The sequence below is a fragment of the Lagenorhynchus albirostris genome, chromosome 1, assembly GCF_949774975.1.
Source record: "Lagenorhynchus albirostris chromosome 1, mLagAlb1.1, whole genome shotgun sequence".
NCBI lineage: Eukaryota > Metazoa > Chordata > Mammalia > Artiodactyla > Delphinidae > Lagenorhynchus > Lagenorhynchus albirostris.
Genome location: NC_083095.1, coordinates 44,583,895 through 44,872,252, shown reverse-complemented (window position 1 = coordinate 44,872,252; position 288,358 = coordinate 44,583,895). Strand labels below are relative to the sequence as shown.

At 41.4% G+C, this 288,358-nt stretch overlaps 1 protein-coding gene across 1 annotated transcript; it reads left to right on the top strand.

The window, feature by feature from the left end:
* Positions 1 to 52,974: 52,974 nt before the first annotated feature.
* On the top strand, positions 52,975 to 265,296 carry PELI2 (pellino E3 ubiquitin protein ligase family member 2). Its single transcript, XM_060167129.1, has 6 exons — positions 52,975 to 53,226; positions 111,959 to 112,088; positions 233,713 to 233,814; positions 243,914 to 244,111; positions 245,632 to 245,820; positions 263,936 to 265,296. The coding sequence occupies exons 1-6, from the start codon at positions 53,150 to 53,152 to the stop codon at positions 264,500 to 264,502; spliced, it is 1,263 nt and encodes a 420-aa protein (XP_060023112.1). The 5' UTR covers positions 52,975 to 53,149; the 3' UTR covers positions 264,503 to 265,296.
* Positions 265,297 to 288,358: the final 23,062 nt, after the last annotated feature.

Here is a 288,358-nt window from a genome sequence, read left to right as displayed (position 1 = left end):
TTGATTGTTCTGTTTAATCTTCTTTGGACCAACTAACCTTGTTTTGGGGGGAAAACACACTTCAGGCCAGCTGTTCAAGATGATTTGAAGAAGCTTGCTCCAAAACGGCTGTCTTGAATCAGCAGAAAATCTAGCTGGTTAAATGATGATGCCTTGTAATACCTGCTGCTTTGAAATCAGCAAGAAGTGGTGTTTCCAGGCAGCACCAGATAACTGAGCTATATATTCATTCATTCATTTGTCAAAGGTTTATTGAGGGTATTCTCAGTGCCAGGCCCTGCAGTGAGAACCAGAGCTACAACAGAGAACTAGAGAGTTATGTTTAAAATAAACTGGCAAGAATCGGGCAATAAAAAGTCAGTAAGCTGTTGGTTACCAACTGTAGAGGTACAAGAAGAAAACAAAGAAGGAGCTATATGATAAAGGAAAACATTGGGAATCTAGTCTTAGATAAGGTATTCAGGAAAGCCCTGAGTAGATTATATTTTAATCTCAGCATGAAGGAAGAGGAAGCAGCCACACAATGTTTGGGGCGAAAGGCGCGGGGAGCCCTGGAGTGCAGGCTGAGGAGACCTCCAGGCAGAGAAAATAGTTCGTGCACGGACCTAATGCAGGAAAGAGTGTGGTGGATTCAAGAGCTAGAAATAAGACCAGACACATCTATAATGACAGAAAGTAGATTAGTGTTTTCTTGGCCTGGGAAGCTGGGGGAAAATGGGGAGTGGTTGCTAATGGGCAGAGGATTTTGGGGGGAAGTGATAAAATGTCCTAATATTGGTTGTGGTGATGGTTGCACAACTCTGTGAATATATTGAAAGCCATTAAATTGTACACTTTAAATGGGTGAATTGTTTGATAGGTGAATTACAACTCAATTAAGCTGGTTTAAGGAAACAACCACCTGAGTATTTGGAGCCTAAGGAGCAAGAGTGGCGGAGAGTGAGTGAGACGAGGTCAGAACATCTCAGGCAGGCTCATAGCCCTTGGGGTCTGTGGGCCTGGTAACAAAGTTGGTTTTTACTTTGGGTTCAAGAGAAGTCAGCACACTGGTGGCTGTGTGGATCTGGGGTGGAATGGGAGGGCAAGAGTGGACAGAGAGAACGCTTGGAAAATACTGCAGTAATGTAAGTGAGAAATGTTGGTGTAGACTAGGTGATGGAAGTGGGTGTGGAGAGAAGTGGGGATTCAAAATGCATTTGGGAGAGTGTCCGTACTTGATAGGAATTGATGAAGAGTTAAATGTGAGGGATGGGGAGAAATGATATAGCAAGGAGAATTCCTTCGAACTTGTGTTCTTTCCTAACTGCAGCTTCTAGATCCTGAGAGCAGAAGACACAAATAAGCAAAGCCTGTGGGCATCCAACCCACGCCTTCCATTAAGAATGTTGGTCTTGTGTGTGTAGATATTTAGAAGTGGAACTGTTAGTACTGTGAGAGTTAATAACCTTGGTACACACTGCCAAATAGTTTTCCAAACCGGTTGTCACAACTTCTACATCCACCAGCAGTGTATGAGACTCTAGATGCCAAAGGGAAGAGGGGCGGCATCAAAATGCAATGTCTAATTATACAGTATGTTAGAAGGTGCTAAGTGTTACAGAAAAATAAAACTGGGAAGGGAAGATACCTTTAAAGGCTGGGTTCATTTATGTGTTCCTATTTATCTTCTTCTAAACATATTTCTACTTAATCTATCCAGAGGTGATTTAATCATCAGTTAAAGAGAAAATTATTTATTGAGCATTTACTAGGTACCCAGCACTATGTTAGAGATACAGAAGTATAAGGCAAGGTCCACAGCCAGAGAGAGTTGGCAATGTAGTTGGAAGTCACAGTGAACACTGACCCAGTCAGAGAGTGCGTGTGCAGTGTTGCCCTGGGACAGACTGTCCCTGTAATAGGAGCCTAGGGCAGGGAGAGAAAAGTGTCAACCCTAGTAATGAAGGGAGCCTCCAGGGGAGAGGTGGAAGCACGTGCCACAATGTGACCTTATTTCTTCACATTTTCCTCCTATTTAAAGCCCCTCCCTTATTTTATATTCAAAAGGGACTCATAATATTTTTGTGCAGCTGTAACCTGCCTTTCAGGGGGAGATTAGCAAGCCATACCTTGTTTCGGATTTCAATAACATTTGGTGCACTCATTCTGTCAATGGACACTGAGCTTCAGCCTCATGCCAGACACTTTTCCAGATGCCAAAGATACACAGACGCATCAGCAAAATAATCTCTGCCCTCAAGAAGTTTATGGTCTAGTAGGAGAGATGACATATATATGCACAAACAACAACAAAAGAGCAAGTAAAATTCAGCAATTCCACTTTGTGGTATGTAACTAAAGGAAACGAAATCACTGTGTCGAAGAGATATCTGCACCCCCATGTTCACTGTATCCTTATTTACAACAGCCAAGACATGGAAACAGCCTAAGTGTTCATCAACCGATAAATGGACAAAGAAAATGTGGCATATACACAATGGAATATTATCCAGCCATTAAGAAAAGAAGGAAATTCTCCCATTTGTGATGACCTGAATGGACCTTGAGGATACTGTGCTAAGTGAAGTAGGTCAGACAGAGAAAGATAAATACCGTATGCTCTCACTTATACGTGGGATCTAGAAAAAACAAACTCATAAGTACAAAGAACAGGTTGACAGTTGCCAGGGGTAGAGGGTGGAAGGTGGAGGATGAGGGAAATGAGTAGTCAAAAGATACAGGCTTCCAGTTCTGGGGATGTAATGTCCAGCACGGTGACTATAGTTAACATTATTGTATATTGGAGCGGTGCTCAGAGAGTACCTCTTAAAAGTTCCCATCACAAGAAAAGAATTATTACTATGTGAGGTGATGGATGTTAACTTACTGCGGTGATCATTTTGCAATACAGTTGACCCATAACATGGGTTTGAACTCTATGAGTCCACGTACACGTGGATTTTTTTCTGCTAAATATGTGCTACAGTACTACATGATCCGCAGATGGGTGAATGCGAAACCCAGCATAGGGAGAGCCAACCGTAAAGTTGTACGTGGATTTTCAGCTGTCCAGGGTGTTGGTGCCCCAACTCCTGCATTGTTCAAAGGTCAACTGTATATACATATATCAAATCATTATGTTGTATACCTTAAACTAATGCAATGTTTCATCACAATTCTATCTCGATAAAATCGGGGAAAAAAAGAGAAAGTACAATGTCATGTGAAAGGTGTTGGTAAAACATTCCGGGGGTTTGAATGAGATATATTGAGAGACCAAGTAGCTAAATTTTCACATAAACAGCACACACACACACAAACACACACACACACCCGAGATTAGCTGTTTCTGCACCCAGTAGTAGAACCCACATTTGGCAGAACGGCTGGGTCTTTTCTTCTTTGTATCTTTCTCACACTCTGAGAGTTAATTCTACAAAGGCTGCTCAGAAACAGAAGGCTTCACTTGAGACCCCTGCCATCCTGCTGTGGGGTCTAGCAACCCCCAGCGCCATCAGCAGCAGCAAACCCTTCAGGGCTGAGCCGGGACTGCTGGGCCACCTGCAGCGTGGTGCGGTGCGTGGGTGTGAGCGTGAGGGCAGGGGATGCGGAAGGAGAAGAGGGAGGTGGAGTGAAGGAAGAAGAAGAGGAGAAGTCCCTGAGAAGAGGGCTTCAGACGCTCACGCCTTGTCTAGAGTCAGTGTGGGAGGGGGTGTCTCAAGATTTCATGTGTGTATCACACTCTCACACGTGGTGAACACACACATATTGCAGAATGGATCTGAGTCTGCCTTCTTTGTCTCTTCCTCCACCCCGCTTCTGAGGACAGTGGTGAGACAATTATTGCTCTAGGACCCGTCTTAGACCACAGAATGAAGCCTTGCACTCCAGAGGGAAGAGCTGCAGAGAAACAGCTGCCAACTTAGCCCTGAATTGTCTGCCTCCAAAGAAATACAGCCCTCGCTTGTCTGAAACACTGTTATTTTGGGTATCTGTCATTCACAGTTAAACCTAATTCTGAAGCGGAATTTTTTCTGATACAGCATGGTTTTCTTAACAAATTAAAATTTGAAACCCAATTACCAGATGATTTGCATTACATATGATGAGAGCTGATGTGATCTTTCAATATATTTTAAATCTCAAAGCAATTCTGTACTTCAGACAATATGGAGACATTTCAGTAAAGTGGGAAGATTTCTCTTTGAAACTCTCATCTTCCTCCTCCTCTGACCACCGAATTCCACCGTCTCCAAAATAAGTAGCATTAGGTTCGGGATGGTCTTTTTAGGTCGATCTTAGCTGGACATTTACAGACATCCGTGAGGATTTTACATAAACCTTTGAAAAAAGTGGTCCTACTGCGGATATTATTTGGCAGTTTTTTTCACTGTAGTGAATGTAGAATGAATATCTGTCCATACTGGTGTATACTTTTTTTTTTTTGCGGTACACAGGCCTCTCACTGTTGCAGCCTCTCCCATTGCGGAGCACAGGCTCCGGACGCGCAGGCTCAGCGGCCATGGCTCACGGGCCCAGCCGCTCCGCGGCATGTGGGATCTTCCCAGACCGGGGCACAAACCCGTGTCCGCTGCATCGGCAGGCGGACTCTCAACCACTGCGCCACCAGGGAAGCCCCCATACTGGTGTATTCTTTTCAACCACTTTGAAGTGCTCCAGAAATACGGATGAACCGTCATTAATTAACCAGTTGCCTCTTGATAGGCTTTAAGGTTCTTCCCAATTTTCAGAATCATAAACAGAGTACAATCAGCAATCTTGTGCACATGAGTGAGATTTTGGTGGGATAGATTTCTAGAAGTGAATCTTCAGGGTTTTGACCTTCTGAAGTAGACTTCTACGTACTTTAAGGATTGCAAGTCGCATGGCAGTTTTTGTTGTTTTGCCTCCCAGGAGCCACTACCAGATGCAGAACTAAAGAATGAGAGTGCATAGGCATGAAGTTCAAGTGTCCATTTCACCCTCTTGTCCTTTTGAGCCTTAGGAGGCTGAGAAAGGGGATGGTCATGACCAGAGCAAGGCCCGGTGACTCCAGTGGAAGAACAAGGCCTGTGGTCACATCTGGTCTGTGGCCAGCTAAACTGATCACTCCTGGGTTTCTTCTCCACCCAACTGCACACATTGTTCTCTATGGCTTACGAACATTAGGACTAGGATTCAGGAAAGAAGAAGACCTTCCCAGGGACAATTCTGCGGTTCTGTCATTTGCTTGACATTCCATTCACCAGGACTGATTTTTACAGACAATTCAGTCTGTATATATGCACAAACAACAACAAAAGAGAAAGTAAAATTCAGCAATTCATTTTAAGAGTGTTCATTTTAAGAGTGTCTACACTCTTAAAATTCATTTTAAGAGTGTCTACACCATCACCTTGACTCATGGTTCCGTGCACAATTTCCTCAAGAGCAGTAAATGAAACCAGCTCAGAGCACATTCTGAATGAGAGGCTGGATCTCTAAAGGCCAAGCACATCAGGGAGGAGGCCACAGCAAGCATGAACTTGTTTCCTTATGCAGTGAACAATTTCATTTTGGTCCCAATCTATTGATGGAGCCCCTGGAATAGGTCACATCCTCCTCAGTGTAGCATTGCTCAGCAGAAGTCCAGGAATTATCAACCAGTCCTAAAGCCTTCAAACTCTGGACTGGAGATTCTTGACCTTTTTTTGGTCTGTCTGTATTTGGCAGTTTGCTGAAGCCCGTAAACTCCTTCTTCCATGTTTTAAAATACTTTATATAAAATACATGAGACTACAACTGAAACAAGTCATGTTGAAAAACAGTTATTAAAATTATGAAAAATGGAGAAGCAAGAAGAGCTACAATCCTGCAGCCTGTGGAACAAAAACCACATTCACAGAAAGATAGAAAAGATGAAAACGCAGAAGCCTATGTACCAGATAAAGGAACAAGATAAAACCTCAGAAAAACAACTAAATGAACTGGAGATAGCAACCTTCCAGAAACATAATTCAGAATAATGATAGTGAAGATGATCCAGGACCTCGGAAAAACAATGGAGGCAAAGAAGGAGAAGATGCAAGAAATGTTTAACAAAGACCTAGAAGAATTAAAGAACAAACAAACAGAGATGAACAATACAATAACTGAAATGAAAACTACACTGGAAGGAATCAATAGAATAACTGAGGCAGAAGAACGGATAAGAGACCTGGAAGACAGAATGGTGGAATTCACTGCTGTGGAACAGAATAAAGAAAAAAGAATGAAAAGAAATGAAGACAGCCTAAGAGACCTCTGGGACAACATTAAATGCAACAACATTTGCATTATAGGGGTCCCAGATGGAGAAGAGAGAGAGAAAGGACCAGAGAAAATATTTGAAGAGATTATAGTCGAAAACTTCCCTAACAAGGGAAAGGAAATAGCCACCCAAGTCCAGGAAGTGCAGCAAGTACCATACAGGATAAACCCAAGGAGAAACACACCGAGACACATAGTAATCAAATTGGCAAAAATTAAAGACAAAGAAAAATTATCGAAAGCAGCAAGGGAAAAACGAGAAATAACATACAAGGGAACTCCCATAAGGTTAACAGCTGATTTCTCAGCAGAAACTCTACAAGACAGAAGGGAGTGGCATGATATACTTAAAGTGATGAAAGGGAAGGACCTACAACCAAGATTACTCTACCCGGCAATGATCTCATTCAGATTCGATGGAGAAATCCAAAGCTTTACAGACAAGCAAAAGCTAAGAGAATTCAGCACCACCAAACCAGCTCTACAATAAATGCTAAAGGAACTTCTCTAAGTGGGAAACACAAGAGAAGAAAAGGATCTACAAAAACAAACCAAAACACTTAAGAAAATGGTCATAGGAACATACATATCAATAATTACCTTAAACGTGAATGGATTAAAAGCTCCACCCAAAAGACACAGGCTTGCTTTATGGATACAAAAACAAGACCCATCTATATGCTTGTCTACAAGAGACCCACTTCAGACCTAGGGACACATACAGTCTGAAAGTGAGAGGATGGAAAAAGATATTCCATGCAAATGGAAATCAGAAGAAAGCTGGAGTAGCAATACTCATATCAGATAAAATAGACTTTAAAATAAAGAATGTTACAAGAGACAAGGAAGGACACTACATAATGATCAAGGGATCAATCCAAGAAGAAGATATGACAATTATAAATATATATGCACCCAACATAGGAGCACCTCAATACATAAGGCAACTGCTAACAGCTGTAAAAGAGGAAATTGACAGTAACACAATAATAGTAGGGAACTTTAACACCTCCCTTACACCAATGGACAGATCATCCAAAATGAAAATAAATAAGGAAACAGAAGCTTTAAATGACACAATAGACCAGATAGATTTAATTGATATTTATAGGACATTCCATCCAAAAACAGCAGATTACACTTTCTTCTCAAGTGCACATGGAACATTTTCCAGGATAGACCACATCTTGGGTCACAAATCAAGCCTCAGTAAATTTAAGAAAATTGAAATCATATCAAGCATCTTTTCTGACCACAATGCTATGAGATTAGAAATGAATTACAGGGAAAAAAACGTAAAAAACACAAACACATGAAGGCTGAACAATATGCTACTAAATAACCAAGAGATCACTGAAGAAATCAAAGAGGAAATCAAAATATACCTAGAGAAAAATGAAAATGAAACAGGACGATCCAAAACCTATGGGATGCAGCAAAAGCAGTTCTAAGAGGGAAGTTTATAGCTATACAAGCCTACCTCAAGAAACAAGAAAAATCTCAAGTAAACAATCTAACCTTACACCTAAAGGAACTAGAGAAAGAAGAACAAACAGTACCCAAAGTTAGCAGAAGGAAAGAAATCGTAAAGATCAGAGCAGAAATAAATGAAATATAAACAAAGAGAACAATAGCAAAGATCAATAAAACTAAAAGCTGGTTCTTTGAGAAGATAAACAAAATTGATAAACCATTAACCAGAGTCATCAAGAAAAAGAGGGAGAAGACTCAAATCAATAAAATTAGAAACGAAAAAGGAGAAGTTACAACAGACACCGCAGAAATCAAAGCATCCTAAGAGACTACTACAAGCAACTCTATGCCAATAAAATGGACAACCTGGAAGAAATGGACAAATTCTTAGAAAAGCATAACCTCCAAGACTGAACCAGGAAGAAACAGAAAATATGAACAGATCAATCACAAGTAATGAAATTGAAACTGTGATTAAAAATCTTCCAACAAACAAAAGCCCAGGACCAGATGGCTTCACAGGTGAATTCTATCAAACATTTAGAGAAGAGCTAACAAACACCCATCCTTCTGAAACTCTTCCCAAAAATTGCAGAGGGAGGAACACTCCCAAACTCATTCTATGAGGCCACCATCACCCTGATACCAAAACCAGACAAAGACACTACAAAAAAGGAAAATTACAGACCACTATCACTGATGAATATAGATGCAAAAATCCTCAACAAAATACTAGCAAACAGAATCCAACAGCACATTAAAAGGATCATACACCATGATCAAGTGGGATTTATCCCAGGGATGCAAGGATTCTTCAATCTACACAAATCAATCAATGTGATATGCCATATTAACAAATTGAAGTAGAAAAGCCATATGATCATCTCAATAGATGCAGAAAAAGCTTTTGACAAAATTCAACAGTGATTTATGATAAAAACTCTCCAGAAAGTGGGCATAGAGGGAACCTACCTCAACATAATAAAGGCCATATATGACAAACCCACAGCAAACATCATTCCCAATGGTGAAAAACTGAAAGCATTTCCTCTAAGATCAGGAACGAGACAAGGATGTCCACTCTCACCACTATTATTCAACATAGTTTTGAAAGTCCTAGCCATGGCAATCAGAGAAGAAAAAGAAATAAAAGGAATCCTAATCAGAAAAGAAGAAGTAAAACTGTCAGTGTTTGCAGATGACATGATACTATACATAGAGAATCCTAAAAATGCCACCAGGAAACTACTAGAATTAATCATTGAATTTGGTAAAGTTGCAGGATACAAAATTAATGCACAGAAATCTCTTGAATTCCTATGCACTAATGATGGAAAATCTAAAGAGAAATTATGGAAACACTCCCATTTACCATTGCAACAAAAAGAATAAAATACCTAGGAATAAACCTACCTAGGGAAACAAAAGACCTGTATGCAGAAAACTATAAGACACTGATGAAAGAAATTAAAGATGATACCAACAGATGGAGAGATATACCATGTTCTTGGATTGGAAGAATCAATATTGTGAAAATGACTATACTACCCAAATCAATCTACAGATTCAATGCAATCCCTATCAAATTACCAATGGCATTTTTTACGGAACTAGAACAAATCATGTTAAAATTTGCATGGAGATACAAAAGACCCTGAATAGCCAAAGCAGTCTTGAGGGAAAAAAACGGAGCTGGAGGAATCAGACTCCCTGACTTCAGACTATACTACAAAGCTACAGTAATCAAGACAATATGGTAATGGCACAAAAACAGAAGCATAGATCAATGGAACAAGACAGAAAGCCCAGAGATAAACCCACACACCTATGGTCAACTAATTTATGACTAGGAGGCAAGGATATACAATGGAGAAAAGACAGCCTCTTTAATAATGGTGCTGGGGAAACTGGACAGCTACATGTAAAAGAATGAAATTAGAACACTCCCTAACACCATACACAAAAATAAACTCAAAATGGATTCTAGACCTAAATGTAAGACCGTACACTATAAAACTCTTAGAGGAAAACATAGGAAGAACACTCTTTGACATAAATCACAGCAAGATCTTTTTTGACCCACCTCCTAGAGTAATGGAAATAAAAACAAAAATAAACAAATGGGAGCTAATGAAACTTCAAAGCTTTTGCACAGCAAAGGATACCATAAACAAGATGAAAAGATAGCCCTCAGAATGGGAGAAAATATTCGCAAACAAATCAACGGACAAAGGATTAATCTCTAAAATATATAAACAGCTGGTGCAGCTCAATATTAAAAAAACAAACAACCCAATTCAAAAATGGGCAGAAGACCTAAATAGACATTTCTCCAAAGAAGACATACAGATGGCCAAGAAGCACATGAAAAGCTGCTCAACATCACTAATTATTAGAGAAATGAAAATCAAAACTACAATAAGTTATCACCTCACACCAGTTAGAATGGGCATCATCAGAAAATCTACAAACAACAAATGCTGGAGAGGGTGTGGAGAAAAGGGAACCCTCTCGCACTGTTGGTGGGAATGTAAATTGATACAGCAACTATGGAGAACAGTATGGAGGTTCCTTAGAAAACTAAAAATAGAATTACCATATGATCCAGCAATCCCACTACTGGGCATATACCCAGAGAAAACCATAATTCAAAAAGACACATGCACCCCAATGTTCACTGCAGCACTATTTACCATAGCCAGGTCATGGAAGCAACCTAAATGCCCATCGACAAATGAATGGATAAAGAAGATGTGGTACATATATACAATGGAATATTACTGAGCCATAAAAAGCAACGAAATTGAGTCATTTGTTGAGACGTGGGTGGATGTAGAGACTGTCATACAGAGTGAAGTAAGTCAGAAAGAGTAAAAGAAATATCATATATTAACGCATGTATGTGGAACCTAGAAAAATGGTACAGATTAACCGGTTTGCAGGACAGAAGTTGAGACACAGATGTACAGAACAAACGTATGGACACCAAGGGGGGAAAACCACGGTAGGGTGGGGATGATGGTGTGCTGAATTGGGCGATTGGGATTGACATGTATACACTGATGTGTATAAAATTGATGACTAATAAGAACATTCAATATAAAAAAAATTATGAAAAATGTTATATAATGTGTATGCTTTTTGTTAATATTAAATAGTAATCTTTTCTAGCATGTTGAATAACTACTATCATTTTGAAGAAATGTGTGAACAATATTTTAAGATGTCCACAATAACTGAAAAATGATATGAATATATCTGTGACACCTCTCCATGACAAAGGCAGAAGTACTTGCTAATACCTACTGCTGTAGTTTGTTGCCTAGACGCATAAAGGAAATACAGAATTTGAGTCTGAGGTCAGTGAGAATAAAGATATGATTTTTTTTCCCACCCAAGTACACAGACCCTAAAGTCTGCTGTGTAAGAACCCCCGCTCTAGACCCATATAACCTCTTGCCTGCTGGACCTCTCACCCTCGTGTCCCACAGGCAATGCTATTTCAAAAAGTGGAGGGAACTGGTCCTCTTCCTCTCCACCCACACTCCCTCCCTCTCTCCACAGACACAGCATCCCTCTCCCAAGCCCCGAACCTGAGAGTAGTAACCTGAGCTGCTTCTTCCTCACACTCTCACTCTCCTCCTTGGCGTTCCTAGTATGCGGCTCCTTTTCTCCCCTCTGCCCCTGTTCCCTTAGTGGGGTCTCACCTGGAGGGTCCCTTGCAATTGTCTGCCTGCCTCAGCCTCCTGCCCTTCAGTGTGTCCTCCACACAGCTGAGGGAGTGACTGTTCCAGAACACCAGTGTGTTCACAGTCTGAATATGCTTAACCCTTACGTGGCTGTAGGATAGAGTCCAAGCTCCTTAGCGCAGCACAGAAGGCCTTCTGCAGTCTGGCCCCTGCTGCTTTTCCATCCCTGTCTCTAATTCCCTCACCAACACTCCAGGTCCGCACCTCACGGGACCTTACAGTCCTCTCTCTCACGTCCCAGGATGCTTTGCACCTCCAGGGACCCCTCCTTGAAATGCCCTTCTCCACCCTGGGCCTCCTGGTCTGTGCCAACTCATCTCATCAACATGCATCACCTGTCCCACAGCACCCCTGGCCTAGGTGTGCACACACATATACACACAATTGATACACTGTTTTCTCCTTGGCTTCTTCACCACTTCCAGTAAATACTTCCATTAATAGCAACTGCAAGATCTTATTTGGCTCTTTTTATTTTCATCTACCTTTTTCCGATAGGAAGGGTGCTTCAAGGGCTGGTATCAGGCTTTTGTTTTTGTTCGTTTCCTCTTTGATTCTTTAACATTGAGCATAGTATGTAGCATGTATAATATGCTTAATAAATGCATGGACTTTTTAAGAGATAAATAACCAAAGAGCAAAGGAATTAATTAATGAGAAGAAAAAAATGCACTTGTAGTTTCTTGCATTTAAATAAGTTGTCAGTTGTAGCACTGACTCATGATAAAGAATACAGTGGGGCTAAAAACACAGAACCCCTGGCATCTCATTTATTCTTCAGCCCTTCTGTTGTGCATGCTCCTCAGAGACGAAGGAACTAAGGGACGGAGGGGGCCTCTTATTCTGCTTCGTATCTGAGGTTTGGTGGAGAGAATCCAGGATGCCATCTTTGGTCAAGCTGCTGACTTGCTAGGAAATATGTTCTGAGAAGTATAGGCATTGCTGGTCCCAGGAACTCGTGTTTTCCCGCCAGGGAGTGGAAATTCTGATTCCTATTTGAAATAAATTCCAGGTTTGGAGGTCATTGAGTAAAAGTCTCATGATGTCTCATAGAACAAAACCATCATTTTGGCTTTCTACTCTATTAGGTCTATGCTTACTATCTTCAGGGACCAAATGCCTGACATTCTTCCTTAATGACCTGCTCCCTCACTCTCGAAACCTGTATTTCTTCTTTAAATGAGGAAGCAAATATGACCTTTTCGCTTTGTTCGGCTCTGTGCTCGGTATAATATTATTCTATGGGTTAATAAAGAAAAGAAGAGGGCTTCCCTGGTGGCGCAGTGGTTGAGAGTCTGCCTGCCGATGCAGGGGACATGGGCTCGTGCCCCGGTCCGGGAAAATCCCACATGCCGCGGAGCGGCTGGGCCCGTGAGCCATGGCCGCTGAGCCTGCGCATCTGGAGCCTGTGCTCCGCAACGGGAGAGGCCACAACAGTGAGAGGCCCTCGTACCACAAAAAAAAAAAAAAAAAAAAGAAAAAAAGAAAAGAAGATGTTTGTGAGTTTTTATAATCATTATTTAGGAACTGCTATCTTTGAAAACATTATTGCATTAATATCCTGTTACTGTGTACCTCCAGCCAGCAGGATTCTCCTTGGCTGAAAACTGTATGTGAAGTAGGTGGGCAGAAGCAGTGACCTTCAACTAAATCACTAGAGCATTTGACTTCCTTGTTCGGAAGACCCTCATTATCACTAACAGGAGAATTGCTGCCAGTTAAAAGACAAATGCAGTGTTGCTACAGTCATTCATCACACAAGGGAGACAGTGACCCTTGCCATCCCTTAGGATGAGATGGAAAGCTTTGGTGCTTGCTCAGTTAAAATGGTACACACGCCCATGCCGACCCCTTCAAGTCCAGAGTCAGGGGATTGCCTGGAGTCACTTGACTGGGCTTTCTGCTTCTGCCCAGAGGAATCTATACATAATCCAGTCTCCAGTTCCAAAAGCCCAAAGCCTTTCATTGTCACCTGCCCTGTGAGAGACTTCTCGTTCAGTGCTTTTCATGCTTTTAAGGAGAGGAGACAGCTTTTGCTAAATGCTGTTGGAATACATAGACATTTAGTTGCAGCTTCTTCAAAAACAAAAACAAAAACAAGAAAAAACAAAGCATCTCCTACAAGAGCTAGCTATTCTTAGCGAGGTCTCCCCTTTCTCTTTTTTTGGAACCACAAAGCACACATTTCTCTGGGTAAATAGTATTTCAAAAGCAAGCTCAGAGACAAGGCAAGGAATCCAGAAAGTTTTTAACTTGCAGAAATGTTTTGTTTTTGATGCAGCCAAGGCAGCTTAAACACATGCTTTATCAGAAGCAGGAAGGCAGTGGGGAATAGCACATGCCCACAGGACTCTGGCTTTTTCTCTTTCCTTTCCTCTTCTCCTTCTGTGTGTTTCCTCTGTGTGATCTCATCCATCCCCATGGCATCGATGCTGATGAAATAATGATCTCCAAAATCTATGACTTCAACCCTGACCTGGCTTCTGAGCTCCAGTCTTGTATTTCATCTGTCGGTTGGATATCTCCATCTGGATGGCCCAGGAACTACAAACTGGGCAAACCCATAATTGAATTCATTCTCTCTCTGGTTCACTAGTTAGAAACTTCAAAATCATCTCTGACTCATTTCACTCTCCCACACACCCTCACCCCACACACACCTGGTCAGCAAGCCCAAGCCCTAGTGATTTGTGTTTCTAAAGTATCTATCAATAGATCCCCCTTTCTCCCTTCCAGTGTCATTGTCCTAAATCAAACCCACACTATCTCTTACCTTGACTTTTACAGTGACCTATATGGTTTCCAAGCCTCCTCCCATCCATCCAAATTTCAGACAACATAACCTTTTAAAAATAAACTGTGATTATGCCCTTTCTCTGGGTCAAACTTGTTTAAAGCCCAGCGCCCACCCCCCCACCCACCATTGCCCCTAGTATGAAGTCCAGACTCCTTAGCAAGGTACACAAGGCCTTAGACCATCAGCCCAATCTCCATCCCCTGGTCACATCAGAAGTTCTCACACTTCTGGGCCTTCACATTCTGTTTTTTCTGCCTAGAATGCCTTCCTCACCCACCTGTCTGACTGGTGAACTCTTACCCGTCTTTCAATGCCCAACATAAGCGTGAATGTCCCCTCATTACCTACTCCCAGCTCTAGAACTAACTGTCGCATTATCTGTGTTCCCACAGTTTATGGCCCAAACCTTAATAATAATACTTACACTGTGTTATAGTTAGCTGTTTATTCATAAATGTTTCCGAATGAATAACGCATTCTAGGTGTATAGTGAAGAGGAAAGGCGTATGATCACACCCACCAAGCTCTGCAGTCCTGGTCTTTTTTTTCAGTGATCCAAACCCCTGTTCTGCCTTACAGACAGTAAAAGTTTTATTTCAGTGTTAAAAGTAATAATAATAAATCATCTAGGCAGAGTCTTGACAGTTAAGGCCATAAGCTCATCTAACAATTGGCTGAAAGATGCTGACAGCTCAAGAACACATTTTCCTTAAAAAAAAAGATCTGTATTTACATCTCATGTCCAGATGAATGCATTTCCATTTATTTCATTTATAATCAAATATATTCTAAGATTAAATAATTATTTTTGAGACTCTTCTGCCGCATCTGTGTGTTAGAAGCCATGGTGCTGCATGATATCACAATGAAATCTTTTTGTAGTAAACCTGGGATCACCAGGAACCCAGAGGCATTGTCAGCTATTTGTGATTCAGTCTATTAAAGTGCAGGGGCAGTAACTCTCATTATCATTCATTTTGCCAAAAGACAAATTTAGGCACACAAAAAAAGTCAAGTTTGACTTAAAGGAAAAGAATTTGATCAGTGTGCTGTATTCCTTGCTCTAGTTTCTAGGACACACTTGCCCTCTGAACGAGGATTAAATGACTTCAAGTGGGAAGAGAACTGATTACTAAAGAAATAAGAATCTTGTTACATAAATGGGAAGACTTAAGAAAAAAACACAAAAGCAAGGACGGACTGAGGAACAAAAATTGAATCAAACTGGAAGGTTTTTTCAAAATATCTGCCAGTTGTAAGTTCTATAGGACAACATGATCTTCATGTTTAAAATATCATCGTACTTACAAATAATTCCCTTTCTTGATATTGTCATTAACATCTGAATGTCCGCAACATGAAAATGAAAACCATCAATAAGCCTCAACTAAATTATAAAATCAAAGACTTGACTCTAGAATGAAGTTACTCATGGCCCAGTCTTGACCTACTGTGATAAAGATCTATGGCAGAAATAGGAAACATATGGAATTTTTGCTGGTTTTTCCCTTCCTCCCATGCCCAAGGTCAACAACAACAAAGAATGACAGCACTTGCTATTGTGATCTGTATGCCAGTCTTCGATGGGGGAAGCCACCAATAATCTATCACTATGGACCAACACATAGTCAACGTGGATGGTACACTCAAATGGTGACTTTAGAGGTGGTTAATACAGGGACGCTTGCTAACCTTTGCCACTCCTAGGCCTGGAGGGAACAATTGGTTTGAAGAATCCAGAAGGAGTGACTGTGTGGGATGGGTGTTTGACAGGAGCTGTGGCCTTTGGTGGTGAAGAAGCCAAGCCTTTGCAATCTGGCAGGGGGTGGGGACTGGGGAAATAAATACTCAGGCTTCCCTCTTCTCACCCCCTCCAGTCTCCTGCCAGCGTGCTCCATTAATCAGGCCCAGTTGGTACAGTCTGTACTGGTCAGCCCTTGTTGCATGGTGTGGAACGGAGCAGAGTAGAAAGTAGATCTAGATGGGAGGATGGAATATATCTGACTGAGGACAGATTGAAAACATGTTGCCATTTATAGCTATCCGATTGTGCTGTCTTCTGTATGGGGGTGCGAAGACAAAGCAAAACAGCCTGGGCCACTGATGCTAGGATACTGCTGAATTTCAAGTCTTCATTTTCCCACTAGTTAGGCAGGAGTGAGCCTGCAGACTTCTGAGCAGGATAATGCAACTCTCCAAGTTTAACATTCTAAACCAACTGAGTTGTTGGCAAGAGAGTACCAGCCGATGTTGTGAGAGAGATGTGATAGACTATTTTGTTTCTAACATGTCTCAAGCAAAGCACCCAAGGAAAATTCCCCCATCTTCTCATCTGTCTGCAGATGGGATCCTTGTTTCTCTGGAGTCATCTGCAGGTGTTACTGATCCCCCATCTGAATCCCCAGCCAGAAGAGAAGCATGAGCTTTCAGGAGGGTTTTTTCATATCCAGTCTATATATTTTTTATTGAAACCCGATACCTTGACTCCAGAGCCAAGTGTCTTGTGATCTGCCATCACCCAAATGTGTTTTTAAGACATCATCTCCGTGGTGTTTTCTTCTGCTGCAAATAGGATGTTGTTGGTTCTTTTCTGTTGTGGAAAATGTCTTGTATGCCAGTTTTCAAAAATAAAAATTCTAAAACTGTCCATGGAATGTTCTAGGAGGACTCTGAAGAGTGGAGAAGGTCTTGTCCAAGTAGTGTTTGTGTTCGCATCTGGTCTGTGTTTAAACGATCACATTAGGAAAGCAGCCTCTGGGATTTCAGCTTAATTAACTATAACATACACTATTCATGCAAAGAGGAATGGGGAAAAGTGAGGAAAACTGATATTAAAAATGAATGTAATGTAATGTATTGCTCCCCCCACCCCCGCCACTTTGGTAAAAGGATAAGTAAAGCAAAAAGGTCCAAATATGTAACTATACATAATTTATCACTGTTTCTCATCTGGTCATTTAAAAGTTTATTCAATAGATGTTTACAGTCAATGTGGTCAGTGTATCCTATTTACACAATGTTTCATCAGGAAAACTAAAGGAGAATCTTACATATTTTCTTAGTTGCATTTAAAGACATTCGTCTCACTTTAATATTTAAAGACTACATATGAAAGAACAAAATCCCTCTCTTTCTTATACGTCATGTTTGAAGATCTTCCAAATCTATATAAATAATAACCTGCCAAGTATTGTCATGAAATTTGTTTTATTCTCCCTGGACCATGAAAATTACATGAGAGAAGCAAAGGCTCAAAGCCATGGGACAGGAGCTAGGACTCCCCTCTTTTCTGTTACCTGCACCCCTGCCTTCTCGCTGACTCTCCTCACTCATGTTTCCTGCCATCCCATAAGTTGGAGTCAAATTTGGGAGGCGCTTGAGTCTCTGAATACTCAGCGGACCCCACTTGCCTTTCCTGTCAGTTCAAATGGATCCAGTCTACCATGAGAAATACCCCACATTCAGCAGGTTGGGGGTAAAAGGGTGATTAAAATATGGTGCCTGCCCTACAGAGCTTACAGTCTAATGAGGGAGTTAGAAATACACACACCCAACCATAGTTCAAAGTAATAATACATATAATAATAAGGGCAGAAATGGGAATCTTTATAGAAGAGAGGTGTCCCAAGGAAAAGCTGAATTCTGACCAAGGATGGATAAGACTGGAAGGCTTCATGGAGGAAGTGGCGTTAAGGATGGGCCTCCACTAGAGGGGGTGGGAGCAGGCAGACCTTCAGCCAATCAGAACAGGGCCAGGGGCTGGAGATGTACCCATCACCCAGGGCAGAGGGAGGGCTGTGGGAGAGTCAGATCTCTGAGGGAAAGAAAACAATGGGAGAGGGAAAAAGTGAAAGGCAGAAGCTTGGAGACTGCCAACATTTAAGAAAGAGAGGCCGTTGAGGGGGCTTAGGGAAAACCATCAGAGACCAAAGGAGAATCAAGAGTTCAGTGGCAGGGAAGCTAAGGGATGAAAGAATTTCTAAAAGAAGGGTTGGCTAATAATTATGAAGTGAATAACAGCTAACATTTGTGGACTCTTTACCATGTGCCAGGAATTGTATGAAAGCTTGAGTTAGGACTTGTACCCGGGCCTGACTGATACCAACACTCTTAACTCTGCAGATGCTGAACAGAATGGAGACGTAGAGCCCGCCGTTAACGGTCGTGATGGGGAGATTGCAGTAGAAGGGTCAGGACAGGTTGCTATAGAAGGAAGTAAAGGTGTCAAATTTAGCATTTCTTCGCAAAAGCTTGGCAATGAAACTTTAGAAATGGGGCAGTAACTTAGGGAAATAGGAAGTTTTTTTTTTTTTTACATCTTTATTGGAGTATAATTGCTTTACAGTGGTGTGTTAGTTTCTGCTTTATAACGAAGTGAATCAGTTATACATATACATATATCCCCATATCTCTTCCCTCTTGCGTTTTTTTTAATGGGAGCTATTTAGACATTAGCTTGAATATGAGCTTGAAAATGTGAGAGGAGGTTCCCAAGGAAATGAGAGGAAGTGGGATAAAGGACACATTGAAAAAGGTTATCGTGGAAACCATGAGGGACACTGCTTCCTGCCTCCGAGATAAGAGAAAGGAGGACAGGGTGAGTGTTGAGCAGATCTTGTGCCCAGGGTGGGGGAACTGAGGAAGCTGGCCGAGGATGACTCCATCTCGCGATGGTGCTGATGAAACGGGCCGGGAACTCTGCAAATAGAGAATAGAGTGGCCGCTGTAGACAGTGTGCTCGGAAAAGCTGACCTGTAAAAAGTCATAAATGTCCACTTGGAATAACTAAGGAGTCTGTTTGGGACAGAGAAGGCAGAGCAGGCAAACATCACCGCCATGGGGTAAGATGGAAGTTGCTTTTGATAGTAAGGAATCCCAAAGACCAAAAAGAAAGAAAGAAAGAAAAAAAAAAGCAGATTCCCATTCCAGTTGAGTGCCTAGACTTCTGCTCTTACTGGTTTTTTGGCTAGGAAAACAGTAACCGAATAGTTTGGGCACCTATATACCAGAGGGCCCTCTGATAAATTAAAAGTCACCTTGGCAGAAAGCGAGGTTCTCAATGCTGGTGGTGTAACAAAAGGTCCTTTGTAGCATAAATCACACAGAACGGAGGTTTGAAGTAGGAGTTTCTGAATTGCCTGGAGAGCCAGCGCAGGGACAGAGCAGGAAAATCCTTTCTCACGTACCGACACAGCATATTCCTTTCCTAACGGACTGTAGAGCAAAGTATAGTGAGAAGAGCATGGCCCTGAGCTCTGAGAGCCCAGGGTTCAAGTCTGAGTCCTCTACTTAACCAGTGCGTGGCCTTGGGCAAGTTACGTACTCTCTCTGAAACCCACCTATACAGTGGAGATAAGAAACCTACCACCCAGAGCTGTCAGGATGGGATAAGGTCCCCCATCCTGTTTCTGCTCCTTTCCCTACCTGCCTGGAAAATCTCAAATTCTAAGTTGTGGAAAAGGGTGTATTTATTACATCCATCATAGTTCTATAGAGTCCTCTCTCTCAGAGATTTAAGCAGCTCTCTTTTTTAAACGGAAGAAAATATTTTATTTTTGCTAAGCAGAGAAAGAAATGATCAGGTCCAGTGAAAACCTAGGAAAACTGCGAAGGTGCAGGCACCTGGCTGGAATTCCCCTGGGGTCTCCTCTTGGTCCACTATCGCCACTGCCGTCTCCAGAGCATGCTCCCCTAAACATCTGCAAAGAGATTTGGCAGAGCGGGGGAGCCGCGGAGAAGAGAAAAGGCAGGTCCTCAGAAAATCAAGGTTTCGTGTCTCTTCCCCACCCCCCGGCCCCGCCCCCGGGAGGGACAGAATCAGGTGTGTGAGACTTCCTCGGAACCATCTGATCTGCTTGTCAGGAATGTGTTTCCAGAAAGACAGGCCTAGACTTAGGATAGTGGAGCCCTCTTCTTCAGAGTGTGATAAGTTAGGCACAAAACTAAGAATAGCAGCACAACCCTTGTCAGGTTTCCCAGCCACAAAATTCTCAACACTCCTTAGCTTCACAAAAATGTTGAGAAGTAACCTCTTTGCTAGAAGCACACACTATTTCGGCAAGAAAATGGAAGCGATCAGAGACCTGTCCCAAGGCACAACCTTACACCTACCAGCCCACCTCCTTCTCTCCTGTGGCTGTCATGACGTGGCCTTGCTCCTGCCCGTGGCCTGTGTCTCCATCTGGGCACTATCCCGTCCCCTCAGCCCTACCTAAGGATGTTTTCTCCAGCAATTCCCCCCCATCTCCTGCACCTTCAAGTCTCCCCTCTCTACAGAATCATTCCCTCCAACATACAAACATGCTATTAAGCCGGCCATCTTAAAAAAAATAACCCACTTCCTCTTCTAGTTATACCCTATTTTTCTCCATCCCTTTAGAGAAAAGACCCTGGAAACTGGTATCTGTTCTTGCAAACTCCAGTTGCTTCTCTCTCCCTCTCGCCTAAACCCACTCAAGGCAGGTTTGAGCCCCATCCCTCCCCTGACATTGCTCAAGGCCACCAATTAGCTACAGGATTGCTAAATCTAATGTAACCTCTCAGACCTCATCTTGATTGACCTACAAGCAGCCTTTGACCAAGGCAATGCCCCTTTCCTCCCGGAAACACTTTCTTCTCCTGGCTTCCAGATTCTCCGGGTGTTCCTCCTACCTTACTGGTCAGGGTCTTCTTCATCTCTCCAAACTAAATATTGGACTTCCCCAGAACTCAGCACTTTTTAATTACATTTAGTCTCTTGGTAAATGTTTCCGGTTTTATAGCTTTAAGTACCATCTCTGTGCTGATGACTCCCAAAATTGTATGTCCCACAGGAGCAGAGATTTCTCTGTTTTTTTCACCACGTTATCCCAGCAATTAGAACAGTGCCTGGCACATGGTATCTGTTGAAAGTTTGAATGAATGGATTTTATTAATTGAATGTATTTGAATAGCCAAAGAAATGGTCATCCAATTTTAAAAAAGGTGTTTGGGGAAAAGGTGGCAGAATTCTAGTGATCTGGAGTATTTAAATTCATACCAGAGAAATCACCCGGTAGAAACTGTGCCCATGGTCACTGAGAGTGAGATAATCAGAGATAGCATTTTCTTAGCTGCATGCTGTTGCCAGGTCTCCAGCCAGAGAGCTTCCTGCTGCCAATGACGAACCAGCTTTATGGTTCTAACATTAAGGATAAAATTGTGATGGTCACGTTTACCAAGCAAGGACTCCTGGGCAGAGTGGCATCATTCCTTCATGATTTATAAAATCAAAACGATGAAAGAACATCTCGGGGCAGCGAGGAAAGGCACCATGTTATGATCTTGGTTATGCTTATGGATGGGAAAATTTCTTCCGTCAAGTTTGTGACCCAGTCACACTTCTGGGACTCAGAAATGTGAACTGAATTAGACTGAATGTTTCTTTCGTATGAGTGAAGAAAGCTGACTTCAAGAACCAGATACGAGAGATTTATGGATAATAAATATGATGTAGCAACTGAAGTTACAAAGAAATTCAAAAAGTTTTTTCTTGAAAATATTCATTAAATAACTAGCTTGTGATGTTAGGTAAGTATCTTGGCTTTTGGGAACTATGGTATCTGCATAAGGTATGGTCATTAAGGTCAATTTCTACTCCTTGGACATGATATCATCTAACCCTTTTTCCTATTAAATAAGACAAGATTTGTCCTCTATAGTTCATCATTTGCTTATAAGGATCAAATGAGATAATATTTTTGAAAGCACTTGGTAAACTAAAACACTTTGGCCGTGTAGAGCTTTTATTATTACTATTATTACTATTCCCTATTAGTTTGATAAGCTGTGTTCAGAATGTTATTGTCCCCAAAATATTTTTAGGAAAAGAGAAAACTAGTGAAGAGCGAATTTGACTATGTTAATACATAAAGTACTTGGATAATTGTCCTTTGAGATCTTTGAAAGGAAAGTAATTTTTTTAAAAGCAATATCAGTTATGATTATTTTGGTTGTATGTGACAGATGACATAACTCAAATCAGTCCATGTAAAAACTTGAATGAAAAGTGGAGAGTCTGAGGAGTATCAGCTTCAGGTGTGGCTTGATCAGGCTTACATGATGTCACTATAGACTGATTACTAACCTTTTTTCACATCATCTTCCGCCATACCAGGTCTAATCTCAAGCCTTACGTAGTCATAAAGTGTCTTCCAGCAGTTCCCAAGGCTTCATCCTTCCAAGTTTGAATTCAACAGGAAATAGCAAAGCCTTTGTACATCCTGTATGAGAAAGTATCCAGTGATTCACACATAAACATCCTGAACCAATTTCTGTGATCAGGAGAAAAACAGTATGTTGATTGATTTAGGCCTGGATATAAGCTCTATCCTAAGGCCAGGAGTGGAGCTCTGTTTAGTCCTTCTGGACCAGAAGAGAGTAGAAGTAGATCCCCCAACCAAAACTGGCCCATTGACCCAGGAACAGAGGGTCATTGCTGAGGAGGCAGGCCATGTGTAGACATTTCCTAAGAAAAATATAGGCATCACGTCTTGCCATTGCTGCTGTACCCTCTCTCCAGTTGCCAAGAGAGCAGCACATCCTTTTACTGAGCCAACGAGCAGGCTGTAGGGAGATCATGTTAACTTTTGTTAATAGAAAGCTCTGAGTTTGCCGAGTAGAACCAAGTCTCCTTCAAGAACCTGTGCAGTCAGCTGTGTTTATCTTGTCCTCGCTTTCAGGTAAAGCTGCCTGGAACAGATAGGCCAAGCCACTAACAGCCATAAAAAGTGCTGTATCGTTCACAAGTTTCGGTGTGGACGTTTTCCGGGGCTCCGGCATCCCTCTTGCACAGTTCAAGGGGGAGAACTCAGTCTATCTTCCTAGAGCAAATTAAACACAACTTTGTGGATTTGGTGGTTAGCTGCCAACGAGAAGACTGATCCCTGAATTAATAGTTCATGACAGGATGACTCCGGAGTTCTTGGCTGCAAGCAGGGTTTCCAATACTAATGCTCCTTATGGCAAGAAAAGGCATCTCCGCTAAGTGGTCCATAGTCACGGGTAGTATTTGCGTAAAGGCCTAGCTCTATTATTTTATTCAGCTCTAAGATTCCCAAGATGAAGGAGACAGTTGATACTCAGCATGAATATGGTAATGTAGCTGAACTGCTACAAACCCTGTAAACAGTTTAACTGCGGAGGATGTACCATCAACGTGACAGGTTTTCACATGAGATTCCACTCTCCTATGAATATGAATTTCCCTCTGTGGCATATGAGAATGGAATCTTATAATGGAAGCCCTGCTACAAGGAGATTTGGTTAAGCTGTCAGACAGTTAAATAAATGATCTCTTACAATTTGTTTATACCTCTACTGAGCACATTTCAATAAAGAAGAAAAATTTTCACTGCCTAAAGGGAGATAGGAAAGAGATTTCTGAGTCTATGTTGGTGGCTGACCTTTATTCATTTCAGGAACTTAATTTTTCTTTTTTTTCTTTTTTTTTTTTTTTGCGGTACCCGGACCTCTCACTGTTGTGGCCTCTCTCGTTGCGGAGCACAGGCTCCGGACGCGCAGGCTCAGTGGCCACGGGCCCAGCCGCTCCGCAGCATGTGGGATCTTCCCGGACCGGGGCACGAACCCATGTCCCCTGTATCGGCAGGCAGACTCTCAACCACTGCGCCACCAGGGAAGCCCAGGAACTTAATTTTTCTGAACATTGAGGAGAGAACAGTAAAATAGTTGTTTTAAAGATTCGGGAGCGGGGAACCCACATCTGTTAAAATAAGTAAGTGAGGTCTTGTTAGCCAAATCAGGGTCTTTCTCACAATAATTTTTATTGGAAATAGAAGTCAAAGTCTGTACTGTCAAAAAAAAACCTTTGTCTTTTTCCTCCCTTCATTGTGATGCCTCTTGATTTAATATGACACTGCACCATCCCTCGTGTGAAGATCAAAGAATAGAAAAGAATGAAAAATCCTAAGGTAGGAAGTTCACATTATTTTCCTTGCAAACTGTTTGCCTGCCTAAAAATTTTGTTGTTTTTGGTTCGTGAGATTGCTAAATTTTATCCCAGCACATTGATCACCAGAACCACCACAGGAAAATTTGACTAACGAAGAAGTCTCAAAAGCAGCTGCTCCAGCTAACTCCAATGTTTTCAACAGCAAGAACCAGCTGTTCTCCATAAGAGACTTGTCTCTGGCCATGTCTCTATTCCTGTATACAAGACTCGTGGGAAGCGATTGGCTGAAGCATGCCAGTGTAACCCTTTATTTATTTATAATGGGACTGGCAAACACATCCAAAGCAAGCTTTTCCTTGGAAAGTTCCAGGGGTACAGTCATTCGCCATTTGTCAAAGACAGGCAGGTGAGTGTTGTGGCTGAGTGTTCAGAGGCTGGGATCAGATAGATCTACCTAAGCTGTGTGACTTTATGCAAGTTACTAAGTCTCTGATCTCCAGTTTTATCATCTCTAACATGAGGATAATACGAGTATCTAACACAGCATTGTCTTGAGAATTAAATAAGGTAGTGGGCACAAAGATTTTAGCATAGTTTCAGGCTCAAATGCTCACTAAATGTTAACTATTATTACTCAGTTTATCTTAAATATTTTCTTTTGCTCTTATGAGTTGAAAACTGTAAAGACAGCAAAAAACTATAATAACATTGGAAGATACGTGCCTCCATGTTTTGAGAGATGAAGATAACCAATCTGTTCTTCTTTAAAATATAAAATATTAGAAATCCAAGGTTTTAATCCCAAGAGCCGTTAGATGTAGTGTGGGATTTTAATTTAGGAGGTAACATAAGGCTTGTTCTAGGATTACCCTAATGGAACACAACAGTTGTTTACTTTTACTTTGAATATATTGTTGCAGAAAAAAACTTCTAAAAAGTATTGGACACTGCTGTGAAGATAAAGTATAAGTGTAAAAATTTCCCAATCATCACACACACACACACACACACACACACACACACACACACACACACACACACACACACACACACACACACACACACACACAATCTGAAGAACTGAATTTTCTCTCTGACCAGAACAGCTACCTCTTTGTGCTACTTCTGGATTTGCTGAAATGTTTCTCTTGATGGTGGTCCATCTGAAAGGGGGTTTTAAAAACATACAGCTTTGTCTTCATGGACTTGGCGAGAGCCAGTCATATCCTGGGGACACAGGGAAGGGCTGTGGCTGAGATGAGCCTTCCTGAGATGAAGGACCCAGTGCCTGGGGAGCATCAGGCAGGGCCTGCAGCTGATGGAGAAGGAGTGCCGAGCAGCTGGGGCTGGCCACACAAGTCCATTTTGCCTGGCTAACAGGCTGACCAGATATCCTCTCCCCCAAATGATGTAAAAGAAATTACAAACGCATACATGCACTCTTGAAAATTATCCTGCGGACACAGGAAAAAAAATAAGATTCCCCTTGCCCTTATTTTAAGAGAAAAATATCCTTCCCCTTTCCTTTTTGTGGGACAGATACTTCAGTAATATTAAGTAGGGAAAATAGGTGGTGAGATAAAACAAACTTTTATTTCCTTGGCCAATGAGCTTTGAGTAATTGGAATTTGGGGGAAAGAATTAAAACGGAAAGTAAGTAAAAACGAAAGCCTCCTCTGCCTTCCTTTTTTACCCTGCGCATTCACAGCAGCTGATAGGGTGGCCAAGGCGTGACGAGTGCTGGGCAGTGATGGGGGAGTCTTGGTCTCAGGTGGTGCATTGAGGGTCACGGAGGCTATGGCCTGCAAATGGAAGGAGCAGGCCATGTAACAGTGTGGGGCATTGCTAATTAGTGGCAAATTTGGCTGGTGTCTGCCTGTGAGAATCTTGAGCTGACTCTGGCCCCATCTGCTCTGAAAATAATGATGAACAAATTTGACGCAAATGCTTTTCTTTCGCAGGGAACCCCTATTTGGTCTTTCACTGGAAAACGAACTGTGAAGATTTTTATTCTCGTCATTGCAACTATTTTTTTGTTTTAATGTACAGGAGATGTTCCTCCATGGTGTTTTTGTCTTGGGGCTGGTTAAAAAGCCCACCGATTTGAGGAGAGGTCTCCATTTTCTTTGTTAAGCTGATTCTCCCTCAAAACCTAAATCTGCAGAAAATATTTTAGAAAAGGAGATTTACACTTAGCCCTGCAGCGTCCAATAGCTTCCCTGTATTCCATCTGCCTCTGTTCATCTTTTACTGCTGTACAGGAGCCATGCCTCCAAAAGCTGATTTATTGGGAACTGACTTTTCTTAGAGAAAATGTCGGGAGACCCTCCCTATTCCTACAGTGGTTTCTGACACGGGAACTCTTGTTCCTGTGTGTATGTGTTTATTTATTTATTAGTCAGGCAGCAATTGCTCACCTTTTCCCGTTTAATCACAGTTATCCGGGATTAAAAAACAGAAAAAAGTAAATAAACAGGAAAACAAACACACAAAAAACAACAGCATGCAACTTTTCTCAGATCCCATGTATGGATTCCAAAAAATAACTGAGTAAAGCAAAGGCACTGATCTTTGTAGTTGATTTATAATGTTTTGTTCATTTCTACTATACAGCATGATGTTTTTCATTTTTCCTCCCTTTTCCTAAAAGACTGAGCAGAGAAGTATCCAATCCCGTTATGTGTGTATGTATATAGTTTTGATTATTCTTGTGTCACCTAGTCTCTTTCTGGCTTTTCTTGGAGCTTTCATGCATAATTCTCATTAGCTGAGAGCCCCTAATAATGTCCAGCAACTCATTTTCAGCAACATTAAAAATGAAAAATCCAGTAAGAATGCAAGAGTCTTGTACCACTTGCAGCAAATAACTATTTCTTGGTTAATTATGTTGTTTTGGTCTTATTGCTCTGAGAAGGATTTTGTTTGCACATCCATCCACTATGTAGCCCAGCATAATGAAAACTCTGCAAGAACCTTTGCTGATGGATACACCTTTGAGTTTACAAAGATTAATGATTTTAAAATTGACTCTGCAGACCACTAGCAATGAAATTGACCGTATCCAATTTTGAAAGCCCTAAGACCTGAGAGAAACTGCATATTAACAGTGAAAAGGTAGCATGTTTCTGGAGATGTGAAGCCCAGGCTGATATTGGTCCAGTGAAGTGTTGCAGAATGCAGCAGTTTAGGTTAATATTGTCGTACTAGGTCAGAGGTCAACCTGGACATGAAACATGTGGGCAGCCTGAGGAGACAGTCATTTGCAACTCCTAAAGAACCAGTGACAGGACAGTGACCATATGATTAGACTAGTTACAGTGATTAGTTATTACATCCTACTGGCATGAGATACGAATGAAAAGAAGGAAGTAGTTGAGGTTATTATCTTGCTTCTATTGAAGTAATAATAATGGTGACCATAATACTAGCTAATATTTATTGAGTGTTTGCTATGTTCCAGGCACGAGGCTTAGCATTTAGTACACATTATTTTATTTAGTTCTCACCAGAACCTTGGGTGGTACGCGCTGTTATTATTGCCCACATTTTACAATGGAAGAAACTAAAACTTAAGAAGACTAAGTAACTTTCTTGGTTTAATCCGCTGTCAAGTAATGGACGTAAGAGTTGAACCTCTATCTATTTGATTCCAAAGTAAAAGCACTCAGTCACTGTCTTTTACTGCCTCTTGATAGAACACTGCTGCTCTATTGTGTAGGGTCACGTGACCGGGAAGGGGTAGCCAAGATGGCTGCTATGACCAAAGCTTTAGTCACTTGAAGGTCTTTTAAATAACATCTCCAGCTTCTTGTGAGAAACTCTTTAACAACCAACTTAAATTCCTTATGCTGTCCTTTCAAACTCTTAGCTGTCATTTCCTTCCCCTGTGCAATTAGAAGCTCAAACAATGGGGTTCTCTACCTTGTTCGTAGAAAATAGAAGGAAAGATAAGTTTTATGGCCTCTATACTTCCTTAGTTGGCATCCCCAAGCTCCCATCCAACTCTCAATGACACCCTTCCCGTTGAAACATTTGGGCACCTTCCTGGTCGAGGTATGTAACCTGTGGCCCTCAACCAAGTGACTGTAAATGCTAAGGTGCAAATCCCTGCAAAGTAATGTGTGTAGAAGTAAGAAGTAAATCACTTACTGTTCTCATGTAAATCAATTTCCCCTTCAAATATTACAACACGGGATTTGTAATTCAACTTGTAATTCAAGTGTTTTCTCAAGTACAGTTTCTCCTAGTCGTCATGAGTTAAAGGGAAAAATGCTATTTTGAAGACTTACCTCTGTGAGATCTAAAACTTTTTATGCTCTCCTGTTTCTCTTCTCTTCTCTCCCCACTCCCCATCCCATTTAGCATTTCTCAATGGCTCTATTCTCAGCAATACCACGTTTAAATTGAACACGTGCTTTTCAGTGACAAAAGCTAAAGAGTGGTGTTTGTACTGGATTGATTTTCAATTTCTTTTCAAGAAAAACTAAGAAAGCTTGGCTCAAAATAAGGGCAATCAGAATAGAACATTCTGCCTATTTCTCTCTCAACACTCAGTGCTTGGTTTGGGTGCTTTATCTTATCGCTCTGTGAATCTTAAGACTTGTTTTGGACTCTAGTCTCACCTGTACTACCCCTTGGACTTAGCAGTCTCAGTCGTGGCCAGTCTCCAGGTGAATTCTATTTATGCGATATACCATCAGAAAAACAAAAGTCATTTGTCATTTCAAGCACTAGAAAAGTGTGCCATGTCACTCGACTGTAACCCTCTCTTTTCTGTACTTCCCCCCCAGTCCATTAAGTTTCAGGGCAGCTAGAATACCCAGGACTAAGTGTTCACTATAAATGAAGCTCCCTCAAGTCCAGAGAAAATAAAATAGAACAGACAAATGAGTTCTTCAGTCTTTATTTGATAGCTTTATCGGTTACAAGAGCCAGATGAAACTGCAGGTTTGCATTTCCATCTCATGGAAGATGGCATAATTTTTTTGCAGTCACGTCACAGTTCATCTAAATCTGAATATGTGAGACATAAGAATCTCAAGTTGGATTTTCTGACTTATTTCTATAGCAACTGGAGTACAGTGCTATATACAGGGAGCAACTCTTTAAATGTGTGCCAACTGCAGCACCTCTCAGCCTTACAAAGATGCTGGAACGTTTAAGAAGATCCAAAGGGAGGTAGGTGAGAATGATGAGCACGAGAAGGCAAAAGTGATAGGCTGTTGCTGATATCTTAGCTGCCTGGAGCCTCTGTAAGTTACGAGAGCGTGAGCTGATATCAGCTACTGATTGCTATGGAAAATTTAAGGGGGATTCCAGTGAATCCACCAGAAATAGAACATTTCTGAGACATATTAAAATATGTAGCTGGAAGCATAACTGCTATTGAAAATTAAAGGATGAAGAACCGTGACCAAAATTTGATAATATCCTTTAGTTTGAAAATATTAAAATATGCACAGATGACTATCAATAGCACCGCTAAAATGTTTGTTCACAAATTAAAGAAGGGCTAGGATGGGGTATCGGTTAAGCCTGGACAAAGGAACATGGAAAGGGAAGTAGCAAAACCACACAAAAAAATATGTTTTTATATCCTATGGTACTTCAGCCTTGCCACCTTCCTTTTTCCCTCTGAGTCAGTCACGGTTTGAAAGCTGGGACTTAGAGGTCTTGAGCTCTGGAGACAAAGTAGCAGAGAGAAGAAGTAGAAGGAAGGAGTGAAGAGTTTTTACTAATCAAATATGCATTTGGAACCATAGGCTCCTCTTAAAACCAACAACAATCATTCCTTAGGGAAAGTGGCAGAGTGGAAAGGCACAGAAGTAACCGTCTGGGTCCTGGCTCTGTGACCGGGGCAAGGAACTGAACCGTTCTGAACTGTAGGCTCTTCGTCAATCAGGGCGAGATCAGGCATCTACTCTCCCCTCCTTGGGAAGATTCACTGGAATAAGGGCTGGGAAGGTACTCCATGCTCAGCGGGCCCCTGGGATTGTGGTGGCTGGGTCTACTGGGTAGTCTCATTTCCTGGGGCTGCCATAAAAAATGCTCACAAACTGGGTGGCTTCAAAAACAGAAATTTATTTTCTCACAGTTCTGGAGGCCAGAAATCCAAAATGGACGTGTCAGCGGGCCAGTCTCCTCCAAAGGCCCTGGGGGAGAATCCTTCCTCGCCTCTTCCAGCTTCTGATGGCTCTAGCCATGTGGCTTGGCTGCATTGCTGCAATCTGTCTTCACGTGTTATGCTCTTTTGTGTTTCTGTCTTCTCCTCTTCTCGTAAGGACACTTAGCATTTGCTTCAGGGCTCACTCAGTTAATCCAGGATGATTTCGTCTCAAGATCTTTCACTTAATTACATCTGCAAAGACCCTTTTTCCAAATAAGGTCACATGCAGAGGTACTGGGGGTTAGGACTTGGACATATCTTTTGGGGGGGGGCCACAATTCAACCCACTGCACTGGATTTCCAAGTCCGAAGACTTGTTGGTCATTCATAGCTCACTGTGAATTAGACAAACCAAATAACAACTGTATGTAAAGAGTGATAAGAGTGTTGCTCTGTTGAGAATTGAAGGAGAGCTGTTTTGGGACCAGGGTCATTTTGGAAGAGGGAAGACGAGAGTGGGGTTGCACTGGTGGTGCTGGTGATAGAGTCAGGGACACTGTCCTGGCATTGAGGGAGGGGCATAGCAGGAGCAAAGGGGATGGGAAGTTAAAGACAAACATCACCCTCCTTACCTTCCTTCCTAGGGCCCTGGTGATTGCTTCTGTGCTGCTCTGGAACACCTCTGCCACTTGGATCTTAGGTCTGGCCTGTTACAAAAACGTGAAGTGAGATACCTTGGTCTCCCTAAAGAACAAGTGTGCCTTTGAATCAGGTAGCCAACCCCTGTGGCAGCTGGAATGATGGTGCACGTACATTAATAAACTCTCAAGGGAGTTCCTCATTGTGATGAGCAGAAAGCAAGGGTGGATCTGGATTCCAGCCTGTGGGAGGATGCTCTCTGTTAGCCCCTCACACCCACTGCCTAATCCTGCTGGGAGCTGCAGCGAACACATAGCATCTCTTAAACCAGTAATTCCTTTCTTAAAAAAAAATTATTGAAGTATAGTTGATTTACAGTGGTGTGTTAATTTCTGCTGTACAGCAAAATGATTCAGTTATATATATATTCTTTTTCATATTTTTTCCATTATGGTTTATCACAGGATAACCTGTGTTATACTGTAGGACCTTGTTTATCCATCCTATATACAGTAGTTTGCATCTTAGAATCCCAAGCTCCCAGCCCTTCCCTCCCTCCCTCCCACCTCCCCCTTGGTGACCACTAGTCTGTTCTCTATGTCTGGAGTCTGTTTCCATTTCATAGATAGGTTCATTTGTGTCGTATTTTAGATTCCACATATAAGTGATATCATAAGGTATTTGTCTTTCTCCCTCTGACTTACCTCACTTAGGATGATGATCTCTGGGTCCATCAATGTTGATGCAAATGGCATTATTTTATTCTTTTTTATGACTGAGGAGTATTCCATTGTATATGTGTACCACATCTTCTTTATCCATTCATCTGTTGATGGACATTTAGGTTGTTTCCATGTCCTGGCTATTATAAATAGTGCTGCTATGAATATAAGGGTGCACATATCTTTTCGAATTATAGAGGTTTTTTTGTTTGTTTTTTTTTTTAAATACATGGACTCCCATATTTATTTATTTATTTATTTTTGGCTGTGTTGCGTCTTCGTTTCTGTGTGAGCGGGGGCCACTCTTCATCGCGGTGCGCGGGCCTCTCACTATCGCGGCCTCTCTTGTTGCGGAGCACAGGCTCCAGACGCGCAGGCTCAGTAGTTGTGGCTCACGGGCCTAGTTGCTCCGCGGCATGTGGGATCTTCCCAGACTAGTGCTTGAACCCATGTCCCCTGCATTGGCAGGCGGACTCTCAACCACTGCGCCACCAGGGAAGCCCCCGAATTATAGTTTTGTCTTAAACTAGTAATTCTTGACGTCGTTAGGGACCTCACCTTGGCAAAGTCTGCCAGTAGGGCCTTAGGTGATCTCTGGGGGTATTTTTTTACTGACTTCGACAGCTCTGCCTATTCTTAGCACTCCTGGAATAATTTTGAATTCCAGGGGGCAGCTTAGGAAGAGCGATTTGGACTCTAAAGCTCTTCCTTGTTCTAATATCTGTGATATACATTCATTTATTCTAAATCATAGTTAATATGCAGTGAACATTCAGTTACATTGTAAGCACTGTTCTAGGTGGTTATGATGCCTTTTTTTTTTTCCAGTTCTTACAAGAATCTTGTAAGGTGGATATATTATTGTCTCCACTTTTAAGGTTAAGAAACTGATGGCCAGAGAATTTCGTTAACTTGCCCAAAGTCATAGAGCTGGTAGGTGGAAGCTCCAGAAATCAAATCCAAATGCCTCTAACAGCAAGGCCCTTGCTGTGAGCCGCAGCCCTGGGAGGGGAGGTGGGTGCCTGGGGCAGCAGTTTGCACAGTAGAAGGAACTGGGGAGGCGTGCAGACAAAAGGAAGTTTCTCACAAGGAAGAAGCGCTCAAAGACCTAAGAAGTGAAACCAAATTTTCAGACTATGTGGCGGGTTCAGTTCTGTGATGGCTCAGCACCCTGCCGCCTATGTCCCCCGCTGTCAGCACACAGCCTCCCTGGAACACTGATGGGACAGAGTGGAGCTGCCTTCGAGAAGGTGGTGCAAGCTGACAGTATGGAAATGTTTCAGGTCAGCCCTTACTAGAATTTCTGCTTTGAAATGAGGATAGCCTGGAAAAAAACAAAACAGAACAGGACAGATGGTTGTTATCAGGAAAGCTTCGTTTAAAGAGATGGGATTCTGTGTCCTTGTTTAACACAGAGCAAATCCTTTCTTTGGGTGTCTTGGGTCTCTCCCTGGCTACAAGTATTACAACTTTAAAATATAAGGCTGGCCGCTCCACAGTGATGCTGGGAAGAGAGCAGCACAGCTGGCTAAGAGGAATTCAAATACATGTATAAATGCTAGTTGATAGAGACCCTTTCACCACTTTCACAAGTTGCTGTGAATCATTCTGAATCTGAGACCACTCGTTATTTAAAACGTGCAGCGATAATTGAATACAGCTGTTTGAACATTTCTAAATGATTTCTAGTTCAGAGTTAGGCACACCAGAGAGACTTTTGTTGCTCCAGCTACAAAAAAGTATTTCTTCTTGGGAACTCTAGTTCTAGAAAAATAATTGTATATGTGTTGGAGGAGGAAAACCATGCAAACCTTTTTGACATGTAATATATAAACAGCAGTCCCATGCCCCGCCCATCAACACATAAAAGAAAAATATAGTTTAAAATGTCTATTTTTCAGGTTACTCCCATGGATTATTATAAAGAGGGCAATATTTTCTGTTAACCAAAAAATAATTTTTTTCACATGTTAACTCCAGAAAACTTTAAAATCATGGAAACTTTTCTTTGAAAGAAAGTGCTCCAGTCACTATTGCTACATAATAAATTACCTCAAAATATAGCAGCTTAAAATACCAGTCATTTTTAATACGCTTTTGGATTCTGTGGGTCAGCAATTTGGATGGGGCACAAAAGGGATGCATTGATTCCGCTCCACAGTGTCGGAGAGCTCAGCTAAGAAGGCTTAAAAATTGAGGATGATTCAAAGACCGAAGGCTGGCATCCTCTGGAGGCTGCTTCACCCCCATAATTGGCACCTGGGCTAAGATGACTTGAAAGCGGGACCGCTGACCGGAGCACCTACGTGGGGCCAGTCCATGTGGTTTGCCTTCCTCACGGCATGGCGGCCCCAGGGCTCTAAATGCAAGCATTCCAGCAGACAAGGCAGACGCTGAATTACCTGTTCTGACCCATAACATCACTCCCACCACACTCCACTGGCTAAAGCAATCGAAAGCCCACACAGATTCAAGGGGAGGGAGATACCACCTGTCGATGGAGAAGGGGCAGGTCACTTTGCAGAGGACCATGTGAGATGGGAGTTATTGTTGCAGTTGTCTTTGGAAAAATACAATCTGCCGCAAGAAGAAAAAATGCCAAAGTGATTCAAAATGTGCATTATCCAAGACATGAGTTGATAACTGGCAGGAAAATCTGAATCGAAATAAGCTCCTTGAAGGGATATGTATTTTATCCAGGTTACAGACAACAGCAATAGTGATAATGATAGTAATGAAATCTTACAGTGTTCAGTATGTGCCAGACACTGTTCCAAGGGTCTATATGAATCCAGTTCATCCTCTGTGGAAAACGGGTTACAAAGAGGTTAAGTAATGAGCCCAGAGTTATACAGCTAGCAATCAATGAAACCAAGCTTTGAGCCCTGGCAGTTCAGCTCCACTTGCTGTGTGCGTTAACCACTCCCCTGTATCGCCTCTCCAGTCCAATGGGAAAAACAGGTGGAGTATAATTAAAAGCAAACTATAAATTGACGTTTACTTCTAGGCTAGACTAGGGAATGGGAACTGATCTTTTTTGATGACGCAGCACATGCCAGGTATTATGCTCTACATGTTACCTCTCTTAATTCTTACAATGACCCCATGAGGTAGGTGTTATTACTGCCATCTCTCAAAAGAGAATTGAGGTTCAGAGGTGTTAAGTAACTTTCCCAAAGTCACAGAGCTGGCAAATGGTGGCCGTGGGATCGAAAACCAGATTTATCAATTTATTTGTTCAACTTATCTGTTCTTTCCATCTTTCCATAGCTACAGTCTACCTACTCTCAAGGGTTTTTGTGTAAGAGCCCGTTCAAAATAATTCACTATGGCGTCTTTTGCTTCCCAGTAGCATGGCATTTGGGGAATATAACTGAGTGATACAGAGCAGCTAAAATCCCTTGGTTTGATTATGGAGTTTTGGGGACTAATATCGCAACATTTGTGCTTGTCTTTGTAAATTCCTGCTGGCCATGACCCATGACTTTTATCTTAGGTAATAAGCCCGAATTCTGGGAGGATTTTTTTTCTCTCTCTAAGAAAATGCCTTATTGAATACCCGACATTTTCAAGTATTTATCCTTTGCCCTATCAGACCATTAAGTGAGCAGTAACTGCTCTGGAAGGTCTGTGTTTTGCTTGGTCTTCAGCTATAATGTGATAGGCACTCAACCATAACATTATGATTATGAAACACTTAGGGAGGATGCTGTCTACAAGATGCTTTCTGAATATTTTCTCCTCTTGTGCTTCTCCCTCTAAGTCTCCAGTTCCAACTGTGCTGGGGCCCTTAGCTGATTCTAAAAGAGTTCCCTGAGCTGTCATGGGGGAAAGAGGCAATTTGATTTTAGCATCCAGAGATATTTGTATACTCTTCTTTATCCATTAATGTGACTGACGCCTTCAGTCCTTCTGCCAGATTGCTCTTTTGACTTGTTTCCTGTGCTGACAGCTGATGTTCTAACTCACTCATGATCTGTGGATTCAGAGGGTTATGCTGTTTGTCCTTTTCTTCAACAACAAAAATGACATCAAATATATCATTGCTTAAAGACTGACACCATGCTTTCCTTGGCAAGGACTTAGTGGACTTGCCTAGAGTTAATTCACAAAGCAAGTTGAGGGTTTTCAGTTATTAATGCTCTTATCAAGTTATAATGACATTATTTAGAATCATATCTGTTCTTAACGGGATAGAATTTAAACTAATGACAGGAGATGAAGGAGAAGTCACAGAGGTCTGAAACAGTTACAGAACCCACCAACGCAACATTCAGGCATCAGTACAAAGAGGAATCTAGTATGTGAATGATATTTCTTATCAGGATATAAAAGCCATTTGCATGTGTTTAGCTTAGTTCACTTTCTAGTTCAAAAACTCCTTGACAAGGAGCCCTTTTCATCTTAGTGTATGTTTGGTGCCCAGCACTTAGCGCATTTTAATGAGAGGTCTATTGAATTTTTCAGAATTATCTCAGAAACTTGCTCACAGGACTTTGTTTAAACTTGGAATCCCTTGTCAAAGAAACTCAGGCGAGGAAGGGCTGAATTTTTTATAGGTGGCTCAAATCCCCCAACTCTCCAGCCCAGGGCTCTCCATTTGAAATCATCCTCAGAATTCAATGGGCTAAGGCACATTATATAATAACTGTGATTTACTTATAGTCCCACTGGAAACTTTATTTATAGCTCACCTAATTGCCTTGAGGGCTCCAGGACTGTTCACAGTACTTAGCACATATAGTGGACACTGAATACAATTTGCTGAATGATTGCAATGCCTGAATCATCCATTTTATTAAGAAAAGCTTTTCTATTAAGTTCCATTTTTGTCACAGAAGTTACTCATCGAGGTCCATTCTGGATGAAACAGCTGTTCTTTGCAAATATTTAAGATATGCACACATTGGTGTTTGCCTTCTATTTTCTTTAGGGAGCACTGGACGCAGTGGAGACTGTACCCTTCTGTCTTTTTTTTTTGCGGTATGCGGGCCTCTCACGGTTGTGGCCTCTCCCGTTGCGGAGCACAGGCTCCGGACGTGCAGGCCCAGCGGCCATGGCTCACGGGCCCAGCCGCTCCGCGGCATGTGGGATCTTCCCGGACCGGGGCACGAACCCATGTCCCCTGCATCGGCAGGCGGACTCTCAACCACTGCGCCACCAGGGAAGCCCCCCACTTCTGTCTTTTGAGGCATACTAAATACAGTTTATCCAGATTAAAAATATGCACATAAGAAATATAATTATCTTAATCTCATCACAAGAAAAAGAAATACTCAAGCTAGTTGAAATAAAGAGGAATTTATTTTAAGGGTCTGAAGAAATCCTATGAATCTAATAGTATAGCTGGGTGACTTATGGGAACCCTAACATCTTCAGGCAGGTCATTTCTCTTGGTCTTTCTCAGAACACTGCCTTTTCTTCTCTTTGCGCGTCAGCTTCATCTTTCCTGTGGAAACCAGTTTCTTCTACAGGCCTTTTAGGGTCTGCTTCCCCATAACTTCAGCTGTATCTAACTTTGCATTTAGCTACGTTTTAATTTTGGCCATAAAGCCGATTACATTACTAATTCTGTATGACCTTATTGCTCTGGAGACTAAAGTGTCAATTAATTCAGTCTCTATCTTTCAATTTCCAACGTTTCTAGGAGAATTTGAATGGCTTTGCCTGAGTCACTTGCCCACTCTTGGTCTAATTACCAAGGGGACGAGTCATATGCCTTTAGGGCTGCTTAGCAAAAATGTTCTCCACAAAGTTGGAAAAAGTGGTAAAGGTGATGTGGGCAAGTGGAAGTGGTGGATATATCGAGAATATGAAGCTTCAAAAAATCTGGTTTTGGAAGAAGGAGATACTTTTGATTATATTAATTGTCATGAGAACATATAAAATAAAAATGATAAAAATTCATTCTCATTCTTTGTACCTGATACCACTTCATTTTTTATTGCTAAAATACATCTTCATCTCTGAATCTGCTATTTCTCTCCCACAAATTATCTTGAGAGGATAATTTTGTGAACTCTTGTCTTGTAGGCCGTAAGTTAGAAGCCAAATAACAAGGATAAATTCTTCAAACATTTCTCGCTGCTTCTGGCAGTTTCATTTGTAATGATCACTTGGCCTAAATTAAAGTGAGGTTGAAGACAGTGGAAATCAAACTCCAGGGAAAAGACTGAAAAAGCTGGGGATACTTTTTGAAGCTTAAGAAGATGAAAGAGATTGTAAGTAGTCTTGAACCTTTCTTTGATAATTTACTCATTTAAAAAACCTGCTCTTTTCAAAAATAACACATGATTTTATTGAAGAACTAACTTTGGAAGCTATGGATAATCTTGCATCTTAAAGATTAAAATAAAGACTATCTAGAAATGTCTGTAAATTTGAACATTTAAAAAAATCTTTAAATGGTGTTATTTTAATTTAATTGTATAAAATGTATAATGTTAATACCCTGTTACCAAGAGCTTGCTTCAATTCAGCCCCAGATAGCCTATCTACGCTAGACATGTTTACAGCACCTACCAGCCTTTCAGCTTACAGGTAAGCTGTGACAAAGTGAGAGAGCAGCATGGACATACATACACTACCAAACGTAAAATAGATAGCTAGTGGGAAGCAGCCACATAGCACAGGGAGATCAGCTCGGTGCTTTGTGACCACCTGGAGGGGTGGGATAAGGAGGGTGGGAGGGAGGGAGACTCGAGGGAAGAGATATGGGAACATATGTATAACTGATTCACTTTGTTATAAAGCAGAAACTAACACACCATTGTAAACCAATTATACTCCAATAAAGATGTTAAAAAAAAAAAAAAACCAGAGAGAGAGAGAAAGAGCCATTGGCAGCCATGTTTCCTACCTTTTGACTTGTCTTACCACCACAGCTGACTGGACCAGGAAAGACGACCCAGCCTAAACCTGACCTGTAACCCCTGACCTGGTATTCAGAAAACGTGTTGAGCCAATCATATTCCCTCTCTCAAGAATGTGAACTAAGAACTGCCAAGTGAAGGAATTCAGGAAGTATTAGGAGCAGAGATTGAATCATTATAACATAGAGAGACTTGATTTTCAACGTGCACTGCAAAGTCAGAGGGAAGGAAATATGACTCAGCAGAGGAAACCCACCTAGAGAGAGAAAGAGGAAAACAGCAACACATCAGGAATCAGGTATCTTCTAAGGGATGGACAGCTCCCTGGTCCCTAGAGCTGCCCCAGTGCCATTTTTAATCCACATGGAGACTTGCAGAAAAACCTCCCCTTTCTTAAAGTATCATGAGTGGCTCTCTATCTCCTGCAACTCAGAAAGTCTCACTTCAGCACCATCTTATCCTGGGTTCATAAAAAAGGCCAAGGGCTGCCAACTTACCTTAGACAATGACACCTGATAATGGTGTTCATGATACTGACATCGATCCTTTTATCAATGAAATTTGAGAAAATTTGGGGTTAGCAGCAAAGCAAAGCATTTGCATGTTGGCCTGCTTTCCCAGAGCAATGAGCTTGGACTTCCCCCTCACCCAGACGGATGCAGACAACCTTAGCAGCTGGCTTAGGACTCAGCTACAGATGATACACCCACCAACAGAGAGATGACACACTTGTGTTGTTCAGAGCTGACGGGACCATTCCAGTCCAGGGTCTATTGAGTGCAGATTTGGGGATGAACGGGATGCCTTTCCAGTCCCTGAACAAGCAGGGCAGTTCCTAGGCAAAGCCATGAACTCCTGTCCTCGGTGTGAGGGGTTAGAAGGGCACTGAAGTTGAAGCAAGCTGTACTGTACACTGTCACCCTGTGTACAGTAGTCACTCTGGTAGCTTGGGCAGAAGCGATCAGGGTAAAGCTAGATGTGCCAGTCCCTCTTTAAGAATACAGTCCAAGGGCTTCCCTGGTGGCGCAGTGGTTGAGAATCTGCCTGCTAATGCAGGGGACACAGGTTTGAGCCCTGGTCTGGGAGGATCCCACATGCCGCGGGGCAACTAGGCCCGTGAGCCACAACTACTGAGTCTGCGTGTTTGGAGCCTGTGCTGCGTAACAAGAGAGGCCGCGACAGTGAGAGGCCCGCGCACCATGACGAAGAGTGGCCCCCGCTTGCCACAACTAGAGAAAGCCCTCGCACAGAAACGAAGACCCAACACAGCAAAAATAAATAAATTCATAAACTCCTACCCCCAATATCTTCTTTAACAAACAAAACAAAACAAAAAGAATACAGTCCACTCCTGAGTGGAGTGTATGTGTGTGTGGTGTCAAGGCAGTAGAGCAGTAAGGAAGAATGAGCCTCTAATCCTCTAATCACTCGTATTCTCTAGGAGAGAAACGGTTCTTTTATGCGCTCAGGGAGAGTGGTGGGCGCCTCAGATGGCCTCAAGAGCTTCAAGCTCTTACTAGAGGGTCCACCAGGATAGTTATGGTTCCTCCACACGGTATACTGTGAATAGGCACCTCTGGCCCTGCGCTTTTAGTCACTTGGGGATGAGGAAGTACTTCCAGTTAGTTAAATGGATACGGATACATGACAAAAACTGCTGCCGCTAATTGACATGTTAAAGGACATTCAGCCTAAACTGCCAATAGGTATAAATTAAATTTTTTAAAATTTAAACAGTTAAGAGGCACCATAGCATATGCATGGATTCTGGACCCAGATATTTTGGATCTAAAGCCCAGTTCCACTGCTTTCTACCTGTTTAACCTTGGTCAAAGCACTTAAATTCTCTATACCTCAATTTCTTCATCTATGTAGTAGGGATGATGATCATAGCACCTACCTCATTTGGTTATCGTGAAGACTAAATGCTTACTTGTATAAAGCCTGGCACATAATAAACATTCAGTTAATGTTATTGATTATTATCTACTGCTCTTCAAGAATAAGCCATAGAGAGAGACTTATTGAAAGCCATGATGATCAAAACAAAGTTCCTGTTTGACACTGGTTCTTTAACACTAAAAGAAAACCACATGTTACCCATACTTTATCCTCAATTATAGATGAAGAAGACTGAAGAATGGAAAGTGAAATTTTACACTAAAGGTGATATCCCTCTCTAATTTGATTTTTTTAAAAACAAAATTTGTGACTGAGTTGTTATGACTTCGCTGTCATTCTTTCTGCAATAACACACAGGAGTAGCGTCCCTTGGCAGCCTTCCAGCAGTGTTTACCCTTAAGATGGTCTAGAACCACACCATGAAAACAATCCCAGTGCTCAGCACAGGGGCTGGCACGTAGCAGACGTTCACGGTCTATTCACTTACTTTAAGTGACTGAATGTCAATTTCTCTCCTGCCATTTTAACCTCATCACCTCCTGTCTCGAAATCTTCAATAAAGGGTTTCCCTGGTGGCGCGGTGGTTGAGAGTCCGCCTGCCGATACAGGCGACACGGGTTCGTGCCCCGGTCCGGGAAGATCCCACATGCCGCGGAGCGGCTTGGCCTGTGAGCCATAGCCGCTGAGCCTGCGCGTCTGGAGCCTGTGCTCCGCAAAAAATCTTCAGTAAGACTGCTCTTTTTCAAGTTTAAATTATTCATCCTATATTTCAAATCTTTCAGGGATCTCACCTCTTCCTTATCTCCTTTTATCTAGTTGGCCCCTTTTACTGCTCCCTGCTTACTTCAGTTAATATATCTTCTTTTGCTCTGTTCTTCTTACTCATTTTTATCACTCACGTGGTACTAAATATAACTCCTTCTATACTTTAACATTTTGTTTACACTCAAATTTTGCTGCTTTCTCCTCATTGGAATTATAGTTGTAGTAGACAGTTTAGAGGCGCTTTCCCAGCCCGCCTCCTGTCTTCTCTAAAACTTGCTCCCATAGCAGCTATGTTTGAACTTCGTGACCCTAACCGTTAACCCTTAACTGCCCAAGGGTGGTTTTTGTTTTTGTTTTAAGGCACTAAGTTTTGAAGTGTTTTGTTTTGCAGTAAAAGATAAGGGATTCAGGACTTCCCTGGTGGTGCAGTGGTTAAGAATCCACCTGCCAGTGCAAGGGACACGGGTTCGAGCCCTGGTCCGGGAAGATCCCACATGCCATGGAGCAACTAAGCCCGTGCGCCACAACTATTGAGCCTGCGCTCTAGAGCCCGTGAGCCACAATTACTGAGCCCGTGTGCCACAACTACTGAAGCCCGCGCGCCTAGAGCCCGTGCTCCACAACAAGAGAAGCCACTGAAATGAGAAGCCTGTGCACAGCAACGAAGAGTAGCTCCCACTCACCACAACTAGAGAAAGCCCGTGCACAGCAGCAAAGACCCAACACAGCCAAAAATAAATAAATTAATTAAAAAAAAAATAAGTGATACATCATTGTCCTCAAAAGTTGCTTCATAAAATCTCTAATTGTGAGTTAAAAAATATGCTTTAGAGCTATAGTCATTTCGACTTAATAGTCGTATGATTTTATTATAAAAAATTATAGAGTACAAGAAACTTCTCTACTGAATATGATGTATAGTACAAAACATATGGTAAGTCTGTGATAAATGCCAGGAAGATTATGATTTTTTAAATGCCTAGAGGAGGAGGGAGAGGGCAAGGGATTTGATTTTTTAAGAAGTTTTTTTCTAGCTTTCAGCATCTGCTGGCCTGGTCATAGAAGAGGATATAGTTATTTAATAAAATGTTTATAATTTCATAGAAGAAATAAATTTGGTTTGTTTGGTTAAGATTCTTTACATTCCTGTTGTGTATTTATGGCTTGTTTTTAGTCAACTGCCCATCTTTCTGTCATATTGACTTTAGCCAATGACAACACAGGGATTGAGCTCAAGAGGGGAAAGACCCCTCGTATACGTGACCAGTATGCAAGCAAAGAGCAAGGTTAATAGGAACTTAAATTGACCAGGCAGGTGGATGTTTTATGACTTAACACTTTTGATTTTGTGGGTCTTAAAGTGTTTAATTCCCCCATTACTGTGATTAAGTTGCCACCATGGTTTAAAGTTTTTCGACAGGTATGAAAAATATTTTGTCTTATTATTTAGCTTAGGGGAGCAGTGATAACTCCTACGTGTTATCAGGTGCTTTGTTCCTACTGCAGCTGTTGACCATGGGAGTCTGTTCCGTCTGTGCTGAGCTTGTGTGTCAGCGTGCCCTTGGCTTTTTGTGTGTGAACTGGCACGTGGTAATGGAGATTAGGTCGCTCTGCTTCATGTGTTGATTTTGCAGCTAAACACACCCAGTTACTTCACACGTGTGATTGTAATGGCTGAATTTAAAAGATTAGGAAGAGGTAAAAAGAAAACAAATGCATTCAGAATAACTTAAGGTCAAATGGACATTCATAAGCATGTTGGAGATGGATGAAACATTAGCTCAAGATGTTAGACTGAGCTTCCTGATATCAGCTGATCTTTTAGCACTCCCTCATAGTCCTGCTATTATATAGCACCTTACAGTTTGGAAAGCATTCTCACTTGGGTCCATTTCTTATTTAGATTCCAATTTTCTAGCTGCTACAACCGGAACATTTCACAACTTGCAAGAAAGCCACAGATTGTGGGGATTCTGCTGACTGGAGTCCCACAAGCTCCCTCACTGTACCTCATCTGAGATCAGGATCGTACCTCCAAAGTGGGGGCCTGTGGGACTCCAGATTTCCTGCTGTCTCACTTGCAGCTATGGCACTTGCCGTATCTATCATGGTGCCTTAACATAATAGGCCCTAAGTAAACATTTATCAAATTATCTTATTACAGGGCTGTACAAAGCCAGCACAGGAACCTTTCAGCACGTATTTATTGATTCATTATTATTTAATATTTCCACATCCCCATCCCGCAATATTCTCCTGTAGTTGTATTTAAAAATGACAATACTGTGTATGTTTTAATACTTTGCAGTACATAATTTACTGTCACGTGCATTATCTCATTTGATTTTCTCAAAAGCCTTATGAGCTATATAGGCAGGAAATTATTATTCCTATTTCACAGATGGGCTAACTAAGGAAGGCATAAAGACATTAAGTGATGTAGAACTGAGGTCTCTGTCTCGTTAACTAGCCTGTTTTCTGCTCTTTGAGGATGCTTTTCTCTTGCTTCAGTTCAGCCTCTTTCCCGGAAGAGTCCCTGTCTCAGTGGTGAATGAGAGTAGGGAGGCCCTCTTCCAGAACAATCTCATTGTTACAAATACCCTTCGTTGTTTGCAGTAACTCTGGTCTGGGGCAAAGAACATAAAAATGAATACTTTATTCCAAAGTCACTTATCATGTAGCTTCCAAAATGTGTATATTGATTTTGCATTTTATAGTCTCATGATGTCTATGTAGGTAAAATTATTACAAGATTTTGTTATTTATTGCTTCAACAACCCTACCCAACTCTCCAGTGATTTCCAATGTCAAAGAGAAGCAATCACTACCCTGATGCCCTGTATGACCTGGCTCCTACCTACTTCTCCAGCTTTATCTTATACCCCTCTCCTGTTCATGCGGTAAGCTCTGGCAACATGAAGTTCTTTCTGTTCCTAACATATGCCAAGCTCAGTACTACCTTAGGGCATTTGCACTTGCTGCACCTTCTGGGTGGAATATTATTCCCTGAGATCTTGCACAGGTGATTCTGTTTTATCATTCAGTCAACTGCTCAAAAGCCTCCTTGACAAAGTCTTTCCTGGTCTCCTTGTTAAGTGAAAAAAGCTAGGTACAGAAGAGTGTACATAGTGTGCTGCCATTTCTGTGTGTTTTTAAAAGAATATTTACACAAACATATGCAGAGAAAAGTGCTGGGAAGATACACAAAAAATTGAAAACTGGTTTCCACTAGGGAGGAGAACTGCTGGGTGAAAGTAGGATTAAAACATTTTTCACTCTTTTTATTATTTGAATTGTTTACTATCTGTATCTATTACTTTTTGAAATAATAAAACCTCTTTAAGAGAATGAGAAAAAAGAGCCCATTGGATTGTCTAAACCTAACAAATTGGAAATAAAACAGGAATAAATATTTAATATTTCACTTAGATTCAATAATTCAAGTATACAGGTCTTGGTGAGATGGATTCTTCTTCAAAGCAGTTCATCTGACAGAAACCTAAAATTCTATTGACCACAAGCTCAATAGGACCCAACCATAGGGCTGTTAGAAGACTGAATGCCTCCTCCCAACAGCAGCAGAATACATATTCTTCTTAAGTGCACATGGAACATTCTCCAGTATAGATGACATATTAGAGAACCAAACAAGTCTTAACAAATTTAAGGTGATTGAATTTATATCTAGTATCTTTTTTTACCACAATGGACTGAAACTAGAAATCAATAGCAAAGAGAATTGGAAAATTCCCAAATATTTGGAAATTAAACAACACACTCTTGAACATAAATGGATCAAAGAAGAAATCAAAACGGAAATTAAAAAATATCTTGAGACAAATGAAAGCAAAAATACAAATACCAAAACTTATGAGATGCAGCAAAAGCAGTACTAAGAGGCAACTTTATAGTGATAAATGCCTACCTTAAAAAAGAAGTAGAATCTCAAATATAAAACCTATTTCTATACATCAAGGAATTAGAAAAAGAAGAACATAAGCCCAAAGCTAGCAGAAGGAATGCAATAAAGATTAGAACAGAAATAAACAAAATAGAAAATAGAAAAACAATAGATAAAATCAATGAAACTGAGTTGCTTTTCTGAGAAGATCAACAGGGACTTGCCTGGTGGTGCAGTGGTTAAGTCTCCATGCTCCCAATGCAGGGGGCCCAGGTTCAATCCCTGGACAGGGAACTAGATCCCACATGCATGCCGCAACTAAGAGTTCACATGACACAACTAAGGAGCCCACCTGCCGCAACTAAGACCAGGCTCAACCAAATAAAAATAAACTAATTAATTAATTTTATAAAAAGAAAAAGATCGACAAAATTGACATCTTTAACTAGACTAAGAAAAAAAAGAGAAAGACTCAAAATCAGAAATGAAAGGGGACATTATTACGACCTCTGCAGGAATTAAAAAGATTACAAGAGTACTATGAATAATTGCACACTAACAAATTGGATAACTTAAAAGAAATGGATAAATTCCTAGAAACATATAACTTACAAGATTGAATCATGGAGAAACAGAAAATTTGAACAGACCAATTACTAGTAAGGAGATTGAATCAGTAAAACAAACAAACAAACACCTCTCAACAAAGAAAATTCCAGGACTAGATGTCTTCACTGGTGAATTCTACTAAACAGTTAAAGAAGAATTAATACCAATCCTTTTCAAACTCTTCCAAAAAATTGAAGAGGAGAAAACTTTTCTAAACTCATTTTATGAGGTCAGTATCACCCTGATTCCAAAGCCAGAAGAAGATGTTACAAGAAAAGAAAACTACAGGCCAATATTCCTGATGAATATAGGTGAAAAAATCCTCCACAAAATACTAGAAAACTGAATCCAGACACACATTAGAAGTCTCATATTCCATGAACAAGTGGAACTTATCCCTGGGATGCAAGGATGTTTCAACATATGAAAATCAACCAATGTGAGACAGCATATTAACAGAACAAAGGATAAAACTCTTATGATGATCTCAATAGATGCAGAAAAAGCAGTAGACAAAACCCAACACCTTTCTTGATGGAAAAAAAAGACTCAACAAACTAGGAATGAAAGGAAATTATCTCAAAGTAATAAAGGCCGTAAATCCCACAGCTAACATTATACTCAATGAAAAACTGAAACATTTTCCTCTAAGATCACGAATAAAAGACAGGAATGCTCACTCTTGCCACTTCTATTCAACATTTCTATTCAACTGGAAGTTCAAGCCAGAGCTATTAGGCAAGGAAAAGAAGTAAAAGGCATCCAAATCTGAAAAGAATTAAAAATCTCTGTTCACAGATTACATGATCTTATATGTAGAAAATTCTAAAACTTCCACAAAAACATTGTTAGAACTAATAAACAAATTCAGTGAAGCTCAAAGACACAAAAATCAATATGTAAAAATTTGTTGTGTTTCTATACATTAACAATGAACTATCTGAAAAAGATAATAAGAAAAGAGCACCATTTACAATAACTTCATAAAGAATAAAATACAAAGAAATAAACTTAACCAAGGAGGCAAAAGACGTGGACACTGAAAACTACAAAATATTAATGAAAGACATGAGAGAGGACACAAGTGAATAGAAAGACATCCTGTGTTCATAGATTGGAAGACTTAATATTGTTAAAACGTCCATACTACCCAGAGCAACCTATAGATTTAAAGCAATCTTTAGCAAAATCCCAATGACATCTTTTACAGAAATAGAAAAATAATCTTAAAATTCATATGGAACCACAAAGGACCCTGAATAGCCAAAACAATCTTATAAAGAACAAAGCTGAAGGTCTCACACTTCCTGATTTTAAACATATTACTAAACTATAGTAATCTAAACAGTATGCTACTGGCATAAAAATAGACATATAGACAAATGGAACAGAATATAGAGCCCAGAAACAAACCCATGCATATACAGACAACTGATCTTCAACAAGGATGCTAAGAATACACAATGGGAAAGGAGAGTCTCTTCAATACATGGTGGGGGGAAAATTTTGCATGTGGGTATCCACATGCAAAAGAATGAAAATGGACCCTTATCTTACATCATACACAAAAATCAACTCAAAATGGATTAAAGACTTCAACAGAAGACCTGAAACTGTAAACTCTTAGAAGAAAGCCAAGGGGGAAATCTTTGTGATACTGATCTTGGCAATGGTTTCTTGGGTATGATACCAAAAAGCACCAGCAACAAAAGCAAAAATAGACAAGTGGGACTACATTAAATTAAAAAGCTTCTGCACAACAAAGGAAACAGGTAACCTACAGAATGGGGGAAAATGTTTGCAAACCATATATCTGATAAGGGGTTAATATCCAAAATATATAAGAAACTCATATAACTCAATAGCAAAAAACCAAATAACCCAACTTAAAAATGGGCAGAGGTAATGAATAGACAATTCTCCAAAGAAGATAAGCAAATACAACAGATATATGAAGAGATGTTGAACATCACTATCATCAGGGAAATGTAAACCAAAATCACGAGATACCACCTCACATCTGTTAAGATGTTCATTATCAAAAAAACCCAGAAAATAGCAAATGTTGACGAGGATGTAGAAACATTGGAACCCATGTGCCATGTTGATGGAGATGTAAAATGGTAAAACAGAATGGAGCTTCCTCAAAAAATTAAAAATAGAACTACCATATGATCCAGCAACCTACTTCTGGGTATTTATTCAAAAGAACTGGAATCAGGATCTTGAAGAGATTTGCACTCCCGTGTTCATTGCAGCATTGTTCACAATAGCCAAGAGGTGAAAACACCTAAATACCCATAGATGGATAACTCGATTATGTAGTACATACCTACAGTGGAATATTATTCAGCCATAAAAAGAAGGGAATCCTGTTATATGATATGTCATGGATGGACCTTGAGGACAATTTACTAAAAAATAAGCCTGTCACAGAAGGACAATACTGCATGATTCTACTTATATGAGATATCAAAAGTTGCCAGACTTATGCAAGTAAAAAGTGCAATTTCTCAGAGCTGCGGGGAGGGAGAAACGGGAGTTGCTGTTCAATGGGTATAAAGTTTCAGTCATACAAGATGAAAAAGCTCTAGAGATCTGTTGTACAACATTGTGCTTACAGTTAACAAAAGTCTACTGGAGTCTGAAAGTTTTGTTGAGGGTAGATCTCATGTTATGTACTTTCTACCACAATTTTTAAAAAATGTGAGTGCACCTCACAATAGCAATCAAAGAAATGCAAATAAAAATTATCACCTGTCACATTAGTGAGGGTTTAAAAATGCTACTGAGAGTTCCCTGAGGCAGGCTCTTTCTCATTTACTGATGGTTGCAGTATAACTTGGCAGCTATAATCATTTTGAAAAACAGTTTGGAAATATGCATGGAAGGGTCTTAAAAATGTTTATATCATTTGATGTAATAATTTCCCATGTAGGAAATTGTTCTCATGCAGTAATAATGAATATAAATATGTTCATTGTTTAGAAGACCAAAAATTAGAAATCTTCCCAATGTTTTATAAGAGGGAGGATGGTTCATAGATATTGATACACATGATGGAACAACAAAAATGAAGTTTTAGCGACAAGAGAAAACTGCTCACAATTGTAACATTAAGTGAAAAAAGGGGAGATAACAAACTGTGTGAAAGGTGATTATACACAGTATTATCTCACTATGTAGAAAAATTAAAAATAAAAAAGATGAAGGAAATAGATAAAAAATGTTATACAGGGTTGTTTCTGGGTAATGAGACTATGGATGATTTAAATAAAATAAAATTTTTAAAAATCCCTTTTTTCATGTTTTCCAAACTTCTGACAAGGAGCTCATATAACTTTCCCAATCAGGAATATATATATATATATCTATATATGTGTATATATATGTGTATATATAGATATATATACGTATGTATACAGAAAATCTAAAAATAAAATGTGATCTAAGTTTTCATGAAAAAAATGACTAGTTTATCCAAACATATTTTTTAAAAATAAATACATTTATATATTTATTTTTGTCTGCTTTGGGTCTTCGTTGCTGCATGCGGGCTTTCTCTAGTCGTGGTGAGCGGGGGCTACTCTTCGTTGCGGTGCGTGGGCTTCTCATTGTGGTGGCTTCTCTTGTTGCGGAGCACGGGCTCTAGGTGCCTGGGCTTCAGTAGTTGTGGCACAGAGGCTCAGTAGTTGTGGCTTGCGGGCTCTAGAGAGCAGGCTCGGTAGCTGTGGTGCACGGGCTTAGTTGCTCCGCGGCATGTGGGATCTTCCCGGACCAGGGGTCGAGCCTGTGCCCCCTGTATTGTCAGGCAGACTCTTAACCACTGCGCCACCAGGGAAGCCCCAAACATATATTTTTTGAAAGGATCTTCTTACTCTTTAGTCTCTGCAAACATAAACATGTAAGGTAGACTGGAGAGTTACTAAAAATTAGACTCTTTATTCTAGAAATACTGGAAGGCATTTGATTGATTTTATTTAAGACAAACATAAGCTTCTTCACTAAATCTTTTCATTCTAACTTAAAAGAGATAGACCTAACTGGGGGGTAAAAATCAAGAGAAAGCCTTACATTATTTATTTGTGAAGTTAACATATGGCCTTAGGTAGCCCAAGAAGTAGCATCAACTCCCTCTGGGATGCTGTGGGTGGTTCATCCTCTTCAGGAGAGTGGTTTCGGAGAGACACAAATGGAATGGCAAGCAGGGAGGGAGGGTGGTGGTCTGCCCTGGCAGCCAGGTCAGTCAAACCCACCCTGGCTTTCAGTGGGTTGGCAGATGGCACAGCCAGATTGTCCCACCAGCCTGGAGCTACTAACTAAAACAATTACATTCAAGACGAGATAAATTCATGCTACAATCAGATTCCTAATATTAGCAGGGGATGGTGGGGGTAATGTTCTAACTGGCTTAAGTTGTGAACAGAAAACTCTAATGAGGGATGAACAGAGAAAGGTGCAAGCTGGCTTTTATAGGGATACAAGCCATGGACTCTCTGAGAAAATCAAGTTTATGCCCCACTATTCTGTTCCCCTCCCAGCCCTGCCATTTGATTCCACTTGAGAAGTGTTTTTTGGTTCTTTTTTTACCTTCGCTTATATATTTCCTTGAAACCAGACAAAGCAAATTTGGGGAACTTGGGCCCAATCTAGAAAACAGACATGGTTTTGGTGGGTCCATTCTGTGTTTAAAACAAAACAAAACAGAACTGGAATGAGTTGCCTATAGTTACAAGTTGGATTTGGCATAAAACACAGGATTTGCACTTAAAAAAAAATTAAATTTAGCAACAGTAAGCTGTTATTGTCACATGGCGACAATTAGCTGGAGAGCAGTGTCTGATGCGCCTCTGAGATGGCACAGTCTCACCAATTTGCCACAGTCCTCACTTGGCCCTTTTGCTCATTTGGATTTCCATTCCTGGTGCCTGTATGCATTCCTGAGGTTTTCAGGTGTCAGAATGATTCCCCAAACTGGTCTGTGAGCCCTGCGTTGCCTAAGATAAAAAGCCTCCACTGCTACAAAAACTTAATTCAAAGCAACACTTCCTGTAAGTAACTGATAAAGACAGACCTGATGAAGAACTTTAAACAAGCTCAAAGACATGCAGGGAGAGCAGAAAGAGAGAGATGGCCCTCTGGAAGTCAGAGGCGTCCTGGGCAAACAGCTAGAATGGAGGTCCTGCAAAGACTGAGACATCTTATGGGAAACTCTCAGCCTAGTGTTTGGAACTTAGTAGGAGGTTAATAAATGTTTGTTTCCATCTTCCTAAGAGCAGATGCAGAGCACAGCAAGGAGGAAATGGAGCCAGAATAGTGTAATGCAATGCACAAAAGCACAGCATGCCAAGGGAGAAGGAGGGAGGGGGTAATCGCAGCCTAGAGAGCAGTAGCAGCAACAGAACAAGCCTGGAGAAGTTAGAATGACAGATCCAGGTACTATAATAACTGGGGACTTCATAACCAAGGCATGATTCTGATGGACCTTTGCTAGCCACACATCTATAAGGTAAGTAGGAGCATGGAGTAGATAAATGAAGTCAACATTAATCAGGCAGAAATTCAGACAGAAATTCACACCAAGACCCTAGTGATGAGAAAGCATTCAACCCTTTAGTGAAGGATTGTTGGTTAAAACTAACTATACACACACACATATTACAGAGAATATGTAAAATATGCTGAATAACGGTGTTCAGATGAAGTACAGAAATTTTATACTTAGGTGAAGTAAGTTGTTTAAAAAGTTTTTGTGTGTTTGACTAACCAATGGTGTGGCTTTAGTTACTTTGAAATAATTTATTTCTAAAGCCCCAATTAAAAACAAATTCGTTACTAACTGAAGTAACATTTCCTGCAGCATCTTGTCACTATAGTAATAACCTGTCAGAGAATGTTAGACAAAGGGTGCTGAACGGTGCAATGGAAGGTTACTGATGCAATTATTTCTTTTTCCTAGCCCTTTACTTAGGGTCATAGCCCACCAGTCAGTGTTTATACATAGGGTGGCTTTGCAGTATTTATTTCTTTGAAAATTATTTAACAGTCTTGAGAGGCAGTGACTGACAATAATATGCAGAGTTTCCAGTATGAGTGCTTAATAAATGGGAAAACAATAAAATCCTGTATGAGGAGAAACAGCAGTCAGTAAAGCTGTTATACTCTAAAATATTTTAAAGCCATAGTAGTAACTATTTAGAAAAGCATAAAAAGCAAACAATGCATCGGCTAAATTATAATAAAGGAACTTTTATATCCATTAAAATGTTTACCCAAATAATTTCCTCTTAAATTCCTTAGGGGATTGAGAGAAGGTATGGGAAAGCGGACAGGGTATGGATTAAAAAAAAAACAAAAAAACCCCCAACAACAGCAAAACATTTTTTTGGAACCATGTGGAACTCTGCTGACGACAAACCGGGTTGTTACATCCTGCACCACGGCAGTGTGCTCCAAGTGCCTTCAAGACTCCCTCTAATCCAGTGCCAATTGGCGAGCCCCTCCAAATTTCTAGACGTCTTCAAGCTCTTAAGGACTTGGTTTTGGAAGAGGAGGCACCCAGGTGCGCCTGTGCGACACCTCCGGATGTGTGCCGCGACACAGTGACACCGGGAAAGCAAATGCTCTCATACCCCGAGAGCAAGTTCTTTATTTACAGCTAACTAACCTGGGGAAACTAGGCTAGGCTTGGGAACCTTGACCGCTGTGCTTCCGGGATCCTGCGCAGCCTTCAGCCGCTGGAGAACTCGGCGACCAGGGCTGTGTACCCCGCGCTGTTAAGTTTGGGAAAGGAAGCGAGAAAAAAAAAAAAAATAGAGCTGCTCCTTTAAGAACTTCTTTTCCCTTTTACTCTATGTTTACATAACACCCGGGCGATCCACCGCAGGGCCCGAGGGGGGCGGGGAGGGGACGTGGGCGGCCCCACGCGCCGGGGGAGGGGGCGCCGGGTGGGCGGGGGGGCTGCGGGCGTCTCGCGGAGGGCCGGGCGGCTCCCACCTGCCCGCGCGCCCGCGGGGCGGCTCAGCGGTCCGGCCCCCGCCCCCTCCCCCTCCCCCGCCCTTCCCCCGCCCGCTGACCCCGCCCCTCCCTAGCTTTCTCGCTCTTTCCCTTCCTCCCTCCCGCGGGGCTTCGGCGGCGGCTGCGGCTCAGGCGCTCGGCGCGGGTAGGTCCCCCTGCTGCCTGGTTCCATTTGTTGCCGAGTCCGGCTCGGGGCAGCCGCGCTGCGCGGAGCTCCGGAGAGCCCGGCAGGGCAGCCGCGCAGCCACGACGGAGCAGCCGCGGGATTGGCCGCCCCGCGCCCCCTTCGCCGCCGTGCCCTTCCCTGGCGCGCTCACTCCCTTCTCGGGATGGGATTGTAGCGGCGGCGCGGACTCGGCGGGGGTCGCGGCGGAGGCGACGGCGGCGGCCGAGCAGGGCTCCATGTTTTCCCCCGGCCAGGAGGAGCACTGCGCCCTCAACAAGGAGCCGGTGAAATACGGGGAGCTGGTGGTTCTGGGGTAAGTCCGGGGGTCCCCGACCCGGGGAGCTTTGGGGCGGGCAGCGAGCGCTCCGGGCTGGGTGGCAGCAGCGCGCCCGCATCCCCGAGCAGGGCCAGCGGGGTGGCTCGGGGGCTCTGTGGGGATCGCCCGGGCGCTTGGGTCGGCGCGAGCGGCTCGGAGGGCTGGGACGGCGGGGGCGGGGAGGCGCGCGCGGGGCGCTGCGGCGGGCACCGGGATGCGCTATCCGCGCCGAGGACGGTGGCGAAGGAAGTGGCGGGGACTGGGGCGACCCCGCGCCCCGCGGGGCTCAGCGTTCGGGAACCAAGTCGTCGGCGGTACCGCAGGGATAGGGGTTCGACTTCCCTGCGCGCCCCGGGCCGGGTAGCGGGGGTAGTGGCCAGGGCTGAGGCACCGCCGTCGCAGGCACCACGCGGTGTCCGAGGACACCCCCCCCCACCACCTTGGCGAAGCTGAGAGGCCCCCGGGGGCCCTCTGACCCAGCTTACTGTGAGCCCGGGGCCCGGAACTCCAGGCGCGGCACCGCCGGCTCGGCCGCAGCGGGCGGTGGGATCCGCGCCGGGGGCGTCCACGGGCAGCGCTTTGCATATTGTTATGGTGACCGCCACGGGTAGCCGCAGCCCGAGGACACTGAACTGTCTGTGACTCGGCCGGGAGTGTCCCGGAGTGGGCAGGAACGCCGCTGCCCCCCACCCCGGGCTCCCCGGCACGGGACCGCATCCCTTTCGTCCCTCGGTCCTGGGATTCGGCCTCGCAGATGTCCTCCCAGCGGCGGGGAGCTCGCCAGCCTCACCCGCCTCGACTCCCTCTCCGCTTGTGAAAACCACATTTTGAAGATAGTAATTATCTACAGTCGTTAAACGGCAGCAATTAGAGACTTCATTTTCTTCCTGAGTTTCCTTGTGACATTTCTATTGTTTACCCTTAATAAGACAAGAGAAAGGCTTCGCCAGGATTAAAGCAGGGTAAAGTGGGCAGTGAAAGGGGAGCGGAGTGGGGAGGGGAAAGTGCGGGGAAACTCCGGAGAAGCAGCAACTTGGGTTTAGTATTGGAAGAGAAAGGATTATTTTTCCCTTTGGATCTGTCACTCCTGAGAACCCGCGCTTTTGTCCTTCTCTCTTGAAAGACCTGTATTCTTAACATTATGGGTGCTGAAAGGTAGGCTTAGCACACACGCGAAGAGTCATGGGTATGGAAAAACTCAGGGCACTCCGAAAAATGTGTTTTGATAACTGAATACTTTGAAGTAAGTGCCGACTTAAACATAATTTTAAAAAGAAGAATTTTTAAGAGGAGCTTCCAGACACAGCTCAGCTCTAAGTTGTCCAGTCCAACTTACCTTGTTGCTACAGTATTAGGTGGAATATCATTGGAAATCTCATTACCTATTTGGAAGCTGTTTGCAGATAAGCATTTTTCTCACCTGCATCTAATTGCACTTAAAAGACAGATATCAGGGTTCACTGGAAGGAGAGAGGAATGGGAGGAAAAAAGCCAGAGTTTAGCTTGTTTTATGTAATCTCAGCCCAGCCTAATATTGTGCAGTTTGGTTTTGTTTGTGCGGCTGGCTTCAAAGTATGTTTAACATTGTGAACCTGACACGAAAGATTAACTTAGGCCAGGACTTTATTTCATTATTTCCTTTTGAGGAAATCGTTGTTGAGATGTTTCATGAAAGCAGTGTGTGAATGGGCCTGGAGAGGGTTTTGTGTTCACAGCTGGAAGTGGTGGGCATTCCAAAGCCCTGAAAGGGATTTATACCCTGGATTGTCCTAGTATCACAGGCTTACTCTAAAGTAGGCTGTGTAAATGCGTTGCCAATTGCATGTGCTCTGTCCTTTAAGAATGCTTTTCCAGGAGACACTTCATATGACAGAGTTGGCACTTACATCAATACTTTGGGCCACTCAGCAGTTATTTGTGCACCTACTATGTGCCAGCACTGTTTAGGCATACCGGCTCCAGCAGTGAACAAGGAGGTTTCATTTTAGTGTGGAGTGGCAGGTATAAACAGGAGGAAACATGTAAACAAAGGAATAGTAGATGGCAATTTTGGGTGCTGCCAAGTTCTCAGCAGAAGTGGGTCAGCTTGGGAAATGTCTGTTGTAGGCAGGTCTTGCTTCTTTAGCTGGGAGGTCAGGGAAGGTCTCTCTCAGGAAGCGAAAGGTGAGTTGAGACCAGGTTCTGAGAAGATGCTCGTCTGGATTTTGAATACTTCAGAAGAATTGTGGCCTTTTTCTGTTTCTGAGAGTAGTTTTCTGACTCTCTAGCGATATTGAACACATTTGAAGAGTGCGGGGGGGAAAGGGTGAAAAGGTAGGGAGACTTTAAAGAGACCCTTGTTAATCATTATCCTACCCTTAGGACTTGAGACAGGGCTCTCCCTTTTAAAACAGCAGTAACAATCAAATAAAAATTATTATCAGATTTGCATGTCTGATCATCTAGAACATAAATAATGGCAGACAATTCTAGTAGGTTTTCTCACTGATAAAATTAACCTTGAGATCTAAAAATGCCCAATATTGATATTGATAGAAGCTTTTTGCTTGTAAAATACAGTGTGTTTTTCATTTAAAAAATAAAAAACGGTTGTGTGGTAGTCCTTTTTGTTTGCTTCTAAATTTCGTAGTGAAATGTTGCTAAGAGGTCCTGGAGAGCAGACTGAGGAGCTATATATGTATATGTCTATATCCATATATAGATGCTTCTGCGTCTTTTCGTGCTTTACACGATATTAAGAGAATTGCCAGCTAGTCAGGATTTTAGTAGAGTCATCATTTTCTTGGCAGATTGGTAGAATTTAATTATTTCTTGATTTCAACCAGTGAATGCATCGTAGCCACAACTCATTGTTGTGTCCATTATGTAATGGAAGATAGAGAAAAGGACTGGTCTACCTGTTTGGTCTTTTTTCTGTTAATTTTAAACCTGGCTAAAATGTTGAAGTTGGGGAAGTGTGTCAGGATTTGAGAGGCAGTTCGGTATAGTTCGTGAGGAGAGGATGAACCAGCAGTCAGGAGACCTGGATTGAATTCCTTTCTTGCCCACTGGCTTTGTGATTAGTGACTTAGGCCCTTACCCTTTCTCTGTTTCTTTAGAAATAATGAAATATGATTGGATTAGGTAGTTGTCAAGGACCGTTCTGGGTTTATACCCTGTCGTATTGTTCATTGGCTGAAATGTTGAAAACATATAGTTAACATAGTCTAGGTAGCCCAGCATGTGTTGATTTTGTATATTCTTAAGGTGAAGGTGTTAGAATTCGAATGGGAACTGTGTTTTAATAGCAGAAAAGATTGATGCTGTGATTACTTTTTTGGAAGTAGAGATGTGCAAAACAGGCATTTTTAAAAGTTGTAATGGTATACGTATATTTGGTACATTGGTGTTAGGTTGTACATGAGGGTGTTCAAAATTTGGTAAAACTTTCTGTTCCAAGTTTAAGGAAGGCAGTGATGTTTTGAAATTAAGCTCAGTGGGCTGAAATAATCAACATAAGGAAGAGATAATCTGATGCTGAAATTTTAGAACTGAAAGGGCCCTAAGAGGTCATGGTACATGTTCAGCTCTTTAATTTTACTGATGAAGCAACTGAGGCTCCCGGAAGGAAGGGGATTTGTTCAAGTTCATAGTTGAGCTGGATCACTACACTGCCGGGTCACTGTTTCCCCACTTCAGGGCAGAGTCCAGCAGTGCTGTTAGCAGAGTCCAGTCAGTTCCTCAAAGCTTCAGTTTTTCTTGTAACTTTTATGAGGGGAGCTGAATCTCTTTCTGGATTCAATTTAAAGCATGCAGCTCTCTTGCTGACTAATGGCCCATCATGGTTTCTGGAAAAATATTGCTTATTCTTAGTTCCCCTCACCTCACAGTTGAATGGATAATGCATTTTGCAAGACTTTCTTTTTCATTTGGTGCTTCACGGAATGTATTTTTATTGGCTCTCTCATCCAGAGGTTTTTAACCTAGGGTCCACAGATGGAATCCAGGGAGCCCTTGAACTTAGATGGGGGAAAATCATCTTTATTTTTACTGTATTCAAACTGAGATTTAGCATTTCACTCCATTATGTGTATAGGCAACAGATAGACCTGCTGCTAGATTCGTTAATACATTAATCCAGAAGTACATACGTTATTGTATCACAACTTAAAACTATCTTGATAACCAAGTATAATTGATTCCATTTTTAATCCTTTGTATTGTATTTTATGCATTTAAAAATATTTTTCTGGACTTCCTTGGTGGCGTGGTGGTTAAGAATCCTCCTGCCAATGCAGGGGACACTAGTTTGAGCCCTGGTCCGGGAAGATCCCACATGCCGCAGAGCAACTAAGCCCGTGTGCCACAACTACTGAGCCTGTGCTCTAGAGCCCGCGAGCCACAACTGAGCCCACGAACCACAGCTACTGAAGCCCACGTGCCTAGAGCCCGTGCTCCACAACAAGAGAAGCCACCACAATGAGAAGCCTGCGCACCGCAACGAAGAGCAGCCCCTGCTTGCCCCAACTAGAGAAAGCCTACACGCGGCAATGAGGATCCGACGCAGCCAAAAAAATAAATAAATTTATTAAAAAAATTTTTTTCTGAAAAGCGCTCAGTATACTTTACTAGACTGCCAAAAGGATCCTTCGCACAAAAAAGGGTTAAGAATTTCTACAGATATGACTCAAAAATATTGTAATTGAAACTGACCAAGATCTACAAACGGCTAAAGGTCAGGGGTACGTGCCTATTTCCCTTTGGATTGTGTAGCATTTTATCAGGTAACAGACAAAGAGGACTGTTGCTGGAAGAGTTTATGGTCCTTATTCTTTGAAACAAGCAGCTCCGATTTCTAGATGCCCATTTTTGTCTTAACCTTGGCATTTTGCCTTGACCCCTCCCCTTGGTAGTAATAAGAAACCTTAAAATACATCCTAACACTTTTCCTTTTCTCATCGTCCTCTCTAATTTGGGCCCAGACATCAAACACTCGTGTCCTTTATAGACTAAAAGGTCTTTGAACTTAAAAAAAAAGATACAAAACAAAACCTTTGCTGTCGCTCAGCATGTAGGGTCATCTGCAGAGCTCGGCTCTGTTTGTGTGGATGGAGTGTCTACTTCTGTAGGCTATTAAGGGTCATGATGTGACTGGCTTCGGGTTGCTATATTTTCCTTTACTAACTTTAGCCTTGTTTGGAGTATGTGGCTGTCTGTGTGGTTTCTTGTCTGGCTCTCTCAGATTTATTTGTTTCTCTCTTTAACACACCAAGCCTGAAACCTTCATTAGGACTTTTCGTTTTCAGTTGTATTTCATCATATGATTAATGTTTGGGTATGCTTTCGGTAAACAAAAGTAAAACCAGGTTGATAGAGGTTCCAGCACCTTTACCAAAACATATTTTATCAAAAGGATAAAACATGTACACAGAAAAGACCAAAAACCAAAACCATGCCAGTTGCTGTATTTGAGGGAGACCAGTATTGTCACATTGAGGCAGTGGTTTTGTGTCTGTTATGTGGGGATCAGCAAGGTGGGGCCATAGATTGTCTTTGGAATGGAGACAGTAGCTCTTGATGGAGCTCCTTGGTATGGGAGAAAAATAACTGAAAAGGAATTTCTGACATCTTTTGATTTAACTAAGGGTTTCCCCTGGCGTGAGCAGAGTCTATAAGAAGAAAGTCAGTCGAGGGTAAGAATGATTCTGTTAATGGTTCTTATTGAGCTTACTGTCACTTTTATCTTCTGGAAAATAAAAATAACGAGAGCAGAAAGTGCTTCACATTTGTTAGCTTTGTCTAAATCAGCTGTTCTCAGCCGCCTTAGTACGTGATGATCAGTTTTGAGGTCCATGGCCGGTAATTTATGACACGTAATAAAGTATGGATCTTTTAAATGATTCCAAAATGTCCCTTTAATAACGTGATTTTACGCACTCGCATCTGCTATGTTTTCCCAAGTGGGAGAGAAAGGGGTGGAGTTACATCAGGCAAGCCAGGGATTTATTCATTCAGCAAATATTTATTGGGATTGTGCTCTTCCAGGCATGGGGGATACAGCAAGACAAGGCAGACACGTGAATTGCTGTCTTATTCTTGTCACAGCCCTTTAGGGAACAGCTAGTACAAATACACAGTTCATTTATTTATTCCACAAATATTTGAGCATCTGCTACGTGCCGGATGCTGTCCTTGGCACTAAGGGATGTAGTGGTGAACAAGACAGGTACCATCTCTGCCGCTGTGGATCCTGCATAGAAAGCAGTTTAGAGTATAAGCTGTGACGGGGGGTACATTAACAGGGTCACCTAACCATGTGCCAGGATGAGAAGGGGTTAGCCAGGTGGAGGTAGAGGGAAAGATTGCTCTAGGAGGAGGAGTAGACCCAGAGGTGAGCACACATGCTCCTTTGAGGAATGGAGAAAAGCCCCGAATGACTAGAAGAGAGTGGTTGGAATACATAATGTGAGAGATGAGGGTGGGAGGGCAGGTCCAGCAGGATTCGGGACTTTATCCTAAAGGCGTGGGAGACTGTAGCTGGATTTTCAGCTCTGAAACTTGGAGTGGAGAAAGCACTTCTGCAAAGAGGGCTGCAGCAGTGCCCGTGGAAGGAGAAGCCCAGGCAGAGAGGGACCGGGGCGTATGGGAGCCAGCTGCTGTCTGGGTTCCAGTTTCTGGTTCCTGTCCCTCATGAGATCCAGTTGCACCCACTGTCCAGGGTTGCAAGCGACCAGCCACTCATTCAGTGACTCAAAAATACTGACTGAGGGCCAGCACTGCCGCAGACACTGGGCTGCATACAGTAGGAGTGAGACAGATGGTCCCGCCTGCAGGGAGCTCACCTGTGAGTGGGGGAGATGGGTGGTGCAAATGAGTCGGCATGCAGGTAGATGCAGCATCTAATTTCAGAGAGTGTCAGGAGGAAGATGAAGCAGGATAAGGGGAGGAGAGTGCTTGTTGTGTGTGTGGGGGAACTAGCCAGGTCAAGTGCTGGAGATAAGGTAGTGGGGGCCCTTGTAGACAGGGAAGTCAGGGGAAACTTTTCTGAGAAAGTAACCGTGTATCCTCTGAGAGTCCCCTATCTTTTTCAGTTTTTATTTACTTTTTTCCGGTTTAAGCCACCCTGAGTGGGTTTCACTCTTAGGCCAAAGGATTCCGAGTATCCTGTTAGTTAAGGAGGCAAAGTATGTAAACCATTTACTAAAGGTGAAATAGAAGAGCAAACAAGTAGAAGGATGTACATTTAACGTCCCTGGACACACGCAGGGTTCAGTCCGCTGCGCTGCTCGCCACGTGCCCAGAGTGGTAATTGCGTTCCACTAGGGCTCATTGAGAAGATCTGCTTCTCCCTCCAAGAAGAGTTGACCCTTTGAGGACAAGGGGTGACTTCTGCCCCTCTTGGAGTGCGAGGTATGCCTTTTCAGGCGCATGGGAGGTTGGGTTTCTCTGGCACACTGCAGCGCCCTGCTCAGCTCAGAGGTGTCTCTGGGGTTCGGTGACTGTTTCTCGACTTGGAAGGAACGCAGACTCTGGTTCTGTAGCACAGCTGCAGTTTTGTAAACAGTCCTCTCAACCTTAAGGGCCCAAGTTAAAGGCTCCCTGCGATACTAAACATGTACTTTACTGACGTCAGATATTCCTGTTTCAACTTTTGTTTTTCTTTTTGTCAGTCACCTAACAGTCATTTTGTCACCTGCAGAAAGTTCTGCCTTGAAGGGAAGCAGGCCGTCTGTTCCCATTCCACCAGCTGCTCGGAGCTGCGTTGCAGCGCGCTAGGGTGGTGCTGCAAGGCCGCGGTCATTAGTGCCTACTAATGACTAACGAGGGCTGGGGGGTACAAGCCTCTTGGATGACAGACCTAATAAATATGCATTAGGGGTATTTTCGGCAGCAGGTTTAAGACTACTGCAAGTCATTCTCGATTGAGGTTTTATTTCCAGCCGTCCACATAATGCTTCTCACTTGCAAACACTTAACTCCGTTCGTACCCTGCTTTTCTTGCTCTGTGTTTAGGTTGAGAATCATTATTTCAAGCTCCGTGCTCCCATTCTAATTAGTACTGGTTTAGCAGAATCCAACCAGAGCAGGCAGTTGTGTGTTTGGCTTCCAGGCTGTTGGTATGAAACGGCTGTTTACTATTACCAAGTCCCTTCGAGGAGCCCCCGAGGCCCCTCCTCCTTTCCGGTCCATACCTGGCCTTCTCCTGCTTCCTGCTACGCAGTTGTGGAGCGCTCTAATCGTAATCAGAGCTTGTGATGGGTGAGCAGTGAGGGTTTTCTGGAGCGCTCGACTGATGAATCGATGACCTTGAGGGAAGGCCCTCTTTGCACGAGGACCACAAACACAAAGAAGTGTGCTTCTTGCCAGATCCCAGAACTTACAGACTGGGTCCCTGCTGTGGTACTTGAGACTGCATTAGGGTTTGGGTGCTTTTGTCTTTACATGCTCTTGGGTAGAATTCAGAATGGAGTCTGTAGCCTTGCTCTATGGCTATTTGTATAGGGTACGCAGGAGAGCTATTGGAGCGAACAGGTAACTGTACTATGTGTGTCAGCAGTTTATGCTTCTCAACATAAACTGCTTGAGAACTATTTTCACATTCTTGAACTGTTTTCACATAATAAGCGTTCAGTTGTTTGACTCTGTAAACCATTCAATGAAAGAGTTATATCTAAAGGCCATGTATTGAGGTGGACATTACCCAACTTTCCCAACAGGATTTGCAGGCAGTTGGAGATCAGATAAGAGAACTCAGGGTTTTAACTTAGTCCCACATTCTTCCTCTGTCATCTTCAAATACAGCCAGCGTGCTGGACCTCTCTCAGGAGGTGGATCCCCTCCCCGTGCATCTGAGCTAGTTTTGTGATTTGCTGTGACCAGTCTTTGTGACAGAAGTCTGTGACTTTTGGATGTTGCCTTAAGGGGTGTTGTAGCTTCTGTTTTTGTTCTCTATATTAGTCTGCTGGGGCTGCCATGACAAAATACCACAGGCTAGGTGGCTTAAACAACAGAAACTTATTTTCTCACAGTTTTGGAGGCTGGAAGTCCAAGATCGAGGTGTTGGCATGTTGGGTTTCTCCTGAGGCCTCTCTCCTTGCCTTGCAGATGGCTGTCTCTCGCTGTGTCCTCACGTGGCTTTTTCTGTGTGGGTGCCCATCCCTGGTGGTCCTTCCTTTTCTTATAAGGACACCAATCATATTGGATTAGGGCCCACCCATGTGACCTAATTTAACCTTAACTACCTCTTTCAAGACCCTGTCTCCAAATACATTCACATTCTGAAGTGTACTGAGGGTTAGGACTTCAACATATAAATCGAGTCCTCAACATCTTCTTAGAAGGCAGCTGCCGTATAAAGACGTCTGACTACCCTGCTGGAGAGGGTGGCCCTGGTGGGTGAGAGATTACAAAAGGAGCGGAGGCCTGGTCATCCCCCAGCCATTCCAGCCACCCAGCTGAGGCAGCTGACCTGTGAGTGAAGCCATGCTGGCTTCTTGGTCCATCAAGCTTCCCCAGGCCACACTGCATGGAGCAGAGATGAGCCCTTTCCTTCTAGTTCTGCTGAATTAACGAATTCTAAGTGCCAGTTGTCCTTTGAAGCCATTATGTTTGGGGGTGGTTTGTTACACAGCAGTAGACAACTGAAACACCACAATATTACATTTGCATGTGGTTCGGTTGTCAGATCTGACAGACTAACAGGAAATAATTCACTGAGTTTTTGTTTCTTTCAGGTTATTGATTATTTTAATAAGCACAATTTCAGCCTTTTAGATGAGTTATTCCAAACATTAAGTACTGTACGGCCTGAAAACCGTAGCTAACAAAAGCAGTTGTGGAATAACTTTATCATGTGTAAGTCATCTGTGATCTCTTTGCGTTCATTAATCTCCATAATCAGTATTATCTCCCGAAATTCATTGAGAGCAGGCAGTTGAAGAATGGCCCGGCGGAGCTGAGAAGTGTGCTTCTGGAAGACGGTAGCATAAGCAGCTTTGAGCCAGGACAGCTAGTGCCTGATGCCGATCTTCAGCCTTTTAAAGGCCGCCCAACGTGAAATAATAGTACTAACAGAGGTTTGAGGAGGGGAGGTCATCTATACTAGCATCCTGCAAGTATAGGGCGATGAAGAGCTCATCTGTGTGGGTTGTACCTGTCTGCGACTATCAGCGGTAGGAAGGAGGTGCAGTTCCTGAAATACTTCCCAGGTCTCATCGACCCCGTGGAGCCAAGTTATGTGCTGGGTAGGAAGCGAGCAAAGGCAGAAGGTGGCTGTGGCGTGGTGGAATCTGGGCTGGGCCAGTGTTTTCCTTCCAGAAGGAGACAGTTGTGACAGCAGCCGAGCTGCCAGCCACGTGCATGGTCCTCGGGGTGCAGAGAAAGAACTACAGCTGTAGATTCTGCCAGCGACTGCCTTCAAACTGAGCATCTTGCTGAAAAAAGGGTTCCTGTAGTAGCTGAAATGAATGGAATGTCTTAAAATTCCCCAAATCCTGTTTGGGAAGTTTTAACATTTGACATTTTTAATCAGAAGGACTGAAACATGTAAAATGAAAACTTTTGCATTCAAAATTTGTAAACTAAGTGTAAAAGAAACTTAAATACACTCCCAAATGGTGTATTTTGTAAGTTTGTAGCTTTTATAATTTTGGAGATTTTAAAGCTTAAAGCTACACTAGAATCTTTGGGATACCAAATATATAGGTAGCTATATGTTACTGCACATGTATTCTGTATGGACATATTTAATTCAATGTGGGATTCACTGTACATACTAGAAATTAGGCAGTATCTAAACATGCAGTAAACTTTGAACCACTCAGTACGTGTGAGGTGATTGCTGTTATGGTTGCTGTTTCGGTGACGCCAGTGATCTCACATTTAGGAACCCACATAAGAAAATGCCCTGCAGGGGCCCTACATCTAAGGGCAAGACAAATAACTAAGCAACAAATCATACATGGTGTTGAGGAGGGGTGGATGGAGGGAGCCGTTATTTCAGGTGCACTGCGTGCCAGGTTCTTTTCTCTTTTTCTTAATCAGTCCCAGGAGTTAGATTTCATTATTTGGGACATGAGGCCTCAGTTCAGGTAACTCATCTTGTCAGTGGCAGGGCCTGATTGGAAGGTAGGTTTGTATTGCTGTGAAGCCTGAGTCTTTCCACCAGGGTGAAGGTCAAAGGCATGTGTATTGCTAGGAGACTGGGAAAATATCCTGGAGAAGGCAGCCCTTGAGCAGAGTTTTAAAAGGTGGCCTGAATTTTTATAGAGCACTAGTAGGAAAGCTGTGGGGTTTAGGAACTTTGAAGGATTTGGCTGGAGGCTGAAGTGCTTGGGGAAGGAGATGAAGTTGGGAAGGAGATGAAGTTGGAGTATCATCAGCTGGTTGGCATCTACTTGCACTGGGGATACAGAGGGTAATGACACAGTGGTCCCTGCCTTCCTGGAGCTTATCGTCCATCAGGAAAGAGGGACTTTAAGCAGATTAAGCTGGCCAGGTGCTGCCACGAGGTACAGGGCTTTATGAGGGTATACTGTAGGCGTCGGAACTTGTTTTTGTGCAGAGGGAAGGATCCCATTTAAGCTGAGATGGAAAGGCTGAGTAGGAATTAGCTGAGGGTCACGAGGGAAAGAGCAGTGTGCATAGAAGCTGAGGTGCTGAGAGACATCAGTGAGTTTGGAAATCGTGGGGTTGGAGGGCCAGTGTAATGAGAGAGACTTGGAAGGGAAGGCAGCAGGGACCCTGTAATGATATAGGCCGCCAGGATTGGGAAGCCTCGACAGCATTTCGAGGAGTTATTCCATATGGAGATAGCAGGCACATTTCAGCTTTCTGATCCACAGGTTGGATCTTCTTTGAAATCTCCAAATGGGTCTGCGTTTCCTCTTTCGTAGTTTATTTCCCCCTACCTTTGTCTCCCTTCCCCACCAAGGGACAGTGGCTTGTGCTGGGAGGAGCCCTCTCCTGAGAGATGGCCGTGGTGGGATAAAGCCATCGCTCGTTCACTCAGTAGCATATTTGGGAAACTTGTGCTGGAACCGATGGGTATTTTGGGGTCAGACCCCACCCAGGAGGGCAGTCAGGGATCAAAGAACCTTTACACACTCAGCCAGCTATCCTCTAGAGCCTCGCTTTCCCCAGATGCCCAATAGATGGCATCCCACATGCATTGTCCCCTGGGCAGAGAGGACCTGCAGCCCCACAGCCCTCCTTCCCCTGCTCCGAGGAAGCTGAGTGTGCAAACCATCCAGTGACTCGCCCTTAGGGAGGAATACCAGGTGCTCCTCCTGGCTGTTAGTGAAGCCCAGGGTCTTGACTGTCTCTGGCTGAGCTGGACCAGCAGCAGGAGTGTGGGCACGGGACCACATTGCCCACAGACCAGTGTCTCTGGTTGCTCGGAGAGCAGAGCAGAGTAGACTTGTATTCTTGCGAGGTTGGCAGTTTCTTCGGGGTCTCTGATCACTGCCCTGCTCGCTCCTGGCTCCCATCTCAACTTTTACCTTGTCCTCAGTGCCTTCCCTCCTTTTGAATTGAAGTGGAGGTCCCTGGTCAGACGCCTGCAGTTTAAAATCATCCTTAAAGAGGGAGCATCGGGATCTGAGCTTTTTATCTTTTTTTTCTGCAAGGATGAGGAAATTCCAGCTAGGCTGCTGCTGCTTAACAGCTGGTTTCTTTCTCTCTTTGGGGGAGGCGCACCCAGGGCTGGCGCATGGGTGGCAGTGATGGTGTCTTGCTCTTAGCCAGGTCCTGTGCAGAGCCGCTCTGACCGGGGGAGGTGGGTACCATCCCTCACCGTGTTATAGATGAGGAACTTGAGCCACGCATGGGGTTGAGAAGCTCGCGCAGGGTCGCTGGACTGTATTATGTGGCAGAGCTCTGATTCGAACCCATGCCTTTCTGACTCCCACACCCTTGTCCTTAGGTCCTGCCTCTACTGTATGTCTGAACAGTTTTGTACCTTTACGTTTATTTTTTAGCCAAACCCTTTCCATACTGGGTATTCTCTTTAAACACAGTGACACAAAACTTGACTCGTTTATGTAGTTACCAGTGAGGTTGAATTTTGTTTTAAATGTTTCCAACTTACATGAACTTTTGAGACGGGGTGGAAATTGCCTACATATGTGCTTTGCTCACTTAGGCATTGCGCCTACTTACATATTTTCAAAAAAATCAAATATATGATCTCCAGAGAATAAAAACACGAATCCTCCTCATATCTGCCTTCTTGTACCTGAATATATTACAGTTAAATTAATGCTGCAAGGAAGAGCTGCTTTTGTAAATCCAAAATAATTCAAAGTTCATTTTCTCTAGTTTCAAAGCCAATTCAATGAGTTATTTTTCTAATCTTGAATCTCGTTAGTTGTGGCATGCACCCCTGAAATCTTTTTTCTTTTGCCATTGTCTGTGATGATTTAGGCTCGAGTTTGTATTTTGTTTACAGCTTGGAAGAGGAGCTGCAAGCCCTTCTCTTCTCGAGTGAAGGTCTGCCTTTGCCTGGGTTCTCACGTCCCTGTGTGTTGACTTTTTCCTTTCTTGTCTCTTGATCTTGCTGTTAGTGTCGACTAAAGGGAAAGACCTTCCCCACTCCTTCCATCTCCTCCCTGACAGTCCTTAGTACAACCTGTCGCAGCAGTGGCACTGGTTTAGTTAATCCGAAAACCAGAGGCCAACAGCAGGCCAGGAGAAGTGCCTTTTATTTGCTTATTCTGAGTGTTAACTTAGACCAGATGCCAATTAAGGCTTTGATGAAACTGTTGACTTAGACCCTTCTGGAAGCTGGTGTAACTTTATGTTGTACAGTTTCGATCTTCCTGTGAGGGCAGTTAAGCCTTTTCGGTTACAGATGTGGTGAGATGCACACGACCCAGGGTTTCTAAAAAAAGGTCCTTAACAAAGAGGTGTCCTTAGATATCAGATGGTAAAATAGCAAAGGACAAATATAGCCTCTTGATAAGCAATATTAGATGTTATATGGGGGGAAAAGCAGAGCCTTGGAAGCTCTGCAGGGAAGTAATTCAATCAGGAGGTTCTGATAATGTAATAAACTACACAAGGGTGAAACTTGAGTGGTTTACACACTAGAATGCCCTTCAATTGAATTGTTGTCTTATAACAGTTGTCTGCTCATGTGCTACTGTTTTAAACATTAAAAAATAGCACAACTCATCTTTTCCCCAGATGGGAGAGAAAAGACAGAAATCTTCATCACCTTAATAATTTGTGTGCCCTCCTCCCACCCTGCAGCCGCACTTCCCTTGACTGTCAGAGCTCATGTTTTGGGTTTATTAGTTGGAAATCCTGTCCCTGATATTTAAGCATACAGACTCCGTGTTGGATATGAAATACCACTGCTCCTCGCGTGTGCCGAGGAGTACAGTTTAGCCGGGGTGGTGAGCCTGCAGCCTTCCTTAGCTCCCAGGGGACCCCCTGGAAGAGAAGACGTTCTCCCCTTCACCCATTCTTCAGGGGCGGCTTCTTCTGTTGGTAGTGGGGAGGTCGCAGCGGGGCTTTCCCCTCCGTGCCTTCTCCCAGCTGCTGTACCATCTACTGACTGCAGGAGGCAGTAAGAACTCCGGGTCCCTTGCAGGGTGTGGGACGCCTGCCAGGGCGCCCCGCCCCTGCCAGGTGTTCAATTTCCTCAGGCCTCAGAGGAGGTGATGTCACCGTCCTTGGAGAAATGGGGAAGCGGAGATGCCTGGAGATTGAGCTTCGCCTAGGAGCCTGCACAGTCAGTAAAGGATTTGCAAGCTCAGGAAATTTGAATCCAGGTCTCTCAGATTCTAAAGCTTATGCATATTGGACTTCTCAGAGCCTATACATCTTATGTCGTTATCAGTAATGCCTTTTGATAGCGTTCTGAAGGGTAGAACGCTTAATGTTTGGCATTAGATTCTGAAGTTGGGATTATAACAATAGAAAGGCTGGTGATTCCCCTCTGGACCAGCCAGGCTGGGGTACACAATGGTGTAGGCGACAGCCCCGCGGGGATCTGACCCTTTCTCACTGCTTGATGGCTTGTCCTCTTACACTTCCCTTTATGTTCCTCTCCTTCAGGGCCACGGGAAGGGTCAGAGGATGCCTGCCCCTGTTTTTCCTGTTGCCTTCATTCAGATTAGATTCAGACAATAGAGCTGCACTCCCTCAGGAGAAGGGCTCTCCATAGCCCTTAACTCTCAGTTGAAATGAATCTTTCTCTGATCTAATTGGTTTTTTTTTTATATACACCTGAATCCTCACCCATGTTAGTTACCATAAATCACATACTCTTCCATTTTTCTAGTGTAATTATTTCACCCCAATTTCTTTTAGATTTAAACCAGTTTTATTTATTTTTTTAACATCTTTATTGGAGTATAATTGCTTTACAATGTTGTGTTAGTTTCTGCTGTACAACAAAGTGAATCAGCTATACATATACATACATCCCCATATCTCCTCCCTCTTGCATCTACCTCGCACCCTCCCTATCCCACCCCTCTAGGTGGTCACAAGGCACCGAGCTGATCTCCCTGTGCTATGTGGCTGCTTCCCCCTAGCTATCTATTTCACGTTTGGTAGTGTATATAAGTCCATGCCACTCTCTTACTTCGTTGCAGCTTACCCTTCCCCATCCCCGTGTCCTCAAGTCCTAAACCAGTTTTTAAGTTGTGTGTCAGATTCTTGTAACTTTTAGAGGTTAGCACTAATCATTGACACTAATCATTTAGCTTTCCTCCACTGATAAATTTGTAAATGGAATTTTTTTTTTAACATCTTTATTGGAGTATAACTGCTTTACAATGGTATGTTAGCTTCAGCTTCACAACAAAATGAATCAGTTATATACATACATATATTCCCATATCTCTTCCCGCTTGCGTCTCCCTCCCTCCCACCCTCCCTATCCCACCCCTCCAGGCGGTCACAAAGCACCGAGCTGATCTCCCTGTGCTATGCGGCTGCTTCCCACTAGCTATTTACCTTACGTTTGGTAGTGTATATATGTCCATGCTTTGTCACCGTTTACCCTTCCCCCTCCCCATAACCTCAAGTCCATTCTCTAGTAAGTCTGTGTCTTTATTCCTGTTTCACCCCTAGGTTTTTCATGACATTTTTTTTTTTAAATTCCATATATATGTGTTAGCATACGGTATTTGTCTCTCTCTTTCTGACTTACTTCACTCTGTATGACAGACTCTAGGTCTATCCACCTCATTACAAATAGCTCAATTTCGTCTCTTTTTATGGCTGAGTAATATTCCATTGTATATATGTGCCACATCTTCTTTATCCATTCATCCGATGATGGACACTTAGGTTGTTTCCATCTCCGGGCTATTGTAAATAGAGCTGCAATGAACATTTTGGTACATGACTCTTTTTGAATTATGGTTTTCTCAGGGTATATGCCCAGTAGTGGGATTGCTGGGTCATATGGTAGTTCTATTTGTAGCTTTTTAAGGAACCTCCATACTGTTCTCCACAGTGGCTGTATCAATTTACATTCCCACCAACAGTGTAAGAGGGTTCCCTTTTCTCCACACCCTCTCCAGCATTTATTGTTTCTAGATTTTTTGATGATGGCCATTCTGACTGGTGTGAGATGATATCTCATTGTAGTTTTGATTTGCATTTCTCTCATGATTAGTGATGTTGAGCATTCTTTCATGTGTTTGTTGGCACTCTGTATATCTTCTTTGGAGAAATGTCTATTTAGGTCTTCTGCCCATTTTTGGATTGGGTTGTTTGTTTTTTTGTTATTAAGCTGCATGAGCTGCTTATAAATTTTGGAGATCAATCCTTTGTCAGTTGCTTCATTTGCAAATATTTTCTCCCATTCTGAGGGTTGTCTTTTGGTCTTCTTTATGGTTTCCTTTGCTGCGCAAAAGCTTTTAAGTTTCATTAGGTCCCATTTGTTTACTCTTGTTTTTATTTCCATTTCTCTAGGAGGTGGGTCAAAAAGGACCTTGCTGTGATTTATGTCATAGAGTGTTCTGCCTATGTTTTCCTCTAAGAGTTTGATAGTTTCTGGCCTTACATTTAGGTCTTTAATCCATTTTGAGCTTATTTTTGTGTATGGTGTTAGGGAGTGATCTAATTTCATAGCTTTACATGTAGCTGTCCAGTTTTCCCAGCACCACTTATTGAATAGGCTGTCCTTTCTCCACTGTACATTTCTGCCTCCTTTGTCAAAGATAAGGTGACTATATGTGCGTGGGTTTATCTCTGGGCTTTCTATCCTGTTCCATTGATCTATCTTTCTGTTTTTGTGCCAGTACCATACCGTCTTGATAACTGTAGCTTTGTAGTATAGTCTGAAGTCTGGGAGCCTGATTCCTCCAGTTCCTTCTTTCGTTCTCAAAATTGCTTTGGCTATTCGGGGTCTTTTGTGTTTCCATACAAATTGCAAAATTTTTTGTTCTAGTTCTGTGAAAAATGCCAGTGGTAGTTTGATAGGGATTGCATTGAATCTATAGATTGCTTTCGGTAGTAGAGTCATTTTCACAATGTTGATTCTTCCAATCCAAGAACATAGTATATCTCTCCATCTATTTGTATCGTCTTTAATTCCTTTCATCAGTGTCTTATAATTTTCTGCATACAGATCTTTTGTCTCCTTAGGTAGGTTTATTCCTAGATATTTTATTCTTTTTGTTGCAATGGTAAATGGGAGTGTTTTCTTGATTTCACTTTCAGATTTTTCATCATTAGTATATAGGAATGCCAGAGATTTCTGTGCATTAATTTTGTATCCTGCCACTTTACCAAATTCATTGATTAGCTCTAGTAGTTTTCTGGTAGCATCTTTAGGGTTCTCTATGTATAGGATCATGTCATCTGCAAACAGTGACAGCTTTACTTCTTCTTTTCCGATTTGGATTCCTTTTATTTCCTTTTCTTCTCTGATTGCTATGGCTAAAACTTCCAAAACTATGTTGAATAAGAGTGGTGAGAGTGGGCAACCTTGTCTTGTTCCTGATCTTAGTGGAAATGCTTTCAGTTTTTCACCATTGAGGATGATGTTTGCTGTGGGCTTGTCATATATGGCCTTTATTATGTTGAGGTAAGTTCCCTCTATGCCTACTTTCTGGAGGGGTTTTATCATAAATGGGTGTTGAATTTTGTCAAAAGCTTTCTCTGCATCTATTGAGATGATCATATGGTTTTTCTCCTTCAGTTTGTTAATATGGTTTATCACATTGATAGATTTGCGTATATTGAAGAATCCTTGCATTCCTGGAATAAACCCCACTTGATCATGGTGTATGATCCTTTTAATGTGCTGTTGGATTCTGTTTGCTAGTATTTTGTTGAGGATTTTTGCATCTATGTTCATCAGTGATATTGGCCTGTAGTTTTCTTTCTTTGTGACATCCTTGTCTGGTTTTGGTATGAAGGTGATGGTGGCCTCGTAGAAGGAGTTTGGGAGTGTTCCTCCCTCTGCTATATTTTGGAAGAGTTTGAGAAGGATAGGTGTTAGCTCTTCTCTAAATGTTTGATAGAATTCGCCTGTGAAGCCATCTGGTCCTGGGTTTTTCTTTGTTGGAAGATTTTTAATCACAGTTTCAATTTCAGTGCTTGTGATTGGTCTGTTCATATTTTCTATTTCTTCCTGATTCAGTCTTGGCAGGTTGTGCATTTCCAAGAATTTGTCCATTTCTTCCAGATTGTCCATTTTATTGGCATAGAGTTGCTTGTAGTAATCTCTCATGATCTCTTTTATTTCTGCAGTGTCAGTTGTTACCTCTCCTTTTTCATTTCTAATTCTATTGATTTGAGTCTTCTCCCTTTTTTTCTTGATGAGTCTGGCTAGTGGTTTATCTATTTTGTTTATCTTCTCAAAGAACCAGCTTTTAGTTTTATTGATCTTTGCTATTGTTTCCTTCATTTCTTTTTCATTTATTTCTGATCTGATTTTTATGATTTCTTTCCTTCTGCTAGCTTTGGGGTTTTTTTGTTCTTCTTTCTCTAATTGCTTGAGGTGCAAGGTTAGGTTGTTTATTCGAGATGTTTCCTGCTTCTTAAGGTGGGCTTGTATTGCTATAAACTTCCCCCTTAGAACTGCTTTTGCTGCATCCCACAGGATTTGGGTCGTTGTGTCTCCATATTCATTTGTTTCTAGGTATTTTTTGATTTCCTCTTTGATTTCTTCAGTGGTCACTTCATTATTAAGTAGTGTATTGTTTAGCCTCCATGTGTTTGTATTTTTTACAGATCTTTTCCTGTAATTGATATCTAGTCTCATGGCGTTGTGGTCAGAAAAGATACTTGATACAATTTCAATTTTCTTAAATTTACCAAGGCTTGATTTTTGACCCAAGATATGATCTATCCTGGAGAATGTTCCATGAGCACTTGAGAAAAATGTGTATTCTGTTGTTTTTGGATGGAATGTCCTATAAATATCAATTAAGTCCATCTTGTTTAATGTATCATTTAAAGCTTGTGTTTCCTTATTTATTTTCATTTTGGATGATCTGTCCATTGGTGAAAGTGGGGTGTTAAAGTCCCCTACTATGAATGTGTTACTGTCGATTTCCCCTTTTATGGTTGTCAGTATTTGCCTTATGTATTGAGGTGCACCTAAGTTGGGTGCATAAATATGTACAATTGTTATATCTTCCTCTTGGATCGATCCCTTGATCATTATGTAGTGTCCTTCTTTGTCTCTTCTAATAGTCTTTGTTTTAAAGTCTATTTTGTCTGATATGAGAATTGCTACTCCAGCTTTCTTTTGGTTTCCATTTGCATGAAATACCTTTTTCCATCCCCTTACTTTCAGTCTGTATGTGTCTCTAGGTCTGAAGTGGGTCTCTTGTAGACAGCAAATACATGGGTCTTGTTTTTGTATCCATTCAGCCAATCTGTGTCTTTTGGTGGGAGCATTTAGTCCATTTACATTTAAGGTAATTATCGATATGTGTGTTCCTATTCCCATTTTCTTAATTGTTTTGGGTTCATTATTGTAGGTCCTTTCCTTCTTTTGTGTTTCTTGCCTAGAGAAGTTCCTTTAGCAGTTGTTGTAGAGCTGGTTTGGTGGTGCTGAACTCTCTCAGCTTTTGCTTGTCTGTAAAGGTTTTAATTTCTCCATCAAATCTGAATGAGATCCTTGCTGGGTAAAGTAATCTTGGTTGCAGGTTTTTCTCCTTCAACACTTTCAATATGTCCTGCCACTCCCTTCTGGCTTGCAGAGTTTCTGCTGAAAGATCAGCTGTTAACCTTATGGGGATTCCCTTGTGTGTTATTCGTTGTTTTTCCCTTGCTGCTTTTGATATGTTTTCTTTGTATTTAATTTTTGACAGTTTGATTAATATGTGTCTTGGCGTATTTCTCCTTGGATTTATCCTGTATGGGACTCTCTGTGCTTCCTGGACTTGATTAACTATTTCTTTTCCCATATTAGGGAAGTTTTCAACTATAATCTCTTCAAATATTTTCTCAGTCCCTTTCTTTTTCTCTTCTTCTTCTGGAACCCCTATAATTCGAATGTTGGTGCGTTTAATGTTGTCCCAGAGGTCTCTGAGACTGTCCTCAGTTCTTTTCATTCTTTTTTCTTTTTTCTGCTCTGCAGTAGTTATTTCCACTATTTTATCTTCCAGGTCACTTATCCGTTCTTCTGCCTCAGTTATTCTGCTATTGATCCCATCTAGAGTACTTTTAATTTCATTTATTGTGTTGTTCATCGTTGCTTGTTTCATCTTTAGTTCTAGGTCCTTGTTAACTGATTCTTGCAATTTGTCCATTCTATTGTCCATTCTATCTCCAAGATTTCGGATCAACCTTACTATCATTATTCTGAATTCTTTTTCAGGTAGACTGCCTATTTCCTCTTCATTTGTTAGGTCTGGTGGGTTTTTATCTTGCTCCTTCATCTGCTGTGTGTTTTTCTGTCTTTTCATTTTGCTTATCTTACTGTGTTTGGGGTCTCCTTTTTTGCAGGCTGAAGGTTCGTAGTTCCTGTTGTTTTTTGTGTCTGTCCCCAGTGGCTAAGGTTGGCTCAGTGGGTTGTGTAGGCTTCCTGGTGGAGGGTACTAGTGCCTGTGTTCTGGTGTATGAGGCTGGATCTTGTCTTTCTGGTGGGCAGGTCCACGTCTGGTGGTGTGTTTTGGGGTGTCTGTAGACTTAGTATGATTTTGGGCAGCCTCTCTGCTAATGGGTGGGGTTGTGTTCCTGTCTTGCTAGTTGTTTGGCATAGGATGTCCAGCACTGTAGCTTGCTGGTCGTTGAGTGAAGCTGGGTGCTGGCGTTGAGATGGAGATCTCTCGGAGATTTTTGCTGTTTGATATTATGTGCAGCTGGGAGGCCTCTTGTGGACCAGTGTCCTGAAGTTGGCTCTCCCACCTCAGAGGCACAGCACTGACTCCTGGCTGCAGCACCAAGAGCCTTTCATCCACAGGGCTCCTTAATTTGGGATGATTCGTTGTCTATTCAGGTATTCCACAGATGCAGGGTATATCAAGTTGATTGTGGAGCTTTAATCCGCTGCTTCTGAGGCTGCTGGGAGAGATTTCCCTTTCTCTTCTTTGTTCGGACAGTTCCCAGGGGCTCAGCTTTGGATTTGGCCCCGCCTGTGCCTGTAGGTCGCCGGAGGGCGTCTGTTCTTTGCTCAGACAGGACGGGGTTAAAGGAGCCGCTGATTCGGAGGCTCTGGCTCACCCAGGCCGGGGGGGTAGGGAGGGTCACGGAGTGCGGGGCGGGCCTGCAGCGGCAGAGGCCGGCGTGATGCTGCAGCCTGAGGGCGCCGTGCGCTCTCCCGGGGGAGCCGTCCCTGGATCCCGGGACCCTGGCAGTGGCGGGCTGCACAGGCTCCCCGGAAGGGCGTGTGGCTAGTGACCTGTGCTCGCACACAGGCCTCCTGGCGGCAGCAGCAGCGGCCTCAGCGTCCCATGTCCGTCTCTGGGCTCCGCAATCTTAGCCGCGGCTCGCGCCCGTCCCTGGAGCCCTCTCAAGCAGCGCTCTTAATCCCCTCTCCTCGTGCACCAGGAAACAAAGAGGGACGTAAAAGTCTCTTGCCTCTTCGGCAGGTCCAGACCCCTCCCCGGACTCTCTCCCGGCCAGCTGCGGCGCACCAACGCCCTGCAGGCTGTGTTCACGCCGCCAACCTCAGTCCTCTCCCGGCGCTCCGACAAAAGCCGGAGCCTCAGCTCCCAGTCCCGCCCGCCCCGGCGGGCGAGCAGACAAGCCTCTCGGCTGGTGAGTGCCGGTCGGCCCGATCCTCTGCGCTGGAATCTGTCCGCTTTGCCCTCCGCACCCCTGTTGTTGTGTTCTCCTCCGCGGCTCCCAAGCTCCCCCACTCCGCCTCCCGAAGTCTCCACCCGCGAAGGGGCTTCCTAGTGTGTGGACACATTTCCTCCTTCACAGCTCTCTCCCGCTGGTGCAGGACCCGTCCCTATCCTTTTGTCTCTGTTTAGTTTTTTCTTTTGCCCTAACCAGGTACGTGGGGGGGTTCCTTGCCTTTTGGGAGGTCTGAGGTCTTCTGCCAGCGTTCAGTAGGTGCTCCGTAGGAGTTGTTCCACGTGTAGATGTACTTCTGGTGTATCTGTGGGGAGGAAGGTGATCTCCGCGTCTTACTCTAACGCCATCTTCCCGGAAGTCGTAAATGGAATTTTTTAAAGGCAGACCATTTATATTCAGGTAATATGGAATTAATTTAAAAAGCTGTATGCTGAGAAAATGATATATAGAGAATATTAATGAAAATTTTGGAAAAAGGAAGAAAAATGCTAATTATGCTGTTATTTTCATTTTTTGAACATTCACTTCTAATATCGTCTCTGCTGAAAAATATTTTATATACTTCATTTATACGTAGTATATGTGCTGCTTTTTAAAGTGTTAACTAACTGACCTTCATTTTAAGAGAATTTAATTAACATCAGAAAAACATTTAAAGTAAGCCAAACATATTTTTTTTATCAGAGTAGGTATGTGTGAATAGATAATCTCACACAAATTCTGCTTTTTTTTTTCTTTTTTTTTTTGAGGTGGGTTTGCAGTATTAGAATTGCCATGTGATTTCTAAGGTCTCTGTTCTAACAGGATACATCGGAGGAGGAGAAATACAGGGTTATTCTAGCCATTGTTTGAAGACTTTAAAAGATCTCTAAAAGGCTAGTATGTATGCTAAGGGCGTGACTTCTGAAAACAAGTTTCTTAGGTACTTAGAGAAAAGGACGCTTTGAAGGATACCAAATTCTGCATGTGAAATGCACAGTCAGGCCCAGGATGACATACTTCGTTGCCCTTGGGGCCTACTTTCTGGCCCCCTCCATTATGCGCCCCCAACCGCCCCCACCCCCCGTTATGAGTTCGTAGAACTTTCTCTCTCTTTTCTCAATTGCTTTCATGCACGTGGTTCTCTCTGCTTGCTTTATCCTGCTCACCTGCTAAGGTTGAGCTCAGGTGTCATCTCCAGCAAGATGCCCTTCCTGACTCCCCCTCCCTTTCCCTCCCGCCAGAAGCAGTTATTTCTAGTGAGCTCTCTGTGCCTTGTAAATGTTTATTCCTTTAGGACCCCGGTCCGGGCAGGGCCTGGGGCTCCCTCACCTGCACTCTGTCCCAGCGCCTCGCTGGAACCTGACACTTGGTGGCAGGTCAAGGATGAGGATGAGGAAATGCCGCCCTGGAAATATGAGCATTCTGACGTGGACGGCCTGTTCCCCCTTTTCTTTGCTCCCTGCTCTGACTTTTAAGAAGGGATTATTTACTTTTCAGTAAGTATTTTGTGTATTTATATTTCTTTAATGAGCTTCCTAAAAGTATTCTCCAGTTTGCATCTTCCAAGGTAAATTGCAGAGCTCTTCGGTCCATGAACGCGATGAGCACTTGTTGACAGTTGACTCTTTGGCCCTGAAATGCGATGGTAGTGAATTTAAAATTTTCCTTTTAAACTTAAAGAGAAGGGGTTAAAGTGGCTGAGTACAGGGATGTGTTCTGAAGCTGACAGGAATTTCAGCTTTCAGCTTTAAATGTAGTATTAAAAATCTCCCTAGAAAAGTCAACAAACCCAAACACACTCTGACAGTGATAAATCTTTATTTTTACTCAAAATTAGTTGCTCTGGTTTCTTATCTTTCCACTCTGAAGTCACAGATAAATATTCTTTCCATTATTTTTTCCTGATATTTATCACAGCTGGCTTTTGTGTTTGCATGCTGGTGGGGTTTGTGTACTTTCTCACTCCGCATCTTCTACTTTCCAACTCCTTTCCTTTGATTTTTAGAGAGCCTTCTGCTTATAATGTATATATGATGTTTGCTGTTCAGCCAGTTTCGTGATGTGTTCTTTTTTCATGTCCCTGCAAACATCCTTGCTGTTTGTTGACTTTTCCTCCGTTCTACCATGTTGAGTACAACTCGTTATACATTTGAAGCAAGACAGCTGGGGTGCTCTGGAAGCCAGCTTGAGTTTATTTTTTCGTTCCTTTTCTTTGTTTATTTTTTAAAAAGTCGTTATCACGAGGAACCAGAAATCTTGTCATTAAACTCTTATTTCTTTTCCCGGAGAGAGTTGTGTATAGCAGGGGAATATAAGCCATCTTCCCTGGTTTTCCTTTTTTCTGCCTCCCTCCCCCTCCCAATCCAATTCCCCACCCTGCCTTCAGTTTAGAAGTTAGAATTCTCCAATGAATATTTGTCTCCTTTCTCCATTCCACCTCCAGTTCTTAGAGGGACCATAATAGATAATGAAATGTCTAAAATTCAGGTTATTCATGGGATTTATAACAAATAAAAAGGCAAATGCGGTGATATTTTAAAAAAATCACCTACACATTGGAGAGCAGCGTGGCGGTTATACATTATTTTGAATTAAGGTCCTTCTTCGTGGTGTCTCTGCAACTCCAAAGCTGTATTCTAAGTATCAAACATACACAAACCTGGTTCTGTGAACAGAGTGCTGACTTATGACTTACCAACAAGGAGAAAGGAAATGGTCTGCTTCTCAGTGTGTGTGCGATCTTTGGGAGTAAGCTGCAGTCCATGTGATTTGTGGATTGTGGTTTTATAAAATGGCTTAATGAATTTGTTCATTTGATTGGGTTATAATAAGAGAATGTTTTATGGTATTTGGCCGATTGTTTTTGCCTTGTAGGTTTTCTTTCTGGTGTATTATTGGGCACCTGCTCTCAATAAAAGTAGGATCTAGAAATTGCAGATATTTTCTCAAAATGGGAAATAATGTTTAGGGATGGTAGCTCAGTGATTTTGGTGGAATGTTGGTGGTTGATGAGTCAATGTATTACTGAAGATCGGTCTAAAGTGAGGTTTCTCCGAGAGCTGACATTTTTGGCTTTCTGTTATAAATGTATTAGCTATACATGGTGACTATTACTAAATTGAAAACAGCCTTTATTTTTCTCGTAGGATACATTTCGAAAGCTAGAACTCTTGTCACTTCTGTACCAGAAGTAACTGGGTAAAAGAAGACTAACAATGTGCTGCATTTTCTGCTTATCAAGAACACTTAGCTACGTAGTTAATAACCTCAGCTTTTACAGTACAGACCTCAGAATGCTTCGGGAATGGCATACTTATGGAACATGGAAGTTTTATGTTAACTGATGATTAAGCAGAAGTCTCTCTAGAGTATTTTTTTTAAGTGAGATATAATTTGACATATATAACATAGTAGTTTCAGCTGTACAACACAATGATTTAATATTTGTGTGTATTGTGAAACGATCACTGTAGGAAAACTAGTTCATATTCATCGCTATCCATAGTTACAATTTTTTTTCTTGTGATGAGAACGTTTAAGATTTGTAGATTAAAACCAAATTACAGTTCATGATGATGTTTTTCCAGATACAATATTATGGAATCTGCTTGAGTCTGTCTCTGATGGGTTAGGCTTGCCTTATTGATTCTTCTTAACCTTAGCAATCATTGAATAACACTGTAAATTTAAAAGGCAGAAAACTGGGACTCAAGGGAACCCTCTGTCAACCCTTCTCAAACATTTTATTCCTATAAGTAAGATTTTTAAAATAAAAATCACCTTAGAGGTGACTGAGCTCTCTATAAGAGCCGACTGTAGGGAAGGCATTTCTGTTGGCGGAGGGCTCCACTGGTGCCCTTACGTTCAGCATATTTGGGTTTTCCAGTATCTCCCAGAGGGTGGGGTGGAGTGTTGAGGTCCACAGCTTCTTGGATCACGCCCCGAGGCTCTGGATTTAGATAGTGTGGCAACAAAATATTTGCTTCCCTGGAGCGTATAATTTGGAAGCATCACTGCTAGCTGCCAGATTATATTTTTAACCTTTTAAACTGGTGGTTTTGCTTAATGCATTGGGCTGTTAAAAACAAGATTAAATCAGAGTTTCAGCTGAGGAGAACTGGGACCAGAAAGGAAAGCTAGAGGCGTCATACGTGATATATCATTCTCCAGGGCCCTTCAGTTAGAGGGATGCCTTTGTTTGAACGAGAATAAAAATAATAATCGAGTACTCCAGCTCACTGACCTTGGTAATTGTGACATCCTCTGATGTAATTTATTGAGTGCCAAGTGTTTTTAATTGATGGATAAAGCATGGGATTTATATGGGACACCTGCCAATGGTCTCACTCAAGTTGAATGCTGTCTTTCTTCTACTCCTCTTTCTTTTCATCCCCTCCCTCTTCCCCTCCTTCTTTTCGTAGGTGTGCACTCTGAGGTCATTCCTTTCCAGGGAGACCGTGGCAGTTTGCCTTTGGCAGCTTCCTCTAGGAATGTCCTGTGGAGAGCCAGCCAGTGTAGTTAGTCTGTGTTCCATCTCCCCCTTGAAAAGCCCCGTTGCTCTTCCCTGCCCTCCGGATGGAGGTGATGGTTGTGTGGGGCTGGTCCTACGTCAGCTGGGAAGGTTTGGTTGGGTAGCAGCATAACAAAGTGAATTTCCCCCACCCAGTGGAAACTAGTCTTCATCTGCTGCTTACTGCAGTATTGGTGAGGGCATCAAGTTTATAGCCAGGAGCCTAAGATGGGGTCTATAACGTCTTCCAGAAAGTGGTTTATGGCTTTCATTAGCCTAAGAATCCCGCAGTAACTTTTCTTTCCTTGGGAGAGGCTGTTGACTGTGCGTAGAAAGATGGTTTGCTCAGGTGAAATTTGAGAAATTTCAGTCATTGGACTGGGTAAGAAGAGGAAAAAAAAGAGCTGTTTGAGCCATGTAACAAGTAATTGCTTTGTATCTGGATTAAGGTGGAGGAAAAGCATGATAAACCTAAGCTGTAGGGAGCCATTGGATCCTGTTCTGTGGCCAAGACAGCAGACTATTTCCCAGGTCCCCTGTCAGGTACCCTGGCTCCTTGTCACCTCCAGACTACTGTAATCTGCATGTGTTAGGGTTGATTCTTCTGCTGAAGATGAAGTACACGTGTAGTAAAGGTGGTTTGTGCTTGCTCCCCTTCTAGGGTATTTAGCAGGATAGTTAGGGTAAGGAAAACGACTACTCACGTTCGCGTGTGATCTCTAACTTCATCATCAGCTGTTTCAAAGTCAGGATTGTCTGTGTGATCACATTTGAGGCTGGTGGTTTGAATTTAAGATCTGAAACCGTTCTGAGTTCATTTAAGCTGCCAGTGTGCTTTATTTAGGGAAGTAAACACGGGTTCATTTTTGCAGAAAAGTTCAGAAACCTGTAAGAGGGATGCTTAGATCATTCTCACGGAATGTTACACGATTGCAGACATTTCAGTTTGAAGTGAGGACCAGCTGATCTGTTCTGGGATGCAGTTGCGCTCTGACCATCACTTCCTTACCTCCGTGGTTTCTGGGAGGCCCTAGAATGCGTGCTTCCCGCATCCGCTGGGGGAGGCTGCTCTGTGTACCCTGCTCTCAAGGGTTTGGATGTGCCCCGGCCCGCCCCTCTCGCCCAGCAGCCTGTGTCTGTTCTGTGCTCAGCAGAGCATCACAATGCTCAGAAAATTACTTTCACCACGAACTGGCTGTTTTTGTTTAGAGTAGTCATTTTTCACGAGGAGGTAGAAGTCAGTTCAGGAGCGTTCTCTGAAAACTGTACATGTAGTTAGCAGAAAGTGCCGAATCCCCAAACAGACCGTGTATTTTTACGTAGGTTTTGACACAGAGCACCTTAGGTTTAGAGTTTTAGTCCTACCGTGGAGTTAGCAAAGCATTTTTCAGGATTTAAGCATTTCCTCTCTTTGGAATCCCCTATAACTTTTAAATCGAATCAAAGTACAGGTGATTCTGAGGGGTTTTTTTTTTTGTCTTTCAGTAACTGAAAAATATTCATGAATTATTATTTCTCTACAGAAAAAGACTGAAATGGCAACTGCTTAACAGGAATATTGTATAATAGGGTATTTACAAATTTGAATTTGTAAAGCCCTGACCTTGGAAACTTCGTAAAGTAATTCGGCACATTTAAGAAAAAGTGGGGTCTTATTGTTAGAGATATGTGCCCAAGGATGGATTATTAAAATTGTAAAGGTTTGATCCACCAGGTTAAAATAGCATTCATTTTATTTCCAGCTGTGCTTGATTTGTGGCATAACTGAAAGCTACGCTGAGCAAATTGTTTTCAATATCTTGTCAGTCTAGTAATGTCTATTGTTCATTCATCCAACTTGTTTGAAGTCTCAATAGCGTGATTATGGAATACTTAGTTCACGTTGAAACAATTATTTCTCCTGTGCTGTTGGTGTGTTTGTTTTCTCAGGTGCCTTTTCCCAGCCTGGCTTTCACTTCTTTCCTGCTGACAAAATTGATGAACCTGTGGGGAGGCTGTGGGAAAGAATGGGGGTTACAAGTGATTCAAGCTGGTCCGGCTGACAGGGTGCTGGAGGGATCTTCAGGATGTAGGCGACAGGGTTGCAGGGACAGCTGGGTAGAGATGGACTCATTGGATAAGCCACAGAATCCTTAATTGTCTAACCGCAGGCCTGGCTTCTCGGATGCCCCGCATGATAGGGCATTACATACCCAAATTTGCCTTGGTGTGGTGCTGGCAGGGGGAGCGACGGAGGGAGGGAGGAAAGGGAGACAGACGGGCAGGGCAGGTGGACCGGTAGTGGAGAGGCGAGAGGAGAAAGGCTTGTGGGGCTGCTGAACAGAGTGGGATTGAAAAATATTGAGTTTTCTTTGTATTTGGTAGTTTGAAGATTGATTTGTCTTATACTGATTATGAAACTATAATGAAAATTAGTATATCTGTATTTTGTGTGCAATTGCTTATTTACTAAGCAGAGTTAAGCAAAGTACCCTGTAGCTTTTTGGTTATCGCTGCATTAAAGTTAGTTTCTTCTTGAACCAACTCCTTTTTCCCCTCTCTGTTCCTCCTCTTCCCATTGTTTACCTTTCCTTCTTTCCTATTCTTTGGGTACCTTTGTATTTTCGTTTATTTTTGTAAATCTTAGATTTACTTTTGAGTCAAGTGCCTGAGGGCCTTTTTTTTTATGCTTGCTTTTGTGTTTCTGCTTGCCCTTTTGTTGTTGTTGTTCTTCCATGTTGCAAATTTGTTTTTTAAAGTTAAGTTTCTGGGACTTCCCTGGTGGCGCAGTGGCTGGGAATCCGCCTGCCAATGCAAGGGACATGGGTTCGATCCCTGGTCCAGGAGTACCCTACATGCCGCAGAGCAGCTAGGCCCACACGCCACAACTACTGAAGCCTGTGCGCCTAGAGCCCACGACCCACAACTGCTGAAGCCCCTGCTCCTAGAGCCCGTGCTCCGCAACAAGAGAGGCCACCACAGTGAGAGGCCCACGCACCACAACGCTAGCCACAACTAGAGAAAGCCTGCGCACAGCAACAAAGACCCAGCACAGCCAAAGATAAATAAATAAAATTAAAAATAAAGTTAAGTTTCTAAAAATGTAATTCTGGTAACGAGGGAGACTCCCCTAGCACAGATGGAAAACAGAAAAGCTCAGGCCAGAAGTCCTGACAATAATCACATCACACGCTCTTCCCATTTAGTTAGCAAGCTTTCCAGTTGGTAAGATCAGGCTTTTTTTTTTTTTTTTTCCAGAAAGGGTGGTACCAACCAGCTTCCTTATTGAAAAGGGGAGGTGGGATCTTAGGATTTGAGGTTTGTTATTGGTCAAGCATGTCACTGCTGCTTAAATTGGCTTTCATCAGAAATGAGTACTTGTCTGAAAAAGGGCCTTTCCTCCTTCCGCCTTCTCTCGCTCCTCCCTTGTTGACATCTTCGTGCACATCTGAGTGAAACGAAGATGCAGCCCTGTTGGTTATGGCTAAATCATGCATCATGCCTCAAGTGTGTAATTCAGAGCAGGGTGTCTCAGATATGAGTATATGTATATCTGAAAAGTTTGTAATTTTACAGAACTGATGCATCTTTCCCATTAATGTCTTTAGGACTTGTAAAGAATAGTTAATAACAACCCTTTTTCCTCCAAGTACAAACAAACTCCTTCCAATCCCGGGTATCTATTTTAAATGATTTTAAAAAGGTACTACTAGCGGTTGCTTTAAGTGAATGATTTGAATACATTCTTGTTAGGTACAAATTAATCTAACTTACTGAAAGCAGCAAAAGCAAGAGTACATACAACAGTAATGGATCCTTAATTTGTATTTTACCTTTACAGTGCGGGCTACAAAGAAAAAGACATTAACTTTAAACAAATGTTTGAAAATGACTGCTTTGGAAATAAGTTGCTTTTGGAAGTTTCTAGGTAAAGACTGTTACTTAAAGGGTCATGTGCTGAGGCAGCACAGCCCTCAGCAAGATCCCAGCCCTCTTTAGGAGGGTCTTTGTCAAGCCCTCCTCATGGAATGACAGCAGGAAAAGAGAATGTTCAAGGCTTAAAATTATTTTTAGTAGGACTCAGTAGTGTTTTCAGTTTGAAATTTTGGTTCAACCACAAGACGGAAAAACTGACGATGCAAGTGCTAGAGCCGATGGGGTCTGTGGACAGGTCGGGGGTTGACTTGTTATCGGGAGATGGCAGTTCCGTAGGTGAGGGAGGGAAGGCCAAGAGAACGGGCAGATGCATGGAGCTTGGAAGTTTGCTGGCCAGAGCGTGTGGAAGTTGACACAGCGGCCGAGTGTTTATTTCTATCCTCATTCCCCTTGTACTTTGTCTAGTTGTTTTATCAGCCGAAGAGAGTGTTAGTTCAGTAATAAAAGAACAGTAGTCTTGTCTGGTTTGGTTGGAATGCAAGCTTTGGTGGCAAAGCTTGGACCATCAGGCTGAGATGGCCAGTGCATAGTCCTGAACTGTTTCCTTGTCATCTGGGGTTCCCATGGATGAGATAAAAGTATAATTTGTTTTTTGTTGTTGTTTATTTTCTTTCAGTTTTATTGAGATGGTGTACAGCACTGTGTATGTTCAAGGTGTACAGCATAGTCACTTGACTTATATACCTTGCAAAATGATGACCACAGTGGGTTTAGTTACCACCCATCATTTATAGAAAAGTGTAACTTGTTTTTAATCAGTTTAAGACGAAGTGATAATATGATTCAAAAACTAAAATGTTTAACACTTTTCAGGTATTATTGGGTCTCCTGTGTGTAGCATAGGATCTAAATGTACATAGGTGTTGTTTGACCAGAGCCTTGCACGAGCCTTCAGCGCTCTCGCTTCAGGAATGTACGCGTAAGACCAGCTGGCAAATAAACACCTGTTCTTCTTTTGTCTGCTAAGACTTTTCTGAGGTGGAATTCGCCTCACGGTTCTTAGGAGGTAATTTGTTTCATGGGCCATAGTCATGAATTTGAGGTATTGTATTCAGAGGCAAGTGCCTCATCGCACTGTACAAAGGCATTGGCTTAAACAAACGTGAGGTGTATTGTGTGCAGCCATCTGATGCAGCATCAGCGTGTTCTGATCTCTGCCAGTTCTAGAGAGTTCTTTCTTCAGCATTGATCTCTAATTTACTGTGGCTTGAAATCGCCCACCCCTCTTTAGCGGCCTTTGAAGTAAAAGGTAGCTGTGTGCTCAAGAGCAGAACTTCACATATTGGCAGTGGTCTCTGTTCTGCCTTTTACATTTCTGCTCGCCCTTTAAACGCAAGTTTTCTTGAAGTCAATAAGCAATAACTATATTATCCACTTATAAACCCGTGGTGCAGAATTGGGACGTGCTGCGTCTTGAATGCGATAACCCTCTAACGGTGGCTTTGTTCCCTCCACTGAGCTGAGACCATGCGGCGCTTTGGCCAGGAGATTGCTCCCATTTACCAGTGACTGTCCTCCAGTGTCTCACAGTCAGAGTTTCAGAGAGTTAGGAACGTAATGCTTAGGTAGATGTGATAGCTTTTCCACTAACTCTGAGTTTCTTAGCCAAGAGATATTAGACTTTAGAAACTTTTGGAGTATGTTTCATATAGAGCCATTTCTTCCCAAATATGAAAATGAAATCATTTTCTGTCCTGTCATTTCCCGGAACGCCATTCCTAGAAGAAGGGGTTGCAGTGGGAAATCTCAAGGTTACTAGAAACCTGCAGTCACAGCAGTGGCAAATTGAGGTACCTCCTCATCTCTTTTTACAAATAATTGCCTTTTCTTAACGAAGCTGTAATGTGTTCATTGTTGAAGATGTGGAAAATACAGAAATGTATGAAGGGGGAAATAAAGTACTCAGGTCGCACCACGTGAAGGAGACAGTGTTCCCCTGACCGTCCCCAGGTCCCTTTCTGCTCCTCTGCCGGGCACACTCAGCAGGTGGAGAACCAATGTGAATCGGATCATGTCATGTGTCTGCTTACACTGTTCAGTGACTCCCAAGGCTCTGGTGATCCAGCATATGCTTATGTGTTCTCCTCTCCTTCCCCCTCAGTTTCTGTCACAGCATCTCATGCCCTTTATAGACCATATTTATGGGCCATATCCTAGTTTGTTTTGTATTTTTTGTTTGTTTACTTGGGTTTTGTCTGTCTCTCACAGTGGAATGTGAGTTCTGCGAAGCATGAGGGCCGAGTCACCATAGCATCCCTAGGGCTGGCAAGTGCCTGGAATATCGTGGGGGCTTAGAGATGTATTTTGCAATGAGTGAATCTTTCAGGTCCTCTTCTTTGCACACTCATGTATACATAATTACATATACATTTGTCCATTACAAAATTCTGTTTGGTTTTTTTTCCAGATTAGTACAATTTCTTTTCTTTCTAAGTGAAGAGGATGGGATTACAATGGCATACTTCTTTTAAAAAAAAGGCACTTGGGCTTTCCTGGTGGCACAGTGGTTGAGAGTCCGCCTGCCGATGCAGGGGAGGCGGGTTCGTGCCCCGGTCTGGGAAGATCCCACATGCCGCGGAGCGGCTGGGCCTGTGAGCCATGGCCGCTGAGCCTGCGCGTCCGGAGCCTGTGCTCCACAACGGGAGAGGCCACAACAGTGAGAGGCCCGCGTACCGCAAAAAGAAAAAAAAAAAAAAAAGGCACTAAAGATTGATATGATGTTTTTAGTAAAAATAGGAGCATACTGTCTTTCTATTTTAAATTAAAAAGAGGAATAAAGACGCAGACGTAGAGAATGGACTTGAGGACACAGGGAGGGGGAAGGGTAAGCTGGGACGAAGTGAGAGAGTGGCATGGACATATATACACTACCAAACGTAAAATAGATAGCTAGTGGGAAGCAGCTGCATAGCACAGGGAGATCAGCTCCGTGCTTTGTGACCACCTAAAAGGGTGGGATAGAGATGGTAAGAGGGAGGAGATATGGGGATGTATGTATATGTATAGCTGATAAACTTTGTTATAAAGCAGAAACTAACACACCATTGTAACGCAATTATACTCCAAAAAGGATGTAAAAAAATGAAAGTCCAAGAAAAAAAAATTTAGGCTAGACTTAGATCTCTTTTTTTGACCTATAGCTCTTTTTTTTCTTTTTCTTTTGAATAATTTTAATTTTACATAAAAATCGTAAAAGTAATATGGAGAGTTCGTGAGCACCCTTCACCCTGCTTCCTCTAATATTGTCAACTTTTATAACCATAGAACAATTATTGAAACCAGGAAATTAACCCTGGTACAATTCTAGAAGCTAAACTACAAACCTTATATATTATGCATTTCACTCGATTGCCCCTTAATGTCTATTTTCCGTTGTGGGGGCCAGTCCAGGGTCACATTGCATAAGCTGTCACATCTCCTTAGTCCACTCCAATCTGTTGACAGTTCCTCGATGTTTCACGACCATGACTCTTGATGAGTACCGGTCAGTTGTTTTGCAGATTGTCTCCCAGTTTGGGTTGGTCTGATGTGTTCTCATGTGTGGATTGAGGCTATGCAGTTTCATCAGAAGTAACATGCTCTACTCAGTGTTGCCTGTCAGAAGTATGAGAAGATGAAATGTCTTACCTTTACCACTTGGCTAAGGTGATAGCTGCATAATTTATCCTCTGTACAGTTATTATTTTTCCTTTGTAATTGATCAGTATCTTGGGGGAGACACTGAGACTCATTTTCATGTTTTCCATTAACATCCATCTTGCCTGCAGCAGTTGGTACTGTGACGTCTGCCTGATGGTGATTTTGTGTTCTCGTCATTCTGTTTACATTTATTAATCGGAATTCTTCTGTAAAGAAGAGTTGTCTCTTCTTCTCCATTTATGTATTATTCATATCAAAATGAAGTTATGGATATTTATTGTATATTTATGGGTTATAATCCAGAAGTGTTACTGTTTATTTTCTTGCTGCTGTTGTTCCAGCTTTGGCCACTGGGAGCTCCTTCAGGGTGGCTCCTGTGTCCGTTTGTCATACCTTAACCTTTGTCGAGCACTTCCTTGTTTTCTGGCACCACAAGATGTTTCAGGTTTATCTTGTATTTTTCCTGCCTCGGCCCTGGAATCAACCACTTTTCCAAAGAGCCTTGGTTCCTTTTATCGGAGAATGATACTTAGAAACCAAGTTTAGTGTTGGTTTTAGTGTTCAGTGAGCTCATTGCTACTGGGGTGTCGTTGCTGCTGTGCCCTCTCAGTGGACAGAACTAGGAGAAAACACATCTATATTACTAACCTTTGCTTGATACTAAGCAGGGCCCTGTGGGGCTCCTGGGCACAAAGCTTTTCTGTGTCCCCCAATTCTTTGATTATAGGAAATAGCCTTCATTCAGTCTCCGTGACCTTCCCTGAGTTCCAGTGGGCATATTCAAGCAGTTATTAGGGAAGGGAGGGGATGGGAGACCAGGGAGAAACAAGCCGTCAAGAGAAACAGTAGTGTGACCTTGGGGCAAGGTCCTGTTTCCCCATCCACGGATACACACAACAATATCTTTGAGCTGTTTTGCAGATACTGAAGCCCCCTCCAGGTGGCAGAAGTGAACGATTAACGATGGTATGCTGCCTACAAGCCTGTAGACCCCCAGACCAGTTGGAACCTGAAGGTTGATGATGCTGACTCCTACTTACCTCACCATCAACCCATCAGAACAATGTCCACGAGCTGATCACACCCTCTTTGAACCATTACTATAAAACGTCTCACTATTCTCTCCAAGTTGGGAGACACAGTTTTTCGAGGCAGGAGCCTGCACTGTCCCCCTTTGCCTGGCAAAGTAATAAAGCTATCCTTTTCTACTTCACCCAAAATTCTGTCTCCGAGATTTCGATTCAGCACCAGTGTACGGAGAAGCTGAGCTCTCAGCATCAATTTTGCATGGAGATCTATATTTATTTCTTTATCTGTCTGTATAAATGTATATATTAAGAGCCATTAGTCTATTTTGATCCCTCTGATTCCAATCCAGCACCACATGGTCATTCTAATCTTCCTTATTTCTAACTTTTTTCTTAGGCAGCAGGAAGCCTGGTTCTCATGGTCTACAGTATATTTAGCTTTTTGTTCAGTCCTGTTGTGTCATTGAGGTTTCAAGCTAGAGAATCCGAACTAGTAGAAGATCTGGTAAAAGTTTTATTGCAAGGAATTGTCTTATGTGATTGTGGAGCCTGGCTAGGTAAGTCCTAAATCCATAGAGCAGTCCATCAGGAAGGGCAGGCTGGCACTCTTGGGTGTGAGCTGAAGCTGCTCTCCACAGGCAGAATTTCTTCTGTAGGGAAGCCTTAGCTTTGCTCTTAAGGCCTTTCAACTAATTGAATCAGTCCCATGCAGATTATCTGGGATAACCTTCCTTTTTAAAATCACCTGATTATGGACTTTAATCACATCTACTGGATACCTTCACGGCAACTCCTAGAGTAGTGTTTGTTTGAGTAGGTGGGAACTGTAGTCTAGCCAAATTGACTTATAAAACTGACCATTATACCTTATATGTGAATGAAGTAGTGACAGAATTGCTAACCCATACTTCTATGAGAAATGGATACAGCGTCGCTTGGTTTTTAAGCACTCTGTTTTCTGTGTAAAATTTATAGACACAATGGTGAATATAGAATAGCATTTGTCATAATCTCCAGTTATCCCTGTTATTTATAGTATTGTTTATTGTTTGTCTTCCTCACTGGACCCCTATTCATTTTTGCCCCGTATCCCCAAGACTGGGTATGGTGCCTGGCACAGTGGCTGGGTGTGAATGAAAAAAATGAGTAAGACCATCCATCCTAATATTTTTTTTTTTTTTTTTTGCGGTACGTGGGCCTCTCGCTGCTGGGGCCTCTCCTGTTGCAGAGCACAGGCTCTGGACGCGCAGGCTCAGCGGCCATGGCTCACGGGCCCTGCCGCTCCACGGCATGTGGGATCTTCCCAGACCGGGGCACAAACCCGTGTCCCCTGCATCGGCAGGTGGACTCTCAACCACTGCGCCACCAGGGAAGCCTGCAGATTGTCATTTATTCAACCATATTTTATGAGTGTTTCTCCTATGCTGTGCATTTGGGCTACAGAGAGGAAAAGATATGGACTTTGCTATTAATGTGTATATGTTCTAGTGCATTGTTTTTCTTTTTCTTTTTCTTTTTTTGGCTATACTGTGTGGCATGCGGGATCTTAGTTCCCTACCAGGGATCGAACTCGTGTCCCCTGCATTGGGAGTGCGGAGTCTTAACCACTGGGCTGCCAGGGAAGTCCCAGCACTGTTTTTCTAACTTTGGTAATATGTAGTTCTATTTCAAAGGGAAAAAAATTATTTGGCATCCCCAGTGTTGACTTACATTACTTTTGTAATGATGTTACTTAGGTACATATAACCATGTAACTAGGAATAAACACATTATGCTTATATCTCTTTTACCGCTAGAAGCCAAAGCCAATCTGCAGTGAAATATAAAACTACAGGGTCACTTAAATCCATATTAACTGTATTAAATTAATGTGACAGATGATGTTTTGCTAAAACAAAAAGCACCATTTCTGATACAAAATATTGCATTGACTCATAAGGGCCGAGGTTTTGGAGCTCTGTGTGCTTCTGCTTCCCACCAGCAATTTCCTTTTGGAACTACTGAAGTCTTTGCTCTTGTTCAGTGCAGTGTGATTTCACTGGGCCTCCGCTTGACCCAGGTGCACCATCCTCTGCATAGTAGGTCTGCCTCCGTTGGTTTCTTATTAGAGCTAAACCATGAAAATGGGAATACTTTGCACCAGCTTGATTCTAAATGCAGAACAAACTGGGACACTGAAAAAGAAGAGCAGATATGCTTCTTGATATATTACGGACCCCCCAAGGATATGTCCATGAATCCCCACTGGGAAAACACTGGTTCTCTAAAGAGACAGATGTACAAATATAGTTCCCATATGAACACAGTGCTGTACTGGAGTCATGTGTAAGGTGCACTGGGATGGTAGGTAAAGATGTTAGTGATTCAGGGGAAAACTTGAAGGATAAGAAGGAATTAGAGAACTGACAGCATGTAGAAGGTCATGGGGCCTGGTAGCATGGGTAGTTCAGTACTGTTGGAGTATACATACTACAAGTGAGAACTTTTGAAGTTGATGGTAGCATTGTAACACAGTGGAATTCTGGTGCTTACATGCCGACATAAGTTCTGCTTGTGTTATAACACTCAGTCTTCATTTTTTTCTGTTGATGAGTAGTCTGTTTTCCTTTTTCACAGCTTTATTGAGGTATAATTTATATACCATTCCATTTAACTATTTCAGTGTGCAGTTCAATGGTGCAGTAGATTTATATATTCATTTATAAATTCATCACCGCAGTCTAGTTTTAGAAAACCTTCATCACCCCACAGTGTTCCCTCATGCCAGTTTGTAGTGAATTCCTCCTCCCATCCCTAGCTCTAAGCAACCACTGATCTGCCTTCTGTCCCTATAATTTTGCCTTTTTCTAGAAATTTCCTTGGATCATACCGTATGTAGTCTCTTGTGTCTGGCTTATTTCATTCAGCATAATGTTTTTGAGCTTCATCCATGTTGTAGCATGTATCGGTACATCATTCCTTTTTATGACCAAATGCTATTCCGTTATAAGGATGTACCACATCTCGTTTGTCCAGATGATGGACAGATACTTGGATTGTTTCCAATTTCTGGATAATGCTGTTGTAGACATTTGCTGGCAACTCCTTGTGTGGACATACGTTTTAGTTTTTCTTTGGTAGATACCTAGGTGTAGAATTACTGGGTCTCGTGATAAGTGTATGTTTAACTTTTTAAGAAACTGCCACATTGTTTTCCGAAGATGCTACACCATCTTCCTGACTGTATAGTCTTACTGGCAACACGTCATTATGTATTGGGGGCAGAGGGAAGGAGAGGATGTGAAAGTCACTGCGGTGGGCTGGGTTGCTTTGTCTCCCACTTGATGTCCCGAATTCCTATAGCAGCACCAAATTGTGCAGGATGGCATTCTGAGGATACTGCTTTCTTTCTGTTTGACCTTAATTATGTTTTTCCCTTTACGAGCTCTGTTTTTTTGTGAACTATTTGTCAGACACTGGAATCTGGAAAAATACCCCAATAGTAATCTCCAACTGGGTTAAATAAAACAGCACCCTCATAACTGTCTGTCTTTCAATAGACCACTCTGGCCCAGCTTCTAGGAAGTTAGGAAAAAGCCAGAGACGTGTAGGAGTGTGAGTGGATATTTTTAAGTGTGTGGTTTGGGTGTGTGTTGAGAAGGAAAGCTAGAGTATCCTTACGTCATTACCCGTGCTGTATGTTGACCACGGCATCATTAGTGTGGCAAGTTGTCTCTGAATCAGATTTGGTAGGAGACTGAATATTCTGTTTGTCAATAGTCCAGGGACAGACAGGTTGACGTTTAAAGTTTTAAGAGCATTAGATGGGAAGTACAGATTACTTCTTACTTTTTTGGTCACAATACGAAGTTCAGCACTCAGATCACTGTCTCTCTTCCCCCTTAAATCTGCCTCCTTCCCCTGGATTCCCTCTCTGTGTCATTGGCACCATAAGCTATGCAAACCAGAACCTGGAAGTCAGCCTAGCTCCTTGCCTCACCTCCCACATTGTATGAGTCACTAAGTTTTAAAAAATTCTCTTCCTTATATCCAACCTGCTTCCTCTTTCCCATCCCCACAGTGTCTGTTGCCTCCTAATTGCTTTTCATCTTCTCCCCGTTCCAGTTCATCCTTCACCGATCTACTGGAGAGGTCTGTTAGCAATGGAAAGCAATTTATGTGACCCTGTTAGGATTTATGTAACAGTGTGTGCGTGTGTGGTTGACCACAGGATAAAGTGTAACCTGTGCATGCTTTGCCTGCCCTGGCTGCCTCTGGTCCCCGTGCACCACAGCCTGCAGCCTTGTGGACCTGCTGCTGGCTGCTCGGATGTCCCTGCCTGTCTGGGGCTTCCACCCAGTGCAGGTCCTGCTCTGGTGTCTGGGAAGCCGTCCTTCTCCGCCCGTGTCCGTTCTAAACACAGAAGTTCAATCTTCCCAGACTTGGCTTTGGCGCCCAGGCTGCCCGAAACCTTCCCAGACACGTTCCCGCCCCTGCCCTCTCGTCCTCTTGCCTCACAGCGCTTTCACAGACCTCGCTGTGTATTTGACTTTGTTTCAGAGTACTGTCACCTTGGGCTGCTCTGTCGCCCGCTGGGCTGTGTACCCCTTGGTAGCAGGGCTTTTATTATACGTGTATGACCTCGGCATCTAGTGCAGCGCGTGACACCAGGTGTGCACTCAGTAAGGCTCTGCAGGTTCGAGAGCCGAGGAGCCTGGGCTAAAGCTGGGGGGAGCGGCAGCTACTTGTGGGAAGTGAGAGGCTGTTATGAGCGTGGGAGAGGGTATGCTGGGTCACTGCACCTTCTTGCAGCTTTAGACCCAGACCCACCCACTGGCTGAAAGAGCTTCATGAGAGGTGCCCCCTCCTTATATTGTTTCAGTAATCAAAGCCCTCATTCTCAGAAAATGGAGACATATTTTACCCAAATCGTTTATACTAGGGCTTAAGCCTTTATTTTCAGCCTTAGTATACAGTACGTCCCCTACATACGAACAAATTCTGTTCTGAGAGTGCATTCGTAAGTCCAATTTGTTCGGAAGTCCAGCAAAGTCAGCCTAGATACCCAACTAACACAATCGGAGGGCAAGCTGCAATTTCACTCACGCCTGATGTTGATGGAATGCACGTTCGCATCTTTGAAAGTTCGTAACTTGAAGGTTCGTGTGTAGGGGACTTAATTTATATGGATCCCTCTGTGAAAGTAAACAAAACGTTTAAACCAGTGTTGTAATAATTCATAAAACTGAAACGAGAGTTGTGAAGTTAGATGCCAAAATGTGCGAGCTTATTAGGTAGGCTTTAAACCATGTATATCCGTAAGTATTGAAGAGCGAGGGTTTTGCATACAATGTGCTTTTTCCCGTTAACTTTCTCTTTACGCACAGTTCTGCTTTATTCTGGTTAGATATTCTGGATGCAGCAGTTCATTCTTGTTCCTTTTTTATTTCTACAACGTGCCCAGCGTAATCACACGTGGAATTATGTTTTATAAAACAGCGCCTGCTTGTAGGAGCATGGGAATCTGCAAGGACAATGCTATGAGGGAGGAAATGGAAGGAGAATCTATCTCATCACCAAGTAGTTCTCCATTTGGTTTCAGTAGTTACAGTTTCCTTGGAGATTGGAGCCCACTTTTTACTCTCTTGTCGTTTTAAGCTATATCACAGTTATGAAGAATCTTTTTGTCATTCTACTAAATAAATTTTTACCTGACCTTCAGGAGTTGTATTGCCTCACTTCATTTCCAGGTTATAACACTTCTCATACCTTTGAAGCATCTGTGAGTGAGGTGTGCAGATGTCTATTTAATAGAGCATATGCTTTATATTTTTGCTCTTGGTTTAAGAGCTTAAGTATCTTTCAGGGGATAATGCAAATATTTTGTGTTTTACTTTTATTATTTTTAAGGGAAATTTAATGTCTTTCATGTACAGAACATACATTTTTCCTGCCTTCTTACTTTTTTTTGGTGATGGGGGGAGAATGAACAGCTCCTGCTTCCCTATAACTTTCTGTGCTGGCCCCAGCTACATTATGGACATGACTGATGGCTTTTCTAGAAATCCATGGCATTAGACATGACCAATATTGTTAAGAAGAAACTTGAATGACTTAGACCTCTAAAATTATGCTTGTTACCTTCCTTCTCAAGGCAGGTGTAAGAATAAATAAGGTATTTTGCTTTGATCCCCTCAAAAGCAAAACAGTTTGAGGAGGAATTATTATGGGGATTACGTCCCTGGCAAAAAGCACTGTGTAACTGTCAAGTGTGTTTGGTGGTTAACATTAGGATCCAGTGTTAACTGCCAAAATGCCAACTTGAAGGAAACCATTTCCCCACGTGTAGCTAAAGTAAAGAAATTCATTTAAACGGTGTTTAAGAATGAAGATGTATTTTAATAAATGCCATGCATGTTGATTGATCCACTATAATCTTACAGTTGATTCTATTATCTGTTGCTTATGTTTAGTTCTTTTTTTTCTTTTACTATTTTATGTTTAGTTCTTTTTTTTTTCTTTTACCATTTTGAGTAAATACATTGAGTAGTCACAAAGTAGTTTTTTCAGCTTAGTCTGTAGATCTGACGCAATACTAAGTGGTAGAATATTTATTTATTAATGAATTTTGGGAGTGGATGCTTTACATAAATAAGAATGTTTAAATATTTGTTTACATATTTTTTGAAGCGTTTGTGATACCTTGGAAAATACCTTACAACCTTTTGTTTCTACGGTTCTAAATATTTGAAAGGCTAGCTGGTAGGAAAGGGGGCAGACTCGGTTGTGTTGCTTGAAGAGACTATGAGATATGGAAAACTCGATAAAGGGGCCAAATTTAATGTAACGTAGGGAAGACTTTTATGGGCTCCACCACAGACTGGCCGCCCTTGTGGCCGTGTCCCAGTAGTGGACGACTGGGTGGTTTTCTGTCTCAGGCACAGCAGAACGGGCTGTTGGTGGCAGTGGGAAGGCTGGACCAGGTGATGCCCAAGGTTCCTTCAACCCTAGATCCTGAGAAATCTGGTAGAACTTTATATATAAGAAGACTGAAGTCTTAGGAGATTAAATGGTTTTACCTTTTGGATGTTAAAAACTTACGGAAACAAGAGCTTCAAGGACCTTTGTCATGTTTATAGCTGGAGCTTAGGAAGAAGAGATGAAAATGAGATTGAGGGTAAATTGGGTGCTGACCAGTTTCTGGCAGTGACATCTGCCCACACCCACCCACGGTACCGTGTCGCCTCTTTGCAGCTTCTTGGTAGCTCTGGGAGCAATTTTAGGGGTTTAATGCCACATGGCTTCTGCATATAGAGTCCCTTCTGCTTTTTCCTGCCCCCTGCCCCCATCCACCTGGTGAATTTTTACTTCCCATCCAGTGTGCTCTACAGCTTTCTCCGCTGTGACCTCTCTCTCGACCCCTGTGTCTATTTAGCCCATAGTTGACTGGCACAGGTGCTCCATCCTTGGTGCTCCCTTTGCACTTTACCCAGACCCGTTTTAGAGCAACACTGTATTGTAAGTGATGTATGTTCCTCAGGGGACTGAACTTGCTAACCATGAACTTGATAATACCTCAACCACTGGAACATACCTGTTCTGCTAGGACTTATTCAGAGTATTTGGGTTTTCACCCCAGCTCTGTGACGGTAGACAGGTTGCTTACCAGGGCCTCAGTTCCTCATCTGTTGGGTGAGGATATTAACAGTCCCCGCCCCCCCAATATAGATTTGTTAAGAAGATTAGAGGAGTTAATACGTGTGCTTAGAGTACACGTATTTAATAAGTTATAGTTATTATCTGGACCAAAGCTGAGAACCAAGTTATTAAGAAACAAATTATTAATAGAGTTTATGTAAGAAAACAAAGTATGTTTTGAGCTAAAACAAAATGAGGTTAAGTATCTCTTAATAAAGAGATTATCTCTAAATAATATAGGTGTACAAAATACACCTAAATACAAAATACACCTAAATAATATAGCTGAAATGTAATAGATGTTTCCTCTCTCATGAAAAAGCCCAACATGGAGCAGTCCATGGTTGCTGTAGTCCACAGGGTCATTCAGAATCCCAGATGCATTCATGTTACTCTTGGGAAGCTGGTCTCTCAGAGTACAAACGGTCCTGTCTCCCATCTGTGCTCCAGCCTCAGTTAGGAAAAGTGGTTTCAACCTTAAGGAGAGGAATCAGAAGTTGTATACATCATTTATGGCCCCGCTGCATTGTCTCAGTCACATGACCACACCTAGCTGCAAGGGAAACTTGGGATGGACTGGTTAGAGTCCCAGCTCTGCCACTGAATGGCTGTGAGACTTTGGGGAAGTTGCTTCACCTCTTTGTGCCTGTTTTCTTGTCTTTGAAATGGGGGTAGTAGAAACACCTGCCTCATAGAGATACGGTGAGGATTCATTCCATGAAGTTAATATGTGGAAAGCATTCAGGGCAGTGGCTGGCACAAAGGAAGCATTATATACATGTCAGCGATTGTGATTATTTTTCTAAAAGGTAGAAGGGGGTATGAGTATTGGGGGTCAGTGAGCAGTCTCTTGCATGGAAGGAAAACCAGAGGCTGGGGCTCTCAGCCTGCCTCGTTAGCCGAGGTTTCTGGGTACCCACAGCTTTACTGTAAATCACTGTGGGTCCCAGGAACTGTTAGGCTCCTGCCTTGCACAGGTCTTGTTCAGGCCTCCCTTGAGTCAGTATGAGAAAGGTTTATGAGCTGTGTTTATGGCTTTGGCCTCTCAGTTTCTCATTTCTAGCTCTTCCTTCACTGTGGCTTGTCATTAATATACCAAGGAAGTAAATTAAACATTCTATTTATAACTATATTAATTTATAACATTCTTTCTTCCTTAGAGTAGTTGTAGTACTAAAAAGATGACTGTAAAGTGAAGTCCATTTGCAGTTGATGTTAGTTAGAAAATGTTTATAAATGGGAAAGGCAATATACAGTCCAGTCGTTTCTGACTCCTGCTTTTTCTCCAATACATTATCCCGTGTGTTTGTAGTAACAGTGGGCCGCATGGTTTATATGCACAGCTACCTTGGCAGTTCCCAAACTTGACCGCTTAGAGCACTATTCCAGGAAATGGTTGGCTCTGCGTGTGCCGTGAGAGTGGGATGTTAGACCAAGTCAGTGGGAAGTACTGCCTGCCCTGTCTTCTGCTTGGCGATTCATAGGGCACATTAGCATATTAAAAGCTGTGAAGGGTGTGAGCAGAAAAACCTGCTTAATTTTCTTTAATTCACTTGACAGACTGACTTGAAAATGAATTTTTTGGATTTATTGATTTGACTAGTGACGCTATAACTATTTCTGGAAAACGGAGCTCTATATGTACTAGTTTGGGCAGTATGAAAGATCCTGATCTGCCTCAGAGTTTAATGCAGATCATGCTGCTAATTGTATGAGTTGCCTGCAATTCCTGCTCTTAATTGAATCAGAGTCAAGGTGTGAATATAAGGCCTAATACCCTATTCATCTGGAGAGAAACCATCAGAAAGACACGAAAGTTTGACATTGCCTGATGAGTGGTGCTGAGAATTCTCTCTTTTAGGAATTAATCTGGTAACAGAAGTTTCAGATTTAAATTTTTCAAAAGTTTCTGTCTTTAAGCCCTAGACACTATTTTCATAATCTAATGATAAATTACATGAGTTAGAAGTTTGACTAAGATTATACATAAAATAAATAAGTATATATATGTCATGAATATCTCTAGTAGAAGTAGAAAACTTGGGAATTTTTAAAAGTTTTAAAAGTTTAAGAATGATAGGTGCGAAGAGTTTTTTGTAAAGTAACAGCTTCCCCAGCTGTGAAAAACCAAGTTCTACTTGTGTGCCAGAGATATCTGTGCATGAATGGTGTTTTCAATGTGTCCATTTAACAATTTAGACACATTGTGGCCTTCTTTTGAATATAAATTTAATCCTCTTCCCATCCTCAGGGTTGATTTTATTTCTGGGTCTTGTTTCAGATCTAAATTGATTAATACTGTATTAGAAATTAAAACAATGAGTCCACCTTTACTTAATGAAATATATGCTTTTTAAAATGTTTAATTCTGATTTAAAAAAATACTCAATATAGATGTTTAGAAGATATCGAAAAATATAAATAAGAATTAAATCACATAATGATACTTTCTAACAATAATCACTATTAATGTTTTGTTTTTTATTTCAGTTTCCCTATGAATATTAAATATTGTGAACATATTAGACATGATACCGTTTGCACATTTTGTATTCTCTGGTTTTCAAAACCCTTTTTCATTGCTATTAAGAATTTGTAGTAAATGTAATTTCATCATCTAGAATTACATTATCTACTTAATCCATTATTACTGAACATTTAGGTTATTCCCAGTCTTTTGCCATTATAAATAATGACATAGTTAACATCTTTGTGCATACAACTCTATACTGTGTTTCAAAATTATGTCGTGGGGATAGATTCCCTCAAATTAGAATTACTAGGTCAAAGAACATGAGTACTTTTATTAAGGGTGTTGATACATATTGGTAAATTATTTTACGGAGAGATTGTACCAATTCACATTCTCACCAGTGGTATATTAGAGTAACTGCGTCATTTCAACAGTTCTGTAATTTTATTGGCAAATAATGAAATCTTGCTTTCATTTGTATTTTTTGATTACTGATGAGATTGAACATTAAAAAAAATATGTTCATTAGCCATTGTTTTTTCTCTGTGAATTCTCTATTCATGTTCTTTGCTTATTTTTCTATTGCATATCTTTGGGGATGTGTGTTTTATCTTTTACTTGTAAAAACATTGACCTATTAACGATATTAAGCTTTTGTCATATTATTGCCAATGTTTTTTCTAGTTTTGTTGGACATGTAATTTTACAATTCTTGACATGCAGAAGTTTCAGATTTTTACATATTTAAGTGTACCAATCTTTTTCTTTGCAGTTTCTTTTTTTTTTTTTAACTGAGTTTAGAACATTATTACTGACTCAAGGATATGATAAATAATCAACTTTGTTTTCTTTGGTTTTATGACTATTTTTCATATTTATCTTTTTAGTATTTTAGAATTTGTTTTGTGGTAGACTGTAACATGCAGATCTAAGCAATTTTTTTCTGTCAAAGTAGATAGTTGGTTTCTGTACACAATTGAATAATCCAATTTCTTTCCCATTGACTGGTGGCCCTTTCTTCATCTTATATTACTTTCTTACGTAGTCAAGGGTCTATTTCTGGGACATTTCTTCTCCATTGGTTTGTGGTTTTTGTTCTCAAGTAATACATTGTTTTAATTATTACAGCAATAATACTACCTTAATATCTTCTTTTCCTACAGTTAATACCCCTTATTTCTAATTCAGTGTTTTTAGTTAGACTAGGATTTTTTTAGAGGAGTGTTTAATAAAAATGGTAATAGTAAGCATCTTGTTTTGCTCCTGATTTTTAATATAAATGCTTTTATTTTACTCTTTTGCCTTTAATTATGGGAAGGAAATATTCTTTTATTTTCAACTCTTAGAAACATTAATCTGAAATGGATGGAGACTTCTATCAAATGCCTTTTCAATATATGAATTAAATCTGAATTTAGAAGTTGTTTATAAAGTGAATTTTTATATGTGAATCACGCTTTGCCAGAACTTACATTGCACATTGCAAAATGTGTCCCTAGAGAAAATGTTTCAGCTTCAAACAAAATAAATTTTTTGATACCAGATTTTTTTTTTCCCCCCTCAAAAGACAGTAGGGCATTTTCTTTGTTTTTTTTTTTGTTTTTTTTTTTTTTTTTGCGGTACACAGGCCCCTCACTGTTGGTGGCCTCTCCCATTGCAGAGCACAGGCTCCGGATGCGCAGGCTCAGCGGCCATGGCTCACGGGCCCAGCCGCTCCGCGGCATGTGGAATCCTCCTGGACCGGGGCACGAACCTGTGTCCCCTGCATCGGCAGGCGGACTCTCAACCACTGTGCCACCAGGGAAGCCCAGGACGTTTTCTTAACTACCTGATAGACAAACATCTTCAAGCGGAGAGATGGAGTTTGACAGTGCCTTCTAGACCCTGGCATTATTCCAAGGAACTCTTTTAGAAACACAGTGTCCCCAAACTGTCAAATTCTAGAAATCCTGAAGACAGAATTGAACTAGGTATTGGCTGGGTATCTTGAAGATGCTCTTGATTTGACTTGCTTGAAATCTATGCCAGCACTGTGCAGTCAAACTTTCTGTGATGATGGAAATGTTCTATAGCTCTGCTGTTCCGTATGGTAGCCACTGGCCACATGTGGCTATCAGACACTTGTAATGTGGCTGGTGTGAACAGTTTTTAATTTTATTTAATTGTAGTTAAAATTTGAATAGCCTCATATAGCTAGTGGTTACCATATTGGACCGTGCAGATCTATGCAGTGCACCAGTATATATCTAAGATCATTTGTAACTCTCAAACTGTGCTTTTCTGAATATGGCTAGAAATTTCTTAAGAATCTTCTCATAATTCAAGAATTGGTAAATTGGGAAAGTTGCATGGGTTGGGGGAACCTCTGGTGTGTTCCAGTTCTTGAATTCTTGATGAGATACTCCCTGACTCCAGGTGATACCCATGGCTGTTCACTGCCTGCTGGTATCCATTAAAAATCAGGTATTATTTGTGATAATTGACAAGTTAATATATTTTCAGGATGAATATGAACTTTTTTTTCTTTTGCAGCTGTTGGGTTAATGCTCCAGACCCAAATTAACTTCTAGATGATAAGCTTCTGTAGCACTGAGGGAGGGGTTGGTTGTACGAAAGTCATTTCCTACAGAGAGGCTCAGAAGCCCTTTTGTGTAATTGACCTGATTCACCTACTACTGGGCTGTTATAAAATGAGGTTTTAGAGAAGGCTTCCATTTCTTGAAATAAACTTGATTTTTGCACACATTTTTATTTCTAATATTTTCTAATCTTGTTTCAGCTATTAGTTATGTGTAAATGTTCTAGAAATAAAACAGTCTTTAGAAAAGTTGTACGACAGGGAGTGAATCTATGTAGCATCAGCGTACATGATGTAAAGCCACAAATGGCTTCATGCTTTGTAGTTCATTAAAAAGTATTTATATGTTTGATATAAAATCACCCCCCCATTCTGCCATGGGCAATTGAATAAAGCTAATATATTTTATAACAAATTGTCTTGAGAACTGAATTTGCATACAATATCAATTACATATCTCTTTAGTAAGGAATTGTCAGGGCATTGCCCAGTAATGTTCAAAAGTTGGATTTGCTTGCTCTAGCTTGTCTGTATTTCTAGGAATTTCTAAAAATTCACTGTGCATACTCAAAGTTTAAAGTAAATAAACATTAGTAAAAATAAGACATACATTAGTGTGATTCTTTTTAGGAGTAGTAAGAGAAGCATGCCATGGAATTTAAAAAAAGGAAAAGAGATTGGAAGGAATTATTTTAGTAGTTAGGAATAGTTATAATAAGTTATAAGTATATAAGTTATAAATTAAGAAGAGATTCCTCTGCTAGTTTCTACTTCTAGCTTTAATACTTACATAAGTACTAAGGCGAGAAATCAGATTTCTTTGTACCATCAAGTTCTTTATTTGAAATGCCTGTAGTTTAGTACATATTAGACGATGGGCCCAATGCTAGTTTAAGATGCTTCCTTTTCGAGCGTCCTTTGAGATGCTCACTTTTTAGAGGCCTCTTATTATAGTAGAAGTTGTGTGTAAACAGTTTGAAAAAAATCAGTGCTTTGCCAAATAATTAGTAGTTTTATCCTAATTCTTTTATGTCTAAATTTGACTCTTAGAGAGGAAGTCCTTTTTACATACACATCATGTAGCTTATTTGAGGGACCATCGATTTTAGTTGACATAATGATTTACTGAAGAAAAAAAAAGGACATCCAATTTGGTATTTTGTCTCCCTCTTGAAGAAGTATACTTTTTTTTTTTGCGGTACGCGGCCCTCTCACTGTTGTGGCCTCTCCCGTTGCGGAGCACAGGCTCTGGACGTGCAGGCTCAGCAGCCATGGCTCACGGGCCCAGCTGCTCCGTGGCATGTGGGATCTTCCCAGACCAGGGCACGAACCCGTGTCCCCTGCATCAGCAGGCGGACTCTCAACCACTGCGCCACCAGGGAAGCCCGAAGTATGCGTTTTGTAAAAATCTCATTCTTTATAGCCAATTTAAAAAGCGACACATTTGGAATTATCTCTAATTTTAGACTTTTTCCTTCATATTGAAAGAGTATTCTTTATATAAAACTTTCAATGGGTATATATTTTGTATTTTTGTGTTTTTAGTCCACCAAAGTTTTTGACTACTGAAGAAGCTACTTAAGTTAATTTGCTTTTGAAATTCATTTACTTTTTGCCGTATAATGCTGTGTGACCAATCATCCCCAAACTCAGCGACTTGAAACCACAATCATTTGTTCTCATGACTGTGGGTTGTTGAGGTGGCTCTGCACTAGGCTGTGATGGAGTGGCTTTGCTTACATCGCATGTATGCGGCTTGGATCTCCTCCCAGTGTCACTCGTCCTCCTCGGCAGGTTGGCTGGGACATACTCTTCCTATGGCCATGACAGAGGATAATCCCAACCGCCAACCACAGTGCACGCCCCTGCTTGTGTCCCATTTGTTTTTTTTTTTCCCCTGGTGGCACTGTGGTTAAGAATCTGCCTGCCAATGCAGGGGACACAGGTTCGATCTCTGGTCCGGGAAGATCCCACATGCCGCAGAGCAACTAAGCCCGTGCACCACAACTACTGAGCCTGCGCTCTAGAGCCCGTGAGCCACAACTGCTGAGCCCACGTGCTACAACTACTGAGCCTGTGCTCTAGAGCCCGCGAGCTACAACTACTGAAGCCTGCGTGCCTAGAGCCTGTGCTCTGCAACAAGAGAAGCCACCACAATGGGAAGCCCGCGTGCCACAATGAAGAGTAGCCCCCACTTGCTGCAACTAGAGAAAGCCCGTGTGCAGCAAAGAAGACATAACACAGCCAAAAAAAATAAAATAAATTTTTAAAAAAAGTATACTCATCCTGTAGGACTTAAAAAAAAAATCCCATTGGCTAAAGAAAGTCACATGGTCCAACCCAAAATCCAGGGCAAGGAAGTTAACTGGAGGTATAAAGTCATGTCAAAGGGCATATCTTCAGGGAGGAGTGAAGAACTGTGACCAGTATTTCAGTCTACCACATACAATTTATATACCTGTCTTCATTTAGGTGATGAGAGGCTAAAATAAGCAAATGTTGGAGTGATTAAAAAAGGAATGTGTGGGATTTAATTTGGTTTTCAAAATTATTAATTGGTGAACTATGTAAAGCAGTCTGGAGTGTAAAGTGGTACTAATTCTAGAGATTATCATATTAAGTGAAGTAAGTCAGACAGAAAGATAAGTATCATGATATTACTTATATGTGGAATCTAAAAAAATACAAATGAACTTATTTACAAAACAGAAATAGACTCACAGACATAGGAAACAAACTTATGGTTATGGTTATGGAATTGGGGGGGAGATAAATTAGGAGTTTGGGATTAACAGATACTACTATATATAAAATAAACAACAAGGACCTACTGGGAACTATATTGAATATTTTATAGTAACCTGTAATGGAAAAGAATCTGAAAAAGAACAGGTGTGTGCGTGTGTGTGTGTGTGTGTGTGTGTGTAACTGAATCACTTTGCTGTACATCTGAAACTAACACAACGTTGTAAAGTAACTATACTTCAATTTACAAAACAGGTAAAACACATAGCTACTAATGGCAGAGCTATGACTCAGACCACCCCCCGCCCAAGAAAAAGATGGTACTAAGTCAGGAATAGGATAAAATGATGTCTTTACCTGATTCGTGAATTGTACAAATCTTGTACTATATCAGATTCATTTCTTGCTATACTTTGGCTTTTTCCCTTTGTGTGATATTTTCTCTTTTAGGAATCAAAAATTACTGCAGGGTAATACTTGAAAAATATTTTTCACCCATAGGGTAAAAAAGATTCTTTGACATAAATGACTAATATTATATTAATATGTATTTAATCAGAGATATTTTGGACTGTTGGCGCCAACGGCAGAATAAAAGACGTTAGTCGTCAGTGTTTTAAGAGTAACATAAATAGCCTTTTCTATTCCTGACGTTTTGCGTACCTTCCAGTATTCAGTAAAAACGCTCTACTGTTGGCCTCCCAGCAATGCTCAAAAATCAGAGATTCAATACAGTAAAAAAACTTTATCTTGTGTTTTTTAGTGACAGTACCAATTTGAGATGACAAAGGGAGGAGAATGACCTCAAAGAACCAGATGGCTAAGTATTAGATAAGAAATATTTTTCTTTTCATAAACAGTTCCTCTGTTTTAGGTGGACTGGATTTGCTTTCCATGCTCTCTTCTTTCGTATGGGCTGGTTGGAGGAAGAAGCAAGTAGGGAAGTGTGGCCTTCAGAGCCATAGGAGTTGAATGAATGCAGGAGAGAACAGAGTCCCTGCCCTGGTCATTGCGGATGCGGTGCTGATGAGGCTGGGGTCAGGGCCTTTCCGGATAGCTTTGCCCTCATCTCCCACCACCACGCTGCTCCAGAATCCAAGTGGTAGAATGTTAGGCCTTCTTCCTACTTTATGGGGAGGGAAAGTGGGTTCTGAGATGTTCAGGGACTTGTGCAAATACGGGATGGGACGCAGAGCCAGGATGGGGTCTCCCTCTGGCCTTCATGCTGTACCTTTTGCTGTAGTGGGGCTGGATGAGAGTGTGTGGGTGTATAAATCCTGGAAGAACGGCTGAAAAGCTGCGTGTGGGAGCAGTACTGCGTTCCTGATAGAAAGAACGTTTTAATGTTTTGCCTTGGGAACTATTTTGGTCTGGGGAAGCTAAAAAACCTCAAGAGAAGGCAAACCTCAACCTGGAGCTGTAACTGCCACACCTCAACTGCCATAAAGATTTGAGGGGTCTTTGGAAGTGTAGCAGCAGATCAAAGCCAGTTAAAATGATAGCCACAACCTTCACCCTTCTTAGACAGGATCCTGGTATTTGAGTTGGATGCAATGCCTTCTCTGTCCATATCAAATTGAAATGTTTGAAAGAGGTTTGGGAATCTCTTTTTAAAATTGAAATTGTTATTTTGTGTTGCTGTCTTTGTAGCTGAGGGAACAGTCCCATCTTAGGTAAGTTCACAGCACCAGCTAGGAGAAGAGTTGGAGCTAGAAGTCCTCTCTTAATCCCTTACACCACTATCATTATTTCCATATTAATGTGGCGACTGTTTCATCGATCCCCTCCTTGGTTTTAAGGTACCACGTAGAGGTGAAGGGAGGGTACACAAAGAAATAGGAAACTCCTCAAAGAGCATCCAGTCCAAACGGTGTGAGATAAATGGGAGATTGACTGGTGGTGTCACACCTAATGGGTTGGTGAAGACTATTAGTAAGGTTCCATGACTTGAATCACACATGTAGGGCATGCCAAAACTTACGACAGTGTCCTAAAGTAATCCCAAAGTTACTCTTCTGATTTTTTTTTCCATTGTGTTTTCTAACTCACTTTCATTGGCACTTATCAGTATTGTTTTATAACTATCTGTCACCTGATCTGTCTTCTCCACCTGACTGAGTCTGTTAAGAGACAGGGTGTCTCGTATCCTTAGCCCCTCAGCACACAGCCGTGGGCCTGGCTCACCCCATGTACTTCGCTTGATGCTATCTTGAATGAATATATGCATCTGCATATTTTATATATAAATATATTTTCATATTCAGTAGCTCTGAAGTAGCTACTTGGAGCAGAGACCATTTCCAACCAGAAATGGGGCATTGAGAATTTTCATTTGGAGGCCAAGCCCAGGAAGATTTTCTGAATGAATTGATGTTTAAAAAGCTGCAGCAGGTTATCCCCAGAGGGAGTAGACTGTAATGGTGCTGCCACAGTTAGCTCTCTGGCTGGAAATGAAAGTCTGCTATTTATTTTATGAAACCGTACAATACACAGCATTTGTTAGGCACAGGAAAATAGATACTGTTGTGTCCCTGGGCTTTATGTATGGAGTTCAGTCGGGCAGTGCAAGTCCAGATGCATCTGATAGCTTAAATAATGAGGAGTTCGAGCTGTAATGATGTAAAGCCAGTGTCAGGCACTTACTGGTTTACGTGCATCTTCATGTGCACGGTTGCAGCAGTGCGTTAGTGCATTCACTATCGCAGTGAATTGATGTGCACTCCTTGAGACCGGGGGGCCACGGTGCAGGGGTTTATCAGACTCCAGTGCCCTTCACATCTCTTGTCTCTAGTGTCCCCGGCCTGTTCATCTGCAGTGTACAGTCTGTCTTAGCTACAGTAGTTGCTTGTGATTTATATGTGCAGGTGACAGAGATATTGCTTTCGAGGGAGGGCAGAGGCTTCAGTCTATAATGGGAAGCTGGGCTGCCTCTGGAATGTGGCCGTTTGATGCTGATGACGCTTCACTTCTGTAGCCCACACAGGTGCTGCTCCGTGAGTTCAGACTGGTTAAGATCAAATGTGATGCCTCCGAAGTGTGGCTGGGAGCCCCTGGCACGCCCTCTCTTGCTGTTATTTCCTATAGAAAATTCTTTTTGACAAATGCATTTTTTAAGTGGCAGGCATCTTCTCAAGAATGTATCTTTGTGGTGTTTGCCAGGAAATGCCTTGAATTTAAAAATTGTCAGTGTTGGCTACTGGAAAGAGTATGAAATATGGAGTCAGACAAAACCAGATGTAGGCCTGAGTCCCATCTGCCCCTTCCCAGCCGTGCAATTTATGCGTGTTCCAGTCATTTAAGCCTCTTATCTGCCCACGAGGAGCCTCCCTTACAAGGTTTCTTGGCACATAGTAAATGCACAGCAAATGCTATTTAAAAGAATTAATGTGTGAACTCTGAATTTGAAACCAAGAAACACCATTTCTTACCTTGTGAGGTTTCTTACAAGGGTTTTTCATTGTCCTCTGAAGCTTCCAAATACCTTTACCACCTATTTGCCCTGCGTATATGAAGAGCTACATTTTCATCACACATTTACTAAATAAGTGGATTTTTTTAGTCTCCAGAATTTTTTTTTTAATTTGAAGCTTGAAAGGCAACTTGTGGGTTTGAATCAAAATACCCTTGTTTAGCAGCTGAGACAGGTATGGCCGCAGCACTTGGAAATCTTATTTCTGCAAACTTGCTGGCTGAAAAGCTTGCAGGGCCAGACAGCATTCTGACCCTCTTTCATGGAATAGTACTTTTTTGCCTTTATGAGCAAATGTACCTTTAGATTTGGAGGCAAACAACGGTGGGCTGAAGAGTCAACAGGTAGGGAATTGGGACGGTGGGTGTGGAGCCCTCTTTTGAGGTTCTTGGCCGTGAGAAGCTGGGAAGGAGAGGGTAGGCTCACAGTGAGGCTCGGCGCTGGAGGGCTTTGCTTGTTTTTGCGTTGCTGGTTTGCTCTGAAGGTGGGTGATGTCACCAATGACCTGTTCTTTTCCAAATCATACTTGCGCATTTCTGACTGGCCTCTTAACTGATTAAACACTGTTAAAATTCTCTCTTCTCCTATCTTTGGTAATGCAACTTTCTACTGGTCCTGGTCCTTCTACCTATGACTAAGAAGGGTTTATTTCTTTATTTTTTTGAAGATATAAAAGGTATTTATTTTGTTTGAAATTTACATATGTTGAAAGTCACTTTTTTGACGAATAGTTCTGTGAATTACGGTTTATTTCTTTAAATGGTCATCTTTCCCAGGGTCTGTCCTTGCCTTCTTTACTTTATTCTGTACATTTTCGTGAGTAATCTCATTTGCTCTCATGATTTTAACTTCCACACCTGTATGGTGCAGGCACCCAAGTTTATAACTTCTCTTGCCTCATACACGTCTTCCCCGGATGTCCCTGTAATTCCTATTTCTAATAGTGCCGTCGCCTTGGCCTTGGCCGGGAGCCTATGTGATAGTCCCTTTCTCTGTCCCTCACTTGGTGCGGCCACATCATAGGTCACCAATTACTATTGATTTTTTGCCTTTAAAACCAGGGTCCTCAACTGTAGCTGCAAGTAAGGATCACCTGTGGAACTTTTAAAAGTTCCGTCCCAGAGCTACTGAATCAGCATCTCTTGAGACTTAGGCACGCATATTTTTATGAAGCTTCCCTGGTAATTCTCATGTTCATCTAGCATTGAAAACAACTCTCAGCAGAATTTGTTCTCCCACAGTTCCAGAGGCCTCACGTCTTGGAATCAAGGTGTCCGCAAGGCCGTGCTGCCTCTGAAGGCCTTGGGGGAGGGTTCTCCTTTGCCTCTTCCCGCTTGTGGTGGCTCCAGGCGTTCCTTGGCCTGTGATCGTCTAACTCCAGTCTCTGCCTCCATCTTCACCTGGTCGTCTCCTCTCTTTCCCTGTGTGTGTCTCCTAAAGACATTAGTCACTGGATTTAGGGCCCCAGGAATCCAGGATGATCTCATCTCCAGATCCCTAACTACATCTGCAGAGACTCTTTTTCCAAGTAAGGTCACCTTCACAGGTTCTGGGACATGGACCTGTCTTTCTGAGGGCCACCCACTACGTTCCTCCTCAGGTTAGGACAGTTCTCCCATCCAGTCATCCTGACTCTAATCCGGATGTGCGTCTTGCATGCTGCTGCCCTCATGATTACTTTATATGCAATCATGTTAGTCCTTTGCTTACATCTTACCAACTCCCATTCTTCTTAGGGTAAAAGGCCATGTCCCTTGTCATGGAGCATCAGGGGGTTGTAATCTGGGCCCTGCCCACCTTTTACCCTCCTAGCCCTCTGCGTCTGTCCTCTTGAACTCTACGCTCCCACAGCACTGAACCACTCCTTGCCTTTGTACATACGATTGCCCTGCATTCCCCATTTAGTCATCTTGTTCAGATTCCAAGAAAGTTCACACTGTCTGCTCTGTGAGGGCTTCTGACATGGCTCTTCCCACGTGTTTTGAATGACTAGTGCATCTTGTTGCACAAGTGTTTTATCATGCTTGTTTTTATGTCTTTCTCTGCTTTTAAGTGGAGAGCTCTGAACACGGGTTGGTTGATATTCATCGTTGCAGCTCTAGTACTTGGCATTATAAATATTGAACGAATGACCATGTAGCTTAACCTGATTCGAAACTTTTCTCATCGTGACACTGTTTTCCCCACTCTTAACCTTAATTATTTCCAGCACGGTTTTTCACTGGGTGTCATGTAGATGTATTAAGTAAGCAGGCATATTAAGTGGACTGGCATATTTGCTTAACCTGAAATATCTGTGCATCTCTGCTCAGGCAGTTGAAATGAAAATGCTTTTACATATGTTAAGGTTGACATTTCTGGTTTTGGTGTTTTCACCTTTATATTAGATATGGCTTTGGGGTTGCAAGTAGCAGAAACCAACCTGAGTTAGCTGAAACTAAAAAGAATTTCACCAACAAGGGTCAGAGTACATCTGGGCCAATAGAAGCCCTTAAGGACCCTCTTTCCATCTCTTTTTGTTGCTTGTCTCTGTTCATCTGTTTCACTCCTCACTTCTCTGCTGCTTCATCACGGAACAGACTGTGACATCCCCACAGCTCCCGTGCTTCCAGTTTGCAGCTCTGGCCACCCACGCAGACTGGCGGTTGTCTCTCGTCCGGCTTTGCATTTTCCGGGATGAGAATGTCATTGGCCAGCTCGGGCCGGATGTCTTCCTCCAGCTATTCAGCTCCAGGGTGGTGGGGAGGATGCTGGCCGTTCCATTCAGACATGATGCCAGGGCTCCCCTTAGGGAGTTCAGGGCTGGATTCCTGAGAAGGGATGTCATGGTGAGCAGATCTCTTCAAAAGCACCTGCCGTGCTCTTACTAGGTTCGCTATCCTTGACCAGCAGTATATAGTTGAGAGAAAGATGCAGCGGAGAGCTGGGCAAGTGTGAGGGTCACAAGGAACCTTGCCAGATCTTGTACCAATTGCCTCTAGGCCACAGTGGTGAAAATGTCCCTTAACTGTTTACAGCCCTGCCTTTGATTGATTCACGTATGTTTCTCTTAATACAGGATGCTCATCTTGGTTTAAGTGACACGGAAATATATTAGGACAAAGTGAGTTTATAATGGTTGTTTACTCACGGATACGTTCTTTGTAGTAGTGATCACAGATATGTTTAAGAAAACAATGCACATTATTCTGATCTTGCCTCAGAAAAAGGAGAGGAATAAAACTTGAAACAAATTATTTTTGTATTCTAGAGGCATTTTCTTGTTGCTGACGTTCCTTTGTGATGGAAATGGAGACATTAAAAACACAGCAGGAATAATTTCTGGTGATAATTTAAATCCATTGTCATACTATAGCTACTGAATTGTAAAACAAACACCACAAACCCCTTGTTCTGACTTTCACTGTTCTCAGTGGGCCTTGTGTCCCACCCAGAGATCATGGCCACCATGATCTCTGGGATTGACGGACAAGTGGCAAAGGCAAGACTTCCAGGAGAGGGTGGAGCCGCTACACCACAGGCACTGCCCCTGACTTTGGTGCTCCGAGGGAGCTTTGGAGCTGTTATGTTTATCCACACAGATTTGAAACAATTCCCTTCCTTCTTTCGGTTCTCTTCTTGAAAAGAACTTCTGCCAAGAGGGAGTTGGAGAATAGACATGGCAGTGTGGCAGCATGAGAAGCGGTCAGAACGTACAGGGACCCTTAATCCAGAGTTAGAAAATATAGGTGAAAACGGAAACCCTCCTGCAATCCTGCATTTCTTTTAAACACTGGTACCGGCTTAAGGTATTAATTCAGGAAATCTGCTAAGGACAGTAGTGTTTTCCAGGTGACTTTTAGAGATATTTGTTAGTTTGTGGACTAAAACTCATCTTTTTTATTTACCTTTGGGCTTTTTAATGGTCAACATTCTTGTAGAGTCATACTTTATGTTTAATTTTGCAGGCTAGTTTTTGCTAACCTGACAGTATAGGGTTCAAATAGCAATGGGAATGAAGGTGGAGAATTCCGAACTTTTAAGAATGCAAGTAACTAAATTGGGTCTTACAAATAAAGATCCTACAGACATTAACATGATTTGCGAGTGAGAGATGAGGTTTAATTAGAATGCTAGTTTCTAACTAGTTCATTTAAAAATATTTCTCGAGTGTTTCTCCGGGGCCCATTAGGACTGCGCTTGCTGAGTTGAACCAGCACTAATACGGCCTCTGCAGAATTTTCATTTGCTTATTTTATACTCGGTCTCTTCTGAAAAGATTTGAAGAGTCTGACTTTATAGAATAGGAAACCTGTAATTACTTTGTACATCACTCTTCAATTAAGTTTCCGGAAGGGATTTGAACTTCATCATAGCTGACGTCTGTGAACCGTCTGTTCCGTGTCCCTTTTGTGGGGCGGTTAGTGGGCAAGTCTTTGTGGGCATTCCTGTCTTTTCCCTTAGGCCATCGAACTTTTATTCTTAATGCCTGGAAAATCTACAAATAAATGAACCCTCTCATCCCTGTTTATAGGTACAATGGTGCTTTACCTAATGGAGACAGAGGCCGGAGGAAAAGCAGATTTGCTCTCTACAAGCGGCCGAAGGCTAACGGAGTCAAACCCAGCACGGTCCATGTGATATCCACGCCGCAGGCATCCAAGGTAGGGGCTCCTTGGAGCCGAGAGGGCCGGCGGTGACTCATGGTTATTCCTGATCAGCTGCTCTTCTCTTTGGGTCTCATTTCTCTGTGGGACAGTTTCTCAGCCATTTGAGCCGGATAATCTTTGTTGTGAAGGGCTGTCCTGTGCATCGTTTCGCAGCATCCCTGGCCTCTGCCCACTAGATGCCAGTAGCACCTCAGCCCCCCAGCCCCCAACTGCCACCACATGGAGACAACCAAAAGTAGCTCCAGGGCTTGCCACATGTCCCCTCCCTCCCCTCCCACCCCTCCCCACCCCTCCCGTCTGTCCCCCAGTCCTCACCCCATAATGAACCACTGATTTAGGATATAGTGGAATCAGCATATTATCAATTTAGAATAGTCATGGTTGAAAGATAAATGATGTTCTTTATCCTGAAGAGAGTTTTTATGTTAAATTTTGATATAAACCTCACTAAGATTTGCTGTTTCCCTTCTGTTACTTAAGGAGTGGGTGTTTTCACATAATCTACATGTACAGGGAATTGAATTTGTGTAATTATTAGAAAGATTGGAAGTAAACAGAGCTAAGTGCTATAAGAAGTCTATGATACATATTCCTCTTGTAAGTTTGAAATATATAAAATGTTCATTTTTTTATGATTATTTCATTTGTTTTTTGATATATAAGTGGAGGGGAACCCTGAATTTCCATTCTGGCTGATATAGTCTATTAGATTATCTTTTAATTAAATACATTACTTAATGTGTAATATAGTTTCCTTTTTATTTATTTATTTATTAAAAACTTTTTTTTTTTTTGCGGTACGTGGGCCTCTCGCTGTTATGGCCTCTCCCGTTGCGGAGCACAGGCTCCAGACGCGCAGGCTCAGCGGCCATGGCTCACGGGCCCAGCCGCTCCGCAGCATGTGGGATCTTCCCGGACCGGGGCACGAACCCGTGTCCCCTGCATCGGCAGGTGGACTCTCAACCACTGTGCCACCAGGGAAGCCCATAGTTTCCTTTTTATAAAATAATTATATTTACCTGAGGTATTTCATATGGAGCACTGGCTCTACATGTTTGTTTATCATAATAGGTTTGGACCATGTGGAATAAATAAGAGACTTGCTTCCCATTTTTTACTGAAAACCCGTGGTTCAAAGAGAAATGAACAGCTTCATGGAAGCATATGTGGTATTTATACTCAGTCTTAGCAACCGATCACCTCTGTTAACGTTTTTCTAAAAAGTTCCTGTCGTTCTTTCTGAGGCAGCGCCACGGAAAAAGTTTGTGAGAATGTGCCAATTCAGATTGTCCTGTATTCGGGAGGGAATGGTTAGATGAGAAAATATCCAACACCAGGGAAACAGGAAAGAATAATACATAGTGGCCAAGTTTTAGGCTAGAAAAAGGGAAATAAAGTGAAAGTTTTAGGAAGGAAAGGACACTTGACAGGGTAAACAAAGGAAATCAGCCTTACAGAGATTCTGAGAAAAGGAGGAAGTGAAATGGCCACAGAATCTTGGAAGGTCAAGGAAGTATGAGAAGTGTTTTATAGGCCCAAAATATTTGGAGGGGAAGGATACCGAGACAAATGTTTTTAAGCATGTGATGATGCCAAAAATATTCTGATGTTATAGACACGTTCTTTATAATTTTGTCTATATGTTGATATTTATCTTTCCTTTCTCTGGCTCTGTACCTTTTTACATTTACTTTTTTTTAATCCAAATTTTATATTAATACAATGGCTTCAGATATTTAAAAAAAATTATAGAAATCTTCCGTTACACAGGCTTCATGTTACAATAGAATATGAACTATATCCTCCACTAGCTACTATTAGAAGATCGTGGCTCTTCCAGACTCATTAGCCACCTCCATCTGCTCCAGTTTTAGCTTTTTCTGTTTTACTTTTATACCTAGATTTTAGCTGACGTTATTTGGATTATAAGTGTTTTGGAAGCTGTCTGTCTAAATCTGTTTTTAAAAAAATCGCTGAGAGTAGTATAGTAGGGACAATTGGGTTTTGGTCTTTTTTTAAAAAATAAATTTATTTGTTTATTTTTGGCTGTGTTGGGTCTTGGCTGCTGCGCGCGGGCTTTCTCTAGTTGTAGTGAGCGGGGGCTGCTCTTCGTTGTGGTGCGTGGGCTTCTCACTGCGGTGGCTTCTCTTGTTGCGGAGCACGGGCTCTAGGCGTGCAGGCTTCAGTAGTTGTGGCTCGTGGGCTCTAGAGCACAGGCTCAGTAGCTGTGGTGCACGGGCTTAGCTGCTCTGTGGCATGTGGCATCTTCCCGGACCAGGGCTCGAACCCATTTCCCCTGCACTGGCAGGCGGATTCTTAACCACTGTGCCACTAGGGAAGTCCCACGTTTTGGTCTTATAACCTGTAAAAAAAAAAAATACATTCTCAGGGCCTCCGTTTCCTCATTTATGAAATGAGTTAGCTGTGGGCAGAAGCCATGTTAAATCAGGAAAGATACTTTGGTTATAAGCAACAGAAATGATTCTGGCTAAAACAAACAAAGCAAACATGGAGACATTATTAAAGGTTATTATTAATAATAAAGACATTATTAAAGGGTAGGCACAGCTCTCAGAATCGGGGGAAAATTTGAGTAACCAGGTTTTGTGAGAGAAGAGAACCAGAGTATCCACAGGAGTTACATAGATGTTCTTTCCAGGGTGTTATAAAGTGGCTCCAGCTACCTTCAGTCACTTTGAAAGGTTTTTAATTTTCAGGAAAGAGAATCCGATAGGCCCGTACAGGGCCAGTCAACCATGTCCAAGGGAGATGCATGGACCAGGCATATTTATTGTGAGCTGATCACTTACCCCATATCGCCTTTCTCTTATTTATCTCGGTACCTGTATGTTGGGGGCCTTGTGCATAGTATGTCATCCTACCTGAACCTAGCACCTTAGTCACAAATCCCTCCCTCCTCCTGTTCCGCCTCAAGCTCCCATCCCCGGACCGTGTTGCCCAGCCGCTCCTGCTGCCCTCCTGCTCTGCTGGACCCCTAGACAAAGTCTCTTAGATATTTAACCTTTTCTTCAAATGCTCCTTCTACTACCTCACCTTAACTGAATCCTGGTTTTTCAGTAATATGTTCTTTTTCCATCTTTTCCAGTTCATGGCATTAGAAATGATTTCATTTTGTTTCCATTTCAGTCTCTTCTTTTGTAACCCTACATTATTCATCTAAGCTGTCTCCTCCCCTGCCTCCTGCCCTCACTGACCTATAGATCACCCTTCTGCATGTTTCGCTGACTCCGTCCCCACCTTAGTCTCTGTGACTCCCCAGGCTGTATTCAACCGAACGTGAGCATCCGCGGTGCATACTGCTGTAACTCTTTCAGTTTCAAGGACTGTCACTTCTGTTCCACATTTCCCACAGATACAGTGGACCTTATAGCCCATTGTCACTTGTAAGTTACCATAACCTCCAGTTCATTCTACTCGTGTACACATACACTCTCCTTATCAGATCTCATCAGAGCATCCAGCCCTTTAGCCTGTCCTTATTTGCCACGGTGGTTAGCCCACTTGGCTCTTCCAGTTATGTGTTAACTTCACCCCAGATTCCCTCTCTCACCCTTCTTTGTGCGTCCCTGGCTCTGGGCCCTTCCCAGGCCCTGCCGGATTGTTTTTCTCATCTTCCTTCTCTCTCACCCTGTTTCCCATCAGAAGGCCAGGGTGTGTGGTAGTACGTGGCAGAGGCTGTTTGATCGGAACCAGCAGTGCTTTCCTGTGAAATTTGTGATTCTGCAGTATTGGTAATGAAAGGGTCATCTTTCACTGGAGGTGTGCAAGTGGGCTCTGGAAGGGTGGCGTGGTTACCATTGTTAGAATTGGAGTGCTTGGCCTCTGACTATGCTTTTTCTTCCCTCTGCCCCAGTCATTCCTTCTGCCCCACAGTCTGGGGGCAGACCAGGGAGGAGACCCCTTTGCTGATGGCAGTGGCAGCTGGGAAATGCGCCCTCTTAGTCTTTCATGCGTCCCCGTGTCCAAGCTAAGTCAGATGAGGGTGGCAAGTATGTGCCACTGTTGTGTAATTGCTATTTGTGTAATCACGATTTGTGTAATCTTCATTTGTGTACATATTTGCTCTTGAAATAGTAATACTCAAAGATATTTCTTCTGTTATGTAAGGTGTTAAAAGAAAAACCTGAAGCCCTGTTTTACTTTTAGCAGGTCTATTACATAGATATAGGGCATTTAGCAATTTATTCATCCACGTATATTTATCTAGTCCTTTTCTGTGGCCAGCCATCATCTAGGTATTGGATGTACTACAGGGACCAAAACATGTCCGCGTGGAGCTAATCGTCTCGTGAGTAGGCAAACAATAAGTAATCACGTGGATACACGTTTATCTGAATATTTTGAAAAGCATGGTGCGGAAAAAGAATGCAGCGCTATGAGAAGAGGAGGCACAGAGTTCAGTCTGGGTGGAAGGGGGAGGATCTCTGAGGAAGTGGCCTGTGAGCTGCGAGCTGAACGGTAAAGAGGAGTTAGCCAGGCGAGCAGGGAGGTCTAGAGCTCTTGGGGTCCTGCTTGGAGAATTTGGATTTTTTTCCAAGGGGAAACATTGAAGGGTGTTTAGCAGAGGGAGTGGCAGAATATGACTGAGAATTTAAGTCGATTTATGCTCGTTCATTTACTTTTTAATGATGTGGGGCAACGATTTTGCTCTTATTTAATCAGTAAACAGTAGATGGTTGTGGTGGGGATGGTGATGCTGCCTGATAAGTAAATATTTTGCTGGTAACGTGGTTTAAATTTAGCAACATTACTGTGGAAAACTCTTCATCATGGTTTTCCCTTCTTAGATTGTGCTTTATTGAAATCTCCTTTTTTGGGTGTTTTTACTTTTAAGAAGTAATTGAATATAACTTTGTTCCAGTTGGCATTATTTCAGAATGGAAAATATCAGTGGTCTAGGAGTGACAGTTCAGAGAAGAATTGGGGCTATTTAATGTAGTTGTTACAACCAGGACTGCTCTTAAGCTGTTCCCACTGGGATGGCTCTACTGCTTGACGAGATATTAAAACTCTTCCTTATCAGGCAGTGAATAATGTAACAGTAACTGGGAGAAGTGGTAAAAACTAATAATACAAACTTCAGTGTGAACTCATTAGTTCAAGCTAATTTTGTAGACTTTAGTGGGGCCTTTTTGCAGCACTCACTGTCTGTCTGTCCAGCCTGGCTCTTAGAGACAATGGTGGCATATCTCCACTGCACGTTCATTGTGAAGCTGGAGCCTTCTGTTCTTGCAAAGAATCATCTGTTTATAATTATCCTCGATTTTAAAATTGCTACAGCTTTTTTTTTCTTTCTTAACATCTTTATTGGAGTATAATTGCTTTACAATGGTGAGTTACTTTCTGCTGTATAACAAAGTGAATCAGTTATACATATACATATGTCCCCATACCTCTTCCCTCTTGCAGCTCCCTCCCTCCCACCCTCCCTATCCCACCCCTCTAGGTGGTCACAAAGCACCAAGTTGATCTCCCTGTGCTATGCGACTGCTTCCCACTAGCTATCTATTTTACATTTGGCAGTGTATATATGTCCGTGCCACTCTCTCACTTTGTTGCAGCTTACCCTTCCCCCTCCCCGTGTCCTCAAGGCCATTCTCCATGTCTGCGTCTTTATTGCTGTCCTGCCCCTAGGTTCTTCAGACCTTTTGTTTTTGTTCTTTAGATACCATATATATGTGTTCACATACGGTATTTGTTTTTCTCTTTCTGACTTACTTCACTCTGTATGACAGTCTCTAGGTCCATCCACCTCAATACAATAACTCAGTTTCGTTCCTTTTTATGGCTGAGTAATATTCCATTGTATATATGTGCCACATCTTCTTTATCCATTCATCTGTTGATGGACACTTCGGTTGCTTCCGTGTCCTGGCTATTGTAAATAGACCTGCAGTGAACATTTTGGTGTATGACTCGTTTTGAATAATGGTTTTCTCAGGGTATACCAGTAGTGGGATTGCTGGGTCATATGGTAGTTCTATTTTTACTTTTTTAAGGAACGTCCATACTGTTCTCCATAGTGCCTGTATCAATTTACATTCCCACCAACAATGCAGAAGGGTTCCCTTTTCTCCACACCTTCTCCAGCATTTATTGTTTGTACATTTTTTGATGGTGGCCATTCTGATTGGTGTGAGATGATATCTCATTGTAGTTTTTGTTTGTTTGTTTGCGGTACGCAGGCCTCTCACTGTTGTGGCCTCTTCCATTGCGGAGCACAGGCTCCGGACACGCAGGCTCAGCGGCCATGGCTCACAGGCCCAGCCGCTCCGCGGCTTGTGGGATCTTCCCGGACCGGGGCATGAACCCGCGTCCCCTGCATTGGCAGGCAGACTCTCAACCACTGCGCCACCAGGGAAGCCCTCATTGTAGTTTTGATTTGCATTTCTCTAATGATTAATGATGTTGAGCATTCTTTCATGTGTCTGTTGGCAATCTGTATATCTTCTTTGGAGAAATGTCTGTTTAGGTCTTCTGTGCATTTTTGGATTGGGTTGTTCGTTTTTGTAATATTAAGCTGCATGAGCTGTTTGTAAATTTTGGAGATTAATCCTTGTCACTTGCTTCATTAGCAAATATTTTCTCCCATTCGGAGGGTTGTCTTTTCATCTTGTTTATGGTTTCCTTTGCTGTGCAAAACTTTGAAGTTTCGTTAGGTCCCATTTGTTTATTTTTATTTCCATTTCTCTAGGAGGTGGGTCAAAAAGGATCTTGCTCTAATTTATGTCGTAGAGTGTTCTGCCTATGTTGTCCTCTAAGAGTTTGATGGGTGTCTGGCCTTACATTTAGGTCTTTAATTCATTTTGAGTTTATTTTTGTGTATGGAGTTAGGGAACGTTCTAATTTCATTCTTTTACATGTAGCTGTCCAGTTTTCCCAGCACCACTTATTGAAAGGGCTGTCTTTTCTCCACTGTATATTCTAGCCTCCTTTATCAAAGATAAGGTGACCGTATGTGTGTGGGTTTATCTCTGGGCTTTCTATCCTGTTCCACCGATCTATATTTCTGTTTCTGTGCCAGTACCATACTGTCTTGATTACTGTAGCTTTGTAGTATAGTCTGATGTCCGGGAGCCTGATTCCTCCAGCTCTGTTTTTCGTTCTCAAGATTGCTTTGGCTATTCGGGGTCTTTTGTGTTTCCATACAAATTGTGAGATTTTTTGTTCTAGTTCTGTGAAAAATGCCAGTGGTAGTTTGATGGGGATTGCATTGAATCTGTAGATTGCTTTGGGTAGTCTAGGCATTTTCACAATGTTGATTCTTCCAATCCAAGAACATGGTATGTCTCTCCATCTATTTGTGTCATCTTTAATATCTTTCATCAGTGTCTTATAACTTTCTGCATACAGGTCTTTTGTCTCCTTAGGTAGGTTTATTCCTAGGCATTTTATTCTTTTTGTTGCAGTGGTAAATGGGAGTGTTTTCTTAATTTCACTTTCAGATTTTTCGTCATTAGTGTATAGGAATGCAAGAGATTTCTGTGCATTCATTTTGTATCCTGGTACTTTACCAAATTTATTGATTAGCTCTAGTAGTTTCCTGGTAGCATCTTTAGGATTCTCTATGTATAGTATCATGTCATCTGCAAACAGTGACAGCTTTACTTCTTCTTTTCCGATTTGGATTCCTCTTATTTCTTTTTCTTCTCTGATTGCTGTGGCTAAAACTTCTAAAACTATGTTGAGTAATAGTGGTGAGAGTGGGCCACCTTGTCTTGTTCCTAATCTTGGTGGATGGTTTCAGTTGTTTACCATTGAGGATGATGTTGGCTGTGGGTTTGTCTTATATGGTCTTTATTATATTGAGGAAAGTTCCCTCTATGCCTACTTTCTGGAGGGTTTTTATCATAAATGGGTGTTGAATTTTGTCAAAAGCTTTCTCTGCCTCTATTGAGATGATCATATGGTTTTTCTCCTTCAGTTTCTTAACATGGTGTATGATGTTGATTTGTGAATATTGAAGAATCCTTGCATTTCTGGGATAAACCCCACTTGATCATAGTGTATGATCCTTTTAATATGCTGTTGGATTCTCTTTGCTAGTATTCTGTTGAGGATTTTTGCATCTATGTTCATCAGTGATATTGGCCTGTAGTTTTCTTTCTTTGTGACATCTTTGTCTGGTTTTGGTATCAGAGTGATGGTGGCCTCATAGAATGAGTTTGGGAGTCTTCCTCCCTCTGCTATATTTTGGAGGACTTTGAGAAGGATAGGTGTTAGCTCTTCTCTCAATGTCTGATAGAATTCGCCTGTGAAGCCATCTGATCCTGGGCTTTTGTTTGTTGGAAGATTTTTAATCACAGTTTCAATTTCAGTGCTTGTGATTGGCCTGTTCATATCTTCTATATCTTCCGGTTCAGTCTTGGAAGTTTGTGCATTTCTAGGAGTTTGTCCATTTCTTCCAGATTGTCCATTTTATTGGCATAGAGTTGCTTGTAGTAATCTCTCATGATCCTTTGTATTTCTGCAGTGTCAGTTGATACTTCTCCTTTTTCATTTCTAATTCTATTGATTTGAGTCTTCTCCCTTTTTTTTCTTAATGAATCTGGCTAATGGTTTATCAATTTTGTTTATCTTCTCAAAGAACCAGCTTTTAGTTTTATTGATCTTTGCTATCGTTTCCTTTATTTCTTTTTCATTTATTTCTGATCTTTATGTTTTCTTTCTTTCTGCTAACTTTGGGTTTTTTTGTTCTTTCTCTGATTGCTGTAGGTGTAAGGATAGGTTGTTTATTTGATATGTTTCTTGCTTCTTAGGGTAGGATTGTATTGCTATAAACTTCCCTCTTAGAACTGCTTTTGCTGCATCCCATAGGTTTTGGGTCATCGTGTTTTCATTGTCATTTGTTTCTAGGTAATTTTTGATTTCCTCTTTGATTTCTTCAGTGATTTCTTGGTTATTAAGTAGTGTGTTGTTTATCCTCCATGTGTTTGTATTTCTTACAGATTTTTTCCTGTAATTGATACCTAGAATCATAGCGTTGTGGTTGGAAAAGATACTTGGTACGATTTCAATTTTCTTAAATTGACCAAGGCTTGATTTTTGACCCAAGATATGATCTATCCTGGAGAATATTCCATGAGCACTTGAGAAAAATGTGTATTCTGTTGTTTTTGGATGGAATGTCCTATAAATATCAATTAAGTCCATGTTGTTTAATGTATCATTTAAAGCTTCTATTTCCATATTTATTTTCATTTTGGATGATCTGTCCATTGGTGAAAGTGGGGTGTTAAAGTCCCCTACTATGATTGTGTTACTGTCGATTTCCCCTTTTATGGCTTTTAGTATTTGCCTTATGTATTGAGGTGCTCCTATATTGGGTGCATAAATATTTACAGTTGTTAGATCTTCTTCTTGGATTGATCCCTTAATCATTATGTAGTGTCCTTCTCTGTCTCTTGTAATTATCTTTGTTATAAAGTCTATTTTGTCTGATATGAGAATTGCTACTCCAGTTTTCTTTTGATTTCCATTTGCATGGAATATGTTTTTCCATCCCCACACTTTCAATGTGTATGTGTCCCTAGGTCTGAAGTGGCTCTGTTGTAGACAGCATATATACGGGTCTTGTTTTTTTATCCATTCAGCCAGTCTATTGGTTGGAGCATTTAATCCATTTACATTTAAGGTAATTATCGATAAGTATGTTCCTATTACCATTTCCTTAATTGTTTTGGGTTTATTATTGTAGGTCTTTTCTTCTCTTGTGTTTCCTGCCTATAGAAGTTCCTTTAGCATTTGTTGTAAAGCTGGTTTGGTGGTGCTGAATTCTCTTAGCTTTTGCTTGTCTGTAAAGGTCTTAATTTCTCCGTCAAATCTGAATGAGATCCTTGCTGGGTAGCAATCTTGGTTGTAGGTTTTCCTCCTTCATCACTTTAAGTATGTCCTGCCACTCCCTGTGGCTTGCAGAGTTTTGCTGAAAGTTCAGCTGTTAACCTTATGAGGATTCCTTTATGTGTTATTTTTTGTGTTTCCCTTGCTGCTTTTATTTATTTATTTATTTTTTGCGGTACGTGGGCCTCTCACTGTTGTGGCCTCTCCCGTTTTAGAGCACAGGCTTCGGACGTGCAGGCTTAGCGGCCATGGCTCATGGGCCCAACCGCTTTGCGGTATGTGAGATCTTCCCAGACCGGGGCATGAACCCGTGTCCCCTGCATTGGCAGGCAGACTCTCAACCACTGCGCCACTAGGGAAGCCCACCCCTGCTGCTTTTAATATTTGTTCTTTGTATTTAATTTTTGAGAGTTTGATTAATATGTGTGTTGGCATGTTTTTCCTTGGATTTATCCTGTATTGGACTTGCTGTGCTTCCTGGACTTGATTAACTATTTCCTTTCCCATATTAGGGAAGTGTTCAACTATAATCTCTTCAAATATTTTCTCAGTTCCTTTCTTTTTCTCTTCTTCTTCTGGGATCCCTATAATTCGAATGTTGGTGCGTTTAATGTTGTCCCAGAGGTCTCTGAGACCATCCTCAATTCTTTTCATTCTTTTTTCTTCATTCTGCTCTGCAGTAGTTATTTCCACTATTTTTTCTTCCAGGTCACTTATCCATTCTTCTGCCTCTGTTATTCTGCTATGGATCCCTTCTAGAGAATTTCTAATTTCATTTATTGTGTTGTCTATCACTGTTTGTTTGCTCTTTAGTTCTTCTAGTTCCTTCTTAAACGTTTATTGTATTTTCTCCATTCTATTTCCAAGATTTTGGATCATCTCTACTATCATTATTCTGAATTCTTTTTCAGGTAGACCGCGTATTTCCTCTTCATTTGTTATGTCTGGTGGGTTTTTGCCTTGCTCCTTCATCTGCTGTGTGTTTTTCTGTCTTCTCATTTTGCTTATCTTACTGTGTTTGGGGTCTCCTTTTCGCTGGCTGCAGGTTCGTAGTTCCTGTTGTTTTTGGTGTCTGTTCCCAGTGCCTAAGGTTGGTTCAATGGGTTGTGTAGTCTTCCTGGTGGAGGCGACTAGTGCCTGTGTTCTCGTGGATAAGGCTGGATCTTGTCTTTCTGGTGGGCAGGTCCATGTCTGGTGGTGTGTTTTGCGGTGTCTGTGGCCTTAGTACGATTTTAGGCAGCCTCTGCGCCAATGGATGGGGTTTTGTTCCTGTCTTGCTAGTTCTTCGGCATAGTACTGTAGCTTGCTGGTCGTTGAGTGGAGCTGGATCTTGGTGTTGAGATGGAGATCTCTGGGAGATTTTCGCTGTTTGCTATTTCATGGAGCTGGGAGGTCTCTTGTGGACCAGTGTCCTGAAGTTGGCTCTCCCACCTCAGAGGCACAGCCCTGACACCTGGGTGGAACACCAAGAGCCAGTCCTCCACACGGCTCAGAATAAAAGGGAAGGAAAAAGAAAAAAGAAGAAGCTAAAATAAAATAAAATAAAACATAAAAGTTATTAAAATAAAGATTATAAAGAAAAAAATTTTTAAGTAATAAAAAGAACAGACAGAATGCTAGGACAAATTGTAAAAGCAAAGCTATACAGACAAAATTACACACATTAGCTTACACATACACACTCACAAAAAGAGAATAAGGGAAAAAAATATATATATTTTTGCTCCCAAAGTCCACCTTCTCAATTTGGGATGATTCGTTGTCTATTCAGGTATTCCACAGATGCAGGGTACATCAAGTTGATTGTGGAGATTTAATCCGCTGCTCCTGAGGCTCCTGGGAGAGATTTCCCTTTCTCTTCTTTATTCGCACAGCTCCCGGGGTTCAGCTTTGGATTTGGACCCGCCTCTGCATGTAGGTCGCCTGAGGGCATCTGTTCTTCGCTCAGACAGGATGGGGTTAAAGGAGCAGCTGTTTCTGAGGCTTGGCTCACTCAGGCCGGCGGGAGGGAGGGGTACGGATGCGGGACAAGCCTGCGGCAGCAGAGGCCAGCGTCGTTCTCCCGGGGAAGTTGTCCCTGGATCACGGGACCCTCGCAGTGGCAACCTGCACAGGCTCCCAGGAGGGGAGGTGTGGATAGTGACCTGTGGTCGCACACAGGCTTCTTGGTGGCGGCAGCAGCAGCCTTAGCGTCTCATGCCTGTCTCTGGGGTCCGTGCTGATAGCGGCGGCTGGCGCCTGTCTCTGTAGCTCCTTTAAGCAGCGCTCTTAATCCCCTCTCCTCGCGCACCAGGAAACAAAGAGGCAAGAAAAAGTCTCTTGCCTCTTCGGCAGGTCCAGACATTTTCCCAGACTCCCTCCCGGCTAGCCGTGGCGCACTAGCCCCCTTCAGGTTGTGTTCACGCCGCCAACACCAGTCATCTCCCGGCTTCCGACAGAAGCCCGAGCCTGAGCTCGCAGCCCCAGCCCGTCCTGGCGGGTGAGCAGACAAGCCTCTCGGGCTGGTGAGTGCCGGTCGGCACCGATCCTCTGTGCGGGAGTCTCTCTGCTTTGCCCTCCGCACCCCTGTTGCTGCGCTTTCCTCTGTGGCTCCGAAGCTTCCCCCCCCCCGCCCCCCGCAGTCTCTGCCCGCAAAAGGGCTTCTAGTGTGTGGAAACCTTTCCTCCTTCACAGCTCCCTCCCAGAGGTGCAGGTCCCTTCCGTATTCTTTTGTCTCTGTTTTTTGTTTTTTCTTTTGCCCTACCTAGGTACGTGGGGAGTTTCTTGCCTTTTGGGAAGTCTGAGGTCTTCTGCTGGCATTCAGTAGGTGTTCTGTAAGAGTTGTTCCTCATGTAGATGTATTTCTGATTTATTTGTGGGGAGGAAGGTGATCTCCTCGTCTTACTCTTCCACCGTCTTGAAGCTCCTCTCCTGCTACGGCCTTTAAATAGTTTTTATTTTGGCTTCTTTCATTGTTACTACACTACAATTCTTGAGTAGTAGTGCCTGGTGTTTTGATATTTATAAGTAGAAGAATTAATTTTATTATTTTATTATAAATGAAGAGGCAGCAAAGTTTTATTCTTTTAGATATCATAAACGTGAATATTCTGAATCTGTCAGAGAAGATAAAAAAGGAATATTAGTAGAAAGTTGAAGTCCAGAATATCTCTTGATACTATACAGGAATACAAACCTAAGACAGATAATTTGTATTTTTAGGATGAACCACAGTTTGATTATTTTGACAAAAAATATAAATATGAACAACTTTTTTTAAATTTATTTTTTACTGAATTAAGTTGAATTACCGTCTTGTGTTCATTACTGCTGTACAGCAAATGAACAACCTATCTTTATACCTCAAGAGACTAGCAAAAGAACAAACTAAGCCCGAAGTTAGTAGAAAAAGGAAATAATAAAGATCAGAGCAGAAATAAATGAACAAGACAAAATAGACAATAGAAAAGATTAATGAAACTAAGAGCTGTTTTTTTGAAATGTAAACAAAATAGACAAATCTTTAGCTAGATTCAACAAGAAAAAGAGAGGGGACTCAAAATTAGAAATGAAAGAGATGTTACACCTGATACCACAGAAGTAAAAGGATCACAAGAGACTCGTATGAACGACCATACACCAGAAAATTGGTCAACCTAGAAGAAATAAATTCCTAAAAACATAAAACCTACCAAGCCTGAATCATGGAGAAATAGAAAATCTGAACAGACCAATTACTAGTAAGGAGAATGGATCAGTCATCAAAAACCTCCCAACAAACAAAAGTCCAGGACCAGATGACTTATGGTGAATTCCACCAAATGTTTAAAGATGAATTAATACCAGTCCTTCTCAAATTCTTCCAAAACTTGAAGAGGAGGGGACACTTTCGAACTCATTTTATAAGGCCAGCATTACCCAAATACTGAAACCAGACAAGGACACTACAAGAAAAGGAAAATACATGCCAATATTCCTGATTAACATAGAAGCAAAAATCCTCAACAAAATTTTTTTTTAATAAAGGGAATTTCATATAGAGAACTGACTGTACATTTGCTAGAGGTGCAGAAGAAGAAGTAGAGGTCCTGGAGGAGTAAAGAGGAAGAAGGAGTGATACCTAAGGATTAGAAGCTGCTAACATCCCTGAGTTGAAACCCATTACAGCATCTGTTGCAGTTCTATTGGAAATGCTATCTCAGTTGGTTCTGAATACATCAAGAGGTGCTTTTTTTGTGTGTGATCTTTATCATATATCAAATCTTCTTTTTTTTTAACTTTTTATCTTATATTGGAGTGGAAGGGTAGTGGGAGGTATAGTTAGGGAGTTTGAGATTGACATGTACACACTGCTATATTTAAAAGGGATAACCAACAAGGACGTACTGTATAGCACAGGGAACTCTACTCAATATCATGTAACAACCTAAATGGGAAAAGAATTTGAAAAAGAATAGATGCATGTATATGTATAACTGAATCACTTTGCTGTACACCTGAAACTAACACAACATTGTTGATCAACTATACTCCAATATAAAAAGGTCAACAAAATTTTAACAAACCAAATTTAACAGTACATTAAAAGGATCATACACCATGATCAAGAGAGATTTATTCCAAGGATGCAAGCATGGTTCAACACCTGCAGATCAGTCAGTGTGATACACCACATTAACAATATGAAGGATAAAAACCATATGTTCATCTCAATAAGTGCAAAAAAAGCATTTGACAAAAAATACAACATCCATTTATGATTTTTAAAAAACCCCAACAAACTGAGTACAGAGGGAATGTACCTCAACATAATAAAGACCATATACAATAAGCCCATAGCTTGTTCTGTAAGATCAGGAGCAAAACAAGGATGCCCACTCTGGCCAATTTTATTCAATATAGTACTGGGAAAAAAAAATATATATATATAGTACTGGAAGTGAAGTCCTAGCCAGAGCAGTTAGGGGGGAAAAAAAGAAAAAGAAAGAAAGGAAGGAAGGGAGGGAAGGAGGAAAGAAGGAAGGAAGGAAGGGAGGGAGGAAAGAAAGAAAAGAAAAGAAAGAAAGGGCATCCAAACTGGAAAGGAAGAAGTAAAATTGTCTCTATTTGCAGATGACTTGAAATTGCATATAGAAAACCCTAGAGATTCCACCAGAAAACTTTTAGAACTAATAAATGAATTCAGTAAAGTTGTAGGGTACAAAAGTCAATGTACGAAATTCAGTAATGAATTATCAGAGTAATGAAGAAAAAAATCTCATTTACAGTTGCATCAAAAAGAATAAAATACCTCAGAATAAATTTAACCAAGGAGGTGAAAAATCTATACGCTAAAAACAAAAGTCATTGATGAAAGAAATTGAAAAAGACACAAATAAAATAGAAAGATATTCTGTGCTCATGGATTGGAAGAATCAATACTGTTAAAATATTCATACTACCCAAAGCAATCTACAGATTCAATGCAATCTCTATGAAAATTTCAGTAGCATTTTTCACAAATACAGAACAAACTATCCTAAAATTTATATGGAATTACACAAGACCCCAAATAGCCAAAGCAACCGTAAGAAAGAACAACAAAACTGGAGGTATCACATTCCCTGATTTCAGACTATATTACAAAGTAATTACATAGTAATCAAAACAGTTTGGTATTGGCATAAAAACAGATACATAGATCAATGTAACAGAATAGAGAACAGAATAGAGAACCCAGAAATAAACCCACACATATGAGATCAATTTATGACGAAGGAGCCAAGAATACTGCATGGGGAAAAGATGGTCTCTTCAGTAAATGGTGTTGGAAAAATTGGACATTCACATGCAAAAGAATGAAACCAGACCACATACACAAAAATCAACCCAATGGATTAAAGATTTGAATATAAGACCTGAAACCATAAAACTCTTAGAAGAAGACAGCTTTTTGACATTAGTCTTGGTGATAATTTCTTGGATTTGACACCAAAAACAAAGGCAATAAAAGCAAAAATAAACAAGTGGGTTTATACCAAATTTTAAGACTTTTGCACAGCAAAGGAAACTATCAACGAAATGAAAAGGCAACCTACTGAGTGGGAGAAAATATTTGTAAATCATGTGTCTGATAAGGGGTTAATGTCCAAAATATATAAAGAACTCATATAACTCAATAGCAAAACAAACAAACCCAAACAATATGATTAAAAAATGGGCAAAACATCTTAAAAGACATTTTTCCAAAGAAGATATCCAAATGGGCAATAGGTACATGAAAAGGTGCTCAGCATCACTAATCATCAGTGAAATGCATGTCAAAACTGGAGTGGTATCACCTCGTGCCTGTTAGAATGGATATTATCATAAAGACAAGAAATAACAAGTATTTGAGGGTGTAGAGAGAAGGGAGCCCTTGTACCTGTTGGTGGGATTGCAAAATGGTGTAGCCACTGTGGAAAACAGTATGGAGATTTTTCAAGTAACTAAAACTACAATTACCTTATGATCCAGCAATCTAACTCCTCTCCTGCGTATGGAAAGGAAATGAAAACAAAATCTTGAAGAAATGTCTGCACTCCCATGTTCATTGCAGCATTATTCACATTAGCCAAGATATGGGAACAACCTAAGTGTTCAACAGTTGAATGGATAAAGATGTGGCGTATGTGTATATACAGTGGCATATTGTTCAGCCATGAGAAAGAAGGACATCTGGCCATTTGTGACAACATGGTGGGATCTTAAGGGTATTATGCTGAGAGAAATAAGTCACATAGAGAAAGACAGATAGATACAGTATATCACTTACATATGGAATCTAAAGAGCTGAACTCATAGAAACAGAGACTAGAATGGTGGTTACCAAGGGATGGGGGAAATGGGGAGATGTTAGTCAGTGTACAAACCCCCAGTTACAATTTGAATAAGTTCTGGGGATCTGATGTACAGCATGGTGATTATAGTTAATTATGCTGTTTTATATACTTGAAAATTGCTAAGAGAGTGGATCTCAAATGTTCTCACCACAAAAAAGAAGTGGTAATTTTGTGACATGATGGAAGTGTCAGGTCTAAGGGTATGGTGGTTATAATTTTACAATATATAAAATATCAGATCAATATGTTGTATACCTTAAACTTACACAGTGTTATACATCAAACATATCTCATTAAAGCTGGAAAAAATAAACATAAATCAGTTTTCAAAAAAAAGTTAAGAAAATAACTTCCCCAAATATTTTATCAAAGAGTATTTCTAAAGCAAAGGAAAAAGTATTTATGAAATACCAACACAATATACTGTATAGTTTAAAGTAACTTTCTGACTTGAAGTATTTATTAAGACTTCAAAAAATAGTTTTTATACAAATGTATCATGGCAGTTAGAGTTATGGTTCTGATTGTTGTAAAACATATCTATCGAGATGAGAGAACAACTTTATGGAAAACTTATAAATCAGGGCAGTAAAATTTTAGCCGTTGACAAAGCTCCAACCATTTCACATAGAAGTGGTTTAATAATTTACTTAAAATGCAGTATTCAGGACTTTGAAGATAGGTGATGGTTTTTGTTGATTTCATGGAGCTAAAAGGAACAACATCTGAAATATATTAAACTTTATTGTCATACTCAAGAAAAATGGTCTCAATGATAAATATTTACATGAAAACTTTATGAGTTTTGTACAGGTGGTGCAAGTATAGTGCTAAGGAGAAAAAAAGTCTGAAATTCTAGAAAAACTTCTGGATATTTTTATTTGAGGTTTTATTTGTTACTTTAGTTATCTCTGGATTATGGCATAAAAAGATAGAAACCAAATAAACCACTTAACAATTTTTCTTGATATTTTTGTATTTGTGAGCTTATGTTATTTAATAACTGGTATTTATTTGATATACCTAAGAACTTGGAATTGAAATAACGAAATACGGTTGATCTTTGGACAACACAGGTTTAAACTGCATGGGTCCACTTATATGTGGATTTTGTTTTTTCAATAGTCAGCACTGCAGTAATGCACAATCCACAGTTGGTTGAATCCCTGGATGCAGAGAAGTCATGTATATGGAGGGCTGACAATAAGATACTCAGATTTTTGACTGCATGGAAGGTTTGTTCCCCTAATCCCCATGATGTTCAAGGGTCAACTGTATTAGCCTTTGGATGGACAGCCTGGGTATATCGATGCAAACTCAGTTTGGAAATCCTATAAAGACTTGCATATTGACTTTAATAGAAATTGTGAGATAGCATTTGAATAATTACATTTTTTAGAGATTTAGCTTCATTACATACTATTCTAACCATTCTTATTTCTTTGGTTTTATAAGAAAGAAAATTTCTGATTATTAAAATGGATAGATTTCTTTGACAAGTAATAGATAATAGAACATATAAAACAAAATACAGGAAGCTGTGGTGGAAAAGCAGAGAATATTAGAGAAACAAACAAATTTGAAATAAAGTAAAATAGTCCAAGAGAAAAATTATTAAATTATCCAACAAGTTACATGAAAATACCCTTATTTGATGACAGATCTGAAGAGTATAATAACTTTTAATAACTTCTTTTTAATTTATTCGTTCTTAGAATTTGGCCAGTTGATTGTTTTCAAAGCACCATAGGTTGAAGGTGAACAAAATTTTGTAAAAGTAAGCTAGATAATTGAATATGACAGTTCAATAAGTGATTTTCATGATGGTGATAGAAGTAGTGAATATTATTAAGGCTAGAAAAAAATCTAATTTAATTGACTTTAGTTCAGCATGAGGTGTAATATGAGATTTACCAAGAACAATCTTATGTTATGGGGAAAATCTATATATCAAGACTCATCTTCTGTCAGTTAAATAGGGATGTTACTGGAAGAGTTTGGTTTGTTGTATTGAATCATAGCTCAGACATTACTTAGCTGTGACAGATATACATCAAATAAAGGATCACACCAGTATTTTCTAACAATTAACAGATGAGTTAGAAATTATTAGCATGATTTGATGAATGGTTGGTGCTCTAACTTACAGTTTTATACTACGTGTAGTTCATATTTAGAGAATAAATGGGAATGTTAAAAATTTTTTGATTTATATGCTTAATAGTTTTTATTATAATTCTGATTGTTAAATATTGTCACTCCGGACATGAATAATTTTTTTAATACATCTGTGATTAGGTGATTATCTCATTTTATGTTTTACATGGTGTGAGTTTTAACATCAGTAATTGGTTATTATTAACTACGTAGTACATTTCTGTAAATTTTGACTCAGTACTTTTAATGATGTTTTTCTAAAGTTTTTGATAGTTGTTATTGCAAATAGTGTTAAGTGTAGCAACTTGTGAGTCGCTCTTCCTTTCTTGTTTTTTTGGTTTAGCTTTGTTGTTCACAAAGTAAACAACAGTAGGCTTTCTTGTTTAAGTACCTTTTCTTTCAAATCACCTAAATAAAGTGTTGAGATTTTCTTACTGCCGTGTTTAAGCGAGGCCGCTTGACTTGTACTGGTACTTGTACTTGACTTAGCATAATTAACACCATTTTCCCATTCAGATTTGTGTGAGTGCCTTTAAGGTAGGTTCTAAGATATTTTATAGTACTTTTAAAATTAAAGTTTGAAGTGTGATTCACTGCCTACTGAGAATAATTCCATGAAGTTGAAGACTATTACATTTTTCTTAGTTTCTGCAATTAATATAGTTTGGCACTGACATTTTTGTTTTCTCTAACCCTTCTTCCAGCATATATAGTTTCCTCGTCTCAAACACTAACGACTGGGGTTTTTTTGTGTGTGCAGTATAATTACGAGGTCATTGCTGCCTTCCCTTCTGTTCATTGATATTTAATCAAAACTTCTGCTTTGCTGTGTTGTGGGCAGAATTATTCATTGGTTTCTAGCAAAAGAGACATTTTTGTCTTCTTGAGGATGTGGTCGGCAGACTAGTGCCCCCCTCCACTCCCCAAGATGTCCATGCTTTGGTCTTTGGAACCTGTGAATATCTTACATGGCAGAAGGGACTTTGCAGATAGAATTAAGGTCGTGGAACTTCAAATAGGGAGATTATCTTGGATTATTGGGGTGGGCCCAGTGTACTCACAAGGGTCTTTAAACGTGGAAGAGAGAGGTAGAAGACTCAGATGTGAGGGAAGAAGGAATTGGAGAGTTTGAAGCATGAGCAGGGGCTTCCCTGGTGGCGCAGTGGTTGAGAGTCCGCCTGCCGGTGCAGGGGACACGGGTTCGTGCCCCGGTCCGGGAAGATCCCACATGCTGCGCGGAGCGCCTGGGCCCGTGAGCCATGGCCGCTGAGCCTGCGCATCCGGAGCCTGTGCTCCGCCACGAGAGAGGCCACAGCAGTGAGAGGCCCGCCTACCGCAAAAAAAAAAAAAAAAAAAAACAGAGAAGCATGAGCAGGACTCAACTTGCTGTGCCTGGATTTGAAGATGGCGGAAGGGGGCTATGAGCCTAGGAATGCAGGCAGCCTCTAGAAGCTGAGCGCAGCTGTGGCAGACAGCAGCATGGAAACGGGGACGTCAGCCCCTTAGTCACAGGGAACTCAATTCTGCCAACAACCTGAATGTCCCTGGAAGCAGATTCCTCCCTAGAGCCTCATAAAGGAACGCAGCCCTCCTGACCCCTTGATTTCTGCCTTGTGAGACTTGGGCAGAGAAACCAGCCAAGGCTATAGACCAGCAGACCTGTGAGATGATACATTTGTGGTGTTTGTAGCTGCTACGTTATTTTTTACAGCAGTAAGAGAAAACTTACATATGCTATTTTATGGGACATGAAATACAGAGCATCTCGAAATGCTGAGCAGCTCTTAAGCTTGTGTTGTGGGAAACAAAAGGATGGGGAGGCCATCAAAGAATTAGGAGGCAGGGAGGGAGGTTTTTGGTTCTTTTCTTTCAGATCCAGAGTGTTGGAGCAGGAGAGCTTGACTCTAACACATAGTAACTTAATTATCAGTGTAATTGGCTGCATTACTGGTATATAATAATTATACTGTTGACTCAATTCATGTATTAGTTGGAAAAATCGTATTTAATTTGTGTTGTCCTGAAAGCACAGTTTTATTAAGGAGTTGCTTTTAACATGTCAGTGTGGGAGAATACTTGTATTTATATTTATAATTAAGCCTTTGCTCAAACTTATTTAAATTATGGCTCTGATTCAGGCACTACACCTGTCCTGTCTTTTCATGGAGGAAAAGAATCTCTTGCTGTAACTTTCTTTAATAAAAACATGGAACATGAGAGTTGGAAGGAACTGTATTCAGACTGACTGATTTTACACATGAGGGACTTGAAGTTCAGAGAAGCCCATTAAGCAGTCTCAGATCACTAGGCCAGGTGTGTTACCCAGGGCCCAGAAGTAATGGTCTGTAGCTGCAGGTAGCAGGTGGAAAGTGCCGTGAAGGAAAGAACCAAGCTGGGTTCTGCTCTGAGCCTCCCACCTTCCAGGAGTGTGACTTGGAAAATCCATTTGTTTCCAAACTAAGACTGCTCTAATGATCAAATAAGTGAATGTGCTATTTGTTAGTAGAAATGGAAGTTACTCTGTCGACTTAAGGATCATTAGCATTGTTAGGATAAGCTGTCCAGTCAGAAATCAGGTGCTTTGCAGAGAAAGCCTTTCTTACAGAAGGAACAGTGACGGAGACTTGAATTTAAGTAGCTGGTTTGTTTGCAGCGGTTATTACGGCAGCAAGTGGTAAAAGGTACATCAAAATGACTTCTGTGCGGCTGAACAGAAGTCACAGCCTCCGAGGGAGAGGCACGGAGGTATCGTTGACTGACTTGAACTTGCCGTGGCCTGTTTTGTTACAACTCTGCCTTTCACACTGAAGTGCATGGTTGACCTTATCTTTTGTGAGAAAGTGCTTCAGCCTGTTTGAAATCCTGTGCTGCTGACAGATTCACAGGATACCTACTTACAAGCTAATTATTGATCACACCCCTGTCATGGGTGAATGAGTGGCTTTGGGAACCCTTGGTTTTGCCCCACCAGAGTTAGAGTTAACGGGAACTCGGAGGAGCCTGGGTGCAGGAGCTCTCAGGTGGATAACTCCTGCTCATCCCTGCTTTGCCATATATCCTTATCCTGCCATCAGGTGAGCCGTGCAGGACCATCCCTCTCTTCTCCGCGTTTCAGCCTGATGTTCAAGTTAAATTCCCAGGCTCCTCCTCATCTTCCACGTTCTCATTTCTGAGAACGTGCTCCAGCCTCGTATACTAACCTGTACCCCGACCCTCTCCTTTAAAACACAGCTCAGATGTCATTTCCCCCTAGAAACTCTCCCTGACGCCCCTCACTCCCAGCCTTAGTGAGAAGTCCCTCTGTGAACTCCTAAAGTTCAAAAAACGTGTGTAAGGCTCCACAAGTGCTCTGGCACTGTGATAAAGTTGTTGGCTTGCTGCCGTAAGCTCCTTGAAGGCAGGGGCGCTCTTTCCTGTCTGTGTTCCTGCTGCCCAGCACAGTTTGTGGGGTAAGTAACCAGATGGCGTGACCTGCCCTGGGCATGTGCTGGACAGCTGGTTGTGCTAATGGGTCAGTGACTAATGTGTTGGGATTCTGCAGACCCACAGGCACCTGCACAGGTCAGTTGGTATTTCAGGCACGTTTGGTCAATTAAAATAATCCTTTTCCAATTGTTTCCAAGTTTTCTCTATTATAAATAACATCATGATGAGCAGCTTTGTACAAAAACGTGTGTCCATCTCTGATCTTTTTTCCTTCTGATCTCAGGAATCATGTATTGGTTATTGAGAGTTTTAAGAAGAAATAGTTAAGTTTTGTAAAATTTGAAAATGAGAATTGAATGACAAGTGTGGGCTTTGGTGTTTTGACTTCCTGAATTCTTTGTTTCCTCCATTTACTAGCTGTCAACTCTTGGGCAAAATACTTTTCTGTGGCTCACTTTCCACTTTCATGAAACAGAGCTTTGTCTCAGTCAGTACAGGCCAGGTTATCCTGCAGTAACAAACAACTCCCAAACCTCAGTGGGGTTATAACAACACAGCATATTGATTACTCACGCTACATGTCCCTCATGGATTAGCATGGGTGCTGTGTTCATTGTGGACATTCAGGGACCCCATTGGAAGGTACATCTTGACTTACATTCCAGAGATCATGGAGGGAGGAAGGAGAGAGAACATAGCTCTTAGAGCTTCTGTCTGGAAGTGACATACTTGCATTTCACTGGCTAAAGCAAGTATCCTGGCTGAGATCAAAGGTTGGAGATACATAATCATTTTATAGGGAGAGGTATTAAATATTTGCAAATGTTAGTGCAGTCTGCCTCCAGGTAGTGACTCATGAAGGGAAACACTTGGAATATATCGTGTGCCTAGTATATGGTAGCCATTGATTAATGGAAGCTAATGTTATTAGTGATTGGTTTCTCTGGAAAGTATTAATTATCTGTTATAAGAAGTTATAAATGGGCTCAGGATACAATGAAACCTAGCGTCCATACTTAATTATTGGCAGTTTGGTTATATTAAAAACTTTTATTTAAAATACACTGACAGGTTAAAAATTAAAACTGCAGCTTCATGGTTTGAAGATATAGGAGTTAAATTTATCATTTTCTTTAGGTCACAGCAACGAAGGTTTAGTAATGAATAGTTTCTGAATTATTGAACCCACTAACATAGAAAATCAGGGTATTGCCTCATTGGAAGATGTACTTACCAATTAGAACATTTTGGTAAGGCATTCATTCTTACGTGAAAATGCTTCTGGCCTAAGTCGTTTTGGTGCCTCATGGGTTCTGCAAACTGCCAACATTAGTTTCATTCCTTGCTTTTTGAACAAAGGAGTAGTTCTGTATTTTTGTCAGTGTAGAATTAAACCTCTGTTTCACATGAGAAGGTAAGTCAGAACACTTTGTCTTTCCATAGTGCCTGGCTGAAATTTTTAACATGAATATCAGTGACTTCCCCCCATCACCCCATCCAGCATTTAAAAAAGTCATTTTTATTATTTTACTCTGCAACTAAGTATCATAATTCCAAGAATATTATTTTTTTAAACTTCTAAATACCGTTGATACACATGTTTTATGAGCTAGGTATAACTAATGTAATGAAATTTGGTTCCTGTAAAATGCAGAAAAATGGGAATTCTGGTCAACACATCTCACCGAGCATTTTTCTATTTTTAATATGTTCTTTAAAGTATACAAACCGTAAGTGTAGAGTTTGATGGATTTTCATAAGGCGAACACACCCGTTTAAGTAGTACTGAGATCAAGGAACCGCATTGCCAGCACCCCAGAAGACCTCCAGGCTCTCCGTCCCAGTCACTCCCCCCATCCCCGACCCCAAGCAGGAACCAGGTAACCACCATCGTGACCTAACGCCATAGACTGGTTGTCCTGTTTTTGTACTTTGTATAAATTGGATCTATATATAATAGTAAGCACATTTTTATTTCTGATCAAAATAAATGGAAGTCAGTCATAGCCACCAGCCTTCCACATACATAGCCTGCAGCAGTTTAAAACCTAGCTACTTGCTGCACAAGTGAGAAACGTATCCTCACTTAGAAAACTGGTTAGCTTACTAAAACAGTAATGATTTTACAGAATTGAATATCTGGGGGAAGAACTCTAATTTTATAGAAAACTTTGAATTTTATGGTGTGTTGTTTTCTTCTCCTGAAAAACTGACTACTGTGTTACAGCTAGGGGCCTGCATACCAAGTTCTCCTCACTTTTCACATACGTGCAGTAGACAGGCGGCCTGATGTAGACGGCAGGAAGAACACAGACTTCAATGTAAAATGAATCTAAGGGAGTCTTGGCTCTTCTCTTTGCTAGCCATGTGGCCAGGGCAAGCCACAGAGCCCCCCCTGGGTGTAACAGTTGCTTTCAGAGTTGCTGTGAGGGTTCCACAGAATGGCCAGTGCACACACCTCCTGGCCAGGTAGGCTCCCGGGGAGTTAGTAGCTGTTCTTTTAGTTACTGAGCATGGAAGTTGTAAAGATGTGATGGAATCATTTGGTCCTTTGAAAGCCACTGTGTACCCCTCCAGTATGGCAGGTTTTGCTCAGCATGAGCTGAACCACCAACTTAACGTAATCAGCGACTTGAAAAGACTTTTAGAATGATTCCCTCCTCGAGTGCCATGGGTGCTCATTCTCACTGTGTAGATGGATTTCAGTGTTTAAAAATGTAAACCCATCTTTAATATTTAATTCCTCACTTAATTGCACACCAAAAAAAAAAAAAAAAGCATCTTTGAAACTTAATTATGACAGTTGAGTGCCTGCCCCTAGATGCTCCTCCGTGTGAAATCTGTGTCTGGAGTCACTCGCCCCACCTTGCGTTAGACCTGCCCCAGCGAGTCTCTGTTCCCTGCAGACTGTAAGCTCCCCGAGATCAGGCCCTACCTTTATAGGCAGGGCGCCCACGGAGAATGTGCAGTTGCTGATGAAATGAACAGGAGTCATCCCGGATTTTTAGAATCCATCGCTTCTCAGTTAATTTACATGGTTTCTTGAAAGTGCCGAGGAGTTTGGTAACTTTTGCCTAGAGACGGATGAAAGCTTTTCTCAGAAAACACATATTTTTAGCAGTATAGATAGTTGCACTGGTTGAAGTGTTTTCTTATTTGTAAAAAGTAATCTGTAGCTGACACCCAAATAGAATCCTTAAGTGGGAAAATGAAGGATGGCTGCTGGCAGCAGTGAGTCCACATGGTGGGGGGGGGAGGGGAGCGGGCTCCAGCAACAAGGCCAACCTCTGCAGTAGAAGTGCTGACTCGGTAGGCGTGCAGTGAGGAAAGCAGCAGAAGTCCTCAGCTGCCAACGTCTAGATAGGTTGCGGCCAGCCGGTAGAGGACCCCTACCTGAGGGGTGTCGCTGGTACCCGTGAAGGGCCCCTCTCTGCCTTGTCCCCCTTCTGTGCCTGTGAGATTAGACAGGGACAACGTGAATTCCTCTAGTGGAGTCCTTACTCTATTATAGTCATCAGAATTTGGCGACCCAGACTGTAATTTGAGAACTTTTCTACTTGCGCTGTGATACAAAATCAGTTTTTCAAAGAAGTTTTGACTCCGGTTGCTATCTTTTGTTTTGTTTTTTTTAGAATATAACACTTACTTTTCTTAATGGGGAGCTGGTTTTGTTTTGGTTTTAACTGAATAAAGCTTTTAGTGCCAATTTACTGACTTTTCTTCCACTTAGTCTTTTTGTACACTGAGGCAGTATTTCTAGTGTTGTATGTTTCTCGTTCTTCATTATTCCCTACACTGAGTCAACTGGAGCAGCGGTAAAGGAGGGAAAGATTATTAAGAAGACTAGGAGTATTTAGGTCAGGGTTTCTCAGCCTCGGCACTATTGACAGTCTGGCTGGACCAGTTTGAGGCAGTGCTGTACGTTGTAGGAAGTTTAGCAGCATCCCTGGCCGCTCGCTACTCGATGCCAGTCGTCGCCCCCAGTTGTGACGACCCAGACTATCTCCAGACATTGCTGAATGTCCCCTGTGGGTGCAGAATGACCCTATCTGAGGACCACTGATTAGACTCGGATTAGGTCAGTATGGAGTTTAGTTCAGAGTGTACGCTCTGGGGTCACATTCCCCAGGTTGAAACCCCAGCTCTTCTTTGGCCAAGTGATAACCACTCTGAACCTCAGTTTACTCATCTCCCAAGTGACGGAAAATACTAATATTACTCAGCTCATAGGTTGGAATAAGTGAGCCAATGCATGTAAATTTCTTAGCTTTTAGAGTGGCATCTGGCACATTTTAAATGCTCGATAAACGTTAGCCATGATGATTATTTCTGCTTATAAGAATATTGGGTGTCATTATCACCTCTTTCCTTCCTTCCATTGCTGCTTCTTTTCACCATGTCACAGAATGGAGACCTCAAGAGAAATCATAATCGAGAAAGTTTTTCAGCAAATTAAGCTTCATTTGTAAAAGCTGTGTTGCCGTGTGCTCCGGCAGGCAGTGTGGCACGGTGAACGGAAATCAGATTCCTCTTCAGCGACTGTGGGCCCCTTGGCAGAAACCCTTGCTCGAAATTAGGCTTCGTGGAGACAGAGGGGGATGCTTTACAAGTTGACTTTCAATATGAGGGTAATCTGTCTCTGGCCTGGATTAAGAAGGGATTCCGGATGGGAGTGTGGGGTGGAAGGAACACTGTTTTCTTTGTTACCCCGCTCAGTCGAAGCCCCATCTTTCTTGAATTTCATCCGTTATCTAATCTGACAAGGACAGATTCATTTTGCCAGAGCCTCGATTACGGCTGTGGTTGTTAATTTCATAGAATAAAATAAGCAGCATTGGGGATGTTGTGCGGTGAGGCAGGAGCTTGGATTGGGGGGAAATGGAGGAGAAGCAGCGGAGATTTTTCAGAAGGGAAAACAAGTCTCTAAAATCTGAGGACGGAAAAGGAAGAGGAGGAAGGGTTGGAGACAGGTATGTAGTCATACATACCAAAAGGGCCTTGAAACCATTTAAACCAGCAGTGCCTCCTCTGCTGATTCATGCCGTTGAATTGCACGCACTTTACAGGTTAAAAAAAATCCATATGAGTTAACCCCAAGTCTGTTCATGACAGGGATTCTTTTAACATTGTATTGGGTTTCTGACTCTTAAAACACACTTTTGATAAAGAATAGGAATTTTCAGTTTCCAAAAATATTTTAAGGAAATATGAGATTTTAAAAGGTAAGCTAGCTTCCTTTTTTTGTCAGAATAAAGGAGTGTATAATTTGTCCCTGGTTATGATACCATTTTTCTGTAGTATTACGTTAGGAAGATTTGGGTTCCTTCTGGTCACTTTTCCCACCATGAAAACTGAGGCCTGGAGTTACAGGACCTTTCCAGGATTGCTTGACTAGCTTGAGCCTAAGGCGTTTAATCCTATTAGGTGTTTTGTTGTTACATTCTTAATTGGGTTTTTGAGAAGGCGATAAATGTCTTTTACTATTTTGTTCTTTTTTATTAAAGTAGTCATTGTTTCTGAACTCTGTGGACTCTTATGTGGTAAAAAGCATCTAGGAAAACACAGCTGAGTGTAAGCTGTTCCTTATTGCACGATGTGGAGCACAGACCATGAGCTCCCAGTGTGTCTCTGCCTCCCTTCCTGTGGCTGTCCCTCTGTTCCTGTCCTAGCATCTGCTCTTAAACACGCTTCTCTCCCTCTGACTCTTCGGAACTTCCTGTCTTTGGTTATAGTCCCATCACCACCTACCTCACAGTCCAAGTGAGAACCTTGGTATCGTGCTTAACCATTTCTTTCCCCTAATAACCCTGGCACCCCCCCCCCACCAGTGAGCCCCCAGATCCTGCAGAACCGATGTCTGCACCGACCCCGAGCTCCCCTCCTCCCCATCTCCATTGCTGATCCCTGGTGTTGACATTTGCAGTGGTTCTTGAATGGACGGATGGATGAAGCCCTAATAGTTTTACCTTCTCCCCAGGCCATAGTCCTTTCATACTTATTAGGCGCCACTGAGGTGCTAAAACGCTTTTAAGGTCACGTGAAGCTCTCCTTCATACCTCTGGGTCTGCTCAGTGACGTCACTTCTCCCAGTGGAAACCATGAATCCTTCTCCGTCACACACAAGATAAGGCCCCACATCCAGAGAATGGCATGGAAAGTCCTTCACAGAATGGCCCCCGCCGTACCTATCCGACCTCCTTTTCTCTCTTTCATAATTCAGTCAGTGGGGAGTCGTAAGGGGTCATTACATTTAAGATCTTGTCCTTTACATATGTAAAAATAAGAACCGAGTGTTGGTCCTGTTTATTAGAGTTCAAGGGCCAGCCGTGTAAAACTCAGATGTCCCTACACTCACAGTGTATGGTGATGACTTTAATGAATGAAGGAGCAGTCACGTCCCGCTGATGAGAATTAAATCTGAAGCTGGAAACTGGGTGCTCATTAATTTATCGTTTTTCCTTGATACATGTTTCTACAGCTTTCCATAAAAGCATCCTCAGGCTTTTATGCACACAGAAGAATAAATGCAAGCCAGAGGTCAATAGTCTGGAAATGAACGTAATTCCTGTTTGGTATTCCCTGTAACCAGCCCTGTAAAAGCCCCACCCCACCCCCAATAAAAAGCTCCATATTTCTAAAAATCTATTGTGGCTCAGCATTCACACTGTTTACTTGTAATGTTGTGTCTTTATGTTTGCTTCTTACCATTTGACCATCACCTGGTTTTCTAGTAGGATGTGGAGAGACAAACACTGCCCATCCCGGGACAGAGCTGTGCTTCACCCTCCCACACGCAGCCCCCTCCTGAGGTGCCCTTGCTCTTTTTAAGGTGGTGCTCCCGTGGCATCATCCATTCTCACCTCACGGCTGGTTTGAGGCTGAAGCCGTTTTCAACAGCATCTGTTCGCTAAGGCAGTTCTGAAGCTAGTTGGGCATTTTAATGGCCATAAAACAGAATTACTCTGTGAAAGACCTTTCAGCAATTTAGCTAAAGGCTTTAGAGGCAGTGGACGTATTTTCACTTAAGAAAATTGGCACTAATGAAACAAGTGGGGGATACCTTTTCTCTAAATGCCACCACTTTCTGTATTAAAATCCTGAAGACCACACAGCGGAAGAAACTCCCCCTCCTTTGCTGTTTTAGTTTTTATTATTAAACCATTTCTTAGGTTTTGGAGTGGTACCACAGAAATCTTTTGGTTGTTTAAATGTGAATCAGGCCCAAAGCAAACTGCAGATTTAGTATAATCCCTATCAAAATTCCAATGGCATTTTTCACAGATAGAAAAAAAAATCCTAAAATTCATATGGAATGGTAGAGATCCCAATAAACAAGGCAGTCTTGAAAAAGAAAAAACTGGAGGTATCATGTTTCCTGATTTCAAACTATATTACAAAGCTATAGTAATTAAAATGGTGTGGTATTGGCATAAAAACAGACACATAGACTGATAGAACAGACTAGAGAGCCCAGAAATAAACCCACATATATATGGTTACTTTACAACAAAGGAGCCAAAAATATACAGTGGGGAAAGGATAGTCTCTTCAGTAAATGGTGTTAGGAAAACTGAACAGCTACATGCAAAAGAATGAAACTGGTCCCCTATCTTACACCATAACAAAAATCAACTCAAAGTGGATTAAAAATTTTAATGTAAGACCAGAAACCATACAACTTCTATGTATGGTTTGTATACAACTCCATAGAGCCCCCAAGAATACATAGGGGTTGAGCTTCTTGACATCGGTCTTGATGATTTCTTGGATTTGACACCAAAAGCAAAGGCAACAAAAGCAGAAGCAAGTGGGACTATATCAAACTAAAAAGCTTCTGCACAGCCAAGGAAACCTTCATCAACAAAATGAAGAGGCACCCTATGGAATGGGATAAAATATTTACAAAACATATATATTCTAGGGGATTAATATCCAGAATGCATAAGGAATACAGCTCAATAGCAAAAAACAATTTGATTTAAAAATGGGCAGAGGGCTTCCCTGGTGGTGCAGTGGTTGAGAGTCCGCCTGCTGATGCAGGGGACACGGGTTCGTGCCCCAGTCCGGGAAGATCCCATATGCCGCAGAGCGGCTGGGCTCGTGAGCCATGGCCGCTGAGCCTGCGCATCTGGAGCCTGTGCTCCGCAACGGGAGAGGCCACAACAGTGAGAGGCCCGTGTACCGCAAATTTAAAAAAAAAAAGGGGGCAGAAGAACTGCATGGACATCTTTCCAAAGAAGACGTCCAGATGGCCAACGGGTACATGGAAAAATGTTCAACATCACTAATCATTTGGGAAATGCAAATCAAAACCACATAAGGTTGCACCTCATACCTGTTAGAATGGGTACCATCAAGAACACAAGAGATCAGTGTTGGCAAGGGTGTGGAGAAAAGGGAATTCTTATGCACTGTTGGTGGAAATGTAAACTGCTACAACCACTATAGAAAATAGTATAGAGGTTTCTCAGAAAACTAAAAGTAGAACTACCACATGACCCAGCAATCCCATTTCTGGGTATACAGCCAAAGGAAATGAAAACAGGGTCTCCAAGAGATATCTGCACTCTCATGTTTGTTGCTATTGCATTATTCACAATAGCCAAGATGTGGAAACGACGGAAGTGTTTGTAAGTGGATGAGTCAGTAAAGAAGATGGGGGTGGGTGTGTGTGTGTGTGTGTGTGTGTTTGTATGAATATGTGTGTATGAATAGTATTCAGCTATGAAGAAGAAGGCTATCCTGCCATTGGCATCAACATGGATGGACCTTGAGGGCATTATACTAATTGAAATAAGTCATACAGAGAGACAAATAATGTATATCACTTATATGTGGAATCTAAAAAGCTGAACTCATAGAAAAAGATATAGGCATACCTTGTTTTATTGCACTTTTCTTTATTGTGCTTTGCAGATTCTGTGTTTTATTTTTTTTACAAATTGGAAGTTTGTGGCAGCCTAGCATCCAGCAAGTCTATTGGCATCATTATCCCAACAGCACTTGCTCACTTCATGTCTCTGTGTCACATTTCCATAATTCTTGGAACATTTAAAAATTTTTTGTTATTATTGTATTTGTTATGGTGATCTGTGATCAGTGCTCTTTGATGTTACTACCGTGATGCCCTGAAGACTCAGATGACGGTTAGCATTTTTTAGCAATAAAGTATTTTTTAACTAAGGGATGTGTGTTGTTGGCTTTTTTTTAGATACAATGCTATTACACACTGAATAGACTACAGTATAGTGTAAGCATAACTTTTATATGCACTAGGAAGCCAAAAATTTTGTGTGACTCTTGTTGTGAAACTCGCTTTATTGTAGAGATCTAGATCTGAACCTGCAATATCTCTGAGGTATGTCCACGATAGAGTGGTGGTCACCAAGGGCTGGAACGTGGAGGAAATGGGGAGCTGTTGGCCAAAGGTACACATTTTCAGTTTTAAGCTCTGGGGATCTAGTGTACACCATGGTGATTATAGGAAATAATCCTGTATTATATACTTGAAAGTTTTGCTAAGAGAGTAAATCTTAAATATTCCCATCACAAACAAGAGATGATAATGATTTGACATGATGGAGGTGTTAGCTATAGCTGTCATCATAATCATTTTGTAATATATGTGTATCAAATCAACAGGTTGCACACCTTAAACTTACACAATGTCATATGTCAGTCATATCTCAATAAAGCTGGGGAAAAAATGTGAATCAGTTGTCAAAAAGCTTAATCTGTCCAGCTGGCAGTTTTGGACACCATTCTCAGAGGCTGAGGACCGTTGCAAGCTGCAGTTTGCACGTGTAGTTGTCAGGCAGAATGTGAATGGTGCTCTGACAGCAGAGCACCATTTCTGAGAGTGTATTCCCAGTTGGCAGGATGTATTTTTCATTTGATTCCAAAATGTTAATTTATGAATACCAGGGTGGAGATATGGGGAGATTCTGATAGAATTGGGCATTTACTCATCTTAAGAGATGCGTAAAATAGAATACAAAAATGCTTAAAATAGTAGCTGTGATTTTTAAACATAATTTCCAAGATTGTTGGAGGTTGTATTAAATGAACAGAATTGATACCAAGTGAATCTAAAAGCTAGAGCGAAGCAAGAGATTCCTTAGGAGTAATTTCCCTCCTTAAAATAACTGTATCTGTTTCCTTCGAAAGCATTTTTTTGGGAGCCGGGGGATGCACGTTGTGAATTCTGAAACTACTGTGTTTGGCATTCATTTCTGAAGAAGGTCCTTCTGAGTCTGTGTTTACTGAGGAATTCAAGCCACAGCAAAATTTTAGTCCTTGAATTTTTGCTATCTGGTGATGAGACTGTAATTATGTCACTGTCTCTGGGTTGGTGATCTTTGCTTTGGGAAATGTGTAATCCCCTAGTTCAAACAAACTCTGTGGATTCATTGCAGATGTAGCTGTAAGGAAACGATCTTCAGCCCCCTGCTTTCCCACATTCCTTTCTCTTGCCGAAGCTGTCTAGCCCACAACATTGAGATTGTACACAACTGCCCACTTGAAAAGTGGCCAAGAGAACCAGTTTTAAATCATTATCTTAAATCTTGAAAAAGTATTTTGTTTTTTGTTTTTTTTCGGGGGCTACTCTCCCTTGTGTGGGCTTCTCACTGCCGTGGCCTCTCCCGCCATGGAGCATAGGCTCCAGGCGTGCAGGCCTCAGCAGCCGTGGCACGCAGGTTCACCAGTTGCGGCACACGGGCTCAGCTGCTCCGCGGCATGTGGGATCCTCCCGGACCAGGGCTTGAACCTGTGTCCCCTACACCGGCAGGCGGATTCCCAACCACCGCGCCACCAGGGAAACCCTATTTTGTATTTTTATTTGTTCAATGTCAGTTAATTTTTGCCAATCTGATGGGTTAAGACTGGAATTTCTGCTAATTTCCTGGTGTTTATTAAGTATCTAATGTTTGAATTCCTTGCCTATTTTTGAATTGTATTGTTTGACATTTTTTAATTTATAAGACCTCTTTGTTGTATATATTGCATATATTTTATTTGTCTTTTAACTTTGTTCATGGCGTCTATCACATATTTGAGGTTTTCAACCTTAGCGTAATCATATGTGGATTTTTTTTCCAGTTATGATTTATAAGTTTCCTGTTTTGTTTAAGAAGTTCTCAGTCTCAAGGTTTACATATCTTCTTTTTTCCCCAATACTGTTTTTTATTTTTAGATTTTTTTATATTTTGTTTTTTATATTTAGAGTTTTCTTCTGTTTGAATTTTCTGCTATTTTAAAATTAATACTGATTGAGCATCTCCTCTGTGCCAGGCCCTGGGCTCTGCAGTGATGAGTTAAACAAACATGGTCCCTGCACTCGTGGAGGTTAGAACGGCAGAGGCAGGCAGTAAATAAGTAACCGAACAAATAAATACGCGACTTTCATCCTGCTCGGTGCCATCAGGGAAACTGTGATGGAGAATACTGTGCAGTCCAGGGGCACAACCCTTAAGTTCTGTATGTTATGGAGGAATACATGGACATTAGCTTTGCAAAGAGAGGGGGGAAAAGTGTAATCGGCAGCAGATTCCAAGATCCTGAGGCAGATTTGAGGGTTGGTTAGCGGAGAGTTGGAGATGGGGATGAGAGGAAGGTCCAGAAATACTGACCCTTCAGGTCTTGGTAAGGGGCCTTGGTGTTAATCTAGGTGCAGTAGGAAGCTGTTCGGGGGTTTAGGGAGAGATCTGCGAAGGAGGTTTCTGGCTTTGGTATGGAGGGTAAGGATGGAAGCAGAGAAGTTATGAGGCTACTATAATAGGTTAAATCAGAGATGAGGTGGCTTAGACTAGAGTGGTGGTTGATTTTACATGTTAACTTGGCTGCGGGGCCCAGATATATGGTCAAACATTATTCTGGATGTTTCTTTGAGGGTGTTTTTGGATGAGATTAAAATTTAATTAGTGGACTCTGAAGAACAGATTGCCCTTTATAGTGCTGGTGGGCCTCATCTAAATAGATTGAAGGCCTTAACAGAGCAAAAGACTGACCTCCCCAAGCAAGAAGGAATTCTGCAGCAGACAGCCTTCAGACTTGAACCGTAGCATCAGCCCACCCCACAGATTTTGGACTTGGCAGCCTCTGTAATCACATGAGCCAGACAAACAAAAACGCTCTGTATACACACACACACACACATTGGTTCTGTTTCTCTGGATAATTCTGACTAATACAACAGAGGTAGTAGCAGTGGAAATACAGAGACGTGAACATATTTTTGAGGAAGAAACAATAGGACTCACTAGGAAGAATAAATCGTAGTTGAACAGATGGCGATGCCATTCACTGAAGTGAAGGCAGTAGAGAGAAGCCAGTGCAGGAAGAAATTCAAGAGTTTGGTTTGGGACCTGTTTAGTTTGAGGTGCCAATGAGGTATGAGTGGAAAGGTTGAGGGTACAAATTGGGGATGTGATTCTGGAACTCAGCAGTGTAGAGAGGGGCAGAAGATTTAGGACTGAGCACTGGAGAACCCAGCCTTTAGGGAAAGACTGACAAGGAGCGACCAGAAAACTAGGAGGAGAACGAAGAGATCGTGGCGTCCTGGAAGACAAGAGAGGAGTGTCTCTTGAGCAAAAGGGAGACTGACAGTGTCAGATGCTGCTGAGCGGGACAAAATGAAGATTAAGGAGGGGGCAACTGTTAGATTCGACAACTTGCAGATCAGTGACTACACGGGCTAAAGCCCAGCGGAGGAAGGAGCGGCCTGTGGAGTGAACGGGAGCTGCAGTATGAAGAGCACACCTGTGGCCGCTCTTTGGCGAAGATGTGCGGTGATGGGGAACAGCCACACCAAGAGACCAGTAATTGAGGGTTCAGGGGGTCAAGAGAGGTATTTTTTTCCTTTTTATTGATGGATGATAGGAGGGCATGTTCACATGCTAATGGAGTTGATTCAGTAAAGTGGAGGATGGATGAGAAGGAGAGAGAGGGTGTGTAACTGAAGGAACAGGTCCCTGGGAAAAGGAAAGATGCATCTCTGAGCACAGACGGATAGGAGTCATGTGATAGGAAGGGAGGGAAGGAAAGGGCCCAGCTGCAGGCAGGTGTGCATACGCGGCAGGTGGGGGGGGTGGGGGGGATGAGGGTGAGGATGGGAGGGGGGATGGGGGTGAGGATAAAGGAGCTCCCTTGTGATCAGTTTTCCCTATTAAAAAGGAATGGGGTAGTCGGAAGGCAGCTTGAAGAAAGAGGTAAGGTAGAGTGGGAAGAAAGTTAATTCAATAAACAATTGCCGGGTAGCGTTGAGAGCCCGCTTGAGAGTTGAGACTGATTTAAAGTGACACTATCTGTGTTTTTCCAGTGTAAATAGTTTGCTGCTGGGCTGTGGCTATGGAAAAAGAAGAAAATTGGGTTAGAGTCCGACAAGCAGGACAGAGAGAGAGGTTTTTACAGGAGAGATTAAAGTGATGAATAGAATTTCAGTTTGATGAAAAGGGCACTAAATGGATAATTAAGAGACATCTAAGAACTGTGGTGAAGGGATTTGATGAGAAGTTTTATATGTATGGTGTGAGGCAAATAATAACAGCTGCATTATTTTCAGGAGAAGCAGTTGTGTCCCAATCCTTTATTGAACAGTCCAGCCTTTTTTCACTGACTTTACTTGCCACTGTTGCCATATATGAACTTTCCGTGTAATACTGGAGCCCTCTTTGCCTCTCTGTTCTATTCTGTTCCCTGGATGTCTCTGCCTCTTGCTCTGTGGGCACACACTCCTTTACTGTGGGGCAGAGTAGCTTCCTTCAGGCCCATGTGTAGTATTTATTCAGACCCACCACCTGGAATGGAGTTTCTTGGTAAGAGGTTAAGTTCATCCTCCGCCATTAGCTATTGCTAAATTGTCTGCAAGATGTTTGTAGCTGTTTTACACTCCTACCAGCAAGATACAAGTTTCTACTTCTCCACATACTTACAAATACTTGATGTTATCAGACTTAAATTTTGGGGAGGGGATTTTGTTGACCGTCTCACTCCATCATGCTGGAAGTCGGCACTCATAAGGCTTTAGGTTTTAATGTAGTCAGATAAATCTGTTTCTCCTCCCCCCACTTTTTGTGACTTTCGCTTCTGTGTCTCTTATTTAAATAAATCTTTCCCTGTGCTGATGCCATAGACATTGTTTCTGATACTGTCTTTTAATATGTTTTAAAGTTTTGCTTTTTATAATTAGGACTTTAAACCATCTGGAATTGATTTTATGTAAGTTGTAAGCTAAGTAAAGGTCCAATTTTGTTTTTCCATGTTGACAGCCAATTTTCTCTGCCCTTTCCCCCATTAACTTTCTCAGTCGTATACTAAATTCCTACATAAACATGTGGACCCACGTATATAGCTCTCTGTTCTGTTCCATTGGTCTGTTTATCCCTGTACTAGCATACCTCGGAGATACTGTGGATTCGGTTCCAGACCTCCACAATAAAGCAAGTATCGAAATAAAGCAAGTCATACAAATTTATTGGTTTCCTACTGCATGTAAAATTTATGCTTACATTATCCTGTAGTCTGTTAAGCATGCAGTAGCATTATGTCTAAAATAAATACCTTAATTTAAAAATGCTTTATTGCTAAAAAGAAATGCTAACCATCACTAAGCCTTCATCGAGTTGTAGTCTTCGCAATAGCAACATCATGGATCACTGATCATAGATCACCCTAACAGGTATAATAATTTGAAAAAGTTTGAAATATTGCAGGAGTTATCAAAATCTAACACAGAGACACAAAGTGAGCAAACGCTGTTGGAGAAATGGCGCCAGTTGACTTGCTCAATGCAGGGCTGCCACAGACCTTCAATTAAAGAAAAAATGCAGTATCTGCAAAGCTAAATAAAACAAGGTATGTACTAACACCACACTATTTTAATTACTGGACCTTATGATAAATCTTCATGTTTTTGGTAAGATAGGTCCCACCCACCTTGTTCTTCAGGAGTGCCTCGACTGTTCTTGGCTTTTCTCTCTTCCAGATGAATTCTAGGATCAAATTGCCAGGTCCTGTCAAAAGGCATGTTAGAGTTTTGATGGGAATTGCATGTAGTTTCTAGATCAATTTGGGATAAAAGTTGTGCAATATTGAATATTCCTGTCCATTAACATGATTTCTCTTTCTTTAGGTTACTTTCTATGATTTTCAATAAAGTTTATTTTCATAGAGGTTTTCTCTTTTTAAAAATTTGGTCCTATGTAACTTTTGGTTGTAATTGCTATCATAAATATATCTATTTTTTAAATTATGTTTGTTTGAAAAATGGAGTGCTGTTGATTTTTATATATCCATGCATATAGATTTTAGCTCCTGTTTTCTACTTATTCTTTAATCAATTTTATATTTTCTTTTGAATATCATGCCTTTGCTCTGGAATTATTGACAAAGTTATCCATAATATACACTTATATTTCTTTTAATCATTCATATTTGTAATTATATCGTTTTCTATTCCTAATGTCATATATTTTTGTTTCCTTTTTCCTCTTTTTTTTTGCTTAAGTATCTTTTACTCATATTTTCAGTCAGATTCTTCACTTATATTTTCTACTCTTATTTTCTTAAATTTCATTAGTTTTAGCTCATATCTTTTCTTACAGCGTAATTCTGTAAACAAAAACAATTTTATTACTGTCATGTGTGAGCCAGAAGTTTCTATCTTGCTGCTCAAGGCCTGTCACGTGAGAATGATCACACGATGTTTCTGAATCATCTTTAGTGACTGTCCTAAATGTTCCCACATATCCATGTCTGGAAACTGAATGTCTCAGTCCTGCATGGGCTCTAATAGAAGCCATTTAATTCTGTTCCATTTGTGTGTTTATACTGTGTTTAGTCTGGGTCATTTCTTCTCATGTTGCTGCTGAGGTGGAAGCCAGTTAAAGAGCTAAGAACTTGGAGAATGACAGTGTCCAACTGATCACCCAAGATGGCAAATTCCCAAACTTAATTTAAAACCATTCTTTATTATCAGCGATATTAGATAAACAGCTCATGCAGCTCAATATTAAAAAAACAAACAGCCCAATCCAAAAATGGGCAGAAGACCTAAATAGACATTTCTCCAAAGAAGACATATAGATGGCCAAGAAGCACATGAAAAGCACTGCTCAACATCACTAATTATTAGAGAAATGCAAATCAAAACTACAATGATGTATCACCTCAGACCAGTTAGAATGGGCATCATCAGAAAATCTACAAACAACAAATGCTGGAGAGGGTGTGGAGAAAAGGGAACCGTCTTGCACTGTTGGTGGGAATGTAAATTGATACAGCCACTATGGAGAACAGTATGGAGGTTCCTTAAAATACTAAAAATAGAACTACCATATGCCCCAGCAATCCCACTACTGGGCATATACCCTGAGAATACCATAATTCAAAAAGACACATGCACCCCAGTGTTCATTGCAGCACTATTTACAATAGCCAGGACATGGAAGCAACCTAAATGCCCATCGACAGACGAATGGATAAAGAAGATGTGGTACATATATACAATGGAATATTACTCAGCCATAAAAAGGAACGAAATTGGGTCATTTGTAGAGACGTGGATGGATCTAGAGACTGTCATACAGAGCGAAGTAAGTTAGAAAGAGAAAAACAAATATCGTATATTAACGCATATATGTGGAACCTAGAAAAATGGTACAGATGAACTGGTTTGCAGGGCAGAAATAGTGACAGAGATGCAGAGAACAAATGTATGGACACCAAGGGGGGAAAGTGGCAGGGGTGGTGGTGGTGATGTGATGAATTGGGAGATTGGGATTGACATATATACATCAATATGTATAAAATGGATAACTAATAAGAACCTGCTGTATAAAAAAATAAATAAAATTCAATTAAAAAATGGAAGATTATATTTAAAATAATACTCTAATTAAATCTATCCAGTGCTTCATGGTTCTTCCTGTTGATTTCTCAGGGTTTGGTTAGCAATGAACCAAGGTTTATAACTTGCAGGTTTGAGTGAAAACCCTGTTATAAACAATTAGATTTAATGGTTTACAACATTTTTGACATATTTATTCTGATTAACCCCAAACCCTACTGGTTACATAGACAGAAAAAAGTTGTTTTGGTAAACTAAAGTATGTGAACATACATGATAAACCAGCCTCTCAGCTATTTCTTCGAACTGTATTGATGTATAATTTGCACTCAGTTTCCTGGGATCCAGGATTGCATTCTGCTCCACTGCAGGTTCTGTGTATGGTCATGCCATGTACACAGGCGGTGCTCCATAGATCTTGCCTGACCTGATTTGATGGAGTGTACCTGCAGTTTACCTTCCCTGTAGAAGCCACCCTACACGTGTGGCAACACTTGGTGTATTCACCTTGTAGACAGCTGGTCTGTATCAAGTCTAGGTGTCTTGGCAGTCAGCAGTTTAAGTGATTAATTGAAGAATTTGTACAAAACAGGGAACAATGATTTAAAGCCAGAATTCAAGGCCTTGAAATAAATGTTTATACTCTTTGCAATCTAGTTTGTAATTCATTTTCCAAATATTTGTTGTTGTTGTTTTTGTTACTGGAGGAAAACAGAATGTACTTCTAGCTACTTTCCTTTGCTTTTCCCATACCACAGTGCCATAATCGTAGTGAGAGCTCAAGGATAGGCTGCTCACTGCGTGCCAGATATGGTGCTGAGGGCTTTTCACATATTTCCTTATTTTCCCTCTCAATGGTCTTATGAGGTAGGACTTGATCATCTCCATTTTTAGGATGAGGAATCTGAGGCACAGAGTGATTAAATAACCTCCCCACGACCACACAGCTGGTGAGAAGTGGGGTGCAGACTCACACCTGGTCTGTCTGATGCCCAAGCCTGCTTTCATAACGATCGTACTCTGTGTTGTTCCTGTATTGGGGTACAATCATGCCTAAGAAGGAAAGAAATCTTATTAAAAGATGGCGAAATAATCAATATAACTACCATTCAACCAAGAATACAATCCTGTGTGTTAAAACCTTGGTATTAGATTTCTGGAATGTTGATGACTGTAAGTGAGCAGCGTCCAGTCCAAGCAAAGATGTTTCTTAAAAAGAAAAAGAGTAACTGAGTTCCTGACTCAGGTTTCCGTATTAAAGTTCCTGTCAGACTAGTTTTTACTATCAAAGCAGGATTTAGCAGAAGAACTATTGGCATTTTTATTAATTCTCTTGCGTTTGCATTTCAAACGTTCTGATCCTTTGGCTCACAGATTTCGCCTGGTCTTGAGGCCATTAGTGATCGTTAGTAAATGAAGTTGTCAAAGGATCCCACAAGTATGTTTGGATTTCCCAGGACTTCTTTTTCACATCAAAAAGGCACATGTGGTCATCTTTAGTATTAAAATACATCTAATCTAGGCATAAACACCAAATAAAAGAGCAGTAAGCTTCGGTCTTTAAATGTACACCCAAGGCAGAGCACTGGCCTCTGAACTTACAGCTGTGGAACTTGCTCCCTGCTTGGGACTCCAGATACGTGATTCACTCTCTGAGCCTCAGTGAGGAAGCTGTGAAGTGAAACTGTAAATAAGTCCTGTTTCCTGCAGTTGCTCACATTTCATTATTCCATCAAGGGATAATTCTGGGTTTGCTGGCTGTTTTTTCATGAAGATGTTACTTAGGAGGAATGTAGAAAATATAGAGAAAGATAAGCTGGAACCCATGACAGATGTTTTTCATTTCTCTTTAAGTAGGCTTGCAAGGTGCCTTCTACTTAATGTAAGATAGCCTTTCATCCTGGGGTTTTGGACAATAACGTATCCAGTGGTGACAGTTATCCAGGAATGAGTTAGGGATTTTAAAAAGTATAACAGGACCACTGTGTACGGTAAATTTTACGTGCATTTAACCAACAGTTACTAAGGGCCTACCATATAGATTTTTTTTTTTTAAGAAGATGTTGCGGGTAGGAGTTTATTAATTAATTAATTTATTTTTGCTGTGTTGCGTCTTCGTTTCTGTGCGAGGGCTTTCTCTAGTTGTGGCGAGCGGGGGGCCACTCTTCATCGCGGTGCGCGGGCCTCTCCCTATCGTGGCCTCTCTTGTTGTGGAGCACAGGCTCCAGACGCGCAGGCTCAGTAGTTGGGGCTCACGGGCCTGGTTGCTCCGTGCCATGTGGGATCTTCCCAGACCAGGGCTCGAACCCGTGTCCCTGCATTAGCAGGCAGATTCTCAACCACTGCGCCACCAGGGGAGCCCAGATTTTTTTCTTTTTTTTAAGAAAAATATACTTCTCCCTGTATAATTTGGTTGAAATGTATTGTCAGACTCCACCTGAAACCATTCCGTTCTCATAGGCTCTCATCCATGTAAATTGCAGGGTACTGTGAAGTGAAGTGATGCCTTTGAGCTGCTGCACGTCTCTGCTCTTTCAGTGGGTGGCTCAGTGGCACTGTGGTTTACTAAGATGCAGTTAGGAATGTTTACCAAGAATTCGGCTAGCTAAGTACTGACAATAATCTCATGAACGCACGGTCAGTCAGTACATATTCTTTTTCTATAAAAGCTGAATTTTCACTGCTGAGTCGTTTTAAAGTTCAAACAGGCTTCTTAGCCTTACAAGATGAATAATATTCACTATGACTGCAAAAACATATTGAACGTTCATTATGTACTAGGTATTGTTCTACACATTTGACGTGTTAACTCATCTCATTCTCACAATCCAGTGAGGTACGTTCTACTACCCCTGTTTCATAGATGAAGAAACTGAGGTACGGAGACACACACGGGGTAGCTTGCCAGGGTCACACAGCTGGTAGGTAACAGTGCCAGGTCTCCAAATCCACACTCTTAACCAACTTAAAATGACCCAACTGGAACCATGTGAGGTATTTTCATAAAGAAATACTCTTATTGTCACCGAATAACAAGGAGGATGATTGTAAAAATGGAAGGGAAAAGTAAATAGAAGTCTTCTTATTTTAGGAAAGTTTGCCTGAAATGTAAAAATAACCCTGTAGTTAATAATTACTTTTTTTTTTTGCTTAGTTTTTGGTTTTTCTAGAATGGCTACCTACTGCCTCTCTCCTGTAGAAGTGCAAATCTCCTAGATCGTCTGACTCATCAGTTACCTGTCAGCTCTGTTTTTCTTAGTGGGGACAGGCCTCCTGGAACCTCCACTCATTCACTTCACTTAGAATTTGTTACTCTCCAGGTCTGCTCACTCCCTGCCAGCAGCCTGCTTGTTGTCTCTGGAGGCTTCCCTAAATGTCTGATGGTACCTGACTGTCTGTTCTCACGTGAGGCTGGGATCTGGGCATGGGGAAGGCGCGGACTCCTGTGGTTTGGAGCTGCACTGCAGTCGATGGAGTCAGGACAGGGCCCTGTCTTCTGGGGGATGTGTCTCCAGGTGTGACGCCATGAGGAATACACAACGTACCACCTGGGACGTGCTCTTGACAACATCTTTAACCTGAATCTCACCATTGAGACACAGCCAGACAAGTCCAGATCAGGGGGCATTTTACAAAATACTTGGACTCTTCAAAAATGTCTATTGTGGAAGACCAAAAACTTTTAAAAAATGAATGGCAGGGGAGTGGTTCTTTATTAAAAGAGATTAAAGAGGCATGAAACTGAATGTAGTGCGTGATCATTCCTTGGATCCTGGATTTGTTAAAAAAAATGCTATTAAAGTGCAGTTTTTAAATACTTGGGGAAGTTTGAATATGGGATGGAGTAAATAATCACTGTATGAAGGTTAATTGCTTGGGTGTGGTAATGGTGTGATGAATATGTGGGAAACTGCTAAAATATCTAGGAGTGAAGTATCATAATGTCTGCAACTTACTCTGAAGTAGTTCAGCCAAAGAAAATGTATATTTGTGTATATGCACCTCTTTTTCTGTCCACACAAAACATACACACTATATCTATAGCTCAAAGCACACACACTATATAGCTCTCTCTATATATAGACACTACACTATCTATCTATTGAGAGAATGGGTGCACATGAGCAAATGTAGCAAAAATGTTAGCAATTTTGAATCCAAATGAAGAATATCCAAAGTTTTCTGTAGTTTTGAATATGTAAGAATGAAGTTGGAGTGGAGAATCAGCCTAGCATATCTGTTATGTTGAGTCAGATGGCTCTTCCCCTGAAGGACAATTCTGAGATTAAAACTTTCTCTAACTTTGTGGCAAAACACATTTACAAAGGAAATCAAAACACAACTTGCTGTTTAAAATGTAGGAGAGTTAGAGTTTGAGATTAGAAGATGGGATTTTATTGATTCTAAGAAATATTTTTTCACATTATAGTAACCGAAATTAGAATATGATTTTGCAAAGCTTCACATCTTAGTATTGTGTTGTAGCAGCATTTTGAAATTTTGTATCTTAGTGGCACATTGAATTGTGATATGCCTTTCAGGAAACAGTGTTCTTAGATTTGGAATATAGTATTTAGCGGAAGACCTGATTTCTGGACATAACAGAACCTGAGGATGGGAGTGGTGTGTGTTTTGCTCCTCCTACAATGCGGAAGGAATCCTGATAGCGGGGCCTCGTGCACAGAAGGCGCTCAGCAGAGTGCTGATGAAGGAGTAAATGAATGACGTGTTGATTTCAGATTTCTGCAACTTTTAACTGTAAAATAATGAGTGACATTTGTTGATTAACGATGACTTGATGATTATCGGACTTAGTCCAATTTTTGTTGTGAAAATTATCATTAAGCGAAAATTGTTGATTGCACTTCATTTCGTACATCCATTTGTAGCTGAGGGAGTCCTGTCGTTAAATTGAAACCTTTGGTATCAATTTTTGGTGGGCATTTCAGTAGTTCTGATTTGGCTTTCTTTTCAGTTGTGGCTCATTCCAGTGAACAGATAATCTGATTTTTCTGGATAATGAGATGGGGGCTAAAGGGGGTTCTGGAATTAGGCTGAGGATCAAGGGAACGATGAGAGCTTTTTTTTTTTCTTCTAATTGAAGGAAAATGGGCATGCTGAGAGGGTTTCAGATAGCTGGTCTTTAACGTTTTGATGTGTGTATGTATAATACATACCTGTATACTTATATGATATATGTATGTATATTTGATGTATCGTGTGTGTGTGCGATGTATATATGTCGATATCCTCCATATCTGTAACCTTCTGGGAATTATTTGATTTGTTGTAAGACACTAATGTTTATTTGGCCGAGTTGGACAATGAAGGACAAAGAAATGATTCAGAATTCAGTGAAACCAGTTAAAACATGATGTTTTTGAGGACACTTTCTTTAGAATTTATTTAACAAAAACGTATTGGGCGCCTGTTAGGGAGGCTGTGCTGTGCCAGCTGCTTGTGGAAGGTCTAGCCCTCATCCTCGTTGAGCTTGCAGCCTGGTGCAAGATCCTATGAGTAATTATGGGTGATGTTTCTGAAAGAGATCATGCCCCCTTTAACCTCCATCTCATATATATACAACAGGAGCTCCCACCCTACCCTTAAAGGTAGAGAGAATCCGCTGCTACAGAAAGTGACTTTTCAGCTGAGTCTTCTGAAGAAAGATGAGGAATTAACTATGTTAAATGGAGAGCTGGATAGAAGGATGGAGAGAAAGTGTAGAATGAAGAAGAAAAAGCCAGCGCAGAGGCCTTGTGGCTGGGGAGGATGATAGGGCTTCCTGCCTTCGGGAGGGGACGGGTACAGAGACCTGAGCTGTAAGCAAGGCCGAGCTCCCCAAAGGACTTGTCAACCCCAGTATCGGGCAGGCATTAGAGGGCTTTCAAAAGGGAACCCGTGGGATCAAAGTCCCATTTTAGAACAGTCACGCGAGTGGTCTTGTTGGCATTGCAGAAATGATCAAAGATTTCAAAGGTTGGTGAATGCCTGGAGGTCACCTGGGAGCTGTTGAGCAGCCCAGGTAAGAGGACGTGATGCTTTAGACTGAGTCAGTGACAATGGGAATAGAGAGAAGTGGACAGATTAGAGTGATATGCCTGTAGTAGATTAAGCAATCCTTCAATTGGTTGGATGTGGCTGGTGAAGACAGAGCAAAAAGGCTGGGATGACTTCTGAGCAGAAGAAGACTTGCGGACGTGGAGGGATGGTGTGAATCCTGGAGAAGGGCCAGGAGGGTAGGAAGAGATGATTTCTGTTTTGGATATGCTAGATTTGAGGCGTTTTTGAGACTGACAAGTGCTGGTTTTCCGAAAGCTCTAAAGTGAATGGGTCTGGGGCTCAGAAGTGAGGTTGGGGCATGATGAGGGAGTTGACAGAAAGATGGTTTTGGGGAGAACACATGCCCCTGGGGAGAACTTTTAGACTGATAAGAAGACTGGTTGTATCCGAGGGCCTATTGGAAAGGGAGGAGCCTATGAAGAAGGATCCAGAGGGTGGGAAGAGAACTTGGAGGGGGCTCCAAGACCAGGGAGGGAGTGGGGAGCAGGCTCTGAGGCTGCGAAGAGGTCAAGCAGGGTGGACTGAAAAAGCCCCACGAGGTGTACGTGTGTGAGGGTTACGGGGGACCTGACGGATGTTGGAGAGCTGGGGGTGGTGTGGTGTAGACTAGGTCAAATGGAGCCTCAGGTGGTGAGGAGCGAGCATAGCAAACTCGTGCAATTTGACTGAACAGGAGACGAGAGTGTAGTATTGGCGGGGGAATGGAGTCAAGGAAGGGTTTATTCATATTTTTTAATATGGAAGAGTCTTGAACATGCTTAAATGCTAAGAGTCATGAGCCTGTGGGGAAGGGGAGATTAAAAAAAATTACCTACTTTTCCCCATATTTTCAATTTTATTTATTTATAATTTTTTTTAGTTTTGACTGTGTTGGGCCTTCGTTGCTGCGTGCGGCCTTTCTCTAGTTGTGGCGAGCGGGGGCTACTCTTCGTTGCGATGCGCGGGCTTCTCATTGCGGCGGCTTCTCTTGTGGTGGAGCACAGGCTCTAGGTGCGCGGGCTTCAGTAGATGCAGCACAAGGCCTCAGTAGTTGTGGCTCACGGGGTCTAGAGCGCAGGCTCAGTAGTTGCGGCACACGGGCTTAGCTGCTCCGCAGTGCGTGGGATCTTCCCGGACCAGGGCTCAAACCCGTCTCCCCTGCATTGGCAGGCGGATTCCTAACCACTGCGCCACCAGGGAAGCCCCGAAAAGGTGGGTAGTTGATTGGACAAGCTCTTAGAGGAGGCAGGAGGGGCCTGAGCAAGCGTAACATCCTCGTCCATTAAAGCAGGAGGAAGGAGGAAAGCTTGGAAGCAGAGATAAAGGTAATGACTCAGTGGAAGAGTAAAATGAATATTTAAAAAGTAAAGCTATTCAGTGGTTTGGAAAGTAAATAAAATTTTGTACCTTCAAATACTGTTCATGCAGAGCCAAAGATAAGGCAGATGCCTCTGTCGAGTACAGCAGGGACCTCTGATGGCTGTTGGGGGACATTGGTGCCCCGGGAAACCCCTGGTGCTGAATCTCAGGGTTAGGAAGGAGTTGGGAGAGGAAAGGGAGCAGTTAATTAAATGCAGTTGAAATACAAGGCTATTCCAGGTTGCTTCCATGTCTTGGTTATTGTAAATAGTGCTGCTGTGGACGTTGCAGTGCATGTATCTTTTCAAATTACAGTTTTCTCCGGATATATGCCCAGGACTGGGATAGCTGGATCATATGGTAGCTCTATTTTTCATTTTTAAGGAACCTCCATACTGTTCTCCATAGTGGCTACCCCAATTTACATTCCCACCAACAGTGCAAGGGGGTTCTCTTTTCTCCAGACCCTCTCCAGCATTTGTTATTTGTAGACTTTCTGATGATGCCCATTCTGACTGGAGTGAGGTGTTACCTCACTGTAGTTTTGATTTGCATTTCTCTCATAATTAACGATGTTGGACATTAGGAAGTAACCTAAATGTCCATCATTTCAGAATGAATAAAAAGGACGTGGTATATACGTACAGTGGAACATTGCTCAGCCATAAAAAAAAAAAGATTGGGGCTTCCCTGGTGGCGCAGCGGTTGAGAGTCCGCCTGCTGATGCAGGGGACACGGGTTCATGCCCCGGTCCGGGAGGATCCCACATGCCGCGGAGCAGCTGGGCCCGTGAGCCATGGCTGCTGAGCTTGTGCATCCAGAGCCTGTGCTCCACAACGGGAGAGGCCACAAGAGTGAGAGGCCTTCGTACCGCAAAAAAAAAAAAAAAAAAAAAAAAAAAAAAAGAATGAAATAATGCCATTTGCAGCAACATGGATGGACCTAGAGATTATCATACTAAGTGAAGTAGGTCAAAGATATCATATGATATCGCTTATATGTGGAATCTTAAAAAAAAAAGATGCAAATGAACCTATTTCCAAAACAGATTCTCGTATGGCTCTCAGAGACTGGCTGTTAACCTTTGATGTGATGTGGAACCCTGTCAAATGTTTTCTGAAATTCCAAGATCACTGCTACTCCTTTTATTGAGGTTGTCGGCGCTATCCTCAGAGGTGTTTGCTGCGTGCGCTGTGAGGATGGCGGGCCATGCCCAAAAGCAGGTTGCCTGTGCCTAATCAAGATGTGCTCGACGAGTTATCAAATAAGGGCCCTTGGTTTTCAGTGATTACATGGCTATTGGATTGTGAGTCTGCAGCGAAATCCTGGGAAGATGGTGGAAATTAATAACGAGAATTACCACCCCAAGAGCAGAGGGAACATGGGGTTTTAAGATTCCAGAAGTGCCTCGTTCCTCATGGTACTTAGACACACGCTAAGATGATGAGATCCTAATAAATAATATTCTTTGCACATTGCCAGCGAGGCCAGTAGAGCAAAAAATTACTGAATAATATGTGTAAACCCTAATATTGTCGTCATTGTCACCATATCACAATCAGAACAGCGTCCACGGTTGGCTCCTGACTGTGTCACAGTCATGGTGCTAAGAACTTTACACACACTATCTCATGAAATTGCCTCCGCAGATATTTTTTGAGCATCTGCTATATTCCAGGTAAGCACTGGGAATATTAGGCTTGATAACCTCCAGGAACTTATAGTTTAGTAGGAGGTCCTTGCAAGAAAATCAGAAGTCCCGCTAAAACATGATATGGCTGAGTTGCGTTAGGAACAGGGACTGATTTTCTAGCAGGTTCATTTTCCTTCCCCAGACTGTATTTCCGTAGAAACATAGTCTCACACGGTGTGGATAAAGCACGATAAAGCTTTATTGTCACCTCGACCCAGTGGGAGGAAAGGTATGGGGAGGACTGGTAGCAAAGGAGGGTTGGTAAGGGCTAGCATGGCATCGCTCCCGTGGGCCCTCAGCACCAGCTGATGGCTGAAGGGGGGGCAGCTGTCAGGAGAGCTGAGGCCTTTCTTGTCTGGCCAGAGTGGAGGGTGCCTACGTTGGCAGGGTCTGCTGGTACAGGGCAGTGGCCCGCCCAGGAGTGGACCCTGTTGCCTTTGCTGTCCTGGAGAGATGGCCGTCATGCTTTGTCTCTGGAAGGAGTCTGGACCCTTATCTAGATGACAGACACATTGGGGTTGTCAGGAGTACAGGACTGGGACTCACACAGCAGACCTAAAACTCTCATCTTTTTCAGACTTAGAGGCGATAAAGCCAGACTCCTCTTGCATGTCAAGCCTGGCCTTAGTGCCTGCGTTCAGAGTGCTGTCTGTGTTATCATGTTGTATCAGCCAGCTTTATAGAGAGAGCTTTAATTTAGGTTTAAGAGTCAGTCTGGGGACTTCTCTGGTGGTGCAGTGGTTAAGAATCCGCCTGCCAATGCAGGGGACACAGGTTCGAACCCTGGCCCGGGAGGATCCCACATGCCGCGGAGCAAATAAGCCTATGTGCCACAACTACTGAGCCTGCGCTCTAGAGCCCGCGAGCCACAACTACTGAAGCCTGTGCACCTAGAGCCTGTGCTCCACAACAAAGAGGAGCCACTGCAATGAGAAGCCCACGCACTGCAACAAAGAGTAGCCCCTGCTCACTGCAACTAGAGAGAAAGCCCACGCGCAGCAGCGAAGACCCAACGAAGCCACAAAAAAAAAAAAAAAGAATAAATAAATAAATTTAAAGAAAGAGTCAGTCTGATGAGCAAAGAAAGAATCACTGTTGAGTGCCTGCCAGCATGGAGGCAGGCACCAGTGGGGAGGGGTTCTCAGCAGCTCCTTCCTAAACTCCCTGACCATAGCGGACAGGCGCTGTGGGAGCGCCGAGCAGGGCAACCTGACCTGTTCTAGAGGACACGGCTCCAGACCTGAACAATAAACTGGGGGGAGATGGGGAAATGACAGTTGAGGTAAGCACAGCAAAACCTGCTCCAAGAATCAGAAGTATTTCCATTTGACTGGAAGGGGTAGAGAGAGAGGAGATGGTTAGCAAACTGTTGCATTTGCTTTTGTCTCCATGTTGACATTTGCACTTACAGGGCAGAAGCAGTGGTGGGTAGAACTGCTGGCATCTTAGCATGAATTAAGGCACTGGCTCCAAACTGGTCATTTTATTCATGGCCACAAAGCACCTACAGTTTTTAAAAAAATACAATTTCCCTTGTTGGAGCAATGAACATTATTTTTATTAAAATAATGAATATGCACGTATTATGCACAGGTATCATCTTCGTATTATGCGTGAGGAAATGGGAAGTACAGGTAAAGAACTTCTGTCACCTACTGAGGGATGATACTCGTCTCTAGGAAAAGCACTGGTGCACGGTGTGGATTTGCCTGCTGGCCTAGCCACTCTAAGGGAACGCCACTTTCACTTAAAAGAATGACATATATAGGGCTTCCCTGGTGGCGCAGTGGTTGGGGGGTCCACCCGCCGATGCAGGGGACACGGGCTCGTGCCCACATGCTGCGGAGCGGCTGGGCCCGTGAGCCATGGCCGCTGAGCCTGCGCGTCCAGAGCCTGTGCTCGTCAGTGGGAGAGGCCACAACAGTGAGAGGCCCGCGTACCGAAAAAAGAAAAAAGAATGACATATATATACATGGTTATTCAGATTTGGGTATTTGGCACCTATATTCTAAAGGAAAGCTGTGGAGAGCTTTTGTTGCCTATGTTAAAATTCAAGCTTCCAAGCAAAAATTAGGATTTGAGAAAACCTGTGTCTGCTACCAAGTCTTGAAAGTTCCTAATACTTAAGACTTTTCTGATGCTTAGGGGTGATATTAATAAATGTAAATTTTGATATATGCAATGAAATGTGCCAACATTTGGAAGAGCTACATAACTCAGTGAACTAATATTTCCCAAATGACCAGAGCATGATGTTACATACATAACTCATGTTATATATAGTACATGTGTATATGTATACACATAGCTGAAAGATGTATTCAAAGTATTATTTAGATCAGTGAATTTTTTTCATATAATTCTATTTTTAATTTTTTGAGGACTCAATATATATACACATACATACTGCCAACCATAATGGCTGCACCATTTTACATTCCCGCCAACAGTGCACAAGGTGCCAGTTTCTCTACATCCTGTCAAAATATATTTTCTGTTGTTTTGATTATAAAACCCCTAATGGGTGTGAGGCGGTAGCTTATTGTCGTTTTGGCTCGCATTTCCCTAATGATTAATGACGTTGGGCATCTTTTCATGTGTTTGTTGCCCATTTGTATGTCTTCTTTGGAGAAATGTCTATTCAAGTCATTTGCCCATTTTTTCATCAGGTTGTTTGGTTTTTGTTGTTGAGTTATAGGAGTTTTTAGCATATTCTGGAGTTTAACCCTTTATCAGATATATGATTTGCTAATATTTTCTCCCATTACATAGGTTACCTTTTCACTCTGTTGATTGTGTCCTTTGATGCACAGAAGTTTTAAATTTTGATATAATCCAATTTATCTATTTTCACTTTTGTTTCTTGTGCTTTTGGTGTCATGTCCAAAAAATTATTGCCAAATCCAGTGTCATGAAGCTTTTCCCCTATGTTTTCTTCTAAGAATTTTATAGTTTTCACTCTTATATTTAGGTCCTTAATGCATTTTGGTCTAATTTTTGTATATGGTGTAAAGTAAGGGTCCAACTTCATTCTTTTTAGGTAGATAGCCAGGTGTCCCCACACCATTGCTTGAAAAGACTATATTTTCCCCATTGAATAGACCAATGGATTTTAATGTAACACAGTAAGAAAAGCTCATTGATGTGATTTCAGATGCCACATTGCAACAAATCTTTAAAAAGTGACCAGTTGTCCAGTTTTGGTGCTGTATCACAAGAGTGTGATAATAGTATTGTGGTTGTGTAGGATGAATGTCCCTGTTCGTATATAAAAGCATTCTAAAGTAGATGGGGGTGAAATGTCACATTTCAAATGGTTTAGCAAAAGAAAAAAAAGTATACGTAAAATGAGAGGGCACATGTGGTATAATGTTAATCATTGGTAAATTTAGGTAAAGGGTATACAGAGAGATTTTCGTCGTACTATTTTTTAAAACCTTGTTTTAAACATGGTACTATTTTTTAAAACTTCTTACGTAGTTTTGAAGTTTTTTCAAAAATAAAATGTTGAGGAAAAATACAACAGCCGGGACAAAAATAAATCTATCAAAGGTTTGGAATATAAAAATATCTCCTAGAATGTAAAACAGAAAAATAAAAGTGATGGAAACTAAGGAGGGAAAAAAAGGTTCAGTCTAGGAAGTCTAGCATTGAATAAGTATGAATCTTAGAAAGCAAACTGGAAGGAAAGGAGTTAACCAAGGAATAATGGAATAAAATGGGATTAAAATATCCCAGAACTGATTAAATGAATCTCCAGATTGAAAATGCATACTAAGCGCCCAACCCAGTGATGGAAGAAAAGAGCCACATCAAGGCATATCATTGTGAAATTCACAACAGTTGACAGTACTTTTCACTGGGATGGGAAGTTACTTTTGAAGAGGTGACAGAGCTGAGGTTTCTGTGTTTCATTTTAAGCCTTGCAGAATGACTTGATTTTTTTGTGTTTTAGACTATGTATGTGTGTTTCTTAAACAAAACAGGAGTTTGTGATAAGATTAGTTCAAATTTAAGATTTCTGGGCATAAAGAAGTGATGAGACCTAGGGAATGCCCTTGGGAGTGGTGAATGGAGTGAAAATCTTTACGATTAATGAGGTCAGAGGATTGAAAGGCTAAGGTTCCATCTGGCTGCCAGGTGTGTTGAAGTTGCCCACAATAATGACAGGATTTGGGGTGCCAGGCGGACAGCGCCTGGGGTCAGAGTCTTCAGTCTGGAGCCCCATGGTCAGTAGGTAGAGGTGGTAGGACTCAGCTATTTCTGTCTGACCTATGGCTAGACATGTACAGGGTTTTCCCTTTACGTGAATGAAAAATGAATGTTTATTTCTAAATAATTAAAAATAATTTGAGTAAACTGTTGTTGCTTTTGGTGGTAGGTATTGCTCATTTCCTTGGTCTTAAGTAACTACCAAGAGTGTTTGGTGCGGCTCACACTTTCTGAGCATATTGTGTGTGCAAGATTTCTAAGCTGTTTAAGCGTGTCTATGATTCTTTTTTTTAAAATTTATTTATTTATTTATTTTTGGCTGTGTTGGGTCTTCGTTTCTGTGCGAGGGCTTTCTCTAGTTGCGGCAAGTGGGGGCCGCTCTTCGTCGCGGTGCGCGGGCCTCACACTGTCGCGGCCTCTCTTGTTGCGGAGCACAGGCTCCAGACGCGCAGGCTCAGTAGTTGTGGCTCACGGGCCCAGTTGCTCTGCGGCATGTGGGCTCCTCCCAGACCAGGGCTCGAACCCGTGTCCCCTGCATTGGCAGACAGATTCTCAACCACTGCGCCACCAGGGAAGCCCAAGCCTGTCTATGATTCTGTATCCTGCAACACACCCAACTGAGAAGCCACCATAAAGGAGGATAAAAATCTCAGATCTTTGGGCATTTGTTCCATCGCCCCTGCTGAGTTCTCTTCTCCTTCCTGTTGATGGAGAAGGCAGCTCCCAGCCCTAAAGGAAATCTCACTGGTCACTTTAAGTGCTGCCAAGTCTCTAGTTGCTGGCCGGCTGGCTCTGGCCACCGGGAAGATCAGCACAGAGTCATAAGGTGATGGAGTTTTTTTGGTTGGTAGGTGGGCCTCTGAGTTCAGATGTCACATCATTGTTGTGGCCTGTCACCTCCTGTGAAGGCTGTCCTCAAGTTGCCACCTCTCCTCCCCTGAAATCCACAGGGTTAAAATGCTGGAATAGTACTTCATGTGCACGTCTTATATAGCAGCTCGTGTTTTGTATTGTTTTTCAGCCTTGTGAGGGTAGAGAATGCATTTTATTGATTTCTATGTCATCTGCTCTAACTATAGTCCTCAGCATCTAGTGAAAAACTACACATTTTTGGGTGGACGGATGGGTGAATATAAATAAGATAGGCATTCGACTTATATCAAAGTTTTAGAGAAATTTCATTATAAAAGTATTAAATGTGTTATTTTTGTATTTGTTATTTCCAGCTGATAAGGTTGCCAGATTCCAAGAATTCCAAGTTGGAGGCGGTATGGGGATACTATTAAAAAGGAACTTTAGGTTTTTGGTTTTTTTTTTTTTTTTTTCATACATCTAGCTAAGTTGCTTCTTTTCCTTTTTTTAAGAGGAAAAAAAAGAAATCCATGTTTTCAAAACTCAGAATCCATGCAAATGCATACATGTTGGCCTTTCCGTGGGAGAACAAGTGTAATTCTGTGGAGCATTGAAATCAAAAACCCAAAGTCAAATAGCTGACTAACACCATAATTTAGTCAGCAGCGATGTATTCAGAAGAGCCTGTTACGTGCTAGGAACAGCTCTGGCGGTCACTGTTCGGGACAAAAAAAGAACAGAAACAAAAAAACCTAACAGAGAACCAGCTGTAGATGTCACCAGAAAAGAGCAAGGCAGTAAAATCAGCTGGAGGACAGTTTGTTTGAACGTTAAGTATGTGTCCAAAACAAACGGGGGGCCTGTCTCTGAAGTCCACGAAACAATCCATTCCCTCACATCTCAGCAGGTCCTGAGCAGAACGGATTTTTCAAATTTGACATTGCTTTGCCTTTCATAGATATTACTGTGCTGTACTTTATTTTTTCACTGAAAAAATCCTCACTATTTCCCCCTGAACTCTTGCCAGGACCAACTTTCAGTAGGTCACAGACACTGAGTCTCTGCTCCTTAAGAAACCCTGCCCTGGGCTGGGTTAGAGAGGGTGGGGGGGAGGGAGACGCAAGAGGGAAGAGATGTGGGAACATATGTATATGTATAACTGATTCACTTTGTTATAAAGCAGAAACTAACACACCATTGTAAAGCAATTATACTCTAATAAAGAAGTAAAAAAAAAAAGAAACCCTGCCCTGGACACTGCTTGCCCCTGGCAGACCGGCCCTGGCTCCCCGGGGTGAGGCTCTGTCCTGGGACCCTGACCCACGTGGGTTTAGCTGAGCTCTTGCAGGGGAGTTGGAAGACACGATATATGAGGTGAGGAAGGGGGGGGGTACAGGTGATGGGCTTTCTGAGGACATCTGAAGCTCCTCCCTGCTGCCTTGTGGATCTGCTTTTGCAGGAAGAGGGTTCTGACTTGGAGGGGTTCTGTCACAGTCACGCCGGTGGGAGCTCCACGGCCAGGCTCATGCAGTAAATGTCGGAGGCTGTTATGGAAAGCAGTAAGTCTCACCATCACTCTGTCTTCCATCAGCACCTCTTTTCTTGCAAGTGTTGTGGAGGCTGGAACAGGACGAGGACACACACATTCCAGTGGTCAGTCTGGGCGTGTACCGTGCAGGAGAGGGGAGGCATGAGCCATGGCTGAGAAATCAAGCTGAGGCCGGTGGCCAGAGGCACCAGAGGTGCTGGGGGTAGAAGACAGGGGTCAGGGTCTTGTCTGCACATGCTGAGTGTGCCCCTTTGGGAGCCCTGGCTTGGAAGGGAGTGGCGAGGGCCTCTGCCTAGACCTGCAGCCCTTCACAAATCTTACGGACTCTAAAACTAGAAAGTGACTGTCCAGGCAGACACTTGGAGTATCAAATGATAAAGAACGCGAACTTAGGCCTTGGGAGACATCCTTATCACTTCCTCGGGAAGTAGAGAACCCGCCCGGATAATGATATCTTTTCTCCCCCAACGTGTGGGGATGAAGTTACAGTTTATATCACTATGAGTTCGTTTTGTATCTGCTTTGCATCCCACCTTTTGGGTCCAGGCCAGAGTTTTATACTGTAGAGGCAGAAGGAGATCCAGAAAGGAATTAGCCCGTTGGAAGTCCAGGGAGGCGCATACTTCAAGGGCATAGAAAGCAAGGTCAGGCTTAGCCGGGGAAGGCAGAGGCAGGCCCACCAGGCAGTTTAGCACAGTTCCCAGAGCGCGAGAGGCAAAGGCCAGATCGCAGAGAATAAGTTTAAAAAGAGCGGGGATTGAAGCAGTGGGTAAACTGTCATCCCTGAGAGTTTGGCGGTTTGATGATGAAGGGAAGAATGATGGTGATGCTGGTGGTGGTTTTAGGATGGAGGGGGCAGTAAATGAGTTTGTGGGTGAGGTTAATAAGCCAGTAGCGTTGGCGGGGACAGGGTCCGCGTAGCAGGAGTGGGGCTCGGGGTGAGCATTATTGATAACGGGTAGGAAGATGCCAGCAAAAATCTGAGCTTTATTTATTTTGGTGGTTTTCTCCTGAGGGAGATATCAATTTTCTGAACAGCAAATAGGGGCCCTGTGCAGTGGTAGTTTTTAAGGATTCATTTACAAGGCTTGTCCTAATGTCACCATGAGTAAAACTTGTAGATCCCAAATTGGGATCCACAGGGATGTATAGTCTTAAATTAATTGGGATGCAGAGCCAGAAAGTCTTGTCTCGCTCTCTGACCCGGGCTCCGGGGCCAGGGAAGCCAGCAGAGATGGGAATCTGCCAGTGTGAGGCATGGAACTTGGGGGTCGGGGGCGTGGGGTGAGAGGGGCTAGGAGGCAGTGAGCTGAATCCTGCGGCTTTGCCAGGTGCCAGGGTGAGTTGGTGTTTGAAGATGATGCTGGTCTTCCCCAGAATTCGTGTTTGGATGTTAATGGCATTTACCACTTAGACTGATTGGGTTTGAGGAGTATTTGCAGTCTCCACAGATGATGACATGCCTGTGGTCATTGCTTTTGTAGAATATCCTCATTTTTAGTCTCTCTTCCTCTTTCCAGTCCTCCTCCTGAGTGTGTTCAGTGAGATGAATTTTGTCAATTTCTTCTTGGTTTGTTCCCTTGGTAGGAAGAGGATTCAGACCCACATGTCCTAGAGGGAACTGAACTTGGAGTCAGCTGTATCAAGGGTAGCCTTGGAGGGGGCTGGTGGGCATGGCAACCTCTGGAGTTTAGGAGATGGGTATTCACCGTTTTTGTTTCTTTTTTTTTTTGCGGTACGCGGGCCTCTCACTGTTGTGGCCTCTCCCGTTGCGGAGCACAGGCTCCGGACGCGCAGGCTCAGTGGCCATGGCTCATGGGCCCAGCCGCTCCGCGGCATGTGGGATCTTCCCGGACCGGGGCACGAACCCGTGTCCCCTGCATCGGCAGGCGGACTCTCAACCACTGCGCCACCTGGGAAGCCCCTGTTTTTTTTTTAAGTGGAACATTTGAAGTACTGTGCTTGATTAGCAGGAGAGGAGGTTGGTTGGAAGGGTAGACTGTCAGGGGAGACATTGAGAATGTGTTGAATGCCACACAGAGGGTGTCCTTTCAGATATCTCCTCCCACGTGTGGAGTATCAGGGCGCTGGGCCCAATGCTGGGGGATAGCTAGGCTAAGACGGGTCTTACCCTCAGGGATTTCACAGCCTGGGGAGAAGCGGCCAAGGAGATAAACAGTGCAGCACTGTGTTCTCTCCCCGCTTTGATAGAGGAGCTCATGGATGGAGTTGGCTGCGTGGGGTTGGTAGTTTACCTGAACATCTTCTTTTTTCTGATTTTTTTAAAATTAAGAGATGCTGGGGGTCCTATTAACTTGTTTCACTTAAAGCAGTATTTTGCAAATTTTGGAGTGATTGTCACACACACGGTTGATCAGTAACCTGAGGAGAGGATCTATCAGTAATTAATATCTGCCTTTTGCTTAACTTGAAGCTGCTGGCATACCTCATTCATGAATCTCACACTTGTGACCGTCAATGGAACAGTCTCACTTTGTAATACAGATGATGTCAAGATAGATCTTTATCAGTTTGATTTATTTTAAGACTCAGCAATTGAAATTGTTCTCTTTCTTATCCTGAGAAGTGTATTTGCTCAATAGGAAACAATTCTGTAGTGATAGGCTAACGTGGCTTGCAGGCTAAACCCTTTTCATGGAGCACCAAGGGTTTCGGGAGAGGGCATTTGGGGATAGATACCCTCCCACGCTGTTGCTGAAGCAAAGCGGCGCACAGAAAACCCAGCTGAAGGGGGATGATGATTGCACTGTGAGTGAGTTTACTTTGGTGCTGTTCTCACACAATTTGGGGTTTCCTCAAATAGGCAGGCAGAAGGAAACGATACTTGTTTTCTAGATTTAAGACTTATTTAGAGCTTTTTAAAAGCATTATTAGTTCATGAACCAAGACTAAATGATTTGATCAGAAAGAAAATAAATCAGTGGTTGAAAGTTCACGTTAGGCATTAACCTATACTACTATTTGAAATGAAGTCTACATTTTGGTAACAGAACACAGGAGTTAAGGAGTGCTTTATTTTCAAAATTAATTGGGTCTTAATAATCAGTCTTAAAATGTAACCCAGGAGCTTCCCTGGTGGCTCAGTGGTTGGGAGTCCGCCTGCCGATTCAGGGGACATGGGTTCGTGCCCCGGTCTGGGAGGATCCCATGTGCCGCGGAGCGGCTGGGCCCGTGAGCCATGGCCGCTGAGCCTGCGCGTCCGGAGCCTGTGCTCCGCAACGGGAGAGGCCACAGCGGTGAGAGGCCCGCGTACCGCACACACACACACACAAAAATGTAGCCCAGTTTTGCAAATACAATTTCTAATTGAATTCACAGTTGTTTAATTACACCCGTCAGGTCTGGTCACTGTCACCAGTGTGGAATTTAGGTACCCAGCGTTACTAAGCTTCAGTCAGTAGCTTAAAGCATGCATAGTGTGACGGCAAAGTAACAGCACTGCAGTGGTTTATAGAAATCATGCAGTTTTATTTTGTACTCACATTTCACGTTGTTGAGTATATGTCACATTTGTCCTAATGTTATAATTTATTTTAATTTTTTTTTTTTTTTGTGGTACACGGGCCTCTCACTGTTGTGGCCTCTCCCGTTGCAGAGCACAGGCTCCGGACGCACAGGCTCAGCGGCCATGGCTCACGGGCCCAGCCACTCCGCGGCATGTGGGATCTTACCGGACTGGGGCACAAACCCATGTCCCCTGCATCGGCAGGTGGACTGTCAACCACTGCACCACCAGGGAAGCCCTATAATTTTATTTTTATATGGGAAATACATGTCAACACTACTCAGGAACTTGCTTAATCTGGCTTATGTTTTGCAAAGAGGTCACCTCTAAGCTTCCAAGGTAGCATTGAATTTTGCTTTGCTATTTAACGGCATTATAGAAAAATTAAAACCAAGCAAACAAGCAAAAACCTTGGATACAGCTGCTGATGCATTTGTGTTTTATGTCCCCGTGAAATAATTGATCTTTTATTTGGTTTGGATTACGTGTGCGGGTGCGGTGCGGTGGCTGGGGGCTGTTGAAGGTTTTGGAGTCACTGAACTGCTTTTGTTTGCTTGTGGTGTTATTTGTTAAGGTTCTTTTCTGTTCTGCTTTGTTTTCTGCTTTCTAAGCCAGTTGTGGAGTTACCCTGTGCTCAATTTTCTCTCCATTCGTTTCCAAGTTTATTTTTTTATTTTATTTTATTTTATTTTTTAATTAATTTATTTATTTTTGGCTGCATTGGGTCTTCGTTGCTACGCACAGGCTTTCTCTTTAGCTGCGGCGAGCGGGGGCTGCTCTTTGTTGTGGTGCGCGGGCTTCTCACTGTGGTGGCTTCTCTTGCTGTGGAGCATGGGCTCTATGCGCACGGGCTTCAGTAGTTGTGGCACATGGGCTCTAGGTGCGCGGGCTTCAGTAGTTGTGGCTCGCGGGCTCGAGAGCTCAGGCTCAGTAGTTGTAGTGCATGGGCTTAGATGCTCCACAGCATGTGGGATCTTCCTGGACCAGGGCTCGAATCCGTGTCCCCTGCATTGGCAGGCAGATTCTTAACCACTGTGCCACCAGGGAAGTCCCCCAAGTTTATTATAACAGTATATTAAACTACTTGTTCAGCAGAGGGTGAGCTAGCATAGTTGGCTATTCAGGCAGGACTGTTATTTTATAAAATACACATGTTCATACCCAACAAGGCATATAGGCTGTTTCATGCCACAAAAACATAGTAGCTCCCAAATGCAGATATTTCACGTAATTTGTATCATTTTTGTCAAATGTATAATTCTCTTAGTTGCAGTATCTGAGTTTTCATACATTTGATGATAGTTTTTCAACAAGTACTGTTAGGCAGTTGTAAACCAGTTGTAACTGCATTCATTTGCATCTAATTCAGAGGGAAGAAAGCAACAGAACTCTACAGGGAGGGGCCGTGTTCAGAGCTCCACTGCTATCAGGATTCACGGCATCAGGGCTCAGTTTTCTGGCTCCTCTGAAAAACTAATTCAGTTTCTTTAGGCACCGACTCACCCAGCAGACAGTTGGCTCTTTGCCACGAGCTGCTGGAAGTTACTGCTTCTCCTCAGGTTGATTAGCATGCAGTGTTACAATGTCCCGAAGAATCATTTTGCTTACCTATAGAATAATTGAAGTTTTAATCATTTCCAAACATGTCCTAAGTTATTCAGTCCTTTGTCAGCGTTTCATTTTGGTCCTAGAAGTTTATTTTTTAAGCATCTGCTGTAGGCGTAATAGCGTGTTAATACATTGTTTCCAAATTGGTGGTTGTTTCTAATAATAGAATTCCTTCCATGCTTTTGCTGCTTTGTAGTTTCAGACACACCTTACTTGATGGTAACAACAGTCTGTGAGGCAGAAATATTAGCAGGCATATGTCCCCTTTTCACAGATGAGGAAACTGAGGTCTGGAGAAGGTAATGGGTTTGCCCAGACCACACAGCTTGTAAGTGTTGCAGATCGGCCTGCAGCCCAGCTAGTCCTTTTGCGCCAGTGAACTGATCAGATAAGACGAGGGCTGTGTTGTCATGGGAGCGGGAGGACTCCTGGCTTTGGAGGGAGGGCGTCCAGCCTGACCAGGGCTCCACCGGCTGCTGCCACTTCTTGAGCAACAGCCGAGGCCCAGATCGTTCTTTCCCCGCCCCTCCCACCCGCAGTGCCTTGGGAAGCCTTTCACACGTGCCATTTTTGATGTTTGTGTTAAAGAAAACACTTGATACCCTTTATTCAGCTCCACGCTGAAAGCTAGACATGTATTTCGTTACAGGAAAAACAAAACAAAAGGCATGTAATAGAAAAAAGGCAATTTATGTATTTTATCATCGCCTAACCTTCGAGACTTGAACATTCTGTTAGCCATCGCCGTTCTCTTCTGCTGTCGCTGGTTTGGTCCGATGTGGTGGCATCTCTCCTTGGTAGGCTTGCCTCTCTCCCTTCAGCATGCCCTTTTACATCCCTGTCTTGCAGGCCTTTCAGGGAAGACTGTTGTCTTCTCAAGCCCTTGCTCAACCAGCTAATAAAGAGCTCCTGCTAATTAAGGGTCATTTTTCCGGCAAGCACTTTGCTGAGCAGGTCTCACATGGCATCCCATATCATTCCTGCCAGCCACCCCATCACTTGGTGTTCTTGGTGTTCAAAATAGCCCATCCCTATTTTGTAGCTGAAAAAAGTGAGTGTCGTGAAGACACCTGCTCAGCATCACACAGCTGCTAATAAGTGACAAAGGTGGGATCCGCCTGTTTTGTCTGCCGCCATAGCCAGTGGTCCGATACATGAACAGCCTGGCACTGTCCCTGCCTGTTCAGCAGCTGTGCGCTCTCATTATTTTCTGGGACATCTCCTTTCACAGAATATAATCTGGGGTGTTTGTTTGTTTGTTTAAATAGCTAGCTGATTTTGCACTTGGGTTTTTTTGTTGCTGTTTTAATAGCCAGCTGATTTTGCACTGATTTTTTTTTCTATTCTGATGGTCAATCATGCAAAATTAGCCTAGTGTTTAAAATTTAAGCCAAGAATTTCATTTTCTTCTTATTTATACCTTTACAGTTGTAGAGCAGAGAAGTTTTCCAGGTGGATCTTGTGACAACAAAAACGATTGGTATTGAAACCCACATTGCTACTTCTTTAATTGTTGCACATTTGGACATACTTGAGGACTAGGTAGAAACCTTCTGTTGTATAAAAGTTAATGTTTTGTGCCAAAGTTTAAGGCTAATTTATTGCTGCCTAGTCTTGGACCTCCCAGAAGTTCTCCTTTATTTTTCCCCAGAGACGGAAATGTTATTCTGCTTTGTCTTTGTGGGTAATAGGTTTAAAAAAATCAGAGCCAAGACTGTGCATGTGTGTTGGGAGGTGGGCGGAGAAAGAGAGAGAGGAGGGGGCAGGAAGAAAAAAGAAGGAGAGGGGGAAGGGAGGAAGAAGGGGAGGAAGAAGAAGGATGGGAGAGCCGGGAGAGAGGGAGACAGAGAGGACTTGATTTGCCAAGATTACAGACTAAGCTACAAAAAGCTGTTGGTCTGAATCCGTGTCTGTAGTGTGCAGTATGATTCACACAAAGAAAAATAGATAAATAAAGTTGTTGTTATGGGGAAAAAAAAATTAAATGTGAAGAGAGTTTAGTTCTCAAAGACGATGAATATGCGGAGGGTGGTCCTGTGACGCTGTGTGCATGTTAGAGCACATTGGGCAGCATTCTTGCGCTGCTTTTGCCTGGACCTTAGAAGACGCCTGGTCCTTCCACTTTCTTGGGCATGACCGGGTGGATTACTCCTTCCTTCCCTTTACCTTCTTTACTAATGGTAAGCAGATTCCTAAGAAGTGAAGATATCTTTAGGCACGAGCCATTGGGGGTATCCTTGTCTCTTAATTCTGCATAGACTTTTTTCGTTAATGTTGACTTTGCCTAAAGTTAAAAACTGCTTCCAACTCCAGTTCAACATTCTAGTTTTTTTTAATGTTCGGGCCCCTACTCTTTTACCATTCTTTTCCTCTCCCAGTAACTACAAGATGATTTGTTTTGCCCCTTAGCGCTCAGCTCTTACAGCCGTATCTCACCTTCTGCAGTCACCTCTTCATCAATCTGGAGCAGGTTGGAACAGTCAGGATCAGCAAGGAAGTCACTCAGGGGTCCCTGAGCTGCCAGGTGCTCACAAGGGGCTCCTTAGCCCTACTCCCAGGGCTCATTTGTTGTTTCTAGATTATTCTTAACTGATTGATTATTCCGTTTCCATTTCTGTTGCCAGTTTAAAAGCCGAAAGTTAGATGGGGAAAATTATACTTCGGTTGGTAAACCAGAAAGTGACACCATATACCTTCATTTTATTCAGCTAGTTTCGTTTGTTTATTTCTACGTGCTCGTACCCTGCCCGGTTCTGCAGCAGATTGGCGGCTGCTGATGTCCTTACAGAAAGTGTCCCTTGCTGTGTCTTTAAGGGATACAGGCTCCTTAAAGAAGCTCAGGTTGAAAAAACTCCTGCCACACAACAGATAACTTAAGTGTTCTGCTAACACTTTCTTTCTTTTTTTTTTTTTTTGAATTTTTGAATTTTATTTTATTTAATTTTTATACAGCAGGTTCTTATTAGTCATCCATTTTATGCACATCAGTGTATACATGTCAATCCCAATCTTCCAGTTCATCACACGCCCACCCCCACCCCCCGCCTCTTTCCCCCCTTGGTGTCCATACGTTTGTTCTGTGCATCTCTGTCTCACTTTCTGCCCTGCAAACCGGTTCATCTGTGCCATTTTTCTAGGTTCCACATATATGCATTAATATATGATATTTGTTTTTTCTCTTCCTGACTTACTTCACTCTGTATGACCATGTCTAGATCCATCCATGTCTGTACAAATGACCCAATTTCGTGCCTTTTTATGGCTGAGTAATATTCCACTGTATATATGTGCCACATCTCCTTTATCCATTCGTCTGTCAGTGGGCTTTTAGGTTGCTTCCATGACCCGGCTGTTGTAAATAGAGCTGCAGTGAACATTGGGGTTCTGCTGACACTTTCTACTGCTCCATTAATGCCTGCTGTGGGAATCCTATTGCAAGCAGTCCAGGTAAACAGTGAGCCAACACAGACACTGAGAACTTTCCTATTTCACCAAACATTTTTCTTGTCTGCAGGCTGCAGACATTCAGTGGTCGCGTGCTCCTTGTATCCGCTCTCTTCTTAAGGCACCGGACAAGGGGCGGCCCACAGACGTGTCCCCGATGCTGACTCCCTGTCTTGGAGCACAGTCACCATCACCAGGGCGATGGAAGTGGGCCGCATCACGGCAATGATGGTTTCACTCCCTGCAGCTTGAAAATCAGATTAATTGCATTTGTGCACCAGCACACGGGCAGGGGAGTGCTTTACTGTTTGACACACAGATGACAGTCTGGCTGGAAGCTAGCAGTTGGGGGAAAAACAGCTGAAAACAAAATGATAGTTTTGAAGCAACGTAGTTATAAGACACAGCATGTATCTATAGTTTTCTTCTGAAAAAAAGCCAGAATTTTCACCATGGAAGAAACACCCAGAAACCAAGCAGTGCCCTCCCTGTGTTTTGGCATTTGTATAACAGTTTGTATCGAAGGACAGTACCGTATAAAGCATTCCAATATGGCTCGTTAATTGCGCCAAAACCGTGAGACAAAACAATTGGTATGTTTGCTCTTTTGGTTTGAAAATTTTAAGAGTATCTCAGTGTAAGGTAGAGAGGGAGGGCGAAACCTGTCCTGTGATTGAAGGGGACAGTCATAGCTTGGTGAGGGTGTTACCTTGAAAATCCAGCTCTCTGCATGAATAGTTGGTAGAGCGCCACCTCCAAGGTATGGAGGGGCGTGAAATGGGGAATAGGAGGGTGGAAACATCCCCAAATAGTCCCAACCTCGGTGACTGAGACCCAGAATCCTATAAGGATTTCTGGAAAATACAACTGCATCGTTGAACTTATGCAGATATTACACTTATTCACACTTTTTAGAAACACACGCTCCTGTCCCTGTAAGAGTGCTGTGAAGGCAGTGAGGCACACGTCACCTAGTTGATGAGACAGACGGACAGTCAGGCCCCTGCGGTTCTGTGACATGGACAACAGAGCAGACCCAGACAGAGACCGCCCTCACCGCTGGCCGTGCTTTCCGGGAGCTGAGCAACGTTTCGTAGACTACACCTGAGAAAGGTGATCTCCAGCCCTAAAGTGAACACACACCATGAGGGAGACTTCGTTTAGGCAGCTGAGGAGGAGAGAAAAGCCTCCCCAGGAGGAATCTGGACCCAGGAAGCATCGCCCAGCCCCTGAGATTCTGAAAGGAGCAGCTCAAGTGACCAGGTTAAGGAGTGCCGGAGCAGGTTGGGATGAGCAAACATCAGAACAAGCACACTTTTCTTCAATATCCCAGTCTCCCCCTACCCACAGCACTCAGGAAGAATCATTTCATTTTATAAAACAACCTGCAGAAACCTCCTGTTTGCCGGATCCTAAACCGGGATTGGTGCCTTCTCTACAATGTCTCTCGCTGCCAGGATAGCAAGTTCTCACAGCCTTTGGTGACACTGAAATACAAATCCAGGGGTGCCAGAGATACTGGCATTGAGAGTTCTCCCTCCTTTTGCTTTTGTGTCGATGAGCAAAGGAAAATGTTCCTCAAGGACACCTTTGGTGATTGAAACATCAGTGACGAGTGATTCTGTATAGATGAGTTTTATAAGTAGTTGGTGGTGTAAGCGTTCACATTTTATTTTAATCTTCTCTTGGGTGAGTATGTTCTCCCTCAAGACGTGGTTCTTATTTCCCTTTTTGTGAAAGAAGGCTCAGCAAGTAGAGCTGTGACGAGCTCAGCATACACATCCTGATAGTGCGTGGCTGCCAACTCCGAGAAGTTTAGCTCCCTGCTTCATCCCTCCCACAAACAGAACAGGGATGGAGAAGTCATTGGCTGTGGTAACAGTTATTTGTGTTAGGGTATCTTCCCTCTAGGCATAATGGCCCTGGGCTGCTATCCTTTTTTAGATGCGCGCTGCTTTTGAATTTTTCTGCCTCCTTCCCTTAACTTTGTAAAATGGTTAACTGAGCTCCTGCTGTATTATGCTAGGAGCTTTTATCTATATCACCTCATTTAATTTTCACATCAAGATGTCCTTTTCATCGGTTTTCCTACGTGTGGCTTAAAATTAAATACATTTTGCAGCTGTGATACGTTTTTCCAATTCCAGCAATCATTTTGCCTGATATGGCTCGGAGGCAGCAAAGACTTCATTCTCTCAGTTCATCTAAGGTAGACCTCTCTCACATCACTATTAAAAGTATTGGAAATGCTAGGTAAAGCCAGCATTGAATGGCACTTTAAAAGGTAAGAGTAACAACATCTCATATGTTTAGTTGGAGCTTACCATGTGCCAAGCACTGTTCAAAACCCTTTATTTATTCATTTATTCCCATTAAAACAGCTCTATTTGACTTAAAGAGGAACTGTCCACGGGAAAAGATATACTAACGTAATATTATGCCTTAAAATGAAAAATACTTTTATCAAAGAGAATTCGAAAAGAATTTGTTTTGAGGGAAGAATGGTCTTTTTAGTTCATAATGCTGACATAAAGGGGCAGGGAACGGAGCTAGCCTTAGCCCTACAAAGGAGAAAATGATGTCCTCTCTGGGCAGATACGGCCCCTGGGCCACAAGGCTTGGTGAATGGATGGTGCTTCTGTGCAAAATAGAAAAAGGCCTCCCTTTCTCTGGTGGACACAGTCCATCACCAGGGTGTGCGGGCAGGGAACCGATTGCAGGCTGGCTTTCGGCCCCTTGTGTGTTATGCAGCTTGGCCTAACTCTACAGGGCAGCCCGGGAGGTGGGGAGGCAGCAAAGATGTTGACGGAGAAAAGGGCAGAGGGTGAATGTAGGAGAGGAGAACAGGTACAGGGCAAAATGATACATTGTGTACTGGTTCACAGTCAGAGGACTTATTTCAGAATAGGTGCAGGGAAGAGTGGCTGAGCCCACCTCTGCTCAAGGCATGTGAGGCAGTTTGGTCCTTGAAGTGACCCTTGACTCTGTGGCCTCATCCATCTCTGGAGCCTGTGGCCAAAACCCACAGGAGGGCTCTGCAAATCCCAGGTCAGGCTACTCTTACCAACCCCTGCCACCAGGACAATTTTTATTTCTGCAGCCTTAACTTCTTTCCCTGGTCTTAATTTCTCTAACTGCACAGCTTAAACACAGAGCTTAGTCTTAGGGAGCTGAGCTTATTCTTAAGGGGAGGGGCTTATGCTTAAGGAGTGGGACCTATTCCTAGGCTCCCAAGGCTTTTGGGGAGGCACAGAATTAGAGACACCGGAGGGGTGGTATGAAATGTGGTAGCCCTTTGACATTCTCCCCCTTGGTCGTAGATGGGGTTCTCTAGAACCAACTGACTCCCTGCTACTGAGTTTTCCTCAGCCCAGGGGTAGTGAGAGCTGGCTCTTGGTCTTTGAAGAACAGCCTGGTCTCTCCCCCCATATCATTCTGTTCCCGTGTGGATTGCAGATGTTCAGAGAAAGGCCAAAATTGTGGGTTGGATGCTGTGCTGATAGTAGGAAAGCAAAATATGGAAGCAGATATGGATTGGGTGTGGAGAAGGGAAAATCTCATTGTAAAAGAGCCTTTTTATAAGAGGATACACACCTTGATTATTTCTTTTCATACTAGAAAATATTTGATCATTCATTAAGCTTCACTGAGGGCCAGATGCAGATTTCAGTACCACATGTAGTCACTTTCTAAAGTTGCAGGAGGGTGCAAGAAATCACAGTAAGGTTTTTATTCTTTTTTCATGTTCAAAAATCGTTCACTCAAATTTCACAAGAATTAATGCTGTTTGCTACGATTCTAGAAGAAGATTAATTTGTGTTTGTATCATGTAATACCTGTTTTCCTCCTCTCATCCCCCATTTTGGCAAATGGAAATGAATGAGGTTGGTGAGATCAATGTACTTTACGGTGTATTTCTGAGAAAAAAAATGACTTCATAGTCTGCAAAATAATGGGGCAATATAAATTGGTCTTAAGTGGGAATATGGATGGACATGGCTTTTAAAAGGAGAAAAGAAAGAGGACTGAGGAATGTGTGTCTGCACTTTAAAAGTTCTGGTTTAGAACTCATGACAGGTTCAGAAGTATCCAGAACAATACCTGGATGGTTTGGGTATTCATTTGAATGGACCTTTTTCAAGCACAGGGCTCCATGTCCGTGTTCAGTTGTAGGAATACTCCTCGCTTTGGTAAAGTAAGTGATTTAACATTGCTCTCAAATGTGGAGACATGGGCTTCCCTGGTGGTGCAGTGGTTGAGAGTCCGCCTGCCGATGCAGGGGACACGGGTTCGTGCCCCGGTCCGGGAAGATCCCACATGCCGCGGAGCGGCTGGGCCCGTGAGCCATGGCCGCTGAGCCTGCGCGTCCGGAGCCTGTGCTCCGCAACGGGAGAGGCCACAACAGTGAGAGACCCGCGTACTGCAAAAAAAAATTGTGGAGACTTGTGATTTAGACCCAGGGAAAAGCATATTGTCTGCTCCGGCATCCATTTACTTAATCTGTCCCACATCTCATATCCCACCAAGGGGTGGCTATGGCTTGTGCAGTATTTGTTAAGTTGGGATTTCCTAACTTGGAAAGTCCACTGCTATCTTGCCCTCTAGTGGCTTTTTAAAACCTCCTTAATAGTTCATGCTGAAACTTAGCTGGTAAAATTGATGCTCTTGAGAAAAGGGTCATCTGTTCAAAGTTCAGTAAGGATAGAATTCCTACGGCAGAATATAATGTGTTTTGTGTCTTTCCTCTGAGAAGCTGAGCTCACAGACAAGTTACACCCGCTCTCGTTTGTCAGAATTTTGTTTTCATTATTAACCCTCAAAGGCAACTCACAATTTCCATAATATTTTTTATGTGTAATAGAGGTTTTGCTACATTTGTGCAGGGCTTGTTGTATTGTATTTTAAGAAGGTAATCTTTTCTTCATTGGACTTGGGAGACTCATGAAAATGTCAATACGTGAAGAAGGTATAGTTGAATCAAAATGTAAAGATCTGGTCCCACACGCATTCCACTGTCTGCCTCCGCTGCCTTCTCTGGGTCCCCTCGCGCTCTGTACACGATCCTGTCCCAGCAGCACCCGCCCTGCCGATCTGCCAGTTGGTTTCTCCCTTGGTGCTCTGCCTAATTTGGAGGTCTCGGGAAGTGCAGATAATCTGTGTGTCTTCGGTGTATATGCCCCCAGAGCCTACCATAATGCAGGATGCTTAGTACACAGCAAGTGAATAAATACAGGTATCAGTGTTTGGTAAAGATGACCAAGAGAACAGAGCCTGACCCTGGGAGACAGGGAAAGGATAAAGCCCGTCCAGGGATTCCGAGCAGCTGGATGAACTTGGGCTCTGGAGATCCAGGCTGAGCTGGGCATCGGGCCGCCGTTAGGAGAACAGTTTTGAAGCAAGGCAGAGGGGCTGGCTTCTCCAGAAATCCGGGTGTCTGAGAGCTTCAAACTAAGCACAGTGTGGAAGGAGGTAAAACGACCAGAAGTGACAGTGACCCCAAGGCTCCAAGGGCTATAGGAGCAGCTGGAGATGAGAAGGAGCCCCTGCCTTAGGCCTTCACGTGCTGAGCCCTTCCTGGAACTCCCTGAGTGGTGGGGGAAGGACCCATCATTGGCCTGAACTGGGCGTGCTTTCCGGTGGAGGCCTGTGCTGGTGTGTGATGCGCGCGTGCGGAGGCCTGGGCTGTGCCCCTGCGAACGCACAGGGGAGCTGCCGTGAAGGAGGAGGGGCAGGACTGTGGGCCCGGCCAGCAGTATTCCCTTCGCAGGCTGCTTTGGGGCTTCTCCATTCTATCTGTCTTGTCCTAGAGCAGCAGAAGCTAGCAAGGAGGGGCATTGGGCTAGAGAAGACTTCTGACTTGAGGCAGCCCCCAAAACCACTTCACCACAGCTGCCCTTCCACGGTCCCCCACTTCCCCAGAGTGAGGTGGGGACTCCTTGCTCTGCCCGTCTCCCCCGCCTCGCCCTCCGCCATTCCGGTGTTTAGCGTCCATGCGTCATGTGGAGGTGATGAACCTTGCCCAAGGTCATTCAGCTAATTTGGCGTGCAGCCTGGATTTGAACTCAGTCTGGCTTCGGGGTCTGTGCTCTTCACGCTAACCTTCACTCCCTTTGCCAGTGTAGGAGCCGACTGCCCCAGTCACGGCTGCAGGAGCAGTCAGCACACAGGTTAAAAAAGCTGCCTCTGCTGAAAATGGAAGGTCAGGGGAGCAGAACTAACTCCTAAGGTATTCCAGTCGCCCGCAGTTCCTCTGCTGGTCTGGTGTCGATTTGACTCTCTGTCTCTTCTTCCCCTGCCTCTCTCCCAGCACCTTCCTGCCCCACGAGGACTGACGGCTTGTTTTCCGCTCCGTCTTTCCTTCCCATCCTCGCTCACTCACTGCATGCCAGCCTGGCCTGCAGCCCAGGATTGCTGCCCTCCACCTGCGCGATGGGTCCCTGCCATCCACCAGCCTCCCAGATTCCTTGATCATCGGGGGCAAAGAGGCGCTCCGTTCTTTCCTGATTGTGCCTTTTTTCTAACCCACTTGGATGGATTTCAGACCAAATTTCTAAATAAGTAGACAGATAATTAAATATCCCTACAGTTCCATTGATTGCACATGCTCGCATCAAAGTTACTTGAATTCCTAGTTTAATTTCCCCCTTCCAGACTTAGATGCATTGACACTTGGGTTTAGATGACAGCTATTTGTGAGCTATTAAAAACTTCCTGAATGGGCCCTTTAATTCATTTTACTGGGGAAAAAAATTATGCTCTGGGGCTTCTATGTTACAGTGGAATGGTGTTCTGCTTTGCTTGCTTAGGCATAAGTTGTGAAATTCTAGGGTACGTTGACTAGTATTTAGTGAACTTTATATCTTTAAGTACCAGCACTTGAAACGACCATGTTTGGTGAAAATCAACTTTCGCAGAACAGACACATTAGGAGGGATTATTCACACTACAAAATGGCTTTTTGCTATTAGTTGTTGTGAAATAATGCGCCACATTGTTAAGTAGAAGGCCCCCAGGGCTCGAAAATGTGTTTGCTGTATAAAAACTTAAATGTCTGTGGAAGTTTCAGGACTATTATATAAAATGAAAATGTACCACCTGTCATTAGCTATATTTTATTTGTTAATTTTACCTGCAGAGATTTCAGAGATGTACCAATCTGGCATTTTTCGTATACCATTCATCTTTTATGTTGAGATTATTACCAAGTTCTTCCTCTTCCACTTCTGCAGCAGTTCAGCTTAGAAGCCACTAGGTGGGACCAGACAAGGTAGCTGTCCGTGCGGGGATGAGGTGGGCGTGGACCATGGTGGTCCAGCTGGGGTGAGGAGGGTGTCATCTTAGGAGGACGGCCCTGCACAGCTGTCAGAGCCTAAGGAGGGCAGCCATGTGGGCGGAGGGGGAGCACGGCTGTGGCCTAGTTTGGGATGAGGAGGGAAGCCTGGTGTTGGATGTCAGATCCTGAGGGGCGAGATGGGACCTGGGCGGTGTGGGGTGTGGCAGTATTAGCCTGACTCTCAGTATTGAAGCCCGAGTAGAATGAGGAGGGTACTCCACTGGGATCAGTGTCAGCAGTGAGAGATTACATACATGTAGGGAGATTGACCAAATACATGAGTATATCAAGGAAAATGGGAACCAGATTTCTCACTTCCAAGAAGGGAATTACAGTTATGCAAAGGGAGAAAACTAGAATGAATGCTGTGGTGTCAGGTGGAAATTGGAGATATCAGCATGAATTCATGGATTTCTATAAACTTAGACATACAGGAACACATATGGCTATATCTCTCTACCTAGGTGTGGTCCCCTGCTCTGTTCACTGACAGCCTGAGGGCATCAACACTCCAATGGCAGTGAGCACACCTAGGAGGCAGATCTTAGTTGCTAAATACCATTCTTCTCTGAAAGGAGCCAGGGCCATTTGGAGAAATAATCCAAGTCTGGGGCCGGGGGAGGGGAGGTACAAGCCTGAACATTGTGTTGTGTGAAAAAATAAGGAAGTGCTCAAAAATGATGAAGACATGTCAGAGGAACTCGGAAGCCAGGTTGGTATATCTGGACAGTATGAGCATCAAATTAAATAAGTTCCCCAAAGAACTGCAGGTCCAGACTGTGAAGTGAATCTGTGTGATGGCTAGGAATGTAACTAAAAACTGGGGTGTTACCTCACACTGCTTCTAGGGGTCCAAAATAATTGATCACTCCTAATAGCTATAGTGCAGCGTTTTAATAGTTTGACCTGAATTTGAAGCACTCCCTCATCCTGTAAAACTGTTTCACTTCAAGAACTGATAGAGAAAACAATAGTTGTGTGTAAAATACATTTTTATTTAAAATTGGTATCTAAATATTACCAGTCTGTGACAGGGACATTGTTTTATGCTTGTCAGTCACAGTGACTGATCTCACCGTGGTCCGTGCTCTCCCTGCTTCGCGTCACGTAGCCACTTCTTAATGCCGCTCTCGGAATCGATGAGGAGAGTCACAAACGTGGGCAGGGAAAAGGCTAATTTAAAGAAACTGAAAAGGTAGACTTCTATTCTGTATGTCTAAAAAAAATCCACATTTTTTTCCAAGCCTGCCTAACTATAATATCCCTTTACTCATTTTTATTTCATTCACAGTTAATCCTGCTTTTTTAATTAACTAAAACACTCAATAGGGCTTCCCTGGTGGCGCAGTGGTTGAGAGTCCGCCTGCCAATGCAGGGGACACGGGTTCGTGCCCCCGTCCGGGAAGTTTCCACATGCCGCGGAGCGACTGGGCCCGTGAGCCATGGCCGCTGAGCCTGCGCGTCCGGAGCCTGTGCTCCGCAACGGGAGAGGCCACAACAGTGAGAGGCCCGTGTACCGCAAAAAAACCCAAACCAAAACAAAACAAAAAACACTCAATAACTTTATAAAATGTAGGAAAAAGCAGAATTATAAACTTAAATTTTGAAGAACTGGATTAAAAAAAAAATGAGTTTGCTAAGTGTACATTGAATTTAGATTTAGAAAGTAAAACCTGGTCAGGCCTGGCACTGTGCTTTCCTCCACCAGGGAAGCCGGAAGGGGCAGGGAGGAAGGCACTGGGCAGTGGGGCTGCTTTGGGGTGTGCAGAGCGTGTGAACTGAGCGGGGGTCCATCTGGGGGGCCTGGCTGTGGAGTGTTTGCAGGGGTCTTTCATTGCCTGGATTGAAGAGCAGGGACTAGGAAGGGTGATTTTCCCAGCAGAGGTTAGAACGTATGTGTTTTCCTTCCCATCACTTTACTTCCTTTCCTGAGGGTGACTTGTTTGTTTCCCATCTAAGAAAGTTAGGCAAGGCTTAGAAAAATACATTAGGAAAACAGGGGTAGGCTCTACCTCAATGTTGGGTAGTTAATATTCCTTTCGTATCACCTCTTGACAGAAAGCTGATGTTGTAGTGAATGAGTTGTTACCTGCTGCAGAAGCAGTTAGTAAGACCAAGACCTTAAAAAATACTAGCGTGATAAATATAGTATCAGAATATATCTCTCAAATATTTGGGTACTTTCACAGAAATCCTTAAAAACGCATATTATCCTTAGAGGGAGAGAGAAACCTTATTGTGATCTATCAGTGTACATGGTCAGCTCTCCTCAGTGGTGCTGTGGTAACTTTGACAAGGCTTTACTGCTTTAGGATTTGTTACACAGTCGTCTCCTGTGTTCTAAGGGGCCTTTTCCCAAAATAAACCATCCTGTCTTAGCTGAAAGATAACATGAATATTTGCTTTTGTTCCCCAGCAGTTGATCATTTCCTGTGTTCCCCGAATGAAATATTAGAGGGTTTTTGCAAGTGCTGATTCTGACCCTTCTCTCTCCTCCCTTGAACAGAATCCTCTGTACAGCAGCAGTGTATCAGTTGAGGATCTTGGCCTTTGTGATGGCCAACGTGACAGGTCAAGATTCCAGGGATAGTTTGCTGTGTTGTGGTTGGGATTCTTTTGATGCCAGAAGAAACGCCCTAGAGCTAGGTCAGGTGGGGTTGACCCCGGGCAAGGAGCTGTACAGTCACCACTGAGAGTTCTGGGGAGAGTTCCGGGGCAGTTGGGCCTCTCTCTCGTTCTTGCTGCTTGTCTTTGTGAATCTTCTGTGGTCTCATTTCTCGCTCTGTCTCTCTGCTTTGTAGGTTCTCCACTCTTGTGCCTTCAGCCTAGGGGTGGCCCATCTAATCTGAAACCCTGGTTCACCTTGCCAGTTTTCATCTTCTCTCTACGTTGAGGGGTGGTATGTCTGTGTGTCACGTAGGTGCCTTTTTAGAGGCAGGCCTAGAGCCACTGGCTAGCCTGTGGACTTAATGCCCTAGACTCTGACTGCCAGCCCTGCTGTGGTCACCCGTGCACAGGGCCCGGCCCTGCTGGAGTCGTGCAGCCTGAGCCTCACTGCCTGGGGAGCAGGCAGCAGGACCTGTTCGTGGAGCATCCTGCTCATGGCAGATCTAAATCTTGCAGTTTTACGAAAGGGTGGAAGATGAATGTTTTCATTGCGTTACGGCATTTCTCATGCATGAGCATCTCCCCTGCGGACAAGAGCTGTCTGGCCAGCTTTTTTGTTGGCTCATCCCATGCCTGCTTTTAAACCAAGGAGGAGACACTGAAGGGAGAGGCATTTCTGCATACTTTAGGTGCAAAGGCATATCCTGTTTTTGGATGCTGGCTTAGGTCTCGTGTGTGTGTGTGTGTGTGTGTGTGTGTGTGTGTGTGTGTGTGTGTGTGTGTGTGTGTGTGTGTGTGTGTGTGTGTGTGTGTGTGTGTGTGTGTGTGTGTGTGGTGGTTTTAATTCAGTTGCATTAGCTTTATGATTACAGGAATCCTTGGAATTTGCTTTTGCTTCTGTTTTGGTGCTAGTGGGATTCCACCCCCTCACACCTCTTTTTCTGCATTTATCTAGATGTTTGGTGGGATATTGTAAGAGGTTGCATTAGGAGCTGTAGCTGCATAACCTTCTTCTAAACTCGATTGAATATTTTGACAGATTTAAAGCTCTAGTTTAACGTTTGTTCTCAGGTGTACTGCATCAAACAGTCGAATAAACCTACTTCTATTCATCCCTCTGATTCATCACCATCAGCTTTTGAGGGTTAGTATTGTTTGGACCATGGCAAACCTTTCCGGAGAAGGAAACATATGAGGCAACCCCAGGGTCCTGAACTTCTAGCAGCATCAGGTATCTTTTTTGAGGTCATTGAAACCAGTGGAATGAGACTGCTGCTGCCCTTGGATGAGTTTGCCTGACACGTGTTATGTAAATGCACATTAGCGCTAAAGTGTGGAGCTAAGGAAAGAGCATTGGATGTTGTACAGTCCACTCTAAACTTTGGTTAGCCTCTCCGTTTTATAGTGAAATTTCCCAATGTTTAATTTTGTTTCGGTCCCACATTCAGTTAGCTGAAGACTCTGACTTGGAACCCGTACCAGTAGGACCATTTCCCACTTCTTCCTCGATTGCTTTTAGCAATGAAAGTGGCAAGTGGGTTTAGAGTGAGGATTACAGTTTCCAAGTGGCAATATCTGCTGCAGAATTCAGGTATCACTCTAACACGTTTTGTGTTTGTTGTAATTTTTTTTTTAGTCAACTCTTTTGTGAGTTTGATAGAATTAAATTTTTAGAGTTTATAAATATGACCACTTTTACCTATGCTAGTATGTTTCAAAGTAAGCATACTTGGTGTTGATTTAAAATACATGTACATAGGCACGTATAGATAAGAATTTACATAGCGTTGTTCTGGCTATAGCTCTTTGTGCAGAAATAAGCTGTAGTCTAATGAATACCAGGAAGAGACTTTTATCTCAGGTTTTAATTATGTTTTATGTATTAACTTTTACAGCAACTCTGATAGTAAGTTGCTTTTGAAGAATGAATGAGATTTCAGCATATGCAGAATCCTAGCCAGCTTTGAGTATCCTGTGTGTGATGCATGCTTATACATATTTTCTGTCTCAAGTCTGTTTTTTGATAAATGCAGTGGCCAAAGCTTTTATAATTCTGATTCTCGCTGTGTTGTTTTTGCTGGCTCTTACTCATGGTGCCTTGCTTTTGTGTGTGTAGGGGGGTTGTTTGTTTTTTTGTTTAGTTTTTACCATGAGTTCCTATTTCTTAGATTTTTATCTGTGGGAATTTTCTGCCACCAGAATTGAGGGTGGATTTCCCTAGAGAGAAATTGCCTTTGCTTCTCTCAGATGAATGGAGTCACTCCCAACCCCCAGAACCACTGGAAACTCAGCTCTCAACTTGAGGTTTTTTTGGATCTCAAGTTATTTCTGGCCACAAACTTGTATAAGGCCTGGCTTGTGGTGCTGAATTCTTGGAGGTTCAGGAATCTCCCCCTTTCACTTAGCACCAAGATTTGAGGCAGGCAGTTGTCTTTGTAGTCCTGAAGTGTCAGTCTCCCAAACACTGAGGGTGTGGTCCCTGGTATGTCCTAATAGATGCTTCTCTTTGGGAGTTGATTTTTTTTTTCCTGCCTATAGCACCACTATGAGGCTATGAAAACAACAGTAAAGTCCACCCAGACCAGCAAATGCCCCCAAGACTGAAACCACTTTTAGTCTGTTGCTTACCTCTTTCAATTTCCTGCTTTCAGTTAATCTTTGGCTTCTAATATTCCATACTAACCAGCCAGGTCATGTCCAACTATCTTTTTCTTTTTTTTTTTTTTTTTTGTGGTACACGGGCCTCTCACTGTTGTGGCCTCTCCCGTTGCGGAGCACAGGCTCCGGATGCGCAGGCTCAGCGGCCATGGCTCACACGCCCAGCCGCTCCGTGGCACGCGGGATCTTCCCGGACTGGGGCATGAGCCCGTGTCCCCTGCATCGGCAGGCGGACTCTCAACCACTGCGCCACAGGGAAGCCCTCCAACTATCTATTTTTAATGTTTTACCCAACATTTGTAGGTTTCAGTGTGAGGATCAGTCAGAGTACCAACTTGGACAAAACTCCAGAAACTGATAGAAGTCCTCAGTTAATTCTTAATACTGCTTTGAACCTTTCTCGATTTCGCCTGTGCACCTGCCACTGCAGGACCTGGCATCTGTTTTATAGAGTTCATGTCAGACAGGCATCCAGACCCCACTATAATAGTCAGTGCTCACTACTTGTTCAGAATCCCATTCCATTCAGACAACTCTGATTTTTAGATTCCTTTTGCTTCCACAGAACTAAATTCTAGCTCTCTTTAATTTCTCCCGTTGTTTAGTATTCTGCTCCTTGAAGCAACACAAAGTAAATCTCCCTTTTCCATGTGGCATGATTTGATATCTCCATCCCCAAACATCAGGATTATAGATGATTCCCCTCTACTTGGAATCTAGTTTGTCAGCCCCCCAGGCATTGCATATTCACAACTGCATCAGATATTCCCAATATGGCCCGACCATGTCATAGTGTGTGGACTCCCTAGACACTTCTGGCCGTGCTCTCTGTGGCTTTCTATAGTAGATCTGTCACCAGGTTCATTCCAATTCACTGAGCTAATAATCAGTTCTTCTCTCCCCACTCTCTATTTCTCCTACCCCACCCACGCTGACCTTTTTCATGTAAACTGTTGTAAACCAGATCTTATTCATCCTGAAATTATGAATAATATACATTTTAAAAGGTAAATGATGGGCTGATGTCTGGTTCCTTTTGGAATGGGCACATTAAACCCTGATATGGTTTTATTTATCTTAAGAGTAATTTCCTTGAATGTAAAATAATCTGGGATCTCACAAACTCCTCAATTGTTGGTTTAGAAACCTAGCACTTTGACTTGATACGCTGCCAGTCAGTTCTGCCTGCAGAAGTTATTCATTTATAATTAATAACTAAATCTGTTGAATTAATAATATGCCTCTTGCAATTATAGTGACTCTTAAAAGATATTTTACAGAGGTGTTTCATTTACTATCTTTAATTTAAGGGAAGAGAGTAAAGTTCTTAAAATTTCATTTTATCCAACATGTGATGTCAATTCCTGTTTTATAGTGATTGCATTAAATAGATTTCCTGCTGAATTCAGTCTTCTAGTACATAATATATCAAAAAAATCTCTTAGTTATACTTTAGATTCTTGTCATAAATACTTTTAGAAGGCTGTTCCAGCAGTGGTAGTGGCTGTTAAAGGTATTCTAGTGTTCTTAATTCATCTCCACAATTATTTTGCTCTTCTCAAAATAAAACCTTGGTCCCTCTCTTTCCTGTTGTGATTTCTCGACTTCTGACTACGGGGCTCACCAGTTTTGTGTAGATTTACTGTGGTTAAATTTCTGACAAGATATATTCTAAATTTCAGACAATGAATTTGGTGTCTAATTAATCAATTATTCAGATGATTCATGAAACTAATTGTACAGGGACGTAAAGCATGTGTCTAAAAACTGCTGAGTGGCAGTTTCAGTGCCTGTGAATATGTTTGACAAAGATGTTAACCAGGAGGATTTGTGGGTTGAAGTTATTTTAAGGTTCACATGAAAGGATTTGCTTAGTGAACTAGGAAGAAAAAATTCTTGCCTAGAGATGAGAGTAGAAAAGCAATTAGTTAGGAAGGTAGCTGAAAACTTCCTTGAGGTGATTAAAGCAACTCAAGCAGTAAATTAAGCAAGATTTATTGTTAATGGTGGAAAATGTTTTTTCATTGATTTTTGATTGGAAGCATGAATTAACTGTAAATCTTATCACCTATTTTTCGAAGGGGACTTTTTATGCTAATATTTGTTAGTGACCTGAAGATAGTATCTTAAAGTATAATTCATCTTAATAACAGGGCTACAATAATGGAAACATCAGTTATTAAACCACAAATGATAGTTATGGCTCACCTTGGTCTCTATGGGTTCAAAGTTGCAAAACAGTTAGTTGCCTTAATCAGTTTTAGATAATTTAGAAAGATAAAGAATATTTATGTGTTCTTTCCTTGGAGTTGAGAATAGGGAAATAATCTTCAAGAAGAGAATATCTTAGAATATCTGCTTTTTTAGATTTCTTGATCGACTTTACAGGAGAAAGCCTGACTTAACCTCTAACTCCTTTGAGTTTGGTAGTCTTACCTGACAGATAAGAACTGACTTCATAAAGAGTAAACGGGAATGCTGTTATGCCCTCTTCGGTTAAGCGTGCTCTAGACTTTTACTTTTAAACCTTCCTTTGTCAGTACTAATAACATATTTGTAGAGTCCTTTCCTGTTTCTCTTCTCACTTGATTTCCACAAGAGCTCTGAGAGGCAGAATAAGCATTATGTTTATCCTGTGTATGTGTGTACACACACACAACACACGCTCACGCGGCAGTATTGCAGCTCCATTTAACAAATGAAGAAACCAAGACTCAACCAAGTGAAAGACTTGAATAGTTCTACACAGTTAGTAGACTAGAGCCCAGGTCGTCTAATTCTGAGTTCAGTGCTCTGTAGATGCCACCCTCCGCCCAACTCTGTGTACCTGTGGAGAGAAACTACCCTGCTCAGCACCTGTGATTTGGGAAGCCCTCTAGAAAAGCAGTTGAAGCACAGAGCTCAGGGTGAGTCATGCTGGGCCCCTGAGCAACTGGGTGTGACCTTCAGCAAGTTCCCCAACTCCATCTATCATCAACTCTTGGTCCCATTTCTTAATAGAAATGACAAGGAGGATGAATCATGTAGAATAGACAATAAAGGGAATCATCCGGGCTTCCCTGGTGGCGCAGTGGTTGAGTCCGCCTGCCGATGCAGGGGACACGGGTCCATGCCCTGATCCGGGAAGATCCCACATGCCGCGGGGCGGCTGGGCCCGTGAGCCATGGCCGCTGAGCCTGCGAGTCCGGAGCCTGTGCTCCACAACGGGAGAGGCCACAACAGTGAGAGGCCTGCGTACCGCAAAAAAAAAAAAGAAGAAATAATCCACCAGTAGTAGAAAGAGGTGGGGTTTAGAGATGAGGACCTGGATTCAGGCTCTGCTCCCTGGGCTGGTGAATCAGCAATGGCAGCAAGTCTCCTGACCCTCTGATCGACCAGTTTCTTATTCTGTAAGAACTTTGGGCCAGCTTGTGAAGGCCTTATAAGTTATATTCAGGATTTGGAAAGTAATTCCGAGGGCAGTGAGATGCCACAGAAGTAGTTTAAGCAGGGATGTGACATGATTGGATTTGTTTTAGGAACATCATTCTGGGTACCGTGCGGAGGGCAGGACTTGAGTTTGGGAGATCTGTTCGAGTAACCCAGCTGTGAAATGATGGAGAAAAGTGCATGGATTCCAGTGGTGTGAAGGAGGGGAAATTGACCAGCTCAGTAAATGACCGGGGGGGGGGGGGGGGGGCGGGGGGGGTATGGAAGAGGTTAGAGACAAGGATGATGCTGAAAGTGTGGACAAGCTTGTTAGTGATGTTGGCAAGAACAGTTTCATTGAAATTATGGGAGTAGATGCCATATTTTAGAGAACTGATGAGCAAGGGGTTAATGAAGTGGAGAGAGTGCAAGAAGACTACCCTTTATAGTTGGCTTTCAAGATGTTAGACAGTGTAGAGTGACAGGTGGAGGGAGATGAGAGTCAAGAGGAAGTTTTTAAGAGAGGCAAGTCCTAAGCATGTTTGAATGCCAACCTAAGAAGGCAGTAAAGGAAAAAGGGAAAAGCTACGGAAGAGGGAATTAGTGGGTAAAGAGATTGTGATACTCAGGAAAGGAAGGGTCCGAAGTTCAAGCGGAATGGCTGGCCTTGGATGGACTTGCATCTCTGAGGCAGTGTACTTATGGGTAGATGCCAAGTTCTAAAGTCTGCCAACAGTAAGACACTTACTGTTATTACTGTTGTTAATAATAATGATTATTTCTTATTCTTCTCTGTATTCTGCTGTTAACCACAGTTTTTTTAATATACAGCAGGTTCTTATTAGTTATATATTTTATACATATTAGTGTACACATGTCAACCCCAATCTCCCAATTCATCACATCACCACCACCACCACCCGCCACTTTCCCCTCTTGGTGTCCATATGTTTGTTCTCTGCATCTGTGTCACTATTTCTGCCCTGTAAACCTGTTCATCTGTACCATTTTTCTAAGTTCCACATATATGCGTTAATATACGATATTTGTTTTTCTCTTTCTGACTTCACTCTGTATGACAGTCTCTAGATCCATCCACGTCTCTACAAATGACCCAATTTCATTCCTTTTTATGGCTGAGTAATATTCCATTGTATATATGTACCACATCTTCTTTATGCATTCATCTGTCGATGGGCATTTAGGTTGCTTCCATGTCCTGGCTATTGTAAATAGTGCTGCAATGAACATTGGGGTGCATGTGTCTTTTTGAATTATGCTTTTCTCTGTGTATATGCCCAGCAGTGGGATTGCCGGGGCATATGGCAGTTCTATTTTTAGTTTTCTAAGGAACCTCCATACTGTTCTCCATGTTCCTGTATCAATTTACATTCCTACCAACAGTGCAAGAGGGCTCCCTTTTCTCCGCACCCTTTCCAGCATTTGTTGTTTGTAGATTTTCTGATGATGCCCATTCTAACTGGTATGAGGTGATACCTCACTGTAGTTTTGATTTGCATTTCTCTAATAATTAGTGATGTTGAGCAGTGCTTTTCATGTGCTTCTTGGCCATCTGTATGTCTTCTTTGGAGAAATGTCTATTTAGGTCTTCTGCCCATTTTTGGATTGGGTTGTTTTGTTTTTTTAATATTGAGCTGCATGAGCTGTTTATATATTTTGAAGATTAATCCTTTGTCCGTTGATTCATTTGCAAATATTTTCTCCCATTCTGAGGGTTGTCTTTTCATCTTGTTTGTAGTTTCCTTTGCTGTGCAAAACCTTTTAAGTTTCATTAGGTCCCATTTGTTTATTTTTGTTTTTATTTCCATTACTGTAGGAGGTGGATCAAAAAAGATCTTGCTGTGATTTATGTCAAAGAGGGTTCTTCCTATGTTTTCCTCTAAGACTTTTATAGCGTCTGGCCTTACATATAGACTTTAATCCATTTTGAGTTTAGTTTTGTGTATGCTGTTAGGGAGTGTTCTAATTTCATTCTTTTACATGTAGCTGTCCAGTTTTCCCAGCACCACTTATTGAAGAGACTGTCTTTTCTCCATTGTATATCATTGCCTCCATTGTCATAGATTAGTTGACCATAGGTGCGTGGGTTTATCTGTGGGCTTTCTATCCTGTTCCATTGATCTATAACTATCTTTAACTCAATACATATTTCTTAAAAATAACAAGAAAGCAGAAACCAGTGAGGATTTTTTCAAAGCCACTACTAATTTAGATAAATATTTTTCAAATAACCAATCTGTATTGTGGCGTGCCATGCACATTTTCATTACTGATCTTTGTGGTTGGGAACTGTGCCCTCTTAGGGCATCCTGTGGGTGATCTGTCTCGACATGTATAGTAGCATCATTTGTACTGTGCAGCTGCCCTATGAAATACTGGCTTTGTAGTTCTTTTTTTTTTTTTTAAGTCCTCTTTATTTATTTTTTGGCGAAGCCCACATGGCTTGCAGGATCTTAGTTCCTCGACCAGGGATCAAAACTGGGACCCTTGCAGTGGAAGCGTGGAGTCCTAACCACTGGACCACCAGGGAATTCCCCATAGTTCTCTTTCTTAAAGCCATATATTTATACTTTTTAAAAATTTTAAAAGTAATGCAGAACATATGCATATTCTGTACCAGGAGGAAAAATCTCTGTAGCAGGACAGAGTGGGGAGGCAAGAAATCTTCCATCCCATGGCAGAGTGAGCCATTTCCAGGCATGCGATTTGGGCTATGGTATGTGTACATCCAGGTGTCTCAAAGTGTCAGGTGAGGCTGAGTGGGAGGAAATACTGATTATTTGGAGTTGAAAGTTGCTGGAGAAGGGTTGCTTGTAGAGAGTCCAGAGGCCTCTTGGGAAAGGAGGGACTAAGGCCATCCCTTGCCCCCTGAAACTCAAAGTCACGGAAGTATGTCAGGATGTGATAGTGACCACGGCCCATTCATTGTCAGGGTATGCTTGGGTAGTGACCAAGGCCCCTAGTCATTATGGGGAGGAATAAATCTGGCTCGAGGGCAGGCCCATGTTCTCTTTCAGGAGTGTTTGCTGAGACAGAAAAATGGTATCTTATTGAAAATCGGGGATCAAGTGAACGCCCACGTGCTGAAGAGTGAGCTCTTTCACTATCTTCCTTCTCTTGTTCCCCTGAAACACTGGAAGTGAGACCAATAACGTCAGCCAGGAGATCTAAGGATTCTTCTCTGAGGTAACCAACCAGACCTAGAGAAGAAAACCTTACAGATGCCAAGTTTTGGAATTCTGTCCCCCTTCAGTGAAACAGATGGGACTCTTGACTACTCAGAGCTAGGCATGCAAGAAAGAACGAACTAAAAACTAAATATTTGGTAACCAGAGGTTAAAGCAGCTTTCGGTGATAGGAAGATAAAGGTGAAAGAAAGCTCCCAGAAGCGAGAACAGTGAGCAGGGGAAAAGAATATTTGGGAATTGATCAACTCATGAGTCTAACCCCTAACTAACGTGAGTTCCGGAAGAAGTGGTGGGGAGAAAAATTATAAAGCAGTAGTTCAGGAAAATGCATGTGCCTCCAGATTGAACGGGCCCAGCAAGTACAGACAAGCCTTGTTCTTTCATTCTAGCTAGATTTATTGAGCACCTGCTCTATGACGGGCACCGTTAAATGCCCTGGAGGTACAGGAGTGTGGGAGAGGCACATTCCTTCTGTTGGAATTACACTAAAAATTAAAAAATTATTCACACCAAGGCACTTCATTATGAAATTTCAGAACACCGGGGATAAAGGGACGATGGTAAACATTTCCAGAGAGGAGGAAACCAGGTTATATTGAAAAGATCAGGACTCAAGTAGCAATGAACTTCTCAACAACAAAGCAACGTGCTACTTAGGAGGGGAAATGAGTTCCAGCCTGTGGTTCTGCACCCAGCCAAACCATCCAGTGGGAGAGCAGAGCCAAGACATTTTTAGATATGTGAGGACTAAAAAATTGACCTGCGCGGGATGTCCTCCACAGAAATGAGGAAGGAAAATGAAGAGGAAAACACGTGATCCAGGAAACAAGAGCTCCAACACAAGAAGAAAGGTAAGGAAATTGGCAGGATGGTGAGAAGGGAACACAGCTGTGTCCTCCAGGTCAGCCAACCCTGATGCGTGGAGGCCTCTGGAAGGAACCCCTCTGTGTGAGGGGAGTGGGGTCAGGAGGAACGGCTGAGAGACTCCCTGATGGGATTCCGTAGGGAGGAGTTTAATAGTCGTGTCAGGTTTGGGGACAAGTTAGTGATGGGAAAATAGAAAACGAAGCGAACATAAACAAAGTAATTAATTCCAGGAGAGACAAAGTTATTAAGAAAAGAAAGATACTCATGGTATAGACTCAGCTGTGAACATTATGTAGATAGTCATAACCATGTCATAACCATGACAACAGTGAATATCTATTTAATAGAAAATTAGGTTAGCAAGATGAGGGAGGGGAGTCTGCCTGAGAAAGTTAAAGGCTCACCTTGCAAAATAGGAAGTCAACACTAACTTGTAACTGAAAACCAAGAGAGAGTATAACGTGGTAGGTAGGTCATGTCACACTAAACGAACTTGCCAAGGAAGTCTGTGTAACTTCCACCTTGCTGTGACTTAAGATAGGATGGAAAGCGATCTTTCAACACTTTGGCTGATGACTCCTGTAAACAGATTCCATCCCTGAGGGAGGTGGATGGCTTTATCACAGTGAGGTTCCAGAAGGAGCTATGCAGGCTTCTTGGGGCAAGCTTGTTTAACATACCCTTTCTAAGGAATACCATTGGGTTACAAGGACTGCATCAGTGCATTTATTTTACCTAATAAGCCCTGATTTCTCCTAGTATGTTTTTCTCCTATTTGAGAAGGAATATAGTATGGGAAGAATACAGGCTCTCGAGCCAGACTGCCTGGTCCCAAATCCTGGTTCTTTGTGACCTTGGGCAAGTGAAGTCACACCTCTGTTTCCCTGCCTGTAAAATATGGATAATAATACTACCTCCTTCCTAAGGTGGTTGTAAAGAGTAAATCAGTTAATATATGTAAAATCTTTCAACTAGTGCATGGCACACAGCATACAGTTGTACATTATAATTTTTTATTTTGTTAACTTTCATTTTTTTGCTATTACACTTGTGTTGTTTTCTTTATTCAGTTCACAAAAATGGATCAGTAATTCGGAAGTGGTTCACTGATGTGTAAAAGGACTGACAAAAATAGGAATGTAATACCACAGTTCAGAATAACAGCATAAACATCAATAGCGAACAGAAACCCAGAGTAATTATAGAATGTGAATCTTTTTTTTTTAACATCTTTATTGGAGTATAATTGCTTTACAGTGTTGTGTTAGTTTCTACTGTATAACAAAGTGACTAGGCTATATGTATATGTATATGCCCATATCCCCCTCCCTCTTGCATCTCCCTCCCACCCTCCCTATCCCACCCCTCTAGCTGGTAACAAAACACCGAGCTGATCTCCCTGTGCTATGCGGCTGCTTCCTACTAGCTATCTATTTGACCTTTGGTAGTATATATATGTCAGTGCTACTCTCTCACATCGTCCCAGCTTACCCTTCCCCCCCGCCCCCATGCCCTCAGGTCCATTCTGTACTTCTGCGTCTTTAGTCCTGCCCTTACCCTAGGTTCGTCAGAACCATTTTTTTTTTTTTTTTTAGATTCCATATATATGTGTTAGCATATGGTATTTGTTTTTCTCTTTCTGACTTACTTCACTCTGTATGAAAGACTCTGGGTCAACCCACCTCACTACAAATAACTCAATTTCATTTCTTTCTATGGCTGAGTAGTATTCCATTGTATATATGTGCCATTGTATATATATATATATATATATGTGTGCTTTATCCATTCATCTGTTGATGAACACTTAAGTTGCGTCCATGTCCTGGCTATTGTAAATAGTGCTGCAATGAACATTTTGGTACATGACTCTTTTTGAATTATGGTTTTCTCAGGGTATATGCCCAGTAGTGGGATTGCTGGGTCATATGGTAGTTCTATTTTTAGTTTTTTAAGGAACCTGCATACTGTTCTCCATAGTGGCTGTATCAATTTACATTCCCACCAACAGTGTAAGAGGGTTCCCTTTTCTCCACACCCTCTCCAGCACTTATTGTTTGTAGACTTTTTGATGATGGCCATTCTGACTGGTGTGAGGTGATACTTCATTGTAGTTTTGATTTGTATTTCTCTAATGATTAGTGATGTTGAGCATCCTTTCATGTGTTTGTTGGCAATCTGTATATCTTCTTTGGAGAAATGTCTATTTAGGTCTTCTGCCCATTTTGGGATTGGGTTGTTTCTTTTTTTGATACTAAGCTGCAGAGCTGCTTGTATATTTTGGAGATTACTCCTTTGTCAGTTGCTTCGTTTGCAAATATTTTCTCCCATTCTGAGGGTTGTCTTTTCGTCTTGTTTGTAGTTTCCTTTGCTGTGCAAAACCTTTTAAGTTTCATTAGGTCCCATTTGTTTGTTTTTATTTCCATTTCCATAGGAGGTGGGTCAAAAAGGATCTTGCTGTGATTTATGTCATAGAGTGTTCTGCCTATGTTTTCCTCTAAGAGTTTTATAGTGTCTGGGCTTACATTTAGGTCTTTAATCCATTTTGAGCTTATTTTTGTGTATGGTGTTAAGGAGTGTTCTAATATCATTCTTTTACATGTAGCTGTCCAGATTTCCCAGCACCACTTATTGAAGAGGCTGTCTGTTCTCCACTGTATACTCTTGCCTCCTTTATCAAAGATACGGTGACCATATGTGCATGGGATTATCTTCGGGCTTTCTATCCTGTTCCATTGATCTATATTTCTGTTTTTGTGCCAATACCATACTGTCTTGATTACTTTGTAGTATAGTCTGAAGTCCGGAAGCCTGATGCCTCCAGCTCCATTTTTCTTTCTCAAGATTGCTTTGGCTATTTGGGGTCTTTTGTGTTTCCATAAATTGTGAAATTCTTTGTTCTAGTTCTGTGAAAAATGACCTTGGTGATTTGATACGGATTGCATTGAATCTGTAGACTGCTTTGGGTAGTATAGTCATTTTCACAGTGTTGATTCTTCCAGTCCAGGAACATGGTATATTGCTCCATCTGTTTGTATCTTCTTTAATTTCTTTCATCAGCATCTTATAGTTTTCTGCATACAGGTCCTTTGTCTCCTTAGGTAGGTTTATTCCTAGGTATTTTATGCTTTTTGTTGCAGTAGTAAATGGGAGTGTTTCCTTAATTTCTCTTTCAGATTTTTCATCATTAGTGTATAGGAATGCAAGAGATTTCTGTACATTAATTTTGTATCCTGCTACTCTACCAAATTCATTGATTAGCTCAAGTAGTTTTCTGGTAGCATCTTTAGGATTCTCTATGTATAGTATCATGTCATCTGCAAACAGTGACAACTTTACTTTTTCTTTTCCAATTTGGATTCTTTTTATTTCTTTTTCTTCTCTGATTGCTGTGGCTAAAAATTCCAAAACTATGTTGAATAATAGTGGTGAGAGTGGACAACCTTGTCTTGTTCCTGATCTTAGAGGAAATGGTTTCAGTTTTTCACCATAGAGAACAAGGTTGGCTGTGTGTTTGCCATATATGGCCTTTATTATGTTGAAGTAGGTTCCCTCTATGCCTACTTTCTGAAGAGTTTTGATCATAAATGGGTGTTGAATTTTGTTGAAAGCTTTTTCTGCATTTATTGAGATGATCATATGGTTTTTATCTTTCAGTTTGTTAATATGGTGTATCATATCGATTGATTTATGTATATTGAAGAATCCTTGCATTCCTGGAATAAACCCCACTTGATCATGGTGTATGATCTTTTTAATGTGCTGTTGGATTCTGTTTGCTAGTATTTTGTTGAGGATTTTTGCATCTATGTTCATCAGAGATATTGGCCTGTAGTTTTCTTTTTTTGTGACATCTCTGTCTGGTTTTGGTATCAGGGTGACAGTGGCCTCGTAGAATGAGTTTGGGAGTGTTCCTTCCTCTGCTATATTTTGGAAGACTTTGAGAAGGATAGGTGTTAGCTCTTCTCTAAATGTTTGATAGAATTTGCCTGTGAAGCCGTCTGGTCCTGGACTTTTGTTTGTTTGAAGTTTTTTTTTTTTTTTTGCGGTACGCGGGCCTCTCACTGTTGTGGCCTCTCCCGTTGCGGAGCACAGGCTCTGGACGCGCAGGCTCAGCGGCCGTGGTTCACGGGCCCAGCCGCTCTGCGGCATGTGGGATCTTCCCGGACCGGGGCACAAACCCGCGTCCCCTGCATTGGCAGGCGGACTCTCAACCACTGCGCCACCAGGGAAGCCCTGTTGGAAGATTTTTAATCACAGTTTCAATTTCAGTGCTTGTGGTTGCTCGGTTTATATTTCCTATTTCTTCCTGGTTCAGTTTCAGAAGGTTGTGCTTTTCTAAGAATTTGTCCATTTCTTCCGGGTTGTCCTTTTTATTGGCATAGAGTTGCTCGTAGTAATCTCTCATGATCTTTTGTATTTCTACAGTGTCACTTGTTACTTCTCCTATTTCATTTCTAATTCTATTGATTTGAGTCTTCTCCCTTTTTTTCTTGATGAGTCTGGCTAATGGTTTATCAATTTTGTTTATCTTCTCAAAGAAGCAGCTTTTAGTTTTATTGATCTTTGCTATTGTTTTCTTCATTTCTTTTTCATTTATTTCTGACCTGATCTTTATAATTTCTTTCCTTCTGCTAGCTTTGGGGGTTTTTTTGTTCTTCTTTCTCTAATTGCTTTAGGTGTAAGGTTAGGTTGTTTATTTGTGATTTTTCTTGTTTCTTGAGGTAGGATTGTATTACTATAAACTTCCCTCTTAGAACTGCTTTTGCTGTTTTGGGTCATCGTGTTTTGGGTTTTGGGTCATCGTGTTTTCATTGTCATTTGTCTCTAGGTATTTTTTGATTTCCTCTTTGATTTCTTCAGTGATCTCTTGGTTATTTAGTAGTGTATTGTTTAGACTCCATGTGTTTGTATTTTTTACAGTTTTTTCTCCTGTAATTGGTATCTTCACTCATAGCATTGTGGTTGGAAAAGATACTTGATATGGTTTCAGTTTTCTTAAATTTACCAAGGCTTGATTTGTGGCCCAAGTTATGGTCTATCCTGGAGAATGTTCCATGAGCATTTGAGAAGAAAGTGTAGTCTGTTGTTTTTGGATGGAATGTCCTATAAATATCAATTAAGTCTATCTTGTTTAATGTGTCATTTAAAGCTTGTGTTTCCTTATTTATTTTCATTTTGTATGATCTGTCCATTGGTGAAAGTGGGGTGTTAAAGTCCCCTACTATGATTGTGTTACTGTCGATTTCCGTTTTTATGGCTGTTAGCATTTGCTTTATGTATTGAAGTTCTTCTACGTTGGGTGCATACATATTTACAATTGTTATATCTTCTTCTTGGATTGATCCCTTGATCATTATATAGTGTCCTTCTTTGTCTCTTGTAATAGTCTTTATTTTAAAGTCTATTTTATGCGATATGCGTATTGCTACTCTGGCTTTCTTTTCATTTCCATTTTCATGGAATACCTTTTTCCATCCCCTCACTTTCAATCTGTATGTGTCCTTAGGTCTGAAGTGGGTCTCTTGTAGACAGCATATATACTGTCTACAGTATGCATACTGTTTTTGTATCCATTCAGCCAGTCTCTCTCTTTTGGTTGGAGCATTTACTCCATTTACATTTAAGGTAATTATCAATATGTATGTTCTTATTATCATTTTCTTAATTGTTTCGGGTTTGTTATTGTAGGTCTTTTCCTTCTCTTGTGTTTCCTGCCTAGAGAAGTTCCTTTAGCATTTGTTGTAAAGCTGGTTTGGTGGTGCTGAGAGTAATTCTCTTAACTTTTGCTTGTCTGTAAAGGTTTTAATTTCTCCATTGAGTCTGAGTGAGATCCTTGCTGATTAGAGTAATCTTGGTTGTAGGTTTTTCCCTTTTATCACTTTAAATATGTCCTGCCACTCCCTTTTGGCTTGCAGAGTTTCTGCTAAAAGATCAGCTCTTAACCTTATGGGGATTCCCTTGTATGTTATTTGTTGTTTTTCCCTTGCTGGTTTTAATATTTTTTTCTTTGTATTTAATTTTTGTCAGTTTGATTACTATCTGTCTCAGCGTGTTTCTCTTTGGGTTTATCCTGTATGGTACTCTCTGTGCTTCCTGGACTTGATTGACTATTTCCTTTCCCATGTTAGGGAAGTTTTCAACTATAATCTCTTCAAATATTTTCTCAGACCCTTTCTTTTTATCTTCTTCTTCTGGGACCCCTATAATTCGAACGTTGGTGCATTTAATGTTGTCCCAGAAGTCTCTGAGACTGTCCTCAATTCTTTTCATTTGTTTTTGTTTATTCTGCTCTGCAGTAGTTACTTCTACCATTTTATCTTCCAGCTCACTTATCTGTTCTTCTGCCTCAGTTATTCTGCTATTGATTCCTTCTAGAGTATTTTTAATTTCAGTAATTTTGTTGTTCATCACTATTTGCTCTTTAGTTCTTCTAGACCCTTGTTAAATGTTTCTTGTATTTTCTCCATTCCGTTTCCCGAGATTTTGGATCATCTTTACTATCATTACTCTGAATTCTTTTCAGGTAGGTTGCCTATTTCTTCTTCATTCATTTGGTCTTGTAGGTTTTTACCTGGCTCCTTTGTCTGTAACATATTTTTTTGTCGTTTCATCTTTTTTTTTTTTTTTTTTTTTTGATGGGTGGTGCTGTATTCCCGTCTTACTGTTTCTTTGACCTCAGACGTCCATCACTGGAGTTTGCAGGCAGTTGGATAGAGACAGGTCTTTGTGCTGAGATGAGGACCTCTGGGAGACCTCACTCCAATCAATACTCCCTGGGGTCTGAGGTTCTCTGTTAGTCCAGCAGTTTGGCCTCGGAGCTTACACCACAGGAACTTGGGCCCAACCTCTGGCCTGGGAACCACAATCCCACAAGCTTGGTGATGTGGTTTAAAAAAAAAAGAAGAAGAAGAAAGCAGTACAATATCAAAGAATACAAAACAAAATAAAATTAGAAAGATAAAAAATATATTAGGAAAACTAAAACTATAATTGAAACAACTGCAACAAGGTAAAATAAAACCACAACAGAAAAAAAAAAGCAGTAGGGAACAAGCCAAAAGGAGAGAACAATAACAAACTATAAAGAATAAAATAAAATTAGAAAAATAAAAGATTTATTAGGAAAAATATAAAAGAATCAACAACAGTGAATCAACAAGGTAAAACAGAACCCCAATCTAAAAGGGGGGAAAAAAAGCCTTGGCTATGGGGGCAGAGTTTAGGCAGAGGTGGAACTTCGGCAGGGGCTGGGTTTAGGGTGGGGCAGGACCTAGCTGGGTGGGGGGCAACGTTCAGGCATGGGGCTGTGGCCTCTGCTTGGGACCTGCAGGGAAGGGGAGAGGCAGCATGTGGAAAGGAGGGCCTCTGGTGCGTGGAGTTCTGGAGTTTGGAGGTAGGGCCCTGAGTGAGGGTGTGTGGGTGGGGTTTAGAACCCGCTCATTGGAGGGGGTCTCCGAGTGTAGAGGTGGGGCCCTGGGTGGGGGAGGAGGGGCGGGGCTTGGGCTCTGCGCGGCAGGAGGGAGGCTCTGAGGGCAGAGGATTAGGCCTGGGAGCCCAACAGCCTCCCTGGTGCCTAAGTGGACAGGGAAAGCTCTGGCCCCGTTCCCTTCCGTTCCTCCGTGCCCCTCCCCCGCCATCTCCCCCAGAGCCTCCCCCATCCTGCTGGACCCCTAACCGTGGGTGGGTCCTGCTGGGTGTAGGAACTCCTCCCCTCCCCCAGCGGCCCCTCAGGGGTGCTGGTCCTGTTGGTCTGGCCTTTACTTTTGCTCCCCTTCCCTCCCTCCCACTCAGCACCTACGTGGCTGGAAGGGTCCTTGGTGGGCAGAGGATCAGGCCCAGGATCTCAGCAGGTTCCCAGGGGCCCAAGTGGGCAGGGGAAACCTGGCCACACTCCCTTTTGATCCTCTGCCCTCCCGATGGTCCCACAGTTTCCCCCTTCTGGTATGGGATCCCTTCCCCTCCCCCAGCTGCCCCTCAGGGGCTCCAGTCCACCCCCGCCTCCACTTCTCCTCCCCCCTCATTCCCCCTCATGTCATACCCAGTTGCTGGGGGTTCTTCCCGTCCCCTTCGGTGTCTGTGGTCCCCCAGCAGTGCCTGGTAGGTGCCCTAGTTGTGAGGAGACGCGAATTCTGCGTCCCCCTAGTCAGCCATCTTGACTCCGCCTCTAGAATGTGAATCTTGATGTCCAGAAACCAGAGAACCTGCCAGGTTGATAGTTTTACTCAAGTGACAGAAAAAGAAAAATTGTAAACAGGAAGTACCATCATGACTGACTGAATTGGATTTTCCTTGGCAGGTGATTTATTTGGCCCGAGTCTCCCGTGCTTCCTCTGTTATGAAACTTTGTCATGAGTGGCATGAAACCCTCAACACTTCAGAGTCATTTTCAGGCAAAGTACAAGTGGCCTTTCTAGTGAACCAGTTGTGTCTTCCCAGATCAAGTACAAAATAATGTTTTCCAGGGTGAAACTGATGAATGTTGTTGCTGAGGGCCCAGAATAGAACAGAACCTCAGAGGCATGGTTCAGAATTCCATCCGTCACAGCAAAGGCAGATTTGCTAAGAAGTTCGTAAAATCAGCCTCAAAGCTGATGGCAAACATACTCAAATGGAAAGAGGAACAAGCTTTTGGCGAAATATCTTTATCAAATGCTGCTGTTGCCTGTCACATAATATCAGTGGTACGCAGTGTGGGAGAGCAGTCACGTGTGTGGGAATGAATATTTTACTTCATAGTTTGTTGAAATCACTAATGTGCAGGGTATGAGTCATAATAACACGTCTGATAACACATACCAGGGAGAAGGGTCCAATGACTTTTCATTGAAAACCTTTGCTTCAGACGGAGAGATTTTTTTTTTGCATTTTACTTATTTATTTATTTATTTTTAACATGTCTATTGGAGTATAATTGCTTTACAATGGTGTGTTAGTTTCTGCTGTATAACAAAGTGAATCAGCTATACATATACATATATCCCCATATCCCCTCCCTCTTGCGTCTCCCTCCCACCCTCCCTGTCCCATCCCTCCAGGTGGTCACAAAGCACCAAGCTGAGCTCCCTGTGCTATGCAGCTGCTTCCCACTTCTATTTTACTTTTGGTAGTGTATATATGTCCATGCCACGCTCTCACTTTGCCCCAGCTTACCCTTCCCATTCCCTGTGTCCTCACCGTCCATTTTTTAGATGCTTATTTTGTGAGCTCTGATGTCAGTCAGAAGGTTCCCTGACATTCCTAATGGCAGAGCACCAGCTGAGTAAGCAGCCGGGGAAATGTCGCTCTTCTGATGCTTGTCCTCACTCCACTTTTCCACCAAGGGGTAAGGAAAGCTCTCATTGAATGTATATTCCCCACTGAGCTCTATGAAGGAATATTCAGCAGTATCTCAGCTTTTCTATGTTGAATTTTGCTAGCTGTCGGGGAGATCTTTTATGAGATAAGATATGAAATCAAGTATTTGTTCATGATCCTGTTGTGAGTCAAAACCATTTTTATAACGTCATTTGGATGAGGTGGCATATCATATAAGTAGGTTTTCTTTTCTAATTTAATCTGTCTCTTCCTGATCAATGACAGAAGTAAGATACTGAAATTTTTAAAATGTGGATTATGGCGCTGACAACTTGATCGCTAGGAATTTGACCCTTTGTGAGCATATGTTGATTTTCATCAAAAAAGCAAGGAAATCTTGGGCATATATAAAAATCTATGGCAAGTGCACTCAGAAAATGAGTGAAGAATCCAGTCGCCACTTCTCCCAGGTTGAAACATTCCATCTTCCAGCTTTTAAGGATGACTTAGGTTCTAGCAGATGCCGAGAGAAACTTTGAATGAGAAGTTTCTCCATGATACCTGGGTTCATCCTTAATGCAAATGTCTGTCCTGCCTGTTAGAACAAGACATTGCAGCCATTCCCAGCTGTCCATGTAGCACGAGTTATGACTTTTCTAATTTATTTAAACAAAAATATATTAATCAGCTTAGAATTGGATCCAGACTCTTGCTCAAGCTAAATACCTCATTCAACCCAGATACAAGAATGTGCTTATATGGAATACTTATTATTAATTTTAAAATATTATGCTTTACTGATAATCAAAAGTTATAATGAGCAAATAAAATTTTTTGATTATAATTCATCATCTGCATGTGTACCCTATGCCCAGCTGAGTGAACTCGTAGTTGGCAGAATTTGAAATGTATTGCCTTGGAGGCTTCTGGTCTGGTGTTCGATCTGTATTAGTTGACCTGTACAGCTAAATTTTCTTTCTTTGGGAACTATTTCTTCATCTATAAAAATGAGAATAGCCAGACAGTTCCGCTTGTTACATTAGTACTTACTGAACTTTTTTAACTGAATAGCTCCTTTGAATGTCATAGGTCATATCAATCTTAAAGTAACAGGAGATTTTAAGACTATATCTAGTCCATCCTTCCTCAATAGGCACAAATCTCCTTTGCGACACACCTGACACATTCTGTGAACTTTCCCCTGTGGGACGAGCAGAGGACGTGAAGCTTGTTATGACCTGGGAAGGGTGGCAGGCCCAGTGCTATACAACTGGGTTCCATTTTCAATAGCTGTAATTCTTGCAAGGTTTATCTTTCTGTACCTGAATCTGATTCCTCTCTCCTATAACTTTATATATTGGTTTTGGTTCTGTCCATCAGAGCCAAACAGAAAAAGTCAAATTTTTCTTTTAAATGTATAGCCCATTAATTATTTAAAGTCAGCTATTACTCCACTAAGACATCACTTCTAGGGCAAGTTGCTCCAGTTCTTTGAACCCTTCTTGCTGTCCGTTTCCCATTTCGTTCTCTGCTTTGGCCCTTCTGTGTCTTTGCATTTGAGTGCTCTTTAGGACAATCGTGGTCTACCTGCATTGGTTAGAATGGTTTCTGTGTTATGCAGTGTTTACTGAGGCAGGCCAACTGTGTGCCGGAAGTGTGGGCTTGGCATGGTCCTGTGTTACTTAACCCATATAACTTTGCAAGTAGGCTTGGTTATCAACAGTACACTGATAAGAAACTTAAGACTCAGATGTTAAGTAAATTGCTCAAGGTAACTTACCCAGGAAGTAGCAGAGCTGTGTCTCCTATTCCCTTTTATTATTTCATTGCACCATTGACTCATATTACACAACCTTTCTCATACTTGGTGCCTCAGCCACATGCCTTTTTTTTTAATTAAAGAGGTATTACATGCTTTCTGAAAACCTTTAAACTATACACAAATGTATGAAGGAAATTTTTTCCCACCCCAGGAATTCTGCTGGTAGTGTGAAATGTGATTGCCTTTTTACATTCTTCCTCCACCACTTAACTTCTGTACCTAAATAAAATAGAGATGTGACTATGTACATGTTTCATTATAAGGATTGAACAACAGAATATATATGTAAAGGACATATAGAATAGTGTCTGGAGCATAGTTAGAGCTCAAGTATTAGTTGATCTTAAATATACAAAGACACAAACTCATGCAAACTCTTGTATATGAAAATAAACATATATACATGTCAACTAATGTTTGACAGGGGAGCCAAGAATACTTAATGGGAAAAAGATAGTCTTTGAAATAAAAGGTGTTGGGAAAACTGGATAGCCACATGCCAAAAAGAAAGAAAAGAAACTGGACTCAATCATAACCACTCACAAAAATTAACTCAAAATGGATTAAAGACTTAAATATAAGACCTGAAACCATTAAATTCCTAGGAGAAAACATAAGAGAAAAGCTCATTAACATTGTCATGGCAACAATTTTTTTAATATGACACCAAAAGCACAAGCAACAAGAGCAAACAGGTGGGACTGCATCAAACTAAAAAGCTTGTGCACAGCAAGAGAAACAATCAGCAGAATGAAGAGGCAACCTGCAGAATGGGGGGAGGGGAATATTTGCCAACCATACATCAGAGAAGGGGTTAATCTCAAAAATATATAAGGAATTCATACAACTCAAAAGCAAAAAGACTAATAATCCAATTAAAAAATAGGCAGACAACCTGAATAGACATTTTTCCAAAGAAGACATACAAATGGCTAACAAGTACGTGAACAGATGCTCAACATCACTAATCATCAGCAGGTCAAAACCACAAAGAGATATCACCTCAGACCTGTTTAAATGGCTGTCATCAAGAAGACAAGAGATGGGCTTCCCTGGTGGCGCAGTGGTTGAGAGTCCGCCTGCCGATGCAGGGGACGTGGGTTCGTGCCCCGGTCCGGGAAAATCCCACATGCCACGGGGCGGCTGGGCCCGTGAGCTATGGCCGCTAGGCCTGCGCGTGTCTGGAGCCTGTGCTCCGCAACGGGAGAGGTCACATCAGTGAGAGGCCCGCGTACTGCAAAAAAAAAAAAGAAGACAAGAGATAACAAGTGTGGGTGAGGATGTGGAAAAAAGAACCCTTGTGCACTGTTGGTGGGAATGTAAATTGGTGCAGCTGCTGTGGAGAACAGTATGGAAGATCCTCAAAAAATTAAAAATAGAACTACCATATGACTTAGCAATCCCAGCTTCTGGGTATTTATCCAAAGGTAATGAAATCACTTTCCGGAAGAGAAATCTGCACCCCCATGTTCACTGCAGCATAGTTTACAATAACTAAGACATGGAAACAGCCTAGGTGTCCATCGATGGAAGAATGGGTAAAGAAAATATGGTATATATACGCAAGGGAATATTTATTCAGCCATAAAAAAGAAGTATGAAACAACCTGGATGGATCCTGAGGGTGTTACGCAGTGAAATAAATCAGAGAAAGACAAATGCTACATGATACCACTTACGTATGCAATCTTAAAGAAAAAAAAAAAAAAGCTGGGAATTCCCTGGTGGTCCAGAGGTTAGGACTCAGTGCTTTCACTGCTGGGGCCGGATTCAGTCCCTAGTCAGGTGATCGGGGAACTAAGATCCCACAAGCCGAGTGGTGCAGCCAAAAAACAAAAAGCCAAACTCATAGAAGCAGTACAATGGTGGTTTCTTGGAGGTGGGGGAAATCAGAAGTTGTTGGTCAAAGGGTACAGATTTCCAGTTATAAGATGAATCAGTTCCGAGGATCTAATATAGAGCATGTGACTGTAGTTAAAAATACTGTATTATACTTGAAAGTTGCTTAAGAGTAGATCTCGCTAAAAAAAAAATAGTAGTTAGGTGATGGATATGTTAACTAACCTTATTGTGGTAAGCATTTCACAATATATTGTATACATGTATCAGATCAACACATTGTATAGCGTAAACTCACACAATGTTATATGTCAATTATATCTCAGTTAAACTGAGGGGAAAGAGAAAGGTCTTCCCCACATTAGACTAATAAAATTTTTCCTTTTTTTTTTTTAAAGCCCACAAAACTCAATGGATGAGCTTAACAATAGTTTAGAGACAGGTGAGAGAGAATCAGTATGATGAAAAATAGACAAAATAAAATACCTAGAATAAAAGGAAATCATAGGATAATTTTAAAAACTGCTTAATCCAAAATAAAGCTTCAAAAGCTACTTAAAACAGGAATATACCACAGGTTAGGACAAATGGAAAGCAAGGAGTAAGAAGAATAATAAAACACAGCTATATATAAGTAACTATAATGAATTAAATGCTATGGTCTAGATGTTCCAAATTAAAAAAAGAAAACAAAAGAAAAAACGTGTGGAATTCCTTAAAAACAAAACAAACAAGAATGGGGAGAGTCTGTGTATAATGCCCTCAACCTGCTTTTATCACCCCAAATTTATCATTCTTCCATATCATTATATTTCAGCCTCCTGTAGTTTTTTTTTTTCTTTTTATAGCTGCAAAGTATACTACATTCAGTTAATATATTTAGCTATTCCCTCGTTGATGGATATTTATGTTGTCTTCTTGTTATTACAAATAATGGTGTCTGGAGCAGTTGGTACACATATCCTTATTCATGAGACTTGATTGTCTTAACCTACACATAAGAAATTTACATTTGTCTCTTTCAGAATATTTTATATTGTTAGATTTGGCCTGTTTTTATAATGTCTTGTCATTGGATAGATTTTGATCCTGTCTTCCAGTGGATTCACTGACTGGTTTTATTTCATTTCTGTTCATTGTGATCAAGTGCTTCTCCTTGACATCTTGAAAATCTTGGATTAAAAAAGATTGAATTCAGCAGAGTTTAGGGCAGAATTCTACAGTTGCCACCAGAGGTCTCCTGTTAGGTTGAAACTGATCTTTTAGGTATACTCATTCACCCAGGTATATTTTCTAACTTATTTCTTCATCGTATGTACAAAAATGTCATTACAGACCTTGTCAGATGCCGTTATGGAATCTTGTTAAGAAAGTAGTCAATTATGGAGTAGTCTTTGCTACCCAGTCTGGAAGGATGATACTTTACTGTCTATTTGGGGAAACTTGAAATATAAACAACAGATGTCTGTAGTTTGGGAAATGTCTGAAAAATGTCTAAAAATGCCCACAGTTTTATTGCACACACACAGAAAGTATGAATGCTGTTTTGATTCCGTTAGGCTAGCTGCCACGTAACTGACATCAGTGTTGATGCTCCATTTGGAAATTTTTTAGCAAGATCAAATTTAATATAATCAGTTAAGATGTATTTTCAGAATATTGGGTTGATTTAGACCATTAAAATTGGTTGCATGAATGTGAAATAGAGTACAAAAATAACTTTCAGTCTCTTCTATGCTAACTATTAGTATGCAGCAGACGTCATACAAGCCAACTAAAAATGAAGCTGCGTTGAACATAGTAAACAATGAAAACATGGAGTTCTGTGCACATTTTTTATTCATTCTTCAGCTCTTTTAAGATTTTAGAGATTAGAACCACATACAGCACCTCATTTGAATCTTGCAAAGACTCTGAAGTGACAGAATACAGATCATTATTCCTATTTTTTAGTGGAAGGAATTGAAGTGCAAAGAAATAAAATCACTGCCTTGGAGAAGGAGCCGTTCATTCTGATCATCAGGAGAGACGTGGAAACCTTCCCACAAGAGATGGCCTTTAACCAGGGCTTACCACTTTATTCAGGAGTGATTGTGAAAAGGGGCGTCCAGGCTGAGCAGCGGGCCAAGGCGGGGAGGCATGGAAGAGGCAGGAGGGTCTGGAAGGTAGAGGGAAGGCAGGTGGCTGGCACCCACTGGGAGGTTGGCCCAAAAGGGTGGTGTGAGGCCAAATCCTAGACAGTCCTGAATGCCAGCCTCAGGCATTTAGAAGTGCGTCCCTCACAGTGGGAAGCTGACTGAAAGGAAGAGAGGCCATAACAGAGTGGAGGCCTGAGAGGCTGTTGCTGCTACTTACTGTTCCGAGGCTTAGTTGTTTGAAACTCACAACTGTTCGTTAGGTGCCCACAGGAGGGCCAGTCACTGCTGGTTGTCTGTGTTCACCAAACCACTTTGTAAGAGGGTTTTCCTCTGAGGGAATACCTCCTAAGCGTGGCTAATTGCTATTCAAAAATGAAATGCTCAGTTTTCTCTCCCAGTTGTTGCCCTGACATCGGTGTTATGCTTTATTGGACCATTCACAGGAAGGTTTGAGTACTTTTTCATCCGTTCATCCCTGTGGTAGTTCTGTGACTTGGCCAAGAACTACTTGGTGGGAGATGGATTATTTGGCGCTCAAAAGTGTTTATGAGTTTCAGAAGATTGATATGGGTATCTTACTTCCCAGAAATTCACATAGAGAGTTCTAAGCTTAAGGCATTAACATCTAGTAAAATTCAAGCAATATTGAGCTTTACTCTGTTCCAGGCACGCAAGGGGTGTGGGAAGAAAGAGAAGTAAGGCCAAGACCCCTGGGCAGTTAATTGTTCCCATCTGTTTGGTGTCATTTACTTGGGTTATTATACATTGGTCTTTCACAGTGGTTGGTTTTTCTCATTTTCAAGTCTTGTCTCAATCACTGTGCGTGCCATCCCCTCTCCAACATACCTTTTCCCTCGTTCTGCCTAAATCCTGCTACCTCAGCATCCCGGTCAGGGACCACCTCCTCCTAGAATCCTTATCCAACTCTGCCCAGCCACAGTCAGTTTAATTCAACAAGTCCTTCTGGAGCAATCTATCATGCGCAAAGTCTGGTGCGCTTAACTTGGGGACAAGAACTGTGCCTAACTCAGTCTTTATAACCTCAGTACTGAGCATGGTGCTAGACACATAGCCGGGGCTCCAAGGATGTCTCACAAGGAAGTAAGGGACTCACGTTCCCTTGAGGAGGCAATACGTAGACACACACCAAAAACACACAGCAGCACTTGGGGCAGCACACGTGGCCTGCGGCCTCAGTTCTGTGCGCATGCAGAGGGTGGAGACTGGAAACAGCGGCAGAGAGCGTGTCTCCACTGCTCTACCCATTAGAGTGTGTGCAATGACTCGTTCAGGCACTGCTGCCTGCTGTGGTCAACAGCTGTTCTGGGCCCTGTGGTTATGCAAACCTTGATGTCACTCAGATGCTTCTGAGGTGGGGAAAGCATTTCTGGGAGATTTATTTGACTTCTGTGAACAGCCTGGATTAGAGGGGTGTCTCACACGGGCTGGGGTAGGTCTCTCTCATATTCTCCGAGAGACAGAAGTCCCCTTCACCTGTAGGTTTTGGAACATCCTGTCTTCCTTTCTGAGGATGCTCTAAGCAGGGGTGTATCCCATCCCAGCTGTAACACCACATGCTCTGCCCAGACTTTGGCTTCTGGCTTGTTTCCAGTAGCCACCAACCTTGGCTGGACTTGGGGAGTGCTGTCCTGATGTGCTGTAGGCCCTAAGGAAAGCCTGGGCCTTCCTGGAAACTCTGCTGAAACACTGCCAGGCAGCTCGATACTGGAAGATATTAGTGGTTTCTTAGATTTGGTTCTTTAAACGCAAAGCCAAAGCCTGGGTAAGTGGTTTATTGAGGAACTGCTGTCAGAAGAAAACAGTAAGGAATTGAGAGGAGCAGGAGAGAGCCAGAAAAGCAGCTGAGAAAATGTTAGCCGAAGTCTAGCCTCAGGTTGGTCCCGCGGGGAGCACTGAAGCGTGGGACCACATAGTTGCCTCACTTTTTTTTCTTTTTATCTATTTTATTTTATTTCTTAATTTTTATCGGGTTATAGTTGATTTACAATGTCGTGTTAGTTTCAGGTGTACAGCAAAGTGAATCAGTTATGCATATACATATACCCACTCTATTTTAGATTCTTTTCCCATATAGGTCATACAGAGTATTGAGTAGAGTTCCCTGTGCTATACAGTAGGTCTTTATTAGTTATCTATTTATATATAGAGCAGTGTGTCTATGTCAGTCCCAATATCTCCCAGTTTATCCCTCCCCTCCCCTCTTACCCCCGGTAACGATAAATTTATTTTCTACATCTGTAACTCTATTTCTGTTTTGTAGATAAGTTCACTTGTACCCTTTCTTTAGATTCCACATATAAGCAATATCATATGATATTTGTCTTTCTCTGTCTGACTTACTCAGTATGACAATCTCTAGATCCCACTTTTTTTGATAGTTATGCGCCACAGGCTGCTCCTGGGGGAAGAGCATCCTCTCCCAGGCATTTCTGAACTGAGTAGTCAAAGGGACCTTCCCCAGAAAAGGGTTTAGTCGTGAACCATTAGTGCCCCACGCTCAGCTGCCCTCAGTCCCCATGGTGGGGGGGAGGGGGAGGTAGGCACACTGGCCCTGTGAAGTCACCAACAAGCCCTCTTCATAAACAGAGGTTAACATTTGTACTTCTTAACCTTAGTGTACCTCTTTCCGTCACACATGGAATTACGCCCCCCCCAGGAAGATAGTGGCATAACGTTTGTGTAGAGCTTTAAACTTAAAAAATCAAGTTTATTTTCTTGCTTCGCTGTATCCCTGTAAGGTAAGTAGGGTAGTTATTGATGCTTTACAGTTGAGAGTATTGTAATCTGTTAGTAACTTAAGGGCAAGTAGCAGTGTTTCCTCGGGGCACTCTGTTTCACCCTTGCAACAGTTCTCTGAGGTGACTATTGTTGCCCCCCACCCACCCCCCAGTTTCCAGGCAGGGAGGTTGTGTGACGTGCCTGTGTTCTCAGAGCTGGTGTGCAGTGGACTCTCGTATTTAAACCACCTGTTGGACTTCACACCCTACTTCAGTCCCACCATACCCCGCAGCCTCTGCAATTTAGGCAAAACCAAGGCCAAGACTCAAGTTTTTGACACATACAGTTCTTGGAAAGAGGCCTCTAAGTGTAAATGAGGGGGACTATTAGATGTGAAATTTTAAATGTTAGTTGTTTAAAGCTAGCGTAGAGTAGCAGGACGAGCTGTCAGAGCTCTGGGGTTGCCACATCGAGAGTAGCCACGTACGTCGATACTTCAGCTGTTCGATTCATATTCATCTTGTGTTCCCGTCTAGACTGACACGATGGCCTGAGGCTCCACGCATCGTATACTGTAATTCTCTTGGTTTTGTTCGTAGTGAGGCATAAATGGATGATGAGGTAGAACTTTCAGAATTTTTCATTAACTTAATTTGAGACTAACACAGGGTGATAATGTCTCAAGCATCTAGAATGCTTGAGAGGATAGGGTACTCTGGCTCAAGAATTTACTCGTTTGGCAAACACTGAGTACTCTCTGTGCCAGACATCATGCAGCTAGACAGTAAGGAGCTGACAATGTATAAACAAGTAACTCGTCACCATAGCACAGGTGAGGTCAAGCAGCCAGACTTGAAAAAAACGATGTTTAGGCCTTTAGAATTAGTTTCATAGTTAATAGTCACATAGCCCTGTCTTAAAGTAAGATTTCCCAAAGGGAAAATGTTCCTACACTGTGTTCATTAACACGGCCAAATCTTTATTGGAACATCTATTGGACCTAAAGTACTGTAACCCAGTCCCATCACTTGCCAAGCCAAGAAGCTTTGAAACAAGTCTTAGAAAATATGATGGTAACATTATTCCTGTGAAAACACATCTAACATGTCACACGTTATGTGTATGGGTGGTCATGGCAGAGTCAGTTTGGGTTAGGCAAGACAAAAAACATCATTCCCTACGGAATGAAAATTAATCAGAAATGTCAGAAGCCAGGTGTGGTTCTGGAGAAAGGGGGTATCCAGAAAACATTTACTGAGATCTGGTTGAAAAACTATATAAACTTCAATTTGTCCCTGTATCTTTTAAGCAGAGATTTTATGTTGAGGCTGACTCCTTTTTTTGTTTAACACAAACTGTAATTAGAAAGCACAACACTTCAGAACTTCTTGTGAAGTAACTAATATATAGAATAAATGAAATCACTAGTTAACCTAGCCTATAAGCTCTTAAATAACAAAAGATTTTATCTCAGGCAGATTTCAGATAGGTCTCCCCTCCTTCATCTCATATGCTCCGATTAATCTAGGCCATACCTTTTAAAGTGCACGTTTTGAGTATATGTAACCTTCATCTTCAGATTCATACTAGTGTATGCTGCTAGAAGATGCCAGATGCTTGAATATTTCCATAGGATGCTCTGCATTCTTACGTATTGTTTACTTTGACAAACATTAAGGTATATAGTGTTGCTTTTCCTTTCAAAATATGAATTTGAGTATTTCTTTTTAAATATTTGCCTGGATATACATAGAGCCCTATTTTAATAATATATGGTGAACATCAAGGGCAAATAGGATGTGATTTAACCAAAATTAGCTTTATAACAAATATGTGTTTTCTTCTATAACAGAGATACCTACCAAGTTAAAGAATAGATGCACACATTGTCCTGTAAAGTAGTTGTGTACTGTGCGTGCCAGGAATACACACAATACACAACTACTTTATAAGACAATGTGTACTTATAAAGTATTTGTGTACTCTAGGTACTAGAGATAAATCAATGAACAGCATAGAAAAAGTTCTTACCCTTTTAGAAATTACTTTGTAATGTGAGCTAGGAGGAAGACGGTATACAAATAAAATAAACAAATATCAGCTGTTAAGTGTTCAGGAAAAAAAAATAAGATTAGCAAGAAGTGGATTGGAATACTACTAATAGTTAATGTTACTAGGGGTGTTATAATTGAATTATAACACTTGAATTATAACAATTGAATTAAGTTTAAAATTGTCATCACTTCAAGTGTACTAGACTCTACCCCCACCCCCTAGATTTTCTGAATGTATGCAAAACAGAGTTCTCTGCCTACCCATCAAGAATTATCTCCTACAGAAACTTTCTCTCTCCCCTTGCTGTACACAGCGAAACACTGGACAAAATATATTAAATAACTGTTTGCAGGCATTGGACCACAGGCAGCTCAGGGCTGTGATTCCCTAAGAGAAGGGAAATGAATGAGGCAACCCCCACCCCCATTCTAAATGGCCTGAAGGCAGTTTCCAGGCCCAAGCAGATGGGGAACAACACAGACCTGTGTTGAAGGGCCAGAGATTACAGTTAAGGCAGCTAGAATTTGTGAAGGACAGTAGCAGAGATGGGAGCTTCACAGGGAGGAAGAGCTCCTGATAGCTGCAGAGGACGATGCCCTTGAGCCCTTGGGTAAGCACTGCTTTGCTCATGTGTGGGGTAAAACTCCACATTGTGGGCAAAGAACCACTGGAAAGCAGGGAGTTGAACCATTTCCGCAGCTCACAAAGGGCTGGGGCTTAGTCCATGTTCCCACTTGCAGAGTAGAAAGACTTCCTGATACAAAGGAAATAGGATAGAGTCTATAGAAGAGAAATAGATAACGAGGCTAAATTATCCCTAGGTCAAAGTCTGCCCTGGACTCGCCCTAACAAAGCTTATAAGCAAGGCTTGAGAGAGAAAACTGATCCAAAGTAGCATAACTGCCTGCCAGAACAAGTTCAACACCTTTAACAAAATCCAGCACCCCAAAATATAAAACTCACAGTGTCCAGCATCCAATCCAAAATTACCAGAAAGGCAGAAAAGCAGTAAAATTATGACCTACACTGAGGCAAGGGTGGTGAGAATCAACCAGTAGAAACAAACCCAGAAATTACAGATGGAATTAATAGACAAAAAGGGTAAAACAACTGCAGTAGTTATATTTCCTGTGATCAAGAGTGTAGAGGAAAACATGAACATGTTGAGGAGAGGAATGGAAGTCAAAGAAGGACCCAACTGAAACTTCCAAAGTGAAAAATGAAGTGTCTAAAGTGAAAAACACACTGGTTGAGGTAACAGCAGTTTAGAAACTGAAGAAGAAAAGATCAGTGAACTGGAAAACATAGAAATATAAAGTATTCAGTATAAGGCAGAGAGAGGAAAATGGCTGAAAAAAAGTGAAGAGAGGGCTTCTCTGGTGGCGCAGTGGTTGAGAGTCAGCCTGCCGATGCAGGGGACACGGGTTTGTGCCCGGGTCCGGGAAGATCCCACATGCCATGGAGCAGCTGGGCCCGTGAGCCACGGCCACTGAGCCTGCGCGTCCGGAGCCTGTGCTCCACAACAGGAGAGGCCACAACAGGGAGAGGCCCGCGTACAGCAAAAAAAAAAAAAAAAAAAAGTGAAGAGAGCCACAGTAAAATGTAGAAAAATATCAAGTGGACTCAAACATGTATAATTGGTGTTTTAGAAGAATTGGAGTAGGAAAAGAAAGAAAAGAATGGCCATACACACTACTCTATATAAAAGATAACTAATAAGGACCTAGTGTATGGCAGAGGGAACTCGACTCAATACTCTATAATGGCCTATATGGGAAAAGAATCTAAAATAGAGTGGATATATGTATATGTATTACTGATTCACTTTGCTGTACGCCTGAAACTAACACGACATTGTAAATCAACTATACTCCAATGAAAAAAATTTTTAAAAAGCCAGAGTTTTTCCAAATTCGATGAAAATGATAAATCCAAGATCTAAAATGCTCAATGAACACCAAAGAGAAGAAACATAAGGAATACTACAGGTAAGACCTATCACAATCAAATTGCTGAAAACTGTTAATAAAATCTTGAAGGCACCCAGAGAACGAAGAGGCAGTTCCCCTGAACAAAAATGAGAATGAAAAAACAAACCAAAAACAACTTACAGGAAATGTTGCAAAACCGAAAGACAATGGATTGACATCTTTAAAGTACTGAAAGGGAGGAAGAAGGAGAAAGAAAAAAAGGGAGACTCTCAATCTAGAATTCTATATTTAGCAAAAATATCTTTCAGAAATGAAAGACCTATTTCAAACAAACAAAACTGAAAATAGTTATCAATGGCAAATGGCACAACAAGAAAATGTTAGTTTTTTTGGCAGAAGAAAAAAGATACCAGAGGGAAATTTGGATTTACACAGAGTACTCTGGACATGGTAAGAATAAGGGTAAATATAAAAGACATTTTAAAAATCTCTTTAAAAGATAATTAACTGGTTAAAGCAAAATTAATAATAATTACAGGGTTTATAATATATACAGAAGTCAAATATATGACAGTAACATCAAGGGCAGGAGGGGGGACTTGTAAGACTTTTGCATTGTTTATCCCAGGAATTTAGGGTTGGTTCATTATTCAAAAATTGGTCGATATATTTCTCCATGTCTCCTGCCATATCCATGGATTGGAAGGTGTGATATTATGGAAATGCCAGTTTTCCCAAAAATTGGTCTATAGATTCAGCAGTTTCAATCAAAATCCCAGATTGCTTTTTCTTTGTAGAAAAAGTTATATATGATTATGAAAGTTTGTATAAATGCCCTCTCCCAGAGTTGGAAATTGTTTTGTAAAAAAGCAATGAAGTATAATGAAGAGAGTTTTCAGCGCAGTGTAGACTTACCCATTCACTAAGGAAATGACTTACCCTCTCCAGGTCAGTTTCCTTATTTTACAAAACGGGGATAATTATATCCACATTGTAGTGGTTGTGCGTGCCAGATGATCAAGTAAAATAATATACATGAGAATGCTCTACCTTGAACAAGCACTGTATATGCAGAAATCATTACTGATTTGGTTATTAAGGTGCAGATGTTTATCTTATTTTATAAATCTGTTTTGAGTTTCTTATTTTTAGAGTGGTATCCAAGCAGAGGATTTTATGCGTTTAGATTGCTAACCTAATTAAACTTAATATATAAATATATGGCTGAAGGGTGCTGACTTTCCTAGTACCATAAATGAGACACACTTGCTCTGGTCACACAGGTTTATTCCTGAAAAGTTGCTTTGATAGGTGGCATCCAGAGGGTTTCCCATTCAGCATAGGCTTCATCCACTAGATAGCAACACATTTGTTTGTTGAGTGTATTTATATTGTCTCTTCCCCAAAACCATTAGAGGCAGGGCTGGTTTATTTTAAGCAGCAGTCTTCAGGCAGAGTCCTAAGGCAGATCTGTCCCTTCATTTGTCTTCCTTTAGCTAGACGCAAGTATAATAACAGAGCATTGACCCTGGTCATTTTTAGCTGCAGTTCTCAGAGTTTTGTTCCTCAGCATCACCTAAGGAATACACATTGTGTTATCTACTTCATGGATAGATCTTTTCATCAATAATAATAATCTTATTGACTTAATAACCAAGTCAGATCTGAATTCCCAGTGCACTCAGCATCAAGCCATTTTACTCTCTCATTGATTTTTTGATTATGTGTAAGTGGATTATCTACAGATTTTTCATGTCACACTTTTTTCTGAGATATCCCTTACCCCCTCTTCTTGTCCTTCAGCCCTTAATTTCTCAAGGAATGTAAACAATTTTAATAATAGCTGAGGTTGGGTAGGGGGTGATAATGATAATTCTTCTCCCTACGTAGAATGTATTCTTACAGTGAAAAGTGGCATTTGAAATCTGTGCCACTGCTTTCCTCTTTCACCAGGTTTGTAAGGTTTTAGTAACACACAGAAGGACGTGGTTAGTTGGTCTTGGGGCTGAGCCTCAAGCTAATAAGTGTCTTGCTCCTGACCTGACATTCTTTCCATTGTCACATTATGTCCCAGTGCTGTCATTGACCCCACTTGATTCTTGTTATATAATATCCCTGATTTCTTTGGATGATATTCTCACCAAATATAGCCAGATTGTAAAAGTCTTAAGATAGAATATGCACAGAGGAAAATATTTTTGTGTGCAAGACCTTTCATCCATCTTTGTTAGTGACTCATTTCATCTGGTGGTTGTTCAAAAGATGATTGCACTATGCTAGATGCTTAGATTTTTTTGCCCAAGGACTTCATAATCTAGTGACCCGAGATTTCTTTACTTACTCCAAATTTCTTTTACACATACAGCTAACAAACAAATATTGATAAACATGCAAGCACTTAGGATGTAGAATTTTTATGATCCTTTACTGAAGAAATTACCAGAAGACAAATTTCAGCCAAATAGGAGGTGAATGAAGAATTGTTGCAAAGAGACTGGCATCTAGATGTTGAATTAAGCACCCTCTGTAGGACTGAAAACAAAGTAAGAGTGATTGTCACAAAATAGAATATAAATGTTTTAAATTTTGCAAGGTAGAAATAACAAATAATGAAATAAAAGGTCAGAGAGGAAGAGGAGAAAAGGTGAAAAGTGCTGTATGCATGCTAATGTCCTCAGATTTTATAGCTGGGAGATAACTATCATTTAAAACAGAAAGATAGAAGTATCTTTAATGGTTTTTTAAAAAGCAAACAGCAGTAAACATTGTAAAATCAATTAAAAGTGTGTGTAGGAGGATGGTAGAGAGGAAATGAAAATATTCTCATTTATCATTGCCCTTATTAGAGAGTTAATGAGTGTAACCAGATTTATATAGTTTTATATGTAAAAGTAACCACAAAAATAGAAATATAAGCCTTCTAAGTAATCATATGAAATACAGAACATAAGGCAAAGAAAGCACAGACCATAATGTGAAAGATTTTTTAAAAGGATACTACAGAAGCTCAGAAATTAATTTTAAACAACTACCACTTACAGTAGCATCAAAAATGTGAAATACGATCTTCATTATTTTCAGATGCCATATTTGCACATTCACCTACTTACTAAAATTTATTGGTGTCCCCAAAACCAATACTTAACAGCACATCCACAGCCATTTGTGGGGATGAGCAGCATATGGTGAAAAATTTGAGTTGCCACTTGAGGTTGAACAAAATGACACTCTGCCTGTTTGACAATTAATTATTTGTAAGAAGTGTGTATTAAACAAGGTGTCTTTAAACAGAAACACATATAAAACAAGGTTATGTATTGAGCAGCTGATAAAAATGTTGTGACCCACGACTCACAGGAACCTTACCCTGTATTTCTCCGAGGTATTCATGAATTCACTGTTTGCAGCAACTTTATAGAACATAACTATGGTGAATAACAAGAATCAACTGTACCTAAGGATGAAGCTAACAAAAGATGTGCAAGACCTGCACGCTAAACACTACAAAACTTTGCTGAGAGTTGTACCACATCTCCAAATATATGAAGAGATGGTCCATGTTCGTAGATCAGGAAACTCAGTGTTGGTATCAATTCTTCCCAAATTGATTTGTAAGTTCAACACACTCCCTATCAAAATTCCAGCAGGCTTTTTAAAAAAAGAAATAATGTTTACTTGAAAATGCAAAAACCTAAAAAAGCCAAAACAGTTTTGAAAAAGAAGAACAGAATTGAAATACTTACACTAACTGACTTCAAGACATTTTTGAAACTACAATAATTAAGACAATGTGGTACTGATGTAAAGATATAAATATAGATCAATAGAATAGGGTCAAAAAATAGGCCTGCACATACGTGGACAACTGATTTTCAACAAAGGTGCAAAGGCAACTTAGTTGAAAAGTTTAGCCTTTTAAACCGGTGGTGCTGGACCATTTGGGTATCCATATGCAGAAATATGAACTTTGATCCATTCCTTTTACTGTGTACAAAAATTAGCTTAGGATGGATCATAGACCTAAATATAAAACTTCTAAAAGGAAACATAGGGAAAAACATCTTTGTGATTTTGGATTAGACAAAAATTTCTTAGATACAAAAGCAAACTTGATTTGTAAAAGAATAAATTGACAAACATAAAAAATAAGAACTTCTGCTCTTTGAAAGAAATTGTTCAGAGAATGAAAAGCTATGCCAGACTGTGAAAAAAATTTGCAAGTCATATATATGGTAAAGGATTTGTATTCAGAATATATAAAGAGTTCTCAGAACTCAATAATAAGAAAATAACCTCATTTTTTTAATAGGCAAAGATTTGAACAGACATTTCACCAAAGAAGATATATAGACGGCAAATTAGCACATAAAGAGATTCTCAATGTCATTACTCATTAAAGAAATTCAAATTAAACCCACAATGAGATACCACTACATACTCGTAAGGATGGCTGAAATGAAAAGATGACAATACCAAGGGTTGGCAGGATGTGGAGCAATTGGAACTCACGTTCATTGCTGATGGGAATACCAAATGGTACAACCAATTTGGAAAACAATCTGGCAGTCTCTTTAAAAGTTTATCGTACACCTACCATATGTCCAGCTATTCCACTTCTAGGTATTTGATCAAGAGAAATGAAAACATATGTTTATACGAACACTTGGACATAAATGTTCATAACAGCTTTATTTGCAGTAGCCAAAAACGAGTAACCTGATATCCATCAACAGATGAATTGATAAACAAATTTTAGTTTATTCCTACAAGGGAATACTGCCCAGCATAAAAGTAATGAACTATTGATATGTGCAACTAAATGGATCAATCTAAAAATAATGATGCTAAATAAAAAAAGGCAGAATTATAAAATAGTACATAGTGTAAGATTTCATTCCTATATAATGACAGAAAGTGCAATATAATATCTATAGTGATAGAAAACAAATCATTGGCTGCCTGGACATGAAGAAGCAGCTGGAAGGGAAGTATGAATTACAAAGGGGCATGGTGAGGAAACTTCTGTGGGTTATAGATATGTGCATAATTTTATTATGATGATGGTTTTATAGGTACATAAACATGTTGAAACTTATCAAATTGTACATTTTAAATAGATGCAGTTTATTGTGTCTTACTTAGACCTTAGTAAAGTTGTTTCTATAATAAAAGGCAATAATAGCAATACAGGCAGAGAGTATAGATATATCTTGTACCTATCAATAAATGTGAATGTTCTAAACTTACATATTAAAAGAATTGGATCACGTAGAAAAATACAATTATAGGCTGTATATAAAACACATCTAAAACAAAATGATCTAGATTGGGGGTAAAATTATGGAGCATACCAAAGAAATGCAAACAAACAAAAAGAGTCAAAGTTACAGTCTTAACATTAAGGAAGATTGAATTCATGGTTTAAAAAAAAGGTATTAAGTCAAAGAAAGTTTATTTATAATGAAAAGGGATACAACCCAATGAAGACCTAAGAGTTGTGATCATTATGTATCAAATAACAGCATCACTTTCTCTAAGCAAAATGTGTAGGAAACAACAAGGAAAAAGAAAAGTCTTGCGTTGTATGCTTGTAATACGACTTTTACATGCTGAAAATAGAAACTTGTCTTTATACGCACTCATGACTGTTCAGATAAGTGTGCAAGTAATATTTTTAAACATAAAAAGTAAAATCATAAATGTACTAAAGAATGGAAAATTGTTCACTTTATTTGGGATTGAGGAAAGCCTTTCTAATTATGAGGTAAAATCTGGAAATGAGAAAAAAATACTGATGTTTCACTATATAAACTTCTAAAAATAATCTGTATGGCAAAAACACATTAAATAAAGTCAAAAGCCAAATGAGTGGTGGGAATTTGCAGCTCATATCACAGACAATGGGGGTAATATATAAAGAATACCTACAAATAAGTATGAAAAAGACCTAAAGAGTAATGGACAAAGATATAAACAGTTCACAGTAAAGAAAAAAGATGACTTTCAAGCACTTTAAAACCCATTCAGCTTCAGTAATGATAATAGAAATGCTTAAAGCACAGTGATACCATTTTCACATATCATACAATACATACCATAACACTTAATAACTCTCTATGTTGGTGAGGGTAGGGGAAACACCCTCTCATATACATCTGGTGAGAATCTAAATTGATATCACTTCTACGAAAAGTAGTTCGACAATAACTATCAATATTAAAAATGCACATATCATTTGATCCAGCAATTGTATCTCTAGGAATTTATCCTATAGATATATTCCCCTGTATGCAAATTGAATACATGGATATTCATTGCAACATTGCTTGTAAAATAGAAAATTTATTTCTTAACTTTTTTGTTAAATAAGTTTAAAAGATGGAAAAATCAGGCTATATCTACACATCGAAAAGAACGAGGAGGCACAAATAGGCAGGTGATGCAGACCATTGTACAAGTTGTACTGTAAAGTGAGAGAAGCAGGGGACAGACCTCTGTGGATAGTGTGCTCTCATTTCTACCACCTGTGCTACGTTAGCACAGACACCGATATTCCCTGAAAAGATATACACAGAACTAGTACTAGAGGCGCTCTCTGTGACCGAGGGCTACATTGGAAGGAGCATACTATTCACTGGTAATGTTTGGTACTCTGTGCACATATTACCCAATTAACAATATTCTCTGCCTTCCAAATCAATCAAGAATCTGGAGGCCTCTGTAAAATTAAGTATTAAATTATCTGATAGAGATTATGTTTTAGTCATAAAAATAGCTGGCTGTAATAGTAATTATTATGTGCTGGGCACTGGACTCTGGTTCCTTTACAAACATCATCTGAGTTTTTTCAACAGCTCTTCAAGGCAAGTGTTTCACTTTACAGGTTAAGAAACAGTTTCAGAATACGACCCAAGGACACAGATAACAAGGGCCCTTTTAAGAAGTTCAGTGAATGAGGCTTGAGGAGGAACATTCAAATGTATATCCAAACTTCTTCCAAAAGCGCGTATGAACACTTGGGGGAGCAGGGGCAGGCACACATGTTAGGTACATATATGTTTTTCCTTGTACTTCAGCCATTGTCTTACTCAAAGTTTTGTATATTAGGATTGGAACCTGCATGATTCTAGCCGGCCTAACATCTTGAAAATGCCAACTGCCAAGATAAATGTTGTCTTTTGAGAGTAAATATCTCCATGTCTCTACATAACTACGACGTGGCCTTATCCAACTGGTTTTACTCCATAACGAAAATGAGATCCTGCAGCAGACGGGCAAATTTTATATCAAGGCCAAGCCTTAAAAATAAAAATCCAGGGCTTCCCTGGTGGCGCAGTGGTTGAGAGTTCGCCTGCCGATGCAGGGAACACGGGTTCGTGCCCCGGTCCGGGAAGATCGCACATGCCGCGGAGCAGCTGGGCCCGTGAGCCATGGCCACTGAGCCTGGGCGTCCGGAGCCTGTGCTCCGCAACGGTAGAGGCCACAACAGTGAGAGGCCCGCGTACCGCAAAAAATAAAAATCCAAGTAAAATGAGGGGAAAAATTGAGCCTCCCCCCTTCCCGTTTTTTTTTTCTTTTTAACGTCTTTTAAATGAGAGTTTTTGCTTTTTTCACTATAGGTAATCAGTAAGGTTTTGTATTTCATTTTATTTTGAACCAGGGTAAATTTTAGTCTTTTTATTCTTCATTACTCAAGGGATCGTTTTGACAGCTGATAAACTGGCCCACATATTAAAATAATTATATGGCGGGTCTTTGGATATCTTGGTATAAAATCGATTTGTGTCATATTCAGTTTATAGTATCTGGAAGTTTGCCTGCTCGTGGCAACAAATTAAGGCTTGCATTTACCGTTGGCTCACTGTAACGCATAGTTCACGGTAGATACCTATGTATTTTCTCTCCAGTGCTCTTTAGAAACAAAATATACTTTTTTTTACCCAGTAAATGCATGACTTATATAAAGTATATTATTTATAGAAGTATATAAATGGAATTACTGAACTGATTTTACTTTTTCAACATAGTCATTTTGTAAGATACTTCATTTTTAATTCATATTTATTAGGGTTCATTCTTTCAGTTGGCTTTGTCTCTTGTGGCAAGTAGATCATATGTATGCAGATACTTAAATATTCAGATAAGTAAATGTTAGATGTTGCAGCAGACAGATTCACACCCATCCCTTAAAGCATTGTCCATTGACTGACTAAATACCTTCTCTTAAAGTTTACCGATTCCTGTTACAGGAGACCACAATTAGGTTTCTCTCTCTCTCTCTTCCCTAGTCTTGTTTGTGTACAACAAAGAGGTAATCTCATCATTGGTTTAATTTTCACTGCAATACTTAGCGTTTCACAAATACATTGCGTCTTTCTTCCGTTCTTCCTATGCCCCTTCTTGCTCACATCTAGAACTGTAAAATGTTCCGAAGCAAATGCATTGCTGTTTTGATGAATGAATTTGTTGGAGGTCAGTTTCTTTATCTCCTACCCGACGAGCGTGGCCCCGCATCCTTCCCCAGGTGACCACGGTGGTCCTTGCCACAGGGTTAGACCCCAAGGTAGTTGCCACTTCGGACATTGGACACGTGTGGGCACTGAGATGGATGGAGTGCCAGAGTGCCGCCTTGCACTAACAGGGCTGTACCCCTTCCTTGTCCTCTCCTGCTTTGGGGGAGCTGCCATGCAGTCACTGTGGGGAGATGTGTTTGAAAAGGGTGCACTTTCAGAGTCACCATTTGAAACAGACCGTCATTGATAGTGACCAGTGCACACATGTGATTGGTGACGTAACCTGTTCGTGTGTCTAGATGTGTGTCCTAGTCACAGCGTTGCTCTGTGGGAAAACAGCACATCATCCCTATTTTCCAAAAGACAGGAGACAAAATAACGGAAAGAGGAGATTGCACATTAGGTTAGCTTAGGTTAGGTTTAAAAAGTACAGTGACATAATCTGTACAGACTTGGATCTGAACCTGTCACTTGTTCAGCACTTTGTGATAAACTGGGTGGATATAGAAGTAGCTAAAGCATCTTTGTCCTCAGCCAGCGCTGACCTTCCTGGACCCAGACCAGCACTTGTAAGATGACAAAACTGAGGCACAGATCATTGAAGTAACTTGCCCAGAGTCCCGCAGCTGGACTTTATTTATTTATTTATTTATTTATTAAGTTGTACGATGGGCTGAAATATTAACTTACAAATTAGAATTAACAGTTAAGGTGGCTGAAAATAAACTTGCCTAAAACATGCAGAATAATTGGCTGGGCAGCCTGTACCTTATCTACTGTGCCTTATTAAAGAGTGCCGAGTTATGGACATCGTTTAGAAGGCTGTTGAGAACACAAGCTCATATTATGTTTCTTGGTGGAACCCAAAAGACAAAGGGGTCTCTGGCTCCATGAGTAGACTGTGCAGGACTTTTCCTAGGATTGTCCCTATCTGCTGGGCTGTGAGAGCATCTTTGACTTCTTCCTGAGATGTCTCCTTGGAAACTGAAAGATGGGATGCGGTGAGCAGCATCAGAGAATGCCACCATATTCAGACACATGATGCAAAACTCTTCAGAGCAGCTCTGTGAAAACTTGGGATTTATCTGGAAAAGTTTCCTTGAACATGTAAGCATGTAAGAGTGCCAGGTGTCTGGCACTCAGTTTTTTGGTGTGTTTTTTCTGCGGTACGCGGGCCTCTCGCTGCCGTGGCCTCTCCCGTTGCGGAGCACAGGCTCCGGACGCGCAGGCTCAGCGGCCATAGCTCACGGGCCCAGCCGGTCCGCGGCATGTGGGATCTTCCCGGACCGGGGCATGAACCCGTGTCCCCTGCATCGGCAGGCGGACTCTCAACCACCGCGCCACCAGGGAAGCCCTGGTACTCTCTTTTCAGGGGCAAAAAGAACATTAATTCCATCTACTCCCAAGGAGAGAAACTACAGAGGGTGCTGCTGTTTGCAAAAACACATTCCTTAGATTTAGTCCAGTGCTGTGTGGCACAGGAAGAGTAACTGTGGTTCTGTAACAGTCAGCATCCTGGACATCTAGACAAGGGCGATTGTCAAACCCTTGAGTGATTTGGTTCTAAGATATAGTAATAGAAAATATGGTGTGGATTTGGAGAAAAGGAATTTCATTTCATTGGAAACTCAGATTCACACACACACACACACACACACACACACACACACACACACTACATCCCCTTAAATGAGGCTGGCTCTCGTTTAGTAAGGCATGCCCCATTAACGTACATGCTGTGTGTGGTTTGTCAAAGTTTTACATCATAGCTTCCAACACATCTGGTTGTTTTCTTCTCCTGTCTTCCTAGTATCTCTTCTATTCCTGCTCCAAATGTGTAAGGACTAAAAATTGTCCATGTGACATGCTTTGTCTTCTCTGAAAGGCTTTGAATGCTTTACAGGTGCCTTTTATATGTTGATCTATAAATATTAATTTTAAATACTAATACAAAATTTTCTTCTCAGTCATCTGACAACTGAAGATTATCACAGTAAAAATATATACTTGCTCTAACCACAGACAGCCTCTTCATATGCGTTCAGGACCTCATGAGAGTGCCATCAGAAGCACAGCCCCTGCTCTCTGTGAAGGCACCGTACTACCTATACCTGTACCGTGCCCTGGGGCACAGGGAAGGTGAACACACAAATCACCGTGATGACTTACGTGATAAGTCACATAAGACAGAAAAGAGGCTCTGGCGCCAGTAGGCCTTGAAAACGGATTGGTCCAGTCGTCTTTAGTTGTGTAGCTAACTACTGCAACACTTAGTGGCTTAGCAAAAAACATTTGATTTTGTTGATAATTTTGTGGGTCAGGAATTTGGGAAGAGCTCCCATGGCAGTGTCTCTGGTCCACGTGGCAAATGCTGGGGCAACTGGCACTGGAGGGTCCATTTCCAAGGTGGCTCCTTCACTCACATGTCTGGGTCTTGCTTCTCCGTGGCCTCCTTCTCCCCACGTGGCATTTCAGTCTCCAAGGCCCTTCTCGTAGCTTGGGCTTCTTGTAGTGTGGTGGCTTCCAAGTAGTTAGGTGTCTTATATGGCGGCTCAGAACTCCAAGAGCAAGTGTTTGAGGGCAGCAAGGGGAAGCTGCAAGCCTCCAAGTCCCGTCTGTCACTTCTGCTGCATTCTGTTGGTCAAGCAAGTTACTGAGGGCAGCCCAGGGTCAAGGGAAGATGAATTAGATTACACCTAATAATCTCCAAAGTAGAAAGTTATGGGCTATAAAGGAGCTGGTTGTAAAACTCCTTTGGGGAATAAATCAGCTTTGTAATTACTGGTTGCCCAACAACTACTTTGTATTTGAGGAGAAAAAGTGAAATGTTGCACATTGTTTATCCTACTTTGTATTTGATTTGTGCCTTAAGGCAGTAAAATCGGTGAGCTTGGCTTTGACTCATGATTAGATTTTAAGTATGACGGTAATAATTAACTGTATCTGGACAACAGTGGCAAGAGAGGGCCGAGAGATGACACGGAGGTTTTAAGTATGAGTGATTGGAATATGGTTACACTATTGACTAAAAGAGGAAACCCAGGAGGAGAAAAAGTTTGGACTGAACAATGTAATGATGCTTTACACTGCAAGTAGCAAAATACCCAACCCAAAGCACCCTAAAACCCCTCATTTTTCTCACAGAAGTAGTCAGGGGCAGACAGTTTCCGATTTGGTTCAACTCAAAGATGTTGGGGCCCAGTTTGCTTCTCTGAGAGTCTTTTGACCTTCCTTTACTGTTGCCTGATGGCCGCCTCAGCTCCAGATACCCCTTAATCATCATTCGTTTCTTCTATTAACAGAGAAAGGAAAGTATCTTTCTTGATGTCTCCCATTCCAGGAGCTCCACACCAGATTTCTCCAAAGTCCCGCCGGTCAGGATTGGGTCACCTTTCCACATGCTCACTTCAGAGGAGGCTGGGAGAGCTGCTCTTTTCATTTTCAGGCATTGTCATGGGCAGCCAGCTCAGCTAGCAGGGTGAAGGGCATTAGGTAGGCAACCAACGATGTCTGCCTTGGTGATGAATTCCATTTTCTCTCCCTACACAGTTGATAAAGGCTCACTTAGCAGCCTTATGGAGCTTGAATTAAATGAGCTAACTCATAACTGTAATAAGTTAGTATTTTCTAGAAGCCAGTTAGTTTCTGATCGGGCTTTCTCCCTTTTTTACTTTGTGATTGAACACTAACCCCACAGCTTCTTAATGAAAGATTAGAGTATTTTACTTATACTTTTAATAATTGATTGAAAGCTCTTTGACTTCCATGAATACATGTACCTATCTCATTATGCATCTTGCAGGACTGCCTTTCTGGTATCATTACGTATTATATATCTTCTTAAGTGCCTTATGTATGTACATAGGGGTTTACAAGAGGAAGAAAATTCTGCAGACCTTGTGAACCATGTTTGTTTTAAAGTCTGGAGGCTTGGAGGACTCTGTCAGTTAGTTGAAGTTGAACAAGGACAACCAGTTCTAGCTGTTCCCCTGAATGACAGAGAATGGCTCAGCTGAGCCGCGCCTGTGGCACAAGTAGAGTGACCCTAAGAAAGCATCTTCAACTGGGAAGACAGTGTCCTGGCTCAGAAAGGGCCTTGGTTTGGGCACCTGGGTGGGGCAGTGCTGAACTTCCTAAACCGGATAAAGTTGGAATCTTTCCTTCTCTGGATCTGTAATTGTGTCTAATTTGTAATTGTCCAATCCTGATATTTTTAACCCCATAAAATTCACACGTAATAAATTTGAGCTGAGGGTGTCAGTCAGTGTTGGTACCGTTGCTGGTGGAAGGTAAGGGAGAGGTTGAGAAGACCCGAGGAAAGAAGCTCCAAGTCTCATCTTGAATCCGTTGCAGTCCATTCACTCATCTGACTTTCCTTGAAAGCCTGCCACGCCCTCACTGCCGGGGGGTGGAGACCACCGAAGACCAGACCTGCCTTTGAGCATGGTAGCGACATAAGAGGGAGTCAGCAACCCTGGCTTCTCATCACAGTAGGAAAGCAAATGTGGCCAATCAGTATTGTCTGCTAGGCAGGTTGGTTGGGCTAGCTCTCCTTACCATTTTAAAGCGCTCGGTCTCCATATTTGAACTAGTGTAGTGGAATCTCACTACGTTACAGTAGTCGTGTTGGTACTGAACTCCAGAGAGTGCCAAGAGAAGGCCTTACCTACTCTCCTTTCTGATATTTCAGAAATAGATTTCAAAGCAACTTGGTGCCTTGGGGAGACGTTTATTTCCAAAATAACCTGAAATGATCGACTCAAGTCAGTGAATCTGTAATTTACTAGAAGCTGTATTTCCAAGAGCCATATTTTAAATATTAAAATTATTGCTGAAAAATTGATACTTCTAACCCCAAAGAAGCTTAATGCCTCATACACTTGGCAGATGGAAAGCAAAAATTGAGGTCAAGCTTAAACTCTCCTCTTACCTTCCTCCAAATCCCCCAAATCTGGCCCCACTGTAGACTCTTTAATGCACAAACAAGATCATGTGAGCCCTAATTCATGGCATCAAAGGGAAGTGGGTGCCTTTCCATTTATTTCTGAGGAGCCCGGAGGTGGCCTGGGTTTCAACTGCCCCCTTTTGCTCCAAACCCCAGTCCTGGCTTAAATCCCAGTCTTCTGGGGCCAGCTCATCTCCATGCTTCTCCCCGCTGTGGGTGCAGACTGTTGGCCTCTTTGCAGGAGGGCCTCCCCTCCCAGTTTAGCACTCACAGAGGGAGACCACCGCCGGACTGGAAGTGACTTTGGTGGGTCACACCGATTCTGAAGTTCCTCAGCCGTCCTGCCACAGGGGAGTTCATCACCTGCTGCTCAGAGCCCCCTCCATCTTCTGGGACTTGTTTCTCCCTGTAGGATCTCTGTTCCCACTTCTCCATCTTCCCCAAATCCAGAGGTTTCTAAAATGTAGCGCATAGTTAAGATGTTCCTATTCAAAAAGTCTCAGAAAATGTGTTCTCTTATCCTTCAAAGGGTTCACCTTTCCTAACTCTGCCGATCCACGTTTAAACCACGTTTCAAAAACTGGCGGAAGTTTGAAATTGTAATTTGTCTTTAAATGGACTCAACATTCAAGGTCACCTGGATACGGCGTTCAAGGCCTCGGGGTCCCCACGCTTTCTTCCCTGTTGAGGGCGGCTGGGCAGGGGCTGGCCAAGGTCTTTGTGCTCCCTTGGCTCTGGGTGGTTCCCAGAGTATGAGCACTGGGCTCACTCTCCCTATAAATAGTCTTATTCATGCTTATGATAGTCTGGGCCACAAGAGTAGTCTTAGAATAAAACACTCTAGAAGAATTGGGCGACTTAGGGCCTGTAAAATGCATATTTCTGGGGCTTCCCAGAGTGGCATGGAAGCTGCACTAGGCCGTGGGGTGAGCACAGCAGACCTTCCTGGGGCATTGATTTCCCAGCAGACTTGTTCAAATATTGAAAATGTTTAAATGTTAAAACTACAGGCATGTTAAAGAGTAGAATACAAAATTTAGACTAATTTCAAGGTAAGATGTTTCAAGCTTCACTTCTAGATTGCTCTCCCAGACATGTCTAGGGGCTCACACAACTCTCTTCCAGTTAAGGCAACCTTGGTGGAAGTTTGAGAAACACAGTACCTAAGGGGTACCATCATACAAAAATGTCTAACTTTTTTAAAGGTGTTCTGTTCTGACACTTGTTAACTCCTTCTTTTGCAGATAATTGGCAAACTACAGACATTCTTATTTTGTGTAGTGCGTGCGCCAAGAAAGTTGTGTTTGAGTTGGTGCACTTGTAAATGGAAAACTCTTAAGTGCAACAGATACTTTTTAAGGAACTGTAAAATAAGTTATTGTACAAATAATCACCCCCCTAGTTATCAGTTTTGTAAGTTTGAGTTTAATAAAATTATTTTTAAGTGGGTTTTTTTACTTAACTATGAAGATAAACAAGCATCCACTTACCTTAAATTGGAAATAATTCTTTATTAATTCGACTTTCAAAAAATGTCACTTATATCAGTACCACTGAATTTATGTGACTCAGACCAATGAAAATTTCAGATTATATTTGTTACTGGAGTTGAGTGGTCTAAGAAGTATTTTTTTTAGCTTCCTAATCATATTAACTGTATAAATAATTATCATTTCTAATACTTGCATTATCTTAATGAAGCATGTACAATAAAGCATCATTTCAACCATGAAGTTCCTGAAGGCAGATGATTGAAGAACCATGAGATTAACCAGGCTAACTTCAAAGTTGATTTGGAATGTTGTACTATTTATTACTCTAAGCAATTATATTAGTCAAATATAAATGTTCAGAGTACATTTTCATTAGGTGCTGTATGTATGTCCAGCTACTTCCAAATGCTGTCTTAGTCTTTCTTGGTCTTCATACAGTGTGATTGTTCAATAAATGTTTAATAGATAGGCTTATTAAAGTTTTATTTATTATACGTAATGTAAAAGAATGGAAATGAAGATAGGTTAAAGTTGAACGGACAGGGTAATTGAAATAATTTGGAGTATAATTTAAATAAACTTCTTTGTTAATTTGGAAATTTTAAAGTATGTGACCACAACGTAAAATGGGTTGAAATATATCACTATGGAGGAAATAAGAACATCATCATATTATTGGTTTCTGGATTCTTTGAAAAAGACTATTAGCTTTAGTCTAGTCTAAAAATAAAGGCGATAAAACTAACTTAGCTACCTTATTTATTAACTCAATAAATATCTGGGTTAAGCAAGTGCTTATACAAGTTTTCAATAAGATGTATAACAGAGTATAAGTATGATTATCATTGGCTAAAATAGTGCATTATTATATGGAAGTTTTTATAGAATTTTACTTTTTTTCAATGATTCGTGTACTCTCATAATCTCCATCATGTAGTAAAAATACTATTACAAAATGTTCCTGACTTATCCGTTTCAATGTGAAATAAATTAAGAAATTTTAAATCATATTAGTCTGAAAATTCTGTCACTGAGTTAAGGTAACATGGAGAAAGTATATGTTTTTCTAGGACTATGATTAAATCAGGTCTTGGAAACTGGTGGGTTAACTTTGATTCGGCTTAAGTAAAATATTGTTCATATTAAGGATGAATATTTGATAAAGCCAGTATTATGACTGCTGGCTCCTCTGTAATTCAGGGCACAGCAGGGACAGGCTCTGACCATTAGGAAAATGCTGGCTTGTGTTGGGGTTTTGCTGGTAGAGTGATGTCTCTTAACTACAAACAGAATTGTGGTAAGTTGTTGAAATGAAATTCTAACAAATTTTTATATTTTTTATTTCATTATTAGGCTATCAGCTGCAAAGGTCAACACAGCATATCGTACACTCTGTCAAGGAATCAGACCGTGGTGGTCGAGTACACACATGATAAAGATACGGATATGTTTCAGGTAACATCTTTCTTTTTTCCATGGAAACTTTTAGCACATTTTTCCTTCGATTCTCTATTTTGATATGTAGTCAGAACTTCTGGCACAGTAGTGTTTGGTGATGTCCAAGGGGAAAAAGGTGACGATAATATTTAAATTGTTCCTATTTGGTTTTCAAAAGACTAAGAAAACACTTAATTCTAAAAATGCAGAAAGAAATTGTAAAGACTACATTCTCAGATCTCAGTGCAATAAAAAAGAGACTCTAAAAACAAGAACAAACATTTTTAGAGCCAGCTACTTTTAAAAGTTAACATGTTCAAAATACTTCCTAAATAACACTTGAACCAAAGAGGACATCAAAACTACAATTACAGACAGGCCTTTTAAAAAATAACTGTGGAAACATTTAATAGCATAACTCATGAGATGTGACTGATGTTGTATTCGGAAGAAAATGTAAAAACCTTTAAGTGCTTTTATTATTTGGAAGGAAGGAAGAAACTCAAGGAACTAAACATTGATCAGAAAAAGTTCCTTTTAAAAAATGACAGTAAGAAGGTAGAGGACAGTTTGAGAAGGATAGGTGTTAACTCTTCTCTAAACGTTTGATAGATTCCCCCTGTGAAGCCATCTGGTCCTGGACTTTTGTTTGTTCGGAGTTTTTTAATCAGTTTCAATTTCAGTACTTGTGATTAGTCTGTTCATACTTTCTGTTTCTTCCTGGATCAGTCTTCGAAGGTTGTACCTTTCTAAGAATTTGTCCATTTCTTCTAGGTTGTCCATTTTATTGGCATAGAGTTGCTTGTAGTAGTCTTTTATGATCCTCTGTATTTCTGTGGTGTCCGTTTTAACTTCTTCTTCTTCATTTCTAATTTTACTGATTTGAGCCCTCTCCCTTTTTTTCTTGATGAGTCTGGGTAAAGGCTTATCAATTTTGTTTCTCTTCTCAAAGAACCACCTTTTAGTTTCATTGATCTTTGCTATTGTTTTCTTTGTTTCTATTTCATTTACTTCTGCTCTGATCTTTATGATTTCTTTCCTTCTACTAACTCTCTAGTTGCTTTAGGTGTAAGGTCAGGTTGTTTATTTGAGATTTTTCTTGTTTCCTGAGGTAAGATAGTATTGCTGTAAACTTCCCTCTTAGAACTGCTTTTGCTGCATCCCATAGGTTTTAGATTGTTGTGTTTTCATTGTCATTTGTCTTTAGGTATTTTTTTTGATTTCCTCTTTGATTTCTTCATTTATCCATTGGCTGTTTAGTAACATGTTGTTTAGCCTCCATGTGTTAGTGTTTTTTACAGTTTTTTTCCTGTAATTGATTTCTAATCTCATAGTGTTGTGATTAGAAAAGATGCCTGATGTGATTTCAATTTTCTTAAATTTACTGAGGCTTGATTTGTGACCCAAGACGTGATCTATCCTGGAGAATGTCCATATGCACTTGAGAAGAAAGTGTATTCTGCTGCTTTCAGATGGAATGTCCTATAGAAATAAACTGTACTCCAATAAAAATTTTAAAAAAAGAAAGGGCAGGCTCAAGAATGGTTTTAGTGGTATATAATTGAAAGTCCAGAAACACATCAAAAGAAAGCAGAAGGAAGGAAATAATACAGGAAAAATTATCAATTAATTTAAAAAGAAGGGAATTAATAATATATCCAAGATTTGGTACTTTTTTTTTTAATTGAAGTATAGTTGATTTACAGTGTTGTGTTAGGTTCAGGTATACAGCAAAGTGATTCAGTTATACATGTATATACACACAGAAATATATTCTTTTTTCAGATTCTTTTCCATTATAAGTTATTACAAGGTATTGAGTGTAGTTCCCTGTGCTATACAGTAGGTCTTTGTTGGTTATCTGTTTTATATATATTAGCGTATATATGTTAATTCCAAACTCCTATTTTATCCCTCCCCCTGCTTTCCCCTTTGGTAACAAGTTTGTTTTCTATGTCTGTGAGTCTGTTCAAGATTTGGTACTTTAAAACAACAGGAAATTAAAATTAAGGCTAATAAAGGGAAAAAGCAAACACAGATTCAACCAGGAGGCTTTACATTTCTATATGGAGAGTTAAATTATTAAATGATGTTGAAACAAATGTCAAAAAGGTATCGTAGATACATCAAAAAGGGGAAATAGGGGACTCCCTGGCGATCCAGTGGTTAGGACTTGGCGCTTTCACTGCTGGGGCCCAGGTTCAATCCCTGGTCGGGGAAATAAGATCCCGCCAGCCATGTGGTGGGGGCAGAAAAAGGTGGGGGGGGGGCGATAAATAGTTCTGAAAAATAAGAAAACCTGCTCAGCCTCGCTTATAAAAACAGAAATGTGAATTCAGATCACACAGAGGTACCATTTTTCACTTACCAGATTGGCAGAAATCCAAAAGGTTTTGTCAGAGGTGTGGGGAAGCAGATGCTCTCCTACATCCTATAAATTAGTCTGACCTCTATGGGGCAGTGACTTGGAAATACCTATGAAAAATACACAGTGCTTGCACTCTGACTCAGCTTTTCTTTCTAAAGCTCTCCTCTTTCTAGAGATTTACCCCCGAGATACCCCTGCATACATCCAAAATGACATTTTTACCAACTTATTGCTTGCAGCGTGGTTTCATGGTATAAGATTGCAAACAACCTAAATGTCTCTTAATAGAGGACCAGTTAAGTAAACTCAGGTACAGCCATGCAGTGGAGGCCTCCAAGGCTGTACAGCAGAACTAGGAAAAGCTCACACAGCCTCATACAGTCACAAAAAGAGCTCCAAACATATTTAATGCATTAAAATTAATGATTAAACACATTGAGGCTTTGATAGTATTATATTCAACTAAGGTTACTTAATGTTAATAAATTAATGTTATTAAACGTATGAAATAGCATATTAATTATCAGATAGCAAATTAGTACAGTTAAATGATTTAGATATGCTTATATGCTTGAAAAGTCTCCAAAAGGATAAACAAGACGTTACTAATAGAGCAGTGGTTTTTGTGGGGAAGAGAACTGGGCAGGGTGGTATCCAGGGAGGTATTCCATGCTTTTTTATCTTTGAACCTTGTGAATGTGTTAGCTATTTAAAAAACCTGAACAATCCTATATGGATACATAGATGGATAGATACATAGATGGGTAGGGTGAGTCGCAGTCAGAGATACGGGCACAGTTACTTAAGTGCCAGTACGTCAAAAGTAACGTGTGTGGTATTTAGACGCATCATGAACAGTGGTTTTACTCTTCACGCCATTCCATTTTATAATATTCTAAATGTTTTTTTCCTTCTCATTCTCCCAAAGAAAAAGCTCTCCCTAGATAAACATCTGCATATGCTTCCTTGTTGATATTTTGATGGAACTCTGTGATAATCCCTTTCTTTAATACTTTCCAAAGTTATACATCTTGAATATATAAGATTTTTTACTAATGTGTTACACAGGTAGAAGATTCTCAGTACTAAAAACATAAATCCAGAAAATTTTACAGTTGTTGGTAGGACATTTTTTTACCACTTAAAATCAACAAGTTACTGTGGTTGCACGTTTGTTTCATTGCTATTCTTCAGTGACATGTTGTGACAGAAATGGTGCGTTCTTCACTGTTGTGCACTCACATTCTACTCAGATTGTTCGCTCTCTTCCTTCTCACCTAATGCAGAATGAATTAAAGATTTAGCTGGATTTTTTCAGCTTCCTGTTCTTTTTTTCCCCCACTTATTGTGGTAAGAACACTTAACATGAGATCTATCCTCTTGACAAATTTTTAAGTGCATGATACAGTATTTAACTATTTTAACTGTTGTACAACACATCTCTAGAACTTACCCGAACATCTTGTGTAACTGAAACCTTATGCCTATTGAACAACATCTCCCATTTCCCTGTCCCCGCAGCCCCTGGCAACCACCATTCTACACTCTGTTTCTGTGAGTGTGACTATTTTAGATACCTCATGTAGTTGGATTCGGCCTTCTGTGATTGGCTTATTTCACCTAGCATAATGTCCTCTAAATTCATCCATATTATCGCATGTGACAGGATTTCCTTCTTTTTAAGGCTGAAGAGTATTCCATTGTATGTATATGCCGCTTTCTCTTTCTCCACTCACCCATTAATAGACACCTCGGTTGCTTCCATATCTTGGCTATTGTGAATAATGCTGCAGTGAACATGGGCAGCAGATACTGCTTCGAGATCTTGATTTCAGTTCTTTTGGATAAATACCGTGAAGTAGGTTTGCTGGGTCACATGGTAGTTTTATTTTTAATTATTTTTTTTTGAGGAAGCTCCATTACTGATTTGAACTTCTAAATGCTTTATGCATACCTCCCATTTCATCACACAGAATATTAAAAGACTCGAGATTTAATAAAATTAATAATTTTTTACTGCTTCATCAAAGCATGCATATCCCTCCCCCACCCTCACCCCCTATGAAATCAGCAGTTTCTTTAACTGCAAATGCAGGGCGGTGAGGAACACGGTGACCATCAGTATAGTTCGGTGCCGCTGCTTTGATTCCCGCTAAGGCACATCATTGTTTTATCGTCATCAGAGCAAATGTCAGCATCTTCGTATTTATTATGAAACCATCATATTATGGTTCATATTATGAAACCATGGCTTCATGGACCTGGCCCCTTAAAAAGGCCTCAAGGACCCTCAGAGGTTCATGGACCACACTGAGAAATATACCAGTTTTTACTATACTGACTTCTTAATTTTGTAACTGAGAAATCTGTGTCTTTGAAAGAAAAGGTAACTTAACCTAAGGGCAAAGATGGCATTAGTGGCAGAACTAAAGGTTTAGGTCTCCTGAGTTCTCCATTCTATACACAGTACCTACTCAGTAACTTTAAATAAGGCACGATCATTCAAAAGGAATTTATAGACGTATGAAGAAAACATAACCCATTTGTTACTTTCACTAAAATAATCTGATTCCTTTTGCAGACTAACTGGACATATTGGAGGATTAATGTCAGATCACTCTAAGCAGAGTAGAATTAAGCAACTCTTAGAAGGCCCTGAAAAATCAAGCTTGTTTTAATTTTTTCCTCCTTTTAACAAGTTTACATGTCTAAAACCTACCACTGACAAAAGTCACTGAGCAACAGCACTGCAGCATTCATATTTCCCAAGTATGGACCTTGGTGTTGAGGGCTGTTCATTTTAGCCATTACCCATTAAAACGATTTGTAGGTTAATTGAGCATTTAAAAGCAGAACATCAGAATGAACCAAAAACAGGGCCTTGTGCTGCATTTCCCACAGTGGAATCAGATAATAGGCTCAGAACTCGGAAGTACTAGTGCCTGAGAAGGTCAAACCTAGATCTAAATTTAGGAGATGGGTTAAGATTAACAAAATCTGAGTTAATACAGCCAGAATAAGATCTTAGTAATTATTTTCTAAAATAGGGGTAAATAAAGGAAAGAGAAAAGAGCGTAGGTATTGAGAAAGTAAAATGTAAAGAAGAATATAGTTTAGAAAAGGAATCAAAGGCAAAGACGATTCTGATCTTGGGGCGTTAAGGAAACTAAGCAGGTCCTGAAACCAGAGTTAGCGGTCATTTCCCCCTCTGGTTTCTCAGTTTCATATGCTTCAGACCTAAGTGCTGCAATGCCTTATGTTTGGTTTTTATGGTTTGGGTTTTTTTTTTTTTTTTTTTTTAGTTAGTTTATAGTAGTTCTCGATGGTAACATTTCATTAGCATCTATTTAGTTGAGAAAAATGTTAAAGAATATTTTAATAATTATTTCCTAAAACATTGTACTCGTGTGTGTTTGTGTGTCTCACAGGCTCACAGGGTTCAAGCTCACTGTCGTAATCCTCCATTCATCAGTTTCATTTCTTGAGCACCTACTGTGTCAGATGCTCATCTAGTCACCGGAGGTAGACAGCTCCCCTCTCATGGAGCATATATTCTAGACGAGGCAAAGAGACCACAGATAAGCCAGCAGTGCCAGGGCCCCAAGGCGGGAGCAGAGCGAAGGAAGATGGAGGTGACATGAGATGAACTCGGAGAGGTAGGCAGAAGCCGGGAGAGAAAGGGGCCTTTAGGCCAAGTAAAGACTTTGGGTTTTATTCTAGGAGTTTGTTGGAGGAATTTAAGCAAGGGAGAGAGAAAGTCCAATTTATATTTTGTTACGATATCTCCAGCTACTGTCTAGAGAAAAATGTAGGAGGCAAGTGTGAAAACAGGGACACCAGTTTGGAGTCTAAGGCAGAGCAATCCAAGTAAGAGCTGAGGGCAGCTAGAACTAAGGTGGGGAAACGTGCAGGGACTGAAGACGCATTTTGGAGGAAGAGTTGATAGAATTTACACGAGGTTAAATGTGGGTGTGGAGAAAAAATCCAGGGTGATTCTTGGGTATTGATTTTTTTAGCTTGAGCAAATTGGGTGCCAGTCACTGACATAGGGAACCTAGGGGTTGAAGAGGATCCAGTGTAACATTTGAAACATGTTACATGTGAGATGCTTATTAGAGATCCACGTGGAGATTGGGTCTGCTAATCTGAAGCTCAGGGAGAGATCAGGGCTTTGGGGCTAAAATGGGATTTGGTGAGGTTACCTGGGGGAGAGAACAGAAGGGGAAGGGAAAGGGGCTGTTGGCCAACTAGCCTGGAAAGGTTTCATTAACTTAATACCAGGTACAGGTATACCAGGACACGTAAGCCCTGGAAACCTCAGCAAGCGGGGTTTCAGTAGAGCCGTGCTGAGAGTTGGGGTGGCTTCAGAATGGGTCACGGGGATGAGTAAGGAAGCAGGGGGTAGTAACTGGTGGCAGGTTTTTCCAGAAGTATTGCCATTAAATGAATCCGAGAAATGGAGCTATAGTTCGAGAGGTGCTCTCAAGCAAAGGAAAACATTTTCAAAGATGAGAGACGAGTCTAGAACGGCGCTATTCAAACTGCCCAGCCAAGCAGTGAAATGTCTGTTAACGGTGCAGGAGGAGACAAGTAAGGAAATCGAGAAGGAACGCGTTTGGAACCTTGTAATAGCAGTTTGGCATTCCTGAAACATCCATGCAGATGATCATTTTTCTAATACTCATTTTTGTTATATTTTTAAAAGCTATTAAGTGACAAGTTGAAATTTTAAAAACTAACCAAAAAAATGTTTGATAGCTGACAGTGTGATCCAGTAATAGAGAGAAATTGATCATTTCAGGAGTAAAATCCTTGGAAAGGGGAGAAGAGTGGGATGCGAAGCACGCGTGGAGAGATTGGTCATGGATAGGAGCAGCGATAACTCATCCTTGTCATAGCAGGGAAGTGAGAAAATAAGGTTACAGATGCAGGGACGACGGTAGGATTGGTCCAGGAAAGGTGAAGGAGGACCTTTTGGGTGCTTTCACACCATTTTACCTGTGCTGACTTTGATTGACAACCAGGTAAACCCAAACTTTTCTCATATATGTACGCAACTGAAAGTGCCCAATGATGCTGTATATGTGCATATCCGTCAGCAGCAGGGAGTAAAATTCTCCCCATGGCTGCTATGTGAACATCAGATGAAATTCAGATACATCATGGCTGGTCCACATGACTACCCTTAAAATAACGTAGAGTTGATCCAATAGTCAAAAGAAAGGACAGGCTCCAAGTCTTCCACATTGGGTGAGTTTTCATTAGGAAAGTGGCTTAGATTTTTTTTTTTTTCTTGGCAAAAGCAACATGAGGTTTGTGTCCTAAAGTATAGAAATATGCTAACACTCTACAGGTTAGATTTAAGTGGAAGTGACTTGATAAACAAATATTAAATGACCAGTCAGGTTAAGTATCATGTCTTGAAATAATTGACCTTAGCAGTATGTTCCAGTTGGAATAAAATGTCATGTTTTACAGGCAATTTCAGTTGATTCACCAAGACATTAATTTAATACATTGGGATGAAATCAGAATGGCCTTTCTTGAAGAGAGTAATCTCTATAGACAAGGAGTGGTTGTGTGACATTCTGCTGGAGCATGGTTTTAGCTTTGAGCTTTGAACAGAGTTTGAAAAGTCTTCGCCCTCTTCTACGGAGGTGACAGAAATTAGATCATAGCCTGTGTCTTTGTGAGAGCTCTGGGTTTTGTGTGGTGACCAGGCAATTTTAGAACTTCTCACATTTTACTCCTAAGGCTTCATTGGAATCGAGGTTCAGGACAGATTTGTTCCTGAGTTTGGAGTAGTCTCCTGTATACTTTCCTATATTTGTGAAATATTTTGCAGAGTATCTTACTTTTTAATTAAAAAAAAAAACCTAAAGTGAAATAAACAGAAAAAGACAGATGTGTAATATCACTCACATATAGAATCTAAAAAAAAAAAATCAAAATCATAAAAACAGAGAGTAGTTACCAGGGGCTGGAGCGGGTAGGGGGGCACATGGAATTGGGGAGGTATTGGTCGAACAGTACAAACTTCTGGCTGTAAGATGAGTAAGTTCTCCGATGTAATATACAGCATGGCGATTGCAGTTAATAATACTGTATTATATACTTGAAAAAGAGAGTAGCTTTAAAAAAAGGTTTAAAAACATTCAGCAGTCTGAATCAGTAGAGCTTCTGAGTTACACAGCCAGCTTTTGAATGAATCTAGCAGAGGGAAGGTTCTGCAACTTTAGAAAGATCCATCGTATGATATGATTTTATAATCTCTCTAATTCAAGTTTTATGTTGCATTTTTTAACAAGTTACATGTTTTCTAAACCTGTATGTTCAGGCAATAGGCATCTATTCAAGGTGATAAGTTTCAGTGAACCCCATGGTTTAGTTTATTCCAGGCACATTTCAATACGACAAGAAATTAAGGGTTGTAAAAAACAAAAGCAATAGATGTCTGTTGTCTGTTGGTTTAACAGAGATAGTCTGTGCATGAAAATGTGTATGTGAGATTTACAAAATAAATTTAATATTGTTGCAAAGCAAACAGACCTAAATGATGCAAGATATATACATTTTGTTATATTTATTTCACCTTTATTCATTTGGACAAAAAAGTACTACACTGCTTATGTTTTAGATGGAATTTTGAGATCAGGATAAAGATACCTGGGAAATTGACTTTGGAGGCCTTATACGTACACACTGGGGGTTCCGTCTGTTCCTTCCATTGACAATTTCAGAATCAAAGTCACTTGTTAGGAGAGAACATTAATATCATATTTAACAAGAAATGATTTGTTTACATATAAATTATTTTAGTTTAAGACGTATCTTTGGCATATATAACATTTATCACTGTTTCCTACTGAGAGATTCATAGAACATCATTACATAGACGGTTTAATGTTTTGTCGTGAGGATTTCCTTACCTGTAAACAAATACTTCCCAGTTCACAGGACACAGCAGTACCTGTCTTGTTTGGATTTAGTGAATATGAAAAGCTTTGTTAGAACTCTAAGATCATGCTAATGAAATATATTCTTTCTGGCAGCATTTAAATCTTACCAAGGAAAGTAAGCCAATAAAATATTATTGGCCACTTTTTAGACTGTCCCAGGACAGTTTTTTTTTAAATCCAAAATTGAAATGTTAGGATCAGCTTTTTAAATCTTTCATATGACTGCATCTCAAACTTTGAGCTGACCTGTATAGCCCTTTACATCACTCTCATTTACGCTGAGTGACAGAAATAGGCATTGGGGTCTCATGTCTGAGGTAGGGCTTGTTCTCCCTCTGTGCCATGAGTCACTGGTGGATTCACTTAGTGTGGAAAACCAGTCCTTGGAGCTGGGCAAGAGTGGGGGAAATAGGGCTTTTGTTGGCTGGCTTCCTTTAAAATCTTGGGGTTTTTCCCACCTGGAAATACAAGAAAAAAAAAAAAAAAAAGAATGATTTTCTATGAAAGTAATAAGTAATGTTTCTACCTGATCAGAAACCTGTTTGGATTGAGATCTCTTTTCCTCTAGAATAGAAAATTGGGTTATTCTTAACATTTAAAATCTTACGGTTGGTTACCATAACATCTCCCTTAAACAAGAAAAGGAGCAGACTGAAGATTTTTTCATTAAATTCTGACCTTCATAGTAGAGATAATGAATGTTAAAGGATCCTGAACACTCATTTCGTGTGATGAATGTGGTGACATCCTATTTTGCAAGTAGATCCTGAGTATAATTTGATTTATTTAGGTGGGCAGATCAACAGAAAGCCCTATTGACTTCGTCGTTACAGACACAATTTCTGGCAGTCAGAACAACGACGAAGCGCAGATTACACAGAGCACCATATCCAGGTTTGCCTGCAGGGTAGTCTGTGACAGGAACGAGCCGTACACAGCACGCATATTCGCAGCCGGATTCGACTCTTCCAAAAACATATTTCTTGGCGTAAGTACTATTAATCGGTACGTTGTTTCTAGAAAAACACCCATTATCATCATATATAACATTTAATTGTGGCCAAAACATTTGCCTTGCACAAAGCTTCTGGTGAGATTGTAGTTTTCATACAACCAGCTTGAAAAGCTATCATTAAAAATCTGAACATAACTGTCGTTACTTGTTATTTGTTATATTTGCTATATTAAGTATAATATGTACAGTAATTAACTTTTGTAAAGTATGTGTATTAACATACATAATGTATTTCAGAAGGAAAATGGTCAGATCTAGATAATCGGGGTGCAAAAGAAAATGTTATTCCTTTATTCATTCAAAAAATTGTTACGTAGTGTTTGCTTTGTTCCATATTGGGTGTAACAGATGTGATATCACAAAGAACAAAACAGACTAAAAATATCTCCCTTCATAGAATGTCCGTGTAAATAAAACCCCACAGTTTTAGTGAATATCCAGTTTTAATATAGTCCCCTTTTTGAATCAGGATATTTTTGCCGGGGGGGGTGGAGAAAAACCTCACTTTAAAATGGCCTAAATGGTAATAAAAATGTATCACGTTGCAAGAAGCGCCCAGGAAGGCCAGCTGCAGGCTTGGTTGGTGCAGTGTTCTGTGACATCCGGGGAGCCAGGTTCATTCCATCTTGCCCTCTGCCTCTGGGCACATCAGCTTCCTCAGGCGAGGTCCTGGCGGCGGTGGGATGGCTCCTGCACTTCCACCAGCCCCCACAGCATGACAGCTTCCCGCTGAAGAAGGGCAGCAAAGGCACTGTTTCTTCCTCGTCTCTTTTAAAGAACCAAGAAACCTTTCCAGGAAGCTTCCCAGAAGGACTCACTCAGGCCTCACTGGCCAGAACTCAGTCACATGCCCACCCCTAAACCAGTCATAACTGGCTTATTTATCCTCATCAGATTTACCCAAGTCATGTGAGCAATATCTGGCTCTGTGGCCAGGCGTCCACGAGCATCTGTCCTGCCGTTACATCCAGCCGCTTGTGCCTTCCACCCTTGATGATGTAACACTGATTCGTATGAAAACAGAACAGAGTGGCCACAACTTGTTGGCTTAATATATTTTGAAATTTTGTTTGTTTAATAAAAAACTTCTTCTCTTCCTTCTAGTACTTCCCTGATAATGAGTTCATACAAAGCATTTTTAGATAACAGGATGAAAGCACTGCACAAATAGAATCGAAGAATACATACTGTATTCCTGGAATCACCTGGGGGCGGGGGGTGGTTTGAACAAGAATCTGTGAGGGAGAGGTTCAGGCATCAGGTTTTGTTTAAGTGCCCAAGGTAAATATGTCTCCAGCGATAAATCATTCATCTGTTTTTGCACTTCTTTCATTTTGTCGGACTAACTGCATTTTTTATCCTTCTGATTATTAGCTTTAAGTAGAAAATGAAAATTCCTCACTTTCCTCCCCTCTGCCCTTAACCCAATAGTTTAAAGAGATTCTAGAATCTTTTTGTGTTGAACATAATCTTTTCTGTGGTATGCTCTCCAGGAAAAGGCAGCAAAGTGGAAAAACCCCGATGGCCACATGGATGGGCTCACGACCAATGGTGTCCTGGTGATGCATCCGAGAGGGGGCTTCACTGAGGAGTCCCAGCCTGGGGTCTGGCGCGAGATCTCTGTCTGTGGAGACGTGTACACCTTGCGAGAGACCAGGTCTGCGCAGCAAAGGGGAAAGCTGGTGAGTGGACTTCATGCAAATAAGGCATGAAACTACAGACACCTAACTCGAAAGCTATCATTTTCCTCCCCTGAAATTCAAAATCTTTGTACAGGTCTTAGGGCTGTGTACCATTGACCCAGGAGAACAAGAATTTTCTGAGCCTCCAAAAGTAAGAGGGAACTAGCCTTCTTCCCTTTCATGATTAAGCTTTTCCAATAGTGGAAGAAAATTACCTTTTGCTCCTAACTACCTAAAGAGCACAATCTTATTAATATACTTCACCACAGGTTTCTGCTTAAATTCACTTTAAGAAGAATAAACTTATTTTTAGTGTAAAACTTTACTAATTTGGAAAACTCCTGAGCAGTCTAAGACTAATTAGTAAAAATTTTGAATTAGAGAATTATTTACTACACTTTCTGGGACTAAAAGATAATTAAGTTAGCTTTCTTTTCTTTTCCCTTGAGTTAATAGTAAGAAATTAATATATAATTCCCTATATGATTCACCAAAGTCACAGTTACAGCTTTTTACTTGAAATAGTTCGTATAGTACGTTGACTTGGCATGTTTGTATTTTTTCTATAAATATTACTACTTATCCCAAATGCCCTAAAGCGGTTGGGTTTTTAACCCTTTCTTCAATGGAGAATAATTTTTTTTAAAACATCTTTATTGGAGTATAATTGCTTTACAATGGTATGTTAGTTTCTGCTCTATAACAAAGTGAATCAGTTATACATATACATATGTTCCCATATCTCTTCCCTCTTGCGTCTCCCTCCCTCCCACCCTCCCTATCCCACCCCTCCAGGCGGTCACAAAGCACCGAGCTGATATCCCTGTGCTATGCGGCTTCTTCCCACTAGCTATCTACCTTACGTTTGTTAGTGTATATATGTCCATGCCTCTCTCTCGCTTTGTCACAGTTCACCCTTCCCCCTCCCCATATCCTCAAGTCCGTACCCCAGTAGGTCTCTGTCTTTATTCCTCTCTTACCCCGAGGCTCTTCATGACATTTTTTTTTCTTAAATTCCATATATATGTGTTAGCATACGTTATTTGTCTTTCTCTTTCTGACTTGCTTCACTCTGTATGACAGACTCTAAGTCTATCCACCTCATTACAAATAGCTCAATTTCGTTTCTTTTGACGGCTGAGTAATATTCCATTGTATATATGTGCCACATCTTCTTTATCCATTCATCCGATGATGGGCACTTAGGTTGTTCCCATCTCCGGGCTATTGTAAAGAGAGCTGCAATGAACATTTTGGTACGTGACTCTTTTTGAATTTTGGTTTTCTCAGGGTATATGCCCAGTAGTGGGATTGCTGGGTCATATGGTAGTTCTATTTGTAGTTTTTTAAGGAACCTCCATACTGTTCTCCATACTGGCTGAACCAATTCACATTCCCACCAGCAGTGCAAGAGTGTTCCCTTTTCTCCACACCCTCTCCAGCATTTATTGTTTCTAGATTTTTTGATGATGGCCATTCTGACTGGTGTGAGATGATATCTCATTGTAGTTTTGATTTGCATTTCTCCAGTGATTAATGATATTGAGCATTCTTTCATGTGTTTGTTGGCAGTCTGTATATCTTTTTTGGAGAAATGACTATTTAGGTCTTCTGCCCATTTTTGGATTGGGTTGTTTGTTTTTTTGTTATTCAGCTGCATGAGCTGCTTGTAAATTTTGGAAATTAATCCTTTGTCCATTGTTTCATTTGCAAATATTTTCTCCCATTCTGAGGGTTCTCTTTTGGTCTTGTTTATGATTTCCTTTGCTGCGCAAAAGCTTTGAAGTTTCATTAGGTCCCATTTGTTTATTTTTGTTTTTATTTCCATTTCTCTAGGAGGTGGGTCAAAAAGGATCTTGCTGTGACTTATGTCACAGAGTGTTCTGCCTATGTTTTCCTCTATGAGTTTGATAGTTTCTGGCCTTACATTTAGGTCTTTAATCCATTTTGAGCTTATTTTTGTGTATGGTGTTAGGGAGTGATCTAATCTCATACTTTTACATGTACCTGTCCAGTTTTCCCAGCACCACTTATTGAAGAGGCTGTCCTTTCTCCACTGTACATTCCTGCCTCCTTTATCAAAGATAAGGTGACCGTATGTGCATGGGTTTATCTCTGGGCTTTCTATCCTGTTCCATTGATCTATATTTCTGTTTCTGTGCCACTACCCTACTGTCTTCATTACTGTAGCTTTGTAGTATAGTCTGAAGTCAGGGAGCCTGATTCCTCCAGCTCTGTCTTTCGTTCTCAAGATTGCTTTGGCTATTCGGGGTCTTTTGTGTTTCCATACAAATTGTAAAATTTTTTGTTCTGGTTCTGTGAAAAATGCCAGTGGTAGTTTGATAGGGATTGCATTGAATCTGTAGATTGCTTTGGGTAGTAGAGTCATTTTCACAATGTTGATTCTTCCAATCCAAGAACATGGTATGTCTCTCCATCTGTTTGTATCATCTTTAATTTCTTTCATCAGTGTCTTATAATTTGCTGCATACAGGTCTTTTGTCTCCTTAGGTATGTTTATTCCTAGATATTGTATTCCTTTTGTTGCAATGGTAAATGGGAGTGCTTTCTTGATTTCACTTTCAGATTTTTCATCATTAGTGTATAGGAATGCAAGAGATTTCTGTGCATTAATTTTGTATTCTGCAACTTTACCAAATTCATTGATTAGCTCTAGTAGTTTTCTGGTAGCATCTTTAGGATTCTCTATGTATAGTATCATGTCATCTGCAAACAGTGACAGCTTTACTTCTTCTTTTCCGATTTGGATTCCTTTTATTTCCTTTTCGTCTCTGATTGCTGTGGCTAAAACTTCCAAAACTATGTTGAATAAGAGTGGTGAGAGTGGGCAACCTTGTCTTGTTCCTGATCTTAGTGGAAATGCTTTCAGTTTTTCACCATTCAGGATGATGTTGGCTGTGGGCTTCTCATATATGGCCTTTATTATGTTGAGGAAAGTTCCCTCTATGCGTACTTTCTGGAGGGTTTTTATCATAAATGGGTGTTGAATTTTGTCAAAAGCTTTCTCTGCATCTACTGAGATGATCATATGGTTTTTCTCCTTCAATTTGTTAATATGGTGTATCACATTGATTGATTTGCATATATTGAAGAATCCTTGCATTCCTGGAATAAACCCCACTTGATCATGTTGTATGATCCTTTTAATGTGCTGTTGGATTCTGTTTGTTTGTTACTGTTTTGTTGAGGATTTTTGCATCTATGTTCATCAGTGATATTGGCCCGTAGTTTTCTTTCTTTGTGACATCCTTGTCTGGTTTTCGTATCAAGGTGATGGTGACCTCGTGGAAGGAATTGGGAGTGTTTCTCCCTCTGCTATATTTTGGAAGAGTTTGAGAAGGATAGGGGTTAGCTCTTCTCTAAATGTTTGATAGAATTCGCCTGTGAAGCCATCTGGTCCTGGGCTTTTGTTTGTTGGAAGAGTTTTAATCACAGTTTCAATTTCAGTGCTGGTGATTGGTCTGTTCATATTTTCTATTTCTTCCTCAGTCTTGGCAGGTTGTGCATTTCTAAGAATTTGTCCATTTCTTCCAGGTTGTCCATTTTATTGGCATAGAGTTGCTTGTAGTAACCTCTCATGATCTTTTTTATTTCTGCAGTGTCAGTTGTTACTTCTCCTTATTCATTTCTAATTCTGTTGATTTGAGTCTTCTCCCTTTTTTTCTTGATGAGTCTAGCTAATGGTTTATCTATTTTGTTTATCTTCTCAAGGAACCAGCTTTTAGTTTTATTGATCTTTGCTATTGTTTCCTTCATTTCTTTTTCATTTCTTTCTGATCTGATTTTTATGAATTCTTTCCTTCTGCTAACTTTGGGGTTTTTTCGTTCTTCTTTCTCTAATTGCTTTAGGTGCAAGGTTAGGTTGTGTATTTGAGATGTTTCCTGTTTCTTAAGGTAGGATTGTATTGCTATAAACTTCCCTCTTAAAACTGCTTTTGCTGCATCACTGCATCCCATAGGTTTTGGGTCGTCGTGTCTCCATTGTCATTTGTTTCTAGGTATTTTTTGATTTCCTCTTTGATTTCTTCAGTGATCACGTCGTTATTAAGTAGTGTATTGTTTAGCCTCCATGTGTTTGTATTTTTTTACAGATCTTTTCCTGTTAATTGATAGCTAGTCTCATGGCGTGCTGGTTGGAAAAGATACTTAATACGATTTCAATTTTCTTAAATTTACCAAGGCTTGATTTGTGACCCATGATATGATCTGTCCTGGAGACTATTCCATGAGCACTTGAGAAAAATGTGTATTCTGTTGTTTCTGGATGGAGTGTCCTATAAATATCAATTAAGTCCATCTTGTTTAATGTATCATTTAAAGCTTGTGTTTCCTTATTTATTTTCATTTCGGATGATCTCTCCATTGGTGAAAGTGGGGTGTTAAAGTCCCCTACTATGAATGTTTTACTGTGGATTTCCCCTTTTATGGCTGTTAGTATTTGCCTTATGTATTGAGGTGCTCCTATGTTGGGTGCATAAATATTTACAGTTGTTATATCTTCTTCTTGGATTGATCCCTTTGTAGTGTCCTTCTTTGTCTCTTCAATAGTCTTTATTTTAAAGTCTAGTTTGTCTGATATGAGAATTGCGACTCCAGCTTTCTTTTGGTTTCCATTTGCATGGAATATCTTTTTCCATCCCCTTACTTTCAGTCTGTATGTGTCTCTAGGCCTGAAGTGGGTCTCTTGTAGACAGCATATATAAGGGTCTTGTTTTTGTATCCATTCACCCAGTCTGTGTCTTTTGGTGGGAGCACTTAGTCCATTTACATTTAAGGTAATTATCGATATGTATGTTCCTATTACCATTTTCTAAATTGTTTTGGGTTCGTTATTATAGGTCTTTTCCACCTCTTGTGTTTCTTGCCTAGAGAAGTTCCTTTAGCATTTGTTGTAAAGCTGGTTGGGCGGTGCTGAACTCTCTCAGCTTTTGCTTGTCTGTAAAGGTTTTAATTTCTCCATCAAATCTGAATGAGATCCTTGCTGGGTAGAGTAATCTTGGTTGTAGGTTTTTCTCCTTCATCACTTTCAGTATGTCCTGCCAGTCCCTTCTGGCTTGCAGAGTTTGTGCTGAACGATCAGCTGTTAACCTTATGGGGATTCCCTTGTGTGTTATTTGTTGTTTTTCCCTTGCTGCTTTTAATATGCTTTCTTTGTATTTAATTTTTGACAGTTTGATTAATATGTGTCTTGGCATATTTCTCCTTGGATTTATCCTGTATGGGACTCTCTGTGCTTCCTGGACTTGATTAACTATTTTCTTTCCCATATTAGGGAAGTTTTCAACTATAATCTCTTCAAATATTTTCTCAGTCCCTTTCTTTTTCTCTTCTTCTTCTGGAACCTCTATAATTCGAATGCTGGTGCATTTAATGTTGTCCCAGAGGTCTCTGAGACTGTCCTCAGTTCTTTTCATTCTTTATTCTGCTCTGCAGTAGTTATTTCCACTATTTTATCTTCCAGGTCACTTATTCGTTCTTCTGCCTAAGTTATTCTGCTCTTGATCCCATCTAGAGTATTTTTAATTTCATTTATTGTGTTGTTCATCATTGTTTGTTTCATCTTTAGTTCTTCTAGGTCCTTGCTAAATGTTTCTTGCATTTTGTCCATTCTATTTCCAAGATTTTGGATCATCTTTACTATCATTATTCTGAATTCTTTTTCAGGTAGGTTTCCTATTTCCTCTTCATTTGTTAGGTCTGGTGGGTTTTTACCTTGCTCCTTCATCTGCTGTGTGTTTCTCTGTCTTCTCATTTTGCTTATCTTACTGTGTTTGGGGTCTCCTTTTTGCAGGCTGCAGGTTCGTAGTTCCCGTTGTTTTTGGTGTCTGTCCCCAGTGGCTAAGGTTGGTTCAGTGGGTTGTGTAGGTTTCCTGGTGGAGGGGAATAGTGCCTGTGTTCTGGTGGATGAGGCTGGATCTTGCCTTTCTGGTGGGCAGGTCCGCGTCTGGTGGTGTGTTTTGTGGTGTCTGTGGACTTATTATGATTTTAGGCAGCCTCTCTGCTAATGGGTGGGGTTGTGTTCCTGTTTTGCTAGTTGTTTGGCATAGGTTGTCCAGCACTGTAGCTTGTTGGTCATTGAGTGAAGCTGGGTGCTGGTGTTGAGATGGAGATCTGTGAGAGATTTTCGCTGTTTGATGTTATGTGCAGCTGGGAGGCCTCTTGTGGACCAGTGTCCTGAGGTTGGCTCTCCCACCTCAGAGGCACAGCACTGACTCCTGGATGCAGCACCAAGAGCCTTTCATCCACCCGGCTTAGAATAAAAGGGAGAAAAAGTAGAAAGAAAGGAGGGAAGGAAGAAAGGAAGGAAAGAAAGAAAGGAAAGAAGGGAGGGAAAGGAAGAAAGAAAGAAGATACAGTAAAATATAATAAAGTTATTAAATTAGAAAATAATTATTTAGAAAAAAAGGGATGTATAGAACCTTAGGAAAAATGATGGAAGCAAAGCTATACAGACAAAATCTTACACAGAAGCATACACATACACCCTCACAAAAAGAGGTAAAGGGGAAAAAATCATAAATCTTGCTCTCAAAGTCTACCTCCTCAATTTGGGATGATTCGTTGTCTAAAGGAGGGAGCGAGGGAAGGAAGGGAAGGAAGAAAGAATGTAAAGTATAATAAAGTTATTAAAATTAATTATTAAGAAAAAAATTAAAAAACAAAAAAACATGGACAGATAGAACCCTAGGACAAATGGTGGAAGCAAAGCTATACAGACAAAATCTCACACAGAAACATACACACTCACAAAGAGAGGAAAAGGGGGAAAATAAATCTTGCTCTCAAAGTCCACCTCCTCAATTTGGGATGATTCGTTGTCTATTCATGTATTCCACAGATGCAGGGTACCTCAAGTTGATTGTGAAGCTTTAATCCGCTGCTTCTGAGGCTGCTGGGAGAGATTTCCCTTTCTCTTCTTTGTTCTCACAGCTCACAGGGGCTCAGCTTTGGGTTTGGCCCCGCCTCTGCGTGTAGGTCGCTGGAGGCGTCTGTTTTTTGCTCAGACAGGACGGGGTTAAATGAGCCGCTGATTCGGGGGCTCTGGCTCACTCAGGCCAGGGGGAGGGAGGAGTGTGGGGGCAAGCCTGCGGCGGCAGAGGCTGGCGTGATGTTGCACCAGCCTGAGGCGCCTCGTGTGTTCTCCTGGGGGGCGTTGTCCCTGGATCCCAGGAACCCGGCAGTGACGGGCTGCACAGGCTCCCTGGAAGAGGGGTGTGGATAGTGACCTGTGCTCGCACACAGGCTTCTTGGTGGCGGCAGCAGCAGCCTTAGCATCTCCCGCCCATCTCTGGGGTCCACGCTTTTAGCCGCGGCTCGCGCCCACCTCTGGAGTTCCTTTAAGCAGCGCTCTTAAACCCCTGTCCTCGCACACCAGGAAACAAAGAGGTAAGAAAAAGTCTCTTGCCTCTTCGGCAGCTCCAGACCTTTTCCCGGACTCCCTCCCGGCTAGCCGTGGTGCACTAACCCCCTGCAGGCTGTGTTCATGCCGCCAACCCCAGTCCTCTCCCTGCGCTCCAACCGAAGCCCGAGCCTCAGCTTGCAGCCCCGCCCACCCGGGCGGGTGAGCAGACAAGCCTCTCGGGCTGGTGCCAGTCAGCACCGATCCTCTGTGCGGGAATCTCCCCGTTTTGCCCTCTGCACCCCTGTTGCTGTGCTCTCCTCTGCGGCACCGAAGCTCCCCCCTCTGCCTCCCTTAGTCTCCGCCCGCGAAGGGCCTTCCTAGTTTGTGGAAACCTTTCCTCCTTCACAGCTCCCTCCCACTGGTGCAGGTCCTGTCCCTATTCTTTTGTCTCTGTTTTCTCTTTTTTTCTTTTACCCTACCCAGGTACGTGGGGAGTTTCTTGCCTTTTGGGAGGTCTGAGGTCTTCTGCCAGCGTTCAGTAGGTGTTCTGTAGGAGTTGCTCCACGTGTAGATGTATTTCTTGTGTATCTGTGGGGAGGAAGGTGATCTCCGCGTCTTACTCTTCTGCCATCTTCCCCTCCGCCCCGAGAATAATTTTAATAACTTAAATAGGAGACTTTGCAACCTAAGTGTCCATCGACAGATGAATGGATAAAGAAGATGTGGCACATATATACAATGGAATATTACTCAGTCATAAAAAGAAACGAAATTGAGTTATTTGTAGTGGGGTGGATGGACCTAGAGTCTGTCATACAGAGTGAAGTAAGTCAGAAAGAGAAAAACAAATACTGTATGCTAACACAGATATATGGAATCTAAAAAAAATGGTTCTGACAAACCTAGGGACAGGACAGGAATAAACACACAGAAGGAGGGAATGGACTTGAGGGCATGGGGAGGGGAAAGGGGTAAGCTGGGATGAAGTGAGAGAGTAGCATTGACATATATACACTATCCAATGTAAAATAGCTAGCTAGTGGGAAGCAGGTGCATTAAACAGGGAGATCAGCTCAGTGCTTTGTGACCACCTAGAGGGGTGGGATAGGGAAGGTGGGAGGGAGACGCAAGAGGGAAGAGATATGGGGATATAAGTATAGGTATAGCTGATTCACTTCGTTATACAGCGGAAACTAACACAACATTGTAAAGCAATTATACTCCAATAAAGATTTTAAAAAAAGAAAACTAGGAGGCTTTGGGTTTCTGATCTTGCCGTAAGCATGGGGCACAGCACTAAAAGGTTCTTAATTAAAAGTACTGGAGTGGAAATTTTATTAATTGTTAGGTAGAAGCTAGAACAAGAGAGAACAAATAATTTCTTCCAAACCACCGGAGAAAAAATATAGGGAATACAAGATGTGATCTAGCATTTTTTCAGAGAGCAGCATGATAACCGAATATTCCTAAGATGGAAAACGAAGGTGGGGGACTATTTTACTAACTTGGTTTGCTATTCTCTACTGGATGTTTATTTTTCAGGAATTGTTATTTTTATTCCTAGTTTACACCATTATTCAGTTGCAGGTATAGCTTCTGCCTTTTATGATAAGGCCCAATCTTGAGCATCATGGCTGAGTAAATATGAAAAGCATTTTCTAAGAAAGCCAAACAAATTCAATAAACTTTGTTTAAACACTTTGCAAGAGATTGTAAATAGGGAAGAGAATGTGAAGGCTGTTTTTCCAAATAACTAACTTTGTGTTTCTGATCATCACAAAACTGAGCTAGGTTGCCCTAAGTAGGGCATCATTATAACAGCAATAGTAAGAAGTCGGTGTATGTTTGCTGAGTGCAGACACTGCATTAACATTTCAGAGACATTAGCTCATTTAATCTGCACATCAGCCTTGTCAGAGAAGTGGAATTATCCCCATCTTATGGATGAGGAAGGTGTAGCATAGAGAGGTTAAAGAAGGTGTAGCATAGAGAGGTTAAATAATGCCCAGTCACAGAGTTAGAAGGTAACAGCAGATGGGATTGAAACACAGGTCCTCCTGCTTTAAAGCCTGAACTCCTGGCTTCTACTCAGTACCATCATGTGGGGAGTCACACCTGGCTCTCACCATCACCAGAGCATTGCCTCCCTGGGCAGATAGAAAGCATACACTGGGTCCTGGACAGCACATCACAGGATGAGTTTCTTGTCTACTCTGGTTCATGTATTTTGTTCACAGATAGAAAGAGCACATAAAAATAACAGCTAAGAGGGAAAACAGGCTACTGTTTGAGCAGCCACTGTGTATTAGTGGTTCTGAGGTCAGGCCCTAGGTCCAAGTCCTGGTCTACCACTTAGTAGATCTGCAGTCTTGAGTCAGTGACTTGACCTCTCTGTACCTGGCCTCACATCCAGGTAACCGGATTAATGCTAGTATATATCCTTTAGGATTACTGTGAGAACGAGTAAGATTGGAGCAGTGCTGTACCCAGGAACAGTCCATAATTGGTTGCCATGATTAAGCAGGAGCTAGGAACTGGAAAACTGGCAGTGACCAGGATGTCCAGAGCTCTGCCCTCGAATTGTGGAGTCTGGAAAAGGTTACAGGCAAGACCTCAAATCATTAGGATATTGTGTGATAAGCACAGTCATAAAGAAAGTACTGAAAGGCACAGGAGTCCCTCAGAGGGACACCTGTCCTAGACATGGGAGTCAAGAGTGTGTGGAATATAGAAGACCACAGACTGAAAATTTGTAAGATGTTGTTTACCAAGAACTGCCCTACAGGAAGGAAAAGGAAGGTTGTTTAACAACGTGGCCCGGGGGCAGAGATAAGATGGCAGAGTAGAAGAATGTGAGCTCACCTCTTCTTATGAAAACACAAAAATCACAACTAACTGTTGAACAACCATCAACAAAAAAATCACTGGAACCTACCAAAAAAGATATCCTACATCCAAAGACAAAGAAGAAGCCACAGTGGGATGGTAGGAGGGGAGCAATAACGATAAAATCAAATCCCATACCCACCATATGGGTGACCCACAAACTAGAAAATAATTACATTGCAGAGGTTCTCCCATGGGAGTGAAAGTTCTGAGCCCCAGCCTGGGGTTCTGGAAATGGGAAGAGGAGCCCCTAGAGCATCTGGTTTTGAAGGGGTTTGATTTCAGGACTTTCAAAGGACTGGGGGAAACAGAAACTTCACTCTTGGAGGGCACACACAAGTTCTCGTGCACACCAGGAACCAGGGGAAAAAGCAGTGACCTCATAAGAGAACCAGACCTACCTGCTGGTATTGGAGGATTTCCTGTGTAGGCAGGGGCGGCTGTGGCTCACTGCAGTGACAGACACTGGCAGTGGTAGTCCTGAGGAGTACTCATTAGCGTGAGCCCTCCTGGAGGCCACCATTTTCTCACCAAGACCTGGCCCCACCCAACAGCCTTGTAATGCCTCAGGCCAAACAACCAATAGAGCAGGAACACAGCCCCAGCCAAACAACCAATAGAGGCCAAACAACCAATAGAGGCCAAACAACCAATAGAGCCAAACAGGCCAAACAACCAATAGAGCAGGAACACAGCCCCAGCCATCAGCAAACAGGCTGCTGAAAGTCTTCCTGAGCACACAGCTGTGTGCTAAACACACCCCCTGACACAGCCCTGCCCACCAGACGTACAAGACCCAGCTCCATCCATCAGTGGGCAGGAACCAGTCCCTACCACCAGGAAGCCTGCACAAGCCTCTTAGGCCAGCCTTATCCACCAGGAGGCAGACAGCAGAAGGAGAATTGCAACCCTGCAGCCTGCAGAATGGAAACCGCAATTACAAAAAAATTACACAGAATGAGATGCCAGAGGAATACGTCCCAGACAAAGGAACAAGAAGAAACCCAAGAAGAACAACTAAATGAAGTGGAGATAGGCAATCTACCCAAAATAGAATTCAGAGTAATGATAGTAAAGATGATCCAAGATCTCAGAAAAAGAATGGAGGCACACACCGAGAAGATACAAGAAGTGTTTAACAAAGACCTAGACAAACTAAAGAACAAACAGAAAGAAGTGAGCAATACAATAACAGAACTGAAAAATATACTAGACGGAATCAACAGCAGAATAAATGAGGCAGAAGAACAGATAAGTGAACTGGAAGACAACATGGCAGAAATGACTGCCATGGAATAGAATGAAAAGAAATGAGGATAGTCTAAGAGGCCTCTGGGACGAAATTAAACACACCAACATTCACATTATAAGGATCCCAGATGGAGAAGAGAGAGAAAGGACCTGAAAAGGTATTTGAAGAGATAATAGCTGAAAACTTCTCTAACATGGGAAAGGAAACAGACACCCAAGTCCAGGAAGTGCGGAGAGTCCCAGGCAGGATAAAGCCAAGGAGGAACATGCCAAGATACATAGTAATCAAACTGACAAGAGTTAAAGACAAAGTATTGAAAGCAACAAGGGAAAAGCAACAAATAACATACAAGGGATTTGCCATAAGGTTATCATCTGATTTTTCAGCAGAAACTCTACAGGCCCGAAGGGAGTGGCATGATATATTTAAACTGATGAAAGGGAAGAACCTACAACCAAGAATACTCTACCCAGCAGAGCTCTCATTAAGATTAAATGGAGAAATCAGATTTACAGACAAGCAGAAGCTAAGAGAATTCAGCATCACCAGACCAGCTTTGCAACAAATGCTAAAGGAACTTCTCTAGGCAGAAAAAAATAAAAGGCCACAAGTAGAAACAAGAAAATTATGAATGGGAAAGCTCACTGGTAAAGGTAGGAAATCCTCCACACACAAATATGATATCAAAACCAGCAATCGTGAGAAGTGTACAAATGCAGGACACTGGAAATGCATTTGAAATTAAAAGAATCTTATTTATATATAAGCTGTATTTGAAATTAAAAACACTCTTGTTTATAGACTGCCATCATGGTAACCGCAAACCAAAAATCTCCAATAGATACATGAAAAAGAAAAAGGAATCCAAACACAGTAATAAAGTTAGTCATCAAATCACAAGAGTACAAAAGAGGAAGGGGAGAAAAAAGACCTACAAAAACAAATCCAAAGCAATTAACAAAATGGCAGTAGGAACATACATATCAATAATTACCTTAAACATAAACAGATTAAATGCTTCAACCAAAAGACATAGACTGGCTGAATGGATACAAAAAACAAGACCCATATATATGCTGTCTACAAGAGAACCACTTCCGATCTAGGGACACATACAGGCTGAAAGTGAGGGAACGGAAAAAGGTATTCCATGCAAATGGAAATCAAAAGAAAGCTATAGTGGCAACACTCATATCAGATAAAATAGACTTTAAAATAAAGACTGTTACAAGAGGCAAAGAAGGACACTACAAAATGATCAAGGGATCAATCCAAGAAGAAGATATAACACCTGTAAATATACATGCACCCAACATAGGAGCACATCAATATATAAGGCAAACACTAATAGCCATAAAAGGAGAAATTGACAGTAGCACAATAATGGTGGGGGACTTTAACACCCCACTTTCACCAATGGACAGATCATCCAGACAGAAAATCAATAAGGAAACACAGGCCTTAAATGACACATTAGACCAGATGGACTAAATTGATATTTATAGAGCATTCCATCCAAAAGCAGCAGAATACACATTCTTTTCAAGTGCACATGGAACATTCTCCAGGAATGACACATGCTGGACCACAAAGTGAGCCTCGGTAAATTTAAGAAAATTGAAATCATATCAAGCATCTTTTCTGACCATGACACTATGAGATTAGAAATCATCTAAAAGAAGAAAAAAAAAACCTGTAAAAAAAAAACCACACAAACACATGGAGCTTAAACAATATGCTACTAAACAGACAATGGATCACTAAAGAAATCAAAGAGGAAATCAAAAAATACCTGGAGACAAATGAAAATGAAAGCACCACAACCCAAAACCTATGGGATGCAGCAAAAGCAGTTCTAAGAGGGAAGTTCATAGCAATACACTCTTGCCTCAGGAAACAAGAAGAGTCTCAAATAACCGAACCTCACACCTAAAGCAAGTAGAGAAAGAAAAACAAACAAAACCCAAAGTTAGTAGAATGAAAGAAATAAAGATCAGAGCAGAAATAAATGAAATAGAGATGACGTAAACAATAGAAAAGAGCAGTGAAACTAAAAGCTGGTTCTTGGAGAAGATAAACAAAACCGATAAACTTTTTTAGACAAACTCATCGAGAAAAAAAGGGAGAGGGCCCAAATCAGTAAAATTAGAAATGAAAATGGAGAAGTTACAGCTAACACCACAGAAACACAAGGATCATAAGAGACTACTATAAGCAACTATACGCCAACCAAATGGACAACCTAGAAGAAATGGACAAATTCTTAGAAAGGTATACTCTCCCAAGACTGAACCAGGAAGAAATAGAAAATATGAACAGACCAAATTACCAGTGCTGAAATTGAATCAGTCATTTAGAAATTACAATAAGCAAAATTCCAGGACCAGATGGCTTCACAGATGAATTCTACAAAACAATTTAGGGAAGAGTTAACACCTATCCTTCTGAAACTATTCCAAAAAATTGCAGAGTAAGGAACACTCCCAAAGTCATTCTCTGAGGCCACCATCACCCTGATACAGAACCAGACAAAGATATCACACACAAAGAAAGAAAATTATAGACCAATATCACTCATCAACTTAGATGCAAAAATCCTCAACAAAATACTAGCAGACCCACTCCAACAATATGCTAAAAGGATCATACAACAATGATCAAGTGGGATTTATCCCAGGGGGTGCAAGGATTTTTCAGTATCTGCAAATCAGTCAGTGTGATGCACCACATCAACAAATTGGAGAATAAAAACCACATGATGGGACTTGAGGTTATGGGGAGGGGGAAGGGTAAACGGTGACAAAGCGATAAAGAGGCATGGACATATATACACTACCAAACGTAAGGTAAATAGCTGGTGGGAAGCAGCCGCATAGCACAGGGAGATCGGCTCGGTGCTTTGTGACCGCCTGGAGGGGTGGGATAGGGAGGGTGGGAGGGAGGGAGACGCAAGCGGGAAGAGATATGGGAATGTATGTATGTATATGGCTGATTCATTTTGTTGTGAAGCTGAAGCTAACATACCATTGTAAAGCAATTATACTCCAATAAAGATGTTAAAAAAAAAAAAAACCACATGATGATATCAATATATGCAGAAAAAACTTTTGATAAAATTCAACATCCATTTCAGATAAAAACTCCTCTTTAGAGAGTGGGCACAGAAGGAACGTACCTCAACAAAATAAAGGTGATATATGACAAAACTACAGCTAACATACTTAGTGGTGAAAGCTGAAAGCATTTCCTCTAAGATCATGAAAAAGACAGGGATGTCCACGATGTCCACTCTTGCCACTTTTATTCAACATAGTTTTGGCACTCATAGCCATGGCAATCAGAGAAAAAAAAAAAATAGAAGGAATCCAAATTGGAAAAGAAGAAGTAAAACTGTCATTGTTTGCAAATGACATGATGCTGTACATGGAAGATCCTAAAGATGCTACCAGAAAACTACTAGAAGTCATCAGTGAATTTGGTGAAGTTGCTGGATACAAAATTAGAACACAGAAATCTGTTGCATTTCTATACACTAACGATGAAAGATCAGAAAGAGAAATTACAGAAACAATCCCATGTACCATCACAACAAAAAATAAAATACCTAGGAATAAACTTACCTAGGAAGCAAAAGACCTTTACTCAAAAAACTGTAAGACTCTGATGAAAGAAAACAAAGATGACACAAACAGATGGAAAAATATACCGTGTTCTTGGATTGGAAGAATCAATATTGTGAAAATGGCTATACTACCCAAGGCAATCTACAGATTCAGTGCAATCCCTAGCAAATTACCAATGACATTTTTCACAGAATTAGAACAAAAAATTCTTAATTGTATGGAGACACAAAAGACACCGAAAACCAAAGCAATCTTGATAAAGAAAAATGGAGCTCAAGGATTCAGGCTTCCTGACTTCAGACTATACTACAAAGCTACAGTCCTCAGAACTGTGTGGTACTGGCACAAAAACAAGTATAGATCAATGGAAGAGGATAGAAAGCCCAGAAATAATCCCACGCACCTACGGTCAATCTATGACAAAGAAGACAAAACTATACAATGGAGGAAAGACAGTCTCTTCAATAAATGGTGTTGGGAAAACTGGAGAGCTGCATGTATAATAATGAAATTAGAACATTCTTTAACACCATACACAAAAATAAACTCAAAATGGATTAAAGACCTAAATGTAAGACCTGATAGTATAAAACTCTTAGAGGAAAACGTAGGTAGAACACTCTTTGACATAAATCGCAGCAATATCTTTTTTGACCCATCTCCTAGAGTAATGAAAATAAAAACAAAAATAAACAAACAGGACCTAATTAAACTCAAAAGCTTTTGCACAGCAAAGGAAACCATAAACAAAATGATAAGACAACCCACAGAATGGGAAAAAAATATTTGCAAACAATGCGACCCACAAGGGATTAATCCCCAAAAGTTACAAACAGCTCATGTCCTTCGACAGATGAATGGATAAAGAAGATGTGGTGCATATATACAATGCAATAGTACTCACCCATTAAAAAGAATGAAATAATGCCTTATTCAGCAACATGGATGGACCTGGAGATTATCACACTGAGTGAAGTAAGTCAGAGAAAGACAAATATCATATGATATCACTTATGTGAAGAATCTAAAAAATAATAATAATACAAACGAACGTATTTCCAAAACAGAAACAGACTCACAGACTTAGAAAACAAACTTATGGTCACCAAAGGGGAAAGGTGAGAGAGAGGGAAAAAATTGGGAGTTTGGGATTGACATATACACACTATTATATTTAAAATAGATAACCAACAAGGACCTACTGTATAGCATAGGGAACTCTGCTCAATATTCTGTAATAACCTAAATGGGAAAAGAACTTGAAAAAGAATATATACATATATATGTATAACTGAATCACTCTGCCATACACCTGAAACTAACATAACATTGTTAATCAACTATACTCCAACAGAAAATAAAAATTCAAAAATAAATTTCAGAAGACTGAAATCATATGAACTATATTCTCTGACCATGATATAATCAATCTAGTAGTCATGAATAAGATAAAAACAGCATCTGTGTGTGTGTATATATATATATATACTTTTTTTTTTTTTTTTTTTTTGGTGGTACGTGGGCCTCTTAGTGTTGTGGCCTCTCCCATTGCAGAGCACAGGCTCAGCAGCCATGGCTCACGGGCCCAGCCGCTCCGCGGCCTGTGGGATCCTCCCGGACCGGGGCACGAACCCGTGTCCCCTGCATCGGCAGGCGGACTCTCAACCACTGTGCCACCAGGGAAGCCCTGTGTATATTTTAATAAAATATATTTATAAAGAAAAAGCAATGAATAAAAATAATCATAAAGAAAAACATAGCCTGAACTCCAGCTTATTACCACAGCAGTGTCCTTCTTCTTACAAAGTTTATGCAGAGATGAGACCTCCCGAGAATTACCAGTGGTCGGGAAGAGAAGGGAGGCTCCTGATACCCAGCGAGAAGGGAGGAGACTAGGAGGTGTTCAGGGTGGGAGTGGGGCGAGGAGAGAGCTTCAGCGACTTAAAGGCTATTCAAAAAGCAGTCACCGTGTTTTTCCTGTAAAGTATTGAGATTTATCATTTTGTTGGGATTTTAGCTTTTTCTAACTACCAGTATGGATACTTTTTTGGGGAAGGACCGCTGTTGTCATTAAAGGACAACTTCCAGGCAAAGTGCCATCCACGTGAGCCCTGAACGATGAGTGGGAGTTTGCCAGGCCCAGGGGTAGACTAGGGGTGGGGTGAGCCGGGATAGAGAATTCTCGACAGAGGTCACTCGTGGCACGTGCCAGAGGGCAGTGCACCTAAGTGCCTCCACAGAGCACAGGTGGCCCACGGAGACAGGGGTCAGGCTCCTGCGGATCATGTCTAACTGTGCTGCTTGTCAGCTGTTAATCAATCTTGTGAGCACTTGGTACGTAGCACAGCCAGTCTCTAGGGGCAGGACAGAAATAAAGACGCAGATGTAGAGAACAGCCTTGAGGACACAGGGAGGGGGAAGGGTAAGCTGGGATTAAATGATGTTCCAAAGCTCACAGTGAGCGCTTCTACTCCAGACCTTACGAATGCAGGATAGATGATAGATTGTGTGAAGCCGAAGGTCAAGAGTCGTTGGCACCACTATAGTATTTACTGCAGGGCCCCCCTAGGGGTCTTCTGGATTGGCTCTGGTCTAAATGAGCATGAGTCTTCACCAGATGGACTGGCTGGACATCTCCTGTCCCTTATGAGACCAAGGAGGAGTTGTGTTGTTGACTTGAGGAGGAAAACTAAAAATCTAAGGAGATTTGTGACGTTTGTTAAAATAACCACTACATTAATTGAACACGTAAAGTAAATGTATCCGCGCTCAGGGCTTTGTGTGTTTCACATACGTGATTTACATCCAGTGTTCAGATGAGGAAAGGGAAGCTCAGGGAGGGTGAGTTACCCACCTAGTCCTGTTTTGCAGGAAGGCCATGGGATAAACTGCCCCCCTGTGTTGACTACGGAGATGATCTTTAAGAGGACAAAAACGTTAGCGTGGTTTGTCAAATTTTGCTTTTAAAAGGCATGTCTGTCAAACTTGTAGGTGGAAAGCGAGACCAACGTCCTGCAGGACGGCTCCCTCATCGACCTGTGCGGGGCCACCCTGCTCTGGAGGACAGCAGATGGCCTCTTTCACACCCCAACCCAGAAGCACATTGAAGCCCTGCGGCAGGAGATCAACGCTGCCCGGCCACAGTGCCCCGTGGGGCTCAACACCTTGGCCTTCCCCAGCATCAACAGGAAAGAGGTGGTGGAGGAGAAGCAGCCCTGGGCGTACCTCAGCTGTGGCCACGTGCACGGCTACCACAACTGGGGCCATCGGAGCGACACGGAGGCCAACGAGAGGGAGTGTCCCATGTGCAGGACTGTGGGCCCCTACGTGCCGCTCTGGCTCGGCTGCGAGGCGGGCTTTTATGTAGACGCGGGACCACCCACTCATGCTTTCACCCCGTGTGGACACGTGTGCTCAGAGAAGTCTGCGAAATATTGGTCTCAGATCCCGCTGCCTCACGGGACTCACGCATTTCATGCTGCCTGCCCTTTCTGTGCCACGCAGCTGCTTGGGGAACAGAACTGCATCAAATTGATTTTCCAAGGTCCAGTTGACTGATGCCCTTTACAGCCATCGACGACGACTTTATTAACAAGTTACTGTGAAGATTTTGCCACTAACTCTAGATTTTACCTTTTTATAATACCGTTCATTAAGGGGAGGGGGGGCGTCCTGAGGCTGGGAAAAAAGAAGGGCGTGGTGATGAAACATGCCAGGCATCGACGATAACAGTGGTGTGTTGCATGCTCAAAATAGCAGCATCCTCATTGAAGTCCGCTTAATTAAACCATAATATCTTTGTAACAATTGGATTTAAAATGCCATACTTTCGTTTTAACCTTGGGGTTTTTAAAACAAGTTTTCTTTGTTAAATTTGGACAGGACTTTAAATCCCATTTTAAAACTGTAGAAGAAATTTACTCAAAAGTTGTTGGCTCTTAACTGCAAACCAGTGCTGTGTGGTATAGGTGTTAGACATGCCGTATCTGGAAATACTTGATACAGGTTAGAATCTGACCAGATACCAAAGGGGCAGCTCTATAAGATGATGTTGGGGGACAGGAGACCTTAGGCACAGGTGATTGTTTTGAAATCTGGGGCTTTTCTCTGATTTTTCTTTTGAGGGGAGGGAATATGCATATGTTGTCATGTTTTGTTTTGTTTTTTAACTCCAGTGGAATTTAATTACTTTATACACACATTCATCAAATACCTTGGCATTTCAAACAAAGAGTTTCCCATAACTTTTTAGTCTGCCTTTTGTTATCTTTGGTCTGACATGGTCTATCCCTGATTCTCATCGTGCATAGCCAGAACTGTTCGGTTGATTAAAATGTAGCTGCTCTTAAAAATTCATTAACTGAGAGTGATTATTGCAGCAGAAAACATGGCCCAGGTAATATAATATCAAGTTTACTTGCTCACTGAATAAGAGTGATTAAAAATAAGATTTTACTTTTTAAAACTACTCGTTGGAATTTCCTAAGTTTTTCTTAAGAAAGCCAAAATTCCGTGAACTTAAAAAGCAACATATTACAACAATACAGTCAGTTTTGTTCACCCTCTTTCTGCCATCTGTCACCTTCCCTTGCAGCTTACAGAGCCCTATAAGTTTTGAAAATGTTTGCAAATCAAACTAAATTTAAATGTGATCATTAGATATACACAACACCAAGTGGTACATCTGCAGAGAGCATTTGAAATTACTGATTTCAAGAGAGCAAATGAGTGTTTACTGAGGAATAATTAAATCAATTTCATATGAGCTCCACCAGCCCTCTCTGTTAGTTTCATTTCATTTTGAATAATACTTCTTGGATGTTCATCCTCTGTGCTCAGTACCAGTGTATCACTGTTGCCGTGATGTAAAGATCCTTTAGGACATGCGCCTACCAGAGCTGGCTGGGATGAAATAGATTCCTGCCACATGGAGCAAGTATGTTTAAATTAATATCCTCTTAAATTGACCATTGCAGATTCATGCTGCATTTTTTTAACCTTTGTAAAGATATATGATTCTAATCTACTGCATTCCTGTTTGAATTGGTTTTTCCATGGTTTGCCTACTAGCAAATATTTTGCCTGTTTTCAATTGTCCTAACCCATTTTGAAAGCCCTTTTCCTTAACGTGATAGGATCTATCAGTCTTGATTGCTGCTGCTTAAATTGACTTAATATATAAAAATTTCATCCTCTCAGTTTTCAAATAGCTTTACTTTTCACTGGAGATTATTGTTTATGAGGTGTTTTTGTTTTGGTGATTTTTAAGTGCTGTGAAAATCCAACCACAGTGCTCTCATTGATAGCTTACTCAATTCTGTATAGCTTGCTTGACCTGCAGACAGAGAATGAAAGAGGACAATGAAATTGCCCAGAATATATCCAATGCCTTTTGGTGTAGCCAGAGTCTCCCATGATTAGCTTTTACTGATGGAATATGTCTTTTCAGTCTGCCGCTTTAGGCTCCACAAAATGATACAGGAAGCACACGGTCCCTTTTCTTGCGATGTGGTTTGAAAGTGGTTTGAGGAGTCTTGATAACCCTAAAAAGCATCTTGTAAGGTAAATAGTCTTGCATCTAGAAAGACTGGATTTTACCTATCAGAAACTTTTTTTTTTCCAGAAAGTTACCATCTGATATAACTTTCTATTTCAAGGACTATAGTAGTTCAAGGTCTGGTAGTTCCACATGCAACATATACCCCAAAATAGTTATCTTCCAACCTGAGAAGTTTGACTTTTTAGTAAATTTGGGTAGAAATTCCAAGCTCTTGGAAGGGGCAACAGTGACCCCCACGCCTCTGTTAGCACCACACCTTTTCCTTTGACTTCCAAGTGAGGTCCCCTCTCCCCTGTCTAAAGAACCACAGCAAGGTGGCCCGTTTGCAGAAGGAAGCCAGGCTCATCTTGGCCACTGCTGGTAAGATCTGCTAACTTTGGTTAATGAGACTTCCTCTGGAAAAAATGAGAATAAAGAACTCTAGCTCAGAGTACAGTAATACAGTTCAGAAAAGGTAACTTCTCAGAGGTTATGTCTGTTTTTATGTCTTGCTTGACATACATTCAAGGGCAAATTCCACTCCCCAGGTGTACACATAGGAAATTGCAGACCAGTTATCCTGATCTCAGCCTGACTGAAATGCCTTTTGTGACTAGGTTTCCAGAAGAGCTCCAATGATGTATTCCCATAGGTTTTTTTTCCAGTTGTTTACGCCAGTTTATTACCAAAAAAAAAAAAAAAAAAAAAAAAAGATTTAGAGTGAATGGGATACAACTCTGAATATTTTTCTAGTCTGGAATTGTTTTTATTATTACTAATCGGTGCTGCCAGGTCATGCATGCTGCAACACAACATTGCCCTTATTTGGTTTCGCTTTTTGCAAGAAGGGCTACAGTTCACACTGCAGAGTAAGTATTAAGCTTTCTGGGGTTTTTTCCCTAACTGTAGCCCAAAAGAATTAAAATCTTTTAATATAAATAGAGAGCATATTTATCATTCCTCGATAGTTAATTATAGAGTTTGGTACCTTTGTGCCTCAGGGAAGCCACGTGACATAACTGGTTATAGAATTTCAGGGTTAGGGTTTAAAGAAAGGAGAAAGCCATTGGAAAAATGATGGGCTCCTTTAAGGAGACGAATGAATCTGGATGCAGAAATATGCCAGGAATTGGCATACACATGATTGTAGTAGAATTTATTTCCAGTAGCAGTAGGGAAATTATTTTAAGTTATTACATCTACTATATTAGCAAAGTGGAGGAGAACTCTTTTCTTCATAAAGCTTCCATGCTTTATTTTTGCTTACATAAAAAAAAAAAAAAAATTCAAACCCCTGTCATTTGGGAGCTCAGTATTGTTATTTGGGCACTTTTTGAGAGTTTAAAAAGGAGCATGTTTTCTCTTTCTTAATTTAAGTCTCACATAGATTATAGAAGTGTTACCTGCAGTTCTATGATTTTGATCAACTTTTCTTTTTAAAGCCATTCTGTTCTTTGGATTTGCATGAAAGGATATATGATCACAACATTGTCAATGCTGGCTAAAAAACTTATCTTCATGCAATCCTGCCTTGTAACAGTGGAATTTCTAATAGACAAACCACAGAACCTTGATTTTAAGCTGGATCTAGCGCTGTTCTTTTGGCTGTAGCTCTTACAACCCCAGAGTTTAACCTTCATAGGCTGAGGGTATGAAGTTCCTCCTTTAATGCTAGAAGGAGAGCACAGCTCTGTCATCATTTCTTTATGACCCAGTCGAAGACCAATGAGACAACTCCAGGATCTTTTTAAAAGAATGTAAACATTACTGAATCAGTAAAACAGAAGAAGGTTCAGTATTTCTTCTTAGTAAAACTAATATCCTCTCAAGTTTTCACCCTCATGCAGAATCCCTAGAGGAGGATAAGGAAAAGCAAGTATTTTTCCAGTTCTACTTAACTGTTTCTAAACAAAAACTCGATGAAAGGGAAGTTGTTTCTTTTTAGCTGAGATGACATATTGTTTCTCTGTTTTAAATAGTCTAGAAGCTAAGAGGTTGGTCATATTTACCATGTATAGTGTTACAAGCAGTTAAATTTTATGGATATATTTGTAAAACTGTTCTTTTATATTTCATGTCAAATTGAAAAGTTTATTTCTTCACTGTTATATCTGTGGAAATACAAGCCATTTTACAGGAAAAATCTTCAGAAACTATTAAACGGATCTCAGTATGTTTGTGAGTCGTTGTCTTCATCAGGACATTAGATAGGAAGTGGATGTAAAAGTAGACTTGACTTTTGCATTTTTCAAACTTATAATTCGATCTCAGACAGTTGAGCTGATCATTGTTTTATATTCTGCACAATACCTATTTAAACCAAGATTCTGAAAAATCTCAATTTTTTTTTTTTTTTTTTTTTTTTTTGCGGTACGCGGGCCTGTCACTGTTGTGGCCTCTCCCGTTGCGGAGCACAGGCTCCGGACGCGCAGGCTCAGCGGCCATGGCTCACGGGCCCAGCCGCTCCGCGGCATGTGGGATCTTCCCGGACCGGGGCACGAACCCGTGTCCCCTGCATCGGCAGGCGGACTCTCAACCACTGCGCCACCAGGGAAGCCCTCAATTTTTTTATCTGAAAAATTCCATTGGTGTTTATATTTGTGACATTACATCACTGTCAAATAAATCTCACTTCTAGGAGAATTTAACCTGGCTTGTAGAATTAATGGATTTTCTGCATGGCCATTATAGTCATATTGTTACCTTTGTGACAATCTTCATTCACTTTTAACAACATAGCATTATATGTAAGCCTCCAAGCCTTAAACTAGTATGTCTTTCATAAGAAAAGGTATTTGACAGTTTTTTTCTCATCACATTGATATTTAAGGAGTCTTAGTATTGTTGAGGGAAATAGATTTTTCATCCCCCCCCAAATATACATTTATATAGGCTTTTATTTCAGAATTAAGTATTCTAACACTTTAACAAATCTAAGATGCCTTGTAAGATGCGTTATTATAGAAAAACATAGCCAGTTACAATTGTGGGATGCACTCGGTTTTACAAGGGTGCCCAAATTATTCAATGGGGAAAGAAGAGTATTTAACAAATGGAGCTGGGATAACTAGATATCCACATGCAAAAGAATGAAGTTAGACCCCTACCTGACACAATATACAAAAATTAACTCAAAATGGACAGAGAGCAAAAACTATAGAACAGAGTAAAACCTTTGTGACCCTGGATTAGTCAGTGATTTCTTAAACACCAAAAAACACAAACATAAGAAAGAAGATAAACTGGACTTCAAAATTAAAATACTTTGTGCATCAAAAGACACTCTCAAAAGTAAAAAAAAAAAAAAAAAAAAGGTAAAAAGACAACCCATACAATGGGAGAAGATATTTGGAGATCATATAACTAATAAGGCAATTGTTTCCAGAATACATGGAGAACTCATAACTCATCAAGAAAAGGACAGGTAACCCAGTTAAAAAATGGTCAAAAGATTTGAATACTTTTCCAAAGAAGATACACAAATGACCAATAAGCACATAAAGATTCCCAACATCATTAGGCATCACAGAAATGCAAGTTAAAAACCACAGAATACCACTTTATACCCACTGTGATAGCTAACATCAAAAAGACAGTAACAAGTGTTGAGAATGCATTGAAAAACTGGAACCCTCATACACTGTTGGTAGAACTGTAAAACGGTGCAACCACTTTGGAGCAGCAGTTTACAACTCCTCAAAATATAAAATATACAGTTACCACGTGAGCCAGCATTTTCACTCCCAGCTATATACCAAAGAGGGTTGTGAAACTGAGCTTCTAGTTTGTAGCAAATAGGCTTCATTCAGCCTGCCCTGAGTTCCAAAGGGCAGATTCAAACAGCTGCAAATCAGGAAAGGGAGAGAATGCAGAAACAAAGGAGAAGCAGTCAAGAAACAAAAGTGTAGCAACAGGGCAGGATCCTGGTTCCTCCTCAAGGATATAACAATATATCTTTGACTTCTGCAGGAACTAAGGCCCAGCCAGATGGAGGATGGTAACTTCCGGCTGAGTGCAAGGTTCCTGGAGCACCACCCTGTTACCTTACCACCAACCAATCAGAAGAAAGTCACACACCCTGCAGCCCTCATCCCAAATTTTGCCTATAAAAACATGTCCCTGAAAACCATCAGGGAATTCAGGTTTTTCTGAGCATGAGCCACCGTTCTTGCTTGACGCTGCAACAAACCTTTCTCTGCTCCAAACTCCAGCGCTTTGGTTTGTTTGCGCTCACTGTGCATCGGGCACACGGACCTGCGGTAACAGTAGTAATGGTTGCACGACACTGAATGTGCTAAAAGCAACTGAGTTTTATACTTTGAAGGGGTGACTTTTATGGTATGTGAATTATATGTCAAAACTAATTTTTAAAAGATACATACTAAATTCAGAGATGTTAGATTATGAAAAATGTGATTCCTAGAATTGAACTACAGTACCATACAGCAAAGGAAACTGTAAACAAAACGTAAAGACAACCTACAGACTAGGAGAAAATATTTACAAATGATGCGACTGAAAAGGGATTAATTTCCAAAATATACAAACAGCTCATACAACTCAACAACAAAAAACAAACAACCTAACTGAAAAATGGGCAGAAGACCTAAATAGACATTTCTCCAAAGAAGACATACAGATGGCCAACAGGCACATGAAAAGATGTTCAACATCACTAATTATCAGAGAACTACAAATGAAAACTATGATGAAATACCACCTCACATGGGTCAAAATGGCCATAATTTTTAAATCTACAAATAAATGCTGGAGAGGGTGTAGAGAAAAGGGAACCTTCCTACACTGTTGGTGGGGATGTAGATTGGTGCAGCCACTATGGAGAACAGTATAGAGGTTCCTCAAGAAAACTAAAAATAGAGTTGCCATATGACCCAGCAATCCCACTCCTGGGCATATACCCAGACCAAACTCTAATTCAAAAAGATACATGCACCCCTATGTTCCTAGCAGCACTATTCACAATAGCCAAGACATGGAAACAACCTAAATGTCCATTGACAGATGAATGGATAAAGAAGACATAGTACATATATACAATGGAATATGGCTCAGCCATATCTGAAAAAAAAGAACACCATTTGCAGCAACATGGATGGACCTAGAGATTATCATACTAAGTGAAGTAAGTCAGAAAGAGAAAGACAAATACATGATATCACTCATATGTAGAATCTAAAATATGACACAAATGAACTTATCTACGAAACAAAACAGACTCACAGACATAGAGAACAGACTTGTGGTTGTCAAGGGGGAGGGGATGGGGGAGGGATGGACTGGGAATTTGAGATTAGCAGATGCAAACTATTATATATAGAACAGATAAACAAGAAGGTCCTACTGTATAGCACAGGGAACTATATTCAATATCCTGTGATAAACCATAATGGAAAAGAATATGAAAAAGAATGTGTGTATATATATATCTGAATCACTTTGCTGTACAGCAGTAATTAATACAATACTGTAAGTCAACTATACCTCACTAAAATAAAATGAAAAATACAGTACTATACATTTTCTTAGTCACTGAGATAAAAATCAGGATCCTCAAATTTTTGCCTACCTTGAGATGTTTTCCAAAGTCTTACAACATAGGTCATTTCTTTCAATCACACTTCCCCTTGTCATTAGATAAAGAGAACATACACATAAGCGTACTAAAAAGATTACAAGACAGCATCATATTCTTAAGGATTGTCTATTTTTGCTATGAGGATGAAAAAATAGAATACACTTTCTGAAAGCATAGAATGCTATTTTAAAGAATAGAATGCTATTATAAGATCTCAAAATCTACTTGCTTTAAAAAGTATTTTTGAAAACAAAAACTTTTATAACCAAAATAAAAGCCAGTAGAAGTCCATTGTAAAAAACTTAAAACCTGGTAAGTAAGAAATTCATAATCCCACCACCCAGAGAGGAACACTTAACATTTGGAGGTTTATCTTTTCCAAACTTAAATGAGTTTTTAACCATGACTTCAATTTCATTCGGGTCTTACTTTTTTTTTTAGTTATTTAATTACAAGGACTTTTTAATGTAAATTAGGAAATGTGGCTTTGGGAACAGAGGGAAAAATGACGACTCGTATATCTGTAGTGGGTTTCTCAGTAAACAGCTGCAGAAGCAAGTTTTCTCTCCCAGAGACACAAAATGTGCCCAAGGGTGGCAAAATGAGACCACAGTGGTTATGGCTGCCAAAGCTGTAAGCCTAAGAAAATTATGTTCAACCTGTTGTGGCCCCTTGAATGCCCACTGCCAATTGTGGGACATGTGTTGGAATGCCCAAAGGGACTATTCTTAAGCATTGCTTCCTTCTTTTATCTTCTAAACAGGCTCTAGTTGAATATCAAGGCTATTCTTATTAAAGAAGTATAATGGACATTTTTGCCTAATTCCAGGTTCAAACTTGAGCTAACATCAGAGTGCCCTGAGGTGTTTGCTTATCATGCAGATTCCTTAGTCACATCAACAGAGGCTGATGTTCTAGTTCTAGGTCTCTCCAGGAATTTACACTTGATGGACAACCTAGATGACTCCGCAGGTGATCCATGTTCCATGCTTTGAGAAATTCTTCAACTAAAGGATTGTATTGATTGTATGCCTCTGTGGTACAAGTAACTAATTCCACATTGTGCTCATTGGTTTTGGTTCTCCCAACACAGTTCCCTTGGAACTTGAGGTATATGGCCCCACATGGAGATGGGAATGGATGGCCTAACCACTCAAGTGTTCTTTCTGCCCTGTGATTCTAGCTTCCATCTTCTCTTCTGTGACTAGACCTGACTCGACTCCACTGCATCTTTTCTAATCTTCCATTCCCTATCCTTTAGGGTTGATTTCTTTAGTACATACCTTTAACCATTTCCACCTTACAGGGAAAAAATATCTCCAAAAATTCTCAAATTAGTTTGAGGAAGTTCAGGGTTAAAGATGAGATTTATACATAATTCTGGGAACTTGCTGAGTCCTCAAAATTGTTATTTAACGTGATGGAAACTTGCTATAGATCAGTAAACTGGGTATCATCACAGCACAGTTCACAGATTTGGGGTTCCTATTATATAGTTATATCTTTCTGAGAAAACTTGGAAGGGAACATTTTTTAATCCCAGGGTTTGATTCTGCATACATTCTGGAAATGTTCTGCTATTTAGATCCATTGGGTTAAATGGATGGGCAGGTATTTCCTTATCTTTAAAACAGATTGGTAATAATGCTTCAATTCCTTACAGATGTGAAGGTAACATAGGAACTATGGTACATAATTGCTCAATAAACAATAGTGGTTTATATAGTGTTCCCTTGCAAGTGAAACTAAGCAGGACCCTGTGGGGCCCTCCCAGGTACAAATACTTTCCATGTCCTCTCTTTCTTTTTTGTAGGAAATAGGCTTCATTCAGCCTCCTTGACCTTCCCTGAGTTCTAAAAGGCAGATTCAAACAGTTGCTAATCAGGGAAGTGAGAGAATGCAGAATCAAAGGAGTGACAATCAAGAAACAATAATACATGGATGCAACTAGAGATTATCATAGTAAGTGAAGTAAGTCAGAAAGAGAAAGACAAATACCATATGATATCACCTATATGTGGAATCTAAAATGACACAAATGAACTTATCCATGAAACAAAAACAGATTCACAGAGAACAGACTTGTGGTTGCCAAGTGGGAGGGTGGTGGGGAAGGGATGGATTGGGAGTTTGCAATTAGCAGACGCAAACTATTGCAGGTAGAATGGATAAACAACAAGGTCCTACTGTATGGCACAGGGAACTATATTCAATATCCTGGGATAAACCATAATGGAAAATAATATGAAACAGAATTTATATTATATATATATATGTATAACTGAATCACTTTGCTGTACAGCAGATATTAACACAATATTGTAAATCAACTATACTTCAATAAAATAAAATAAAATTTTTGGCCATGCCCCGTGGCAGGCATGTGGGATCGTAGTTCCCCAACCAGGGATCAAACCCACACCCCCTGCATTGGAAGCACAGAGTCTTAACAACTGGACTGCCAGGGAAGTCCTAAATTTAAAAAAATTTTTTTAAAAAGGAACAATAGTGCAGCGATGGGGCAGCGTCCTGGTTCCTCCTCAAAAGCTATACATAACAACATCTTTGAGTTCTTCTGTAGGAACTAAGGCCCCCCACCCAGGTGGAGGATGATAACTTCAGGCTGAGCACAAGACTCCTTGAACACCACCCAGTTACCTCACCACCAACCAATCAGAGGAAAGTCTGCACACAGTGAAAGATAACAGACTCTGATCCCCTCCCTAAATGGTTAATGGCAATTAACTTCCCTTTTCTCCTTTTAAGACTCTGATGGTCAAACAGAATCTTTGGAGCTGATTTTTGCACACAAGTCCACCTTCTCCCCAGGGTGCCAACCTCCTGAATAAAGCAACCTTTCCTTTCCAACCAACACTTGTTTCTCAAGTACTGGCTTTCCAGCAGTGAGCAGCCAAACCTGAGTTTGGTAATATAAGATACTTCCCAAAGTGTCATCTTTAGAACTTAAGTCTCAGAAAATGTTCTGCAACAGAAAATGTTCTGCAAAAGAAGGCCTTATAGGAGAGACAGGGAAGATGGCGGAAGAGTAAGACGCAGAGATCACCTTCCTCCCCACAGATACATCAGAAATACATCTACACGTGGAACAGCTCCTACAGAACACCTACTGAACGCTGGCAGAAGACCTCAGACCTCCCAAAAGGCAAGAACCCCCCCACGTACCTGGGTAGGGCAAAAGAAAAAAACAGAGACAAAAGGATAGGGACGGGACCTGCACCAGTGGGAGGGAGCTGTGAAGGAGGAAAGATTTCCACACACTAGAAGCCCCTTCGCGGGCGGAGACTGCGGGTGGCAGAGGGGGAAGCTTCAGAGCCGCGGGGGAGAGCACAGCAACAGGGGTGCGGGGGCAAAGTGGGGAGATTCCCGCACAGAGGATCAGGGCCGACCGGCACTCACCAGCCCGAGAGGCTTGTCTGCTCACCCGCCGGGGCGGGCGGAGCTGGGAGCTGAGGCTCAGGCTTCAGTCCGATGCCGGGAGAGGACTGGGGTTGGCGGCGTGAACACAGCCTGCAGGGGGTTAGTGCACCACAGCTAGCCGGGAGGGAGTCCGGGGAAAAGTCTGGACCTACCAAAGAGGCAAAAGACTTTTTCTTCCCTTTTTGTTTCCTAGTGCGCAAAGAGAGGGGATTAAGAGCGCTGCTTAAAGGAGCTCCAGAGACAGGCGCGAGTCGCGGCTAACAGCACAGACCCCAGAGACAGGCATGAGACAGTAAGGCTGCTGCTGCCGCCACCAAGAAGCCTGTGTGCGAGCACAGGTCACTGTCCACACCCCCCTTCCGGGGAGCCTGTGCAGCCCGCCACTGCCAGGGTCCCGTGATTCAGGGACAACTCCGCCGGGAGCACGCACGGCGCGCCTCAGGCTGGTGCAACGTCACGCTGGCATCTGCCGCCACAGGCTCGCCCCGCACTCCGTGCCCCTCCCTCCCCCCGACCTGAGTGAGCCAGAACCCCCGAATCAACTGCTCCTTTTACCCCGTCCTGTATGAGCGAAGAACACACGCACTCCGGCGACCTACACGCAGAGACGGGGCCAAATCCAAAGCTGAGCCCCAGGAGCTGTGCGAACAAAGAAGAGAAAAGGAAATCTCTCCCAGCAGCCTCAGGAGCAGTGGATTAAATCTCCACAATAAACTTGATGTGCCCTGCATCTGTGGAATACCTGAATAGACAACGAATCATCCCAAATAGAAGAGGGGGACTTTGAGAGCAAGATTTATGATTTTTTCCCCTTTTCCTCTTTTTGTGAGTGTGTATGCGTATGCTTCTGTGTGAGATTTTGTCTGTATAGCTTTGATTTCACCATTTGTCCTAGGGTTCTATCCGTCCGTTTTTGTTTTTTTTCCTTTACTTTTTAAAAAACTTTTTTTCTTCATAATTATTTTTTATTTTAATAACTTTATTTTATCTTACTTTCTTTTCTTATATCCTCTTCCTTCCTTCCTTTCTTTCATCCTTCCTTCCTTCCTACTTTTTCTCCCTTTTATTCTGACCCGTGTGGATGAAATGCTCTTGGTGCTGCAGCCAGGAGTCAGTGCTGTGCCTCTGAGGTGGGACAGCCAACTTCAGGACACTGGTCCACAAGAGACCTCCCAGCTCCACGTAATATCAAATGGCGAAAATCTCCCAGAGATCTCCATCTCAACACCAACACCCAGCTTCACTCAACGACCAGCAAGCTACAGTGCTAGACACCCTATGCCAAACAACTAGCAAGACAGGAACACAACCCCACCCACTAGCAGAGAGGCTGCCTAAAATCATAATAAGTCCACAGACACCCCAAAACACACCACCAGACGTGGACCTGCCCACCAGAGAGACAAGATCCAGCCTCATCCACCAGAACACAGGCACTAGTCCCCTCCACCAGGAAGCCTACACAACCCACTGAACCAACCTTAGCCACTGGGGACAGACACCAAAAACAACGGGAACTACGAACCTGCAGCCTGCAAAAAGGAGACCACAAACACAGTAAGATAAGCAAAATGAGAAGACACAGCAGATGAAGGAGCAAGATAAAAAAAACCCAGACCTAAAAAATGAAGAGGAAATAGGTAATCTTAGAAATAGAATAGAGAAAATGCAAGAAACATTTAACAAGGACCTAGAAGAACTAAACATGAAACGAGCAACGATGAACAATACAATAAATGAAATTAAAAATACTCTAGAAGGGATCAATAGCAGAATAAATGAGGCAGAAGAAGGGATAAGTGACCTGGAAGGTAAAATAGTGGAAATAACTACTGCAGAGCAGGATAAAGAAAAAAGAATGAAAAGAACTGAGGACAGTCTCAGAGACCTCTGGGACAACATTAAACAAACCAACATTTGAATTATAGGGGTCCCAGAAGAAGAAGAGAAAAAGAAAGGGACTGAGAAAATATTTGAAGATATTATAGTTGAAAACTTCCCTAATATGGGAAAGGAAATAGTTAATCAACTCCAGGAAGCACAGAGAATCGCATACAGGATAAATTCAAGGAGAAACACGCCAAGACACATATTAATCAAATTGTCAAAAATTAAATACAAAGAAAACATATTAAAACCAACAAGGGAAAAACAACAAATAACATACAAGGGAATCCCCATAAGGTTAACAGCTGATCTTTCAGCAGAAATTCTGCAAGCCAGAAAGGACTGGCAGGACATATTTAAAGTGATGAAGGAGAAAAACCTACAACCAAGATTACTCTATCCAGCAAGGATCTCATTCAGATTTGATGGAGAAATTAAAACCTTTACAGATAAGCGAAAGCTGAGAGAGTTCAGCACCACCAAACCAGCTTTACAACAAATGCTAAAGCATCTTCTCTAGGCAAGAAACACGAGAAGGAGAAAACCTACAATAACAAACCAAAAACAATTAAGAAAATGGGAATAGGAACATACATATTGATAATTACCTTAAATGTAAATGGATTAAATGCTCCCACCAAAAGACACACACTGGCTGAATGGATACAAAAACAAGACCCGTATATATGCTGTCTACAAGAGACCCACTTCAGAACTAGAGACACACACAGACTGAAAGTGAGGGGATGGAAAAAAATATTCCATGCAATAGGAAACCAAAAGAAAGCTGGAGTAGCAATTCTCATATCAGACAAAATAGACTTTAAAGTAAAAACTATTAGAAACAAAGAAGGACACTACATAATGATCAAGGGATCAATCCAAGAAGATATAACAATTGAAAACATTTATGCACCCAACATAGGAGCACCCGAATAAATAAGGCAAATACTAACAGCCATAAAAGGGGAAATTGACAGTAACACATTCATAATAGGGGACTTAAACACCCCACTTTCACCAATGGACAGATCATCCAAAATGAAAATAAATAAGGAAACACAAGCTTTAAATGATACATTAAACAAGATGGACTTAATTGATATCTATAGGACACTCCATCCAAAAACAACAGAATACACATTTTTCTCAAGTGCTCGTGGAACATTCTCCAGAAGAGATCATATCTTGGGTCACAAGTCAAGCCTTGGTAAATTTAAGAAAACTGAAATTGTATCAAGTATCTTTTCCAACCACAACACTATGAGACTAGATACCAATTACAGGATAAGATCTGTAAAAAATACAAACACATGGAGGCTAAACAATACACTACTTAATAACGAATTGATCACTGAAGAAATCAAAGAGGAAATAAAAGAAAACCTAGAAACAAATGACAATGGAGACACGATGGCCCAAAACCTATGGGTGCAAAAGCAGTTCTAAGAGGGAAGTTTACAGCAACACAATCTTACCTTAAGAAACAGGAAACATCTCGAATAAACAACCTAACATTGCATCTAAAGCAATTAGAGAAAGAAGAACAAAAAAACCCCAAAGCTAGCAGAAGGAAAGAAATCATAAAAATCAGATCAGAAATAAATTTAAAAAAATGAAGGAAACGATAGCAAAGATCAATAAATCCAAAAGCTGGTTCTTTGAGAAGATAAACCAAATTGATAAACCATTAGCTAGACTCACCAAGAAAAAATGGAGAAGACTCAAATCAATAGAATTAGAACTGGAAAAGGAGAAGTAACAACTGAGATTGCAGAAATACAAAAGATGACGAGAAATTAGTACAAGCAACTCTATGCCAATAAAATGGACAACCTGGAAGAAATGGACAAATTCTTAGAAATTCACAACTGCCGAGACTGAACCAGGAAGAAATAGAAAATATGAACAGTCTAATCACCAGCACTGAAATTGAAACTCTGATTAAAAATCTTCCAACAAACAAAAGCCCAGGACTAGATGGCTTCACAGGCGAATTCTATCAAACATTTAGAGAAGAGCTAACCCCTATCCTTCTCAAACTCTTCCAAAATATAGCAGAGGGAGGAACACTCCCAAACTCATTCTATGAGGCCACCATCACCCTGATACGAAAACCAGACAAGGATGTCACAAAGAAAAAAAACTACATGCCAATATCACTGATGAACATAGATGCAAAAATCTTCAACAAAATACTAGCAAACAGAATCCACAGCACATTAAAAGGATCATACAACATGATCAAGTGGGGTTTATTCCAGGAATGCAACGATTCTTCAATACACGCAAATCAATCAATGTGATACACCATATTAACAATCTGAAGGAGAAAAACCATATGGTCATCTCAATAGGTGCAGAGAAAGCTTTCGACAAAATTCAACACCCATTTATGATAAAAACCCTCCAGAAAGTAGGCATAGAAGGAACTTTCCTCAACATAATAAAGGCCATATATGACAAACCCACAGCCAACATCGTCCTCAATGGTGAACAACTGAAAGCATTTCCACTAAGGTCAGGAACAAGACAAGGTTGCCCACTCTCACCACTCTTATTCAACATAGATTTGGAAGGTTTAGCCACAGCAATCAGAGAAGAAAAGGAAATAAAAGGAATCCAAATCGGAAAAGAAGAAGTAAAGCTGTCACTTTTTGCAGATGACATGATCCTATACATAGAGAATCCTAAAGATGCTACCAGAAAACTACTAGAGCTAATCAATGAATTTGGTAAAGTAGCAGGATACAAAATTAATGCACATAAATCTCTGGCATTCCTATACATTAGTGATGAAAAATCTGAAAGTGAAATCAAGAAAGCACTCCCATTTACCATTGCAACAAAAAGAATAAAATATCTAGGAATAAAACTACCCAAGGAGACAAAACACCTGTATGCAGAAAATTATAAGACACTGATGAAAGGAATTAAAGATGCTACAAATAGATAGAGAGATATACCATATTCTTGGATTGGAAGAATCAACATTGTGAAAATGACTCTACTACCCAAAGCAATCTACAGATTCAATGCAATCCCTATCAAACTACCACTGGCATTTTTCACAGAAGCAGAACAAAAAATTTCACAATTTGTATAGAAACACAAAAGGCCCCAAATAGCCAAAGCAATCTTGAGAACGAAAAACGGAGCTGGCGGTATCAGGCTCCCTGGCTTCAGACTATACTACAAAGCTACAGTAATCAAGACAGTATGGTACTGGCACAAAAACAGAAAGATAGATCAATGGAACAGGATAGAAAGCCCAGAGATAAACCCACGCACATATGGTCACCTTATCTCTGATAAAGGAGGCAGGAATGTACAGTGGAGAAAGGACAGCCTCTTCAATAAGTGGTGCTGGGAAAACTGGACAGGTACATGTAAAAGTATGAGATTAGATCACTCCCTAACACCATACACAAAAGTAAGCTCAAAATGGATTAAAGACCTAAATGTGAGGCCAGAAACTATCAAACTCTTAGAGGAAAACATAGGCAGAACACTCTATGACATAAATCACAGCAAGATCCTTTTTGACCCACCTGCTAGAGAAATGGAAATAAAAACAAAAATAAACAAATGGGACCTAATGAAACTTCAAAGCTTTTGCACAGCAAAGGATACCATAAATAAGATCAAAAGACAACCCTCAGAATGGGAGAAAATATTTGCAAATGAAGCAACTGACAAAGGATTAATCTCCAAAATTTACAAGCAGCTCATGCAGCTGAATAACAAATAAACAAACAACCCAATCCAAAAATGGGCAGAAGACCTAAATAGACATTTCTCCAAAGTAGATATACAGACTGCCAACAAACACATGAAAGAATGCTCAACATCATTAATCATTAGAGAAATGCAAATCAAAACTACAATGAGATATCATCTCACATCAGTTAGAATGGCCATCATTAAAAAATCTAGAAACAATAAATGCTGGAGAGGGTGTGGAGAAAAGGGAACACTCTTGCACTGCTGGTGGGAATGTGAATTGGTACAGCCACTATGGAGAACGGTATGGAGGTTCCTTAAAAAACTACAAATAGAACTACCATATGACCCAGCAATCCCACTACTGGGCATATACCCTGAGAAAACCATAATTCAAAAAGAGTTGTGTACCAAAATGTTCATTGCAGCTCTATTTACAATAGCCAGGAGATGGGAACAACCTAAGTGTCCATCATCAGATGAATGGATAAAGAAGATGTGGCACATATATACAATGGAATATTACTTAGCCATAAAAAGAAATGAAATTGAGCTATTTGTAATGAGGTGGATGGACCTAGAGTCTGTCATACAGAGTGAAGTAAGTCAGAAAGAGAAAGACAAATACCATATGCTAACACATATATATGGAAGTTAAGAAAAAAAATGTCATGAAGAACCTAGGGCTAAGACGGTAATAAAGACACAGACCTACTAGAGAATGGACTTGAGGATATGGGGAGGGGGAAGGGTAAGGTGGGACAAAGTCAGAGAGTGGCATGGACATATATACACTACCAAACGTAAAATAGATAGCTAGTGGGAAGCAGCCTCATAGCACAGGGAGATCAGCTCAGTGCTTTGTGACCACCTGGAAGGGTGGGATAGGGAAGGTGGGAGGGAGGGAGACACAAGAGGGAAGAGATATGGGAACATATGTATATGTATAACTGATTCACTTTGTTATACAGCAGAAAGTAACACACCATTGTAAAGCAATTATACTCCAATAAAGATGTAAAAAAATAAAAAAGGAAGGTCTTATAACCTTGAGAAATAATCTAGTACATCCCATATTTATTTGACAACAGAGCCCCTTTTTTTCTCATATAGTGTATTTTAAATTCTTGAGGAGAGCTTTAATTGTTAGGCTTCAGCTATTATGGACCTATTGCCCCACATTCTCAAGATTACTTATTTTCAATGAAACAAACGAGCATAAGCCCAATATTGGCCATTGTTATTCTTTAAATAAGTGTACTGTTTTTGCTTATGCACAGCTCTGACTTAAAACATTTTAATAGGTTTTATGCTGGTGACCATGTAATGATATTATTTTATGAAAAGAATAGCAAATATACTTGTGACTATATATTTGAGAATATGACTATTGAGAATTATGCACCACTCTTTCAGTTGGTAGATATTTCTTAATATTAAATGCATTTATTTTTGATAGTCTCAAAGTCCCATGCTGTTTATTAGAATTAGTTTATTCACTTGGAACATTGAACCTCATGAATTTGATGGACAGCAAGCTGGATTACAACCCTATGTTACATTAGGATCTTTGATTGGTTCTCCTGTTAGTTTCTTGTAGAGTAAGAGTAAAAATTCATTTTAAACACTACAATCTATACTATTAAATCCAATAAACTACCCAAATTTCAAGTCCCTGCAGCCCATCAACATTTCCATTGAATGAGAACTCCTTATTTATCTGAACCAACTGATTGTAGTTCGATTTTTTTTTATGATAGTCTGCTTATATTTCTAAATCTTTAGGATGAAATCTGCTTTAGAAAATGAAGGTTTCAATGATGAATTGAGTCTGAATCAGCACGACTGAAATTAAAAAACAAAGCCAGTGTGGTCAGTGGGAAGAGCATTGAGTTAGGTGTTACTTTCTGGTAATTGTGTGACCTCTAATTAATTGTGTGAGCTCAGGCAAGTGGCTTCATCTCTCTGCCTATTTTTCCCATGGGAGATGATGAAATTAGATTAAAAATTGATCATATGTCATGTCACAAAACAAGTCTCAAGATATTTAAGAGACTGATATTATGCTAAGTATCTTTTCCTGCCATAATGGAATAAAACTAGGAAATAACAACATTAGGGGAACTGGAAATTTCACCAAAAAAATGTGGAACTTCAACAGCACACTCTTGAGCAACCACTGGGTCAAAGGGGAAATTAAAAAGGAAATTAGACAATACCTCAGGGCAAATAAAAATGAAATTACAACATATCAAAATTTATACACTAAGAAATTCATAATGTTAAGTGCATACATTAAGGAAAAGAAAGATCTTAAACAACCTAATTTTACACCTCAAAGAGTTAGAAAGAGAACGAATTGAGCTCAAAATTAGAAGGAGGGAAGTAAAGAACAGAAATAAAATAGAAAAATTTTAAAAATAGGAAACAAATGAGTTGGTTTTTTGAAAAGATGAAAAAATTTACAAACTCTTAAGCTGGACTAAGAAAGAAATAATATTCAAATAAAATCAGAAATGAAAGAAGAGACATTATAACTGATGACACAGAAATAAAAAGGATCACAAGAGACTACTATGAACAATTATCCACCAACAAACTGGATAACCTAGAAGAAATGAATAAATTCCTAGTAATATAGGACCTAGCAAAATTAATCATGAAGAAATAAAGCCTAAACAGACCCATAACTACTATGGAGACTGACTCAGTAATAGAAAATCTCCCAAAGAAAGCCCAGGATCAGACGGCTTCCCTGGTAAATTCTACCAAACATGTGAAGAGGAATTAGTGCCAATCATCTCAAACTCCTCCCAAAAATGGGAAAGGGGAGAACCCTTCCAAATTCATCTTATGAGGCCAGCATTACCCTAATAACAAAGCTAGATGAAAACTTTATAAGAAATGAAAACTATAGGCCTATATCTCTGGTGAATATAGATGCAAAAATCCTCAACAAAATACTAGCGAAGTTAATCCAACAGCACATTAAAAGGATCTTACACCATAACCAAGTGGGATTTATCTGTGAGTTGCAAGGATGATTCAATATATGAAGATCTAAATTAATGTGATATATCACATCATAAGAATAAAGGATAAAAATTGCATGATTGGGAGTGGTCAAGATGGCAGAGTAGAGGACCCTAAGCTCACCTCCTCTCATGAGCACACCAAAATAACAATCTGCACAACAACCATCATTAAAAAAGACTGAAACCTACCAGAAAAGATCCTCTACAACTAAACACGTAAAGACAGAACCATAAGGAGACTGGTAGGAGAGGTAGACTTGTGATAGAATCTAATCCCGTAACCCCCAGGGTGGGCAAACCACAAACTGGAAAATAGTTTTATTACAGAGGTTTTCCCACAGGAGTGAGAGTTCTGAGCCCCACGTCAGGTGCCCTAGCCCAGGGGCCCAGCAGAGCATTTGGCTTCAAAGGCCAGCAGGGCTTGATTGCAGGAGGTCACAGGATTAGGGGAAATAGAGGCTTCACTCTTAAAGGGAGCACACAAAATCTCATGCACACTGACCAAGGACAAAAGCAGTAATTTGGTAGGCAGGTGGGCCAGACCTACCTGCTGGTCTTGGAGTGTCTCCTGGGGAGGCAAAGAGCAGGTGTTGCCCACTCTGGGGATATAGACACTGGTGGCGGATATATCATTGAGCATTCATCTACATGGTCTGTCCTGGAGGCTGACATTTTGGCACCAAGACCTGGTCCCACCCAACAGCCTGTAGACTGCAGTGCTGGGATGCCTCAGGCCAAACAACAAACTGAGCAGGGACAGAGACCCACCCATCAGCAGACAGGCTGCCTAAAGATTTCCTGAGCTCACAGCCACCACTAGACATGCCCCTAGACATGGCCCTGCACACCAGAGAACCGAGATTCAGCTCTACCCACCAGGGGAGCAGGCACCGGCCCCTCCCATCAGGAAGCTTGCACAAACCTCTAGACAAGCCTCACCCACCAGGGGGCAGGCACCAGAAGCAAGAAAACTACAGTGCCTCAGCCTGCAGATCAAGTCTGCAAATGCAGGCCAGACACCACCCAGGGACCAGCTGGCCCCTGGTCCTTGGGTGACAAGAGGGGAGTGCACTGCTGGGACACACAGGACATCTCCTACAGAGGGCCACTTCTCCAAGGTCAAGAAATGTAACCAGTCTACCACATATAAAAATACAAATAGCAATTTAGACAAAATGAGGCAACAGAGGACTATGTATCACACGAAGGAACAAGATGAAACCCCAGAAGAACTAAGTGACGTAGAGACAGGCAATCTACCTGAGAAAGACTTCAGAGTAATGACTGTAAAGATGATCAAAGAACACGGGAGGAAAATGGATGCACAGAGCTAGAAATGAGAACTTTTTTAACAAAGAATTTAAAAATATAAAGAACAACCAAACAATTAAAGAATAACTGAAATGAAAAATACACTAGAAGGAATCAAGAGTAGACTAAGGGAGGCAGAAGAAAGGATCATTAACTGGAAGACAGAGTAGTGGACATCACTGCTGCCAAACAGAAAAAAAAAAGGAATGAAAATAAATGAGAGTTTAAGAGACTACTGGGACAACATCAAGTATGCCAATATTTGCATTATCAGAGTCCCAGAAGAAGAGAAAGAGAAAGGGCCTAAGAAAATATTTGAAGAGATAATAGCTGAAAAATAGCTGAAAAATTCCCTAACCTGGGGAAGGAAATAGTCACCCAAGTCCAGGAAGCACAGACAGTTCAATGCAGAATTAAGCCACAGAAGAATACACCACAACACATTGTAATCAAAATGTCAAAAGTTAAAGATAAAGGGTGTGGAGCAAAGGGAACCCTCCTACATTGTTGGTGGGAATAATAAATTGGTGCAACTACTATGGAGAACAGTATGGAGGTTCCTTAAGAAACTAGAGTTACCACATGATCCAACAATCCCACTCCTAGGCATACATCCAGAAAAGATGAAAACAAATTAGAAAAAGATACATGAGTCCCAATGTTTATTATAGCACTATTTACAATAGCCAAAACATGGAAGCAACCTAAATGTCCATTGACAGAGGAATGGATAAAGAAGATGTGGTATATATATACAATGGAGTACTACTCAGCCATAAAAAAGAACAAAATAATGCCATTTGCAGCAACATGTGTGGACATGGAGATTATCATACTAAGTGAAATAAGTCAGAGAAAGACAAACATCATATCACTTATATGTGGAATCTAATAAAAAATGATACAGATGAACTTATTTACAAAACAAACAGACTCACAGATCTCAAAATTAAACTTATGGTTACCATAGGAGAAACATGTGGGGAAGTGATAAATTAGGAGCTTGGGATTAACATATACACAGTACTATATATAAAATAGATAACTAATAAGGCCCTACTGTACAGAACAGGGAACTCTACTCAATATTCTGTAATAACCTATATGGGAAAAGAATCTGAAAAAGAATGGAGATTATACACACACACACACACACACACACACACAAACACACACACCTGATTCACTTTGCTATACACCTGAAACTAACACATTGTAAGTCAACTATACTCCAATAAAAAAATTTTAAAAAGATAAAGAGAATATTAAAAGCAACAAGGGAAAAGCAACAAATAATATTCCTTAGGGAATTTCCCTAAGGCCATCAGCTGATTTTTCAGCAGAAACTCTGCAAGCCAGAAGGGAATGGCGTGATATACTTAAAATGATGAAAGAGAAAAACCTACAACCAAGAATATCTACCCAGCAAGGCTCTCATTCAGATTTGATGGAGAAATCAAAAACTTTACAGACAAGCGAAAGCTAAAAGATTTCAGCACCACCTAACCAGCTTTACAACAAATGCTAAAAGAACTTCTCTAGGTGGAAAAGGAAAGGCCACAACTGGAAACAAGAAAATTACAAAATGGAAAAGCTCACTGGTAAAGGCAAACATACAATAAAGGTGGGAAATCAGCCATGCACAGCTAATAGGGAGGTTAAAAGACAAAAGGAGTAAAATCATTTGTCTCCACAATTAGCAGTTAAGGGATACATAAAACAATTAGATGTAAAATATAATATCAAAAACAGTAATTGTGAGGGGAGGAGAGCACAAATGCAGAGTCTATAAAATATACTTGAAATTAAGAGAAAAGCAACTGAAAACAAGCATGTATAAATACAGACTCCTAAACAAAAACCTCATGGTAACTGCAAAATGAAAATCTATAATAGATATACACACTAAAAAGAAAAAGAATCCAAACATAACACTAAAGATAGTCATCAAATCACAAGAGAGACAGAGCAAAAGAAGAAAGGTGAAAAAGAGACCTACAAAAACAAATTCAAAACAAAGAGGGTGGAGACAAGATGATGGAGTAGAAGGACGTGAGCTCACCTCTTCTCACAAAAACAACAAAATCACAACTAACTGCTGAAAAAAAAAAAAAAACCACTGGAACCTACCCAAAAAGATAGCCTACATCCAAAGACAAAGAAGAAGCCACAGTGAGACAGGAGGGGTGCAATAGTGATAAAAACAAATCCCATACCTGCCAGGTGGGCAACCCACAAACTGGAAATAATTATATCACAGAGGTTCTCCCACAGGAGTGAAAGTTTTGAGCCCCACGTCAGGCTCCCCAGCCTGGAGGTCTGGCAATGGGAGGAGGAGCCCCCAGAGCATCTGGTTTTGAAGAGCTGCAGGCTTTGTTCTCAGGAATTCCACAGGACTGAGGGAAACAGAAATTCCCCTCTTGGAGGGTGCATACAACGTCTTGTGCACACAAGCACCCAGGGTAAAGAGCAGTGACCTCATAGGAGATAGGGCCAGACTTAACTGTTGGTATTGGAGAGTCTCCTGTGGAGGCGCAGGGTGGCTGTGGCTCACTGCGGGGACAAAGACACTGGCAGTGGTAGTTCTGAGGAGTAGCATTGGTGTGAGCCCTCCTGGAGGCCGCCATTTTCTCACCAAGACCTGGCCCCACCCAATAGCCTGTAGGCTCCAGTGCTGGGATGCCTCAGGCCAAATAACCAACAGGGCAGGAACACAGCCCAACCCATCAGCAGACAGGATGCCTAAAGTCTTCCTGAGCCCAAAGCTTCCCACTAAACCCACCTCTTGACATGGTCCTGCCGACCAGAGGGACAAGACCCAGCTCCACACACCAGTGGGCAGGGACCAGTCTCTACCACCAGGAAGCCTGCACAAGCCTCTTAGG

What these genes read in the sequence shown, in the direction of transcription:
- PELI2 (XM_060167129.1), top strand. Translation starts at nt 53,150, where the DNA reads ATGTTTTCCCCCGGCCAGGAGGAGCACTGCGCCCTCAACAAGGAGCCG. An exon ending in AAGATACGGATATGTTTCAG is followed by an intron (nt 233,815 to 243,913) that starts GTAACATCTTTC and finishes TGATTTATTTAG; the next exon opens with GTGGGCAGATCAACAGAAAG. An exon ending in CCAAAAACATATTTCTTGGC is followed by an intron (nt 244,112 to 245,631) that starts GTAAGTACTATT and finishes TATGCTCTCCAG; the next exon opens with GAAAAGGCAGCAAAGTGGAA.